This window comes from Elaeis guineensis, chromosome 1, assembly GCF_000442705.2.
Source record: "Elaeis guineensis isolate ETL-2024a chromosome 1, EG11, whole genome shotgun sequence".
NCBI lineage: Eukaryota > Viridiplantae > Streptophyta > Magnoliopsida > Arecales > Arecaceae > Elaeis > Elaeis guineensis.
The window spans coordinates 73,423,248-73,670,174 of NC_025993.2; the positions used below are offsets into that span (position 1 = coordinate 73,423,248).

At 37.7% G+C, this 246,927-nt stretch overlaps 1 pseudogene; it reads right to left on the reverse strand.

The window, feature by feature from the left end:
* Nucleotides 1–88,785: 88,785 nt before the first annotated feature.
* LOC140855887 (uncharacterized) lies at nucleotides 88,786–215,406 on the reverse strand (annotated as a pseudogene).
* Between the last annotated feature and the right edge of the window lie 31,521 nt (nucleotides 215,407–246,927).

A 246,927-nucleotide genomic window follows, 5' to 3' on the forward strand; every position in this document is an offset into this window, starting at 1 on the left:
TCTTGTGTCTATTATATCTCCATGCCCCTACCACTCTTTCTCCCTGATTTTCATACAACCCAGAGGACTCTCAGTGCTATATAATCTTCAAAAATTTTAAGAATAAATTTATCTTAAATTAAGAGAAATAAAAAATCCTTATCTAGATCAAATACCGAGTTAAAGAAAATCCAAACAGGGCAAAACAAGGTGTGCCCAACTCTTGGGTGCCCCTTCCTTCTTTTTCTACCATGGACCATCAGAAAAGGGTGCACAATATGTGCCATGAAAGCCACAAAAATTTTAAAAAAATCTGGATAAAATCAGTGCCATAAGGAAAGAGTTTTGGTTTCCTAAAATTCTATCTCATAGAATTTGAAATCCAAACAAATTCCAACTTTGACTTGGTCCACAACCACATTCCATGTAAGAGAGAAAGAGTGAAAAGTTTTAGGCATACATGAAGGCCTGGAGAGAAGGTTTTGTCACATAAAATAAGAGAGAGTGGGCATGGGGGGCTAAGGTGGCGCAAGGTGGAATCCTAGTCTTACTAGGATTCAATCTATGACTTGTTCAAATTTGGTTTCTCAAACCAAATCAAATCAAAACTAAATCAAACCAAGTAAAATAGGTCTTAACCCAATTAAAAATTTAATTTAATCAAATTAAATTAGATTTAATTTTTTAATAGAATTAGAAATTAGGTTGACCCAAGTCCTAATTGAACTAGGACTAGTTTTTCCTTGTACTTGGCTTATCCAATAAACCAATTGGACTTGATCCAATCAAGCCCAAACTAAATCTAATTAAATTATATTCAATTAGACTTAATTTTAGCTCATTAGCTTAATCAAATTAAACCAATTAGCAATCAAATTGCTAATCGATCCTCTTGCAACACTTGCACTAGGTTAAATATCAATCGTATTAATCGTTTAACCCTAGAATGATTCTCAATCATTGATCAACCATCCGATCGGATCGTGAACTCTAATGTGTGTGACCTCATAGGTTCGAACCTAAGCCGATAGTATAGAAATAAATTTCTGTACCAATAAAGTGACCATCTAGCAATGGTACCCAATGGTCGGATAGGTCGAATGTGTAGAACAACATCCTTAGAATCTATGTGGATATAGTTTCCATATAATTTATCTCCTTGACCAAAATGCTCATAGGACACCTCAGAGTTCCACTGTCAACTCTGATCAGGTTGTCCACATTGTATTTCAAAATATCAAATCCATCTGATGGATTACCCTGGCCAAGGTTTTGCTAAATTGAAATACAGTGATTTGTTCTTCTCCAACTCTTGGAGTGGTCAATCCCATCTTGATCACACTCCGACTTCGCAAGTACTTGACTATGCCCAGAAGCCTTCCATCACTGAATTAAAAATTCAGTTAGTCCAGTACCAAAGCACAGTGAGTTGCTTGCAAGTCATTGAGGCGATCTCAGGTCTAAGAGACACTTATACCTATATCCCATCAAAGATATTTTTGATAGCAGAATGCTCTGGAGTTGGTCATGTTCCATGATGATGTACCCTTACATCTCACCTGTATGCCATACCAGTGTCTCCACACTCTTTGGTTAAGAGGACAACCAACCCATATGGCCTACAGCGATCTATTCTCGATAGAAGCTGTTGTCCTTATTAACAGCCTATCATTTGGTCGTGAACGGTTTTAAGGACTAATCGATAAATCCTCTCTTTATCGAACCTAAATAGTCCTAAAGAATTCATCACAACAACGAAGTTCATTAGAAGATGAAAACTAATTATGAAAATGCTAAAAATATATTTTATTTATTAACAAATCAATTACAATACAAGGTTGCTCAACCGTCAACAGGTTGATGATTGACTTTTGGAACATATTTCTCAACAACTCCCACTTGTCCTAAAGCCACTCGGCATAGTATCTAATACCCATCTTCGACTTGTGATTGTCGAACTCTTTTATCATCGGGACTTTAGTGAAGGGGTTGGCCAAGTTCTCCTTTCCGTCGATCTTCTGAAGATCGACGTCACCTCGATCTACGATCTTCTGGATCAGGTGGAAGTGGTGCAAAATGTGCTTCGTCCGCTGGTGTGCTTTGAGTTCCTTTGCCTGAGCTATGGCACCAGTGCTGTCGTAGTAGAGCAGGATCGGACCATCGAGGGAGGGTGCTACTCCGAGCTCAGTGATGAATTTTCTTAGTCATACAACTTTCTTTGCGGCATCCGATGCTGCGATGTACTCCACCTCACAAACAGAGTCTGCCACAATATACTGCTTGGAACTCTTCTAGCAGATGGCTCTATCATTCAGAGTAAAGATATAACCCGACACGCTTCTGCTATCATCATGGTCAGATTGAAAGCTGGAGTCTGTGAACCTCACAAGTTTCAGATCTGACTTACCATAAACCAACCATTGGTCCTTAGTATTTCTCAAATACTTAAGGATGGCTTTAACCACTTTTCAGTGATTTTCTTCAAAATCAGATTGGTATCTACTCACTACTCTTAGTGAGCATGCCACATCTGGCCTTGTACATATCATGGCGTACATGATAGATCCCACAATCGAAGTATATGGGACTCTACTTATACGCTCTCTCTCTTCGAGAGTTGTCGGACAATCCTTCTTAGAGAGAGAAATTCCATGGCCTATCGATAGATAGCCCTTCTTGGAATACTCCATATTGAACCTCTTCAGCACAGTGTCTATGTACGTGGACTGGGATAACCCAAGCATCCTTTTAGATCATTCCTATAGATCTTCATCCCTAGGATGTAGGATGCTTCACCCAAGTCCTTCATGGAGAACTGCGATAACAACCAAACTTTTATTCCCTGTAGTACGGGGATGTCATTCCCGATTAAGAGAATGTCATCCACGTACAAGACAAGGAATACCACAACTGGACCATTTGTCTATTTATAGATGCAGGGTTCTTCTCCATTCTTAACGAAGCCATACATTTTGATCACCTTATCAAAATGTATGTTCTAACTCCGAGAAGCTTGCTTCAATCCATAAATGGATCTCAGAAGCTTGCACACCTTGAACTCATCTGTGAATGTAAACCCCTCAGGTTGCATCATATACACCTTTTCGGTCAGCTTTCCATTCAGGAAAGCTGTCTTTACATCCATCTGCCAGATCTCATAATCCAGATGGACAGCTATTGCAAGCATTATCTGAATGGATTTGAGCATTGCCATAGGGGAGAATGTCTTGTTATAGTCAATACCATAATATTGACGATACCTTTTGGCAACCAGATGGGTTTTATTGGTCTCCACCTTTCTGTCTGCGCCCCTCTTCTTTTTGAAGACCCATTTACACCCAATGGGTTTAACCCCTTCAGGTGGGTCAACCAATATCGATACATCGTTGACCTTCATGGACTCCATTTTGAATTTCATAGCTTCAAGTCATTTCTCAAAATCAGATCTCTGCATTGCATCCATATAGGTGATCGGATCCTCATCATTCTCATCGAGTTTGATGGAACACCGTCCCGGACCAAGAAACCATAGTATCTGTCTGGCTGACGCGATACTCTATCGGATCGTCTTAATGGTGCAGGTACATTAGACTTCGGATCTGATTTAATCAAATTCGGCTAAGGTTCAGCTATTGGTGTCGGTCCTTCTACCTGTTGAACTTCATCAAGTTAAACCTTAGAGGCAATGATTCTTTCACCAAAGAACTCCTTTTCTAAAAAGAGTGCCTTAAGGCTGACGAACACCTTTTGTTCATCAGCATGATAGAAAAAATACCCTTTGGTCTCTTTGGGGTACCCTATGAATGTGCATTTGTCAGACCTAGATCCAAGTTTATCTGTAACTAACCGTTTGACATAGGCCGGGCACCCCCAGACCCTAAGGAGTGAAAGTGCTGGCTTACGTCCTATCCATATCTCATATGGAGTCTTAATTACAGACTTATTTGGAACCCTATTTAACAGATAATAGATCGATTCAAGTGCATATCCCCAGAAGGATATCGATAAGCTGGAAAAACCCATCATGGATCAGACCATGTCTAACAGAGTCTGATTTCTCCTTTTAGACACACTATTATGCTGTGGTGTTCCTGGAGGAGTCCATTGGGAGAGAATCCCATTCTCTTTTTGATATGTGAAAAACTCACCAGAAAGGTATTTTCCTCTTTGGTCAGACTGAAGAGTTTTAATACTCTTCCTAGTTTATTTTTTTACTTCACTTCGCAATCGTTTGAACATTTCAAATAAATTCGACTTATGTTTCATCAGATAGACATATCCATATCTGGATAGATCATCCATGAAAGTGATGAAGTAGAAATATCCACCTTTAGCACTTGTGCTCATGGGCCTGCATACATCAGTATGTACTAGACCCAAGAGCTCAGTAGCTCTCTCACCTTTTTCAGTAAAAGATGACTTGGTCATTTTACCAAGAAGACAGGACTCACAGATTGGAAGTGATTCACAATCACTGACTTTGAGGATTCCCTCTTGAGTCAACCTGTTTATCCTGTTCTTGTTTATATGACCTAGCCTATAGTGCCATAAGTAGATATCTTATACACTATCTAATCTAGGGTGCTTGCCAGTAGAATAGACTTTGTTAATAGGTTGTGATAACATAGACACACCATTGTTCAAATATACACAAAAAATAGTAACACCATTCATAATGATATTACAAATTTATTTCTTTATTGAAATTTCATATTCATTTTTGGCTAGAAGGCCTACAGAAATAATATTTAAAAAAAAACTGGAATAAAAATGACAATCATTAAGAATAAAGGTATGGGATTAAAATATAAGTTTCAATATTTCTAATGCTAGAACTGAAACTGGTCTTCCATCTCCAACGTTCAGGAACCTCTCGCCTTGCTCGAATCTCCTACTGACCTGCAACCCTTGCAATGAATTGCAAATATGGTAAGGGCTATCGGTATCCAATATCCAGTTAGTTATATTACAAATAGAAAAATTGCAAGGAGTTATCATATAAATATCTTGCCCAGCAGCAGCTTGCTTCTTTCTCTGCCTGTTCGAGTCCAGGGAGGCAATGTACTGAGGACAGTTCCTCTTCCAGTGCCCCCGCTTCTTGCAAAAGAAGCATTTAGTTTGACTCTTATCAGGCTTGATCTTTCTAGTCTGGCCCTGCACTGATGTCCCAGCCTGAACTAGCACCTTCTTCACTTTCTTCTTTTTATTCTTCTTCCCTTTCTCAAAGGGTCGAGAACCAGAAGACGAACCTCCCACTAAATTCACCGACTCCTTGTGGAGTTGGTGATCCTTCTCAAAGTTCTGAAGCAACCCCAGTAACCCATGGTAGTTTACTTTAGGCTTTATCATTCTATAATGAGTGAGGAATGGGAGATAAGACTTGGGCAGCGAGTTCAGTATTGCATCTTTCCCAAGCTGCTCATGCAAGGGAAAGCCGAGCTTGCTCAAACGCTCCATCAGCTCGATCATGTATAATACATGATCAGTGACAGAGGCACTATCCCTCATTTTGACTTTGAAGATGGCAAAACTAGTCTTGTGACTTTCCACGTCATCGGGTGTGCCAAAGGCATCCTCCAACACTTGAAGTATGTCCTTTGGCTGAGCCGTCTCAAATCTGCGACTGAACTCGTTGCTCATGGCAGCCAGCATAATGCTGCGCACCATGGTCCGATCATTGAGCCACTTCTGATAAGTGTCTCTGACTATTCCATGTGCATTAGTAGCTGGCTCCTTAGGTGCAGGATCCATTATCACATATAGAATCCGTTCATGCTCTAGGACTATCTTCAACTTTCGGTACTAGCTACCGAAGTTGGGTCCCACGAACTTATCATTGTCCAACAATGATCGGAGCGATAGAGAAGTGACCATATCTGCACAAACGAAAACCATGACCTAATTAGTAATTGATTCATTAAACCTAAAGATTTAGACTTTAATCAAAAGGTTTCTCTCACTATTTTATTCGAATTGGTAGCCTCTACCTCCAATTTGAAGAATTATCCTAATTCCTTAGTGGGTACTAGAATCTACTTAGATTGTACACAAGCCCAACTTTGATTGGGCTAACCCATATACATCTAAGGGTAGGTTCATAACTAATTATTTTTTTAAATAATTTTTAGTAATTTTAATTTTGCCCCAGTCCCTAATCAGTAGGCTTTGGCCTCCACTGAAAAGGTCTGGTTAGGTCCAACCATTAACATGACCATACTTAGCCCATCTAGCCAATAAATGATTAGGTTCAACTTTGGTTGGCTAATCTGACCACCATTTAGAAAGATGCAGTCAAGAAATCATATTATGAATGATAATTCTATCAGTCGATAAGCGCCAAGCCTTTGGGCCTCCAATGATTATCCAACTGATGGACCCATTATCATCCACTTAATGGGAGGCAATGATCTAGTTATCACCATAACTATTTTATTTTAAGGACCTAATAATTTTAGAGGATTTAATTGATTTAGAGGAGGAGGTCAGATGAACCAGCTTATCATGATCCTCCCACTGGCTTCACCAAGTCAGCTTAAGGGAGACCATTAAAAGGGCTAGTCTAGGAGTACCTAAATCAGTCACACTGATTTACCTAGCTGTCATGGGTTAGCTCGAATAGTCAAGTGATCCGATCAAAACATAATTTCACCAAGAGGACAGGTAAGTTGGATCGGTGGGAGGGTCTGCCAAAGCTTGCCTTGGACACCATCAGAAATGGCCAGGTAAGCGGACTGCCAATTAAAATCCATCGATCTAATTTTTTTTAGACACCAACTGGTTTAATTAGTTTCGATTAGATCAACCTAACTGTTCGTGCTAGATCGCTTAGCCAAGAATTAAGTCCATTTTGTTCTCGTTAAATACATGGACTTGACCAACTACAACTATTATAATTGATCTAGAGAATCCTTGACCTAATCTAAGACAATAATTGATTAGATTTAGTCAATTCTCTAATTAAGTCCATCTTTAATCTAACCTTAGGTCTAACCCAATTAATGGACCTAATTCCCACTAACCCATTAACCCAATGTGTTATGGTTTATGTCTTAGGTTCTTTAATTCACAATCCTAGAACCTAATCAAACAACTTCATAATTCTCAATTAAGTTTTGGGCTGAGGGTTGGGGTTCGATTTTTTCAAAAATAATTTTTATGTTTGTAAAATATGTTTATAGCATGGTTCTACCAACCAAGTTGTATGTTTGATTCATAATCAAAATGAAAGTGAAATAAGCATGAAACTACTTTAGATCTAATCTAAACATCTTCATGTAATTGAAACAATTTCAACTTAAAACTGTGTAAATTTTTCAGACAAATATATGATGGTTCTTTGTGCGAAAATTATTAATAAAGATATTTTATTTTAGATTTAAACACCTTTTAAATCTAATAAATCATAAATTTAATCTAGATCACATCTAACAAATTTATGATTAAAGATAGATTTACACGAACTAGGACAACCTTTGCACTGTAAGAGGTAAATCTTACAGCAGGACAATCTACAATTTATGATTGATCTAAAAATTTTAATTTTAAATTTAACAATTAGATTATAAATTAGATCTAATCTAAGAAATAATCTAAGCATGTATAAATAATCATGTAATAAACAACCTAGGCTCTGATACCAATTGAAGGAACCAGATCTAGGGTTTCAGGGTTAGATCTTGAAACTTTTTTAAGATTAGGCAGTGGAAGACTAAAATAAATCAAAATTTATCTTATAAAATTAGAAAATCTATAGATCTAAGATACTATTATATGATTTTTACATGGTATTAAATCAAAAATTAAAATATGAAGAGCAAGAACTACATGTTGATCATATCAACATGTTTCTATATTACATCTAATGTATGTAAAATATAATAGATCAGATCTATTTACCTTAAAAGTTAGACATTCTAACTTTGCTGATCTATGCTTGAGGATGATGTTGCGAGCCGCACATGTATTCGGCCTCTAAGAGTCATCCACACAAGCCCACGAATCACGATCAGAAGTCCTGATCCACGAAATCAGCACAGTATGCTAGTACTGTGCTGATGCTTCTTTGATGGTCGATCAGATGCCTCCTTCTTCTTGATTTGGACTCTTTCAAAGATGAAAAGTAGGAAAAAGAGTTTTAGATATGAGACACTCTTAGAAAACTCACAGATGGAGGAAGGAAAGAGGTGAACATAGCAACCCTAGAAGAAGACCCTCTTCTTCTTCTCTTTGCTCTAACCCAAATACATAGTTTTGTGTCTATTATATCTCCATGCCCCTATACTCTTTCTCTTTGATTTTTACACACCCCAAATGTTTCTTAATTATATGTAATTCACAAAAATTTTAAAAAAAAATTCATCTTAAATCAAGAGATATAAAGAATCCTTGTCTTGGTCAAATACCTAGTCCAGAAAAATCCAAACAGGGCAAGACAAGGTGTGCCCAACTCTTGGGCGCCCCTTCCTTCTTTTTCTGCCATAGACCACCAGTAAAGGATGCACAATATGTACCATAAAAGTCACAAAAATTTTAAAAAAATTTTGGATAAAATCTGTGCCATAAGGAAAGAGTTTTGGTTACCTAAAATTCTATCTTATAGAATTTGAAATCCAAACAAATTCTTACTTTGACTTAGTCTACAACCACATTCCATATAAGAGAGAAAGAGTTAAAAGTTTTGGGCATACATGAAGGCCTGGGAGAGAAGATTTTGTTGCACAAAATAAGAGAGAGTGGGCATGGGGGGCTAAGGTGGCGCAAGGTGGAATCCTAGTCTTACTAGGATTCAATCTATGACTTGTTCAAATTTGGTTTCTCAAACCAAATCAAACCAAAATCAAATCAACCTAATTAAAATAAGTTTTAATCCAATTAAGAATCTAATTTAATCAGATTAAATTAGATTTAAATCTGATTTAATTTTTTAATCGAATTAGAAATTAGGTAGACCCAAGTCCTAATTGAATAGAACTAATTTTTCCTTGCACTTGGCTTATCCAATAAACCAATTGGACTTGATCCAATCAAGCCCAAACTAAATTTAATTAAATCATATTCAATTAGACTTAATCTCAACCCATTGGATTAATCAAATTAAATCAATTAGCAATCAAATTGCTAATCGATCCTCCTGCAATACTTGCACTCGGTTAAATGTCAATCGTATTGATCGTTTAACCCTAGAATGATTCTCAATCATTGATCAACCATCTGATCAGATCGTGAACTCTAATGTGTGTGACCTCATAGGTCCGAACCTAGGTCGGTAGCATAGGAATAAATTTTTATACCAATCGAAGTGACATCTAGCAATGGTACCCGACGGTCGGATAGGTCGAATGTGTAGAACAACATCCTTAGAACCCATGCGGATATAGTTTTCATATAATTCATCCCCTTGACCAAAATGCTCATAGAATATCTCAGAGTTCAACTGTCAAGTCTGATCAGGTTGTCCATATTGTATTTCAAAATATTAAATTCATCTGATGGATTACTCTGGCCAAGGTTTTGCTAAATTGAAATACAGCGACTCATTCTTCTCCAACTCTTAGGATATCTCAGAGTTCAACTGTCAACTCTGATTAGGTTGTCCATATTGTATTTCAAAATATTAAATTCATCTGATGGATTACTCTGGCCAAAGTTTTGCTAAATTGAAATACACCGACTCATTCTTCTCCAACTCTTGGAGTGGTCAATCCCATCTTGATCACACTCCAACTTTATAAGTACTTGACTATGCCCAGAAGCCTTCCATCACTGAATTAAAAATTTAGTTAGTCTAGTACCAAAGCACAGTGAGTTGCTTGCAAGTTACTGAGGCGATCTCAGGTCTAAGGGATACTTATACCTATATCCCATCAGAGACATTCTTGACAGTACAATGCTCTAGAGTTGGTCACATTCAATGACGATGTATCCTTATATCTCACCTGTATGCCATACCAGTATCTCCATACTCTTTGGTTAAGAGGACAACCAACCCATATGGCCTACAGCGACCTATGCTCGATAGAAGCTGTCGTTCTTATTAACAGCCTATCATTTGGTCGTGAACAGTTTTAAGGACTAATCGATAAATCCTCTCTTTATTGAAACTAAATAGTCCTAAGGACTTCATCACAACAATGGAGTTTATTAGAAGATGAAAACTTGTGATGAAAATATCAAAAATATATTTTATTTATTAACAAATCAATTACAATACAAGGTTGCTCAACCGTCAACAAGTTGACGATTAGCTTTTGGGACATATTTTTCAACAACTCCTACTTATCCTAAAACCACTCGGCACAGTATCTAATACCCATCTTCGATTTGTGGTTGTCGATCTCCTTTATCGTCAGGGCTTTAGTGAAGGGGTCGGCTAGGTTCTCCTTTTCGTCGATCTTCTGAAGATCGATGTCACCTCGATCTACGATCTCCCAGACTAGATGGAATCGACACAAAATGTGCTTCATCTACTGGTGTGCTTTGGGTTCCTTTGCTTGAGCTATGGCATCAGTGCTGTCACAATAGAGCAGGACCGGACCATTGAGGGAGGGTGCTACTCCGAGCTCAGTGATGAATTTCTTCAGCCACACAGCTTCTATCGCAGCATCCGATGCTACGATGTACTCTGCCTCATAAATAGAATCTGCCACAGTATGCTTCTTGGAACTCTTCCAGCAAATGACTCCACCATTCAGAGTAAAGATATAACTCGACATGCTTCTGCTATCATCATGGTTAGATTGAAAGCTGGAGTTTGTGAACCGCATAAGTTTCAGATCTGACTCGCCATAAACCAACCATTGGTCCTTAGTATTTCTCAAATACTTAAGGATGGCTTTAACCACTTTCCAGTGATTTTCTTCAGGATCAGATTGGTATCTACTCACTACTCCTAGTGAGTATGGCACATCTGGCTTTGTACATGTCATGGCATACATGATAGATCTCATGGTCGAAGCATATGAGACTCTACTCATACATTCTCTCTCTTCAGGAGTTGTTGGACAATCTTTTCTAGAGAAAAAAATTTCATGGCCTATCGGTAGATAGCCCTGAAGGAACCAGATCTAGGGTTTCAGGGTTGATCTTGAAACTTTTTCAAGATCATGCAGTAGAAGACTAAAATAAATCAAAATTTATTTTCTAAAATCAGAGAATCCCTAGATCTAAGATCCTATTACATATTTATTACATAGCATTAAATTAAAAATTAAAATATATAGAGCATGAACTACATGTTGATTATATCAACATGTTTTTATATTACATCTAATGTATGTATTAAACAATAGATCAGATCTATTACCTTGCAAGTTAGATGTTCTAACCTCACTGATCTGGGCTTAAGGATGATGTTGCAAGTCGCACATGCATCCGGCCTTTAGGAGTCATCCACACGAGCCCACGAATCTCGACCAGAAGTTCTGCTTTCGAAAATCAGTACAGTATGCTAGTACTGCGCTGATCCTTCTTTGATGGTTGATCAGGTGTCTCCTTCTTCTTGATTTGGGCTCTTCCAAAGATGAGAAGTAGGAGGAGGAGTTTCAAATCTGAGACACTCTTAGAAAACTCAAGATGGAGGAAGAGAAGAGATGAAAACAAATAATCCTAGAAGAAGACCCTCTTCTTCTTCTCGTTTCTCTCTAAACACCCTATCTTGTATCTATTATATCTCCATGACCCAAAGGTTTTTCTCTCTAATTTTTGGATAGCCCAAAGGTATCTCAAATCTCTATCTTTTCCAAAGATTTCATAAAGAAACTCATTTTATAGAGAGAGATATGACAGAATCCTTATCTAGGTCAAATACCTAGTCAAGGCTTATCCAAACATGGCAAGATAAGGGGCGCCCAACTCTTGAGCACCTCCTCTTTATTTTCATGCATGGACTACTAAAAAAGGGTGCACAATATGTACTATAAAATCCATAAAAATTTCAAAAAAAATTTGGATAAATTCAGTACAAAATTGAAAGAGTTTTGGATTTCTAAAACACTATCTCATAGAATTCGAAATCCAAACTTATTCCTCTTTGATTTGATCCAAACTACCTTCCATGTAAGAAAGAAGAGAGAAAACCTTTTGTGGATGTGGGAGAGACCTGGGAGAGGGCTTTTGTCGCACAAAATAAGAGGGGATTGGCATGGAATAAGAGAGAGGATGTGGGGGGGGCTTATGTGGCGCAAGGTGGAATCCTAGTCTTACTAGGATTCTAACTCATGACTTGTTCAAATTTGGTTTCTCAAACCAAATCAAACCAAAATCAAATAAACCCAATTAAAATAGGTCTTAATTCAATTAAAAATCTAATTTAATCAGATTAAATTAGATTTAAATCTGATTTAATTTTCTAATCGAATTAGAAATTAGGTTGACCCAAGTCCTAATTGAACTAGGACTAGTTTTTTCCTTGCAATTGGCTTATCCAATAAACCAATTGGACTTGATCCAATCAAGCCCAAACTAAATCTAATTAAATCATATTAAATTAGACTTAATTTCAACCCATTGGCTTAATCAAATTAAGTCAATTAGCAATCAAATTGCTAATCGATCCTCCTGCAACACTTGCACTGGGTTAAATATCAATCGTATTGATCATTTAACCCTAGAATGATTTTTAATCATTGATCAACAATCCGATCAGATCATGAACTCTAATGTGTGTGACCTCATAGATCCAAACCTAAGTCAGTAGCATAGAAATAAATTTTTATACCAATCGAAGTGACCATCTAGCAATGGTACCCGACGATCGGATAGGTCGAATGTGTAGAACAACATCCTTAGAACCCATGCGGATATAGTTTCCATATAATTCATCCCTTTGACCAAAATGATCATAGGATATCTCAGATTTCAACTGTCAACTCTGATCAGGTTGTCTACATTGTATTTCAAAATATCAAATCCATCTGATGGATTACCCTGGCCAAGGTTTTGCTAAATTGAAATACAGCGACTCATTCTTCTCCAACTCTTGGAGTGGTCAATCCCATCTCGATCACACTCTGACTTTGCAAGTACTTGACTGTGCCCAGAAACCTTCCATCCCTGAATTAAAAATTTAGTTAGTCCAGTACCAAAGCACAGTGAGTTGCTTGCAAGTCATTGAGGCGATCTCAGGTCTAAGGGACACTTATACCTATATCCCATCAGAGACATTCTCGACAGCAGAATGCTCTGGAGTTGGTCACGTTCAATGATGATGTACCTTTACATCTCACCTGTGTGCCATACCAGTGTCTCCACACTTCTTGGTTAAGAGGACAACCAACCCATATGGCCTACAGTGACCTATGCTCGATGGAAGCTGTCGTCCTTATTAACAGTTTATCATTTGGTCGTGAATAGTTTTAAGGACTAATCAATAAATTTTCTCTTTATCGAACTTAAATAGCCCTAAGGACTTCATCATAACAATGGAGTTCATTAGAAGATGAAGACTTACGATGAAAATACCAAAAATATATTTTATTTATTAATAAATCAATTACAATACTTGGTTGCTCAACCGTCAACAGCTTGACGATTGGCTTTTGGGATATATTTCCCAACAACTTCCACTTGTCCTAAAGCCACTCGGCATAGTATCTAATATCCATCTTCAACTTGTGGTTGTCGAACTCCTTTATCGCCAGGGCTTTAGTGAAGGGGTCGGTCAGGTTCTTTTTTCCGTCGATCTTCTGAAGGTCGACGTCACCTCGATCCACGATCTCCTGGACCAGGTGGAAGCGGTGCAAGATATGCTTCTTTCGCTGGTGTGCTTTGGGTTCCTTCATCTGAGCTATGGCACTAGTGCTGTCGCAGTAGAGCAGGACTGGACCATCGAGGGAGGGTGCTACTCCAAGCTCGTTGATGAATTTTTTCAGCCACACAGCTTTCTTTGCGGCATCCGATACTGCGATGTACTCTGCTTCACAAACAGAGTCTGCCACAGTATGCTGCTTGAAACTCTTCCAACAGATAGCTCCACCATTCAGAGTAAAGATATAACCCGACATGCTTCTGCTGTGATCATGGTCAGATTGAAAGCTGGAGTCTGTAAACCCCACAAGTTTCAGATCTGACTCGCCATAAACCAACCATTGGTCCTTAGTATTTCTCAAATACTTAAGGATGGCTTTAACTACTTTCCAGTGATTTTCTCCAGGATCAGATTAGTATTTACTCATTACTCCTAGTGAGTATGCTACATCTGGTCTTGTACATATCATGACGTACATGATAGATCCCACAGTCGAAGCATATGGGACTCTACTCATACGCTCTCTCTCTTCAGGACTTGTCAGACAATCCTTCTTAAAGAGAGAAATTTCGTGGCCTATCGGTAGATAGCTCTTCTTGGAATTCTCCATGCTGAACCTTTTCAGCACAGTATCTATGTATGTGGACTGGGATAATCCAAGCATCTTTTTAGATCTATCCCTATAGATCTTCATCCTTAGGATGTAGGATGCTTCACCCAAGTCCTTCATGGAGAACTGCGATAACAACTAAACTTTTATACCCTGTAGTGCAGGGATATCATTCCCGATTAAGAGAATGTCATCCACGTACAAGACAAGGAATACCACAACTGGATCATTTGCCCATTTATAGATGCAGGGCTCTTCTCCATTCTTAATGAAGCCATACGTTTTGATTACCTTATCAAAATGCATGTTCTAATTTCAAGAAGCTTACTTCAATAAATAAATGGATCTCTGAAGCTTGCACACCTTGAACTCATCTGTGGATGTAAACCCCTCAGGTTGTATCATATACACCTCTTCGATCAGCTCTCCATTCAGGAAAGCTGTCTTTACATCCATCCGTCAGATCTTATAATCCAGATGGGCAGCTATTACAAGCATTATTTGAATGGATTTGAGCATTGCCACAGGGGAAAATGTCTCGTCATAGTCAATACCATAACGTTGACGATATCCCTTGGCAATCAGATAGACTTTATAGGTCTCCACCTTTCTGTCTGCGCCCCTCTTCCTTTTGAAGATCCATTTACACCCAATGAGTTTAACCCCTTCAGGTGGGTCAACCAATGTCCATACATCGTTGATCTTCATGGACTCCATTTCAGATTTCATGGCTTCAAGCAATTTCTCGAAATCAGATCTCTGCATTGCATCCATATAGGTGATCGGATCCTCATCGTTCTCATCGAGTTCGATGGGATCACTGTCCCGGATCAAGAAATCATAGTATCTGTCCGACTGATGCAGTACTCTACTGGATCATCTTAATGGTGCAGGTACATTGGGCTCCGGATCTGATCCAATTAAATCCGACTCAGGTTCAGCTAATGGTGTCGGTCCTTCTACCTGTTGAACTTCATCAAGTTCAACTTTAGAGGCAATGGTTCCTTCACCAAGGAACTCCTTTTCTAAAAAGATTGCCTTAAGGCTGACGAACACCTTTTGTTCATCAGCATGGTAGAAAAAATATCCTTTCATCTCTTTGGGGTACTCAATGAATGTGCATTTGTCAGATCTAGGTCCAAGTTTGTCTGTGACTAATCGTTTGACATAGGTCGGGCACCCCCAGACCCTAAGGTGTGAAAGTGCTGGCTTACGCCCTATCCATATCTCATATGGAGTCTTAATTATAGACTTACTTGGAACCCTATTTAATAGATAACAGGCCAATTCGAGTGCATATCCCCAGAAGGATATCAGCAAGCTAGCAAAATCCATCATGGATCGGACCATATCTAACAGAGTTCGATTTCTCCTTTCAGACACACCATTATGCTGTGGTGTTCCTGGAGGAGTTCATTGGAAGAGAATCTCATTCTCTCCTAGATATGTGAGAAACTCACTAGAAAGGTATTCTCCTCCTCGGTCAGATCGAAGAGTTTTAATACTCTTCCCAGTTTATTTTTCTACTTCACTTCGGAATCGTTTGAACATTTCAAATGAATCCGACTTATGTTTTATCAGATAGACATATCCATATCTGGATAGGTCATCCATAAAAATTATGAAGTAGAAATATCCACCTTTAGCACTTGTGCTCATGGGCCCGCATACATCAGTATGTACTAGGATCAAGAGCTCAGTAGCTCTCTCACCTTTTTCAGTAAAAGGTGACTTGGTCATTTTACCAAGAAGACAAGACTCACAGGTTGGAAGTGATTCACAATCACTGACTTCGAGAATTTCCTCTTGAGTCAACCTGTTTATTCTGTTCTTGTTTATATGACCTAGCCTACAGTGCCATAAGTAGATATCTGACACACTATCTAATCTAGGATGCTTGCCAGTTGAATAGACTACATTAACAGGTTGTGATAACATATATACACCATTGTTCAACTGTCCACAAAAAGTAGTAACACCATTCTCAATGACATTACAAATTTGTTTCTTTATTGAAATTTCATAATCATTTTTGGCCAGAAGGCCTATAGAAATGACATTTAAAAGGAAACTGGGACAGAAATGACAATCATTAAGAATAACGATATGGGATTCAAATACAAGTTTCAAGATTCCTAATGCTAGAACTGAAACTGGTCTTTCATCTCCAATGTTCAGGAACCTCTTGCCTTGTTCGAATCTCCTACTGACCTGCAACCCCTGTAACGAATTGCAAATATGGTAAGGGCTATCGGTATCCAATACCCAGTCAGTTATATCACAAATAGAGAAATTGCATGGAGTTATCATATAAATACCTTGCCCAGCAATAACTTGCTGCTTTCTCTACTTGTTCGGGTCCAAGGAGGCAATGTACTGGGGACAGTTCCTCTTTTAGTGCCCCTACTTCTTGCAAAAGAAGCATTCAGCTTGACTCTTATCGGGTTTGATCATTTTGGTCTGACCTTGCACAGATGTCCCAGCCTGAACTTGCACCTTCTTCACTTTCTTCTTCTTGTTCTTCTTTCTTTTCTTAAAGGGTTGAGAACCAGAAGACGAACCTCCCACTAAGTTCACCGACTCCTTGTACAGTTGGTGATCGTTCTCAAAGTTCTGAAGCAACCCCAGTAACCCATGGTAGTTTACTTCAGGCTTTGTCATTCTATAATGAGTGAGAAAAGGGAGATAAGACTTGGGCAGCGAGTTCAGTATTGCATCTTTCCCAAGCTGCTCATGCAAGAGAAAATCAAGCTTGCTCAATCGTTCCATCAGCTCGATCATGTACAATACATGATCAGTGATAGAGGCACCATCCCGTATTTTGGTGTTGAAGATGGCACAACTAGTCTTGTACCTCTCTTCGTCATCGGGTGTGCTAAAGGCATCCTCCAACACTTGAAGCATATCCTTTGGCTGAGCCATCTCGAATCTGTGACTAAACTCATTGCTCATGGTAGCCAGCATGATATAGTGCACCGTGCTCCAGTTACTGAGCCACTTCTGGTAAGTGTCTCTGACTGTTCCACGTGTATTGGCAGCTGGCTCCTGAGGTGCAGGATCCATTATCACATATAGGATCCGTTCTTGCTCCAGGACGATCTTCAACTTTTGGTACCAGCTACCGAAGTTGGATCCCACCAACTTATCATTGTCCAATAATGATCGGAGCGATAGGGAAGTGGCCATATCTGCACAAAAAAAAATCATAACCTAATTAGTAATTGATTCATTAAATCTAAAGATTTGGACTTTAATCAAAAGGTTTCTCCCACTATTTTATTCGAATTGGTAGCCTCTACCTCCAATTCGAGGAATTACCCTAATTCCTTAGTGGGTACTAGAATCCACTTAGACTGCACACAAGCCCAACTTTGGTTGGCCAACCCATGTACATCTAAGGATAGGTTCATAACCAATTATTTCTCTAAACAATTTCTAGTAATTTTAATTTTGCCCCAGAAACCTAATCAGTAGGCTTTGGCCTCCACTGTAAGGATCAGGTTAGGTCCAATCATTAACATGACCATATTTGGTGCATCTAACCAATGAATGATTAAGCCCAACTTTGGTTGGCTCACCTAACCACCATTAGAGAGATCCTTCTAAGTCATCATATGATGAGTGATAATTTTATTAGTCAACAATCATCAGGCCTTTGGGTCTGCAATGATTATTAAGTTAATGGACTCATTATCAAACACCTTAATGGGAGGCTATGACTCAGTTATCTCCATAACTTTATCATTTTAAGGACCTAATAATTTTAGAAGATTTAAATGATTTAGAGGATGAGGTCAGATGAACCAGCGTATCATGATCTTCCCACTAGCTTCACCAAGTCAGCTTAAGGGAGACCATTAAAAGGGCTGGTCTAGGAGCACCTAAATCAATCACACTGATTTACTTAGCTGACATGGGTCAGCTCGAATAGTCAAGTGATCTGATCAAAATATAATTTTACCAAGAGGTCAGGTAAGTTCGATCAGTGGGAGGGTCGGTCAAAGCTTGCCTTAGACACCATCAGAAATGGTCAGGTAAGCAGACTCCCAATTAAAAACCACCGGTCTGGTTTACCTTAGACACCAACTAGTTTAATTAGTTTCGATTAGATCAACCTAACAGTTAGTGCTAGACTGCTTAGCTAAGAATCAAATCCATTTGGTTCTCGTTAAAGACATGGACTTGACCAACTACAACTATTGTAATTGATCTAGAAAATCCTTGATCTAATCTAAGACAACAATTGATTAGATTTAGTCAATTCTCTAATTAAGTCCATCTTTAATCTAACCATAGGTCTAACCCAATTAATGGACCTAATTTTCACTAACCCATTAACCCAATGTATTATGATTTGTGTCTTAGGTTCTTCAATTCACAATCCTAGAATCTAATCAAAATAACTTCTTAATTCTTAATTAAGTTTTGGGCTGAGGGTTAGGTTCGGCTTTTCAAAAAATAATTTTTATATTTGTAAAATAATTTTACAATATGATTCTACCAACCATATTGCATGTTTGATTCATAATCAAGATGCAAGTGAAATAAATATGAAACTACTTTAGATCTAATCTAAACAGGTTCATGTAATTGAAACAATTTCAACTTTAAATAATTTCTTTGCATAAAAATTATTAATAAAAAGATTTTATTTCAGATTTAAATATTTTTTAAATCTAATAAATTATAAATTTAATCTAGATCATATCTAATAAATTTATGATTAAAGACAGATCTACACGAACTAGGACAACCTTTGCACTGTAAGGGGTAAACCTTACAACAGGACAACCTTGCAGTTCGTGATTGATCTAAAATTTTAATTTTAGATTTAATAATTAGATTATAAATTAAATCTAATCTAAAAAATAATCTAAGAATGTATAAATAATCATGTAATAAAGAACTTAGGCTCTGATACCAATTGAAAGAACCAGATCTAGGGTTTCAGGGTTAGATCTTGAAACTTTTTTAAGATCATGCAGCGGAAGACTAAAATAAATCAAAATTTATTTTCTAAAATTAGAAAATTTTTAGATCTAAGATTCTATTACACTATTATTATATAGCATTAAATCAAAAATTAAAATATATAGAGCATGAACTACATGTTGATCATATCAACATGTTTCTATACTACATCTAATGTATGTATTAAACAATAGATCAGATCTATTACCTTGCAAGTTAGATATTCTAACCTTACTGATCCGAGCTTAAGGATGATGTTGCAAGCCGCACATGCATCCGATCTCTAAGAGTCATCCACACGAGCCCACGAATCTCGACCAAAAGTCCTGCTTTAGAAAATCAGCACAGTATGCTAGTACTGCGCTGATCCTTCTTTGATGGTTGATCAGGTGCCTCCTTCTTCTTGATTTGGACTCTTCCAAAGATGAGAAGTAGGAGGAGGAGTTTCAGATCTGAGATACTCTTAGAAAACTCATGATGGAGGAAGGGAAGAGATGAAAACAAACAACCCTAGAAGAAGACTCTCTTCTTCTTCTCGTTTCTCTCTCTAAATACCCTATCTTGTGTCTATTATATCTCCATGACCCAAAGGTTTTTCTCTCTAATTTTTGGATATCCCAAAGGTATTTTAATTCTCTATCTTCTTCAAAAATTTTATGAAGAAAATTATTTTATAAAGAGAGATATGATAGAGTCCTTATCAAGGTCAAATACCTAGTCAAGGCTTATCCAAACATGGCAAGATAAGGGGCGCCCAACTCTTGGGCACCTCCTCCTTATTTTTATTCATGGACTACCAGAAAAGGGTACACAATATGTATCCTAAATGCCACAAAAATTTCAAAAAAAATTTGGATAAATTTGATGCAAAATTGAAAGAGTTTTGGATTTATAAAACTCTATCTTATAGAATTTGAAATCCAAACTTATTCCTCTTTGATTTGATCCAAACCACCTTCCATGTAAGAAAGAAGAGAGAAAACCTTTTGTGGATGTGGGAGAGACCTGGGAGAGGGCTTTTGTCACACAAAATAAGAGGGAATTGGCATGGAATAAGAGAGAGGACGTGGGGGGGGCTTATGTGGCGCAAGGTGGAATCCTAGTCTTACTAGGATTCTAACTCATGACTTATTTTAATTTGGTTTCTCAAACCAAATCAAACTAAAATTAGATCAACCTAATTAAAATAGATCTTAACCCAATTAAGAACCTAATTTAATCAGATTAAATTAGATTTAAATCTGATTTAATTTTCTAATCAAATTAGAAATTAGGTTGACCCAAGTCCTAATTGAACTAGGACTAGTTTTTTCCTTGCAATTGGCTTATCCAATAAACCAATTGGACTTGATCCAATCAAGTTAAAACTAAATCTAATTAAATTATATTTAATTAGAATTAATCTCAACCCATTGACTTAATCAAATTAAGCCAATTAGCAATCAAATTGCTAATCGATCCTCCTGCAACACTTGCACTGGGTTAAATGTCAATCGTATTGATCATTTAACCCTAGAACGATTCTTAATCATTGATCAACCATCCGATCGGATCATGAACTCTAATGTGTGTGACCTCATAGGTCCAAACCTAAGCTGGTAGCATAGGAATAAATTTTTGTACCAATCAAAGTGACCATCTAGCAATGGTACCCGACGATCGGATAGGTCGAATGTGTAGAACAACATCCTTAGAACCCATGCGGATATAGTTTCCATATAATTCATCCCCTTGACCAAAATGATCATAGAATATCTCAGAGTTCAACTGTCAACTCTGATCAGGTTGTCCACATTGTATTTCAAAATATCAAATCCATCTGATGGATTATCCTGGCCAAGGTTTTGCCAAATTGAAATACAGCGACTCATTCTTCTCCAACTCTTGGAGTGGTCAATCCCATCTCGATCACACTCTGACTTCGCAAGTACTTGACTATGCCCAGAAGCCTTCCGTCTCTGAATTAAAAATTTAGTTAGTCCAGTACCAAAGCACAGTGAGTTGCTTGCAAGTCACTGAGGCGATCTCAGGTCTAAGGGACACTTATACCTATATCCCAACAGAGACATTCTCGATAGCAGAATGCTCTGGAGTTGGTCACATTCAATGATGATGTACCTTTACATCTCACCTGTATGCCATATCAGTATCTCCACATTCTTTGGTTAAGAGGACAACCAACCCATATGGCCTACAGTGACCTATGCTCGATAGAAGCTGTCGTTCTTATTAACAGCCTATCATTTGGTCGTGAACAGTTTTAAGGACTAATCGATAAATCCTCTCTTTATCGAACCTAAATAGTCCTAAGGACTTCATCACAACAATGAAGTTTATTAGAAGATAAAAACTTATGATGAAAATATCAAAAATATATTTTATTTATTAACAAATTAATTATAATACTTGGTTGCTCAACCGTCAACAACTTGACGATTGACTTTTGGGACACATTTCCCAACAAGCCCTTCTTGGAATTCTCCATGCTGAACCTCTTCAGCATAGTATCTATGTATATGGACTGGGATAATCCAAGCATATTTTTAGATCTATCCCTGTAGATCTTCATCCCTAGGATGTAGGATGCTTCATCTAAGTCCTTCATGGAGAACTATAATGACAACCAAATTTTTATTCCCTGTAGTGTGGGGATGTCATTTTCAATTAAGAGAATATCATCTACGTACAAGATAAGGAATATCATAATTGAATCATTTGCCCATTTATAGATGCAGGGCTCTTCTCCATTCTTAATGAAGCCATACATTTTGATCACCTTATCAAAATATATGTTCCAACTCCGAGAAGCTTGCTTCAATCCATAAATGGATCCTAGAAGCTTGCACACCTTGGACTCATCTGTGGATGTAAATCTCTTAAGTTGTATCATATACACCTCTTCGGTCAGCTCTCCATTTAGGAAAGCTGTCTTTACATCCATCTGTCAGATCTCATAATCCAGATGGACAGCTATTGCAAGCATTATCTAAATAGATTTGAGTATTGCCACAGGAAAGAACGTCTCGTTATAGTCAATACCATAATGTTGACGATACCCCTTAGCAACCAGACGGGCTTTATAGGTCTCCACCTTTCTATCTGTGCCCCTCTTCCTTTTGAAGACTCATTTACACCCAATAGGTTTAACCCCTTCAGGTGGGTCAACCAATGTCCATACATCGTTGACCTTCATGGACTCCATTTCAGATTTCATTGCTTCAAGCCATTTCTCAGAATCAGATCTGTGCATTGCATCCATATAGGTGATCAGATCCTCATCGTTCTCATCGAGTTCGATGGAATCACCGTCTCAGACCAAGAAACCGTAGTATCTGTCCGACTGACGTGGTACTCTATCGGATCGCCTTAATGGTGTAGGTACATTGAGCTCTGGATCTGATCTAATCAAATCCAGCTCAAGTTCAGCTATTGATGTCGGTCCTTCTATCTGTTGAACTTTATCAAGTTCAACCTTAGAGGCAACGGTTTTTTCACCAAGGAACTCCTTTTCTAAAAAGGTTGCCTTAAGGCTGACGAACACCTTTTGTTCTTTAGCATGGTAGAAAAAATATCCTTTGATCTCTTTGGGGTACCCTATGAATGTGCATTTATCAGACCTAGGTCCAAGTTTATCTGTAACTAACCATTTGACATAGGCCGGGCACCCCCAGACCCTAAGGTGTGAAAGTGCTGGCTTACGTCCTGTCCATATTTTATATGGAGTCTTAATTACAGACTTACTTAGAATCCTATTTAACAGATAATAGGCCGATTCGAGTGCATATCCCCAGAAGGATATCGGCAAGCTGGAAAAACCCATCATGGATCGGACCATGTCTAACAGAGTCCGATTTCTCCTTTCAGACACACTATTATGCTGTGGTATTCCTGGAGGAGTCCATTGGGAGAGAATTTCATTCTCTCCTAGATATGTGAGAAACTCACCAGAAAGGTATTCCCCTCCTTGGTCAGATCGAAGAGTTTTAATACTCTTTCCAGTTTGTTTTTCTACTTCACTTCGGAATCGTTTGAACATTTCAAATGAATCCGACTTATGTTTCATCAGATAGACATATCTATATCTGGATAGATCATCCATGAAAGTGATGAAGTAGAAATATCTATCTCTAGCACTTGTGCTCATGGGCCCGCATACATCAGTATGTACTAGGCCCAAGAGCTCGGTAGCTCTCTCACCTTTTTCAGTAAAAAGTACTTGGTCATTTTACCAAGAAGATAGAACTCACAGGTTGGAAGTGAGTCATAATCACTGACTTCGATGATTCTCTCTTGAGTCAACCTGTTTATCCTGTTCTTATTTATATGACCTAGCCTATAGTGCCATAAGTAGATATCTTATACACTATCTAATCTAGGGTGCTTGCTAGTAGAATAGACTATGTTAACAGGTTGTGATAACATATACACACCATTGTTCAAATGTCCATAAAAAATAGTAACATCATTCATAATGATATTACCAACTTATTTTTTTATTGAAATTTCATAATCATTTTTGGTCAGAAGGCCTATAGAAATAGCATTTAAAAAGAAACTGAGGCAGAAATGACAATCATTAAGAACAACGGTATGGGATTCAAATACAAGTTTCAAGATTCCTAATGCTGGAACTGAAGCTGGTCTTCTATCTCCAACATTCAGGAACCTCTCACCTTGCTCGAACCTCCCTACTGACCTGCAACCCCTGTAATGAATTGAAAATATGGTAAGGGCTACCGGTATCCAATACCCAATCGTTATATCACAAATAGAGAAATTGTAAGGAGTTATCATATAAATACCTTGCCCAGCAATAGCTTGCATCTTTTTCTGCCTGTTCAGGTCCAGAGAGGTAATGTACTAAGGACAGTTTCTCTTCCAGTGCCTCTGCTTCTTGCAAAAGAAGCATTCAGTTTGACTATTATCGGGCTTGATCTTTCTGGTCTGGCCCTGCACTGATGTCCCAGCTTAAACTTGCACCTTCTTCACTTTCTTCTTCTTGTTCTTCTTCCTTTTCTCAAAGGGTCGAGAACCAGAAGATGAACCTCCCACTAAGTTCACCGACTCCTTATGGAGTTAGTGATCCTTCTCAAAGTTCTGAAGCAACCCCAGTAATTCGTAGTAGTTTACTTCAGGCTTTATCATTCTATAATGTGTATGGAATGAGAGATAAGACTTGGGCAATGAGTTCAGTATTGCATCTTTCCCAAACTGCTCATGCAAGGGAAAGCCGAGCTTGCTCAAACGCTCCATCAGCTCGATCATGTACAATACATGATCAGTGACAGAGGCATCATCCCATATTTTGGCATTGAAGATGGCATAACTAGTCTTGTGCCTCTCCACGTTATCGGGTGTGCCAAAGGCATCCTCCAACACTTGAAGCATGTCCTTTGACTGAGCCGTCTCAAATCTGTGACTAAACTCGTTGCTCATGACAGCCAGTATGATGCAGCGCACCGTGATCCGATCATTGAGCCACTTCTGATAAGTGTCTCTGACTATTCTACGTGCATTGACAGCTGGCGCCTCAGGTGCAGGATCCGTTATCACATATAGGATCCGTTCATGCTCCAGGACTATCTTCAACTTTTGGTACTAGCTACCGAAGTTGGGTCCCACCAACTTATCATTATCCAACAATGATCGGAGTGATAGGGAAGTGGCCATATCTGCACAAACGAAAATCATAACCTAATTAGTAATTGATTCATTAAACCTAAATATTTGAACTTTAATCAAAAAGTTTCTCCCACTATTTTATTCGAATTGGTAGTCTCTATCTCCAATTTGAGAAATTACCCTAATTCCTTAGTGGGTACTAGAATCCACTTAAACTGCACACAAGCCCAACTTTGATTGGGCTAACCCATATACATCTAAGGGTAGGTTCATAATCAATTGTTTCTCTAAATAATTTTTAGTAATTTTAATTTTGCCCCAGTCCCTAATCAGTAGGCTTTGGCCTCCACTAGAAAGGTCTGGTTAGGTCCAACCATTAACATGACCATACTTGGCCCATCTAGCCAATGAATGATTAGGCCCAACTTTGGTTGGCTAACCTAACCACCATTTAGAAAGATGCTGGTCAAGAAATCATATTATGAATGACAATTCCATCAGCCTATAAGCACCAGGCCTTTGGGCCTCCAATGATTATCCAAATGATGGACCCATTATCATCCACTTAATGGGAGGCTATGATCTAGTTATCACCATAACTATTTCATTTTAAGGACCTAATAATTTTATAAGATTTAATTGATTTAGAGGAGGAGGTCAGATGAACTAGCTTATCATGATCCTCCAACAGACTTCACCAAGTCAGCTTAAGGGAGACCATTAAAAGGGCTGGTCTAGAAGCACCTAAATCAGTCACACTGATTTACCTAGCTGACATGGGTCAGCTCGAATAGTTAAGTGATTCGATCAAAACATAATTTCACCAAGAGGTCAGGTAATTTGGATCAGTGGGAGGGTCTGCCAAAGCTTGCTTTAGACACCATCAGAAATGGCCAGATAAGCGGGCTGCCAATTAAAAACCATCGATCTAGTTTACCTTAGACACCAACTGGTTTAATTAGTTTTGATTAGATCAACCTAACAGTTCGTGCTAGACCACTTAGTCAAGAATCAAGTCCATTTGGTTCTAGTTACAGATATGGACTTGACCAACTACAACTATTATAATTGATCTAGAGAATCCTTGACCTAATCTAAGACAATAATTGATTAGATTTAGTCAATTCTCTAATTAAGTCCATCTTTAATCTAACCTTAGGTCTAACCCAATTAATGGACCTAATTCCCACTAACCCATTAACCCAATGTGTTATGGTTTATGTCTTAGGTTCTTTAATTCACAATCCTAGAACCTAATCAAACAACTTCATAATTCTCAATTAAGTTTTGGGCTGAGGGTTGGGGTTCGACTTTTTCAAAAATAATTTTCATATTTGTAAAATATTTTTACAACATGATTTTACCAACTAAGTTGCATGTTTGATTCATAATCAAAATACAAGTAAAATAAGCATGAAACTACTTTAGATCTAATATAAACAAGTTCATGTAATTGAAACAATTTCAACTTTAAACTGCGCAAATTTTTCAGACAAATATATGATGATTCTTTGTGCAAAAATTATTAACAAAGAGATTTTATTTTAGATTTAAATATTTTTTAAATCTAATAAATCATAAATTTAGTTTAGATCATATCTAACAAATTTATGATTAAAGATAGATCTACACGAACTAGGATAACCTTTGCACTGTAAGGGATAAACCTTACAGTAGGACAACCAATAGTTCGTGATTGATCTAAAAATTTTAATTTTAGATTTAACAATCAGATTATAAATTATATTTAATCTAAAAAATAATCTAAATATGTATAAATAATTATGTAATAAATAACCTAAGCTTTGATACCAATTGAAGGAACCAGATCTAGGGTTTCAGGATTAGATCTTGAAATTTTTTCAAGATCAGGCAGCGAAAGACTAAAATAAATCAAAATTTATCTTATAAAATTAAAGAATATCTAAATCTAAGATCTTATTATATTATTATTATATGATATTAAATTAAAAATTAAAATATGAAGAGCAAGAACTACATGTTGATCATATCAACATGTTTCTATACTACATCTAATGTATGTAAAATATAATAGATCAGATCTATTACTTTGCAAGTTAGACATTCTAACTTTGTTGATCCAGGCTTGAGGATGATGTTGCAAGCCACACATATGTCCGACCTCTAAGAGTCATCCACACAACCCACGAATCACGATCAAAAATTCTGGTAGAGGAAATCAGCACAGTATGCTAGTACTGTGCTGATCCTTCTTCGATGGTCGATCAGATGCCTCCTTCTTCTTGATTTGAACTCTTCCAAAGATGAGAAGTAAGAGAAGGAGTTTTAGATGTGAGATACTCTTAAAATACTCATAGATGGCAGAAGAGAAGAGGTGAACACAGCAACCCTAGAAGAACATCCTCTTCTTCTTCTCTTTGCTCTAACCCAGACACATAATTTTATGTCTATTATATCTCCATGCTCCTATACTCTTTCTCTCTGATTTTTACATGCCCTAAAGGTCTCTCAATACTCTATAATTTATAAAAAGTTTAAGAAGAAATTCATCTTAAATCAAGAGATATAAAGAATCCTTGTCTAGGTCAAATACCTAATCAAGAAAAATCCAAATAGGGCAAGACAAGGTGTGCCCAACTCTTGGGCGCCCTTCCTTCTTTTTCTTCCATGGGCCACCAGCAAAGGGCACACAATATGTGCCATAAAAGTCATGAAATCTGGGTAAAATCAGTGCCATAAGGAAAGAGTTTTGGTTTCTTAAAATTCTATCTCATAGAATTTGAAATCCAAATAAATTCCTACTTTGACTTGGTCCACAACCACATTCCATGTAAGAGAGAAAGAGTGAAAAGTTTTGGGCATGTGTGAAGGCCTAGGAGATAAGGTTTTGTTGCACAAAATAATAGAGAGTGGGCATGGGGGGCTAACGTGGTGCAAGGTAGAATCCTAGTCTTACTAAGATTTAATCTATGACCTGTTCAAATTTGATTTCTCAAATCAAATCAAATCAAATCAAAATCAAATCAACCTAATTAAAATAGATCTTAACCTAATTAAGAATCTAAATTAATCAAATTAAATTATATTTAAATCTGATTTAATTTTCTAATCGAATTAGAAATTAGGTTGACCCAAGTTCTAATTGAACTAGGACTAGTTTTTTCTTGCACTTGGCTTATCCAATAAACCAATTGAACTTGATCCAATCAAGCCCAAACCAAATCTAATTAAATTATATTCAATTATACTTAATCTTAGCCCATTGGCTTAATCAAATTAAACTAATTAGTAATTAAATTGCTAATCGATCCTCCTGCAACACTTGTACTAGGTTAAATGTCAATCGTATTGATTGTTTAACCCTAGAACGATTCTCAATCGTTGATCAACTATCTGATCAGATCATGAACTCTAATGTATGTGACCTCATAGGTCCAAACTTAAGTTGATAGTATAAAAATAAATTTTTGTACCAATCGAAGTGACCATCTAGTAACGGTACCCGACGGTCGGATAGGTCAAATGTGTAGAACAACATCCTTAGAACCCATACGGATATAGTTTTCATATAATTCATCTCCTTGATCAAAATGCTCAGAGTTTAACTGTCAACTCTAATCAGGTTGTCCATATTGTATTTCAAAATATCAAATTCATCTGATGGATTATCCTGGTCAAAATTTTGCTAAATTAAAATACAGTGACTCATTCTTCTCTAACTCTTGGAGTGGTCAATCCTATCTTAATCACACTCCGACTTTACAAGTACTTGACTGTGTCCAAAAATCTTCCATCACTGAATTAAAAATTTAGTTAGTCCAGTGCCAAAGCATAGTGAGTTACTTGCAAGTCACTAAGGCGATCTCAGGTCTAAGGGACACTTATACCTATATCCCATCAAAGACATTCTCGATAGTAGAATGCTCTGGAGTTGGTCACGTTCAATGATAATGTACCCTTACATCTCACCTGTATGCCATACCAGTATCTCCACACTCCTTGGTTAAGAGGACAACCAACCCATATGGCCTACAGCGACCTATGCTCGATAGAAGCTGTCGTTCTTATTAACAGCCTATCATTTGGTCGTGAACAGTTTTAAGGACTAATCAATAAATCCTCTCTTTATCGAACCTAAATAGTCCTAAGGACTTCATCACAACAAGAGAGTTCATTAGAAGATGAAAACTCGTGATAAAAATATCAAAAATATATTTTATTTATTAACAAATAATTACAATACAAGGTTGCTCAACCGCCAACAGATTGACGATTGACTTTTGGAATATATTTTTTAATAATTAGATTAAATTTTTAATATAAAAATTTAGAGAAAAAATATCAAAAAAATCTAGTTGGGTGTTTGGGGCTTCCTAGAGTTCTAGATCAAGAAAAAAAATAGAGAAGAAGAGAGAAGAACGGTTCTTCTCTTGGGTCTCTCTTTTGAATTTTTTTAGAACACAAAAATTTATATTATTTTCAACATAAAAGAATTAGATTAGATCTGATTTTTATCATAAAAATTAAAGAAAAAAAGTTCTTCTTAAAGGCATGAAAGGAAGAGAGAAAGGTTCTCTCTTATGCATGGGAGAATTAAGAAAAGAGAGTTCTTCTCTTGATTTCTATCGTAGAGATCTGATGTGTAGATCTCAGAAGAAAAAGAGAGGATCTCCTTATTCTTCATCTTTTTTGTATTCCTCTTAGATTAACCAAAGCATGGTATCTTCGTGAGCTAGCACTCTTGGAGAGATCGATCAGTACAAGAGCTTCGTATGGATACTCGTAGAGCTTGAACATGTGTGCGGCTGTCAAACATCATAAAGAACCAACTGCCATAGATTTCAGATGCAGTGACCTACTACTCACACTCAGGTATGAAGTTTTGAACTCAATTCATATTTAGATGTGATCTAAATATAAATTAGATATGATATAATTACATATAGATATGATCTATACTTGTTGAATTTTAGATTTCAGATTTACATACATGCATCTTAGTTCATATTATAGATCCTGTATAGTAGTTTTAGATTTGATCTATACATGTATTTAGATTAAATTATTTAATCTATGTATATTTCACTATAAAATTTTAAAAATACATGCACAAAATCACCACGCTTCTCTTCAAATGGTATCAGAGTGAAGGTTCGTTGTGACATGAACATATATGCTTGTAGAGTTAAAATCTAAATTTAGTAATACATGAGATATGTTATGATCTGATTTTAAATATGATCTAATATAAAATCAGATCTAATATGATTTAGATTAGATCTAAATTTTTGCATATATGATATGTGAATTAGATTAGATGTTCTGAGTAGCAAAGTACTCGGATTGGGTAATCACTAGGCCATCCGGTTATAGGAGCAAGTAGGATTACATGATCCTCTTTTTTTATTCAAGGGGGTGCTCTTATGACGTGTAGGGATGCCACTGTGAGGTCCCATGAAGAAGAAAGTGAAAAGAGAAAACTTACTTTCTTGCAAAATTTTAGATCTTAAAATCTTAGGTGTTATTGTATATGATGCAAGTTGCAAAGAAACTAGTTACATCTAATCTTGATTCATCAAAATTATTTTGATTTAAAATCATAAAAATTTAGATTTGATCTAAAATATTTTATGATTTAATGTAAAAAATTTACATAAAAAATTATTTCGAAACCTTAACCATATTGATGCAAAAATTTAATTGAGAATTAAGTGTTGAACTGAATAGATCTAAAATTGTGATTGAAGATCTAATGACGTTGCATAAAATATAGGGTATGGGTTAGCTCAAATCAAGTCATTCTCTTTAATTGGGTTAAACCTAAGGTTAGAATCAAAGAATCGATTGACCATGTAGAGAAATTGATTAAGTATAACCAAATATTGAATTAGATTAATCAGAATTTTTTTAATATAATAATTGTAGATAGTCAAGTCTATGTCTTTGATTAGACCAAATAGACTTTGATTGAGACTCAAAGGTTGAGCTCGAGTCATTGAGCTGATTATATCACTAGGTGACTCGAGTTGACCCATGTTGTTAAGGTTAATCAATATGACTGATTTAGGTGTTCTGGACCGACTTGTCTCTTGTCCTTCTTATGACTTGGTGAAGTCAGTGGGAGGATTTATGACTTGTCGGTTGGATCCGCTAGTCACTAGTCCTTTTCATGATTTGGTGAAGTCAGTGGGAGGATTTATGACTTGTAGGTCGACTGATATCTTTTAAAAGATTTAATCAAGTCCTCTAAATTATTAGGTCCATAAAATGAGCTGGTTATGAAAATAACTAGATCATAGCCTCCCATTAAAGTGAATGGTAATGAGTCTATTATTTCTAATTGACATTGTAGGCGCCATCCGTCTGGTGTTTTCTATGAATGATAGAATTATCATTCATTATATGATGATTCTGTTGAACTATCTGATGAATGGTTGGATTGATCAAGCCATCCTCGGGCCTGATCATTCTTTGACTAGAATCATTGAGTGGGTTCATGTTAATGGTTGGACTTAATTGGGACTTTCAGTAGAGGCCATCGCCTACTAAAATAAAATCTCAGACTAAATTAAATACTAAAAGTTGTTTGGAGAAATAATTGGTTGAGAACCTACCGATAGGTGTATATAGATTGATCAAGCTATCCTCAGGCTTATATGCAGTCTGTGTAGATACTAGTGCCTGCTAAAAAATTAAGATAATTTTTCGGATTGGAGGTAGAGGCTATCAATTCATATAAAATAGTGAGAGCACCTTTAGACTAAAGTTCAAATCTTTAGGCTTAAAATAGTTCATATACTAATAGGTCAATTGTTCTCTTTTCAAAAATGACTAGAATATTATTGCTCTGTTCACTGTTAGATAGTGATAATATTATCAAACCTAACTTCGATAGCCAGTATCAGAAGTTGAGTATAGTTTTTGAGCGAATTGATCAAGAAGTCTCTGGCTAACTCAAACAGGCTTAAAAGAGAAATCAGCAAATGGTTGCTGGTCAAGATAGTTATATGATAACTCCTTGAAGTTTCTCTATTGATAATACTACTATCTGGGTATAGGATACCGACAGTATAAGTCATATTTGCAAATAGTTGTAAAAGACTTCAGGATAGTAGAAGATCTGTAAATGGCAAGAGACTTCTGAATGTAAGAGATGGAAGTCTGTTCCAATTTTAACATTAGAAATTGTTGAGCTTATTTTCAATTCTGAAGATGTCATTTTAAGTGATTGTCACTATTGTCCAATCTTATTGATTGTGTCAATAAGTATGATTGTTGTGATATCATTATGAATGATACTGCAATAATGAGTGGATAATTGAAAATGACATAAACTCAGTACTATAGTCTATTAGTGTAAAGTACATATCTAACTAGCATCTTAGATTAGATAATGTCACAGAAGCCTGCCTTTGGCATAATTAACTTAGTCACCTTTTATTGGAAAGGATGAATGAGCCAGTGATATTCTGAGTTTGATACATATTGATATATTTGCACTCATGAATATAAGTACAAGAAGAGGGTTTTACTACTTCATTAAAATCTCTGACAACCTATCTTGGCATGGGTGTGTCTTGCTTATGAAGCACAAATCTGAATCGATTAAAATGTTCAAACGATTTCATAATGAGATAAAAAAATAAACAGCAAAAAGTATTAAAACTCATCGATCAGATCAATGAAGTAAATACCTTTACAGTAAGTTTTTGACACGTCTTGAAGAAAATTTGATTCTCTCTTAATAGAACTCTCCTGGGACATCACTATTTAAAAAAGATGTCTGAAAAGAGGAATTGAATTTTGTTAGATATAGTTTGATCTACTGTGGGTTTGCTGGTCTACATGAGGTTATATTTTAGAGACTACTGGATATGTGCTTAAGAATGCTTTGAGCAAATCGATCACCAAAACTCCATATGAGATATGGACTTCGATAATTTGATACTCTTTTACTTTAGCATTTGGGGTGTGGAACTTATATGAAATATTCACAAACTGACTAGCTTGGATCTTGGTCTGATAAATATTACTTTAGAAATATTTTTTCTACTTTCCTGATGGATATGAGATGTTCATGAATCTTAAGGCATTCTTTTTGAAAAAGAAGTTCCTTGGTGAAGGATAGTTTTCCCTTACCAAAGCGACCAACTAGTGGTTGCAACTTTGGGACATCGACTTTTGAGCTTGATGGATGCCTTTGCAAGCTACAATCAGATTCAGATGGCACCCGAAGATGAAGAACACACTACCTTCATAACCGACAAAGGCATTTACTGTTACAAAGTAATGCTATTCAATTTAAAGAATGTCAGAGCCACTTATCAATGGTTGGTCAACAAACTATTCAAGGCACAAATTGAACGAAATATGGAAGTCTATGTTGATGATATACTGATGAAAAACCTTCAAACTTCTGATCATGTTCGAGACTTAGAAGAAGTCTTCGACACACTTTGACGACATCAGATAAAATTGAATCCGACTAAGTGTGCATTTGGAGTAACTTTTGAAAAATTTCTTGAATTTTTTATATCACAATGAGGAATTGAGGCTAATCTCGAAAAAATAAAGGCTATCATCAATATGAAGCATCCAAGCTCTAAGAAAGAGATACAATAATTTAATAGAAGGATCGCTGCACTCAGTCGATCATCTCAAGGTTGGTAGAGAGATGTTTATCCTTCTTCAAGATCTTGAGACAAGAAAAAGATTTTTTATAGTCAGACGAGTGCCAATAATCCTTCAAAAATCTAAAAAGATATCTAGCATCTCTACTATTACTTACAAAATTGAAGGTGGAAGAAACTTTATATCTCTATTTGATGACTTCAACAGAAGTAGTTAGTTTGGTACTTATCTAGGAGGATAAAAATTGAATTCAATGATCAATTTATTATACCAGCAAGATACTTCATAATGCTAAAATAAGATATTCAAGAGTGGAGAATATGATCTATGCTCTAATCATATCATCACAGTGACTTCGTCCATACTTCCAAGCACATCCTATAGTCATATTGACAGATCAACCATTAAAGATAATTTTATACCGACCTGATACTTCAGGTTGAGTGGCACAGTGGGCAATAAAACTCAGTGAGTTTGATATTCAATATCATCCATGACTATCAATGAAGGTACAAGTTTTAGTCGATTTCATCATCGAGTGTACTATATCTGACAATAACTCTGAGGATGAACCCAACGATAAATTTAAGTAAGTTGAAACTCCTGCGGTCGACTTAATATCGGTATGGGTGCTACATATTGATGGAGCATCCAATGCATAAGGTAGTGGAGCCGATCTCATCCTTATCAATTTTGAAGGGATTGTAACCGAATATGTCTTTTGGTTTAATTTTAAAGCTTCAAATAATCAAGTCGAGTATGAAGCTCTCCTAGCAGGCTTGAAGATTACCAAAGAGCTTGACATTGATAACTTGAAGATCTTCACCGACTCACAGTTGATTACTGGACATATTAAAGATGAGTTTGAAGTCCGAAACTCCATTATGATGAAGTACCTTCAGAAAGTGAATGATCTTATATCGACTCTAAAATATTTTAAGATCTCTCACATTTCAGGAGCAGAGAATGCTCGAGCTGATGCACTTTTTTGACTCACAACCACTTCATTCAACTTGCTGGGTTGGATATTCATCGAATGTCTTGAACAATCGAGTATTGATAAAGTCGAAGAAGTGCTACAAATCAATGATAAGCCAAGCTGAATGGACCCGATCATCCAATACTTAATTGATGGAATTCTACCTGCAAATCCCTCACAAGCCAAATGACTACGATGGATGGCCTTGCAGTATATTTTGATGAATGGACAACTTTATAAAAGATCATTCTCTCTTTTCTTACTGAAGTGCCTGAGACCGACGGATGCTGACTACGCACTCTGAGAAGTTCATGAAGAGATTTATGGAAATCGCTTGGGGGATAAATCATTAGCTTATAAAGTTTTATGACAAAGATATTATTGACCCACTATGAAGAAAGATACAGCTGAATTTGTTCGAAGATGTGAACCATGTCAGAAGTATGCTAACATACAACATCAACTGGCCAGCCAGCTGACATCAATTGTTGCACCATGGCCCTTTGCATAATAGAGAATTGACATACTTGATCCTTTCCCTCTGATATCCGATCAGAGAAAATATATAGTAGTTGCTATCGATTACTTCACCAAATGGGTAGAAGCTGAATCTTTGGCACAAATCACTAAAAGTAAGATAGAAGACTTTATTCAGAAGTCAATCATATATAGATTCAGTCTACCATACACCATCATCACCGACAATGATCGATAATTCGACAATCAAAACTTCAAAGAGTTTTATACGAAATTTCATATTACACACAAACTCACATCAGTCAGCCATCCACAATCCAATGATGAAGTGGAGGTAACAAACTGAATAATCCTACATGGTCTCAAGATCAAACTGAATGAAGCTAAAGATCTTTGGATGGAAGAATTATATCCGATCTTATAGGTATATCGGACAACTCCTCGTATACCGACAGGAGAATCATCATTCAACCTAGCGTATGGGATGGAGGTGATGATTCCACTTAAGATTGGATTACCATCAATAAGAGTGGAGAAGTATAATGAGCTGAGTAATTCTGAATATTGAAGAGCCAATCTAAACTTACTTTCAAAAATCCAACAGCAAGCTCAAATTCGGATGGTAGCATATCGCCAAAGAATAGCCCAGTATTACAATGTAAAAGTCAAGCTGAAGGTCTTTCATCCAAAAGATATGGTCCTAAGAAAAGTTGAAGTTTCAAAGGCTTTAGATCAGAGAAATTATCTTTGAACTGAGAAGGATCCTACAGAATAATCAAAACACTTCGACCGGGAGCATATCGACTAGAAGCCCTTGATGGGACGGCTATTCCTCGAATTTGAAATGTCGATAATTTGAAGATGTACTATCAATAAAGTTGTTCACATATATAATATTTGAAATGAAATATTGAGATTCAGAATCATGAAATCTTTAATCAGCTACAAATTATCAACAAAATGACATCAGACCGACAAGTAATCAGTTAATTTGTACCAACTATATCTCGATTTTTACTATAAAAATCAACTTAAGTTGACCGACGACATCAAGTCGACAAATAATCGATCAACTTATACCAACTATATCTCAATTTTTCACTGTAAAAATCGATTCAAGTCGAATGACTACTCATACTGACTTAGCTTTAGCTAAGCAAAATATTATGCCGACTCGATCCTGGTCGAGTGAGAAATACACCGACTTGACTACAGTCAGTCGAAGAATATTTGGCTTACCATTATCTATCAAATATCTAGAAAATATATATACTAAATTGGCTGACACCCGACTAATGAACAAACTTTACTACAACTATTGATCGATATTTAATTCACTGATGGATAATCAAAAATTTGACTGTTATTCTACGAAATTGAAAGTACAAGTGTAAAAGAAAATTCCATACTTTGATAATTTTTTTCATTCAATAAAAAAATATTATAAAATTAGATCCAAGGTCTGATTATAAAATTGGACTTAGTCTGATTATAAAAAGAAGAAGAAAAAATATTACATCGATCACCAGTTGGCTTTTTCATCGCCTTGCTCTAGTACTTCGGTGGTTGGAGCTGGTTCGGTGGTGGGAGCAAGTTCATGTGCAGTCGATTCATTTCCTTCGGTCAGCGTAGTGGTTTCCTCAGCAACCTCTTCTCCCAAACTTGGGGGGATGATGCTACTCAGGTTCATGTCTGGATACAATCTCTTGACTACATCTCTGTCGTCCTCATATTCGACACAGTAGGAGGCGAATCCACCCTTGAAAATTTCATCTTTGAATTCTTGTGAATCTTTGAAATTCTCGATGGTCAGACTCAAAGAACCTCTCACTGACTCAACTTCTTCCTTCGCGGAGGCTGACTCTACATCGGCTAGTGCCAACCTCTTCATGGTGGCCCGATGCCTCTCGCGCTCCGCTTCAAACTCCTCTATACATCCATCTCTCTCTCTTCGAAGCCAACTAATGGAATGCTTCTTGCTCTTGATTCGAAATTTGAGAGACGTGATGCTCTGATGAGCCGACTCAAGTTTGACTTTGGAGGACTGTAGTTCGACCGTCATACGGGACATCTCTTCTTGGAGCATCTTCTCCCATTCAGTTACGGCCTGAAGTTGTTCAATGACAGTAGTTTTTTCGATGTTGGTGGTTGCCACTTTATCCATCCATGCCCGACGAAGATCGATAATTTTTCAATATCCACTCTCTAGAGCATACATATCATGTGCCCACTGAAAGAAAAGGATGAGTCAAGTCAGATTAAAAGAAAAAAAGAAAGGAAAAATTTCATTGACTCACCCCAAGCCTCATCGAATAAAATGAAGAAAATATTTTGGACACTGTCCGATTTTTTCTGCTCTCCCCGTCAGATGGGAGAAGAGCTGCTTCAATGAGCCGTTTGGCTAAGGTTGGATTGGCCAAAGCCAACTCACCAACTAGGATTCGGATGTCAAAGAGAGTCGGATGACCCACCGATTATCCATTGTCGGTAGAAATAGTTGGTGCTTTTCCTCGATCCCCAGTTGATAGTTGTACGCTTTAGACCATCACAAAATCGATGCTTAACTATGCCCAAGACCGCTCCACTGGAGGAACAGCTTGCGTAGCAGCTGATAGTTCTGGTTCGGTTGCGACTATAGAATCGGCTCAAATCCCAACTGATGGAGCCACCGACGGTTATGGTGCGGCATCTTCATCTCTTACCATGTCGATTCCAGCTGATGGCACGTCAATCGAAGGAAGTGTTGTCGGAGCCAACAACGCAATAATCGGCTCGGGAGCTGTTACCGACGGAACGTTAGGCCCCCTTGTCGGTACTGATGAGTATTGACCCGACTTCTTCTCGACGGTCGGGATGGTCCAGCATCGACCACTGCTCTCTTCTTAGCAGCATGTTCGCAGATGTCGGCGACTGAAACTCATGCTCTCATCCACATGGCTACACTCAAAAGATAAAGTTCAGTACAAAATTCAGAAACAAACAAAAAAAAAGTGACGTGATCGACTGTGCTATACCTAAAGAAGTTACTGAACTAAGTTCGGTATCATAGAGAGCCTGCTCTATCATCAGCTCTCATTGCGATGGAACTTCCATATCTTTAAGTCGGAGAAAGTCTTTCTGATCGATGATGTCAACCCGACATGCTCGTTGGGGCCAGTTCTTGGATCACCCCAGCGTGAAGGAAAGTCCCAAGGAGATGTAGAAGAAATGAAGAAAATTTGATTCTTCTATCCATAAATGGACGATGAAAGATCGAAAATGAAAGAAAGACCCTTTCTCGAGTTGAAAAATCTCCAACCTTTGGCCTTGGGATGAGGACGAAGAACAAAGAAAGCCCAAAAAAGAAAAGGATGAGGGTTGGTCGGGATAAGATGACACAACAAGGTGAAATTGATAATCAGCCAGATGGAGTTTGGAGCCAACTGAGCAGGACAAAGACCGTAATAATCAAGAAGATTCCGAATGAACTCTGAAATCAAAAATTGAAGATGGCCCGAAGGTCCTCGATATAGAATGCAACCTGGTCCAGGGGAGGAGAGTTTACCCGACCATCCAGACCAGGAGTAAAAAGTTGAAATTGCTCTGGGATACGGTACTGTTTCTGGAGCTGATCAACTTTTGGTCCGAACAAAGAGGAAACCTCCATCTCCAAACCCAAAAAAGAGTCATCGGTCAGATTCTTCGATCAACTATCCTGAGAAGATGAAGCCTCCATTTTTCTATTTGTCATTGGAAATAAAAGAACCCAGAAGAAAAAGAAGAAAAACCTAAGAGGAAGGAATGGAAACTCAACTTGGAGCTAAGAATGATGCAAAGAAAAGAAACTTCGAAAGCTCTTAACACTAGGGTAGAACCTTCTGTTGCAGAGAAGAATGATGAATGCAAAAGTAGAAAGTCTAAATGAAAGTGACTTATATATATAAGACCCCTCAACGGTCTGGATGAAATCATCAAATCAGGATTTCCTCAAATGTCGATACGTGGCTACATCAAAATCGAACATTGATCGGATGGTTCGATGCACCTACTCTCAAATCACGCCACCTTACCACTATTCGTGTGAACGGCATAGAGCCAATGACATCTAGACATGTGGCCAAAATTTACTAGTCAGAATCAAATCGTCTGGATTCTTCAGATGCCGAATTATCTTCCCGAAGCGATATCTCAATGATGATCTCACAGTTATCGAAACAACAAAATGGTAGGAGACCTTTCGTATTTCGAAAAATTATTTATGCCTGCAGCCGAATCGAGGCTCGAGATAATACGTGGCAACTCCCTTCATCCAATGTGACAGACCACTTGACAACATGCATGTCATACTTTAGACTTGAGAGTGGAGGGCAACTGTTGGGGCAATTCAGCCGACTCTCCGATTCCGACTTTCGATCAACCTGAAAGCATGTCCTACCGACTATTAATCGGTTAGCCAATTGACAGTCGGCTATCTTCAGCCATCAACAAACTCAGCCATAATAACTCGACTAATCTCAGATCGATGATCATCGGTATATCAGAATTACCCATCGATGCTCATTCGGACTTCCATAACTACCGACATACGATCGACATATTTTGATTACCGACATATAGTCGGCTCACCAGAAGCTACCAGCACAGAAAATGCATAATGGCCAGAGTATGATTAGTGATGGGTATAACCATTTATCCCACAATCACATAATACCGAAACAAGTGGGACCCACGTGTCTAACTGTTACAGATGGTTACCAACTATTCATCAATAAAAAGAGGTAAATGAACGGTATTTGGTAAGATTTCTTAAGAGCTAAAACTCTACCTCTTTGAATATTTATCCGCTATTCACCACTCCCTACTGACTTAGGCATTGGAGGGTTCCCACCGGACATAATTTCGGTCAGTGTGGTCTTCATTTTGCACGTACTCTTTACCGGCAAGAGGTGCTATAGGGGATTAGCCGCAACAATAACCATGACCATTATGACAATGAGCTGCTACCTATGGTGATAGAGCTCAAGTTAGTCTATGATGGATGCCAAGTTGAATAATGGTTTGTCCAAGCTACTGACTTTGTGTGGTACGATGTGTGATGTCGGAGGCCTGTCATTTTTACTCTGCTCATCTTGACTTTTAGACAGATCGATGCAAGCCTAGTTTAGGTATATAAAATGCTACAACAGCTTTGGGTTGGATGAATCCAATCGTGCCATATTATTAGGCTCAATTTGCCAAATCACCATCCCTTTGAGAATAAAAGATGTATTACTGTTATCAAGAAGTTGTGCGTCACTTACCTCATAGATGAGGAAATCTAAACTAGGATTATTATAGTGGAGGACTAGTAAATCTCCCTCCATTTTTCACAAAGAAACTTTTATTTTTTTATTTACTATAATAATGGTTCTAACAATTTTTATTTATCTAATATGCCTGTACGAATGTTACTAAGAACAAACGTCAGTAGATAATATTAATCACTATTTAGCAATTTTTTTCTAGTGTGACATAAAAATTTTTGAATTTCAAGTAAACAATGTAAATGTTAAATAACACTTTAGTTTTATGATATAATGACCCCTTGAAAACCATGATAATAGGCATAACAAGAGTAGAAGATTTTTATCTTACTGACATGGCTACTTTAATGTTGGGCATTACTTTCGTACAACGAAATCATCCACAGTGGACCAAGGTTAGGTTTTCCATGATCAGCTTTAATAGCATGTGAAATGTCACATGGTACATTAATCCAGCCATGTAGCCAGCCTATGCCAAACTACACATATCGGGAAAAACCATACGTACTCAAGACCATCGACGACCCATGCATGTTCATGAACCACTCAAACCTGTGCCTCATTGTCCAATCTAATCCCCACAATTGGTCACCTAAGCAGAACTGAGCAACATAATCAGTCTCTCCACACCAAATCCATCACACATGGAATACACCAGTAGAAGCCAAACTCCGGATGGGCACATCGTCAGGGAAGCTCCCATCATGGGGTCATCCATCTCAAAATTGCTACATGTAATATACCCCATCTTAATATCTTTAGTTGAATACATAATTTTGAAGAGACAAATAATTGTAATGCACGTCAAAAGATTTGGAGTTTGTTTATTAAATTACAAGAATAATTACTAAAAAATCTCTATGGGGGCTCATGCTCGTCCATAGAAATTTAATGTGCATCACAAGTACTATAGCCTAGATCTACTAGTAGGATCATGGTTGTATCTTTCATGTGGAAAAAGGATTTATCTTCCTTCGCACGAGTCTATTATCAGATCATCCACCATTCGTATATCAATGGACTCCAATCTGCGTCATTCATGTACCTTTATAGAACTCAAAGCGATCTATGGATGATCCAATGGAGGATTTACACCAAGGAAGGTGAATTCTTCTTTCGCTCAAAAGATACAGCCTTGATCTTACTAGTTGTAGGTGAAGCTGTAGTAGTGTGCCTTTATCTCTTGCCACCAAAAAGAATCCTTTATTAAATAAACCAGCATACCGTTGATGCCATGCGTGAGACTTTAGCAACTAATTATCACTAATGATATATGAAAATATTCTATTAACCATGAATTCTAATTACATGTTCCATGAAAAATGTGGGAAGTTGCAATTAAATTAGTTGGAAGCAAATGTTAAAGATTAGAATATAGCTATAAATTACAAATTTCTAAAATAAATAGGTCAAAACAAAAAGCTAAAAATGAAAGAAGGAAAAATATACCATGGTACAAGCAATGATAGATCCAAGAAATTCATGTAAAGCTGTTTGATAAGCCACCATAATGGTTATATGGACTATATAAAAAGGGTTCGGGTTGCCTCTTTCATGTGAAAGAATGATGGATCTTCTTGCACAATATCGACCATTGGATTGTGCCCCACACATATTTTAAAATACTCCAAACTCTTTCATCCATTTGCCTCTGTTGACCCCAGGGATTGATTTTGATGGATAATAAAATATTTGAATATATAATGGAACTAATAGTTTGATAAAGCCAATGTTTTAGAAAAATTTCAAGATATCAAAAGAATGTATCTAAAGGGCTCTAAAGGACTAAATAAATCTCAAACAAGATATTTTTGGAAGCTTGGTGTGAAATGTCATAAAAATCAAGGTAGAAGAAGATATCAAAAATTGAAGTCAAAAAGTCATTAATGCAGAAAAGCATTCAGAAAAATTCAGGTGGCACATATTCGAGTCAACTCAAGTTTTATTTGAGTAGACTTGAGTGAAAAAATAGAAGGAAAAAAGATTCTAGCATACTAGAGTTTTAGCCGGCATGCTCTCGAGTTGACTCAACTATCATTCGAGTTGACTTCAGAGAAAAAGGATAGAAAGAAATTTTTCAAGCCTAAAAATTTGGTGGACTAAGAAACAGCTCGAGTCGACTTGAATTATCCAAATCAAAATTCTCAGAGAAAGATAGAAGATTGTGTTTTCAAAAAAATTGGTTGGAGTGGACTCATCATTGGCCGAGTGGAATCAAATATTCTTCGAGTGGACTCGAATCCTATCTGAATCAAAGTCCAATGGTTAGTTTTACTAATTTTCAAAAATTTATGGATTTATTTCTAACAGCTCTATTTTGAATTCTAATATCATAAATAATTTTTTGACCTTTCAAATAGTGTTAAACACCTACCAAAACTCATTGAAGAAGGAAGAGGATACGAGAGAATCAAAGTGAAAGAAAGAAACCAAGAGAAAATCCAAAAAGCATTGAAGTGTATGTAATCATTTCTCAACCACTTGAAACATTAAATCACAAGTACCTTTCAAGTGATAAGACAAGTTCTTCATCTGAACAAGCTTTATCAAAGAGATTTCGCAAGCTTTATTGCCTTTTTTCAGCTCATTCAAGGAGCTTAATTTTTGTTGTTTATAGCTCTCTTTCTTATTCTTTCTACTGTAACTTGCTTCAATTAGGGATTGAAGCTAGAGAATAGGCTCATCCAAGCCTTGAAATTAGATTGTAAGTCAGGAATTGGCTTGGGGTTAGGTTTTGATTGGTGATCTCATATAAAACCAACTAAATTTTAGATAGTGAGCCTAGAAAAACTATCTAACAATAATCTTAGATAGATTATAGTAAAAATTATTAAAGAATGCTTGGAGAGTAGACATACATGCTACGGTGCACCTAACCAGCATAAAAGTTGGTTGTATTTGTGTGTTGCTTGCTTCCTTTATTGCCTTGCATTTGCTTCTCATCTTAACCTACTTTATTGCATAATTTTCTGCTCACTCACTTTATTATTTTTAAAGATAGTACATAATTATTTAAATTTTTAAAAATTCAATTCAACCCCTCTCTTGAGTTATCTAGTTAGAAAATTAGTATCAAAGCCTTGGTACTCAGCTGCATTTGATTCAACAATCAAGAGTTAAAATTAAATGGCAACCCAAATAAGTACTTCTCTTGCCGAAGGGTAATCGATCAACCATCCATCTTTGTTAAATGCAACAAACTATACTTATTGAAAAGTACACATATGTATTTATATTTAAGTACTAGATTATCAACTTTAGAGAGTTATAATCAATAACCCACATACTCCCACAATTAGAATAGATAACACTAATGTCTCCAAACCTAAAGAGGATTGGGACGAGCATAATATCAAAATGGTTGAGTTAAATACTAAAGCTATGAATATTTTGTATTGTGCATTAGATGTAAATGAATTTAATAGGATCTCTACTTGTATTTCAGCTAAGAAGATTTAGGATAGACTAAAGATTACTCATGAAGGAACAAATCAAGTGAAGAAATCTAAAATTAATATGTTTGTTCATAGATATGAATTATTTAAAATGGAGCCAAATGAGTCTATTACCAATATATTTACTAGGTTTACTAATATTATTAATGGCTTAAAAAGTTTGGAAAAATCTTTTACTAACAGTGAACTTATTCGTAAAATTCTTAGGTCTTTTCCAAAAGCTTGGAAAGCTAAAGTTACCGCAAACTAAGAGGCCAAGGATCTCAATACTCTTCCTCTAGAAGAACTTCTTCATTCTCTCATGACTCATAAGTTAATCATGAAATAAAATAATGATGAGAAAGGAAAGAAGAAGAAGACCATCATACTCAAGTCAACCACAATTAAAGATGAAGAAGGTGATGAATCAGATGAAGGAGCTGAAGAGGATGACTTAGCCTTGATTGCAAGAAGATTCAAGAGGTTCTTTAAGAAAAAAAAAAAAAGATTTTAAGAGGAAGCCTTTCAAAGGTGAATCAAGCAAAGATTGGGAGAAAGAAAAAGATAACAAGCTGCCCATATGCTTTGAATGTAAGAAGCCCGATTAGTTTAAGATGGATTATCTCCTTCTTAAGAAATTAGCTAAGAAAATGAAGAAAAAGGTAATGATGGTCATATGGAGTGATAGTAAAGACTCAAGCTCCGATGAGAAAACACAATAAGTGGCCAACCTATGTTTAATAGCTCATCAAAAAGAGGTAAGTTCTGAAAAAACTCCAAATTTTATATTTGATGAATTATAAGATATATTTTCAAAACTTATAATTGAATTTAAAAAATTTATATTGAAAAATAAAGAATTGAAAAAGCAAAATCTTGGATTGTCTCATGAAAATGAAAGAATTTCAAAAGAAGTACGGTCTCTAACTCTTGAAAATCAGAATATGAAAGATAAATTGAAAAAGATTAAATCCTTTATAAATAAATTTAGTTTTAGTTTAGAAAAACTATAAATGATCTTGAATGAACAAGGAGCTATTTTTAACAAAATCGATCTAAGATTTAAACCTCAAGAAGCAAAAATTTTTGATAATTTTTTTTGTAAAACCTTCTTCAAACCCTACTTCAAATATTACATGCTTTAGTTGTGACAATATTGAATATAAATCCTACTCAAATAAAATCAAAAAAAAAAATGGTTAAAAAGGTTTGGGTTGCAAAGAGAACTATAGGAACTAATCTGAAAAGACCCAAAATGACTTGGATACCTAAAATCTCTACTTAATTCTCTCTTTTAGATATGTCTTGCAGTCAAGGAAAGCAAAAGACTTTGGTATCTTGATAGTGGCTATTCAAGGCCCATGATGGGTGATAAATAATAATTTGTCACTTTTGAAGCAAAGGATGGGGGAGTTGTTACCTTTGGAGATAATGAAAAAGGATGTATTATCGTAATTGGTAACATTTGAATCACCCTTTCTATTTTTATTTAAAATGTTCTATTAGTTGATAGATTAAAAGCATAACTTGCTGAGTATTAGATAATTTTGTGATAAAAAAATTAAAATTATTTTCAAATCATCATTATGCATTATTTCTAGTTTCAATGATAATGGTATCATGTTCATTGGACATAGACATGACAATATCTACATGGTTGATCTAGATAATCTTCTCATGAAGAATGGTCAATGTTTTGTTGCAATAAAGGCCAAAGTTAGTGAGGCTAGTTAGTTATAGCATCATAGACTAAGTCATACAAGCATGGATTTACTTTCAAAACTTACTCAAAGAGATCTTGTTAAATGTTTAACAAAGATAAATTTTGAAAAAAATTGGATTTCCGATGCTTGTCAGTTTGGAAAGCAATCTAGAAGTTCTTTCATACCAAAAGATGTTGTTTCAACATCAAGACCTTTGGGATTAATTCATATGGATTTATTTAGATTAATTAGGACCACAAACCTAGGAGGTAAAAGACATCATCTTATAATGATTGGTGATTTTTCATATTTTACATGGGTTATATTTTTAGCATAAAAGGATGAAGTAATTTCTACATTCACTAAGTTTTATCATAATATTTCAAATAAAAAAAATTTGTCTATTGTATGCATTCATAATGATCATAGACCCAGTTTGAAAATCATTATTTTAAAAATTTTTATAATAAAAAAAAATTAAACATAATTTTTTTACATCTGGAACATCTCAACAAAATAGGATAGTAGAAATAAAAAATCATACTTTAGAAGAAATAACATGCACCATGTTATGTGAAAGCGATCTTCCAAAATATTTTTGGACAGAAGCAATTAACATAGTGTTAGAAACTAGGAATTGATAGATATGCACTACGGAAGGATAAAATAAAATTTTTAATAAATCATGTAGTAAAAAAAATTAATTTTAGATTAATTATGATGCAAGATCTCATTTCAAATCAACTCCGGATCTCTTATAGTTATTAAGATTAAGATTAAGAAAAAGAAGATCAAATCTTCATCTTTGCGTGGGTAATTCTTTATCACAATCTAATAAACATGAATATCTTCATAATTTTTTTGAAGCCGCACAAGTATCCAGTATCTACATATATCCACACGAGGTCATCGTCTGATCAGAGTATTTGATCTCACCAGAATGCTAGTTTCCTTACAGAGATCTTCTTTGATGATGGATTTATTTTCCCTCTTTATGCTGAAAATCTTTCTCAAAAATTTTAGCTTTGTCTCTTCACAGATCATGCTTCACACATGAATGGATTAAAAATCTTTTCTGATGCTTTTTGATTTTCTTCTCAAGAATTGAGCTCATCAACCTTTCTTGATTTTCTTCTCAAAAAAATCAGCACACAACCTTTCTTGATTTTCTTCTCAAAAAAATTCAACAGCCTCTCCCACTTTTCTTTCTCCTTTTATCAAGAATCTTTCTTGACTTCTCTCCTTCCTTTGCTAAGAACCATAGCATGTTTTTCTCTTGGATGTCCAACTTTTGGATCTGTAATAGATAGAAGGGGGTGTGAAGAAGAGAGACATGAGAAAGAGGAACATGGAACCCTTTCACGTGGAGAAGAGGGGTGTGCGGTCAGGACGTCCAACCACTTGAAACATCCAATAGAAAGAGCGATGTATGTAGGATTGGGGTGTGGATCAAAAAGGTGTAAGACAAGTAGCACTCATCCACGTGAGGTGTTCTCCCTTCTTATAGGCTTTTCTGTTGGGAATAGTGTCCCAAAGCCAATCGTCAGCCTGTTGACGATTGTGCTCCTTTTGTATATGTACATGAATTATGAATTAATAAAAATTATTTTGATATTTTTTCATCACAAAATGTTTCATCTTCTAATGAACTCCTATGTTGTGGTGAAGTCCTTAGGACTATTTAGACTCGACAAAGGAGGATTTGTTGTTTAGTCCTTAAATCTGTTCGTGACCAAATGATACGTTGCTACCAAGGATGACAACGTTTATCAAGCATAGGTCGTTGTGTGCCATATAGGATGGTTGTCCTCTTAACCAAAGAGTGTGTAGACACTGGTATGGCATACAGGTGAGATGTAAGGGTATATCTGCACTGAACGTGACCGACTCTGGAGCTATTTCTACTGTCAAGATTTGCTCTGATGGAATATGGGTATAAATGTCCCTCCGACCTGAGACCACCACGGTGACTTGCAAGCAACTCACTGCACTTAGGCACTGGACTACTTGAATTTCTAATTCAATGATGGAAGGCTGCTGGGTGTAGTCAAGTACTTGACTTGTCGGTGCATGTGTCAAGATGGGATTGACCACTCCAGTTTAGGAGCTATGTATAGTTATGTTTCAATTTAGCAAAATCTTGACCAAGGTAGTCCTAGTGAGGAGTCACAAGACTGTTTGAGTTGAGCACGATTCGAATGATCTGATCAGGGTTGATAGTTTAACCCTGAGTCGTCCTAAACACAGAGGTCAAAAGGATGAATTATATAGTAACCATATTCACGTAGGTTCTGAGTGTTGCGATTGTGACTATTTGACCTATTCGATCATCGGGTACCATTGTTAGATGGTCACTTCGATTAGTACAGGAATTAGTTCCTGTGCTACCAGCTTAGGTTCGAACCTGCAGGGTCACACACATTAGAGGTTCCTATCTGATCTGATGGTTGATGAAGAGTCCTAATGCTCATGGACTATAAGTCCTAAGTGTCTGGGACTCTGTGATCAAGAATCAGGATTCTCTGATCATGAGTCCCACACATTTTGGGTATCGGGGTCAAGAGTCCCACTGGTTTGGGACTCTTCGATCAGGGTTACATATCGATGAATTCTGATGCCCGATTACCCATTGGATTTGGACTCAATATTTATGAGAGATTTAATTAGTGATTTGATCACTAATTAACTCAATTTGATTGAGTAATTATTTTGGATCAAGTCTAATTGAATTGGATTCAGTTGGGTTTGACCCGATTAGGTTAAGAGTTGACCTAATCGTCGAGATAGTTTGGTCCCTGATTTGATCAGGGGTTGGGCTTAATCAATTCCTGATTTGATTAGGATTTTATTGAGTCTAATTAAGCCTAATTTAGTTTAGTTTAAATTAGTCTAATTGGGCCTAACTTATTTGGTTCAATTAGGTTGGTTTAAATAATGAAACCACCTTGACTCATTCTCCCTGCGCCACCTCACTTCCACTGCGCCCATTTGAATTCACGAGAAGGAAGTTCTCATGAAGTTTTTCTCACGCAAAGCCCTCCTCACGCCCTACTTTAATGCACCAAATGAGTGGATAAGGATGATTGGTTGGCCATTCAAATTCAAAACAAAGTTTGAATTTGAATGAGCAACCAATCTTAGCACCTTGACCTTATCCTCTTTTAATACCCCATTTATTATACGAGAAAATGTTTCTCATGAAATCACTCATGCACAAATTAAGCCACACCCTCCTCTTCTCACACCCTTAATGGATAGGAATAAATTGATTTCCATTTGAATTCAAAATTTGATTTGAATTCAAATATGCAATTACTCATCTTTATCCTCTCACATGGATAAGACGTTTGACATTATTTTAAAAGGAGGAGAAGAGTGGGGCATGTGCAAAAAAAATTTTGGAGAAAAAATTTGGGCATGAGGAATCCTTGTGTGCAAGGTGAAGGTCTATATCCTTTCGAGAAAAAAAGAAAGAAAAGAAAGAAAAAGTGTGCGCAGGGTTTTAGTGAGTTTTTCAGGGTTTCAGCCTGGAGTTCGGGAAGTGAGAAGGCGAGCTACGAGTGTCGTGAGCCCACCAAATTTTAGAGAGATCTTCAACATCCTCTCAAGCATGTCTGCTGATAATCTGGAGTATTCAAAGAATCGATAGACATCGATCGAAGGAGTTCGATCAGTATCGGCCGTCGAAAGGGCTCTACAACGAGCAAGCACTCGTGAGGAGTCGATCAGACTGGGAGCTTCATGTGGATGATCCATAGAGGCCAGACATATTGTGTGGCTACATTACGATGATCAGAATCTTCCGACGTTGATCAGATTGCGGCGATCTATTACTCGCACAAAGGTATTATGTTCTGAACACATTACAGTAAAGTGTTTACTGTTCAAATTTGAATTTTAAATTTAAATACATACATGCCATATATCATATTTAGATCCTAATGTAGGATAAATTTTTATTAATTAATTAGATTAATTAATAATTTTTACTATAAAATAATAATTTTAAAAAAGTTTTAAAATTACCATTTTACCCCTGCACTGAATTTCCCCAAAATTGGTATCAGAGCGATTATATTTGCATGCATAGATTAAGTTGTAATCTAAAAGTTTAAATTTGAAATTTAAAATTTAAAATTTGAAATTTGAATTTTGAAAGTTGTTCGAAATTTAAAATTTAAAAATTTGAAATTCAAAATTTGAAATTTAAAATTCAAAATTCAAAAATTTGAAATTCAAAATTTGAAATTTCAAATTTGGTTGAAATTTCAAATTTGAAATTCAAAATTTGAAATTCAAAATTTGAAATTTAAAATTTGAAATTCAAAAATTTAAAATTTAAAATTTGAAATTTGTTAGAAATTTGAAATTCAAAATCAAAAATTTGAAATTTGAAATTTAAATTTTGAAATTGATATATTTAGATATACTTGATTCAAGTAGCAAGTAATCGAATTGGGTTGGTTGCCATGGCCCTCCGATCATAGGAGAAAAGTAGGGTTTAAAAGCCCTCTCTTCTCATTCGATGGGGTCTCCTATGGCGATAGGAGTGCCGATGCGATTATATCCCATGTAGATGAAGTAGCGAAAAGAATATTTATGATTTATTTTGATTGAGTTATTTTCTATTATATAATTAGCAATAGGATTGCTATTTGTGAAATGAGTCAACATATTTGGTGAACAGAAAATAAAACCTTTCATATTTGAAAATTATTTTCGAAATGTCAAATCCTGACCCATCAACCCAAATACTTAATTAAAAATTAAGTGTTGTCTAGTAGGTCTAGAATTACGAATTAAGACTTAAGATAATTACATAAACTTGTAGGTCCATGGGTTAGATGGATTAGGTCCATAATTGGGTTAAACCTAAGGTTAGCTTAAAGAAATGGACTAAATTAGAATAATTGATCAAATCTAATCAAAAGTTGAATTAGATTAGGTCAAGGATACTCTAGACTCAACTCCAATAGTTGCAGTTGAATGGGTCCATGTCTTTAACTAGACCAAGATGGACTTAATTCATGGCTACGCGGTGGAACCCATTTACTAAGTTGATCAAATTAAAACTAATGAACCGGTTGGTGTCTAAGGTAAGTTTGGCAGTTTGACCAGTGATTTTTAAGCGGGAGCTACTCGCAGTGATTCGATCTCTGACGAGTTAATGGCATATCCCCACCACTGATCTCACTTACCTGGCCAACCTGGTGAATTAGGTTTTGATTAGATTACTTGGAGATTAGGGCTCACCCATATCATTAGGTAAATCAGTTTGATTGATTTAGGTGCTCCTAATGCTGGCTTAATTAAATCCTTTTTAATCTGACTTGGTGAAGTCAGTGGGAGGATTGAAATTGGCTGGTAATTTATCTTCTCATCTATTCTTTAATAAAATCTTCAAAAATTATTAGGTCCTAAAAATGATTAAGTTATATTGATAACTAAGTCATAGCCTCCCATTAAGTAAGTGATAATGAGTCCATTAGTTTAATAATCATTGGAGGCCCAAAGGCCTGGTGCTTATTGACTAATGAAATTATCATTCATAATATGATAATTTGGTTTGAGTCTTTCTGATGGTGGTCAGGTTGGCCGGCCAAAGTCGGGCCTGATCATTTATTGGTCTGATTCATCAAATCAAATCATGTTAATGGTTGGACCTAACCAGATCTTTTCAATGGAGGCCAAAGCCTACTGATTAGGTTCTGGGGCAAAATCAATTATTAGAAGTTGTTTAGAGAAATAACTGGTTATGAACCTACCCATAGATACACATGGGTTGACCAACCAAAGTTGGGCTCGTGTGTAGTCTGTGTGGATTCTAGTACCCACTAAGGAATTAAAGTAATTCCTCGAATTGGAGGTTGAGGCTACCAATTCATAAAAATACTGGGAGAAACTTTAGACTAAAGTCCAAGTTTTTAATATTAATAATTTATGTACTAATATAGGTATGATTTTTCTATATACAGCTATGGCCACTACCCTATCGCTCTGATCATTATTAGATAATGACAAGCTAATGGGATCTAATTTCGATAGCTGGTATCAAAAATTAAAAATCATTCTTGAGCATGAGCGGATCCTTTATGTAGTAACGGATCCAGCACCTGAGGAGCCAGCCCTGAACGCTAGAGGGACGGTTCGAGATACTTACCAGAAGTGGCTCAACGATCGCACCACCGTCCGGTGCATAATGCTGGCGGCAATGAATGATGAGTTCAGCCGCAGGTTCAAGAACGCCCAGCCATAAGAGATGCTTCAAATGTTGAACGACTCTTTTGGCACGCTTGACGATGTTGAAAGGCACAAAACTAGTTGTGCCATTTTCAATGCTCGGATGAGGGATGGAGCCTCAGTCACTGATCATGTACTGTACATGATCGAAATGATTGAGTGCCTAAGTAAACTGGGTTTTCCCCTGCACGAGCAGCTCGATAAGGATGCGACCCTTAATTCTCTGCCCAAGTCCTTCCTTCCCTTCCTTACTTATTTTCGAATGACAAAGCCTATAGTGAACTACCACGGCTTGTTGGAGTTGCTGCAGAACTTTGAGAAGGATCACCAGCTCCATAAGGAGTCGGTGAATGTTGTGGGAGGGTCTTCTTCTAGTCGTCGACCCTTTAAGAAAGGAAAGAAGAACAAGAAGAAGAAGAATAAGAAGGTGCAGCTACATGCCGGGATGTCTGCACTGGGTCAGACCAAGAAGAGCAAGCCCGACCAGAGCCAAGCAGAGTGCTTCTTTTGCAAGAAGCAAGGGCACTGGAAGAGGAACTGTCCTCTATACATTGCCTCACTGGACCCGAACAGGCCAAAGAAGAAGCAAGGTACTTATATGATAACATCTTGCAACTTTTTCATTTGTGATACTACTGCTTGGGTATTGGATACCGGAAGCCCTTATCATATTTGCAATTCGATCCAGGGTCTGCAGGTCAGTAGGAGATTTGATGAAGGCGAGAGGTTCCTGAATGTTGGAGATGGAAGCAAAGTTCCAGTTCTAGCATTAGGAATCATGAACCTTATAATCAATTCTCGAAATGTAATTCTGAGTGAATGTCACTATTGTCCAAGCTTTTTATTAAATATTATTTCTGTAGGCCTTTTGGCCATGAACGGTTATCAATTTTTAATAAAAGAAAATATTTGCAATATCATTTTGAATGGTGTTACAATGTTTGTTGGACAACTTAATAATAAAATTTACTTTCTATCACAACCTGTTAATGTGGTTCAAACCTCCAGTAAATATCCTAGAATATATAATGTGTCAGAAGTCTACCTTTGGCACTGTAGGCTAGGTCATATCAATAGGAACAGGATAACAAGTTGGCTCAAGAAGGAATTCTTGAAGTAGGTGATTATGAATCACTTCAAACCTGTGAGTCCTATCTTCTTGGTAAAATGACTAAGTCACCTTTTACTGAAAAAGGTGAGCGAGCCAGTGAACTCTTGGCTCTGATACATTCTGATGTATGTGGACCCATGAGCTCAAGTGCAAGAGGTGGATATTTCTACTTCATAACCTTCACAGACGACCTATCAAGGTATGGGTATGTCTATTTAATGAAGCATAAGTCGAAGTTGTTTGAAATATTCAAACTATTTCGAAATGAGGTAGAAAAACAAACTGAAAAATATATTAAAACTCTTCGATCTGATCGAGGAGGTGAATACCTTTCCAATGATTTTCTGACATATCTTGGGAAGAATGGGATTCTCTCTTAATGGACTCCTCCTGGAACACCACAGCATAATGGTGTATCTGAAAGGAGGAATCGAACCTTGTTGGACATGGTTCGATCCATGATGGGGTTTGCTGGTCTGCCGATCTCCCTTTGGGGATATGCGCTTGAATCGGCTTGTTACCTTCTAAATAGAGTTTTGAGTAAGTCTGTAACCAAAATGCCATATGAGATATGGATAGGACGTAAGCCAATACTCTCGCACCTTAGGATTTGGAGGTATCTGGCTTATGTTAAACGTTTAATTAAGGACAAGCTAGGACCTAGGTCTGACAAGTGTAATTTTATAGGATACCCAAAAGAGACCAAAGGGTATTATTTCTACCTGGCTGATAAGCAAAAGGTGTTTGTCAGCCTTAAGGCAATCTTTTTGGAAAAAGAGTTCCTTGGTGAAGGGATTGTTGCCTCTAAGGTCGAACTTGATGAAGTTCGTGTTGGAAATAGTATCCCAAAGTCAATCGTCAGTCTATTGACGGTTGTGCTCTTTGTTGTATTAGTACATGAATTAAAAATTAATAAAAGTTATTTTGGTATTTTTTCATCATAAATTATTTCATCTTCTAATGAACTCCTGTGTTGTGGTGAAGTCCTTAGGACTATTTAGACTCGACAAAGGAGGATTTGTCGTTTAGTCCTTAAATCAGTTCGCAACCAAATGATACGTTGTAACCAAGGACAATAATATTTATCGAGTATAGGTTGTTGTGTGCCATATAGGTTGGTTGTCCTCTTAACCAAAGAGTGTGGAGACACTGGTATGGCATATAGGTGAGATGTAAGGGTACATCTGCACTGAACGTGACCGACTCCGGAGCTATTTCTGCTGTCAAGATTTGCTCCGATGGAATATGAGTATAAATGTCCCTCCGACCTGAGATCGCCATGGTGACTTGCAAGCAACTCACTACACTTAGACACTGGACTACCTGAATTTCTAATTCAGTGATGGAAGGTTACTGGGTGTAGTCAAGTACTTGACTTGTCGGTGTGTGTGTCAAGATGGGATTGACCACTCCAATTTTAGAGCTGTGTACAATCATGTTTCAATTTAGCAAAACTTTAGCCAGGGTAGTCCTAGTGAGGAGTCACAGGACTGTTTGAGTTGAGCACGATTCGGATGATCGATTAGGGTTGATAGTTTAACCCTGAGTCATCCTAAATATAGGGGTCAAAAGGATGAATTATACAGTAACCATATTCACGTAGGTTCTGAGTGTTACGATTGTGACTCTTCGACCTATCTGGATGTCGGGTACCATTGCTAGATGGTCACTTCGATTAGTACAGAAATTAGTTCCTGTGCTACCGGCTTAGGTTTGAACCTGCGAGGTCACACATATTAGAGGTTCCTATCTGATCTGATGGCTGGTGTAGAATCCTACATGTTTGGGACTCAGTGATTGAGAATCAGGATTCTCTGATCATGAGTTCCACACATTATGGGTACCGAGGTCAAGAGTCCCACTGGTTGGGACTTTTTGATTAGGGTTACATATCGATGAATTCTGATGCCCGATTGCCCATTGGATTTGGACTCAGTATTTATGAGAGGTTTAATTAGTGATTTGATCGCTAATTAACTCAATTTGATTGAGTAATTATTTTTGGATCAAGTCCAATTGAATTGGATTCAGTTGGGTTTGACCCGATTATGTTAAGAGTTGACCTAATCGTCAAGATGGTTTGGTCCCTGATTTGATCAGAGGTTGGGCTTAGTTAATTCTTGATTTGATTAAGATTTTATTGAGCCTAATTAAGCCTTGTTGGTGCAAAAATCCGCTTGCGCCGGAGAAGCTGGAGTCGGGGAAGCCGCGGTCGCCGTCGGGACCTGCAAGGGAAGTCTAAATCGGAGGTGGGGTTGCTCCGGCAAGACCCTCCGACGCTCAAGTCAGTTCTCTGCCTCAACAAGAATGGAGTGCTTGAACGGAGAATTTAGCAGAGTTTTGAGATAAGAAAAATGAGCTTAAAGAATAACGTATCTGGGTCCCCCTTTTATAGGCGGAGGAGGCAACGGATTGATGGAGACGTTTGTAACCGTCTGGTAGTGGGCCGCCCATGGTCAGGAGAATTGATTGCGAAAGATAGTGGGGTAGACCCGTGGCTATCGTCATAGCCCGCCACGTAGGGCCTGTTGCAGGTAGTGGAGCGGCGTCCGTTGCCGCTAGTTGTCAGCGAGTAGTGGGATCGTGCAGCACCTGCCGCAGGGAGCGGAGCAGAATCATGGCCGTTGACACAGCCTGTCGAGAGTAATGGGTCCGCCGCAGGGGGTGATGGAGTTGCGCGGAATCCACTATAGGAAGTGGAACAAGATCATGGTGGTTATTGTGATCTGCCAGGGGGCGCGGATCTGCTGATCGAGGTTCGGCAGAGGTCGGAGTTCGGGAGGGGTCCTCCTGTAATTTAAAATTAAAGGCGAGGTCCGGCTCTCATAGGAGTCCGGATGGAGCTTGCCAGCAGTTGATACTGAGAGCGGAGCCCAGCTCCCGTAGGAGTCCGGGCGGAGCTGTGCTGCTGTCGGCGGAGGAGCCCGGCTCCCGTAGGAGTCCGGGCGGAGCTGCGCTGCTGTCGATGGAGGAGCCCGGCTCCCGTAGGAGTCCGGGCGGAGCTGCGCTGCTGTCGATGGAGGAGCCCGGCTCCCGTAGGAGTCCGGGCGGAGCTGCGCTGCTGTCGATGGAGGAGCCCGACTCCCGTAGGAGTCCGGGCGGAGCTGCGCTGCTGTCGGTGGAGGAGCCCGGCTCCCATAGGAGTCCGGGCGGAGCCGTTCTGCTGTCGGCGGTGGAGCCTGACTCCCGTAGGAGTCCGGGCGGAGCCGTTCTGCTGTCGATGGAGGAGCCCGACTCCCGTAGGAGTCCGGGTGGAGCTGCGCTGCTGTCGGTGGAGGAGCCCGGCTCCCGTAGGAGTCCGGGCGGAGCCGTTCTGCTGTCGGCGGTGGAGCCCGGCTCCCGTAGGAGTCCGGGCGGAGCCGTTCTGCTGTCGACGGTGGAGCCCGGCTCCCGTAGGAGTCCGGGCGGAGCCACGCTGCTGTCGATGGAGGAGCCCGGCTCCCGTAGGAGTCCGGGCGGAGCTGCGCTGTAGTCGGTGGAGGAGCCCGGCTCCCGTAGGAGTCTGGGCGGAGCCGTGCTGCTGTCGGTGGAGGAGCCTGGCTCCCGTAGGAGTCCGGGCGGAGCTGCACTGCTGTCGACGGTGGAGCCCGGCTCCCGTAGGAGTCTGGGCGGAGCCGTTCTGCTGTCGATGGAGGAGCCTGGCTTCCGTAGGAGTCCAAGCGGAGCTGCGCTGCTGTCGGCGGTGGAGCCCGGCTCCCGTTGGAGTCCGGGCGGAGCCGTTCTGCTGTCGATGGAGGAGCCCGGCTACTCGAAGTCGATTCCGTCGAGGATTTTGGCTGTGGATATTTTATACCCAACACCAGTCTCCCTACTTCCGAGTTTGAATCTCAAGCGAAGGAAGTACACACAGAGAGAGATGAGCACAGCCGGAATCGCCCCTTCGAATCCTGCGCACTGCCGCCCCCAGATATTTTGACATTTAATGCGTGCACGCCAGAGTCCGCTTTTCGGTGAAGGTGACCTGAAAAAGTCTTTTCGGAACCCCCATTGAAACGCGATCCCAAGCATCGTGTCGCGGGAATTTGTGAGCGGTCAACCCTCGATGGCGATGAAGGGGATAAGCGTGACACGTGGCACACACCAGCTGGCCCAGGAATACCCACCGTCATAACTGCGCCAGGATCCGTCGGCTATTTAAACCCCTCAGTCCCTTCGTGGCTTCATCCTGGCGCTTTTCTTTCGTCTGAGAGTCTTGCTTCTCTTGCCCTAGTCCTTGTCTCCTTCCCTCGCACCATGTCCTCTACTCGGGAGGCTGTTCTTGAGGGAATTTTTAGGGCTTGGAGGAAGGTGAGGAGGAGAATGGCGGTCGGTGAGAATCTCCGTCGTTTTAAAGGGGGCCCAAGGAAGAATTCCTTCAACAACAGAGGTTTAATAACGGGGGCTGTCGGTGAAGTTATTCTGCCCACGAATTTCGGAGTAGCAAGGCGGGGTGATACCGGTCAAGAGGGCAGAGCAGTCGTCATAAGCCATGATGGGATCCTTGATGCCGTCGGGGCCGAAAGACCAGAGGCGGTCGGTGTCGATGGTGGGGCAGTAGAACTTGTTGCGGGGACGGTGGAAGTAACGCATGCCGACCTTGCCGGAGCGACTTGGGTGGAGGCCGTCGTGGTGCATTCGGAGATGAGGCACATCTCCGGTGTCGCCACCGCTCCTGAAGTGGCTATGGTTCTTCAACTTTTTGCCGCTTGAGGGATGCAGCTGATGTGTTGATTGCCCCCTGTCGGGATTCCCCCGAGATGACGTTGACGGAATCCGGCGGAAACTGGTCGCCCGGCCACCCTTTATCGGCGACCACAGCTGGAGGTAGTTGTGCAGAAACCTCGCGAGAGGGCATCGGACGGGGAAAAGAGGATTGGGTGTCGGAAAAGATGGCCGGAAGCGGGTCCGTTGAGCGCTCCTTTAAGAACAAGGGTGCTGCGAAGACACACACCCTTCCTCTAGCGCCAATCCTGTTGGTGCAAAAATCCGCTTGCGCCGGAGAAGCTGGAGTCGGGGAAGCCGCGGTCGCCGTCGGGACCTGCAAGGGAAGTCTAAACCGGAGGTGGGGTTGCTCCGGCAAGACCCTCCGACGCTCAAGTCAGTTCTCTGCCTCAACAAGAATGGAGTGCTCGAACGGAGAATTTATCAGAGTTTTGAGATAAAGAAAATGAGCTTAAAGAATAACGTATCTGGGTCCCCCTTTTATAGGCGGAGGAGGCAACGGATTGATGGAGACGTTTGTAACCGTCTGGTAGTGGGCCGCGCATGGTCAGGGGAATTGATTGCAAAAGATAGTGGGGTAGACCCATGGCTATCGTCATAGCCCGCCACGTAGGGCCTGTTGCAGGTAGTGGAGCGGCGTCCGTTGCCGGTAGTTGTCAGCGAGTAGTGGGATCGTGCAGCACCTGCCGCAGGGAGCGAAGCAGAATCGTGGCTGTTGACACAGCCTGTCAGAGAGTAATGGGTCTGCCGCAGGGGGTGATGGAGCTGCACGGAATCCGCTACAGGAAGTGGAACAGGATCATGGTGGTTATTGTGATCTGCCAGGGGGCACGGATCTGCTGATCGAGGTTCGGCAGTGGTCGGAGTTCGGGAGGGGTCCTCCTGCAATTTAAAATTAAAGGCGAGGTCCGGCTCTCGTAGGAGTCTGGATGGAGCTTGCCAGCAGTTGATACTGAGAGCGGAGCCCGGCTCCCGTAGGAGTCCGGGCGGAGCTGTGCTGCTGTCGGCGGAGGAGCCCGGCTCCCGTAGGAGTCCGGGCGGAGCTGCGCTGCTGTCGATGGAGGAGCCCGGCTCCCGTAGGAGTCCGGGCGGAGCTGTGCTGCTGTCGGCGGAGGAGCCCGGCTCCCGTAGGAGTCCGGGCGGAGCTGCGCTGCTGTCGATGGAGGAGCCTGGCTCCCATAGGAGTCCGGGCGGAGCTGTGCTGCTGTCGGTGGAGGAGCCCGGCTCCTGTAGGAGTCCGAGCGGAGCTGCACTGCTGTCGATGGAGGATCCCGGCTCCCGTAGGAGTCCGGACGGAGCTGCGCTGCTGTCGGTGGAGGAGCCCGACTCCCATAGGAGTCCGGGCGGAGCCGTTCTGCTGTCGGCGGTGGAGCCCGGCTCCCGTAGGAGTCCGGGTGGAGCCGTTCTGCTGTCGATGGAGGAGCCCGGCTCCCGTAGGAGTCCGGGCGGAGCTGCGCTGCTGTCGGTGGAGGAGCCCGGCTCCCGTAGGAGTCCGGGCGGAGCCGTTCTGCTGTCGGCGGTGGAGCCCGGCTCCCGTAGGAGTCCGGGCGGAGCCGTTCTGCTGTCGACGGTGGAGCTCGGCTCCCGTAGGAGTTCGGGCGGAGCCGCGCTGCTGTCGATGGAGGAGCCCGGCTCCCGTAGGAGTCCGGGCGGAGCTGCGCTGCTGTCGGTGGAGGAGCCCGGCTCCCGTAGGAGTCCGGGCGGAGCCGCGCTGCTGTCAGTGGAGGAGCCCGGCTCCCGTAGGAGTCCGGGCGGAGCTGCGCTGCTATCGGCGGTGGAGCCCGACTCCCGTAGGAGTCCAGGCGGAGCCGTTCTGCTGTCGATGGAGGAGCCCGGCTCCCGTAGGAGTTCGGGCGGAGCTGCGCTGCTGTCGGCGGTGGAGCCCGGCTCCCGTAGGAGTCCGGGCGGAGCCGTTCTGCTGTCGATGGAAGAGCCCGGCTACTCAAAGTCGATTTCGTCGAGGATTTCGGCTGTGGGTATTTTATACCCAACAAGCCTAATTAAGTTAGATTTAAAATTAGTCTAATTGGACCTAACTTATTTGGTTCAATTATGTTGGTTTAAATAATGAATCCATCTTGGACCAATCTCCTTGCACCACCTCACTTCCATTGCATCCACTTGAATTCATGAGAACTTCTCATGAATTTTTCCTCACGCCAAGCCTTTCTCCACGCCCCACTTTAATGTGCCAAGTGAATGGATAAGGTTGGCCATTCAAATTCAAAATAATGTTTGAATTTGAATGGGTAATTAATCTTTGTGCCTTATCCCTTGTTTTACGCCCCAATTAATTACATGAGAAAATGTTTCTCATGAAATCACTCCATGCATAATTTCAGCCATGCCTCCTCTTCTCACGCCTTTTGTGGATAAGGGATGAGTTGGTGTCCATTTGAATTCAAAATTTGATTTTGAATTCAAATATGCAATTACTCATCTTTATCTTTTCATTTGGATAAGATTTTTAAAGTCATTATAAAAGGAAGAGAAGAGTGGGGCGTGTAATGAGAAGAAGTCTTTTCTTAGAGAGAAGTTTTGGGGTGTGAGAAAGTCTTGTGCGTGAGAAGGAAGTCCATATCCTTCCAAGAGAAAAAAAAAAAGTGGGTGCAAAGTTTCCGTTGAGTTCTCTAGAGTTTTAGCCCGGGGTTTGGGAAGTGAGAAGGTGAGCTACGAGTGTCGTGAGCCCACCAAATCTTAGGAAGATCTTTAACATCCTCTCAAGCACGTCCGCTGATGATCTGAAGTATCTAAAAAATTGGCAAACATCGATCGAAGGAGTTCGATCAGCATCGACCGTCGAAAGGGCTCTACAACGAGCTAGACTCGTGAGGAGTCGATCAGATCGAGAGCTTCGTGTGGATAATCCGTAGAGGTCAGACACACTGTGTGGCTGAATCACAATGATCAGACTCTCCCGACGGTGATCAAATTGCGGCGATCTACTACCCGCACAAAGGTTTTGTGTTCTAAACACATTACAGTAAAGAGTTTACTATTCGAATTTCAAATTCAAATTTAAATGAATGCATGCTATATATCATATTTAGATCCTAGTGTAGGATAAATTTATGTTAATTAATTAAATTAATTAATATTTTTCACTATAAAATCATGATTTTAAAAAAGTTTTAAAATTACCATTTTACCCCTGCACTGAATTTTCCCCACAAATGGTATCAGAGCGGGTTCTAAGATATGATATATAAATTTGCATGCATAGATTAAGTTGTAACCTAAATATTTAAATTTTGAAATTCAAAAAATTTGAAATTTGAATTTTGAAAGTTGTTCAAAATTCAAAATTCAAAAATTTAAAATTTAAGATTTGAAATTCAAAATTCAAAATTCAAAATTTTGAAATTCAAAATTTGAAATTTGAAATTTGATGGAAATTTTAAATTTAAAATTCAAAATTTAAAATTCAAAATTCAAAAATTTAAAATTTAAAATTTGAAATTTGTTTGAAATTTGAAATTCAAAATTTAAAATTTGAAATTTTAAAATTTGAAATTTAAAATTTGAAATTGGTATATTTAGATATACTTAATCCAAGTAGCAAGTAATCGAATTGGGTTGGTTGCCATGGCCATTCGGTCATAGGAGAAAAGTAGAATTTTAAAGGCCCTCTCCTCCCATTCGATGGGGTCTCCTATGGCGATAGGGGTGCCGCTGCAATTATATCTCATGCAGATGAAGCAGCGAAAAGAATTAATTATAAAGGTTCAATTGTAAAATTTCTCATGAATGTGTTAGATTAGATTTTAAGGAATATTCATGATTTATTTTGATTGAGTTATTTTCTATTAAGTAATTAGCAATAGGATTGCTATTTATGAAATGTGCTGATCTTTTTGTGAAATGAGTCAACATATTTGGTGAATAGAAAATAAAACCTTTCAAATTTAAAAATTATTTTTTAAATACCAAATCCTGACCCATCAGCCCAAATACTTAATTAAAAGAATTAAGTGTTGTCTAGTAGGTCTAGAATTGTGAATTAAGACCTAAGACAATTGCATAAACTTGTGGGTCAATGGGTTAGATGGATTAGGTCCATAATTGGATTAGACCTAAGGTTAGCTTAAAAAAATGGACTGAATTAGAGTAATTAGTCAAATCTAATCAAAAGTTGAATTAGGTTAGGTTAAGGATACTCTAGACTCAACTCTAATAGTTGTAGTTGAATGGGTCTATGTCTTTAACTAGACCAAGATGGACTTAATTCATGGCTACGCGGTGGAACCCTATTTACTAAGTTGATCAAATTAAAACTAATGAACCAGTTGGTGTCTAAGGTAAGTTTGGCAGTTTGACCAGTGGTTTTTAAGCGGGAGCTACTCGCAGTGATTCGATCTCTGAAGAGTTAATGGCTTATCCCCACCACTGATCTCACTTACCTGGCCAACCTGGTGAATTAGGTTTTGATTAGATCACTTGGTGATTAGGGCTCACCCATGTCATTAGGTAAATCAGTTTGACTGATTTAGGTGCTCCTAATGCCGACTTAATTAAATCCTTTTTAATCTGACTTGGTGAAGTCAGTGGGAGGATTGAAATTGGCTGGTAATTTATCTTCTCATCTATTCTTTAATAAAATCTTCAAAAATTATTAGGTCCTAAAAATGATTAAGTTATATTGATAACTAAGTCATAGCCTCCCATTAAGTGAGTGATAATGAGTCCATTAGTTTAATAATCATTGGAGGCCCAAAGGCCTGGTGCTTATTGACTAATGGAATTATCATTCATAGTATGATAATTTAGTTTGAGTCTTTCTGATGGTGGTCAGGTTGGCCGGCCAAAGTCGGACCTGATCATTTATTGGTCTGATTCACCAAATCAAATCATGTTAATGGTTGGATCTAACCAGATCTTTTCAGTGGAGGCCAAAGCCTACTGATTAGGTTCTGGGGAAAAATTAATTACTAGAAGTTGTTTAGAGAAACAACTGGTTATGAACCTACCCATAGATGCACATGGGTTGGGCTCGTGTGTAGTCTATGTGGATTCTAGTACCCACTAAGAAATTAAAGTAATTCTTCGAATTGGAGGTTGAGTCTACCAATTCGTAAAAATACTGGGATAAACTTTAGACTAAAGTCTAAGTCTTTAGTATTAATAATTTATGTACTAATTAAGGTCTGATTTTCCTTTATGTAGCTATGGCCACTACCCAGTCGCTCCGGTCATTATTAGATAATGACAAGCTCATGAGACCTAATTTCGATAGCTGATATCAAAAATTAAAAATCATCCTTGAGCATGAGCGGATCCTTTATGTAGTAACGGATCCAGCACCTAAGGAGCCAGCCTCGAATGTTAGAGGGACGGTCCGAGATACTTATCTGAAGTAGCTCAACGACCACACCACCGTTCGGTGCATAATGCTGGCGGCAATGAATGATGAGTTCAACTGCAGGTTCGAGAATGCCCAGCCCCAAGAGATGCTTCAAATGTTGAACGACTCCTTTGGCATGTCTGACGATGTTGAAAGGCACAAAACTAGTTGTGCCATTCATTTTCAATGCTCGGATGAGGGATGGGGCCTCAGTCACTGATCATATATTATACATGATCGAAATGATTGAGCGCCTAAGTAAACTGGGCTTTCCCCTGCATGAGTAGCTCGGTAAGGATGAGATCCTTAATTCATTGCCCAAGTCCTTCCTCCTCTTCCTTACTCATTTTCGGATGACAAAGCCTGCAGTGAACTACCACGGCTTGTTGGGGTTGCGACAGAACTTTGAGAAGGATCACCAGCTCTATAAGGAGTCGATGAATGTTGTGGGAGGATCTTCTTTTGGTCGTCGACCCTTTAAGAAAGGGAAGAAGAACAACAAGGTGCAGCCGTATGCTAGGACGTTTGCATAGGGTCAGACCAAGAAGCGCAAGCCCGACCAGAGCCAGGCGGAATACTTTTTTTGCAAGAAGTAGGGGCACTGGAAGAGGAACTATCCTCTATACGTTGCCTCCTTGGACCCAAACAGGCCGAAGAAGAAGCAAGGTACTTATATGATAACACCTTGCAATTTTTTTATTTGTGATACTACTGCCTGGGTATTGGATACCGGAAGCCCTTATCATATTTGTAATTCGATGCAGGGCCTGCAGGTCAGTAGGAGATTTGATGAAGGTGAGAGGTTCCTGAACGTTGGAGATGGAAGCAAAGTTTCAGTTCTAGCATTAGGAATCATGAACCTTATAATCAATTCTCGAAATATAATTCTGAGTGAATGTCACTATTGTCCAAGCTTTTTATTAAATATTATTTCTGTAGGCCTTTTGGCCATGAACGTTTATCAATTTTTAATAAAAAGAAATATTTACAATATCATTTTGAATGATGTTACAATATTTGTTGGATAACTTAATAATGAAATTTACTTTCTATCACAACCTATTAATGTGGTTCAAACCTTCGATAAATGCCCTAGAATAGATAATGTGTCAGAAGTCTACCTTTGGCACTGTAGGCTAGGTCATATCAATAAGAACAGAATAAACAGGTTGGCTCAAGAAGGAATTCTTGAAGTAGGTGATTGTCAATCACTTCCAACCTGTGAGTCTTGTCTTCTTGGAAAAATGACCAAATCACCTTTTACTGAAAAAGGTGAGCGAGCCAGTGAACTCTTGGGTCTGGTACATTCTGATGTATGTGGACCCATGAGCTCAAGTGCAAGAGGTGGATATTTCTACTTCATAACCTTCACAGATGACCTATCGAGGTATGGGTATGTCTATTTAATGAAGCATAAATCGGAGTTGTTTGAAATGTTCAAACTACTCCGAAATGAGGTAGAAAAATAAATTGAAAAGTGTATTAAAACTCTTCGATCTGATCGAGGAGGTGAATACCTTTCTAATGATTTTCTGACATATCTTGGAGAGAATGGGATTCTATCTCAGGGGACACTTCCTGGAACACCACAGCATAATGGTGTGTCTGAAAGGAGGAATCAGATCTTGTTGGACATGATTCGATCCATGATGAGGTTTGCTGGTCTGTCGATCTCTCTTTGGGGATATGTACTCGAATCGGCTTATTACCTTCTAAATAGGGTTCCAAGTAAATCTGTAGCCAAAACGCCATATGAGATATGGATAGGACGTAAGCCAGTACTCTCGCACCTTAGGGTTTGGGGGTGTCCGGCTTATGTTAAACGTTTAATTACGGATAAGCTTGGACCTAGGTCTGACAAGTGTAATTTTATAGGATACCTAAAAGAGACCAAAGGGTATTACTTCTACCTAGCTGATGAGCAAAAAGTATTTATCAGCCTTAAGGCAATCTTTTTGGAAAAAGAGTTCCTTGGTGAAGGGACTGTTACCTCTAAGGTCAAACTTAATGAAGTTCGACAGGTGAAAAAATCGACACATGTTGCTGAACCTGAACCGGATTTGATTAGATCAGATCCGGAGCCCATTGTTCAAGCACCCTTAAGGCGATCTGGTAGAGTACCACGTCAACCGGACAGATACTATGATTTCTTGGTCCAGGACGATGATCCTATCGAACTTGATGAAAATGATGAGGATCTGATCACCTACATGGATGCAATGCAAAGACCCGACTCTGAGAAATGGCTAGAGGCCATAAAATTCGAAATGGAGTCCATGAAGGTCAACGATGTGTGGACATTGGTTGACCCACCCGAAGGAGTAAAACCCATAGGATGTAAGTGGGTCTTCAAGAGGAAGAGGGGCACAGATGGAAAGGTGGAAACCTATAAAGCTCATCTGGTTGCCAAGGGATATCGTCAACGTTATGGTATAGACTATGACGAGATGTTTTCTCTAGTGGCAATGCTCAAATCCATTCGGATTATGTTTGCGATAGCTGCCCATCTGGACTATGAAATCTGGCAGATGGATGTGAAGACAGCTTTCCTAAATGGAGAGCTGGATGAAGAGGTGTATATGATACAACCTGAAGGATTCACATCCACAGATGAGTCTAAGGTGTGCAGACTACAGAGGTCCATTTATGGACTTAAGCAGGCATCCCGGAGTTGGAACATACGTTTTGATAAGACGATCAAGACGTATGGCTTCGTTAAGAACGAAAAAGTGCCATGCATTTATAAGTGGGCTAATGGTCTAGTAGTGGTATTTCTTGTATTGTATGTGGATGACATTCTCTTAATTGAGAATGATATCCCTGCATTATAAGGAATAAAGATTTGACTGTCGTCACAGTTCTCCATGAAGGATCTGGGAGAAGCTTCCTACATCCTAGGGATGAGGATCTATAAGGATAGATTTAAAAGGTTGCTTGGTTTACCCCAGTCCACGTACATTGATACTATGCTGAAGAGGTTCAGCATGGAGAATTTCAAGAAAGGCTATCTTCTGATAGGCCATGAAATTTTTCTCTCGAAGAGGGATTGTCTGACAATACCTCAAGAGAGAGAGCGTATGGGTAGGATTCCATATGCTTTGGCAGTGGGATCTATCATGTACGCCATGACATGTAGACTACCAGATGTGGCATACTCACTAGGGATAGTGAGTAGATACCAATCTGATCCAGGGGAGAATCACTGGAAGGTTGTTAAAACCATCCTAAAGTATTTAAGAAATACTAAGGACCAGTGGCTTGTTTATGGTGAATCGGACTTGAGACTTATAGGGTTTACAGACTCTAGTTTTCAGTCTGATCACGATGACAGCAAAAGTATGTCAGGATTTATTTTTACCTTTAATGGTGGGGCTATATGCTGGAAGAGTTCCAAGAAGCACACAGTGGCTGATTCAATTTGCGAGGTAGAGTATGTCGCTGCATCAGATGCTGCCAAAGAAGCAGTGTGCCTGAGAAAATTCATCACCGAGCTCGGAGTAGCACCCTCCCTAGTTGGTCCAGTTATGCTCTACTGTGACAGCTCTGGAGCCATTGCTCAGGCGAAGGAACTGAAGGCACACCAGCAGACGAAGCATATTCTACGTCGCTATCATCTCATCCGAAAAATTATGGATCGAGGTGACGTCGATCTTCAGAAGATCGACGGGAAGGAGAACCTGGCCGACCCATTCACTAAAGCCATTGCAGTGAAGGAGTTCGACAACTACAAGTCGAAGATGGGTATTAGATACTGTACCGATTGGTTTTAGGTCAAGTGGAAGATTGTTGGGAATAGTGTCCCAAAGTCAATCGTCAGTCTGTTGATGGTTGTGCTCTTTGTTGTATTAGTACATGAATTAAAAATTAATAAAAAATATTTTGATATTTTTTCATCACAAATTATTTCATCTTCTAATGAACTCCTGTGTTGTGGTGAAGTCCTTAGGACTATTTAGACTCGACAAAGGAGGATTTGTCGTTTAGTCCTTAAACCAGTTCGTGATCAAATGATCGTTGTAACCAAGGACAACAACGTTTATCGAGTATAGGTCATTGTGTGCCATATAGGTTGGTTTTCCTCTTAACCAAAGAGTGTGGAGACACTAGTATGGCATACAAGTGAGATGTAAGGGTACATCTGCACTGAACGTGACCGACTCTGGAGCTATTTCTACTGTCAAGATTTGCTCCGATTGAATATGAGTATAAATGTCCCTCCGACCTGAGACCGCCATGGTGACTTGCAACCAACTCACTGCACTTAGGCACTGGACTACCTGAATTTCTAATTCAGTGACGGAAGGTTGCTAGGTGTAGTCAAGTACTTGACTTGCCGATGTGTGTGTCAAGATGGGATTGACCACTCCAATTTAGGAGCTGTGTACAATCATGTTTCAATTTAGCAAAATCTTGGTCAGGGTAGTCCTAGTGAGGAGTCACAGGACTGTTTGAGTTGAGCACGATTCGGATGATCGATCAGGGTTGACAGTTTAACCCTAAGTCATCCTAAACACAGGGGTCAAAAGGATGAATTATACAGTAACCATATTCACATAGGTTCTGAGTGTTGTGATTGCGACTCTTCGACCTATCCGGACGTCGGGTACCATTACTAGATGGTCACTTCGATTAATACAGAAATTGGTTTCTGTGCTACCGGCTTAGGTTCGAACCTGCGGGGTCACACACATTAGAGGTTCCTATTTGATCTGATGGCTGGTGTAGAATCTTACACGTTTGGGACTCAGTGATCGAGAATCAGGATTCTCTGATCATAAGTTCCACACATTATGGGTACCGGGGTCAAGAGTCCCACTGGTTGGGACTTTTTGATCAGGGTTACATATCGATGAATTCTGATGCCCGATTGCCTATTGGATTTGGACTCAGTATTTATGAGAGGGTTAATTAGTGATTTGATCACTAATTAACTCAATTTGATTGAGTAATTATTTTTGGATCAAGTCCAATTGAATTGGATTCAATTGGGTTTGACCCGATTAGGTTAAGAGTTGACCTAATCGTCAAGATGGTTTGGTCCCTGATTTGATCAGAGATTGGGCTTAGTCAATTTCTGATTTGATTAGAATTTTATTGAGCCTAATTAAGCCTAATTAAATTGGGTTTAAAATTAGTCTAATTGGACCTAACTTATTTGGTTCAATTAGGTTGGTTTAAATAATGAAACCACCTTGGACCAATCTTCATGCGCCACCTAACTTCCATTGCATCCACTTGAATTCATGAGAACTTCTCATGAATTTTTCCTCACGCCAAGCCTTTCTTCATGCCCCACTTTAATGTGCCAAGTGAATGGATAAGGTTGGCCATTCAAATTCAAAATAATGTTTGAATTTGAATGGGTAATTAATCTTTGTGCCTTATCCCTTGTTTTACTCCCCAATTAATTATATGAGAAAATGTTTCTCATGAAATCACTCCATGCACAATTTCAGCCATGCCTCCTCTTCTCACACCTTTTGTGGATAAGGGATGAGTTGGTGTCCATTTGAATTCAAAATTTGATTTTGAATTCAAATGAGCAATTACTCATCTTTATCTTTTCATTTGGATAAGATTTTTGAAGTGATTATAAAAGGAAGAGAAGAGTGGGGCGTGTAATGAGAAGAAGTCTTTTCTTGGAGAGAAGTTTTGGGGTGTGAGAAAGTCTTGTGCGTGAGACGGAAGTCCATATCCTTCCAAGAGAAAAAGAAAAAAAGTGGGTGCAAGGTTTCTGTTGAGTTTCCTAGAGTTTTAGCCTGGGGTTCGGGAAGTGAGAAGGTGAGCTACGAGTGTCGTGAGCCCACCAAATCTCAGAAAGATCTTCAACATCCTCTCAAGTATATCTGTTGATGATCCAGAGCATCTGAAAAATCGACAGACATTGATCGAAGGAGTTCGATCAGCATCGGCCGTCGAAAGGGCTCTACAACGAGCTAGCACTCATGAGGAGTCGATTAGATCGAGAGCTTCGTGTGAACTATCTGCAGAGGCTAGACACACTGTGTGGCTAAATCACAACGATCAGACTCTCTCGACAGTGATCAGATTGCGGCGATCTACTACTCGCACAAAGGTATTGTGTTTTGAACACGTTACAGTAAAGAGTTTACTGTTCGAATTTCAAATTCAAATTTAAATGAATGCATGCTATATATCATATTTAGATCCTAGTGTAGGAAAAATTTATGTTAATTAATTAGATTAATTAATATTTTTCACTGTAAAATCATGATTTTGAAAAGTTTTAAAATTACCATTTTATCCCTGCACTGAATTTTTCTCACAATTCGACAGGTGGAAAAACCGACACAAGTTGCTGAACCTGAACTGGATTTAATTAGATCAGATCCAGAGCCCATTGTTCAAGCACCCTTAAGGCGATCTGGTAGAGTACCACGTCAACCGGATAGATACTATGGTTTCTGGGTCCGGGACGACGATCCTATCGAACTTGATGAAAACGATGAGGATCCGATCACCTACATGGATGCAATGCAGAGACCTGACTCTGAGAAAAGGCTAGAGGCCATGAAATCCAAAATGGAGTCCATGAAGGTCAACGATGTGTGGACATTGGTTGACCCACCCGAAGGAGTAAAACGCATAGGGTGTAAGTGGGTCTTCAAGAGGAAGAGGGGCGCAGACGGAAAGGTGAAAACCTATAAAGTCCGTCTGGTTGTCAAGGGATATCGTCAACGTTATGGTATAGACTATGACGAGATGTTTTCTCCTATGGCAATGCTCAAATCCATTCGGATTATGCTTGCGATAGCTGCCCATCTGGACTATGAAATCTGACAGATGGATGTGAAGACAGCTTTCCTAAATGGAGAGCTGGATGAAGAGGTGTATATGATACAACCTGAAGGATTCACATCCACTGATGAGTCTAAGGTGTGCAGACTACAGAGATCCATTTATGGACTTAATCAGGCATCCCGGAGTTGGAACATACGTTTTGATAGAACGATCAAGATGTATGGCTTTGTTAAGAACGGAGAAGAGCCCTGCATTTATAAGTGGGCTAATGGTCCAGTAGTGGTATTTCTTGTATTGTATGTGGATGATATTCTCTTAATCGGGAATGATGTCCCTGCATTACAGGGAATAAAGATTTGGCTATTGTCACAGTTCTCCATGAAGGATTTGGAAGAAGCTTCCTACATCCTAGGGATGAGGATCTATAGGGATAGATCTAAAAGGTTGTTTGGTTTATCCCAGTCTATGTACATAGATACAATGCTGAAGAGGTTCAGCATAGAGAATTCCAAGAAAGGCTATCTACCGATAGGCCATGGAATTTCTCTCTCGAAGAGGGATTGTCCGACAACACCTCAAGAGAGAGAGCGTATAGGTAGGATTCCATATGCTTTGACAGTGGGATCTATCATGTATGTCATGATATATATATGACCAGATGTGGCATACTCATTAGGGGTAGTGAGTAGATACCAATCTGATCTAGGAGAGAATCACTGGAAGGTTGTTAAAACCATCCTGAAGTATTTAAGAAATACTAAGGACCAGTGGCTTATTTATGGTGAATCGGACTTGAGACTTATAAGGTTTACAGACTCTAGTTTTCAGTCTGATCACGATGACAGCAAAAGTGTGTCGGAATTTATTTTTATCCTTAATGGTGGGGCTATTTGCTGGAAGAGTTCCAAGCAACACACAGTGGCTGATTCAGTTTGTGAGGTAGAGTATGTCGCTGCATCAGATGCTGCCAAAGAAGCGGTGTGGCTGAGGAAATTCATCACCGAGCTCAGAGTATCACCCTCCCTTGTTGGTCCAGTTCTGCTCTACTGTGACAGCTCTGGAGCCATTGCTCAGGCGAAGGAATCCAATGCACACCAGCGGATGAAGCATATTCTGCACCGCTACTATCTTATCCAGAAAGTTATGGATCGAGGTGACGTCGACCTTCAGAAGATCGATGAAAAGGAGAACCTGGCCGACCCATCACTAAAGCCATTGCGGTGAAGGAGTTCGACAACTACAAGTCGAAGATGGGTATTAGATACTACATCGATTGGCTTTAGGCCAAGTGGGAGATTGTTGGGAATAGTGTCCCAAAGCCAATCGTCAACCTATTGACGGTTGTGCTCCTTTTGTATATGTACATGAATTATGAATTAATAAAAATTATTTTGATATTTTTTCATCACAAAATATTTTATCTTCTAATGAACTCCTATGTTGTGGTGAAGTCCTTAGGACTATTTAGACTCGACAAAAGAGGATTTGTCGTTTAGTCCTTAAATCTGTTCACGACCAAATGATACGTTGCTACCAAGGACAATAATGTTTATCAAGCATAGGTCATTGTGTGCCATATAGGATGGTTGTCCTCTTAACCAAAGAGTGTGTAGATACTGGTATGGCATACAGGTGAGATGTAAGGATACATCTACACTGAACGTGACCGACTTCGAAGCTATTTCTACTGTCAAGATTTGCTCCAATGGAATATGGATATAAATGTCCCTCCGATCTGAGACCGTCACGGTGACTTGCAAGCAACTCACTGCACTTAGGCACTGGACTACCTGAATTTCTAATTCAGTGACGGAAGGCTGCTGGGTGTAGTCAAGTACTTGACTTGTCAGTGCATGTGTCAAGATGGGATTGACCACTTCAGTTTAGGAGCTGTGTACAGTCGTGTTTCAATTTAGAAAAACTTTGACCAAGGTAGTCCTAGTGAGGAGTCACAGGACTGTTTGAGTTGAGCACGATTCGGATGATCTGATCAGGGTTGACAGTTTAATCCTAAGTCATCCTAAACACAGAGGTCAAAAGGATGAATTATACAGTAACCATATTCATGTAGGTTTTGAGTGTTGCGATTGTGACTATTCGACCTATCCGGTCGTTGGGTACCATTGCTAGATGGTCACTTCGATTAGTACAGGAATTGGTTCCTGTGCTACCGGCTTAGGTTCGAACCTGCAGGGTCACACACATTAGAGGTTCCTATCTGATCTGATGACTGATGAAGAGTTCTAATACTCATGGACTATGAGTCCTAAGTGTCTGGGACTCTGTGATCGAGAATCAGGATTCTCTGATCATGAGTCCCACACATTTTGGGTACCGGGGTCAAGAGTCCCACTGGTTTGGGACTCTTCGATCAGGGTTACATATCGATGAATTCTGATGCCCGATTACCCATTAGATTTAGACTCAATATTTATAAGATGTTTAATTAGTGATTTGATCACTAATTAACTCAATTTGATTGAGTAATTATTTTTGGATCAAGTCCAATTGAATTGGATTCAGTTGGGTTTGACCCGATTAGGTTAAGAGTTGACCTAATCATCGAGATGGTTTGGTCCCTGATTTGATCAGGGGTTGGGCTTAATCAATTTCTAATTTGATTAAAATTTTATTGAGCCTAATTAAGCCTAATTTAGTTGGGTTTAAATTAGTCTAATTGGGCCTAACTTATTTGGTTCAATTAGGTTGGTTTAAATAATGAAACCACCTTGACTCATTCTCCCTGCGCCACCTCACTTCCACCGCACCCATTTGAATTCACGAGAAGGAAGTTCTCATAAATTTTTTCTCACGTAAAGCCCTCCTCACGCCCTACTTTAATGCACCAAATAATTGGATAAGGATGATTGGTTGGCCATTCAAATTCAAAACAAAGTTTGAATTTGAATGAGCAACCAATCTTAGCGCCTTGACCTTATCCTCTTTTAACGCCCCATTTATTACACGAGAAAATATTTCTCATGAAATCACTCACTTACAAATTAAGCCACGCCCTCCTCTTCTCACCCCCTTAGTGGATAGGAATAAATTGGTTTCTATTTGAATTCAAATATGCAATTACTCATCTTTATCCTCTCACGTGGATAAGACGTTTGACATTGTTTTAAAAGGAGGAGAAGAGTGGGATGTGTGCAAGAAAAATTTTGGAGAGAAAATCTGGGTGTGAGGAATCCTTGTGTGCAAGGTGAAGGTCTATATCCTTCAGAGAGAAAAAGAAAGAAAAGAAAGAAAATGTGTGCGCAAGGTTTCAGTGAGTTCTTCAAGGTTTCAGCCTGGAGTTCGGGAAGTGAGAAGGTGAGCTACGAGTGTCGTGAGCCCACCAAATTTTAGGAAGATCTTCAACATCCTCTCAAGCATGTCTGCTGATAATATGGAGTATTCAAAAAATCGACAGACATCGATCGAAGGAGTTCGATCAGTATCGGCCGTCGAAAGGGCTCTACAACGAGCTAGCACTCGTGAGGAGTCGATCAGATCGGAAGCTTCGTGTGGATGATCTGTAGAGACCAGACACATTGTGTAGCTATATCGCGATGATCAGACTCTTCCGACGGTAATCAGATTGCGACGATCTACTACCCGCACAAAGGTATTGTGTTCTGAACACATTATAGTAAAGTATTTACTGTTCAAATTCGAATTTCAAATTTAAATGCATGCATGCTATATATCATATTTAGATCTTAATGTAGGGTAAATTATTATTAATTAATTAGATTAATTAATAATTTCTACTGTAAAATAGTGATTTTGAAAAAGTTTTAAAATTACCATTTTACCCCTGCACTGAATTTCCCCACATTTTCCACATTAAAGCCTTTTTTAACGTGAGAGAGGAGAGGGTGTGAAGAACTTTAGGGTGTGAAGACTCTTCTTCACGTGAAGATACTTAAGCAATCTCATGTGGGCATGTGCACCTTTTAGAAGTCCTAAGGCTTTAGGACTTTAGAGCATGGATGGCTTAGGTGCACAACCACTTGGGGTGTCCAACCTTTGAATGTGAGAGGATTCCTTTTAAAGAGAGAGTGCCTTGAGGGAGGACTCCCCCTTGACGTGATCAACCCTTGAACAAATCAATTCCTTATTTCAGAAGGACTCTTGGATAGTGGATTTGGGACATCCAACTCTTGGACACATGCCCTATGTTGTCATGAAGAAAAATCACATAAAGAGAAGAGGGGTGGCACCATCTCATGAGAGAAGGAGTCATTCTGCTTGTTAATCACCTTTATAGATAGAGTCCCAGGGTGCTAGAACTTTGATCAAATCAAAATTCTTATATCATAAAGAGTTCAATTGCCTTTGAGTTTGATCATATCAACTCTTTGACATTATCAAATTTTTGATTTGTCAACCTTTGACATATCAAATTAAATCCAACCATCTGATCGACACAACCTCTTTATGTGTGACTCCATAGATTCTGTCCTGTCTGGTAGTGAGACATATTGTGATCTCCACATCAATATCATTGAAACTTCTTTCAATGGATTGAAACAATTGTAACTCACTTAATGAGAATTATTAACTATCAAAATAATTCTCACGAGTCTCATAATCCATCAGTGACACCTAGCAGCATATAGTGATATTCTAGTAGAATGGAATAAACAAACCTCTAGGTGCAGTTATTGTGTGATACAATCCTTCTATCGTGAATCTCGACAAGATGGAGGTTATGAAATTTTTTGTCAAACTCCATCATCTGTTACATGTCAAATTTATTCGACTTGAGTTCTTGATGTGAAAACTATAAATTTTTTTTTTGATCATTTACACTGTCCTAGCTAAGGTCTTCTAAACTCGATCTCATATATCACATAGGACTTTCTTATCTACCAAGGGCGATAGATTCTATATAGGTGCACATCTTACTCCTGTTAGGAATTGTGTCCTAAAGTCAATTGGCTTATTGTAAATAATTGAGCTCTTGTATATAAATTATTGATCAATGAATAAAAGTTATTTTGATAAGTTCATCATATGTACATCTTCCCTATAGAACTCTTAATTTTATGATGATGTCCTTAGAACTATAATATGATCGATAAAAAAGATTTATTGAATAATTCTTAAGTATGTTTGCAATCAAATGATGCATTATTAATAAGACGATGACGCTTATCGAGTATAGGTCATTGTGTGCTACATAGGTTGATTATCCTCATAACCAAGGAGTATGGAAGTACTGGTATGATATACAGAGAGATATAGGAGTACATCATCACAGAATAAGTGACTCACCTACTGAGTACTCTGTTGTCAAGAGCAGCTCACGAAGCGTATAGGCATAAGTGTCTCTCAGACCTGAGATCAACATGGTAACTTACAAGCAAGTTACTGTGCTTTGGTGTCAAACTATCTGCATTTCTAATGCAGTGATGGAAGGCTACTAGGTACAGTCAAGTACTTGCAAAATCTGTGTATGGATCAAGATGAGATTAATCCTTCCAGATTATAGGAGATAATAAATCATGATATTTCAATTTAGTAAAGTTTTAGCTAGGATAATCCATATAATGAATTTGAAAGATTGAAATATAATATGGATGACTTATTCAGGATTGACAACAAATCCTAGGTCATCCTGAGCATTCAAGATCAAAGAGATAAATTATGCAATAACCATACATCTAGATTCTTAAATATTACTTTACAAATATTTGACTTATCCGAACATCGAGAACTATTGTTAGATGATAACTTTGATTCATATAGAAAACTATTTCTATGCCATCGGCTTAGTGTTCGAATTTATAGAGTCACGCACAAAGTCAAGCAATGTAGGAAAGAATTGATGAATGTCTATGTGTTCAATTTAGAAGTACATGACTTAATTGAATAAATAGATTAATTTAATTAAAAATTAAGTTAGAAATCATATGGGATTAAATATTTGACTATGTCCAGCTAGCACTAGACATGAGGTGTAGATTTAATTTTGGAGATGAATATGATCTGATCTATGATTCAGGAGATTTATGAGAGATTGAATTAGAGTCTTAATTATTTTAGATTGGATCTAATTTAATTAGGCTTGATTGGGTTAAAAATTTAAGTTAGACTTAGATTAGAATCACTACAAAAATTAAAACAATTAGCTACATAAAAAAATATAGCTAAATATCAAAAAAGCATAGCTAAATATGTCTATCGATGTAAAATACATTGATAAATATGCAAAGGCAAAAAGAGGGTCGTTTATTCCTTTTGCCGATGGAAAGATTTTTTCATCGACAAATCTTAACTTTTATCGATGCTTTTTTTAGCGTTGTTGATTATTTACCTATGGTTAAAACAAACGTCGGTAAAAAGATTTTTTAGCGATACAAAATTAGTATAAAAAATAGTCAATTTACCTATGCTTGAAAAGTGTCGGTAACTCTATTTAGCAATGCAAATGGTTTACCTACGCTAAAATAAGCTTCATAAAAATTAATTTTTTATGACACTAAATTTTTGTCGAAAAAATAATTAGCGATGCTAAATTTTCATCACCAAAAATTTGGATTTTGCTTATACTTATTTTGCATCACTAATTAGGTTATTTGGTGACAAATAATAAACATAGGTAAAAACCTTTAGCAACGCTACGTAGCATCGCTGAATAGAGCATAGCGTCGCTAATGGTGGCACGTTTGGCACTTCAGCATGTCCTTTGACAACACTACATATTATTTATCGATGCTAATTAGCATCGCTAAAGATTTTTACCTATGCTTATTTTGCGTTGTTAATTATCTTTTTAACAAAAAAAATAATTACTTTCATGGTAATTTTTTATAATTTTTTCTGTAAATCTATAGGCAAACAAACATATATAATATATACACAATATGTACACTACTTTCTTCATTCACACATATACCCGAATCAAATTCATTTTACTTTAATAACAACACAATATATATATATATATATATATATATATATATATATATATATATACATATATCAAAATACTATATTCATTTTTATAACTATATGTGTAGCAAAATAAATATATATACAACCGTATAAAATGTCATATAAAAATATATACATCCATACAAAATAAAATTGCACATTTCAAGCTATATCACAAACCTACAATAGATTAAAAAATTAAGTTAGTGAACTAATTATTTACTAAATAATAAAAATATATAGATTAAAAATAATATAAAATAATACCAATCATAGGAGGACACCCATCATTTTCATCGGTGGAGTCGTCATCATAGGCATCAGCAGGGATGTTGGGAGCTAGTGGGGGAGGCATGTTGGAAGGTATGCGGTGAACTAACTCATTGAGCTTTGCCTCAAATGTTGCAAGCTAGGATCTAAGCTCAATATTGTCATGATGTAGGGTAGCTATGTCCTCCTAGGATCTATGGTGGTCTTCCTCCGCTCGATGCATCTCTTTCTTATATCTTCTCTTTGCCTTATGGAGACGAGCATCACCAAAAATATATGATGCTCTAGAGGAGCTGGGGGCTGCAACCGCATATTCCAACCTCGTAACATAACTGGATCTTCTACCAAGCACCTCATCATAGATATCATCATCTATGGGTGGGGTGGAGCCCTCAACGGTAGGCTGGGATCGTATCTCCATCATTCGTTCTTAATTAAAAAAATAAAAATAATCAAAAGTCTAAACTTCATAATAAAATTTTAACATAGAACTTAATCAATTAATACTTATATGCCTCTCCCTAGTCTCAAGAAACCACTCCCCCATTGCTTGACGATGGGTCATCTGGTAGACGTCAATCCGCCCGGACAGCTATTCTGTCTCGATGTTCCTCTAAAATTTATGAATGTAAGAACATAGACACATATATATTCTAAAAAATTATTAAAGATATATGTATGTGTACTTACCAGCTCATACTGATGCTGTGCAAATAACTTCGATCCATCATAATACTGTTGGGATGCATAGGCGATTTCATGCATGTATTTTGAAATTTTTTTAAAAAAATTACAGCAGAAGATAATTAGATTAATCAAATTAATCTAACATGCATATGATCTAATCATCAAATCAACCTACTCTAAGATCTATGACATATTATGTTGCATATAAAATCTGAAATAATCTGAAGATAAAATCAGCATGCATGCATATGAGTAGTAGATCACATTTACTTCTAATCTGAATTCAGAACTTCATATCTGATCATGGGTCGACAATCTCTGCTACATAGAGATATGGTGGAGAGGATCCTTGCTAGTTGCTCATAGCCACATATGTATCCGGCCTCCACAGAAAATCCACTCGAAGCCCCGATTTGATCGATTTTCTCAGGAGTGCTAGCTTGCACGAAGACCTTCTTCTTGACTGATCTGGATCTTTTTTCTCAAATCTTTAAAATCTTTCTAGTGGTTGAAGATGAACTTATAAAGAATATAAAGAGGTGAAAGAAATATAGAGAAGAAAATAATTTTTTTCTAATTTATTTTCTCCTCCCAAACCCTTAGAATCAAAAATCTAAAATTCAGATTTTTGCGCACACCCTAAGAGAGAGGACCCTCCTCTCTATTTTTCATGCCATGAATCATGCCCAAACTTTTACCACATGAAGAGCTCTCTTCTGATATTTGACACACAAAAAAGAAACCATAAAAGCCCCTTTTATAAGCATGTAAGGAGGTGGGGTGAAGAGTCCTAATGATCTTGGACTCTTACAGGATTCTGCCTCCCTTCACAATTCTATATCCAAAAATATATTAAAAAAATATGAGATATCCTTTCCTATATTTTTTCATAGTAAATAATTTTCTAACTGATCTCTTATAAAAAATCTCCTTAAAATATTGTATATATAATGAGAAAAAAATTTATTAGCATGGAGAGATTGATCTGGATGAGAACAGATTCTCCTGATAAGAAATATTTTGAAATCTAATTTTAGAACCTTTCTTTTATCAAAACTAAATCATATTTATATGTAACATATACAAGGGAAAGAACTCTTTGGTGTAAAAAAATCTCATACAACATGATTTTGTGTGTGGAGATATATGGCATGCAATCTGGGTTGGCACAGGGAGAAGAGTCCTATTCCAATAAGGACTCTAAGTTTTCTTATTTGGATCCAAACCAAATCACATCTGGTTTAGTCCAAATAAAATATATGAAATCTAATCTAATTAGATTTATAAAATTTTAATCAAATTAAAAATTGATTGAACTAAAGTTTTGATCAAATCAGGGATAATTCTTTATTAGCAATTAAATCATCTCATAATCTAATCAGGTCAAATCTAATTGAATCCAATTCAATTAGAATTTATTTAATCCTCTTTGCTCAATCAAATTGAGCTAATCAACAATCTAATTGCTAATTAATTCTCTATTAATTCACTAATACTTGATGAATTAATTTATTATAATTTTTGCATAAGATTAATCATCAATCGAATTGACGATTAAGCCCTTGAATGATTATCAATCGTTGATCAGCCACATGATCAGTCAGAAATTTTTTTTGAGTGTGATCCCATATGTTCGAACCTAAGCTGGTAGCATAGAAATAACTTTCTAAATCAATCGATGTAACCATCTAGCAATGATGACCCGATGTTCGAATAGATCGAATGATGGTGAAGCAACATTCAAGAACCTATTGGCGTATGGTTACCGTATAATTCATCCCTTTGACCCTAACGCTCGAGGATGATCTAGGATTTAACTATCAATCCTACATAAGTCATCCACATTATATTTTAATCTTTTTTAAATTCATCACATGGATTATTCGGGCTCAGGTTTTGCTAAATTGAAATATACTGATGCATATCTCCTACTAATTCGGAGGGATCAATCCCATCTTGACTCACATACCGACTTGACAAGTACTTGACTATACCCAAAAATCTTTCATCACTGAATTAGAAACTCAGTTAGTTTGGTACTAAAGTATAGTGAGTTATTTGTAAGCTACCGTGGTAATCTCAGGTTGGAGGGACACTTATACCAATACCCTTCGCGAGCTACCCTTGATAGTAGAGTGCTCCATAGTTGGTCATGTTCAGTGATGATGTACTCCTATATCTCACCTGCATGCCATACCAGTATCTTCATACCATTTGGTTACAAGGACAATCAATGTATATAGCACACACTGACCTACACTTGATATCGCTATCGTCCTTGTAATAGCATATCGTTTGGTCGCGCACCAGTTTAAGGACTACGTGATAAATTTTTTTTTATCGATCAAAGTGGTCCTAAGGACTTCATCATAATATAGGAGTTCGTTAGAAGATGTAATCTTGTGATGAAAAATATCAAATAACTTTTATTATTTTTCAATTCATATACATTTATAATTAGCATAATCATCACATGATTAGTTTTTGGGCACATTTCCCAACAACTTTCACTTGGATTAAAGTCAATCAGTATAGTATCATATACCTATCTTTAATTTATTATCTCAGAACTCTTAGATATCAAGACTTTAGTAAATAGGTTGGTCAAGTTTTCCTTTCCGTCGATCTTCTAAAAATTGACGTTACCTTAACAGATTTTTCGAATAAAGTGATAACGATGCAAAATGCCTAGTAAGCTAATGGGACTTCAGCTCCTTGACATGAGCTATGGCTCTGGTACTATACAATACAGCAGGACCATCATTAAAGGGTGCCACTCCTAACTTGTCGGTAAACCTGTACAATCGCATAGCTTTCTTGCAAGCATCAAATGCTGCAATGCATTCTGCCTCATAATTTGAATTTGGTTATATTTTTCTGCTTGGAACCTTTCCAACAGATTGCTCCATTACTTAGGACAAAGATGTATTCCGACACGTTCTTGCTATTATTATGTACAACTAAAAATTAGAGTCATATTTCATAAGTTTAAAGTTAGATTCTTCATAACTGAGTCACCGATCCTTAAGTACTTAAGGATGACCTTCCAGTGATTCTCATCTGGATTTTGCAAGTATCCACTCACTACCCTAGTGAGTATATCATATCCGATCTCATTCATGGTGTACATGATAGAATAAATTTTACTCATAAATACCCTATGTATGTTGGACTAGGAAAACTCAAGTAGCCTCTTAGATCTATCTCTATAGATCTCTAGAATGAGAGATACTTTTTCCAAATCCTTTATGGAGAACTATGATAATAGCAAAACCTTTATTTCTTGTAATGTAAGGAATGTCATTCCCGATTAAGAGAATTTCATTCATATATACAAGACAAAAAATACATTCATAAAACTATTAACCCATTTGTATTTGCAGAGTTCTTCTTCGTTCTCAACGAAACCATGCATTTTGATCACTTATCAAAATATACATTTCAACTCCAAAATATTTAGCATTGTCACCAGAGAAAATATCTTGTTATGGTCTATACCATAATGTAGACAATATCTTTAGGCAACCAGACAAGCTTTTTAGATCTCCACCTTCTCATCTGCGCTACTCTAATCCTTTTAAAGATCCACTTACACTCTATGGGCTTTATCCTTTGAGTGAATCAATGAGTATCCATACATCATTGATCTTCCTGGACTCTATTTTAGATCTATGGCTCTAAGTCATTATTCAGAATCGAACCTCTGTATGGCATCCATGTAGGTGATCAGATCCTTATTGTTCTCATCGAGTTCAACAAGTTCACATCTCGGACCTAGATACCGAAGTATCTATCTGACGGACGCGATACTCTACCGGATCTCCTTAATGGTGCCTTTACAATGGATTCCAGATTTGATCTAATCAAATTCAGTTCTATAGTTTCACTAGATTGTGTCAGTTTTTCTACCTGTCGAACTTCATAAGTTCCACATTAAAGGCATCAATACTTTCATCAAGGTACCCCTTTCTAAAAGGAATGCCGAACAACTTTTATTTTTTAGCAATGTAGAAGTTAAATCTCTTAGATTCTTTGCAGTTATCCTATAAAATAATATATATAAGATCAAGATCCAAGCTAATCAGTTTGCAAATGCTCGATATAAATCAAATACTTTCAAACCTTAAGATGAGAGAATATCGGCTTACGCCTAGTCTATATCTCATATAGAATTATTGCGACTGATTGATTCAGAATCTAGTTCAGAACATAACAAGTAGTCTTAAGAGCATAACCTTAAATGAAGATGGGTTGACTTGTAAATCCCATCATGGATTGACCTTTGTCTAATAAAGTCGATTCCAACAGGAGAGAATCCTATTCTCTTCTAGATATGTCAAAACTTACTTGAAATACATTCTCCTCTTTGGTCTGATCGAAGAATTTTAATACTCTTTCAAGTTTGTTTCTCTACCTTATTATGGACTAATTTAAATATTTTAAATAATCCAAATTTATGGCAAACATGTTCGTTAATTCAATACATCAGTATGTATTAGATTTAGAACATCATTAGCTCGTTCACCTTTTTCAGTAAAAGATGACTTGATCATCTTACTAAGGAGATAAGATTGACAGGTTGACAATGATTCACAATCATTAACTTCAAGAATTATCTCCTGTTGATCATATTCTTATTTAATAATCAAGTCTAAACTATCAAAGGTAGGCTTTCATGACATTATCTACTTTAAAGAGTTTGTTTGATTATGTACAATACATTAACAGGCTGTGACTATTCACAAATATTATTTCTTAGTTGTCCACATGATTTTGACATCATTCATAATGAAATCAAAAAATTTATTGGACAATAGTGACAATCACTAAAATAACATTGTTAGAATTGAAAATAGGTTCGAGAATTCTTAAAATCAAGGATTGGAACATAACTTTCAACTCCAATGTTCAAAAATCTCTTACAGTTTTCAAACTTTTTACTAACCAGAAGTTATTGCAACAATTTGCATGGACTTTCGATATCCAATATCCAGGTAGTAGTATCACAGATAGAGAAATCATAAGGTGTTATCATATAAATACCTTGTTCGGCAACCCTTTATTAATTTCTCTTTCTTAACTTGTTCGGATCAAGAGACTCTAACAGACCAGGTTAACCTTAGACTCTTTTGTCAGTTCGGACTCAATAGCCCAAGCACAACTCTTTTGCACCTTTTTTTTTCTTTTCTTTCTCAAAGAATTATTATCCCACTAAAGATATATCTTCAGAGGTGCGAAAGAACTCCTTCAATATTTGAAGAATTTTTTTTCACTGAGCATTATCGAATTTACAACTAAATTTGTATTCATTGCTGCTCTCAAAAATACCACATGGTGATTTGATCATGTGGCCACTTCTGATAAGTACCTTTGATCGCATCATATGTGTTGGATGTGAAAATTTCAGGTGCTGGATCTATAATCATATTTAAGATCCATTCGTGCTCTAGAACTATTTGCAACTTTCGATACCAATTATTGAAATTGGGTCCTATAAATTAGTCACTATCAAACAGAGAATAGAGCAACGTACATCTAGCCATAACTGAAAGAAAAATATAAGACCTCTATGTTTATGAATTGATTAAGCCTAAGGACTTGGGCTTTAGTCTAAAGGTTATCCCACTATTTTAGTTGAATTGGTAGCTTCTATCTCTAATATGAGGAATTACTTTAATTCTTTAGTGGGTACTAGAATCCACATAGATTGTATACAAGTCCGAAGATGGCTTGGTCAACCCATATGCATCTATGGATAGGTTCTTCATCAATTATTTCTTCAAATAATTTTTAGTAATTAATTTTTCTCTAGATTTTATTTCAGTAGGTGATGGGCCTCCATTGAAAGTTTTGGTTAGGTCAAACCATTAACATGAACCTACTCAATATTTCTAACTAATGAATGATCAGATTCTAAGATGGCTCGATCAACCCAACCATCATCAGATAGTACAACAGAGTCATCATATGATGAATGATAATTCCATCATTCAAAGAGAACACCAGACGTATGGCGCCTGCAATGTCAATCAGAAATAAATGGACCTATTATCATTCACCTTAATGGGAGGCTATGATCTAGTTATCCCTATAATGAGCTCATTTTAAGGACCTAATAATTTAGAAGATTTGATAATTAGTTTCAAGAAGAGATGAGAAGAGATCAATCAGTAAATCACAATCCTCCCACTGACTTCACCAAGTCATTGAATTGGATTAGGAACATGCTGGTTGAACTAGCACCTAGATCTGTCACACTGATCAACCTTAATGACATAGATCAACTCGAATCACTTAACGATCTATTCAAGATATAATTCACTAAATTGGTCAGGTAAGTGAGATCGATGGGAGGGTCTGCTAAGCTTGCCTTAGACACCATCGAAATGGCCAGATGAGCTGCTCCCAATTAAAAACCATCGATTGAAATGCCAAACTTACCTTAGACACCAATTGATTAATTAATTTTGATTTAACCAACCTAATGATTCAGATTCAACTACTGAGCTACAATCAAGGTCCATTTGGTTTAATCAAAGATATGGATTTGACCATCTACAACTATTGTATTGGATCTAGAGAAATCTTGATTTTAATCAAATTCAATATTTGGTTAGATTTAATCAAGTTTTCTAGTCAGTCTATTAACTCTTTGATTCTAATTTTAGGTCTAACCCAATTAAGAAGATCTGATCTAAGCTAACCCATGCTTCCATATTTTATGCGAATGTCATTAGATCTTATATCACAATTTTGGATCTAATCGATTCTATACTTAATTCTCAATTAAGTTTCGTATCAACATGGTTAAGATTTTGAAAATAATTTTCACATGTAAATTATAAAACTAATAATTTTTTATGATTTTAAATTAAAATAATTTTAATTAAATAAGATTAGATGTAACTAATTTCTTCACAACTTGCATCACATATAATAACACCTAAGGTTTCAACATCTAGGATTTTGCAAGAAAGTAAGTTTTCTCCTTTTACTTTCTTCTTCATGGGATCAAATCATATGGCATCCCTACATGCCATAAGAGCACCTCATCAAATAGAAAGAGAGGGACTTTAAACCCTTCTTGCTCCTATGATCGGATGGCCTGGTGATCAATCCAATTCAAGTACTTGTAAATCAGATCATCTAATCTAATCATATATCATATATGCATGAATTTAGATCTAATCTAAATTACATCAGATTTGATTATAATCTTAGATCACATCTAAATTAGATCATAAACATCACATGCATGACATAAAATCAAATTTTATCAAAAATCAGCACAAACTAGAGCAATCTTTTCACTGTAAGGGGTAAACCCTACAGCAGGACAACCTTATGTCAGTTTGTGCGATCAACCATTAATTAAATTTAGATCAAAATATCATATATCAGATTTAAATAAAATTAAAATTTAGATTTAATATGCACATACATCATGTCATAATGAACTTAGGCTTTGATACCACTGTTGGGATGCGTAGGTGATTTCATGCATGTATTTTGAAATTTTTTTAAAAAAATTACAGCGAAAGATAATTAGATTAATCAAATTAATCTAATATACATATAATCTAATCATCAAATTAACCTACTTTAAGATCTATGACATGTTATGTTGCATATAAAATCTAAAATAATTTGAAGATAAAATCAGCATGCATGCATATGAGCAGTAGATCACATCTACTTCTAATCCGAGTTCAGAACTTCATACCTGATCATGGGTCGATGATCTCTACTATTGAAAAATATGGTGAAGAGGATTTTTGTTGGTTGGTCACAGCCGCACATGCATCCAGCCTCTACAAAAAATCCACTTGAAGCTCCGATCTAATCGGTCTTCTCGGGAGTGCAGCTCGCATAAAGACCTTCTTCTTGACTGATCTAGATCTTTTTTTTAAATCTCTAAAATTTTTTTAGAGATTGAAGATGAACTTTTAGAGGATATGAAGAGGTAAAAAAAATATGAAGAAGAAAATAATTTTTTTCTAATTTATTTTTACCTCCCAAACCCTTAGAACTAAAAACCTAAAATTCAGATTTTTGTGCACACCCCAAGAGAGAGGACCCTCCTCTCTATTTTTCACGTCATGAATTATGCCCAAACTTCTACCACATAAAAAGCTCTCTTCTGGTATCTTACATATAAAAAAGAAACTACAAAATCCCCTTTTATAGACATGTAAGGAGGTGGGGTGAAGAGTCCTAATGATCCTAGACTCTTATAGGATTCTACCTCCCTTCACAATTCCACATCCAAAAATATATCAAAAAAATATGGGATGCCCTTTTCTATATTTTTTTATGATAAATTAGTTCTCCACCAATCTCTCACAAAAAATCTTATCAAAATGTTATACATATAGATATAAAAAAATTTATTAGCATAGAGAGATTGATTTTAGATGAGAACAGATTCTCCTGATAAAGAATATTTTAAAATCTAATTTTAGAATTTTTCTTTCATCAAAACTAAATCATATTTGGACATGAGATATAAAATGGAAAGGACTCTTTGGTATGAAAAAATATCATACAAAACAATTTTGTATGTGGAGATATATGACATGCAATCTAGATTGGCGCAGGGAGAAGAGGCCTATTCCAATAAAGACTCTAAGTTTCCTTATTTGGATCCAAATCAAATCTCATCTGGTTTAGCCCAAATAAAATATATAAAATCTAAGCTAATTAGGTTCATAAATTTTTAATCAAATTCTAATCAAACTAGAAATTGATTGAATCAAAATGTTGATCAAATCAGGGATAATTCTCCCTTAGCGATTAGATCATCTTATAATCTAATCGGGTCAAACCTAATTGATTTCAATTCAATTAAATTTTATTTAATCCTCTTTGCTCAATCAAATTATGTTAATCAATAATATAATTATTAATTAATCCTCTATTAATTTATTAACACTTGATGAATTAATTTATTGTAACTTTTGTATAAGGTTAATGATCAATCGAATTGATGATTAAGCCCTTGAATGATTCTCAATCATTGATCAGCCACATAATCAGTCAAAAACTTCTTTTGAGTATGACCCTATAGGTTCGAACCTGAATCGATAGTACAAAAATAACTTTCTAAACCAATCGATGTAACCATCTAGCAATGATGACTCGATGTCCGGATAGGTCGAATGATGGCGAAGCAACATTCAAGAACCTATTAGCGTATGGTTATCCTATAATTCATCCCTTTGATCCTAATGCTTGAGAATGATCTAGGATTTAACTGTCAATCTTAGATAAGTTATCCATATTGTATTTTAATCTTTTTTAAATCCATCAGATGGATTATCCAGGCTCAGGTTTTACTAAATTAAAATATACTGATGATGTCTCCTACTAATTCAGAGGGGTCAATCCCATCTTGACTCATGCACCGACTTGACAAGTACTTGACTGTACCCAAATATCTTTCATTATTAAATTAAAAACTTAATTAGTTTGACACTAAAGTATAGTGAGTTGCTTATAAGCCACCGTGGTGATCTCAGATCGGAGGGACACTTATACCCATACCCTTCGCAATCTATCCTTGACAGCAGAATGCTCTATAGTTGGTCACGTTCAGTGATGATGTACTCCTACATCTCACCTGCATGCCATACCAGTATCTTCATATCATTTGGTTACAAAGACAACCAACGCATATGGCACACAACGATCTACACTTGATATCGCTATAATCCATGTAATAGTGTATCGTTTGATCGCGAACTAGTTTAAAAACTATGCGATAAATCCTCCTTTATCGATTGAAGTAGTCCTAAGGACTTCATCACAATATAAGAGTTCGTTAGAAGATGTAACTTTATAATAAAAAATATCAAATAACTTTTATTATTTATCAATTCATATACATTTATAATTAGCACAATCGTCACACGATTGGCTTAGGACACATTTCCCAACAAATGCATCACTGTGAGCCTCAATCGGTTCTGTGCATTCCTATCGCAAAAGGCCTGATAAGCAAATGCATTCAAGATATTAGTGAACATATTATACCACATCAATTCGATAATTCATATTTTTATTATATATAATAGTTATGCCCGATATGTAGGGTCCTCGTACTTGTTGCAGAGGAGATTCCAATCGAGGTGTGAACATTCCTATGGGGTGCCTCATGTGCCCCCCTGGCTCACTACACTGAAGATCTCCTTCTAATGGCTATGGAGCTCATATCCGAATTCCTTAAGCAATCTCCCCATATGCCTAAAGATAGCCTCCTGCATGCGTGGGGTATCAATCTCCTTGTTATCAAAGTCATGCTGTAGAAATAATATACAACATATAAGATTTAAAAAAATAAAAATTAAGTACATATCAAATTAAATATAAAATAAATAAAAAAAATTATATTTAAAAAATATAATGTAATTTATATTTAGTTATCAATAAATGGTCGATGAGGATCTGCTTCTGCGACCTCGAAACCCCATGTCAATCGAACATCGTCAATGAAGCATATGCTTGGACAATAATGCCAACTTCACATACATATGGGTCCCTGATGTGGCACTGAATTAGCATGATATATCCTGATGGGATGACAATCCTCATCCTCTCCCTGGGATGTGCCCTCCTCCACTCCTCAAGCTTCTCATTTCTGACGGCTTCACGAGTTTGCCTAATGATAGTATCAGCTACAACAAAATAAAAGCCTAAAATCAATTATTTATACATGATAAAAATTTAAAGCAAATTAAATACAAAAAAACTATAATATGTAAATCCAATCTATCACGGTAGGAGATGATGTGCCTGCCTCGGTAGACAGCTATGGAGATGAGGTACCAACATCTCCATATGGGTCCCTCCTCTTAGATAGTTCTCCTGGTCGCATAGCATAAAATCAGTTATTTATACATGACTAAAAACTAAAGTAAATTAAATATAAAAAATTATAATATGTAAAATCAACCTGTCATGGCAAGAGATGATGCGCCTGCATCTGGATGAGTCGACTACTGCTAAGATGGAGATGCTCGACATCTCCATGTGGCTCTCTCCTGTGAGATGGTTCTCTTAGTGGTATAGCTTAAAATCAGTTATTTATATATGATAAAAAACTAAAGTAAATTAAATATAAAAAATAATAATATGTAAAATCAATCTGTCATCACAGGAGATGATATGGCTACCTCATCTCTATATGGGCCCACCCCGCACAGTCATCCTCCTGGTGCCATGTCTGTATCAAACAACATATTAGAGATAATATAATATAGATAAAAATTATATTGATACTTAATGATATATGAAATATAAGATATATGAGTTTTTTTTGAAAAATTATATATTATTATTCAATGTCTATATCTTCATCAGGAGGATTATCAACATCTTCATCACTATAATCCATCAATATATAATCTTCCTCACTATCAATTATGAAGTTGTCATCATTGTCATCATCATCCTCCGATAGGTTCAGATTTATTGCACTGACATCAACATTATCAAGTTGCATGTCATCCCTGATCAGAGGAGATGTACTTCTAATATTGGCACTGTACTGTCCCAAGTCAGCTATATTTTGTTCCTCTTGAAAGAAATCCTCATCTGCTTCTATCTTAGAATGAACATTTATGTCATAAACACCTCTTGGTGCAATCCTTTGTACAACATGCCATTCACCTTTATATCTCATATCCTTTAGGTATATTACCTGCTTTGTCTAACTAGCAAGTATGAAAGGATCGGATTGGTATCATGTTCTCGCAAAGTTAACACTTGTGAAGTATGCATCTTTGTGAATACCAGTCCTATTATCACTGATATCCCACCATTGGCATTTAAATAGGCAAACAAATCATTTTAACCCATATCTTAACTGTATAATATCCATTATGATACCATAATATCCAATCCATTATCTCCATTGGTTTCCAATGTCAAAATTCTACTATTTTGAGTCCGCTTCTATATATCAAGATCTCTTGTATGAAATCTCATACCACCAACAATACATGAGCTATAATATTAAATCTTAGGATCGAGGTGGCATGCCAAATTATATAGTTTTTCGATTGCACCACTTTTCTCATTAGGATACATTAACATCATCTGCAATAACATGCGTATAAGTTATGATAAATTATCTGTATACATTACATGTAATAAAAAGTTAAATAAAACTGCTATAGTGCTTACACGTTGTCTAAACCTAATTGTGAACTCCCTTCGATGTCGTCCCTCGATATCTCATGAAAAATATATAATATTAATAATTTATTTCTATGCTCTCTACAATAAATACATGCTTATTATTTACTTTATCTCATGAAAAATATATAATATTGATTATGTAAAAGTACTTACTCTACAAAATGATAGATTTCTTCACAATTATTTAGTACATAAAAATACGTTAGGTTATGCTCTTCTATATCCATATATTTGTACTTTCTTCTACCAATGGGATGAACATTAACCCTGAAAACAAATAATATAGATTCAATGTCAGCCCACTCCTTATCTGCATTGCGGTCTTCATGATTGAATCATGTTTCTACATTATCAAGGTACATCGAACAGAATGTAAAACACTTTATGAAAATGTATGCTTCTGTAATTGATCCTTCTGGACATGCCTTATTTTGCACATATTGTTTCAACTTATACAAGAATCTGCACATACAAAATGATAAATTTAAATATAAAACACACGTAATTAGAATTATAATGGTTGTAAATTAAGTAAAAAAATTATTTTTTTTATAATATTATTACCGCTCAATAGGGTACATCCATCGGTACTGGACTGGCCTGGCAAGCAAAGCCTCCTTTGGAAGGTGAACCATCAAGTGTATCATAATATCGAAAAATGATGGCAGAAAAATTTTTTTGAGCTTACACAGAATTAGGACAATGTCTGATTGAAGCTTCTTAAGTATATTAACTTGAAGTTTCTGATAACATAATTTTTGAAAGAAAATATTTATTTTAATAAGTGCATTCTGTACCTCTGGGATGGAGAAGCTACGCATCACAATGGGTATAAGATGCTACATCATAGCATGAGGGTCATGACTCTTCATACCCGAGATACTGTCGTCTTTCAAGTTCACACGGCTTGAAATGTTGGAGGCAAAACCATAAGAAAACTTTATAGTTTTAAAATTACTCACAAAAATTTTTTTTCTCATCTTCATACAATGTATAACTTGCAGTTGGAATTAAGTATTTCACATCACCTGGGGGCACCAAGTGCAACTCATGCCATAATCCCATTCTTTCCAGATCTAGCTGAGAAATCAGATTATCCTTTATTTTTCTCTTGATGTTAAGAAGTGTCCCAATAACATTATCATAAATATTCTTCTCAATATGTATGACATCCAAGTTATGACGATATAGGAGATATTGCCAATAAGGTAATTCAAAAAATATGCTCTGCTTCATCCAGTTCAACTCTGATTCATCACGTTTTCACTTGCGACTCCCAAAAATTTTACCAAATTTGACACTGCCAATGGCCTCTAGTTATGCCAATATGTCATCTCCGCTCATCACATAAGATGGCCCATGCATCTCTGAGTTTTCATTGAAGCATCGATTCTAACGGATTCTCCAAGAATGATTAGATGGTAAAAATTGACGATGACATATATAGGCAATTTTCCTTCTATGCTTCAGTCTAATGGAGCAGCTATCACCATTGCAAATTGGACATGCCAAATATCCTTTTATACTCCATCCAGATAGGTTGCCATATGTCAGAAAATCATTAATTGTCCACATTATTATCGCATGCAATCAAATTTTTTTTTTATTTGCTGAATCATATGTTACAACACCAATCTCCCAAAGTTCTCTCAATTCATCAATTAAGGATCGTAGATAAACATCTATCTCATTACCAAGAGTTGTAGGTCTAGGAATAAGCAATGATAAAAATATAAATGGCTCTTTCATGTATTTTTATGGTGTAACATTGTACGACATTAGCATAACCAGCCACATACTGTAAGCATTGCTCATGGTCCCGACACTAGCAAAATAAGAATATTGTTTATCAAATTCCCTCTAAACTATAGAGTCAGCTGGATGACTAATAATGTTATCCTCAGAATTTCTCATCTCATGATGCCATCTCATCACCTCGGTGGTCCTCGATGATTGATAAGGTCTCTGAAGTATTAGTGTTAATGGAAAGTATCTCAAAATCTTATGAGGCCACTTTTTACCTCTTTCAGAATCTTTAGCATACCTTGGCTCACCATATTCTGGGCAACAATCCAAGTATTGATGCTCTTTATAAAATAATACATAATCATTCTTGCATGCATGTATCGATGTATAACCCTGTCCAAGTTCATGCATATTCTTTTTTGCCTCTGAATATGATTTTGGAAGTTTTTCACCATCCGGTAATGCCTCTTTGATTAAGTTCAATATAAAATCAAAGGACTTTTGACTCCAACCAAATATGATTTTATCGTAGAGAAGCTTCATCAAGTACTCAAGCTTTGAGAATTTTTTGCAATTTGGATACAATGGTTCCTGGCATCTTTCATGAGTTTTTCAAAATATACATCATTTGTATTATCCATATTGTGAGGAGAGTTGTCAGGAGAATTTTCAAAATGTGCCCCTTCATATAAATCATCTAACATCTCATTGATGCCAATTGATTCAAGATGTTGACCTGTATGTTGGTCTCTTATATTAGTAGGTCTACATTCCCTATGCAAATCCCAAATAGTATACTTTGGATCCATACCTAAATTCAACAAGTGCCCTAATGCTATATCTATAGGCTGGAAGTAATTATTGTGACATCTCCAATAATGATATTTGATTCTTTTGGGATCATCAACTCTTTCTCATGCAAATCTTATAAAATCCCTGATACCTTGTTAGTATTCAGGTAAAATGATAGAGCGAGCATTCATCCAACTCTTGTCGATATTTTTCATCTATCTACAAGAAATGTACATCATTAAAGTATATGTTATAAAGAAGATTTTAAAAATGCATGATCCTATCTATTTTTAATAATAATAATAAGATTAATGAATACTAACTCCACCAACTCTTTTCTAATTGGTGTGGTCCTATCCCTTTAAAAAATGCATCACTTTTATTGTTGCCATAGCTTTGTTCTTTGTTCCTTATCCAGAGAAAATCCAACAGCATCTTCCTACAGTTTTTCAAGTACACGATATAGATGGATCATATTTTAACCGTATCTAATATGTACTTGAAGAACAAATGAGATAACTGCGATGAAATTTTTTATAATAGAACAAAGAACACCATGACAATAATAAAAAATTGATGCATTTCTGAACTACCCAAATTGGAGCATTCAAAAGCCATTCACAAAGTCCATTTGGGGACTCTGGGACCGACTCTTGAATGAAAATCTAAGGTTACATTAATGCATGCATTATATCATGACCGAATCATGACTCGGATTTGGATCGGATCTCGTACCGGATCCCGACCCGGATTCTAGACCTATGGTTCTATGCAATGCAAATTTTATAAAAATAAACACCTAATTAATCAGTTAAATGAATAAGTAATTATAAAATATAAATTTATCAATAACAATAGTTCATATGCATTAAAAATTTATTGGAGGATTCGGCTAATCCTAGTTAAAACATTAAATCATAATCACAATAAAATATAGGGACTAAACAAGCAAAAACATTAAATTATAACAAGCAAAAGCAATGTGCATAAAACAATAGGGACTAAACACAACCTAATGAAGCAGATCGGATTCAGATTTTGGGTTGAAACCTAAAACCCAAAGAAACAGACATTGTGGAAAGAAAGCTGTGGCATGAATACGAGGGTTCACGACAACCACAAATATATCAGTCTGTTTGCTTCTTCTATATAACTCACCCTCTCCTCTCCCTCTCACTGATCTCTCTCATGATGAAATTGTACAACACTACGTACATATTACTATTGAGAACTCTAGTTAATTTTTTAATGCCAACTCACATAAATTTAAGTAACAGCCAGCAAAGATATCCCACCAAATTGAAAGATGTGACTTAGCTGAAGCCTATCCAAGCAACATGGAGAGGTGCTGGTTCTGGTTGGGGTAGCAGTGGCAGGGGAAGAGGTTTTGTTGCCAAGGTGTCTGTTATTAATCCAGGCCATGAAACCAATAACTTGAATCAAGCTAGAAACTTTGGGAGGGGTCATAGGACTTTACAAGCGGGGCCTTCTACTACCAAAGCGAGCCAATTGGTGAATACCAATAATGCAAGCATTCAGTGAGGTTGTGATATGAAGTGTTTTCAGGGCAGTTCTACTATTGTTTATCGGGGGTATCAGTCGAAAAATGGCACATCCAATTGATTGTGGGCTAATACTAGTGTCAACTGATCCTCCACCCTCAGCCCTGGTGGCCATCCCCTCCCCCCTGGGCCCGGTGGTCTGCCCCCGACCTCTGCATGACTAGCCCCCTGAGCCCCGACGCTCCACCCCTTGTCAGTGCTCCTCTCACATTTTTTAAAATTATTTCTTTTAAAATAATATTTTATCATTATTTTAAAAACTTAATTATTTTTATTACAAAAAATAATTTATTTTTAAATAATTTATTTTAATAGTTTTATCATTATTATTTTTTAATGCTTATTATTATTATTTACTTTTATAATTTTTATTAATAAATTATTAATTTTTAAAAATAATTTTAAAAAAATAATTCTTTTATTTTTTTTCCTCCTCCTTCCCCTGCACGACACAACCCCCCCAAACCCAATCGCTCCAGCCCCAGCTGTCTGCCCTCGGCCCCGATGGCCGTCCCCTCCCCTCAAGCCCCAATGGACTACCCCAGCCTTTGTGTGACTAGGCCCCCCTCCCCTCCCCCTCGGGCTTTGGCAGCCCTCCATGGGAACACAAAACCCCACCCTCCCATCCTCCACCCTCGACCTCGATAGCCGTTCGCTCCCCCCTCGGGCCCCGACGATTCGCCCCTGGCCTCCACATGACTAGCCCCCTCCTTCCCTTCCCTTCCCTCTGGGCCCCGACGGCCATCTGTGGGAACACAAAACCCCCCTTAGGCTTTGGCAGTCCACCCCCACCCCCAAACCCTCAGCCCCCCCCCCACTTCTCCCTTCCCCGCAGAGCCACATAAAAAAAAAGTGTTTACCTTTGAAAGTCAGTGGCAGTGGCAGTGGCAGTAGCGGCAGCGACGGCGACAACGATGACAGCGTACCCAACATTGGTGATGATGACCAATGGTGGTGACGACCGACAGCCAGAGTGGCGATGGCCAAGGGAAAGGGAGGGAGAGAGGAAAATGGGGGCGTGGGAGTGGGTTCGGCAGGGAGACGGGGTTCGAGGGAAATAAGAGGGCGAGGGTGGGACACAAAAATGCATGGAGGGAAATGGGTTCATCGAATTTCTTTTATATTTGCAACTATTTGCCGTCGCAAATTTTGCATCAGAAATAATAATATATTACCTACGTAAAATATACCAAATATAATATTTACCTATGCTAAATTAGCATCAACAAATATTTTACTAAAATAAAAAAATTAATAAAAAAATAAAAACTTTTGCCGATGCTAATTTAGTGTAGGAAATTATCCTAATTACCTACTCAAGTTTTAAGCATAGGCAATTAGGCTTATTTCCTATGCAAACTATGCATTGATAATTTTTATTTATTTAATTTTTTTATTTTTCATAAATAATTTATCATTATCTAAATAGCCAGTATAATTTTAAAATTTAAAATCTATCTTTACTATTCATTATTTAAATAATTATCATTAGAATATCATCATAAAAGATCTCGATCTGATAGCTTTAGCTACGTCGATCAATAAAATTTGATTTTGACGATCACAAATGATTGCATGATAATCTGATAGATAGAGACCATCGATAGATTCAAAAACTTACAATGATGATCTTGATGATATTTATAGCATACTATCAAAATTTTACTTTAATTAGACATTATTATTATGGTTAATTTAGCACGGAATGATTTTAATCGTTAAATGAAACATGAGTTATCAAAAGGCCAAATGATGTTTGATTAAGATGATTTTTTAGATAAATAATTTTTGCTACTACTTTCATCTTTTGCATGATGGTGATTGTAAAATTCAAACTATGTGTGTACGAACCATATACGTTAAGCAGATCTTACAAAAGTATAAGTATAATTACTTAAGGACTTTAAAAATGAGTATCAAAAGATATATAATTTTGAATCATTCATATATGTGCCATTTAAATTTTATGATCACCATCAGATAAATGAGAAAAATAGTAGTAAAAATTATTTATCAAAAAAATCACCTTAATCGGATATAGTTTAGCCTTTTGATCACTCATTTTTCATTTAATGGCTGAAATCATCCCATACTAAATTAATCATGATAATGATGTTCGATTGAAGTAAAATTTTGATAGTATGCTATAAATATTATTGAGATTATTATTATAAATTTTTAAAACTATCAATAATATTTATCTATCAGATCATCATGCGATCATTTGTGACCATCGAAATCAAATTTTATTGATCGACGTAGCTAGGGCTACTAGTCGAGGTAGACTTTTATGATGATACTCTAACAATAATTATTTAGATAATGAACGATGAAGATGGACTATAAATTTTAAAATTATCTCAATAAATTATTTTAAAAAAATTAATTAAAAAAATTAATTAGCTATGTAAGAGATAAGCATAGGCAATTAAGGTTATTGCCTATGCTAACTTTATGTCAATAAATATTTTTTTAATTAATTTTTTATTTTAAAAAATATTTATCAATGTTAATTTTGTGTAGGCAATAAGTCTAATTGCCTACACTTTACTTTTCGTAGGCAATAAGGTTAATTGCTAACACTAATATAGCGTCGATAAATATTGTCCCAAAATAAAAAAAAATTAATTAAAAAAATGCTAATTTTGCATCAGGACTTAACTTTATTGCCTATGTAAAAATAAAGCATAGGCAATTAGACTTTATTACCTATGCAAAATTAACGTCGGTAAATATTTTCTCAAAATATAAAAATTAATTTTAAAAAAAATATTTATTGATGCAAAGTTAGTTATCGGTAGTTATCCTAATTAGCTATGAAACAAATAAGGATAGAAAATTATACCTTATTTCCTATGCTAATTTTGCATAGGCAATAAGACTAATTGCCTACGCTTCATGATTGCATAGGCCACTAGATAATTACCGATGCTAATTTTGCATCAAAAAATATTATCCCAAAATAAAAAAATTAATTAAAAAAAATATTTTTTGATGCAAAAGTAGTGTTGGAAATTAACGTAATTACCTATGTAATCTGGAAGAGTAGGCAATTAGGCTAATTGTCGATGCTAATTGTGCATCGACAACTATTTTTTTTAATTAATTTCTCTATTTTGAAAAAAATATTTGCCGATGCTAATTTTATTTAGGCAATAATATCTAAATGCCTATGTTTCCATCTAGCATAGGTAATTAGGTTAATTATCAATGCTAAATATGCATTGATAAATATTTTTTTAATTAATTTTTATTTTTGGATAACATTTGTCGATGCAAATTTTGTATAGGCAATAGTTCCTAACTGCCTATGCTTCGATCAAGCATAGGTAATTAGGTTAATTACCTATGCTAATTTTACGTCAAAAAATAATTTTATTTTTTATTATTTTTTTTAATTTTATAAAATATTTACCGATGCATTATTATCTACGAAGGGAAGCGTGGCAGTTTTGTGCATATATTTTTAAAATTTTATAGTAAAACATACATAGATTAAATAATTTAATCTACAATGCATGCATAGATCAAATCTAAAACTACCATACAGGATCTATGACATGAACTAATATACATGTATATAAATTTGAAATCTAAAATTCAACAAATATAGATCTTATCTATATTATATTTAGATCATATCTAAATATAAATTGAGTTCAAAATTTAATACCTAAGCATAGGTAGTAGATCACCACATCCAAAATCTATGATAGTTGGTTCTTCATGATGCTCAGTAGCCGCACACGCATCCAATCTCTATAGATATCCACATGAAGTCCTTAATGCTGATCAATCTCTTCGAGAGTACTAGCTCGTGAAGATACCTTTTGTTGGCTAATTTAAGAGAAACATGAAGAAGATGAAGAATAAGGAGATCCTCTTCTTTTTTTTTGGATCCACGCATCAAATCTCTACAATAGAGATTAAGAAAAGAACCCTTTGTTTTGAATTCTCCTATGCACAAGAGAGAATCTTTTTTTCTTCCTTTCATGCCTTTAAGAAAAAATTTTCTTCTCTAATTTTTTATGATAAAAATTAGATCTAATCTAATTTCTCATATAAAAAATAGCATAGATTCTCATGCCCTAGAAAAATCAAAAAGAAAGACCCAAGAAGAGAATCGTTCTTCTCTTTTTTTCTTCCTTTTTTCTTCTTGATCTAGAGTCCTAGGAAGCCCCAAACACCCAACTAGATTTCTTCTCTAAATTCTCATATTAAAAATCAGATCCAATTTGATTTTCATACTAGACAAAAATAAAGAAAAAAATCAGAGAGAAGAATTCCTTCTTCTCTAAGGCTACGTACTAGAAAGAAGATTTTTCTTCTTCCTTCTCTTCCTCTTATTGGGAAGAACCTTTCTTCTCTAATATTTCTACTATAAACCAGTAGAGGACCCTCTCTTTTATGCTTAAGAACTAGGAAGCAAAAGCCCCTTCAAACCCCCTTCTAAAGGGAATGAAATAAGGGCTTAGTGTGTGGAGTTTTGGGGCGTCCAACTCTTGGACACCCCTTATTTCAGGCGACTTGGAGAAAGGGAGTTGGACGCCCCTTATTTTCAGGCGACTTGGAGAAAGGGAGGCACCATCTCTTTTCATGAAAGAGAGGAGAGGAGCGCACTTCTTCATTGGGGCATGGGTTTTCACTCAAAATGAGAGGAGGTGTGGAGAATAAATAGGCACATGGGGTTTTAGAGTTGATTAAGTTCTAGTCCAAATAGGACTCAAGATTCTTGACCAAATTCATAACTAACTCTAGGACCATTCCTAACCAATTTAGGGATTACTTATAATAAACTAACTAATTAGGTCCTAGTCCAATTAGAAAACCAATTAGGCCCTAATCCAATTAGAAAATTAGTTAGATTAACCCCCATCAATCTTAGGATTTATTCTTCTCATCCAGATATCAGGGAAGCTTTTGATCAATAGGGCTTGATCCAATCAAGCTTATTATCTAATAGGATTTGATCCAATCAAACCTAAATCAAATTAAATTGAACTCTATTCAACTCAAAATTTGATTTGCATCCTTAAGATTAATTGGAACAAGCTCTGTTATCCATTAGGGCTAGATCCAATCAATTGAAACTAAACCTAATTGAATCCAATTCAATTAGATTTGATCCAATCCCCATTGCTCAATCAAATTAAGCCAATTAACTATCAAATTATTAATTAATTATTTTTTTAATTTATCACCATTAATAAATAATTTATTGTGACTTTTATACAAAATTGATCATCAATCACATTGATAATTAAATCCTTCAATGATTCATAATCGTCGATCAGCCATTTGATTAGATAGATACTTCTATGTGTGTAACTCCATAGGTTTGAACTTAAATCGATAGTATAAAAATAATTTTTATACTAATCGATGTACCCATCTAGTAATAGGACACGACGTCTGGATAGGCCGAATGTATGCTCAGCAATACTCAAGAACCTATGTAGATATAGTTACCGTATAATTCATCCCTTTGACTCTCGATGCTCAAGGATGACTTAGGGTTAAACTATCAATCCTAGATGAGTGGTCCACATTGTGTCTCAACCTTAAAAGTATTGTGACTCCTCATTAGGACTACTCTGGCTAGAGTTTTACTGAATTAAAACACATTGATGCATCATCTTCAATTTTACTTGAAGCGGTCAATCCCATCTTGACTTGCACTCAGACTTCATAAGTACTTATCTGTACTCAGAAACCTTCCGTTATCGAATTAAAAATTTGGGTAGTGGCACCAAAGCACAGTGAGTTGCTTGCAAGTCTCGAGATAGCCTCAGATCAGAGGGACACTTATACCCATATCTCATCAGAGCAACCCTTGACAGCAGAGTGCTCTGGAGTTGATCACACTCAATGAAACATACTCTTATGTTTCACCCATATGCCATACCCATGTCACTACACGCTTTGATTAAGAGGACAACCAACTAATATGGCACACAACGACCTACACTCAATATAATTATCATCCTTGTAACAATTGTATCATTTGATCGTGAGCAAGATTTAGGAACCATATGATAAATCTTCCTTTATCATTTTGGAAGTAGCTCTAAGGATTTTATCATAACATATGAGTTCTTTTTAAGAAGATGTATTCTTTATGATGAATCTGCTAGATAACATTTATCATTTTATAATTCATATACATGTATAGAGCACAATCATCTATAACCTAGATAATTGGCTTTAGAACATATTTTTCAATAACTCCCACTTAGACTAAAGTCAATCAAATCAGTATCAAATATCCATCTTCCATTTGTAATCATCGAACTTCTTAGATCCAATTACTCTAGTTTATGGGTCGGTCAAATTCTCCTTTCAGTCGATCTTCCTAAGATCGACTTTATCTCAATCTTTTCAGATAGGATGATTGCAATGCATAAAGTATTTGGTTCTCATACGGAACATCAGTTCTTCAGCTTGAGCTATTACTCCAGTTCTGTTGTCAATACAGAAGGACTGGACCATCAACGAAAGGTGCCACTCCAAGCTCGCTAATGAACTTTCATAACCAAATAACTTTTTTACCAATATCTAATACCGTAAAGAACTCTATATCGCAAATAAAACTGGCTACTAAATACTGTATAGAATTTTTTTGATATGTCGCTCCTCTTTTTAGGGTGAAAACATAATCTGACATAACTTTTTGTCATTTTGATCTGACTAGAAACTGGAATGAATATTCCATAGGTTTTAAGTCAGATTCTCTATAAATGAGCCATTGGTCCATAGTATTTTATGAATACTTAAGGATGGTCCTCATAACTTTTCAAACCTTTATAGAGAACAGATACGACAACCAAGCTTTTATTTCTTGTAATGTAGGGATGTCATTTTCGATTAAGAGAATTTTATCCACAAATAATATAAAAAATACTATTACAAAACTATCAGTCTATTTATACATACAAGATTCTGCTTCATTTTCAATAAAGTCATATATTCAAAATATATGTTCCAACTCCGAGAAGCTTGATTCAATTCGAATGGACTTGAGGATTATCAAAAGAAAAAATATCTCATCATAGTCAACACTATAACTTTGATAAAATTCTTTGACAACCAGACAGAATTAATAGGTCTCTACTTTTTCATCTACGCTTCTTATCCATCTAAAATCCACTTATACCTTATGAGTCTTACCCCTTCAGGTGAATCAATGAATATCCATACATCGTCGATCTTCATAGACTTCATTTAAGATTTAATGGCTCCAAGCTACTTCTCAAACTTAGATCCCTGTATGGCATCCATATGGGAGATTAAATTCTCATTCTGAATCTAGAAATCAAAGTATTTATTCGATCGACATGGTACTCTACTGTATCTACTCAAGGATGCCTTTACATCGGACTCCAGATTTGATCTAATCAACTTTGATTTTATTGGTTTATATATTAGAGTCGATTTCTCTACCTTTCAAGCTTCACCACGCTTGTTCTTAACAGCATCAGTTCTTTCATCAAGAAACTTCTTTTGCAAAAAGAATACCTTAAGATTTACGAACATCTTACATCCATTAGAAAAGTAGAAGGAATATTCTTAATTTCTTTGGGATATCTTAAAATAATATTTATCAGACCAAAATTCAAGCTAGTCGATTTGTGAATATTTTACATAAGCTCGACACCCCAAATCCTAAGATAAGAGAGCATCAAATTACCTAAGTACATATCTCATATGAAGATTTGGTGACCAATTTGCTCAAAATATTCTTGAGCACATATCAAGTAGTCTCTAAAACATAATCTCAGACAGACTAGCAAACCCCACAGTAGATCGAACCATGTCTAATAAAGTTTGATTCCTCCTTTCAAACATCCTTTTAAACAGTGATATCCTAGAAGAGGTCCATTAAGAGAGAATCTAATTATCTTCAAGATATGTTAAAAATTTACTGTAAAGGTATTTACTTCATCAGTCTAACCGATGAGTTTTAATACTCTTTGCAATTTATTTTTCTATCTTATTACAGAATCGTTTGAATATTTCAATCGATTTGGACTTGTGCTTTATAAGCAAGACACACCCATGTCAAGATAGATTGTCAAAGATTTTAATGAAGTAGTAAGCCCTCTTTTGACACTTATGTTTATGAGTGCAAATACATCAATATGTATCAAACTCAAAATATTACTGACTCATTCACTCTTTCCAATAAAAGGTGACTAAGTCAACTATGCCAAAGGCAGGCTTCAATGACATTATCTAATTTAGGATGCTAGTTAGATATGTACTTTACACTAACAGGCTATGGTACTGAGTTTATATCATTTTTAATTGTCCACTCATTATTACAGTATCATTCATAATGATATCACAATAATCATTCTTATTGACACCATCAATAAGATTGGGTAGTAGTGACAATCACTTAAAATGATATTTTCAGGATTGAAAACAAACTCGATGATTCCTAATGTTAAAATTGAAACAGACTTCCATCTCTTATATTTAGAAGTCTCTTGCCATTTTCAAACCTTCTACTATCCAGAAATCTTTTGCAACTATTTGCAAATATAACTTGTATTGTCGATGTCCTATACCCAAGTAGTAGTATTACGAATAAAAAATTTTAAGGAGTTATCATATAACTATCTTGACCAGCAACCATTTGCTAATTTCTCTTTTAGGCCTATTTGGGTTAGCCTTAGACTTTTTGATCAATTCAACTCAAAAACTATATTCAATTTCTGATACTGGCTATCGAAGTTAGGTTTGATAATGTTGTCATTGTCTAACAATGAACAAAATGATAATTTTCTGACCATTCTTGAAAAAAGAATAATTGACCTATTAGTATATGAACTATTTTAAGCCTAAAGATTTGTACTTTAATCAAAAGGTTCTCCCACTATTTTATATGAATTGGTAGCCTCTACCTCTAATTTGAGAAATCACTTTAATTTTTTAGCAGGTATTAGAATCCACACAGACTGCATTCGAGCCCAAGTGTGGCTCGACCAACTCTAGTGCCACCATGGGTAGGTTCCTAACCAATTGTTTCTCCAAATAATTTCTAGCAATCAGATTTTATCCCAAATATCTCTTCAGCAGATATGTGGTGTCTCCACTGAAAAACTCGATTAGATCCAACTATTAACATGACTACAACAAGTGCATCCAGCAAACGAATGTCCAGGCCCGAGTATGGCTCAGCCAACCTGATCATTAATCTGAAAGATACAATAAGATGGTCATATGATGAATGATAATTTCAATATCTAATAAATACCAGATGTGTGGTGCCTCCAATGCCTATTTAGAATATTGGATGCATTATTATGCACTTTAATGGGAGGCTATGATCTAGTTATCCCCATAACTAGCTTATTTTATAGATCTAATAATTTAAAAAAATTAATTAATATATTTTATAAGATATCAGTCAATCTGTGAATCATAAATCCTCCCACTAGCTTTACCAAATCATGTAAAGGACTAGAGACTAGCTAGTCCAACCAACAAGTCATAAATTCTTCCACTGACTTCATCAAGTCATGAGAAGGACTAGAGATAAGTCAATCCAGGATACCTAAATCAATCATATTGATTAATCTTAATGATATAGATCAACTCGAGTCACTTAGCAATCTAATCAGTCTAATAACTCAAGCTCGACCATTGAGCCTCAATCAAGATCCATTTGGTTTAATCAAAGATATGGACTCAACCTTCTACAACTATTGTGTTTGATCTAGAGTATCCTTAACCTAATCTAAATCAACCATTGGTTAGATTTGATCAACTACTTCTTGTGGGGAAATTCAGTGCAGGGGTAAAATAGTAATTTTAAAACTTTTTCAAAATTACTATTTTATAGTGAAAATTATTAATTAATCTAATTAATTAATAAAAATTTATCCTATACTAGGATCTAAATATGATATATAGTATGCATGCATTTAAATTTGAAATTCGAATTTGAACAGTAAACACTTTACTGTAATGTGTTCAGAACACAATACCTTTGTGCTGGTAGTAGATCGTCGCAATCTGATCACCGTCGGGAGAGTCTGATCATCATGATATAGCCATACAGTGTGTCTGGCCTCTATGAATCATCCACACGAAGCTTCCGATCTGATCGACTCCTCACGAGTGCTAGCTCGTTGTAGAGCCCTTTCGACGGTCGATACTGATCAAACTCCTTCGATCGATGTCTGTTGATATTTTGGATGCTCTGGATCATCAACAGACATCCTTGAGAGGATGTTGAAGATCTTTCTAAAATTTGATGGGCTCACGATACTCGTAGCTCACCTTCTCACTTCCCGAACTCCAGGCTGAAACCCTGAAGAACTCACTGAAACCCTACGCACACTTTTTCTTTCTTTTCTTTCTTTTTCTCTCGAAAGGATATAAACCTTCACCTTGTACACAAGGATTCCTCACGCCTAGATTTTCTCTCCAAAATTTTTCTTGCACACGCCCCACTCTTCTCCTCTTTTTAAAATAATGTCAAACATCTTATCCATGTGAGAGGATAAAGATGAGTAATTGCATATTTGAATTCAAATCAAATTTTGAATTCAAATGAAAACCAATTTATTCCTATCCACTAAGGGCATGAGAAGAGGAGGGCGTGGCTTAATTTGTGCATGAGTGATTTCATGAGAAACATTTTCTCGTATAATAAATGGGGCGTTAAAAGAGGATAAGGTCAAGGCGTTAAGATTGGTTGCTCATTCAAATTCAAACTTTGTTTTGAATTTGAATGGCCAACTAATTATCCTTATCCACTCATTTGGTGCATTAAAGTAGGGCGTGAGGAGGGCTTTATGTGAGAAAAAATTCATGAGAACTTCCTTCTCGTGAATTCAAATGGGCGCAGTGGAAGTGAGGTGGCGTAGGGAGAATGGGTCAAGGTGGTTTCATTATTTAAACCAACCTAATTGAACCAAATAAGTTAGGCCCAATTAGATTAATTTAAATCCAACTTAATTAGGCTTAATTAGGTTTAATAAAATTTTAATCAAATCAGGAATTGATTAAGCCCAACCCCTGATCATATCAAGGACCAAACCATCTCGACGATTAGGTTAACTCTTAACCTAATCGGGTCAAACCCAACTGAATCCAATTTAATTGGACTTGATCCAAAAATAATTACTCAATCAAATTGAGTCAATTAGCGATCAAATCATTAATTAAACCTCTCATAAATATTAAGTCCAAATCTGATGGGTAATCGGGTATCAGAATTCATCGATATGTAACCCTGATCGAAGAGTCCTAAACCAGTGGGACTCTTGACCCCAGTACCCAAAATGTGTGGAATTCATGATCAGAGAATCCTGATTCTTGATCACAGAATCCCAGACATGAAAGACTCTTCACCAGCTATTAGATCAGATAGTAACCTCTAATGTATGTGACCCCGCAGGTTCGAACCTAAGCCAGTAGCACAGGAACCAATTTCTGTACTAATCAAAGTGACCATCAAGCAATGGTACCCGATGTCTGGATAGGTCGAATAGTCGCAATCGCAACACTCAGAACCTACATGAATATGGTTACTATATAATTCATCCTTTTGACCCCTGTGTTTAGGATGACTCAGGGTTAAACTGTCAACTCTGATCAGATCATCCGAATCATGCTCAACTCAAACAGTCCTGTGACTCCTCACTAGGACTACCCTGGCCAAGATTTTACTAAATTGAAACACGACTGTACACAGCTCCTAAATTGGAGTGATCAATCCATCTTGACACACGCACCAACAAGTCAAGTACTTGACTACACCCACCAGCCTTCCATCACTGAATTAGAAATTCAGGTAATCCAGTGCCTAAGTGCAGTGAGTTGCTTGTAGGTCACTGTGGTGGTCTCAAGTCGGAGGGACATTTATACCCATATTCCATCAGAGCAAATCTTGACAGCAGAAATAGCTCCAGAGTCGATCACGTTCAGTGCAGATGTACCCTTACATCTCACCTGTATGCCATACCAGTGTCTCCACACTCATTGGTTAAGAGGACAACCAACCTATATGGCACACAATGACCTATGCTTGATAAACGTTGTCATCCTTGGTAATAACGTATCATTTGGTCGCGAACAGATTTAAGGACTAAATGACAAATCCTCCTTTGTCAAGTCTAAATAGTCCTAAGCACTTCACCACAACATAGGAATTCATTAGAAGATGAAACATTTTGTGATGAAAAAATATCAAAATAATTTTTATTAATTCATAATTCATGTACATATACAGAAGATCGACGTCACCTCGATCCATAATTTCCCGGATGAGATGGTAGCGGCACAGAATATGCTTCATTCGCTGGTGTGCCTTGGGTACCTTCGCCTGAGCAATGGCTCCAGAGCTGTCACAGTAGAGCAGAACTGGACCAACAAGGGAGGGTGCTACTTCGAGCTCGATGATGAATTTCCTTAGCCACACCGTTTCTTTGGCAGCATCTAATACAGCGACATACTCTGCCTCACAAACTGAATCAGCCACTATGTGTTGCTTGAAACTCTTCCAGTAGATAGCCACACCATTAAGGGTAAAAATAAATCCTGACACACTTTTGCTGTCATCGTGATCAGACTGGAAACTAGAGTCTATAAACCCGATAAGTCTCAAGTCTGATTCACCATAAACAAGCCACTGGTCCTTAGTATTTCTTAAATACTTCAGGATGGTTTTAACAACCTTCCAGTGATTCTCCCCTGGATCAGATTGGTATCTACTCACTACCCCTAGTGAGTATGCCACATCTGGTCGTGTACATGTCATGACGTACATGATAGATCCCACTGTCGAAGCATATGAAATCCTACCCATACGCTCTCTCTCTTGAGGTGTTGTCGGACAATCCCTCTTCGAGAGAGAAATTCTATGACCTATCGGAAGATTGCCTTTCTTGGAATTCTCCATGCTGAACCTCTTCAGCATAGTATCTATGTACATAGACTGAGAAAAACCAAGCAACCTTTTAGATCTATCCCTATAGATCCTCATCCCTAAGATGTAGGAAGCTTCTCCCAAATCCTTCATAGAGAACTGTGATGACAGCCAAATCTTTATTCCCTGTAATGTAGGGACATCATTCTCGATTAAGAGAATATCATCCACATACAATACAAGAAATACTATTACTGGACCATTAGCCCACTTATAAATGCAGGGCTTTTCCCTATTCTTAACGAAGCCATACGTCTTGATCATCCTATCAAAACATATGTTCCAACTCCGGGATGCCTGCTTAAGTCCATAAATGGACCTCTATAGTCTGCACACCTTAGACTCATCAGTGGATGTGAATCCTTCAGGTTGTATCATATACACCTCTTCATCCAGCTCTCCGTTTAGGAAAGCTGTCTTCACATCTATCTGTCAGATTTCATAGTCCAGATGGGTAGCTATCGCAAGCATAATCCGAATGGATTTGAGCATTGCCACAGGAGAAAACATCTCGTCATAGTCTATACCATAACGTTGATGATATTCCTTAGCAACCAGATGAGCTTTATAGGTTTCAACCTTTCCGTCTGCGCCCCTCTTCCTCTTGAAGACCCACTTACACCCTATGGATTTTACTCCTTCGGGTGGGTCAACCAATGTCCACACATCGTTGACCTTCATGGACTCCATTTTGGATTTCATGGCCTCTATCCATTTTTCAGAGTCGGATCTCTGTATTGCATCCATGTAGGTGATCGGATCCTCATTGTTTTCATCAAGTTCGATAGGATCATCGTCTCAGACCAAGAAACCATAGTATCTGTCCGGTTGACGTGGTACTCTACCAGATCGCCTTAAGGGTGCTTGAATAATGAGCTCCGGATCTGATCTAATCAAATCCGGTTCAGGTTCAGCAACTTGTGTCAGTTTTTCCACCTGTCGAACTTCGTCAAGTTCGACCTTAGAGGCAACAGTCCCTTCACCAAGGAACTCTTTTTCCAAAAAGATTGCCTTAAGGCTGACAAACACCTTTTGCTCATCAGTTAGGTAGAAATAATATCCTTTGGTCTCTTTTGGATATCCTATAAAATTATACTTGTCAGACCTAGGTCCTAGCTTGTCCGTAATTAAATGTTTAACATAAGCCAGACACCCCCAAACCCTAAGGTGCGAGAGTACTGGCTTACGTCCTATCCATATCTCATATGGTGTTTTGGTTACAAACTTACTCGAAACTCTATTTAGAAGGTAACAAACCGATTTGAGCACATATCCCCAGAGGGAGATCAACAGACCAGCAAACCCCATCATAGATCGAATCATGTCCAACAAGGTCCGATTCCTCCTTTCAGATACACCATTATGCTATGGTGTTCTAGGAGGAGTCCATTGAGAGAGAATCCCATTCTCCCCAAGATATATCAGAAACTCATTGAAAAGGTATTCACCTCCTCGATCAGATCGAAGAGTTTTAATACACTTTCCAGTTTATTTTTCTACCTCATTTCGGAATAATTTGAACATTTCAAACGACTCCGACTTATGCTTCATTAAATAGACATACCCATACCTCGATAGGTCATCTGTGAAGGTTATGAAGTAAAAATATCCATCTCTTGCACTTGAGCTCATGGGTCCACATACATCAGAATGTATCAGACCCAAGAGTTTACTGGCTCACTCACCTTTTCCAGTAAAAGGTGACTTGATCATTTTACCAAGAAGACAAGACTCACAGGTTGGAAGTGATTCACAATCACCTACTTCAAGAATTCTTTCTTGAGCCAACCTGTTTATCCTGTTCTTATTGATATGACCTAGCCTACAGTGCCAAAGGTAGACTTCTAACATATTATCTATTCTAGGGCATTTACCGAAGGTTTGAACCACATTAACAGGTTGTAATAGAAAGTAAATTCCATTATTAAGTTGTCCAACAAACATTGTAACACTATTCAAAATGATATTGCAAACATTTCTTTTTATTAAAAATTGATAACCGTACATGGCCAAAAGGCCTACAAAAATAATATTTAATAAAAAGCTTGGACAATAGTGACATTCACTCAGAATTACATTTCAAGAATTGATTACAAGGTTCATGATTCCTAATGCTAGAACTAAAACTTTGCTTCCATCTCCAACATTCAGGAACCTCTCGCCTTCATCAAATCTCCTACTGACCTGTAGACCCTGTATCGAATTGAAAATATGATAAGGGCTTTCGGTATCCAATACCCAGAAAGTAGTATCACAAATAAAAAAGTTGCAAGGTGTTATCATATAAGTACCTTGCTTCTTCTTTGGCCTGTTCGGGTCCAGTAAGGCAATGTATAGAGGACAGTTCCTCTTCCAGTGCCCCTGCTTCTTGCAAAAGAAGCACTTCGTCTAGCTCTGGTCGGGCTTGCACTTCTTGGTCTGACCCTGTGCAGACGTTCCTGCATGCAGCTGCACCTTCTTATTCTTCTTCTTCTTGTTCTTCTTCCCTTTCTTAAAGGGTCGACGACCAGAAGAAGACCCTCCCACAACATTCACCGTCTCCTTATGGAGCTGGTGATCCTTCTCAAAGTTCTGCAGCAACCCCAACAAGCTGTGGTAGTTCACTGCAGGCTTTGTCATTCGAAAATGAGTAAGGAAGGGAAAGAAGGACTTGGGCAGAGAATTAAGGATCGCATCCTTACCGAGCTGCTCGTGTAGGGGAAAGCCCAGTTTACTTAGGCGCTCAATCATTTCGATCATGTACAGTACATGATCAGTGACAGAGGCTCCATCCCTCATCCGAGCATTGAAAATGGCACAACTAGTTTTGTGCCTTTCAACATCGTCAGGCGTGCCAAAGGAGTCGTTCAACATTTGAAGCATCTCCTATGGTTGGGCATTCTCGAACCTGCGGCTGAACTCATCATTCATTGCCGCCAGCATAATGTACTGAATGGTGGTGCGGTCGTTGAGCCACTTCTGGTAAGTGTCTCGGACCACCCCTCTAGCGTTCGGGGCTGGCTCCTCAAGTGCCGGATCCGTTACTACATAAAGGATCCGCTCATGCTCAAGGATGATTTTTAATTTTCGATACCAACTATCAAAATTAGGTCCCATGAGCTTGTCATTATCTAATAATGATCGGAGCGAAAGGGTAGTGGCCATAGCTGCATAAAGAAAAACCAGACCTATATTAGTACATAAATTATTAATACTAAAGACTTGGACTTTAGTCTAAAGTTTCTCTCAATATTTTTACGAATTGGTAGCCTCAACCTCTAATTCGAGGAATTACTTTAATTCCTTAGTGGATACTAGAATCTACACAGACTACACACGAGCCCAACTTTGGTTGGTCAACCCATGTGTATCTATGGGTAGGTTCATAACCAGTTATTTCTCTAAACAACTTCTAATAATTGATTTTGCCCCAAAACCTAATCAGTAGGCTTTGGCCTCCACTGAAAAGATCTGGTTAGGTCCAACCATTAACATGATTTGATTTGGTGAATCGGATCAATAAATGATCAAGCCCGACTTTGGCCGGCCAACCTGACCACCATCAGAAAGACTCAAACCAAATTATCATATTATGAATGATAATTCCATTAGTCAATAAGCACCAGGCCTTTGGACCTCCAATGATTATTAAACTAATGGACTCATTATCACTCACTTAATGGGAGGCTATGACTTAGTTATCAATATAACATTAATCATTTTTAGGACCTAATAATTTTTGAGAATTTTATTAAAGAATAGATGAGAAGATAAATTACCAGCCAATTTCAATCCTCCCACTGACTTCACCAAGTCAGATTAAAAAGAATTTAATTAAGCCAGCATTAGGAGCACTTAAATCAGTCAAACTGATTTACCTAATGACATAGGTGAGCCCTAATCACCAAGTGATCTAATCAAAACCTAATTCACCAGGTTGGCCAGGTAAGTGAGATCAGTGGTGGGGATATGCCATTAACTCGTCAGAGATCGAATCACTGCGAGTAGCTCCTGCTTAAAAACCACTGGTCAAACTGCCAAACTTACCTTAGACGCCAACCGGTTCATTAGTTTTAATTTGATCAACTTAGTAAATTAGGTTCCACCACGTAGCCATGAATTAAGTCCATCTTGGTCTAGTTAAAGACATGGACCCATTCAACTGCACCTATTGGAGTTGAGTCTAGAGTATCTTTGACCTAATCTAATTCAATTTTTGATTAGATTTGACCAATTACTCTAATTTAGTCCATTTCTTTAAGCTAACCTTAGGTCTAACCCAATTATGGACCTAATCCATCTAACCCATTGACCCACAAGTTTATGCAATTATCTTAGGTCTTAATTCATAATTCTAGACCTACTAGACAACACTTAATTCTTTTAATTAAGTATTTGGGCTGATGGGTCAGGGTTTGGCATTTCAAAAAAAAATTTTAAATTTAAAAGATTTTATTTTCTGTTCACCAAATATGTTGACTCATTTCATAAATAGCAATCCTATTGCTAATTATATAACAGAAAATAATGCAATCAAAATAAATCATGAATATTCCTTTCACTACTTCATCTGCATGGGATATAATCGCATCGGCACCCCTACCGCCATAGGAGACCCCATCGAATGGGAAGAGAGGACCTTTAAACCCTACTTATCTCCTATGATCGGATGGCCATGGCAACCAACCCAATTCGATTACTTGCTACTTGGATCAAGTATATCTAAATATACCAATTTCAAAATTTAAATTTTAAATTTCAAATTTTTGATTTTGAATTTCAAATTTCAAACAAATTTCAAATTTTAATTTTTTGAATTTCAAATTTTGAATTTTAAATTTTGAATTTCAAATTTGAAATTTCTACCAAATTTCAAATTTTGAATTTCAAATTTTTGAATTTTTGAATTTTGAATTTCAAATTTCAAAATTCAAAGTTCAAATTTTGAATTTCAAATTTTTGAATTTTAAATTTCGAACAACTTTCAAAATTTAAATTTCAAATTTTAAATTTTAAATTTCAAATTTAAACTTTTAGATTACAACTTAATCTATGCATGCAAATATATATATCATATCTAAAAAACTAGCTCTGATACCATTTGTGGGGAAATTCAGTGCAGGGGTAAAATGGTAATTTTAAAACTTTTTCAAAATCACTATTTTATAGTAAAAATTATTAATTAATCTAATTAATTAATAAAAATTTATCCTACACTAGGATCTAAATATGATATATAGCATGCATGCATTTAAATTTGAAATTCGAATTTGAACAGTAAACACTTTACTGTAATGTGTTCAGAATACAATACCTTTGTGCGGGTAGTAGATCGCCGCAATCTGATCACCGTCGGGAGAGTCTGATCATTGTGATACAGCCATACAGTGTGTCTGGCCTCTATGGATCATCCACATGAAGCTCCTGATCTGATCGACTCCTCATGAGTGCTAGCTCATTGTAGAGCCCTTTCGATGGTCGATACTGATCGAACTCCTTCGATCGATGTCTGCTGATTCTTTGGATGCTCTGAATCATCAGCAAACATGCTTGAGAGGATGTTGAAGATCTTCCTGAAATTTGGTGGGCTCACAACACTCGTAGCTCACCTTCTCACTTCCCGAACTCCAGGCTGAAACCCTGAAGAACTCACTGAAACCCTGCGCACACTTTTTTTTTCTTTTCTTTCCTTTTCTCTCGGAAGGATACAGACCTTCACCTTGCACATAAAGATTCCTCACGCCCAGATTTTTTCTCCAAATTTTTTTTTGCACACGCCCCACTCTTCTCCTCCTTTTAAAACAATGTCAAACGTCTTATCCACGTGAGAGGATAAAGATGAGTAATTGCATATTTGAATTCAAATCAAATTTTGAATTCAAATGGAAACCAATTTATTCCTATCTACTAAGGGTGTGAGAAGAGGAGGGCATGTCTTAGTTTGTGCATGAGTGATTTCATAAGAAATATTTTCTCATGTAATAAATGGGGCGTTAAAAGAGGATAAGGTCAAGGTGCTAAGATTGGTTGCTCATTCAAATTCAAACTTTGTTTTGAATTTGAATGGCCAACTAATCATCCTTATCCACTCATTTGGTGCATTAAAGTTGGGCATGAGGAGGGCTTTATGTGAGGAAAAATTTATGAGAACTTCCTTCTCATGAATTCAAATGGGCACAGTGGAAGTGAGGTGGCGTAGGGAGAATGGGTCAAGATGGTTTCATTATTTAAACCAACCTAATTGAACCAAATAAGTTAGGCCCAATTAGACTAATTTAAATCCAACTTAATTAGGCTTAATTAGGCTCAATAAAATCCTAATCAAATCAAGAATTGATTAAGCCCAACCCCTGATCATATCAGGGACCAAACCATCTCAACGATTAGGTCAACTCTTAACCTAATCGGGTCAAACCCAACTGAATCTAATTCAATTGGACTTGATCCAAAAATAATTACTCAATCAAATTGAGTTAATTAGTGATCAAATCACTAATTAAACCTCTCATAAATATTAAGTCCAAATCTGATGGGTAATCGGGCATCAGAATTCATCGATATGTAACCCTGATCGAAGAGTCCTAAACCAGTGAGACTCTTGACTCCGGTACCCAAAATGTGTGGAATTCGTGATTAGAGAATCCTGATTTCCGATCACAGAATCTCAGACATGAAGGACTCTTCACCAGCTATCAGATCAGATAGGAACCTCTAATGTGTGTGACCTCATAGGTTCGAACCTAAGCCGGTAGCACAGGAATCAATTCCTGTACTAATCGAAGTGACTATCTAGTAATGGTACCCGATGTCCGGATAGGTCGAATTGTCGCAATCGCAACACTCAGAACCTACGTGAATATGGTTACTGTATAATTCATCCTTTTGACCCTTGTGTTTAGGATGACTCAGGGTTAAACTATCAATCCTGATCAGATCATCTGAATCGTGCTCAACTCAAACAGTCCTATGACTCCTCACTAGGACTACCCTGGCCAAGGTTTTGCTAAATTGAAACATGACTATACACAGCTCCTAAACTGGAGTGGTCAATCCCATCTTGACACACGCACCGACAAGTCAAGTACTTGACTACACCCAATAGCCTTCCGTCACTGAATTAGAAATTTAGGTAGTCCAATGCCTAAGTGCAGTGAGTTGCTTGCAAGTCACCGTGACGGTCTCAGATCGGAGGGACATTTATACCCATATTCCATCAGAGCAAATCTTGATAGCAGAAATAGCTTCAGAGTCGGTCACGTTCAGTGCAGATGTACCCTTACATCTCATCTGTATGCCATACCAGTGTCTCCATACTCATTGGTTAAGAGAACAACCAACCTATATGGCACACAACGACCTATGCTTGATAAACGTTGTCATCCTTGGTAACAACGTATCATTTGGTTGCGAACAGATTTAAGAACTAAACGATAAATCTTCTTTTGTCGAGTCTAAATAGTCCTAAAGACTTCATCACAACATAGGAGTTCATTAGAAGATGAAATATTTTATGATGAAAAAATATCAAAATATTTTTTATTAATTCATAATTCATGTACATATACAAAAATGAGCACAACCGTCAACAGACTGACGATTGGCTTTGGGATACTATTCCCAACACTTCTTTTAGTCTATTAAGTCTTTGATTCTAACCTTAGGTCTAACTCAATTAAAAGAAACTAATTTGAGCTAACCCATGCCCCGTGTTTTATGCAATGTCATTAAATCTTTAATCATAATTTTAGATCTAAAATATATTTCTTAATTTTTAATTAAGTATAGAATTAACATGGGTTAAGATCATTAATTGAAATCATTTCAATTTTATAAAATAATTTTACATTATTTTTATGCAAAATCTACTTGATTTGAAAACTATGTCAGCTCACCCTTGAATTGAGTCGGCTCACTTTAGTGGGTTGACTAAGTTTGATACTTGGTTGACTAACTGATCATAAATAGTAACCATACCATCCGGCTTGAGACAACTGGGTCGGATCAGTCAGCACTGATCCGATTAAATTAGAAGACTGGATCGACTCAATTCAAAACTAAGTTGGCGTGCCAATAGATATCATATAGTTTCAGATCTAAAAATTTCTGCATAAACTGAAATAAAATTAATCATAAATAAATTTTAGATCATATCAAAATATTTTATGATTTTAAATTTTATTTTTTATGATTAAAATAATTTTAATCACATAGATTAGATGTTTTACTTTTCATACAACTCAAGCTTTGTACCACATACAATAAATCCTAGGGTTTCTATATCTAGGGTTTTACAGAAAAGTAAGTTCTTCCTTTTGCATTCTTCTTCATGGGATTAAATTATATGGCATCGCTACATACCATAAGAGCACCTTATCGAATAGGAAGAGAGGACCTTTAAACTCTTTTTGCTCATTTGACCGGACGGCCTGGTGATCAACTCAATCCAAGTACTTGCTGATTGGATCATCTAATCTACTCACATATCATGCATACAAAAATTTAGATCTAATTTAAATTATATGAAATCTGATTTTTATATTAGATCATATCTAAAATCAAATCATAATATATTTCATGCATTACTAGATCTAGATTTCAACTCTACATGCATATATGTTCATGTCATAATGAACTTGGCTCTGATACCAGTTGAAAGAAAGTGTGATGGTTTTGTGCATGTATTTTTAAAATTTTATAGTAAAATATACATAGATTAAATAATCTACAATACATGCATAGATCAAATTTGAAACTACCATACAGGATCTATGACATAAACTAATATGCATGTATGTAAATCTAAAATCTAAAATTTAGCAAACATAGATCTTATCTATATTATATTTAGATCATATCTAAATATGAATTGAGTTCAACACTCGATACCTGAGTACGGATAGTAGATCACCATATCCAAAATTTATAGTAGTTGGTTCTTTATGATGCTCAACAGCCGCACACGTATTCGGCTTCCACGGATATCCACACGAAGCCTTTGTGCTGTCGATCTTCTCGGGAGTGCTAGCTCGTGAAAATACCTTTTATTAGCTGATCTAAGAAGAATATGAAGAAGATGAAGAATAAGGAGACCCTTTTCTTTCTTCCTAGATCCATACATCAAATCTCTATAATAGAAATTAAGAGAAGAACCCTTTCTTCTCAATTCTCCCACGCACAAGAGAATCTTTCTCTCTTCCTTTCACGCCTTTAAGAAGAACTTTTTTTTTATTTTTTATAATAAAAATCAGATCTAATCTAATTTTTTATGTAAAAAATAATATAAATTTTTATATCATAAAAAAATCAAAAAGAAAGACCCAAGAGAAGAACCATTCTTCTCTTTTCTTCTTCTTTTTTCTCCTTGATCTAGAGCCCTAGAAAGCCCCAAACACCCAACCATATTTTTTTGATATTTTTTCTCCAAATTTTTATGTTAAAAGGTAGATCTAATTTGATTTTTATACTAAAAGAAATAAAAAAAAATTAGAGAGAAGAACTCTTTCTCAAAGACTGCGCACTAGAAAGAAGATTTTTCTTCTTCCTTCTCTTCTTCTAGTTGGGAAAAACTTTTCTTTTTCAATTTTTTTACTTTATAACTAGTAGAGGACCCTCTCTTTTATACCTAAGAACCAGCAAGCAAAAGCCCCTTGAAACCCCCTTCCAAAGGGTGTGAAATAAGGGCTTAGCGTGTGGAGGTTTGGGATGCCCAACTCTTCGACGCCCCTTCCTTCTTTTCAGGCAACTTCATGAAAGGGGGGCACCATCTTTTTTCACAGAAGAGATGAGAGGAGCATACTTCTTCATTAGGGCTTGGGTTCTCACTCAAAAGGAGAGGAGGCATGGGGAATAAATAGGCACATGGGATTTTAGAGTTGGTTAAGTCCTAGTCCAAATAGGACTCAAGATTCTTGGTCAAATCCATAACTAACTCTAGGGCCATTCCTAACCAATTTAGAAATTAATTATAACAAACTAACTAATTAGGTCCTAGCCCAATTAGAAAATCAATTAGACCCTAATCCAATTAGAAAATTAGTTACATTAAACCCCATCAATCCAAAAATTTATTCTTCTCATCTTATTAGATATTAGGAAAGCTTTTGATCAATAGGACTTGATCCAATCAAGCCTATTATCTAATAGGACTTGATCCAATCAAATCTAAATCAAATTAAATTGAATTCTACTCAACTCAAAATTTGATTTGCATCCCTAAGATTAATTGAAACAAGCCCTGTTATTCATTAGGACAGGATCCAATCAATTGAAACTAAACCTAATTGAATTTAATTCAATTAGATTTGATCCAATCCCATTGCTTAATCAAATTAAGCTAATTAATAATTAAATTATTAATTAATTATTCTTCTAATTTACTAATTATTAGTAAATAATTTATTACAACCTTTGCATAGGATTAATAATTAATCATATTGATAATTTAACCCTTCAACGATTCATAATCATCGATCAGCCATTTGATCAAACAAATATTTTTATGTGTGTGACCCTATAGGTTCAGACCTAAACTGATAGCATAAGAATAATTTCTATACTAATCGATGTAACCATCTAGCAATGGGATTTGACATCCGGATAGACCGAATGTATGCTCAGCAATAATCAAGAACCTACGTGGATATAGTTATCATATAATTCATCTTTTTAACTCTCGATGCTCAAAGATGACTTAGGATTAAACTGTCAACTCTAAATGAGTAGTCCACATTGTGTCTCAACCTCAAAAATTCTGTGACTTCTCACTAGGATTACTCTGATCAAAGTTTTGCTGAATTGAAACACAGTGATGTACATCTCTAATTTTATTTAGAGCGGTCAATCCATCTTGACTTGCACTCAGATTTCATAAGTATTTGACTGCATCCAAAAACCTTCCATCATCGAATTAGAAATTCAGATAGTCCGGTACCAAAGCATAGTGCATTGCTTACAAGTCATCGAGGCAACCTGAGGTCAGAGAGACACTTATATCCATATCCCATTAGAGCAACCTTTGACAGTAGAGTGCTCCAGAGTTGATCACACTCAGTGAAATGTACTCCTATATTTTACCCATATGCCATATCCGTGTCACCATACATCTTGATTAAGAGGACAACCAACTAATATGGCACACAATGATCTACACTTGATACAATTATCATCTTTGTAATAATTATATCATTTGGTTGCGAGCAAGATTTAAGAACCATAAAATAAAAAAATTTTTAGATGCACCCTGGCGATCCAATCTTGATCAAATTTTTTTCTTTCAACTGGTATAAGAGCCAGATTGATAATATGGATACATAGATAATTTATTCTATTTAGATTACATTTAGTATATAATCAAAATTTTATGTTATACATTGAACCTAATTTAAACCTATTATCTAAAATTTCTGATCTAGTTTTGATTAGATTTCAAGATCCTAAACAATGGTTGGTTGTGGTTTGTTATAAATCTATTATAATAAATTTTTTGTTGTAGATTTTTATTGAAATAACAATCTATTTATGATCTATTTTAAACCAATTTTTATCAAAATTTTATGGAGTTATTTCAAGTTGAAAGTTAGACTTAATCTAGATCTAAATCGAATCTATTTTGATAAATTTTTAGATCTAATTTTAAACAAAATTCTGCACAACATAAAAATAGGTTTAACCAAAATTTTATTTTCTATGCATTCGTATGTATTTTTGAATAATTTTCTATGTAATTTTAGATCTGAAATTAATTATTTTATATACTATATAAATATAAATTTAGATCTAAAATATTATATGATGATGTGATCTAATTAGACTAGATGCATAATATATATGATGTGATCATGTTCATATAAGTACACACCTAAATTTTTGGTTATTGCATATGTAGATACAATTAATTTTGAAATTAAATTTTTGATCTTAGTAGTCTAATACTCAAACTGAGATGATCATCAGACCGTCCGATTATAAGAGGAAGGAGAGATTAAGTTCTTCTCTTGTCCATTCGATGGGTTCTCTTATGATGAGTTGGGGTGCCACTATGATCAAGTCTCATGAAGAAGAAAAGCAAAAAAAATTAAAATTATTTTAATCATGAATATATTTAGATTAGATCTAAAGTAATTTATGATTAATTATAATTTTAGTAAAATAAATTTAGATATGAAAATTGGTTTTAAGATCTGAATTGTATATTGTATATGATGTCATATATAGAGATCTAAATTTTTTTATGATACATATGATGAATATATAAAATTTAGATCAAATTGATACATGTTTAATGGTTAAACTTAGATCTGAAAATTAGTTTTTAAGATCTAAAACATATGATCTATGCTTCACTTGAAATTCTAGTAAAATAGTTTTACAAACTAAAACATACATTTCAAGCACTTAATTTGAAATTAAATTTAAAAGATCTAGATTTGAGAATTGTAGATGTTAAGACACCTCATAAATCGATGGGTAATAGGTTAGCTCGAATTAGATCATCTAATTGGGTTAGACCTAGGGTTAGAAATATATATGGACCAATTAAAAAAATTGATTAAATCAAAACAAAAATTAAATTAGATTAGGTTAAAATTTCTTTAGATCAACCTCAATAGTTGTAGCTTGATCAAGTCTATATTTTGACCATATCAAATGGATCTGATTGTGGCTCAATAATTTAGCCTGAGTTCTTTAGCTGATCGAATTAAAACCAATTGATCAATTAGTGTCTAAGGTAAGTATGATAATTCGATCGATAGTTTTTAATTGGCAGTCGACTTATCTGACCATTTCGATGGTGTCTAAGGCAAGCTGAGATAGACCCTCCCACCGATCTTACTTATCTGGCCAATTTAGTAGATTATATTTTGATTAGGTCACTGATTGATTCAAGTTGATCCATGCCATTAAAGTAAATCAGTTTGACCGATTTAATGCCTCTGGATCAGCTTGTCTCTAGTCCTCTTTATGACTTGGTGAAGTCAATGAGAGAATTTATGACTTACAGGTCAAGTTCTTCTCTTATTCTTAACTCATTAAACAAATCTTTTAAATTATTAGGTCCTTAAAATGATACAGTTATGGAGATCACTAGTTCATAGCCTCTCATTAAGATACATGATAATGGGTCCAATGATCTAAATAAGCATTGGAGGTGCCATATGCCTGGTGTTTATTGGGTATTTAAATTATCATTCATTATATGACGACCTAGTTGTGTCTTTCAGATCAATAGTCAGGTTGATCGAGCCATACTCAAATCTGAACATTCGTTTGTTAGATGCAATAGGAGTGATCATGTTCATGGTTGGACCTAATCAAGATTTTCAGTGAAGGTGCCACACACCTGCTGAAGAGAGATCTGGAGTAAAACCTAATTGCTAGAAATTATTTGGAGAAATAATTAGTTAAGAACCTATCCATAGATGCACTAGAATTGATCGAGCCATAGTCAGATCCAAATGCAATCTCTGTGGATTCTAGTACCTGCTAAAGGATTAATGTAATTTCTCGAATTGGAGGTAGAGGCTACCAATTCATATAAAATAATGGGACAACCTTTAGACTAAAATTCATATCTTTAGGATTAAAATAATGCATGTACTAATAGGTCTTTAGTTTGCTTTTTCAGCAATGGCTAATATACTATCACTCCATTCGCTGTTAGACAGTGATAAGCTTATCAGATCCAACTTCAATAGCTGGTATCGAAAGTTAAAGATTATCCTCGAGCACGAGAGGATCCTGTACATGTTTATGGATCCAGCATCTGAAGAACCTACTACCAACGCACCTCATACAACAAGAGATACTTATTTGAAGTGGCTCAATGACCACACGACTGTGCGTTGTATTACGAGGGCAACCATAAACGATGAACTTAGTCATAAGTTTGAGGATACATAATCAGAGCAAATGATTCAATTATTACATGAGTCCTTTGGCACCCCTGAGGATGCTGAGAGATATAAAATCTCCTATGTTGTGTTCAATGCCCGTATGTGAGAAGCAATATCAGTCACTAATCATGTATTGTACATGATCGACTAGATTGAATGCTTGAGCAAACTTAACTTTCCCTTACATGAACAATTAGGTAAGGATGCTATCTTGAACTTACTACTGAAATCCTACCTATCCTTCTTAAGTCATTATAGAATAACTAAACTTGCAATGAACTGCCATATTTGCTAGGATTGCTGCAGACATTCAAGAAGGATCATCAACTCCAGAAGGAGCCAGTGCATGTAGTGGGAGGTTCATCAGCAAGTTGTCGTTCCTCTAAGAGAGAAAAGAAGAAAAATGTGCAAAAGAGTCATGCTGTCAATCCAAAGTCGAAGCAGAGTAAGAAGTCGAAAGTTGATAAAAGCCATGCAAAATGCTCCTTTTGTAAGAAGCTGGGTCATTGGAAGAGGAACTGTCCTGCATATTTAGCTTCGCTTGACCCAAACAGGCCAAAGAAGAGAAACAAGCAATCTGTTGCTACACAAAATACTTATATGATAACTTCTTATAATTTCTCTATTTGTGATACTACTTTTTAGATTTTGGATATCGAAAGTTCAATTAATATTTGTAATTCATTGCAAGGACTACAGATCAGCAAGAAGTTTAGAAAAGGTGAGTGGTTCCTGAATATTGGAGATAGAAACTTTATTCCAGTTCTGGCTTTAGGAACTATGTAACTTATTTTCGAGGCCTTTTGATGAGTGTTATTATTATCCTTCTTTTATGATGTATATCATCTCTGTAGGTCTTTTAGCCAAACTTGGCTTTAAATTTTTAATAAAAGATGATTTTTGTGATATCATTATGAATGATACTAAAATCATACAAGGATAATTGAAATATGGCATATATTTATTATCATAGCCTGTTAGTGAAATGTACACATCGAATAAATATCTAAAAATAGATAATGTCAGCGAAATGTACCTTTGACATTGTAGGCTAGGTCATGTAAATAAGAATAGGATAGACAGGTTAATCAAAGAGGATACCTTCGAAATTAATGATTGTGAATCATTATCGACCTGTAAATCCTGTCTTCTTGGTAAGATAACTAAGTCACCATTTAAGAGAAAAAGTGAGTGAGCAAGTGATATTCTAGGTTTAGTACATAGTGATGTATGTGGACTTATGAACATAAGCACCAGAGGAGGATACTATTACTTCATTATATTTACTGACAATCTATCGAGGTATGGATATATCTATCTTATGAAACATAAGTCTGAATCATTTAAAATATTCAAACGATTTCATAGTGAAGTAAAAAAATAGATTGAAAAGAGTATTAAGACTCTTTGATCAGATCGAAGAGGTGAATACCTCACTAGTGATTATCTGACATATCTAAAGGAGAATGAGATTCTCTCGTAATGGATCCCTCCTGGGACACTATAACACAATGGGGTGTTTGAAAGGAGGAATCGAATACTGTTAGACATGGTTCGATCTATAATAGGCTTTGTATCTCTACCAATCTTCTTTTGGGGATACGCTCCTGATATTACCTGCTATATATTGAATAAGGTCCCGAACAAGTCTGTCAATAAAATACCATATGAGATATGGATAGGGCGTAAGCCGGTGCTCTCATACCTTAGGGTTTGGGGATGTCCGGCTTATGTTAAATGTTTAAAGACAGACAAATTTGGATCTAGATCTGATAAATATCTTTTTGTAGGATACTCTAAGAAAATGAAAGGATATTATTTCTACCTCATTGAAGAACAAAAGGTGTTCATCAGCAACAAAGCAGTCTTTCTAGAAAGAGAATTCCTTAGTGAAAGAACTGATGCTACTAAAATAGAACTTGGTAAAGTTCGTGAGGTAGAAAATCGATACTTATAGAATCAAATTTAATTGAAGAATCAAATCTGGAGCCTATAGAGATACTATTGAGGAGATCTGATAGAGTACCGCATCAATCGGACAGACACTATGATTTTTGGATCCAGAATGGTGATCATGTCGAACTAGATGAGAACGATGAGGATCTGATCACCTAAATGGATGCTATGCAAAGGTCCGACTCCAAAAAATGACTTGATGCCATAAAATTTGAAATGACATCTATGGAAATCAATAGTGTATGGACACTTGTTGATCTATCTGAAGAGATTAAACCTATAGGGTGTAAGTGGATTTTCAAAAGGAAAAGAGAAGCAGACGAAAGATGGAGACCTATAAAGGCTGTCTAGTTGCCAAGGGGTATCAACAGCATTATGGTATTGACTATAATGAGACATTCTCTCTGTGGTAATACTCAAGTCTATCTGGATTATGCTTGCAATAGCAGCACACTTAGATTACAAAATTTGACAAATGGATGTCAAAATTATTTTTCTTAACAGGAAGCTGGAAGAAGAAGTGTATATGATACAACCTGAAGGGTTCACATCCACAGATAAATCTAAAGTATGCAAGCTAAACAGATCTATTTATGGACTGAAGTAAGTATCCAAGAGTCAGAACATACATTTTGATAAGATGATCAAAATGTATAGCTTTGTTAGAAACAGAGAAGAGCCTTACATTGACAAATGAGCTAATGATTTTGTAGTCATCTATCTTATATTGTATGTAAATGACATACTCTTAATAGAAAATGATATCCCAGTTTTGTAAAGTGTAAAACTGTAGCTATCATCGCAATTCTTCATGAAAAATTTAGGAGAAGCATCCTACATCCTAGGGATGAAGATCTATAGAGATAGATCTAGAAGATTGCTTGGGTTATCCTAATTCATATACATCGATACCATATTGAAATAGTTCAACATTGAGAATTCTAAAAGGGGCTATCTTTTGATAGACTATGAAATCACTCTCTCAAAGAAGGATTATCTGACAACCCTTCAAGAGAGAGAGCGCATGAGTAGAATCCCATATGCTTCAGCAGTGGGATCTATCATGTATTGCATAACATGTGTGAGGTCGGATGTAGCTTATTGAGTAGATATCAATCTGATTCAGATGAGAACTATAGGAAGATTGTGAAGACCATCCTTAAGCAACTCACTGTGCTTTGTACCAGACTATTTGCATTTCTAATATAGTGACAGAAGGCTACTGGGTACAGATAAATAATTATGAAGTCTGTGTGTGGATCAAGATGGGATTGACCCCTTCAAATTACAGAAAATAATGCATCATGGTATTTCAATTTAGTAAAATCTTGATCAGAATAATCTATATGATGGATTTGAAAGGTTGAAATATAATGTGGATGACTTAATCAGGGTTGACAGCTAATCTTAGGTTGTCCTAAGCATTTAGGGTCAAAAAGATGAATTATATGAGAACCATATGTCTAGATTTTTGAATATTGCTTTGTGAATATTCGATCTATTCGAATGTCAGAAACTATTGCTAGATGGCAACTTTGATTAGTATAGAAAACTGTTCTTATGCTACCAGCTTAGTATTCGAACCTATGAAGACACGTACAAAGTCAAGCAATGTAGAAAAAAATTGACCAAAATCTATGTTCTCAATTTAGAAGTATGTGACTTGATTAAATAAATAGACTAGTATAATTAAGAATTAAGTTAGAGATCATACGGGATTAAATAGTTGACTATGTCTAGCTAGTACTACACATGAGGTGCAGATTTAATTTCGAGGATGAATATGATTGATTTATGATCCAAGAAATTTATGAGAGATTGAATTCGAGTCTTAATTATTTTAGATTGGATCTGATTTAATTAGGCTTGATTGGGTTAAAAATCTAAGTTAGATTTAGATCAAAATCCTAATTAAATTAGGATTAACAGTCTCTTTGAGTTTGGATCAAATCAGATTCGAATTGGATTTGAATCGAGTCAAATTTAAATCAATTTGGATTAAATTCAAAGAGTCACAAAATCTTGGGACTCTCTCTCATAAAGTGGCCAACCAAAGGAGGAAGAGGCACTAATTATTTCCGCCCATATTGTGCATGTGCATGAAGAAGTTCTCACATGAACATGAGGCTCTCCTTTCTCACATTGATTTCCTATTTGGATATGGTTAGGAGTCCTAACTAATTAGGTCTTTTGATCAGATATTGATGTCCAATCTATTTAAGGAGGGGACCTAACTATTGTAAGGTTTAATGGTGGACATGCACAGCGGAAGCATAATGAATTTTAAAATTTTAAATTAAAAAATTTTAAATATTAAATCCTTAAACCAGCATCTTCTTGATGATTAATAATTATATATAATCTAAATTTAAAATTAAATTCAAGCTATAGAAGAATACCAGTAGCACTTAATCCAAATTCCAACAGAATCTCCACCAGACATCCAAGTGTTCGCCCTCCAACGATGATCCACACAGGGCTATGATCAGGACACCAACTCTTTGAGATGATTTTTTCTCTAAAATTCTTGCTCTGAGAATTTTTTTGGATACCAGGATCTCAAGATCCTCTTCCTCTTCTTCTAGCCTTCCTATCCCTACCTTTCTTCTCTCTTTGTCTTCCTTAATTCTCTTCCTAGACCCTTGTCCTAAAATTAAATTTGTCCTTACTATTTTTGGATTTATCCTAACAAGAGAAGAAAGAGACTAATTAGACAATAGAGAAAGAATATTAGAAAGAAAGGAGGTATTGAAAATCTGAATGAATCAAAACACCCTAATGCACCCCCTTTAAATACTTAGCGATAGGTTGCCTTCGAAAATTATTCGCGCCCCCTCCACGTGCCATCTCGCATCTATCAGAAAATCTCACACCTCCTAATGAATTCTAATGCCCATATGAAAGATTTTGACACATGACAATCATCAGAAAAAAAATCAAGAGACGCTTCGTGCAGAACAATTCTTCGAAATATTTTTCTCAATGATTCTCTGATGCATCGCGTAGCTTCCCATTGCGTAATTTTTCTCCACCACCCATCAGTGCAACTTTGTCCATCCAATGGCCAAAACTGAAGGCACTAATATCAGAATGGCATAGAAAATATCTCAAATTAAGAAGTGGCATGACAATTGGGTTAGAGTCCTTCACAAGTGGGACTCTTGGTCAGGCGCATGGATCAGATTGGCAGGATTTCTAACTTCAACTAATTTCAATGATTAAATCAGAATGTGTTTTAACTTTAGAAAAATTTTTTATGCTTAAAATTAAGTTAGGAATCACCAAACAATTTATTTCATGATGAAACATTGGATAAACTTGAGAAAGGGGCATCCTATCTCATGGGATGCGAAACCTGTTTCTGTGCATAAAGATTGCACCGACGCACAAGAAAAATTCTTGATGTGTGCGGACTTAGTTTTCTAGCTCTAAATTTTTAGTACATGCAGCCAAGGGCTGACCCAACTCAAACTCAAAATTAGTTTGAATTAATTTGACTTTAATTAGCCCAATTTGGAATCAATTTCGAATCCGATTCGAAATAGGGAGCTAGTTTTTGCAACATGTACTAGCATGTCTATTTTGCAAACATGATCTAATCTAATTAGACCTCTGATCAATTCTCTTTGTGTGTGATCCATTGAGTTCCACATCTAGTCAGCAGTGAATCCATGTGCAAGTTGATTTGATTTGATTAGAATTTAATCGAACCAATCTAGATCCAATCGAGCTAATCTAATTTCAGTTATTAGAACTCTTTCTAATTGACGATCGAATTAAACTCTTTAATTTGATTAAACCTACAAGATAAAATTGCTAGCAACTTATCATGTCTGTTTGAAAGATATAAAATTTTGATAGAAATATCAAAAATATCTTTTAGTAAAAAATTATCGTGCAATTCGATCCTGCGATCTCCCTGCACCCCGAATATGACTCTGGATATGAAATGATGTCAAATCCAATATCATACTCATATTTTTCTCAATCTTAAATGATGATTCGATTAATAAAATATTAGAAACTCTTTCTAATTTTTATTCTGTTTTAATCAAAGGCTTTCTAAATCATCAATCGATCAAAGCAAATAGGATGTGATCTCCTCTTACCAAGAGTGATCGATTTTATGTTGATCTACTCACAATCTTCATACATATTTCACCATATCCAGAACATCCCATACATGACTAAGTCATGAATGAGTATGAACCAAAAATATAGATTCATGTATACAAGGTTCTATGATAGTCTCAGGTCGAAGGATTATATGCACAACTCCCACCATAAGAAAATATCTTTTGATAGGTAAATAGATTTCATAAGATATTTCTTAAGTCAGATCAATTCAGTGAACTCATTCTTTAATGAGTAAAGAAAAAATGGATAGTTCAAAGCATATATTTTTAAAATTTTATAGTAAAATAATAAAAAATTAAATATTTTAATATTCTAAATATACCTTAGATCAGATCTAAACTACTATTAAGGATCTATGATATAAAAAATTTACATATAAAATTTGATATAAAATAAAAAACTACATCGATCACATCGATGTCCTAAATCTGATCTAACTTTTAGATTATGTCGGTAGAGTTCAGAACTCATCACCTTTTTGTGAGTCGTTGATCTCCACTGCTAATAAGTGTGGTACAAAGCTCTCACTGATGTCGAGCAGCCATACAGATTGTCCGACCTCTATAGATCGTCCACTCGAAGCTCTGATCGGATCTTCCTTCGCGGGAGTGCTAGCTCGCATCGAAGGCTCTGAATGGCTGATCCAAGCTCCTTTCTTCAGATCTCCTAGACTCCTCTGGATCAAAAGATGAAGATTTATGAGGAGGTGGTGGTGTGGAAGATTGGATAAGACTCACTCTTATATTTTTTTTCTCACAAAACCTAGAGATGAAACCCTAGAACCCATAGCTCACATCCGAGAGGAAGAACACTTCCTCTGTTTCTCATGCATGGAAGCCCAACCCACTCTCAACTTTTTATATCCCATCTCTCAAGCTTTTCATGCCAAAAATCATTTCTAATCTTGTACAAAACTAATCCCCTTTTAAGGTTGGCATCCCATGGAAGATAAGGATAAGAATAAGATAGTTTCGGTTCAAATTTAAGTATTGGTTGATCCTTATCACCAATTCAAATCAAATTTGAATTAAATTTTAAACTAAACTTTATTATTATCTTATAAACTCAGAGATGGGTCGACCAATATTAGAATGGTGTAAAAAATCTTACACAAAAATACTTTATGCATGGAGAAATATGGTGGCGTGAAGAGGAGAGTCCAACTCAATTTGGACTCTAGATTTTCATTCAAATTCAAATCAATTTGAACTCAAATTTAAACCAACCAATTTTTAATTCAAAAGAACTCAGATAAAGACATGAAAAAGGCTTTTAGACATTAGAAAAACTTATGTAAAATATTTCTCACGTGAAGAATAAAAGGGCACCGATAAAGGAGGTGCAAGGGATTCGAATTCGAATTATTTTTCTCATCCAATTAGATTCTTAACCCAACCAAATTAGGTTAAACCCAATTCGACCATTAAACTTAATTTAATTAGGTAGCAAATAGTTTTAATCAAATCTTAATCAAATCAAAAATTAATCGAGCTCAAGTTCTGATCATATCAAGAATTGAACACCCTTAGCGATTAGGTCATCTCATAACCTAATCGGATCAAACCAAATTGAATCTAATTCAATTAGATTCGATCCAAACCTGAATATTCAATCAAATTAAATTAATTAGCAATCTAATTACTAATCAATCCTCTTATAATTCATCAATAATTAGCAAATTAATTTATTACAACTTTTGCATAGGGTTAATCATCAATTGAATTGACTATTTTACCCTAGAATGATTCTTAATCATTGATCAGCCATGTGATCAGTTAGAAATTTTTTTTGAGTGTGACCCTATAGGTTCGAACCTAAGCTGGTAGTATGAAAATAATCTTTCTATACCAATCAAAGTGACCATCTAGCAATGATACCCAACGTTCGGATAGGTCAAAAGATTGTCAAGCATCATTCGAGAACCTATTGACATATGGTTACCGTATAATTTATCCCTTTGATCCAAATACTCAAGGTGACCTAAGGTTTAACTATCAACCCTGATATGGTCATCTACATTGTATTTTAATTTTTAAAATCCATCACATGGATTATCCTGATCAAGATTTTACTGAATTGAAACACACTGATACATTAACTCTTACTTTTCGGAAGGGTCAATTCGATCTTGACTCACACACCGACATCATAAGTACTTGACTATACTCAAAAATCTTTCATCACTGAATTAAAAATTTAGGTAGTCCAGCACCAAAGCATTGTAAGTTGCTTGCAAGTCACCGTGGTGATCTCAGATTGGAGGGACACTTATAGCCATATCCTTTGCAAACTACTCTTGACAGCAGGTGCTCCGCAATTGGTCACGTTCAGTGAGATGTACTCCTACATCTTACTTGTATGCCATACCAGTATTTCCACACTCCTTAGTTAAGAGGACAACCAACGTACATGGCACACAACGACCTATACTTGATATAGCTATTATCCTAATAATAGTATATCATTTGGTCATGAACTTAAGGTTTAAGGACTAAACGATATATCCTCTTATATTGAATCAAATAGTCCTAAGGACTTCATCACATAACAAAAGTTTAAAATGAGATGTACACAGTGATGAAAAAATCAAATAACATTTATTAATTCAATAATTCATATACCATTACAATGATAAGTAAACCATCAACAGGCTGACGATTGGCTTTGGAACATAATTTTCAATAATAAGCACTCACTTCCTTGTATTAGTATCTCACATAAGTGGCATATGAGATCAGCTACTATTTTTATTGAGTATACATAGGAAGTGCTAGTCTATCCGAAATATTGATCCCCTACTCAATACTCCTATGACTAAGAATATTCTAAATCAGAGTTTTCAGAATTTTAAGTCTCATAGGTATGATCTCATCATAACCCTAAATCTATTGCCCTGATTTATGGAGTTCATTATAATCATTACAAAAGTAAGATACAGCATATGATGAAAAATATCTTTTATTTATAAAGAGTTAATATATAAGTCAGAAAGATTACAAGAAAAATCTATCAAAATATAAAATTTCGATTGACTTGTAGGGCATATTCCTTTCAATCTTCCACTTGCACTAAAGCCAATCGCTCTTATATTTTATCCTCATACAATCGAGGTGACGATTGAATTGCTACTGTGGTAGGGCCTTAGTGAATGGTTCTACTATGTTGTTTTTTGTTTCTACTCGTTCCATGACAACATCTTATCTTTCGATTATTTCACGAATGAGATGGAAGCATCTTAGAATATGCTTGGATTTATGACGAGACCTTGGTTCCTTTGCTTGAACAACTGCTCCAGTATTATCATAGTGAAGTGGTACTGAATTCTCAATCTCAGGAACGACACTTAATTCAGTGATAAACTTCTTCATCTAGATAGCTTCCTTAGTGGCTTCACTTGTAGCTATATATATTCTACCTTAGTGGTTGAGTCAGCTACAGTCTGCTGCTTGGATCTTTTTCAACTAACAGCTCTACCATTAAGAGTAAAGACATACCATGAAGTGGACTTACTATCATCAGGGTCTGATTGAAAACTAGAGTCAGAATAACCTTCTAGTTTTAGATCAGATCTTATATATATCAGAAAAATATCTTTAGTCCTTCTCAAGTACTTAAAAATATTTTTCACTGCTTTTTAATGATCCTCATCTGTATCAGCCTGAAATCTACTAACTATGCCTAAGGCATAGGCAACATCAGGCCTGGTACATAGCATAGCATACATGATTGACCCTACAGCCGAAGCATAGGGAATAAAACTCATTCTATTTCTTTCTTCCAATATTTTAGGTGACATCCTTTCAGAGAGATGTATGCCTTGACTCATGGGTAAGTAACCTCTTTTACTCCCATCCATGCTAAACCTCTTTAGCACTAAGTCTATGTATCTGGATTGGGACAAGCCTAACATCCTCTTAGATCTATCCCTATAGATCTTTATACCTAGTATATAGGATGCTTCACCCAAATCCTTTATGGAAAACTTACTTGATAGCTATATCTTGACCGATTATAACATTAAGATACATTTCCAATAAAAAATATGTCATCCACATATAAAATTAAGAAAATAATGGCACTCCCACTAGTCTTCTTGTATACACAAGGTTCATCCATATTTTTGATAAAGCCAAACTCTTTGACTGTAACATCAAATCGGATGTTCCAACTCCTCGAGGCCTGCTTTAATCCATAAATAGATTTTTTAAGCCTGCATACCTGATTTGCTCTCCCTTTTGAGACAAATCTTTCTAGCTAAGACATGTAAATCTCTTCCCCAAGATAACCATTAAGGAAGACGATCTTCACATCCATTTGCCAAATCTCATAATCATGGTATGCTACTATTGCAAGCATAATCCATATAGATTTGAGCATGACAATAGGTAAAAATATTTCATCATAATCAATATCCTATTTTTGCCTGAAATCTTTAGCTACCAATCTAGATTTATAGGTTTCAACTTGACCATCATCTCCAATCTTTTTCTTATAGACCCATATTGCATCCAATAGGGGTCACACCCTCTGATGCATCAACCAAAGTCCACACTTAGTTGGAGTACATAAAGTTCATTTCGGATTTCATAGCCTCTAGCCATTTGTCTGAGTCCCTACTCATGATGGCTTCCATATAGGTCAAAAGTTCATCATTCTCAATGATGTGGGCTTTATTATTCTCAATAACGAACTCATACCTTATAGGTGCATTCTGCACTCTATCCACCCTTCAGAGAGGAGGTGTATTTTATGGTTGTACTTCATTAATGGATATTTTTGGTTGAGAATCATCTTATGCTTGCATTTGTAGGTCTTGAACTTCTCCAAGTTCAATTTTCTTCCCACTATCTCTTTCTAGGATAAACTCTTTTTCCATAAAAGTGGTATATTTACTGACAAACATCTTTTGTTCAGTAAGATGGTAAAAATGGTATCCTATACTTTCTTTAGGATAACCTCCAAATAAGCATTTATCTGTCCTAGCATTCAGCTTATGTCCAAAATTTTTTTTAACATAAGCTGGACAGCCCCATATCTTAAGATACTTAAGATTAGGCTTCTTTCCTCTCCATATCTCATATGGAGTACTTGGCATAGATTTTGAAGGTACTCTATTTAGGATATTGACAGTAGTTTCTAAGGCATTCTTCAGAAGAAAATAGATAAGTCTGTAGGGCACATCATGGATCGCACCGTATCTAATAAAGTGCGATTCCTCCTTTTTGCTACGCCATGTAGCTGTGGTGTATAGGAAAGGGTCCATTCTGAGAGAATACTACTTTTTTTAAGATTATCTAAAAACTTATTGAATAAATATTCTCCTCCTCGATCAGATCGAAGGATTTTAATATTTTTTTTAGTTTATTTCTCAACCATACTTTGATACTCTTTAAATTTATCAAATGCTTTGGATTTGTATTTCATAAGATATATATATCCAAATCTAGATAAATCATCAATAAATATTATAAAATAAGAGTATCCTCCTCTGGCTTCTATTGTCATAGGATCACATACATCAGTATGTACAAGTTCTAATAATTCACTTGTCCTTTCTCCATGTCCACTAAATGGAGTCTTAGTCATTTTTTCTATAAGATAAGATTCACAAGTACTTAATGATTCATAATCATAAGGATCAAAGAACTCTTCTTTGTATAACTTGTTAATCTTTATCTCACTTATATGACCAAGTCGACAATATCAAAGTAAAGTATTATTTAACTCTTTTCTCTTTCGCTTTTTACTTTTATCAATATAAAAAATATTATCATTAGATAGAATTAGAAGATCATTATTAATAATGCCATGATAAAAAATTTTATTAGAAAAAAAAAAAAGCAATTATTGCTCTTTCCATTTATTTCATAATCTCGTTGCAATAGCAACGGTACAGAAATAATATTTTTAATAATCTTAGACATATAATAATAATTTTCTAGCTCTAAGATCTTCTCAGAAGGTAACTTTAACATATATGTCCCTACAGCCTCTGCTTGGATAGACTCTCCTCTAGCACTGTAGAGCTCGAAGTCACCTTTCTTTAGCACTCTAATGTTCTGCAGCCCCTGCAACGACTTGCAGATATGAGAACTGCAGGCGGTATCCAATACCTAAGAGTCTGAATTGAAAGAACTTAATGACAAAATTATTTATATCTCATACATACCTTTTGGTGCGTTGCTTGCACCAGCCTTTATAGTTGCAAGATATAACTTGCAATTCCTTTTCCAGTATCCTGCCTTGCCGCAGTGAAAGCAGGTACCCTGTTCGGAGACTTTTTTTCTCCTTCTTCTTTATCTTACCACCCTTAGGGTTCAGTGCTTTTTTTGAACCCTTAAAACTTGACTTCTTAAAAGTTTTACCCACAAGAAGAAGTGGAGCCTTATCTTTCTTAATGTGGCTCTCAGCTATCTTAAGCATATTCAATAGCTCAGGCAAGGAGATATTCAGTTTGTTTATGTGATAGTTCATGACAAACTGAGTGAATGACTCAGGGAGAGATTGCAGGATCAAATCCTGACTTAATTCTCCATCCATCACAAAATCTAGTTGATCCAATCTAGTGATCAGGTCAATGACCTTCAGGATATAGTCTTGTACGGATGACCCCTCAGTCATTTTAGCATGGAATAACTGCTTAGATATCTCATATCTAGCAGTCCTACTCTGTTCTCCATACAACTCTTTAAGAATGAGGAGTATGGATTGAGTATCCATGCTCTCATGCTGCCTCTTCAACTTATTGCTTATAGAGGCCAGTATGATGTACTTGACAGTCAAACTATCATTCTTTCACATCCTGTATGTGGATACCTCCTCCTCTGTGGTATCATCTCCAATCTCCTAAGGTTCGAAGACATCAAGAATATAAGAGAGCTTCTCCTGAGTGAGTATGATTTTCAAATTCCTCAATCAGTCCATATAATTGAGATCGATCAACTTGTTGAAATCTAAAATTCCTTGCAATGATAATGAAGATGCCATTTGTAGAATTTAATCTACAATAATTAAGAACATTACATAAGCAAACAACTCATATTGACTCATACAATTAAATAAAGTTTTTAGATTTAATTGTGCCTCCTACTATTTTATCAAACATCATAACCCTCTACTATGATGAATGAGACATATTACATATTTATTTTAGTGGGATTGAAAACCTAATTTCTCATAATAATCTTTTGTTAACACAACAAACCCTTATAAGTTCATAGGTAGGAAACTCTTTCCAATTGCATCTCATGCAATTCCCAATATCATATTTTGACCTCTAAAATATTATTAGCCTTATGTTAACACAACAAGCTATAATATTTTAGTTAAGTTAGACCCTTCATTTCAATACAGTCAAATTCTAATATAACCACCCTTGTGTTAACACAACAAAGTAGTACATTCAAAATTACCATAAGCATCTTCTATGCACCAGGATTATGTTATATCTGAAGTGAAATTCAGTGTATGAGTAAAATGATAATTTTAAAACTTTTTCAAAATTATGATTTTACAGTAAAAAATATTAATTAATCTAATTAATTAACATATATTTATCCTACACTAGGATCTAAATATGATATATAGCATGCATGTATTTAAATTTGAAATTCGAATTTGAACAGTAAATACTTTACTGTAATGTGTTCAGAACACAATACCTTTGTGCGGGTAGTAGATCGCCGCAATTTGATCACCACCGGGAGAGTCTGATCATCGTGATGCAGCCACACAGCACGTCTGACCTCTACGGATCATTCACACGAGGCTCCCGATCTGATCGGCTCCTCACGAGTGCTAGCTCATTGTAGAGTCCTTCCAACGGCCAATGCTGATCGAACTCCTTCGATCGATGTCTGCCGATTCTTTGGATGCTCCAGATCATCAGTAGACATGCTTGAGAGGATGTTGAAGATCTTCCTAAAATTTGGTGGGCTTACGACACCAAAACAAGCCACTGGTCCTTAGTATTTCTTAAATACTTCAGGATGGTTTTAACAACCTTCCAGTGATTCTTCCCTGGATCAGATTGGTATCTACTCACTACCCCTAGTGAGTATGCCACATCTGGTCATATACATGTCATGGCATACATGATAGATCCCATTGCCGAAGCATATGAAATCCTATCCATACGCTCTCTCTTGATGTGTTGTCGGACAATCCCTCTTCGAGAGAGAAATTTCATGACCTATCGGTAGATAGCCTTTCTTGAAATTCTTCATGCTGAACCTCTTTAGCATAGTATCTATGTACGTAGACTGGGATAAACCAAGCAACCTTTTAGATCTATCCCTATAGATCCTCATCCCTAGGATGTAGGAAGCTTCTCCCAAATCCTTCATGGAGAACTGTGACGACAGCCAAATCTTTATTCCCTGTAATGCAGGGACATCATTTTTGATTAAAAGAATATCATCCACATACAATATAAGAAATATCACTACTGGATCATTAGCCCACTTATAAATGTAGGGCTCTTCTCCATTCTTAACGAAGCCATACGTCTTGATCGTCCTATCAAAACATATGTTCCAACTCTGGGATGCCTGCTTAAGTCCATAAATGGACCTCTGTAGTCTGCACACCTTAGACTCATCAATGGATGTGAATCCTTCAGGTTGTATCATATACACCTCTTCATCCAGCTCTCCGTTTAGGAAAGCTGTCTTCACATCCATCTGCCAGATTTGATAGTCCAGATGGGCAGCTATCGCAAGCATAATCCGAATGGATTTAAGCATTGCCACAGAAGAAAATATCTCGTCACAGTCTATACCATAACGTTGACGATATTCCTTGGCAACCAGACGGGCTTTATAGGTTTCAACCTTTCCGTCTGCGCCCCTCTTCCTCTTGAAGACCCACTTACACCCTATGGGTTTTACTCCTTCGGATGGGTCAACCAATGTCCATACATCGTTGACCTTCATGGACTCCATTTCGGATTTCATGGCCTCTAGCCATTTCTCAGAGTCGGACTCTGCATTGCATCCATGTAGGTGATCGGATCCTCATTGTTTTCATCAAGTTCGATAGGATCGTCGTCCTGGACCAAGAAACCATAGTATCTGTCCGGTTGACGTGGTACTCTACCAGATCGCCTTAAGGGTGCTTGAACAATGGGCTCCGGATCTGATCTAATCAAATCTGGTTCAGGTTCAGCAACTTGTGTTGGTTTTTTCACCTATCGAACTTCATCAAGTTCGACCTTAGAGGCAACAGTCCCTTCACCAAGGAACTCTTTTTTCAAAAAGATTACCTTAAGGCTGACAAACACCTTTTGCTCATCAGTTAGGTAGAAATAATACCCTTTGGTCTCTTTTGGGTATCCTATAAAATTACACTTGTCAGACCTAGGTCCTAGCTTGTCCGTAATTAAACGTTTAACATAAGCCAGACACTCCCAAACCCTAAGGTACGAGAGTACTGGCTTACGTTCTATCCATATCTCATATGGCGTTTTGGTTATAGACTTACTCGAAATTCTATTTAGAAGGTAACAAGCCGATTCGAGCGCATATCCCCAGAGAAAGATCGGCAGACCAGCAAACCCCATCATGGATCGAACCATGTCCAACAAGGTCCGATTTCTCTTTTCAGATACACCATTATGCTGTGGTGTTCCAAAAGGAGTCCATTAAGAGAGAATCCCATTCTTCCTAAGATATGTCAGAAATTCATTGAAAAGGTATTCACCTCCTCGATCAGATCGAAGAGTTTTAATACACTTTTCAGTTTATTTTTCTACCTCATTTTGAAATAATTTGAATATTTCAAACGACTCCGACTTATGCTTCATTAAATAGACATACCCATACCTCGATAGGTCATCTGTGAAGGTTATGAAGTAGAAATATCCACTTCTTGCACTTGAGCTCATGGGTCCACATACATCAGAATGTACCAGACCCAAGAGTTCACTGGCTTGCTCACCTTTTCCAATAAAAGGTGACTTGATCATTTTACCAAGAAGATAGGACTCACAAGTTGGAAGTGATTCACAATCACCTACTTCAAGAATTCCTTCTTGAGCCAGCCTATTTATCCTGTTCTTATTGATATGACCTAGCCAACAGTGCCAAAGGTAGACTTCTGACATATTATCTATTCTAGGGCGTTTACCGGAGGTTTGAACCACATTAACAGGTTGTGATAGAAAGTAAATTTCATTATTAAGTTGTCCAACAAATATTGTAACACCATTCAAAATGATATTACAAATATTTTCTTTTATTAAAAATTGATAACCGTACATGGCCTAAAGGCCTACAGAAATAATATTTAATAAAAAGCTTAGATAATAGTGACATTCACTCAGAATTACATTTCGAGAATTGATTACAAGGTTCATGATTCCTAATGCTAGAATTGAAACTTTGCTTCCATCTCCAACATTTAGGAACCTCTCGCCTTTATCAAATCTCCTACTGACCTACAGACCCTGCATCGAATTGCAAATATGATAAGGGCTTCCGGTATTCAATACCCAGGCAGTAGTATCACAAATGAAAAAGTTGCAAGGTGTTACATATAAGTACCTTGCTTCTTCTTTGGCCTGTTCGGGTCCAGTGAGGCAATGTATAGAGGACAGTTCCTCTTCCAGTGCCCCTACTTCTTGTAAAAGAAGCACTCCGTCTGGCTCTGGTTGGACTTGCGCTTCTTCGTCTGACCCTGTGCAGACGTCCCAGCATGCAGCTGCACCTTCTTATTCTTCTTCTTTTTGTCCTTCTTCCTTTTCTTAAAGGGTCGACGACTAGAAGAAGACCCTCCCACAACATTCACCGACTCCTTATGGAGCTGGTGATCCTTCTCAAAGTTCTGCAGCAACCCCAACAAGCCGTGGTAGTTCACTGCAGGCTTTGTCATTCGAAAATGAGTAAGGAAGGGAAAGAAGGACTTGGGCAGAGAATTAAAGATCGCATCCTTACCGAGCTGCTCGTGCAGGTGAAAGCCCAGTTTACTTGAGCACTCAATCATTTCGATCATGTACAGTACATGATCAGTGACTGAGGCTCCATCCCTCATCCGAGCATTGAAAATGGCACAACTAGTTTTGTGCCTTTCAACGTCGTCAGGCGTGCCAAAGGAGTCGTTCAACATTTGAAGCATCTCCTGTGGTTGGGTATTCTCGAACCTGTGGCTGACCTCATCATTCATTGCCGCCAGCATAATGTACCGAACGGTGGTGCAGTCGTTGAGCCACTTCTGGTAAGTGTCTCGGACCACCCCTCTAGCATTCGAGGCTGGCTCCTCAAATGCCGGATCCGTTACTACATAAAGGATCCGCTCATGCTCAAGGATGATTTTTAATTTTCGATACCAGCTATCGAAATTAGGTCCCATGAGCTTGTCATTATCTAATAATGACCGGAGCGAAAGGGTAGTGGCCATAGCTGCATAAAGAAAAACCAGACCTATATTAGTACATAAATTATTAATACTAAAGACTTGGACTTTAGTCTAAAGTTTCTCTTAGTATTTTTGTGAATTGGTAGCCTCAACCTCCAATTCAAGGAATTACTTTAATTCCTTAGTGGGTACTAGAATCTACACAGACTACACACGAGCCCAACTTTGGTTGGTCAACCCATGTGTATCTATGGGTAGGTTCATAACCAGTTGTTTCTCTAAACAACTTCTAATAATTGATTTTGCCCCAGAACCTAATCAGTAGGCTTTGGCCTCCACTGAAAAGATCTGGTTAGGTCCAACCATTAACATGATTTGATTTGGTGAATCGGACCAATAAATGATCAGGCCCGACTTTGGCCGGCCAACCTGACCACCATCAGAAAGACTCAAACCAAATTATCATATTATGAATGATAATTCCATTAGTCAATAAGCGCCAAGCCTTTGGGCCTCCAATGATTATTAAACTAATGGACTCATTATCACTCACTTAATGGGAGGCTATGACTTAGTTATCAATATAACTTAATCATTTTTAGGACCTAATAATTTTTGAGGATTTTATTAAAGAATAGATGAGAAGATAAATTATCAGCCAATTTCAATCCTCCCACTGACTTCACCCAGTCAGATTAAAAAGGATTTAATTAAGCCAGCATTAGGAGCACCTAAATCAGTCAAACTGATTTACCTAATGACATGGGTGAGCCCTAATCACCAAGTGATCTAATCAAAACCTAATTCACCAGGTTGGCCAGGTAAGTGAGATCAGTGGTGGGGATATACCATTAACTCGTTAGAGATCGAATCACTGCAAGTAGCTCCCGCTTAATAACCACCGGTCAAACTGCCAAACTTACCTTAGACACCAACCGGTTCATTAGTTTTAATTTGATCAACTTAGTAAATTGGGTTCCATCGCATAGCCATGAATTAAGTCCATCTTGATCTAGTTAAAGACATGGACCCATTCAACTGCAACTATTGGAGTTGAGTCTAGAGTATCTTTGACCTAATCTAATTCAACTTTTAATTAGATTTGACCAATTACTCTAATTTAGTCCATTTCTTTAAGCTAACCTTAGGTCTAACCCAATTATGGACCTGATCCATCTAACCCATTGACCCACAAGTTTATGCAATTGTCTTAGGTCTTAATTCACAATTCTAGATCTACTATGTAACACTTAATTCTTTTAATTAAGTATTTGGACTGATGGGTCAGGGTTTGGCATTTCGAAAATAATTTTTAAATTTGAAAGGTTTTATTTTCTGTTCACCAAATATGTTGACTCATTTCATAAATAGCAATCCTATTGCTAATTACATAACAGAAAATAACTCAATCAAAATAAATCATGAATATTCCTTTCACTACTTCATCTGCATGGGATATAATCGCATCGGCACCCCTACCGCCATAGGAGACCCCATCGAATGGGAAGAGAGGGCCTTTAAACCCTACTTATCTCCTATGATCGGACGGCCATGGCAACTAACCCAATTCGATTACTTGCTACTTGGATTAAGTATATCTAAAAATACCAATTTCAAAATTTAAATTTTAAATTTCAAATTTTTGATTTTGAATTTCAAATTTCAAACAAATTTCAAATTTTAAATTTCAAATTTTGGAATTTCAAATTTTGAATTTCAAATTTTGAATTTTAAATTTTGAATTTCAAATTTGAAATTTCTATCAAATTTCAAATTTCAAATTTCAAATTTTGAATTTCAAATTTTTGAATTTTTGAATTTCAAATTTCAAAATTCAAATTTCAAATTTTGAATTTCAAATTTTTGAATTTTAAATTTTGAACAACTTTCAAAATTTAAATTTTAAATTTTAAATTTCAAATTTCAAATTTAAACTTTTAGATTACAACTTAATCTATGCATGCAAATATATATATATCATATCTAAAAAACTAGCTCTGATACCATTTGTGGGGAAATTCAGTGCAGGGGTAAAATGATAATTTTAAAACCTTTTCAAAATCACTATTTTATAGTAAAAATTAATAATTAATCTAATTAATTAATAAAAATTTATCCTACACTAGGATCTAAATATGATATATAGCATACATGTATTTAAATTTAAAATTCAAATTTGAACAGTAAATACTTTACTGTAATGTGTTCAGAACACAATACCTTTGTGCGGGTAGTAGATTGCCGTAATCTGATCACCGTCGGGAGAGTTTGATTATCATGATATAGCCACACAGCATGTCTAACCTCTGCGGATCATCCACACGAAACTCTCGGTCTGATCGACTCCTCACGAGTGCTAGCTCGTTATAGAGCCCTTTCAACGATCGATACTGATCGAACTCCTTCGATCGATGTTTGTCGATTCTTTGGATATTCTGGATCGTCAGTAGACGTGCTTGAGAGGATGTTGAAGATCTTTCAAAAATTTAGTGGGCTCACGACACTCGTAGCTCACCTTCTCACTTTTCGAACTCCAAGCTGAAACCCTGAAGAACTCACTGAAACCCTGCGCACACTTTTTCTTTCTTTTCTTTCTTTTTCTCTCGGAAGGATATAGACCTTCACCTTGCACACAAGGATTCCTCACGCCCAGATTTTTTTCAAAAAATTTTCTTGCACACGCCCCACTCTTCTCCTCCTTTTAAAATAATGTCAAACGTCTTATCCACGTGAGAGGATAAAGATGAGTAATTGCATATTTGAATTCAAATCAAATTTTGAATTCAAATGGAAACCAATTTATTCCTACCCACTAAGGGCATGAGAAGAGGAGGGCATGGCTTAATTTGTGCATGAGTGATTTCATGAGAAACATTTTCTCGTGTAATAAATGGGGCGTTAAAAGAGGATAAGGTCAAGGCGCTAAGATTGGTTGCTCATTCAAATTCAAACTTTGTTTTGAATTTGAATGGCCAACTAATCATCCTTATCCACTCATTTGGTGCATTAAAGTAGGGCATGAGGAGGGCTTTGCGTGAGAAAAAATTCATGAGAACTTCCTTCTCGTGAATTCAAATGGGCGTAGTGGAAGTGAGGTGGCGCAGGGAGAATGGATCAAGGTGGTTTCATTATTTAAACCAACCTAATTGAACCAAATAAGTTAGGCCCAATTAGACTAATTTAAACTCAACTTAATTAGACTTAATTAGGCTCAATAAAATATTAATCAAATCAGGAATTGATTAAGCCCAATCCCTAATCATATCAGGGACCAAACCATCTTGACGATTAGGTCAACTCTTAACCTAATCAGGTCAAACCCAACTGAATCCAATTCAATTGGACTTGATCCAAAAATAATTACTTAATCAAATTGAGTTAATTAGTGATCAAATTATTAATTAAATCTCTCATAAATATTGAGTCCAAATTTGATGGGTAATCGGGCATCAGAATTCATCGATATGTAACCCTGATCGAAGAGTCCAAACCAGTGGGACTCTTGACCCCGGTACCCAAAATATGTGGAATTCATGATTAGAGAATCCTGATTCTCGATCATAGAATTTCAGACATGAAGGACTCTTCACCAGCTATCAAATCAGATAGGAACCTCTAATGTGTGTGACCCCACAGGTTCGAACCTAAGCCGGTAGCATAGGAACCAATTCTTGTACTAATCGAAGTGACCATCTAGCAATGGTACCCGATGTTCGGATAGGTCGAATAGTCACAATTGCAACACTCAGAATCTACGTGAATATGGTTACTATATAATTCATCCTTTTGACCCCTGTGTTTAGGATGACTCAGGGTTAAACTGTCAACCCTGATCAGATCATCCGAATCGTGTTCAACTCAAACAGTCCTGTGACTCCTCACTAGAACTACCCTGGCCAAGGTTTTGCTAAATTAAAATACGACTGTACACAGCTCTTAAACTGGAGTGGTTAATCCCATCTTGACACATGCACCGACAAGTCAAGTACTTGACTACACCCAGCAGCCTTCCATCACTGAATTAGAAATTCAGGTAGTCAATGCCTAAGTGCAGTGAGTTGCTTGCAAGTCACCGTGGCGGTCTCAGGTCGGAGGGATATTTATACCCATATTCCATCGGAGCAAATTTTGACAGTAGAAATAGCTCTGGAGTCGGTCACATTCAGTGCAGATGTACCCTTACATCTCACCTGTATGCCATACCAGGTCTCCACACTCATTGGTTAAGAGGATAACCAACCTATATGGCACACAATGACCTATGCTTGATAAACGTTGTCGTCCTTGGTAACAACATATCATTTGATTGCGAATAGATTTAAGGACTAAATGATAAATCCTCCTTTGTCGAGTCTAAATAGTCCTAAGGACTTCACCACAACATAGGAGTTCATTAGAAGATGAAATATTTTGTGATGAAAAAATATCAAAATAATTTTTATTAATTCATAATTCATGTACATATACAAAAATGGGCACAACCGTCAACAGGCTGACGATTGACTTTGGGACACTATTCCCAATACTTCTTTTAGTCCATTAAGTCTTTGATTCTAACCTTAGGTTTAACTCAATTAAAAGGAACTAATTTGAGCTAACCTATGCCTCGTGTTTTATGCAATGTCATTAAATCTTTAATCATAATTTTAGATCTAAAATATATTTCTTAATTTTTAATTAAGTATAGAATTAACATGGGATAAGATCATTAATTGAAATCATTTCAATTTTGTAAAATAATTTTACATTATTTTTATGCAAAATCTACTTGATTTGAAAACTATGTCAGCTCACCCTTGAATTGAGTCGGCTCACTTTAGTGGGTTGACTAAGTTTGATACTTGATTGACTAACTGATCATAAATAGTAACCATACCATCTAGCTTGAGACAACTGGGTCGGATCAGTCAGCACTGATCCAATTAAATTAGAAGACTGGATCGACTCAATTCAAAACTAAGTTGGCATGCCAACAGATATCATATAGTTTCAGATCTAAAAATTTCTGCATAAACTAAAATAAAATTAATCATAAATAAATTTTAGATCATATCAAAATATTTTATGATTTTAAATTTTATTTTTTATGATTAAAATAATTTTAATCACATAGATTAGATGTTTTACTTTTCATACAACTCAAGCTTTGTACCACATACAACAAATCCTAGGGTTTCAATATCTAGGATTTTACAGAAAAGTAAGTTCTTCCTTTTGCATTCTTCTTCATGGGATTAAATTATATGGCACCCCTACATACCATAAGAGCACCCTATCGAATAGGAAGAGAGGACCTTTAAACTCTTTTTGCTCATTTGACCGGACGGCCTGGTGATCAACTTAATCCAAGTACTTGCTGATCGGATCATCTAATCTACTCACATATCATATATACAAAAATTTAGATCTAATTTAAATTATATCAAATCTGATTTTTATATTAGATCATATCTAAAATCAAATCATAATATATTTCATGCATTACTAGATCTAGATTTCAACTCTACATGCATATATGTTCATGTCATAATGAACTTGGCTCTGATACCAGTTGAAAGGAAGCGTGATGGTTTTGTGTATGTATTTTTAAAATTTTACAGTAGAACATACATAGATTAAATAATCTATAATACATGCATAGATCAAATTTGAAACTACCATACAGGATCTATGACATGAACTAATATGCATGTATGTAAATTTAAAATCTAAAATTCAGCAAACATAGATCTTATCTATATTATATTTAGATCATATCTAAATATGAATTGAGTTCAACACTCGATACCTGAGTACGGATAGTAGATCACCGTATCCAAAATTTATGATAGTTGGTTCTTCATGATGCTCATCAGCCGCACACGCATTCGGCTTCTACGGATATCCACACGAAGCCTTTGTGCTGTTGATCTCCTCAGGAGTGCTAGCTTGTGAAAATACCTTTTATTAGCTGATCTAAGAAGAATATGAAGAAGATGAAGAATAAGGAGACCCTTTTCTTTCTTCCTAGATCCATACATCAAATCTCTATAATAGAAATTAAGAGAAGAACCCTTTCTTCTCAATTCTCCCACGCACAAGAGAGAATCTTTCTCTCTTTCTTTCACGCCTTTAAGAAGAACTTTTTTTTTTAATTTTTCATAATAAAAATTAGATCTAATCTAATTTTTTATGTAAAAAATAATATATATTTTTATATCATAAAAAAATCAAAAAGAAAGACCCAAGAGAAGAACCATTCTTCTCTTTTCTTCTTCTTTTTTCTCCTTGATCTAGAGCCCTAGAAAGCCCCAAACACCCAACCAGATTTTTTTGATATTTTTTTTCCAAATTTTTATGTTAAAAAGTAGATCTAATTTGATTTTTATACTAAAAGAAATAAAAAAAAATCAGAGAGAAGAACTCTTTCTCAAAGACTGCGCACTCGAAAGAAGATCTTTCTTCTTCCTTCTCTTCCTCTAGTTGGGAAAAATTTTTCTTCTCCAATTTTTCTACTTTATAACTAGTAGAGGACCCTCTCTTTTATACCTAAGAATCAGCAAGCAAAAGCCCCTTGAAACCCCCTTCCAAAGGGTGTGAAATAAGGGCTTAGCGTGTGGAGGTTTGGGATGCCCAACTCTTCGACGCCCCTTCCTTCTTTTCAGGCAACTTCGTCAAAGGGGGGCACCATCTTTTTTCATAGAAGAGACGAGAGGAGCATACTTCTTCATTAGGGCTTGGGTTCTCACTCAAAAGGAGAGGAGGCATGGGGAATAAATAGGCACATGGGATTTTAGAGTTGGTTAAGTCCTAGTCCAAATAGGACTCAAGATTCTTGGTCAAATCCATAACTAACTCTAGGGCCATTCCTAACCAATTTCGAAATTAATTATAACAAACTAACTAATTAGGTCCTAGCCCAATTAGAAAATCAATTAGACCCTAATCCAATTAGAAAATTAGTTACATTAAACCCCATCAATCGAAAAATTTATTCTTCTCATCTTATTAGATATTAGGAAAGCTTTTGATCAATAGGACTTGATCCAATCAAGCCTATTATCTAATAGGACTTGATCCAATCAAATCTAAATCAAATTAAATTGAATTCTATTCAACTCAAAATTTGATTTGCATCCCTAAGATCAATTGGAACAAGCCTTGTTATTCATTAGGACTGGATCCAATCAATTGAAACTAAACCTAATTGAATCTAATTTAATTAGATTTGATCCAATCCCATTGCTTAATCAAATTAAGCTAATTAACAATCAAATTGTTAATTAATTATTCTTCTAATTTACTAACCATTAGTAAATAATTTATTGCAACCTTTGCATAGGATTAATCATTAATCATATTGATAATTAAACCCTTCAACGTTTCATAATCATCGATCAGCCATTTGATCAAACAAATACTTTTATGTGTGTGACCCTATAGGTTCAAACCTAAGTCGATAGCATAAGAATAATTTTTATACTAATCGATGTAACTATCTAGCAATGGGATCTGACGTCCGGATAGACTGAATGTATGCTCAGCAATACTCAAGAACCTACATGGATATAGTTATCATATAATTCATCTTTTTAACTCTCGATGCTCAAAGATGACTTAAGATTAAACTGTCAACTCTAAATGAGTAGTCCACATTGTCTCAACCTCAAAAATTCTGTGACTTCTCATTAGGATTACTCTGATCAAAGTTTTGCTGAATTGAAACATAGTGATGCACATCTCTAATTTTATTTAGAGCGGTCAATCCATCTTGACTTGCACTCAGATTTCATAAGAATTTGACTACATCCAGAAACCTTCCATCATCGAATTAGAAATTCAGATAGTCCGGTACCAAAGCATAGTGCATTGCTTGTAAGTCATCGAAGCAACCTCAGGTCAGAGAGACACTTATATCCATATCCCATCAGAGCAACCTTTGACAGTAGAGTGCTCCAGAGTTGATCACACTCAGTAAAATGTACTCCTATATTTTATCCATATGCCATATCCGTGTCACCACACATCTTGATTAAGAGGACAATCAACTAATATGGCACACAATGATCTACACTTGATACAATTATCATCTTTGTAATAATTATATCATTTGATTGCGAGCAAGATTTAAGAACCATATGATAAATTTTTTTTTATCATTTTGAAAATAGCTCTAAGGACTTCATCATAATATATGAGTTCTTTTTAGGAAGATGTACTCCTTATGATGAATCTACCAAATAATATTTATCATTTTATAATTCATATATATGTATGAAGCATAATTATCTACAACCTAGATGATTAGCTTTAAGACATATTTTCTAATAGTCTATGCAAAGTTTGCATCGAAAAATATTTTTTTATTTATTTTTTTTATTTTAGATAAATATTTATCGAAATAAATGTTGCATAGGCAATAATTTTATTTTTCTACGCTTCATATTTATGCAAGTAATTAGGTTAATTTTCAATGCTAATTGTGCATCAATAATTAGCTTTTACGACGTATTTTAGTAGCGTAGCTAATTATTCTAGTTTTACCAATGTTTATTTTTTTGTGTAGCTAATTGTTCTCTTTACTTATGCAAAATTTTGCATAGATAAATCTTGCATCGGCAAAAGCCCTATTTCTTATAGTGAATCCTAATTAGCCTGAGATTAACAGTCTCTTCAAGTTTGATTCGAATCAGATTCGAATTGGATTTGAATCAAATCAAGTTTGAACCAGTTTGGATTAGATTTAAAGAATCCCAAAACCCTGAGACTCTCTCTCATAAAGTGGCTGACCAAAGGAGGAAGAGGTGCTAATTATTTCTACCCATATTGTGCACGCGCATGAAGAAGTTCTCGCATGAACATGATGCTCTCCTTTCTCACATCGATTTCCTAGTTGGATAAGGTTAGGAGTCCTAACTAATTCAGTCTTTTGATCAGATATGGGCATCCAATCTATTTAAGGAGGGGACCTAACTACCGGTTAGTTATGCAAGGTTTTGTGCAACAAAACAAAAAAGACCACCATGAAGAAAAATAAGTAGGAGCGGATGCTGATTTGTTTTTGGGGTGGAGACCCCTTAGGCATCCTTCTTGTTGGCATGAAGGTTCCTACCCAAGATTCCTTTCAGCTATGAGATATGATCTCACCCTCTCCTTGCTTCCCTTCTGAGGGATCAATACCTCAAGGATCATCTTTCTTTCCTGTGGGGCTTGGCGTGCGAGCGAAATAGAGGATCTATATCTTCAGACCTTGTGAGGCATCAGATTTAAGTAACCCCTTGAGGATTTTGATCCTTATTCCACTACATACAAGATAATTTATGAAGGTTATAAAGTTTTAGAATAAAAAATTTTTTAGATGCACCCTGGCGATCCAATCCTGATCGAATTTTTTTCTTTCAACTGGTATAAGAGCCAGATTGATAATATGGATACATAGATAATTTATTCTATTTAGATTACATTTAGTATATAATCAAATTTTTATGTTATACATTGAACCTAATTTAAACCTATTATCTAAAATTTCTGATCTAGTTTTGATTAGATTTCAAGATCCTAAACAATGGTTGGTTGTGGTTTGTTATAAATCTATTATAATAAATTTTTTGTTGTAGATTTTTATTGAAATAACAATCTATTTATGATCTATTTTCAACCAATTTTTATCAAAATTTTATGGATTTATTTCAAGTTGAAAGTTAGACTTAATCTAGATCTGAATCGAATCTATTTTGATAAATTTTTAGATTTAATTTTAAACAAAATTCTGCACAACATAAAAATAGGTTTAACCAAAATTTTATTTTCTATGCATTCGTATGTATTTTTGAATAATTTTCTATGTGATTTCAGATCTGAAATTAATTATTTTATATACTATATAAATATAAATTTAGATCTAAAATATTATATGATGATGTGATCTAATTAGACTAGATACATAATATATATGATGTGATCATGTTCATATGAGTACACACCTAAATTTTTGGTTATTGCATATGTAGATACAATTAATTTTGAAATTAAATTTTTGATCTTAGTAGTCCAATACTCAAATTGAGATAATCATCAGACCATCCGATTATAAGAGGAAGCAGAGATTAAGTTCTTCTCTTATCCATTCGATGGGTTCTCTTATGATGAGTTGGGGTGCCACTATGATCAAGTCTCATAAAGAAGAAAAGACAAAAAAAATTAAAATTATTTTAATCATGAATATATTTAGATTAGATCTAAAGTAATTTATGATTAATTATAATTTTTGTAAAATAAATTTAGATATGAAAATTGGTTTTAAGATCTGAATTGTATATTGTATATGATGTCATATGTAGAGATCTAAATTTTTTTATGATACATATGATGAATATATAAAATTTAGATCAAATTGATACATGTTTAATGGTTAAACTTAGATCTGAAAATTAGTTTTTAAGATCTAAAACATATGATCTATGCTTCACTTGAAATTCTAGTAAAATAGTTTTACAAACTAAAACATACATTTCAAGCACTTAATTTGAAATTAAATTTAAAAGATCTAGATTTGAGAATTGAAGATGTTAAGACACCTCATAAATTGATGGGTAATGGGTTAGCTCGAATTAGATCATCTAATTGGGTTAGACCTAGGGTTAGAAATATATATGGACTAATTAGAGAAATTGATTAAATCTAAACAAAAATTAAATTAGATTAGGTTAAAATTTCTTTAGATCAACCACAATAGTTGTAGCTTGATCAAGTCTATGTTTTGACCATATCAAATGGATCTGATTGTGGCTCAATGATTTAGCCTGAGTTCTTTAGCTGATCGAATTAAAACCAATCGATCAATTAGTGTCTAAGGTAAGTATGATAATTCGATCGATAGTTTTTAATTGGCAGTCGACTTATCTGACCATTTTGATGGTGTCTAAGACAAGCTGAGATAGACGCTCCCACCGATCTTACTTATCTGGCCAATTTAGTAGATTATATTTTGATTAGGTCGCTGATTGATTCAAGTTGATCCATGCCATTAAAGTAAATTAGTTTGACTGGTTTAGATGCCTTTGGATCAGCTTGTCTCTAGTCTTCTTTATGACTTGGTGAAGTCAATGAGAGAATTTATGACTCACAGGTCAAGTTCTTCTCTTATTCTTAACTCATTAAATCAAATCTTTTAAATTATTAGGTCCTTGAAATGATACAGTTATGGAGATCACTAGTTCATAGCCTCCCATTAAGGTACATGATAATGGGTCCAATGATCTAAATAAGCATTAGAGATGCCATATGCCTGGTGTTTATTGGGTATTGAAATTATCATTCATTATATGATGACCTAGTTGTGTCTTTCATATCAATGGTCAGGTTGATCGAGCCATACTCAAGTCTGAATATTCGTTTGTTAGATGCAATAGGAGTGATCATGTTAATGGTTGGACCTAATCAAGATTTTCAGTGAAGGTGCCACACACCTGCTGAACAGAGATCTGGAGTAAAACCTAATTGCTAGAAATTATTTAGAGAAATAATTAGTTAAGAACCTATCCATAGATGCACTAGAATTGATTGAGCCATAGTCAAATCCAAATGCAATCTCTGTGGATTCTAGTACATGCTAAAGGATTAATGTAATTTCTCGAATTGGAGGTAGAGGCTACCAATTCATATAAAATAATGGGACAACCTTTAGACTAAAATTCATGTCTTTAGGATTAAAATAATGCATGTACTAATAGGTCTTTAGTTTGCTTTTTCAGCAATGGCTAATATACTATCACTCCATTCACTGTTAGACAGTGATAAGCTTATCAGATCCAACTTCAATAGCTGGTATCGAATGTTAAAGATTGTCCTCAAGCACGAGAGGATCCTGTACATGTTTATGGATCCAGCATCTGAAGAACCTACTACCAACGCACCCCATACAACAAGAGATACTTATTTGAAGTGGCTCAATGACCACACGACTGTGCGTTGTATTACGAGGGCAACCATAAACGATGAACTTAGTCATAAGTTTGAGGATACATAATCAGAGCAAATGATTCAAATATTGCATGAGTCCTTTGGCACCTCTGAGGATGCTGAGAGATATAAAATCTCCTATGCTGTGTTCAATACCCGTATGTGAGAATCAACATCAGTCACTAATCATGTATTGTACATGATCGACTAGATTGAATGCTTGAGCAAACTTAACTTTTCCTTACATGAACAATTAGGTAAGGATGCTATCTTGAACTTACTACTGAAATCCTACCTGTTGGTGCAAAAATTCGCTTGCGCCGGAGAAGCTGGAGTCGCGGTCGCCACCGGGACCTGCAAAAGAAGTCTAAATTGGAGGTGGGGTTGCTGCGGCAAGACCCTCCGACGCTCAAGTCAGTTCTCTGCCTCAACAAGAATGGAGTGCTCGAACGAAAATTTTAGCAGAATTTCTAGGTAAAAATGAGAGCTTATAGAATAACGTAACTGGGGTCCCCCTTTCTATAGGCAGAGGAGGCAACAAACTGATAGCGATGCCTGTAACCGTCTGGTAGTGGGCCGCCCAGAGTCAGGGGAAGTTTGTTGCAGAGAGTAGTGGAGTGGACCCGTGGCTATCACCGGGGCATGCCACATGGAGTCTGCCACGGGGATCGGAGCGATGTCCGTTGTCGCGACTTAGAAGAATCACGCGGTATCCATCGCAAGAAGTGGAGCAGGATCATGACCATTATTACGACCTGCCAGGGAGTGATGGAGCCACGTGGAATCCATCGCAGGAGGTGGAGCAAAGTCGTGGCTGTTGCTACGGCCTGCCAGGGGGTGATGGAGCCGTGCGGAATCCATCGCAGGAGGTGGAGCAGGATCGTGGCCATTATTACGGCCTACCAGGGGGTCCAGACCTATCGGTCGGAGTTCAGCTGGGGTGTCTGACGGAGAGAGGTGGCTAGCTACCCGTCTGAGAGGAGCTTGGAGTCCGGCTCTCGCAGGAGCCCGGACGGAGTCTTCTTTCAGTTGAAGTCGAGGATGAAGTCTGGCTCCCACAGGAGCTTGGACGAAGTTTGCTGGGGAAGTCGTGGGCGAGGTCCGGCTCCCGTAGGAGTCCGAACGAAGTTTACCTGCAATTAGAGTTAGGGGTGAAGTCCGACTCCCGTAGGAGTCTGGACGAAGTTTACCTGCAGCTGGAGTCGTGGGTGGAGTCCGGCTCCCATAGGAGTCCGGGCGAAGCCTGCAGGTGAAGTCGTGGGCGAGGTCTGGCTCCCGTAGGAGTCCGGATGAAGTTTACCTGTAATTAGAGTTAGGGGTGAAGTCCGGCTCCCACAGGAGCTCGGACGAAGTTTACCTGCAGCTGAAGTCGGGGATGAAGTCCGACTCCCATAGGAGTCCGGACGAAGTTTGCTGGTGAAGTCGTGGGCGAGGTCCGACTCCCATAGGAATCCGGATGAAGTTTACCTGCAATTAGAGTTAGGGGCGAAGTCTGGCTCCCGTAGGAGTCCGGATGAAGTTTACCTGTAGCTGAAGTCGGGGATGAAGTCTGGCTCCCGTAGGAGTCCGGACGAAGTTTGCAGGTGAAGTCGTGGACAAAATCTGGCTCCTGTAGGAGTCCGGATGAAGTCTTCCTGCAGTCGGAGTAGAAGGCGGAGTCTGGCTCCCGTAGGAGTCCGGACGAAGTCTGCCTGCAGTCGGAGTCGGGGACGAAGTCTGGCTCCCATAGGAGTTCGGATGAAGTTTACCTGCAGCTGGAGTCGGGAATGAAGTCTGGCTCCCGTAGCAGTCCAGACGAAGTTTGCTGGTGAAGTCGTGGGCGAGGTCCGGCTCCCGTAGGAGTCCGGACGAAGTTTACCTGCAATTAGAGTTAGGGACGAAGTCCGACTCTCGTAGGAGTCCGGACGAAGTTTACCTGTAGCTGGAGTCGTGGGTGGAGTCCGACTCCCGTAGGAGTCCGAGCGGAGCCTGCAGGTGAAGTCGTGGGTGGGATCTGGCTCCTGTGGGAGTCCGGACGAAGTTTACCTGCAATTAGAGTTAGGGGCGAAGTCCGACTCCCGTAGGAGTCCGGACGAAGTTTACCTGCAGCTGAAGTCGGAGACGAAGTCCGGCTCCCGTAGGAGTCCGGACGAAGTTTGCAGGTGAAGTCGTGGATGAAATCTGGCTCCCGTAGGAGTCTGGACGAAGTCTTCCTGCAGTCGGAGTAGAAGGTGGAGTTCGGCTCCCGTAGGAGTTCGGACGAAGTCTGCCTGTAGCTGGCGAGATCAGGCTCCTGTAAGAGCCCGGACATCGCGAAGAATCTGGTCGATGCTGGCGGGGTCCTGCCCATCGGCACAACTTGGGAGTGTGGCGGAGGCTCGACCGCCCGGGAGGTTTGAAGAGATGTTGCCGGAGGTCGAGAGTCAGTTGGATCCCCGGAGGGTCACTCCCATCACGAACTTCGACTAGGGGATATTTTATACCCAACACCAGTCCCCCTACTTTCGAGTTCAAATTTCGAATGAAGGAAGTACAGAGAAATTTTCGCAGCCGAAGTTATCCCCTTGAATCCTGCGCCCGATCGCCCCCAGATATTTTGTCATTAAATGCACGCGTGCTGGAGTCTTTTCGAATCGGGGCGATTCGAAGGGACCCTTCGAAATTCCCACTGGTACGCTGGCTCAGGTACAGTACAGTAATGGCTCCGTCAGCTGTCAGCCACTTTTAGCCACCCGCCGTGGCGAGTGGGACACGTGTCGAGCGCGGATTGGCCCGGGAGATTTGCGATCATTATGGCGTCGGATCCCAGGGTCTATTTAAACCCGCCTTTCCGCCTGAAGGTTCTATCGGCATCCACCTTTTCTCCGAGAGCCCTGACCCTCCTTGGCATCTTCTTTGGCCCTAGGTGTCTTTTGAGTCATCCCTGTCCTCGCCCCTCTGCATCCTTCAGAGAGGTCTAGGTTAGTCCCAGAACCTTTATTTTTCTTCTTGCCATTTAGGGGCCTTTTCTCCTCCATTTTCTTCTGTTGCATTCTTCTAATTTGGTCTCCTGCAACCTCTCATCCTTTGTCCCGCCTGATTTCTCCGGGATCTTTAGGGTCTTCGTTTGAAGTCATTCGAAATGTCTTCCGGTACCTCCACCTGTAGCGGTTCCGGAAGTTCTTCCGCCTCAGCCCCCCAGGAGCCCCATCCTGTAGACGAACCCACTCCTGGGATCGGGCTTCGTCCGATCTTTGCGTCGGGTGCCATTCTCTGTTCCCTGACTCCGGATGAACTCCTACTGATAAGGGTTCAATATGGAGTTCCTCCAGAGTACGACCTGGAGCTTCCTGGCCCCTCCGACCGGGCTAGCACTCCCCCACCCGATCATTTTTGCCTGTATCAGGAGGCATTTCGTGCCGGACTCCAGCTTCCGCTCCCATCCTTTGTCGTCGCCCTTTTCTGCTTCCTATATATCTCTTTAGCTTCAGTTGCTTCGAATTCTTTTAGGTTTTTGATAGGGTTCCTCTCTCTTTGCCATGTAGTTGAGGTTCAGCCATCCCTCTCTCTGTTTAGGCACTTCTATACCTTCAAGCGTCACCCTTCGGCGAAGGACTGGTGGTATTTCTCCCCTCAGTTCGGCAAGAAGAGGTTGCTGAAAGGGGCTCCCTCTTCAATCCACAACTAGAAGGGGAAATACCTCTTCGTCCACTGCCCAACTTTGAGGCTGGGCCTGCCCCCTTGGGGCTCTCTGAGGGACTCTGTCCGCCGGGCTCCCAGTCTGAGGGAGGACGACCTTTAGGCCGCCCGGAAGCTTCTTGACTATTCCGCTCCTTCCCTTCCCAACCTTCTGAGGGAGCAATCTTTGTTCAACATCGGCTTGAGACCCTAGGATCCTGCGAGTACTCCATCTTTTCTTCTCTCTTCTTTTCTTCCGTCCTTCTTCTTATTCTTTCTTCCTCTTCTCTCTTCTTTTCTTCTCTTTTTTTTTTTTTTTTTTTTTTTTTTGCGTGTCACTTCTTCCTTTCTCACCCCATTACTGATTTTTGATTTTTTTTTTTTATAGGAATGGACGCCGAAGTAGCACGGATGCTCGCCAGGGGCCTCAAGGCCCACAAAAGAAAAGATGCCGCGGCCTCCGGATCAGCAAAGAGGGCCAGAGTGGAGGAGACGAGCTCAACCGCGCCTGTCCAGGCAGCTCTTGCAATCGACGTTCCTTCAGACGCCGAACCAGCACGGCCCCCCGGGCCTCTTCAAGGAGTCCGCCGACTGGGGCTCCCGTTTCGGGGGTTCGTTCCACGGAGGTGCACGGAGTCGAGAGGGGGATGAGGAGGAAGTCGGTGGCCCGCAGGGGGAGTAGCCGCTGAGCCATCATTGAAGAGTCCCTTGGTTCCGAAGAAGAGCCAGAGAATCCCTTCAATGACAGGGACTTGATCAAGCGGTTGATCGACGGCTGCATTCTGCCTGAAGTCGTCGAGAGGATTGACCGCGCCGATCCTGAGCAGTGGGTTTGGGACTCCCTAGGGTCCTTTCTCGAGGTAAATGAGTCTTCATTTAATTGGCTTTCCGACCTTTGCTCCGATCCCCCAGCCACTCTTGCAGATTGGGCACCAGCTCCTTGCCAACATCGAGGCGACGAACCAGGCGAGGAGGGATGCCATTCAGGTGGAGGAGCGTCGTCAGGCCGAAGTTGCTCGCCTCAAAGAAAAGGCCGCTGAAGTAGTTGCCCTCCAAGAGGCCCTGGAGAAAGAAAAGCAGGCTCGGGAGGAAGAGAAGCAGGTCTCAGAGGAGACGGTGAGAAAGGCAGAGGCCGAGGTCGCCAATTTGGTGGAGCAGATTCCGATCTTGATCTCGGAGGCCAGAGATCTTGCAGTGGAGGAGTTCAAGGCCTCCGCGGAGATGAGGGACCTAAACGTCCGATTTGGCCAAGAAGCATTCATCACGGGGTTCGAGCTCTGCCAGAAGAAGGTGGCCAAAAAATTTCTCGAGCTCAACCTCAGCTTCTTGGGCGAGGAGTCCGAAGATGAGGCCGGTCCCTCTCCCGTAGCTACTGCTGCCGCAGCCCCCTTCCAGGGACACCGAGCTCCCCAACTCCTACCGCAGAGGTCTGAGACCTCCGGCCTTGTATATATTTCTTTTCTGTAATTTTTCCTTTTCTTTTTATCTTTAAGAAATATTCACTCAATAAAGTCGAATTTCTCGTCGTGGATGGCTTCTCCTTTCTTTCTTTCTTTCCCCTTTAATGTTTTTCTTTCTGCAATGAGACGTGCCTTGACGCTTTTGCCTCTCGATGGTAGTGTCCTGCCGAAGCACTTCCCCTACCCCAGGGGATTCCGCTGAAGTCCATGATCCAGCGGCTAAAGAAGGAAGTTCTTCATTTGACAAAAGGGTCGAAGAAGATGGAAGGTGAGCTTCACAGGTTAAGGGAGGGTTACTCTGAAGCCACCTCGGAGGCCAACCGCTTTCGGAATCTCCACGTGAAGGGGATCATGGAGTACAGTCGGAGGAAGGCAGAATTCGTGAAGGAGCTTGAGGAACACAAGAAGAGCGCCAGCGATCGAATTTGAGCTCAAGCTGCCAAGATCAGTTCTCTCAGGGTGGAACTATCAGCTACGCGAGAGAGGATTAGCCAGCTGGAGGGAAGTTCGTCTCGAGCCGACGGCGATCGGGAGTGGTCGAAGAAGGTCTCTGACCTTCAGCAGCAGCTTCAGGATGCCGAGGTGAGCTATGACGTGCATCGGGCCGGCTGGCGCAGGCAGGTGGATGAATATAAAGGGAGACTCAGGGTGGCGACCGATGAAGTCATCCGTCTTCAAGGGCAGCTGGCTGACAGGGTTCAGCTCACTTCTTCTCAGGATTCCAATAAACTCCAGTCCCTAAGAAGAACTGTCGAAGGGCTTTCTATCGCCCTTGGGGAGAGGATGGCTGAGCTGCAGCAATTGAAGATCCAGGTGGCATGCGAGCAGCAGGCCGTCAAAGATGCAGAGGCGGAATCTGAGGTCCTGAGAAAGAGGCATCGAGAGGCAGAGAACGAAAGCCAGCGACTCCGTCGGGCGCTCCAGGATGCACTGCTGAAAAAGAGAGAGCTAGAAGAAGAAGTTGAAAATTTGAGGCAGTCTTGGATAAGGGGTGAAGCAGATAATCCGAGGTCGGAAAAAGCAGAGCTTCCCTAGGGCTCTTTTTGGCCTTCCGTCTTTCCATGCATACATTTTCTCTTTTGTTGTTTTGTCTTGCTTTTGTCGTTTTGCTCTTCTTTCTTTAGCCTGTCGGGCTTTGTAGTGTATACCTTGTGAATGAAATGAAAAGGAGATTTTGTGTTACCTCATCCGCGTGTTGTGTTAAGTTGTCATCCACCGAATTCCTTTTGTCTTTAAGACTAACCGACGTCGATGTCGTCTGGAGGTGCCAATCGTCGCCACGCCGATTTGCTTTTCTTGTCATCCGTGGCCATAGGCTCGAGCTTGGTGGTCCGGACTCCGCATTACCTCGAAGGTATCGTTGTTTTCTTGGCCCGTGTTAAGAGCCCTCTTAGAGACCGGGGATGTTTGGTAGGAACTTCCCATCTTTATCAGGATGAGGTTCCTTGGGTCCTTGGTGTGGTTTGTTTCTCGTCTGCTGCCGACGTAATTTGTCGCTTTCCTTTTCAATTTTTCTCCTCTTTTCAAGTGAGGATCCTCCTCTTACTTTTTAAGGGGTCGCGTAGAAGTGTAGAGGTGTCATTGAGGAGACTTTTCCCCTTATCCAATTTTGATGGCAGCCGGGTCCTTATCATCACTAGGATGAGGTTCCCCCTCTGTCCTTGACGTAGTCGATCTCGATTCGGGTTAGGATGAAGTTCCCCTCCTATTTCCAGTGGGGCTGTGGGGGCACATAAGGGTCGTTGCAAGGGCCTCTCCCCCCATCTGGTCAAAAGGAACCGGACCTTCGACTTTGCTCATGTTAGGGCGAGGTCCTCCTCCTGTCCCTAACAAGGCTGTGGGGGCGCATGTGGGCGCTGTTTGGCCTCTCCCCCCATCCAGTCTAAAAGAAACCGAGTCTTCGACTTTACTCACGTTAGGGCGAGGTCCTCCTCCTATCCCTGACGTGGCCGTGGGGGCGCATAAGGGCGTTGTAGGGCCTCTCCCCCCATCCGGTCTAAAAGAACTGGGTCTTTGACTTTGCTCATGTTAGGGCGAGGTTCTCCTCCTGTCCCTAACATGGCTGTGGGGGCGCGTAAGGGAATTGTAGGGCCTCTCCCCCCATCCGGTCTAAAAGAACCGGGCCTTTGACTTTGCTCATGTTAGGGCGAGGTTCTCCTCCTGTCCCTAACATGGCTGTGGGGGCACTCAAGGGCCATTATATGGGCCTCTCCCCCGGTCCGATCTTAAAATAATCGAACTTTCATTTTGCTCATGTTAGGACGAGGTTCTCCTCTTGTTCCTAACATGACCTTGTTTTAATTGTTTGAAGGGGTCACCCCCAATCGTAACAAGTCCATGCCGAAAGGGAAAGACATGCAAAGTCGAAAGGAATTTTGATTCAAAGTAAAGTCGTGAGTAGTACATTTATAGGTTTCCCGAGTTCCATGGTCATGGAAGGTCTGCTTCTCCTTGAGGTCCTCCGGTGATGGAGTCGATGGTCCCGATTGGAGGCCGATCTCCGAGCTGCTCCTCCCTCTTTGGCGGTTCAGGTTGCGGCAGGGCCCTTGGCCGATCTTCTCTACCCTCAGGCCGATGTCGAATGAACCTATCGAGTCGACCTCGCCGGATGAGCTCCTCGATCTCATCTCGGAGCTGGATGCATTCTTCCATGTCGTGGCCGTGGTCGCGATGGTAGAGACAGAACTTGTTGGGGTTGCGCTTCCCGGGGTGTGTGCGCATCCTCTCTGGCCTAGAGAGCTGCTCCCTGACCTCCATCAGTACCTGGATCTTTGAGGCATTGAGGGGGGCATAGTTGCAGAATCTTCTCGATGGAGAACCCCGTCGGACTCCACGGTTCGGACTTCTCTGCCTGCGTACCCGAGGAGGAGTATGGACACGCTTGTGCCCAGGAGGGGATCGAGAATGCGACGAGCTTCTCTCGGCCTTTTTTCGACTGCGGGCTTACTCGAGTCTCCCGTCTGCCGCTCTCTCGCAATCTCCTCATCCTTCATTTTGAAGGCTTCCTCCGCTCGGACGTACCCTTCAGCCCGAGCTAACAAATCAGCAAAATCCCTGGGGTACTTCTTCTCCAGGGAGAACAAAAGGTCATTCTTCTGAAGGCCGCCCTTCAGAGTGGCCATTGCTACCGATTGGTCCAAATTCCGGACTTCCAACACTGCGACATTGAAACGGTTGATGTAGGCCCGAATGGACTCCCTCTCCCTCTGCTTGATATTAATGAGGGACTCCGAACCCTTCCGGAGGCGTCGGCTGCTGACGAAATGGGCCACGAATTGGTGGCTCATCTGATCGAAGGAAAAGATGGTGCCCGACTTCAGCGTCGAGTACCAGTTTCTCGCTACTCCCTTCAAGGTGGATGGGAAGGCTCGGCACAGAATGGCTTCGGGTGCGCCATGAAATAGCATCATCGTCCGGAAGGCCTTCAAATGATCAACTAGGTCTGAAGTCCCATCATAGCTTTCGAACTGGGGGAGTTTGAAGTTTGGCGGGATCGGTTCCTGCATGATCATTTGAGAGAAGGGAGGGTCAGTGCAAATATCCTCACCATAGGCGGGGGGAGCGTGGCGGAGTTCTTCGATCCGTCGGTTCGTCTCCTGGAGTCTCCGGTCCAGAAAATCCTCCCGACTTTGGGTCTCGAGGGTCCTCTGGCAGAATGGGGGCAGGGATCTTCTAGGGGTGGAGTCGTGATTTTAATTGAGGGCCCTAGGCATCTTTCGAGTCATCTCTGTCCTCGCCCCTTTGCATCCTTCAGAGTGGTCTAGGTTAGTCCCAGAACCTTCGTTTTTCTTCTTGCCACTTAGGGGCCTTTTCTCCTCCATTTTCTTCTGTTGCATTCCTCTAATTTGGTCTCCCACGACCTCTCGTCCTTTGTCCCACCTGATTTCTCCGGGATCTTTAGGGTCTTCATTTGAAGTCATTCGAAATGTCTTCTGACACCTCCACCTCTAGCGGTTCCGGGAGTTCTTTCGCCTCAGCCCCCCAGGAGCCCCATCCTATAGACGAACCCACCCCTGGGACCAAACTTCACCCGATCTTTGCGTCGGGTGCCATTCCCTATTCCCTGACTCCGGATGAACTCCTACTGATAAGGGTTCAGTATGGAGTTCCTCCGGAGTACGACCTGGAGCTTCCTGACCCCTCCGACCGGGCTAGCACTCCCCCACCCGATCGTTTTTGCCTGTATCAGGAGGCATTTCGTGCCGGACTCCGGCTTTCGCTCCCGTCCTTTGTCGTCGCCCTTTTTCGCTTCCTAGATATCTCTTTAGCTTCAGTTGCTCCGAATTCTTTTAGGTTTTTGATAGGGTTCCTCTCCCTTTGTCACGTAGTTGAGGTTCAGCCATCCCTCTCTCTATTTAGGCACTTCTATACCTTCAAGCATCACCCTTCGTTGAAGGACTGGTGGTATTTCTCTCCTCAGTTCGGCAAGAAGGGGTTGCTGAAAGGGGCTCCCTCTTCAATCCACAACTGGAAGGAGAAATACCTCTTCAACCACTGCCCAACTTTGAGGCTAGGCCTGCACCCTTGGGGCTCTCTGAGGGACTCTGTCCACTGGGCTCCCAGTCTGGGGGAGGATGACCTTCAGGCCGCCCGAAAGCTTCTTGACTATTCCGCTCCTTTCCTTTCCAACCTTCTGAGGGAGTAATTTTTGTTCAACATCGGCTTGAGCCCCCAGGATCCTGTGAGTACTCCATCTTTTCTTTTCTCTTCTTTTCTTCCATCCTTCTTCTTTTTCTTTCTTCCTCTTCTCTCTTCTTTTCTTCTCTTTTTTTTTTTTTTTTTTTTTTTGCGTGTCACTTCTTTCTTTCTCACCCTATTACTGATTTTCAATTTTTTTTTTATAGGAATGGACGCCGAAGCAGCACGGATGCTCGTTAGGGGCCTCAAGGCCCATAAAAGAAAAGGTACCACGACCTCCAGATCAGCAAAGAGGGCCAGGGTGGAGGAGACGAGCTCAGCCGCGCCTGTCCAGGTGGCTCTCGCGATCGACGTTCCTTCAGATGCCGAACCAATGGCCCCTCGGGCCTCTTCAAGGAGTCCACCGACTGGGGCTCCCGTTTCGGGGGTCCGTTCCATGGAGGTGCCCGGAGTCAAGATGGGGATGAGGAGGAAGTCAGTGGCCCGCAGGGGGAGTAGCCACCGAGCCATCGTTGAAGAGTCCCTTAGTTCCGAAGAAGAGCCGGAGAATCCCTTCAATGACAGGGACTTGATCAAGCGGTTGATCGACGGCTGCATTCTGCCTGAAGTCGTCGAAAGGATTGACCGCACCGATCTTGAGTAGCAGGTTTGGGACTCCCTAGGGTCCTTTCTTGAGGTAAACGATGTTGCCCAGCTATGCAACCCAAGAGGGGGGGGGGTGAATTGGGTTTCTAAAAATTTAGACTTAATTTATAACTTATGATGAACAAGACAAAGATTTTAATTCAATATTAATTACCTGAAGCTGAATTGCAAGGATATAATAAAGAAATAAGGTAAAGCGATAAAGCACACCACAAACACAAAGATTTATAGTGGTTCGGTGCCAACCTTGCACCTACATCCACTCCCCAAGCTCCTACTTGGGAATTTCAATCCACTATCCTTTGTATTCAACCCGAATACAAAATATCGAAAACTCCGACACTAGCTATCCCAAGCTAGATCACTTGTTTCCTGGGTACAAGTAAACCCAAAATACTCCGATTTTAGGTTCGGATCAACCTTTCCTTGTTTTGGAAATCCTCCAAAAATAAGAACAAAAACTCACAAAGAGTTAGAAAATTTTAAGCACAGATTAATACAATAACAGCTCCTTTAAATGAGCGAATATAACAATAAAAACTTTACTCAAATGAAGAAACCCTTTTTGGATTTTCTCAAGGTGGATGAACGCTTGAATGAACACTTGAGAAGAGGATGATCGTTGATTGAAGATCTCTTGAAAGCTTTGGAAGGTCTCTAGATCAAGTTTGAACAATAGGCTTGAAAGATCCTCTTGAATGCTCTTGCTTTTCTCTTTCACAATCTCTCTTGTATATTGTGGATCCTCTCACTTTTTCTTTTTGGATATTTCGTTGATCTCAGGCTTTTCCGTGCAGATTTCGGATCCTCTCTTTCATTTTTCTCATTTTTGATTTCACGTTTGATCTGCTATTTAATCTGCAATTTCTTTCACCATTTAAAGCATTTTATGACATTAGAAGTAAGAGAAAACAATTTAGGCAGATAAAGAGCCGTTAGAGCAATTTTAGGAAGCATAAAAGGCAATTAAAACGGATAAAAAAATAGCCATTGCTGATATTTTCCGTCGCAGGGGTCGACTCATGAGTCGACTTATGCTTCAGGGGTCGACTCATGAGTCGACCTCTGTTGCAAAAACCAGAGAATGCGTTTCTGGAAATTCTTGGCTCAAATCAGCAGGGGTCGACTCATGAGTCGACTCATGCCTTGTGGGTCGACTCATGAGTCGACTCACAGGTCGTGCCAAGCCAGAAAACTAGCGTGCCAAGGAGAATTTTTGCGTGCCAATCAGCTCACAGTGCCATGAGTTGACTCATGAGTCGACTCATGCACTTCAAACCTTCATAACTTCAAAAATATAAGTCCAAACACAATGAAATTTTCACCAATAGATTTCAAATCATTTGTTCTACCAAATGGTACTATCAAATCAGGATTTTAGTGAAATTATGATTTTGCCCTTGAAGAGCATAAGGACTTTTTCATTTTAAAATTATTTGTATCCCTTCAATCTGCTTTGTAATCATCAAAATCAATCTAGGAGCAACAATCTCCCCCTTTTTGATGATGACAAAATATTTGAACAAAAAAATATTTATGTGAATCACTAATTTCAAAAGAATGCATTATAGGTGTATATGGTTGAAAAGAGTATGATTCTTTTGGCATGTGATATAAATGGTCATATGCAAAAATAGTTTGTCCATTTTCATAAAGATTTGAAAAGAGTATTAGATCATTTTGAGTTTAAGATATATCAGAGCAAGAGAGAAAAATAAATTTTGCAATATATCAGAGCAAGAAAAATAATTTTTACAATATTATCAGAGAAGATTTTACAATGTATCAGAGTAAATGTTATAATTTAACAGAGAAAATTTCACACTGTATCAGAGCAAATATCAGAGAAACTTTTACACTGTATCAGATTAAATTTTATCATGTATCAGAGCAAGTTAAAAGAAATTTTAGGGTGTATCAGAGTAAATCAAATTTCTTAAGATGTATCAAGGTAAATTTCATAAGATATATCAGAGCATATAAAAAATTACTTATTTGCATTGTACTTATGATTTTGCTTTTTGTTTAATTTCTGTCTGATATCAATTTTCTCAAAATTTTTGTTTAATTTCTCAAAATACCATTTTTGTTTAATTTCACAAATTTTGTTTAATTTCTCAATTTTTGTTTAATTTCTCCAAATATTTAATTTCTTCAATTTTTGTTTAATATCTCCAATATTGTTTAATTTCTCAATAATTGAATTGCTTTTTGTTTAATTTCTGTTTGATGCCAAATTACTGTTTGATGCCAAATTTCTCATAATTTGTAATTTTGCTTTTGGGGTTTTGCCTTTGATGAGTTGCTTTTTGTTTAATTTCTGTTTGATGCCAAATTACTGTTTGATGCCAAATTTCTCATAATTTGTAATTTTGCTTTTGGGGTTTTGCCTTTGATGAGTTGCTTTTTGTTTAATTTCTCCCCCTTTTTCTTTCATAATTTAGGGTTTTGCTTTTAATGAGTTGCTTGCTTTTTGTTTAATTGTTTACTTTCTCCCCCTTTTTGACATCATCAGACATGGTTAACTTTTCCTTTTTCAGAAATATTCTTTAATTTCTCCCCTTTTAGAGTATATCACAGATGTTTGCTCCCCTTTAATATAGCAATTATCAACAGCAAACAACAACAAAGAGAAGACAATATTTCAACAAGGAGAATATATATAACCATAATATGATCAACATCATTAAAAAAGGTAGAAATATAAGCAAAAGATGATTCCATTAAAAACATAATTGTTTCAATACATAGTTCTTTAAAATAAAATTCAATCAGCTAATTGTCAATACATGGCCCCAAGGTATAGATCCTAGAACAAGATACTAACACCTAGGATCTAGTAATGATCAAGATAAGTCAATGATCGGAGTCATCAGAGATAGGGTGAGGAGATGATGGATCAGAAGTGCGTCCTCTACCCCATCTGCCTCTGCCACGAGCAGGAGAGCGAGATGAACTGGGTGGCTGAGAACGCTGAGATGCTAAGGACTGAACAGAAAGAGTGAGTCTGATAGAATCAAGTACGTTCAGTGCTCTTGAAACAGATTGAAGTAGAGCAGTGAACTGAGTGGTAGCATGCTCACTCGATCCTCGGATTTCTTTCCTCAGCAATTCATATCCACCTTCTAGTGCTCCTCTGAGCCTACCAGCCTCTGCAGTGAGGTCTGTGACCTCAATAGTAGACTCCTGTGGCTGGGGATGGGCCAAAGCAAGGACTTGCCCCTGCAAGTCAAGAACTCTGCCAGTCAGTCTCCAGACTGTGTCTTCAAGTTGCTGTATCCTGATGGACTGATCTGAAATCATCTGAAATACAGTGGAGATGTGGGGAGTAATGGTCTGATCAGAAGAAGTGGCTCCAGGTGCAAAAGAAGTACTACTCCACTGGCTAGACAGTAAAGAAGCCACACGCTGAGATATATGCTCGATCTGATCGTCAGCCAGTCTGAACTCTGAATGAGGTGCTCTGCTCTCTGGCTGATACACTGGTGTGGGCAACCTAGTAAACTCTGAAGGGCCAGCCTCAGTATCAGGAATGAACTGGGTATCTGGTGAAGCTGCCCTGAAGTCATGTACAGGAGAAGATGGACCTTCTTCTTCTATTCTGTCTTCAGCTCTATCCTCAGCTCTTATTTCAGCTCTATCCTCAGCTCTTTCTTCAGAGCCCTTGATCCAACCACCAACAGTCTTTGTAATTCCCATTCGGTGCAGGCTGTGTTGGTTGAAAGTGTCCACATGAGATAGCTTGCTAGGTGCCTCCCCCTCACAGCTAACTCCAAACCTCCTAAATACTCTAGTAAGGGCCATACCATAAGGCAAGTGTGCCTTGGATCTGTTCAAAGTTTCTCTCATGGCCTCTATCATAAGTGCAGGGAGGTTCAGGAGGGTCTGAGTGATGACATGAAACATGACACATACATCTCTACTGGAAAGTAAGTCTTGTCTACCACTCCTAGGAAAGAAGAGCTTTGTTACTATCTGATGCAAGACCCTCATCTCAATGGACAAAATCTTTGCTTCCAATTTGTTTAAATTTCCTGAAAAAGTTTCTCCTAAAATAATTCTGATCCCCTCTTCTTTAATTGAGAGTTCTATATATGAATATCCTTCACTAGGCAACTGAAGTATTTCTCCCAATATCCTAGAATCCAGGCAGATATCAATTCCCTTTACAGTTGAAGTCACTGACCCGTTTCCATAATGTAGATTCTGGTAGAATTCTCTAACAAGGTCAACATAGGTGACTTCCTTAAGGGAGCAGTAGAGTTTCCATCCTTGATTTTTAATTTTACTTGCAAAAGTAAAATCTTCTTTCTCAAAGAATCGAAAATCTATATTTTTCCCAGTTTCTACTTTTCTATCAGAAAGAGGATTTACACTGGGGCTTATGGAGGATTGAGAGGGACCTTGAGTAGGTACTGAAACTGGAGTGGGAGCAGTTGAAGATTGAGCATGCCTTTTCTTTCGGACAATTTCTTCAGGCTCACGGATTGATTTCCTTCTTTGGGGAAGCTTCATCTTTGGAGCCATATCCACTATAGTAGCAGACAAGGAGACTTGAATTGAGTGGAGGAGGGATCACAAGAGAGTGAAGAAGGATTTTGGTGGAGAAAAGAAGTGGATTTTGGAAGTTCGGTAAAGTGCTAGGGCACGTTCCAACCGCGCCAAGCAAAGCGAGAAAGCACAGAAAATCCTTTTGAAGGAGGCAATTTTTGGTGGAGAGGAGGAGGGAGAATTGCCACGAAATAAATCCTTGGATTTGGAGCAAGAAGAGTTGGAGAAGACGGCTTTTAGAAGGAGAAGATGAGTCGTCTCACAAACAGTAACCCTTATAAAAACAATGAACCCATTGAAAGTTGGTAGGATTTACAAGTTTGCCATTGAGTCGACTCATGGGGGTCGACTCATGAAGTTCAGAAATTCAGAAAAAATATGAATAAATTCCAGAAAAATTTGAAATTTTGAGTGAAGGAATTTTGCTCAATGATAAGTTCTTAGAATGATAAATTTGAGCTTTTGGGACCAGGATAGATGTTAAAAATTGAGCTCTAATCAATTCTTTGAAAATTGAGAAATTTTAGGCAAATGGATCTAGAATTCCTAGATTTCACCTAATTTCACAGAATCTATCCTCACTAAGGGTCTTTGTAAAGATATCAGCTAATTGATTCTCAGTGCAAACATATTCAAAAATTATATTTTTGTTTTGAACATGTTCTCTTATGAAATGATGTCTTATTTCAATATGTTTAGATCTTGAGTGTTGAATTTGATTTTTAGATAGATTTATGACACTTGTGTTGTCACATCTTATTGGTGTTTTATTAAGTTTGATTCCAAAGTCTTCGAGTTGTTGCTTAATCCACAAGATTTGAGCACAACAACTATCGGCTGCAATGTATTCGGCCTCAGCCGTAGACAGTGCCACCGAACTTTGTTTCTTGCTAAACCATGAGATTAGGTTAACTCCAAGAAATTGGCAAGTTCCACTTGTGCTTTTTCTATCTAATTTACAACCAGCAAAATCAGCATCTGAATATCCTAATAAATTAATTTGTGAGTCCTTAGAGTACCATAACCCTAGAGTTTGAGTACCATTTAAGTATCTAAGGATTCTTTTAACAGCATTCAAATGAGATTCTTTAGGATTAGTTTGATATCTAGCACATAAGCAAACACTAAACATTATATCAGGCCTACTTGCAGTTAAATATAATAATGAGCCAATCATACCTCTATAGTATTTTAAGTCTACGCTTTTACCTTCATCATCCTTGTCAAGCTTACATGAGGGACTCATTGGTGTGCCAATTGGTTTGCAGTTCTCCATTCCAAATCTTTTGAGTAGTTCCTTGGTGTACTTGCTTTGGGTGATGGAGATTCCCTCTTTTGATTGTTTGATTTGGAGTCCGAGGAAGAAAGTGAGTTCTCCCATCATGCTCATCTCGAACTCCCCCTGCATAAGCTTAGCAAAGTCTTGACAAAGGGATTCATCAGTAGACCCAAAAATTATGTCATCAACATAAATTTGTATAACTAGCATATCATTTTGATTTCTTTTAATAAAGAGGGTTGTATCTACATTACCTCTTGAAAAACCATTATTTAGTAAAAATTTGCTTAGCCTATCATACCATGCTCTAGGTGCTTGTTTTAATCCATATAAAGCTTTATTTAATCTAAAGACATGATTAGGAAAAGCATGATTTTCAAATCCAGGGGGTTGTTCTACATATACTTCTTCAGCAATATATCCATTTAAAAATACACTTTTAACATCCATTTGAAATAATTTGAATTTCATAAAGCAAGCATATGCAAGTAGAAGTCTAATAGCTTTTAATCTAGCAACAGGTGCAAAGGTTTCATCAAAATCAATTCCTTCTTCTTGATTATATCCCTTAGCAACCAGTCTTGCTTTATTTCTAATTACATTACCATGCTCATCTAATTTGTTTCTAAAGACCCATTTTGTGCCAATTATTGAATAATTTTTAGGTCTTGATACTAAGGTCCAAACATTATTTCTTTCAAATTGATTAAGTTCCTCTTGCATTGCATTAATCCAATTATGATCATTTTCAGCTTCTTCAAAAGTTTTAAGTTCAAGATGAGATACAAAAGCACAATGATTAACTACATCTCTAAGTGAAGAACGGGTTTTTACCCCATGCATAGGATCACCAATAATTAACTCCTTAGGGTGGTTGTGAACATACCTCCATTCCTTGGGTAGGTCATTTGTACCTTGAGGTTGTTCTTGAATTTCTTCACCTCTCTCATCTTGTTTGTCTTCTTGATCCTTGTCTTCTGGAGTTGCTGAATTTTTCAGAGTGATCTCCTTCATACCTTCTATTAGTGGATCTGCATCATCAACACCCTCATTCTTCCTTGAAGGAAGATCGTTAGATTCATCAAAAACAACATGTATGGACTCCTCAACTACTAAAGTTCTTTTGTTGAAAACTCTAAATACTTTACTAGTGGAGGAGTAACCTAGAAAGATTGCTTCATCTGATTTTGCATCAAATTTACCAAGTCTTTCTTTGCCATTATTTAATACAAAACATCGGCAACCAAAAATATGAAAATATGCAATATTTGGTTTTCTTCCTTTCCAAAGTTCATAGGGGGTTTTCTTTAAAAATTATCTAATCAAAGCATGATTTAAAATGTAACATGCTGTGTTAATTGCTTTCGCCCAAAAATATCTTGGAAGGTTGCTTTCACAAAGCATGGTACGGACCATTTCTTCTAAGGTTCTGTTTTTCCTTTCAACTACCCCATTCTGTTGGGGTGTCCTAGGAGCAGAGAAGTTATGGCCAATTTCATTTTCATCACAAAAATTTTTAAAGTCTTGATTTTCAAATTCAGTTTCATGATCACTTCTAATATTTTGAATTGAAAATTCTTTTTCATTAGTGACTTTTCGGTGAAATTTAGTGAAAATATGAAAAGTTTCATCTTTGTGTGCCAAAAAGAAAACCCAAGTAAAATGAGAGTAATCATCTATAATTATAAAATCATATCATTTTCCTCCTAGACTAGTGGTTCTAGTTGGTCCAAATAAGTCCATATGCAAGAGCTCTAAAGGTCTAGAAGTTGAAACAATATTTTTGGATTTAAATGAAACTCTAGTTTGTTTACCTAATTGGCATGCATCACAAATTCTATCCTTTTCAAAATTCAGTTTTGGCAAACCAAGAACTAATTCTTTCTTAATTAATTTTGAAAGAGAATGCATGCTAATATGTGCAAGTCTACGATGCCACAGCCAACTAGTCTCATTAACTTTAGCATTCAAGGATACTAGGCATTGCATGTCTAATTTGGCTAAATCATTCAAATCTACCATATAAACATTGCCATGCCTATGTCCTATAAATTTAATGCCATCGTTAATAGGACTAGTCACAATGCAAACAGATGATTCAAAAATAACTTTATACCCTTTATCACAAAATTGACTAATGCTAAGTAAGTTATGCTTTAAACCTTTAACTAACAAAACATTTTTAATGTATTTGGAGAGAGTGATACCAATGTTACCTATCCCGATGATCTTTCCTTTGCCATTATCTCCAAAGGTGATCATCCCTCCATCCTTAGCATCAAGCGTGATGAATTATGATTCATCACCAGTCATGTGTCTCGAGCATCCACTGTCAAGATACCATTTCCTGTTTCCTCCTTGGGATGCTAGACACACCTCATTTTCGTGTGCCATAAGGCACAGGTTGGCTTGTTCTGTTGAGGTTTCCTCATCGGAGCTTGAGTCATCACTCGCACTCCAAGTCGCCATCATTGCTTTCTTTTTGAACTTTTTGGGACCTTTCTTCAGTTGTGGACATTCGGATTTGAAATGTCCCGGCTTCTTGCACTCGTAGCATATAAGGGGTTGATCTTTCTCTTTCTCTTTGCTTTGTTTTCCTTTTGTGAATGACTTCTTTCTCATCCCCTGTTTCTTTTTTCTTAGAAACTTCTTAAATCTCCAGGTGATGAGTGCCATCTCTTCATCCTGTTCTTCATCTTCAGTGTCATCCGTTTCATCATCAGGCGAAGCTGTGGATTTGAGGGCAATGGTTCTTTTCTTTTTGACTTCATCCTCTTGATGTTGCTTCATGCTAAGTTCATGAGTCATCAAGGATCCAAGAAGCTCTTCTAGAGGTAGAGTGTTCAAGTCCTTTGCTTCTTGGATGGCAGTCACCTTGGCTTCCCAAGTTCTTGGCAATGACCTGAGAATCTTCCTTACAAGCTCACTGTTAGTATAAGATTTGCCAAGACTCTTCAAACCATTAATTATATCAGTAAAATGAGTAAACATAGCAGTTATGGACTCATCATGCTCCATTTTAAACAATTCATATTTATGCACAAGCATGTTTATTTTAGACTCTTTTACTTGATTTGTTCCCTCATGGGTTACTTCTAACCTATCCCATATTTCTTTAGCAGATGCACAAGTAGAAATGCGATTAAATTCATTTGCATCAAGTGCACAATAAAGAACATTCATAGCTTTAGCATTTAATTGTGCCAATTTCTTATCAACCTCATCCCATTCTTTCTCGAGTTTGGTTGACTCCTCACCATCTATAATCTTGGTGGGTGTGTGAGGACCGTTCACTATGATACTCCACATATCATAGTCGAGTGCTTGTATGAATATCTTCATCCGAGCTTTTCAATAGGTGTAATTAGACCCATCGAAAAGTGGAGGTCGGTTGGTAGATTGCCCCTCGGCTAGAGAAGTACCGACATGGGTTGCCATAGATCTTTGGCTCTTTGATTGTTAGATCAAAGAAGGGCTAGAGCACCGGGCTCTGATACCACTTGTTGCCCAGCTATGCAACCCAAGAGGGGGGGTGAATTGGGTTTCTAAAAAATTTAAGCTTAACTAATTACTTATGAAAAGTATTTGTTAAAAGCTTGATGAATGAGGAGAAAGACTTTAGTTCAAGATTAATTACCTAAAGCAAGAATGCAAGGATATAATAAAGAAATAAAGAGAAACAATAAAGCACACCACAAACACAAGGATTTATAGTGGTTCGGTGCCAACCTTGCACCTACATCCACTCCCCAAGCTCCTACTTGAGAATTCCAATCCACTATACTTGTATTCAACCCGAATACAAATGTTGGAAACTCCGACACTAGCTATCCCAAGCTAGTCCACTTGTTTTTCGGATACAAACCAACCCAATACACTCCGATTTCAGGTTCGGATCAACCTTCCCTTGTTTGGAAACCCTCCAGAAACAAGAACAATTACTCACAAAGAGTAAGACAGTTTAGAGCACAAATAAGTACAAGAATAACTCCTTAAATGAGCGAATATAACATTAAATACACTTTACTCAAATGAAGAAGCCCCTTTTGGATTTTCTCAAGGTGGATGAAGAGTTGAATGAACGCTTGAGGAATAGGTGAGCTTTGATTGAAGGCTTCTTGAAGGCTTTGAAAGAGCTCTTGATCAAGGTTGAAAAGTTGGCTTGAGAAACCCTCTCTTTGAATACTCTTGAATGCCCTCTTGAAAAATCTCTCGTATGTCTCTTGTGTGTATTGTTGATCCCCTTGTATCTCTCGTGTATATTGTAGATCCCCTTTTTGTTTTCCACCTTTTGAAACCTTTTATAGCTTTAAGAAACAAGGAAAAATATTTTAGGCAGAAAAAGAGCCGTTAGAGCATTTAAAGTGAGCATTAAAGGCAACTAAAACGGGCAAAAAACTAGCCGTTGCGGATAATTCCCGTCTCAGGGGTCGACTCATGAGTCGACTCATGCTTCAGGGGTCGACTCATGAGTCGACCTCTGTTGCAAAGACCAGAGATTTGGGTTTCTGGATATTTTGGTTCAAAACAGTAGAAGTCGACTCATGCCTTATTGGTCGACTCATGAGCCGACTCACAGGTCGTGCCAAGCCAAAAAACTAGCGTGCCAAGGGAAATTTTAGCGTGCCAAGCAGCTCATTTTGCCATGAGTTGACTCATGAGTCGACTCATGCACTTCAAACATTCATAACTTCAAAAATATAAGTCCAAAAATAATGAAATTTTCACCAATAGATTACAAATCATTTGTTCTACCAAATGATACTATCAAATCAGGATTTTAGTAAAATTATGATTTTGCCCCTGAAGAGCATAAAGACTTTTTCAAATAAAAATATTTGTATCCCTTCAATCTGCTTTGTAATCATCAAAATCAATCTAGGAGCAACACAAGCCTTGTAGGTTTCAACTTGACCATCAGCTCCAATCTTTTTCTTATAGACCCATTTTGCATCCAATAAGGGTCACACCCTCTGATGCATCAACCAAAGTCCACACTTAGTTGGAGTACATAAAGTCTATTTCAAATTTCATAGCCTCTAGCTATTTGTCTGAGTCCCTACTCATGATGGCTTCCATATAGATCAAAAGTTCATCATTCTCAATGATGTGGGCTTTATTATGCTCAATAACGAACCCATACCTTATAGGTGCATTCTGCACTCTATCCACCCTTCAGAGAGGAGGTGTATTTCATGGTTGTACTTCATTAATGGATATTTTTGATTGAGAATCATCTTGTGCTTGCATTTGTAGGTCTTGAACTTCTCCAAGTTTAATTTTCTTTCCACTATCTCTTTCTAGGATAAACTCTTTTTCCATAAAAGTGGTATATTTACTGACAAACATCTTTTGTTCAGTAAGATGATAAAAAAGGCATCCTATACTCTCTTTAGGATAACCTACAAATAAGTATTTATCTGTCCTAGCATTCAGCTTATGTCCAAAATTTCTTTTAACATAAGCTGGACAGCCCCATATCTTAAGGTACTTAAGATTAGGCTTCTTTTCTCTCCATATCTCATATGGAGTGCTTGGCATAGATTTTGAAGGGACTCTGTTTAGGATATTGACAGCAGTTTCTAAGGTATATCTCCAGAAGAAAATAGACAAGTCTGTAGGGCACATCATGGACCGCACTGTATCTAATAAAGTGTGATTCCTCCTTTCTGCTACACCATGTAGCTGTGGTGTATAGGGAAGGGTCCATTCTGAGAGAATACTACTTTTTTTAAGATTATCTAGAAACTTATTGAATAAGTATTCTCCTCCTCGATCAGATCGAAGGATTTTAATATTTTGTTTAGTTTATTTCACAACCATATTTTGATACTCTTTAAATTTATCAAATGCTTTGGATTTGTATTTCATAAGATACATATATCCAAATCTAGATAAATCATCAATAAATATTATAAAATAAGAGTATCCTCCTCTGGCTTTTATTGTCATAGGATCACATACATCAGTATGTACAAGTTCTAATAATTTACTTGTCCTTTCTCCATGTCCACTAAATGGAGTCTTAGTCATTTTCTTCATAAGATAAGATTCACAAGTACTTAATGATTCATAATCATAAGGATCAAAGAACTCTTCTTTGTATAACTTGTTAATCTTTATCTCACTTATATGACCATTCGATAATGTCAAAGTAAAGTATTATTTAACTCTTTTCTCTTTCGCTTTTTACTTTTATCAATATAAAAAATATTATCATTAGATAGAATCAGAAGATCATTATTAATAATGCCATGATAAAAAATTTTATTAGAAAAAAAAATTAAGCAATTATTGCTCTTTCCATTTATTTCATAATCTCGTTGCAATAGCAACGGTACAGAAATAATATATCTAATAATCTTAGATATATAATAATAATTTTCTAGCTCTAAGATCTTCTCAGAAGGTAACTTTAACATATATGTCCCTACAGCCTCTGCTTGGATAGACTCTCCTCCAGCACTTTAGAGCTCGAAGTCACCTTTCTTTAGCACTCTAATGTTCTGCAGCCCCTGCAATGACTTGCAGATATGAGAACCGCAGGCGGTATCCAATACCCAAGAGTCTGAATTGAAAGAACTTAATGATAAAATTATTTGTATCTCATACATACCTTTTGGTGCGTTGCTTGCACCAGCCTTTATAGTTGCAAGATATAACTTGCAATTCTTTTTCCAGTATCCTGTCTTGCCGCAGTGAAAGCAGGTATCCTGTCCAGAAACTTTTTTCTCTTTCTTCTTTATCTTGCCACCCTTAGGGTTCAGTGCTTTTTTTGAACCCTTAAAACCTGACTTCTTAAAAGTTTTACCCACAAGAAGAAGTGGAGCCTTATCTTTCTTAATGTGTCTCTCAGCTATCTTAAGCATATTCAACAGCTCAGGTAAGGAGATATTCAGTTTGTTTATGTGATAGTTCATGACAAACTGAGTGAATGACTCAGGGAGAGATTGCAGGATCAAATCCTGACTTAATTCTCCATCCATCACAAAATCTAGTTGATCCAATCTAATGATCAGATCAATGACCTTCAGGATATAGTCTTATACGGATGACCCCTCAGTCATGTTAGTATGGAATAACTGCTTAGATATCTCATATCTAGCAGTCCTACTCTGCTCTCCATACAACTCTTTAAGATTGAGGAGTATGGATTGAGTATCCATGCTCTCATACTGCCTCTTCAACTTATTGCTTATAGAGGCCAGTATGATGTACTTGACAGTCAAACTGTCATTCTTCCACATCTTGTATGTGGATACCTCTTCCTCTGTGGCATCATCTCCAATCTCTTGAGGTTCGAAAACATCACGAATATAAGAGAGCTTCTCCTGAGTGAGTATGATTTTCAAATTCCTCAATCAGTCCATATAATTGAGATCGATCAACTTGTTGAAATCTAAAATTCTTCGCAATGATAATGAAGATGCCATTTATAGAATTTAATCTACAATAATTAAGAACATTACCTAAGCAAATAACTCATATTGACTCATATAATTAAATAAAGATTTTAGATTTAATTGTGCCTCCTACTATTTTATCAAACATCATAACCTTCTACTATGATGAATGAGACATATTACATATTTATTTTAGTGGGATTGAAACCCTAATTTCTCATAATAATCTTGTGTTAACACAACAAATCCTTATAAATTCATAGGTAGGAAACTCTTTCCAATTACATCTCATGTAATTCCCAATATCATATTTTGACCTCTAAAATATTATTAGCCTTATGTTAACACAACAAGCTATAATATTTTAGTTAAGTTAGATCCTTCATTTTAATACAGTTAAATTCTAATATAACTGCCCTTGTGTTAACACAACAAAGTAGTACATTCAAAATTGCCATAAGCATCTTCTACGCACCAGGGTTATGTTATATCTGAAGTGAAATTCAGTGCAGGGGTAAAATGATAATTTTAAAACTTTTTCAAAATTATGATTTTACAATGAAAAATATTAATTAATCTAATTAATTAATATATGTTTACCCTACACTAGGATCTAAATATGATATACAGCATGCATGCATTTAAATTTGAAATTCGAATTTGAACAGTAAACACTTTACTGTAATGTATTCAGAACACAATACCTTTGTGCGGGTAGTAGATCGCCGTAATTTGATCACTGTCGAAAGAGTCTAATCATCATGATGCAGCCACACAGCACGTCTGGCCTCTGTGGATCATCCACACGAGGCTATCGATCTGATCGGCTCCTCACGAGTGCTAGCTCGTTGTAGAGTCCTTTCAACGACCAATGCTGATCGAACTCCTTCGATCGATGTCTGCCAATTCTTTGGATACTCTAGATCATCAGCAGACATGCTTGAGAGGATGTTGAAGATCTCTTTAAAATTTGATGGGCTCACGACACTCGTAGCTCACCTTCTCACTTTCCGAATCCCAGGCTGAAACCCTAGGGAACTCACTGGAAACCCTGCGCCCACTTGTTTTTTCTTTTTTTTCTTTTTCTCTCGGAAGGATATGGACATCCTACTTGCACACAAGGCTTCCTCATGCCTTACTCTTTTTTTCCAAAAAATTCTGCACACACCCCACCTTTCTCCTCCTTTTAAAATAACGTCGAACGTGTCTTATCTGCGTGAGAGGATAAAGATAAGTGGTTGCACATTTGAATTCAAATCAAATTTGAATTCAAATGCAAAACCAACTCATCCCTATCCACTTGGGTGTGAGAAGAGAAGGGATGTGAGTTGATTTTTACGTGGAGAGTTTATACGAGAAACATTTTCTCATGTAAAATATGGGGCACACAAGATAAGAGCATGGCGCATGGATTAGTTGGTTGCTCATTCAAATTCAAACTTTCTTTTGAATTTGAATGGCCAACCAACTTATTTTTATCCAGATAATTGGCACACAAGGGTGGGCGTGGGATGCCTTCTGCATGGAGAAAATTCACAAGAAGTTGCTTCTTGTGAATTCAAATATGCATAGAAGAAGTGAGGTGGCGCAGGGAGAAAGGTCAAGGTGGTTTGAACCTAACTGAGCCAACCTAATCTAAATAGGTTAAGCACAATTAGACTAAATTAAATTCAACTTAATTAGGCCTAATTAAACTCAATAAAATCCTAATCAAATCAAGAATTGATTAAATCCAACCCCTAATCAAATCAGGGATCAAACCATCTCGACGATTAGGTCAACTCTTAACCTAATCGGGTCAAATCCAACTGAATCCAATTCAATTGGACTTGATCCAAAAATAATTACTCAATCAAATTGAGTTAATTAGTGATCAAATCACTAATTAAATCTCTCATAAATATTGAGTCCAAATCCAATAGGCAATCGGATATCAAAGTCCATCAATATGAAACCTTGATCGTAGAGTCCCAAACCAGTGGGACTCTTGACCCCGGTACCCAAAATGTGTGGGACTTATGATCAGAGAATCCTGATTCTCGATCATAGAGTCCCAGATATGTAGGAATCATAGTCTACAAATATTAGGACTCTTCAACAGCCATCAGATCAGATAGGAACCTCTAATGTGTGTGACCCCACAGGTTCGAACCTAAGCCGGTAGCACAAGAATCGATTCCTGTACTAATCAAAGTGACCATCTAGCAATGGTACCCGATATTCGGATAGGTCGAATAGTCGCAATTACAATACTCAGAACCTATGTGAATATGGTTACTGTATAATTCATCCCTTTTGACCCCTGTGTTTAGGACGACTCAGGGTTAAACTGTCAACCCTGATTAGATCATCCGAGTCGTGCTCAACTCAATCAGTCCTGTGACTCCTCACTAGGACTACCCTGGCCAAAGTTTTGCTAAATTGAAACATGACTGTACACAGCTCCTGAACTGGAGTGGTCAATCCCATCTTGACACACGCACTGACAAGTCAAGTACTTGACTACACCCAGCAGCCTTCCGTCACTGAATTAGAAATTTAGGTAGTCCAGTGCCTAAGTGTAGTGAGTTGCTTGCAAGTCACCGTGGCAGTCTCAGATCGGAGGAACATTTATACCCATATCCCATCGGAGCAAATCTTGACAGCAGAGATAGCTCCGGAGTTGGTCACGTTCAGTATAGATGTACCCTTACATCTCACCTGTATGCTATACCAGTGTCTCCACACTCCTTGGTTAAGAGGACAACCAACCTATATGGCACATAACGACCTATGCTCGATAAACATTGTTGTCCTTGGTAACAACGTATCTTTTGGTCACGAACAGGTTTAAGGACTAAACGATAAATCCTCCTTTGTCGAGTCTAAATAGTCCTAAGGACTTCACCACAACACAAGAGTTCATTAAAAGAAGATAATTTGTGATGAAAAATATCAAAATAATTTTTATTTATTTATAATTTATGTACTAATACAACAAAGAGCACAACCGTCAATAGGCTGATGATTGGCTTTGGGATACTATTCCCAACAATCTTCCACTTGGCCTAAAGCCAATCGGTGCAGTATCTAATACCCATCTTCGACTTGAAGTCGTCGAACTCCTTCACCACAATGGCTTTAGTGAATGGGTCGGCCAGGTTCTCCTTTTCGTCGATCTTCTGAAGGTCGACGTCACCTCGATCCATGATTTTTCGAGTGAGATGGTAGCGATGCAGAATATACTTCGTCTGCTGGTGTGCCTTCAGTTTCTTCGCCTGAGCAATGGCTCCAGAGCTGTCACAGTAGAGCAGAACTGGACCAACAAGGGAGGGTGCTACTCCGAGCTCGATGATGAATTTTCTCTGCCACACTACTTCTTTGGCAGCATCTGATGCAGCGACATACTCCACCTCGCAAACTGAATCAGCCACTATGTGCTGCTTGAAACTTTTCCAGCAGACAACCCTACCATTAAGGGTAAAAATAAATTCCGACACACTCTTGCTGTCATCGTGATCAGACTGAAAACTAGAGTCTGTAAACCCTATAAGTCTCAAGTCCAATTCACTATAAACAAGCCACTGGTCCTTAGTATTTTTCAAATACTTCAGGATGGTTTTAATAACCTTCCAGTGATTCTCTCCTGGATCAGATTGGTATCTACTCACTACCCCTAGTGAGTATGCCACATCTGGTCATGTACATATCATGGCGTACATGATAGATCCCACTGTCGAAGCATATGGAATTCTATCCATATGCTCTCTCTCTTGAGGTGTTGTCAGACAATCCCTCTTCGAGAGAGAAATTTCATGGCCTATCGGTAGATAGCCTTTCTTGAAATTCTTCATGCTGAACCTTTTCAGTATAGTATCAATGTACGTGGATTGGGATAAGCCAAGTAGCCTTTTAGATCTATCCCTATAAATCCTCATCCCTAGGATGTAAGAAGCTTCTCCCAGATCCTTCATGGAGAATTGTGATGACAGCCAAATCTTTATTCCCTGTAATGCAGGGACATCATTCTCGATTAAGAGAATGTCATCCACATACAATACAAGAAATACCACTACTGGATCATTAGCCCACTTATTAATGCAGGGCTCTTCTCCGTTCTTAACGAAGCCATACATCTTGATCGTCCTATCAAAACGTATGTTCCAACTCCGGGATGCCTGTTTAAGTCCATAAATGGACCTCTGTAGCCTGCACACCTTAGACTCATATGTGGATGTGAATCCTTCAGGTTGTATCATATACACCTTTTCGTCCAGCTCTCCGTTTAGGAAAGCTGTCTTCACATCCATCTGTCAGATTTCATAGTCCAGATGGGCAGCTATCGCAAGCATAATTGAATGGATTTGAGCATTGCCACAGAAGAAAATATCTCATCATAGTCTATACCATAACGTTGACGATATCCCTTGGCAACCAGATGGGCTTTATAGGTTTCCACCTTTCCATCTGCGCCCCTCTTCCTCTTGAAGACCCACTTACACCCTATGGGTTTTACTCCTTCGGGTGGGTCAACCAATGTCCACACATCGTTGACCTTCATGGACTCTATTTCGGATTTCATGGCCTCTAGCCATTTCTCAGAGTCAGGTCTCTGCATTGCATCCATGTAGGTGATCGGATCCTCATCATTTTCATCAAGTTCGACAGGATCTCCATCTCGGACCAAGAAACCATAGTATCTGTCCGGTTGACGTGGTACTCTACCAGATCGCCTCAAGGGTGCAGGAACAATGGGCTTCGAATCTGATCTAATCAAATCCGATTCAGGTTCAGCTACTTGTGTCAGTTTTTTCACCTGTCGAACTTCCTCAAGTTCGACCTTAGAGGCAACAGTCCCTTCACCAAGGAACTTCTTTTCTAAAAAGATTGCCTTAAGGCTGACAAACACCTTTTGCTCATCAGCTAGGTAGAAATAATACCCTTTGGTCTCTTTTGGATACCCAATGAAATTACACTTGTCAGACCTAGGTCCAAGCTTGTCCGTAATTAAACATTTAACATAAGTCGGACACCTCCAAACCCTTAGGTGCGAGAGTACTGGCTTACGTCCTATCCATAACTCATATGGCATTTTGGTTACAGACTTACTCGGAACCCTATCTAGAAGGTAACAAGCCGATTTGAGCGCATATCCCCAAAGAGAGATCGGCAGACCAGCAAACCCCATCATGGATCGGACCATGTCCAACAAGGTCCGATTCCTCCTTTTAGACACACCATTATGCTGTGGTATTCCAGGAGGAGTCCACTGAGAGAGAATCCCATTCTCCCCAAGATATATCAGAAACTCATTGAAAAGGTATTCACCTCCTCGATCAGATCGAAGAGTTTTAATATACTTTCCAATTTATTTTTCTATCTCATTTCGAAATAGTTTGAACATTTCAAACGACTCTGACTTATACTTCATTAAATAGACATACCCATACCTCGATAGGTCGTCTGTGAAGGTTATGAAGTAGAAATATCCATCTCTTGCACTTGAGCTCATGGGTCCACATACATCAGAATGTACCAGACCCAAGAGTTCACTAGCTCTCTCACTTTTTTCAGTAAAAGGTGACTTGGTCATCTTCCCAAGAAGATAGGACTCACAGGTTGGAAGTGATTCACAATCACCTACTTCAAGAATTTCTTCTTGAGCTAACCTGTTTATCCTGTTCTTATTGATATGACCTAGCCTACAGTGCCAAAGGTGGACTTCTGACACATTATCTATTCTAGGATGTTTATCGGAGGTTTGAACCACATTAACAGGTTATGATAGAAAGTAAATTTTATTATTTAGTTGTCTAACAAATATTGTAACACCATTCAAAATGATATTGTAAATATTTTTTTTATTAAAAAATCATAACCGTACATGGCCAAAAGGCCTACAAAAATAATATTTAATAAAAAGCTTGGACAATAGTGACATTCACTCAAAATTATATTACAAGAATTGATTACAAGGTTCATGATTCCTAAAGCTAGAACTGAAACTTTGCTTCCATCTCCAACGTTCAGGAACCTCTCGCCATCATCAAATCTCCTACTAACCTGCAGACCCTACATCAAATTGCAAATATGATAAGGGCTTCTGGTATCCAATACCCAGGCAGTAGTATCACAAAGAAAAAAGTTGCAAGGTGTTATCATATAATTACCTTGCTTCTTCTTCGGCCTGTTTGGATCCTGGGAGGCAATGTATAGAGGACAGTTCCTCTTCTAATGCCCCTGCTTCTTGCAAAAGAAGTACTCTGCCTAGCTCTGATCGCGCTTACGCTTCTTGGTCTGACCCTGTGCAGACGTCCCAGCATGCGGCTGCACCTTCTTATTCTTCTTCTTATTCTTCTTCCCTTTCTTAAAGGGTCGACGACTAGAAGAAGACCCTCCCACAATATTCACCGACTCCTTATAGAGCTGGTGGTCCTTCTCAAAGTTCTGCAGCAACCCCAACAAGCCGTGGTGGTTCACTGCAGGCTTTGTCATTCAAAAATGAGTAAGGAAGGAGAGGAAGGACTTGGGCAAAGAATTAAGAATCGCATCCTTACCGAGCTGCTCGTGCAGGGGAAAGCCCAGTTTACTTAGGCGCTCAATCATTTCAATCATGTACAATACATGATCAGTGACTAAGGCCCCATCCCTCATCTGAGCATTGAAAATGGCATAACTAGTTTTGTGCCTTTCAACGTCGTCAGGCGTGCTAAAGGAGTCGTTCAACATTTGAAGCATCTCCTAAGGCTGGGCATTCTTGAACCTGCAGCTGAACTCATCATTCATTGCCGCCAACATAATGCACCGAATGGTGGTGCGGTCATTGAGCCACTTCTAGTAAGTGTCTTGGACCGTCCCTCTAGCATTCGGGGCTGGCTCCTCAGGTGCTGGATCCGTTACTATATAAAGGATCCACTCATGCTCAAGGACGATTTTTAATTTTTGATACTAGCTATCGAAATTAGGTCCCATGAGCTTGTCATTATCTAATAATGACCGGAGCGACAGGGTAGTGGCCATAGCTACATAAAGAAAAACCAGACCTTAATTAGTACACAAATTATTAATACTAAAGACTTGGACTTTAGTCTAAAGTTTCTCCCAGTATTTTTACGAACTGGTAGCCTCAACCTCCAATTCGAGAAATTACTTTAATTCCTTAGTGGGTACTAGAATCCACATAGACTACACATGAGCCCAATTTTGGTTGGTCAACCCATGTGCATCTATGGGTATGTTCATAACCAGTTGTTTCTCTAAACAACTTCTAGTAATTGATTTTGCCTCAAAACCTAATCAGTAGACTTTGGCCTCCACTGAAAAGATCTAGTTAGGTCCAACCATTAACATGACTTGATTTGGTGAATCGAACCAATAAATGATCAGGTCTGACTTTGGCCGGCCAACCTGACCACCATCAGAAAGACTCAAACCAAATTATCATATTATGAATGATAATTCCATTAGTCAATAAGCACCAGGCCTTTGGGCCTCCAATGATTATTAAACTAATGGACTCATTATCACTCACTTAATGGGAGGCTATGACTTAGTTATCATTATAACTTAATCATTTTTAGGACCTAATAATTTTTGAAGATTTTATTAAAGGATAGATGAGAAGAAAATATCCAGCCAATTTCAATCCTTCCACTAACTTCACTAAGTCAGATTAAAAAAGATTTAATTAAAGCTGGCATTGGGAGCACCTAAATCAGTCAAACTGATTTATCTAATGACATGGGTGAGCCCTAATCACCAAGTGATCTAATCAAAATCTAACTCACCAGGTTGGCCAGGTAAGTGAGATCAATGGTGGGGATATGCCATTAACTCGTCAGAGATCGAATCAATGCGAGTAGCTCCCACTTAAGAACCACTGGTCAAACTGCCGAACTTACCTTAGACACCAACTGGTTCATTAGTTTTAATTTGATCAACTTAGTAAATTAGGTTCCATCGCATAGCCATGAATTAAGTCCATCTTGGTCTAGTTAAAGACATGGACCCATTCAACTACAACTATTGGAGTTGAGTCTAGAGTGTCCTTGACCTAATCTAATTCAACTTTTTATTAGATTTGACCAATTACTCTAATTTAGTCTATTTTTTTAAGCTAACCTTAGGTCTAACACAATTATGGACCTAATCCATCTAACCCATTGACCCATAAGTTTATGCAATTGTCTTAGGTCTTAATTCATAATTCTAGACCAACTCAATAACACTTAATTCTTTTAATTAAGTATTTGGACTGATGGGTCAGGGTTTGGCTTTTCGAAAATAATTTTTAAATTTGAAAGATTTTATTTTCTATTTACCAAACATGTTGACTCATTTCACAAATAGATCAGCATATTTCATAAATAGCAATCCTATTGCAATTACATAACAGAAAATAACTCAATCAAAATAAATCATGAATATTCCTTTAGATCTAATCTAACATATTCACGATAAATTTTACAATTGAACCTTTACAATTAAATCCTTTCGCTGCTTCATCTGCATGGGATATAATTACAACAGCACCCCTACCGCCATAGGAGACTCCATCGAATGGGAGGAGAGGACCTTTAAACCCTACTTTTCTCCTATGATCGAACGGCCATGGCAACCAACCCAATTCGATTACTTGCTACTTGGATCAAGTATATCTAAATATATCAATTTTAAAATTTAAATTTCAAATTTCAAATTTCAAACAAATTTCAAATTTTTAAATTTCAAATTTTAAATTTTAAATTTTGAATTTCAAATTTGAAATTTCAACCAAATTTCAAATTTTAAATTTTGAATTTCAAATTTTAGAATTTTGAATTTTGAATTTTAAATTTCAAAATTCAAATTTTGAATTTCAAACTTTTGAATTTTGAATTTCGAACAACTTTCAAAATTTAAATTTTGAATTTCAAATTTCAAATTTAAACTTTTAAATTACAACTTAATCTATGCATGCAAATTCATATATCATATCTTAGAACCTGCTCTGATACCATTTGAAGTGAAATTCAGTGCAGGGATAAAATGGTAATTTTAAAACTTTTTTAAAATTATGATTTTACAGTGAAAAATATTAATTAATTTAATTAATTAATATATATTTATCCTACACTAGGATCTAAATATGATATACAGCATGCATGCATTTAAATTTGAAATTCAAATTTGAACAGTAAACACTTTATTGTAATGTGTTCAGAACATAATACCTTTGTGCGGATGGTAGATCGCCATAATTTGATCACCACCGAGAGAGTCTGATCATCGTGATGCAGCCACACAGTACGTCTGGCCTCTACGGATCATCCACACAAGGCTCTCGATCTGATCGGCTCCTCACGAGTGCTAGCTCATTGTAGAGCCCTTTCAACAGCTGATGCTGATCGAACTCCTTCGATCGATGTCTGCCAATTCTTTGGATATTTTGGATCATTAGCAGACATGCTTGAGAGGATGTTGAAGATCTTCCTAAAATTTGGTGGGCTCATGACACTCGTAGCTCACCTTCTTACTTCCCGAACCCCATGCTAAAACCCTAGGGAACTCACTGGAAACCCTGTGCCCACTTGTTTTTTCTTTTCTTTCTTTTTCTCTCGGAAGGATATGGACTTCTTACTTATGCACAAGGCTTCCTAATGCCCCACTCTTTTTCTCCAAAAAATTTTGCACATGCCCCACCTTTCTCCTCCTTTTAAAACAACATCGAACGTGTCTTATCCGCGTGAGAGGATAAAGATAAGTGGTTGCACATTTGAATTCAAATCAAATTTGAATTCAAATGCAAAACCAACTCATCCCTATCCACTTGGACATGAGAAGAGAAGGGGTGTGAGTTGATTTGTGCATAGAGAGTTTACACGAGAAATACTTTCTCATGTAAAATATGGGGCGCACAAGATAAGAGCATGGCGCATGGATTAGTTGGTTGCTCATTCAAATTCAAACTTTCTTTTAAATTTGAATGGCCAACCAACTTATTTTTATCCAGATAATTGGCACACAAGGGTGGGCGTGGGATGCCTTCTACGTGGAGAAAATTCATGAGAAGTTGCTTCTCGTGAATTCAAATATGCATAGAAGAAGTGAGGTGGCGCAGGGAGAAAGGTCAAGGTGGTTTGAACCTAATTGAGCCAACCTAATCTAAATAGGTTAAGCACAATTAGACTAAATTAAATTCAACTTAATTAGACTTAATTAGGCTCAATAAAATTCTAATCAAATTAGAAATTGATTAAGCCCAACCCCTGATCAAATCAAGGATCAAACCATCTCGACGATTAGGTCAACTCTTAACCTAATCGGGTCAAACCCAACTGAATCCAATTCAATTGGACTTGATCCAAAAATAATTACTCAATCAAATTGAGTTAATTAGTGATCAAATCACTAATTAAATCTCTCATAAATATTGAGTCCAAATCCAATAGGCAATCGGATATCAAAGTCCATCAATATGAAACCTTGATCGTAGAGTCCCAAACCAGTGGGACTCTTGATCCCGGTACCCAAAATGTGTGGGACTTATGATCAGAGAATCCTGATTCTCGATCACATAGTCTCAGATACGTAAGAATCATAGTCTACAAATATTAAGACTCTTCATCAGCCATCAGATTAGATAGGAACCTCTAATGTGTGTGACCCCGCAGGTTCGAACCTAAGCCGGTAGCACAAGAACCGATTCCTGTACTAATCGAAGTGACCATCTAGCAATGGTACCCGACATCCGGATAGGTCGAATAGTTGCAATTGCAATACTCAGAACCTACGTGAATATGGTTACTGTATAATTCATCCCTTTTGACCCCTGTGTTTAGGACGACTCAGGGTTAAACTGTCAACCCTGATTAGATCATCCGAGTCATGCTCAACTCAATCAATCCTGTGACTCCTCACTAGGACTACCCTGACCAAGATTTTGCAAAATTGAAATATGACTGTACACAGCTCCTAAACTGGAGTGGTCAATCCCATCTTGACACACGCACTGACAAGTCAAGTACTTGACTACACCCAGCAGCCTTCCATCACTGAATTAGAAATTCAGGTAGTCCAGTGCCTAAGTGCAGTGAGTTGCTTGCAATCACCGTGACGGTCTCAGGTCGGAGGGATATTTATATCCATATCCCATCAGAGCAAATCTTGACGCAGAGATAGCTCTGGAGTCGATCACGTTCAGTGCAGATGTACCCTTACATCTCACCTGTATGCCATACCAGTGTCTCCACACTCCTTGGTTAAGAGGACAACCAACCTATATGGCACACAATGACCTATGCTCGATAAACATTGTTGTCCTTGGTAACAACATATCATTTGGTCACGAACAGGTTTAAGGACTAAACGACAAATCCTCCTTTGTCGAGTCTAAATAGTCCTAAAGACTTCACCACAACACAGGAGTTCATTAGAAGATGATAATTTGTGATGAAAAATACCAAAATAATTTTAATTTATTTATAATTTATGTACTAATACAACAAAGAGCACAACCGTCAACAGGCTGACGATTGACTTTGGGACACTATTCCCAACAATATCAATCCTTATGACAAGTCTTGTATTAACATAACAAACTAACCATAGTTCATGATGTAATATTAACCTAGCATGAAGAAAGATCCTTAGTAGTATTTTCAACATTAAGATTTTTCAATATCAAGATCACTTAATCAAATTGGCCAGTCAAGTAAGGTAGGGGTCTCCCCATTGCTTTCTTTAGACATCAATAAATTGACTAGGTCAGATAATAGAACCATTTAAAGAACCACCTATAGCACTTTTCTAGACACCAATTGATCAATTGATCAAGAATTGGTTAACCCATAGTTGCATATCACTACCACTTAATATAATTTTTAATGAAGGCTTTTATTTGGTCTCATGCATATTCTAACTATATAATCTAATTTATATATTAATATTAAAATATTCTATATGTGTAACTATAACATATAGACATTCATCATCGTAGGACAACCTTGCAGCATAATCCCGTTATGCTAGGACAACCTTATGTCAGGATGATGAAGTGGTGAATCATATATGCATTATTTCATATCATCATATGAAAGCATAATAGATGACATAAATTATTTTATAGCATGAATCATACTATGCATCACATAAACATTATGTATACATGATTGAACCAAACAAAGACCGGCTCTGATACCACTGTAGGGTTTAATGGTGGACATGCACAGCGGAAGCATAATAAATTTTAAAATTTTAAATTAAAAAATTTTAAATATTAAACCTTTAAATTAGTATCTCCTTGATGATTAACAATCATATATAACATAAATTTAAAATTAAATTCAAGCTATAGAAGAATATCGGTAGCGCTTAATCCAAATTCTGGCAGAACCTCCATCAGGCACCCAAATGTTCGCCCTCCAACGGTGATCTACATAGGGCTATGATCAGGACACCAACTCTTTGAGACGATTCTTCCTTCAAAATTCTTACTCTAAAAATTTTTTTGGACACCAGGATCTCAAGACCCTCTTCCTCTTCTCTAGCCTTCCTATCCCTATCTTTCTTCTCTCCTTGACTTCCTTAATTCTCTTTCTAGATTCTTGTCCTAAAATCAGACTTGTCCTTACTATTTTTGGACTTATCCTAATAAGAGAAAGAAGAGACTAATAGGATAATAGGGAGAGAATGTTAGAAAGAAGGGAGGAATTAAAAATCTGAATGAATCAAACCCCCCTGGTGCACCTCTTTTAAATACTTAGCAATGGGTTGCCTTCGAGAATTATTCGCGCCCCCTCCACATGCCATATCATATCCATCAGAAAATCTCACACCTCCTGATGAATTCTCACACCCATCTAAAAAATTTTAACATATGGCAATCATCAAAAAAAAAATCCAAGAGACACTTCGCGCAGAAGGACTCTTCAAAATATTTTTCTCGATGATTCTCCGATGCGTTGCATATCTTCCCATTGTGTAATTTTTCTCCACCACCCATCAGTATAACTTTATCCATCCAATGGCCAAAAATGAAGGAACTAATATCAAAATGGTGTGGAAAAAATCTCAGATTAAGAAGTGGCATGACAATTGGGTTAGAGTCCTTCACAAGTGGGACTCTTGGTCAAGTGCATGGATCAGATTGGTAGGATTTCCAAATTTGACCAATTTCCATGATTAAACCAAAAGGTGTTTTAACTTTAGAAAAATTTTTTGTACTCAAAATTAAGTCAGAAATCATCAAAAAATTTATTTCATCATGAAACATTGGATAAACTCAAGAAAGAGGCATCCTATCTCATGGGATGCGAAACCTATTTTTGCGCACAAAGACTGCACCCACGCACAAGAAAAATTCTTGATGCATGGGGACTTGGTTTTCTGACTCCAAATTTTGTAGCCAAGGGCTGATCCAACTCAAATCCAAAATTGATTTGAATTAATTTAGCTTTAATTAGCCCAATCTAGAATCAATTTCAAACCCGATTCGAAACAGGGAGCTAGTTTTTGGAATATGTGCTAGCTTGTCTATTTTGCAAACATGATCTAATCTAATTAGACCCCTGATCAATTTTCTTTGTGTGTGACACATTGATTTTCATATCTAGCCAATGGTGGGTCTGAGTGCAAGTTGATTTGATTTGATTAAAATTTAATCTAACCAATCTAGATCCAATCGAGCTAACCCGATTTCAGTAATTAGAACTCTTTCTAATTGGAGATCGAATTAAACTCTTTAATTTGATCAAATTCACAAGACAAGATTGACGTCTAATAACATATTATGTCTATCTGAAAGATATAAAATTTTGATAAAAATATCAAAAATATCTTTCAGTAGAAAGTTATCGTATAATTCGATCCTGCGATCTTCCTGCACCCCAAATATGACTCTGGATATGGAATGATGTCAAATTCAATATCATACTCATATTTTTCTTAATCTTAAATGGTAATTTAATTAATAAAATATTAAAAATTCTTTCTAATTTTTATTCTACTTTGATCAAAGGCTTCCTGAATTATCAATCGATCAGAGCAAGTAGGATGAGATCTCCTCTTACCAGGAGTGATCGATTTCATGTTGACCTACTCACAACCTCTATACATATTCCATTATATTCAGAACACCCTGTACATGACTAAGTCATGAATGAGTATGAACCAAAAATATGGATTCATATATATAAGATTCTATGGTAGTCTCAGGTCAAAGGATTATATGCATAACTTCCACTATAAGAAAACATCTTTTGACAGGTAAGTAGCTTCCATAAGATGTTTTTTAAGTTGGATCAATTCAGTGAACTCATTCTCTAATGAGCATCCACTTTTTTGTATTAGTGTTTCACACAAGTGGCATATGAGATCAGTCACCTTCTCTATCGAGCATACATAGGAAGTGCTAGTCTATCCAGAACATTGATCCCCTACTCAATACTCCTATGACTAAGAACATTCTAATTTAGAGTTTTTAGGATTTTAGGTCTCACAGGTATGATCTCATCATAATTCTAAGTCCATTATCCTGATTTATGGAGTTCATCATAATCATTATAAAAATAAGATGCAGCATATGATGAAAAATATCTTTTATTTATAAAGAGTTAATACATGAGTCTAAAAGATTACAAGAAAAATTTATCAAAATATAAAATTTTGATTGGCTTGTAAGGCATATTCCTTTCAACTACTGGTTGGTTATGCAAGGTTTTGTGCGACAAAACAAAGAAGACCACCATGAGGAAAAATAAGGAGGAGCAGACGCTGATTTGTTTTTGGCATGGAGACCCCTTAGACATCCTTCTTCTTGGCGTGAAGGTTCCTGTCCAAGATTCCTTCCAACCATGAAGAAGATCTCATCCTCTCCTTGCTTTCCTTCTAAGAGATCAACACCTCGAGGATCATCCTTCTTTCCTGCGGGGCTTAGTCTGCATGCGAAATAGAGGGTCTATATCTTCAGACCTCGTGAGGCATCAGATTCAAGTAACCTCTTGAGAATTTTGATTTTTATTCCACTACATATAAGATAATTTGTAAAGATTATAAAGTTTTAGAATAAAAAATTTTTCAGACGCATCCTGACGATCCGATCCTGATCAAATTTTTTTTTCTTCAATTCCTACAATGAACCTACTGTAGCCAATATGAACCGTAAGACCCATATGACTAAGGACCAAATGTATGTACCATTAAACTACAGCAATCTTATTGTAAATAGCTGAGGCACCACAAGTCTAAAAACTAGTCATACTACTGCAACATCGAGCAAGTCACTGATGAGTAAGTAGTCATCCAACTGACTTCTCATATTGATCATGTCCGTATCCTTAATCTCTAATAACCACTTGTACTCTTGCTCTAGTATCCCTATACTGTAGACTTGAGACTCATCTATCCTAAAAGAAAAGTGATCTATGCACCAATCTATCCAAATCAATTACCATCTCCATGATGATCCACTGATTGGGAGTATTTAGGAATTAATTACTAATAACATATGCCTCAAATTTTTAATTCTTGAGATATGTGTCATGATCTTATTAATTTTTTGGATGATTCATAGACACATACATAATATAATAAAATTAATAACTTAATTTTATTAATAATAAAAATATCAAATATAAAATTATATCTTAGAATAAATATATATGTCAGTCTGATTGACTTCTAGGATATACATCTAACAATCTCTCATTTGCACTAAAGCTAAACAGTTACATACCTAAGCCCCATCTTCTCAAGAGGTGCTTCAGTCTTCTGTTGGCTAAGTGGCTTAGTCTATGGGCCTACCACGTTATCTATGGAGTCTACTCTCTACATCTCGATATAGTTCTTCTTAAGGTAGTTTCGTATAATATGAAATCGTTACTCTATATGCTAGGACTTCTAGTGAGATCTAGGCTCTTTAACTAGAGCTTGCATTTTCTAGCAGAGATTTCAAGCAACAGAGAATTGATACTATATTGAGAAAAGATAAAAAAAAAAAAAGTGGTGAGCTATTGGATCTTGGTTTCACTTCAATCATATCTCAGCAAGCAGACAATCTATATTATCACTCTACCATTTCATCTATACAAATTGCCGATCTAGGTGTGGATCCTTCAGGATCAAGAGATATTCATGGTGAGCTTCTTGATCTGAATAAAAAGGATCCAAAAAAATGGATTGTCTCATATTAGAGTAAGTGGTCTGTGTACGGATTAACTATGATATGTGTGGTTGGACTGGTCCTACTAGATGAAGCATCATCAACTTCTGGATATATTGTGATGGAAGAATATTTTTTCACAAGTTTTAATGCTGGAGCTAAGGTGCACGATGCCAGCTACATCCTCAGATTGATGGAAGAGATGATTGATCAGATAGGAGAGTGAAATGTCATGCAGGTTATCACAGATAATGGACCACAGTATAAGACTGCAGGAGAGATATTGATGGAGCAGTGACCGTATATTTTTTGGACCCCGTGTGCTGTACATTGTATCAATCTGATGATAATGAATATTAAGAAGATTCATAAAGTGCAGAAGATAGTGGAGTCACCACAGAGCATCATCAGATTCATCTACAACCATACATGGATCCTATCATTAATGCGGTAGTTTGCGGGAGGTGATATATTAAGATCAGATATCACATGGTTTGTTACTAATTATATAGTACTTAATAGATTGATTGATAAGAAAGTACATCTATGTCAGATATTTGTCAATCTTGAGTGACAACAAAATAGATATGCCAGGACAGGCATTAAAGGGAGCAATGTGGAGAGTTTAATGACAAGACAATCATTCTGGCAATGGGCTGAGAAGATAATGACGGCTATCAAGTCTCTATATGAAGTACTTCAAACTGTGGATGATGAGCAATATTCCTAGATGGGCTTCTTATATTATATGATAGAGAGGGCAAAAGAACAAATCAAAATGGTAGATCCATAGCATGTTGATGAGTACATCAGGATCATCGACCATCGATGGGGCTATCAAATGGATAGAAAGTTGCATTTAGCAAGTAAACAGCACTTTCAAAATTTGTATAAATAACTTTAATCAATTATAAAAATCTGTATGCAACTTATTATCTGAACCCAAAGTTCTAATACTTCATACCTGAGATTGATATGGATGAAGAGCTTTTGTCCATCCTACGAAATGTAATAGACAAGATGGAGCCCAATCCAGACATCACGGCTGTATCTTGAACAAGTAAGTTAAGTTTAGTAATGTTTATTAACTTAGTTGTATCTTCAACTAGTAAGACATTATAACAAATAATTTTTTTACCGATGAAAATATTTAGGGAGGGCACAAAATCATTTGAAAGTAACGTAGCGATCAGAAGCAAATCAAAGATGAATCTAGGTATATATTAATAAATCTATTATCAAATTGATATATTCAATCTTTTTTTAGATTTTGCTAAATTTCAATAATTTTGTAGCTGAATGGTGGGTGCATTTTAGTGGATCCACATGAAATCTGAAGGATCTTGTCATTAAGATCCTCTCCCAAATATTTTCATTGAGTGGATGCGAGCGCAACTGGTCAACCTTTGTCCTTAACCATAGCAAGCAAAAGAACTATCTAAAATAAAAATACCTCAATGATCTTGTGTATGTGCACTATAATTTGAGACTAAGGCTTAAATATATTAAGAAAAAAGTTCAGCTGAAGTACTCAGATCCGACTACGAGTGATTTTATTGATAAAGATGAAGATCCAATGATCGGATGGGTTATGAGTCAATAACACGAGCCAGAGCTTAATGAGCCAGGATCGCCTCCATGATCTATCAATTTTGTTGCGAGTGAGGCTGGAGTGGTTGCCTCTTAGTGGGCAAGTAGCAACATTTCACATAGGCCTCTAATCGATACGCCACAACGTCTACCCTCACACCTAGATAGCCTAAGCAGGGCATGATGAAAGGGCAGTCAGCTACTATGCATAGAGATTAAAAAAAAATAATAATTACAGCCTTAGTAGAGAGAGCATTTAGTTCACTTAGATTCAGACATAAGACAGAGCAGTGATGATAGTTCTTCAACTACTCATGGATCTGATGATCATGGAGGAATCGGAGGATAGAAGGTGTAGCCAGTTGGTGATCTTCAATTTATTGGTGAGTCTCAATTTACTCACATCATGCTGGATAGAGACCACATTGTACGACCTAGTAGAGGCCATGATGATACGATTTCATGCAAATGACAGACTCTGTGAGGTCCTTTAGGATATGATGCAGCTACAGATGACCTCATACGTAAAGTAGGATCTATAGATATATCAAGTTCATCTTCGTATTCTGGATCCTCTTATCAACAGCCACAAATAGCCTATGATCCTTATGGATATGGATATGGTGCATTGGAGACATTATCTTCTAATAGCTACTATCTTGTGCAGTCTGGAGCATCTTATGGATCAAAATTTACTGTCGGTATATTTAGATGGACTCCTTCACAATCAGGCTATCAATCTGATGATACCTCTCAAAGTTAGGACCTCAGTGATAGATCAAGGATGAGTTATGATCCAGCGTGCTTATCTTATGGAATGAGCACAAAAGATTATAATACTATATGGCTAGAGGGATGGACTAATATTCCTCTTGACTGTGTAAATGATCCAAATATTTATGGACATCGATGTTCGATCAGATTCTGATGATTAGTATGTATTGAGTATTTTTAAATTTTTTAATTGATTTAAGCATTGTAGAATCCAATGATATCTAGTCCATGTATTGATTATTTAGGATGCTAAATAACATAATATCATACTTAGATTTGTGTCACACGTGATTAAAGATATATTAGAGTGATGCGAATATTAATAAATATCACTAAATATCAATTTAGATTTTAAAATATTAAATAATTCATAAAAACTTGATTAGACACCTTTCTTCCAAAAAAAAGTAAAAAAAAAAATTGGCATGTCGGTTCAGCCGGCATGCCCGCATACCGTGTGTCGGTATGGTACCGAACTGATACCGTACCAAATCAATTGGTGATCGAAATGGTCATCGATATCGATTTTCAAAATCTTGATTGTATTTTTTCTGAAAGATAACATGATAGATTAATGAATGTAATTGTAATGTAATTGAATGCATGAATGCATAAAATCAAACATACACACAGATATACACGTGTGTTTATAAATACATATCATATATTAAATGGATTTGAAGTACAAAATATGTACTGACATCTAATTCCTTGTGGAATGTCTATGCCGCTCATAGATGTTGGGATCCTGATCATAGTTTCGGCTAACAAAATTAGACTTGTAATCTAGTTGAGGTTGTGGAGGATAGTAACCACTCGAATGCAACACCTCAAATGAAAGAAGTCTATACGGGTCATACCTTGGTTGTCCAGAACATGATCTCACTTATGATTTGGATCTAGATATGTTCAGAGACCTTACTTTGCATTGTAGGTCATTGCAGTAACAGCCATATGTCTCAAACCACCTTAAGGGGTCTGTCTTCTATATGCAATCATATCTTTGCTGGCTCTAGATCATGTATCATAATTCATATCTTGCATGGCATAAGGGAGCTGCAACTCACCAATAAACTGACTAGGATTATAAAACTAAGTTGTATGAACCCGTGCCACATCCATTGCTACCTCCTTGAGCATCAGATGCATCATTTCTTGAAGCCTTGAACTATCATTATTGTCATTGCTTGCATCATGAGATGATCAGTCATCTAAGGGTTCAATGTCTTAGAATTAGAGTGAACAAACTCCTCATCCATTCTTTTCAATATATTTGTGGTTCTCTTTCCCTTTCTTGTTTGAGAAGCTACTTTCTCTCCTTGGATGCCTTGTTTGCCTGGCTTTACTTGGTGGCCTGACTAAGCTCTCCACCTTGATTGGCCCTACTTTTCTATGCTGAGAATTATGTCCTAAAGTCAATCGTTTGACGATTGTACTAATTATAAATATATATGAATTGATAAATAATAAAAGTTATTAAATATTTTTTATCATAAGGATACATCTTCTAACAAACTCGTATGTTGTGATGAAGTCCTTAGGACTATTTTGATCGATAAAAGAGGATTTATCACGTAGTCCTTAAATTGATTCGCAACCAAACGATACGCTATTACTAGGATGATAGCGATATCAAGTGTAGGTCGTTGTGTGCCATATATGTTGGTTGTCCTTGTAACCAAATGGTATGGAGATACTGATATGGTATACAGATGATATGTAGGAGTACATCATCACTAAACATGATCAACTATAGAGCATTCTGCTGTTAAGAATAGCTCGCGAAGGGTATGGGTATAAGTGTCCCTCCGATCTGAGATCACCACGGTGACTTGCAAGTAACTCACTGTACTTTGGTATCAAACTAACTGAGTTTTTAATTTAGTGATGGAAAATTTTTGGGTATAGTCAAGTACTTGTCAAATCAGTACATGAGTCAAGATCGGATTGACCCCTCTGAATTAGTAGGAGATATGCATCAGTGTATTTTAATTTAGCAAAACCTGGGCCCGGATAATCCATGTGATAGATTTGAAAAAGATTGAAATACAATGTAGATGACTTATCTAGGATTGACAGTTAAATCTTAGGTTATCCTCGAGCATTAGGATCAAAGGAATGAATTATACGATAATCATATGCTAATAGATTCTTGAATGTTGTTTCACCATCATTCGATCTATTCGGATGTTGGATCATCATTGCTAGATTACATTGATTGTTTCAAAAAGTTATTTCTATGCTACCAACTTAGGTTCGAACCTATGGGGTCACACTCAAAAGAAATTTTTGACTGATCATGTGGCTGATCAACGATTGAGAATCATTTAAGGGCTTAATCATCAATTCGATTGATGGTTAACCTTATGTAAAAGTTGTAATAAATTAATTCATCAAGTGTTAGTAAATTAATAAATAATTAATTAGTAATTAGATTATTAATTAACTTAATTTGATTGAGCAAAAAGAATTAAATAAAATCTAATTGAATTAGATTCAATTAGGTTTGACCCGATTAGATTATAAGATGATCTAATCGCTAAGGGAGAATTATTCCTGATTTGATCGGAACTTTGGTTCAATCAATTTTTAATTTGATTAGAATTTGATTAGAATTTGATTAAAAATTTATGAGCCTAATTAGATTGAGTTTTATATATTTTATTTGGACTAAACCAGATGTGATTTGGTTTAGATTCAAATAAGAAAACTTAGAGTCCTTATTGGAATGAGACTCTTCTCCCTGTGCCAATCCAGATTGCATGCCATATATCTTCACACACAAAATTATTTTGTATGATATTTTTTCACACCAAAGAGTCCTTTCCCTTATCTATCTCACATTCAAATCTGATTTGGCTTTGATAAAAGAAAGATTCTAAAATTAGATTTTAAAATATTTCTTATTAGGAGAATCTGTTCTCATCCAGATCAACCTCTCCATGCTAATAAATTTTTTTCTCCTTATATGTGCAATATTTTGAGGAACTTTTTTGTGAAAGATCAGTTTGAGAATTGATTTACTGTAAAAAAATATGAGAAGAGGCATCCCATATTTTTTTGATATACTTTGGGATATGAAATTATGTAGGGAGGTGGAATACTATAAGAGTCCAGGATCACTAGGACTCTTCACCCCACCTCCTTATACGCCTATAAAAGAAAGTATCCCAACACCCTGACCATTGTGGCCCCTTCTTAGCATCTTATATTTTTGGGAGGATCTCTCGAACATAGTACATTGTGATGATGATTGTCTCCTCCCAACCTTTATGGTTGTTTGGTTAGTTGCGAGGGTGACATGTATCATTCTGCCTACTATTTTGCATCTGCCCCACCCTCTCTTACTACAAACTATTTGGTTGAGGAGGTGATCTTGGCTCATCATACTCTGACTAATGCAAGCTCTCAAGCCAACCAGTCATCGAATCCTCATCATATACAAAATCATTGAGAAGTCGATCATTATTGTTCAGCTCCACTTTTTTTTTATATGCACTTCAATTAGAGTCTTAGATTGTAATGCACATATACCAAATCATTTAGATTCTTTCTTGGAAGGTAGTTTCTTTGTTTGTTATGAATTAGGGCTAAGATTGACTAGTTGCACTTACAACCACTTGAGGAGACCATCTACAAGAGGATCCAGATCATTAACCTTTGGAGGTGTTTTGGTGATAAGCCAAAGTAAAACCGACATTAAACTACAAAGGGAATCAAGTAAATTACATTTCAGACACTAGTTTTCGTAAAATATTAGATCGGTTTGTAGATGTCAGAAAGTACCTAGATCCATATTATCATTGCTTGCCACAGTAGCCCTTTCACTGAAGCTATGGGATCCCTCTCTAACAACTTCAATTTGTGAAGCGTACATGATATACGCTGTCAATGATCTACTTGATTTGACAATTGATGATCCTATATCTCATTAAAATTAAGTTACCTTCTCCAAACATTGGATGCCAACAACCAGATCAAGCTTTGCCTTATAAATCACATTATACTAGGAGGCCAAAAGTTCCTTGTTCAAGCCCATTCCTAGGACACGGTGCTAGAACTTTTGGTTTAGATTTTAGGCTGCCAAGACATTTTGTAATTGATTTAATTAACAAACAAAGGATTAAACTTAGATTTTATTTATGAAAATAAACAAGATATATATTTGTTCATTGAAAATAAACAAATGATTACCTGCTAGATATAAGTTCTTGCCATTTCGTAATCCCATCTTTGCTCAATGACATTAATGTACTCATTATCATGCTTCGGATCTACCTACCTAATCTTGGCTTTAGTAGCTCTCATCAGATAGTACAAGAAGCATATATGAGGGTATCTTTCTCTACCCATGGTCTGGAGCACTCGATATAATGGTTTAATAGCTTTAAATATTTTCTTGGCCCACTTCCAAAACTTCTAGCTTGTTACTCAGCCCTTTACATGATCGGCTTCCATGCTCCTATGGCCATATCTACTCTCCTATCGCTCGACACTCATAAACATTTGATGTAGAGCTGCCTTCTTTTCGATAAGGCTACTAAGTGCAGTTAGGGCTTAAAATGGGTTGGCTTAGATAGGGCCATGATTGACTTTGACCCAATCCAGTTTATTGTTCAGGTCCTGATGTCAAACCTAGGCACAGACCAATAGAAAGTTGGGCTTCATTGCCAAAACTTTTAAATTGGAGTTGTTCAAGGTTGGGTTAGGTTCATATATGACCTAATCCTAGTTCGAAAAATTTATGTTCAGGTCAGATCTGGCTTGGGTGATGTGCACCCCCTGTTCTTGACTCGATTGTGGCCTCCTGAGGGTTCTCAAACCCTTCAAGGAAAGCCTCACCATTGTTGCCTCCTCTAGTGATGGCTCCATGTAAGGAAGAAGAAGAAAATGAAGGGGAATAGAGAAATAGAAGTGGGGAGAAGAGCCTCTTCCTTTACTTTGGTCACATCATTGCTAGGCTACGGCCCCACCGGTGTCTCAAGGAGGTGGGCTGTTGGCTAGCATGCTCGATGTGGTGCTGTAATAGGGATGACCATTCATTGTGATGAAATATGAGGCACCCCTATTCACAAAGCCCTCCTCTCAGTCCTTTGTTATTTGATCGAATTGGTCTGACTAAACTTTCATCTTTTAGACTGGGTTCTCATGGTTACTATTGGGATGGCTTCTTTTACATCTTCTCAAGTTTTCATCTCATGTTCCACATCTACCTTAGCTCTTTTGCTAGTTGAAGCCAATAGCATCATTGTACTACTGGGGTATCGACTTGCCCGAGGACCCCATTGCCTTTGATGACTCATGGCTCATTGTGCAATGGGTGGTCTCGTATATGTATGGTGGGTCTAGGGTTGAGGCTTGGCTTGCTGACCATGCTGACTTTGATTGGGTCTCCAGTGACAGTGAAAGTGCAGGGGCCAACATAACCCACCACATGCTATTCTTTAAGGATCTAATGGATTTGATTGCTATATTAAAATTAATGGGGTAGTGTTGGTTGATCCTTTTTGGAAATAAATAGAATCAAATCAAAGATGATTAATCCAAGGATGAATGTGAGGTTTGAGAGGCTATGGAGGATGGTGTGCCCATTGATAAATGGGAGAGTGAGCAATGACCATCAGATGTTTCATTCCCCTATTCTCATTGAATTTATGCCATCCCTTTATGTATTAAGGTTTAATGGGTTGGTTTAGGTCAGGTGAAGTCTGGTCGGGTAACAAATAAGGATACCCAATATAGATCCAAAAAACAAATGGATTGGATGGGGTTGGATCTATTTACACCCATTCATAACAGCTTAATTGGTGACCATAAGTGCTACATTGACAACGTTAGGAGCTAGAACAAGCAAAATTCATGTGACACTTGGCAAACTTAACAAGGTTTGGGCTTGGATTGTCACGCTCCAAATTCGAGACATAACACGGCCATGCTATCGAGGGATGGGCCCACGATAACACAAAGCCAAAAATTTATTTTCTTAAATATAATAACAGGTGCATCATAAATAAATATAATAATAAAGTTCAATTCAAATATTTAATTAAACAAAAACTGGTTCAAAGCATCTAAATCCAAAGATGAAATAATCCAAGCCTCAAAATTCATAATAGCTACAATCCATAAACTGAATTCCTAGTACAAAATTTTCAAGCTTGCTTTATTGATTCCCAAGCCTGGATTCTCTTTTCACCAGTCCTAGCCTTATTTCTCTGTACATGGAAAAGAAAATAAAAAGAATATGAGCTACACTAGCTCAGTAAGTAGACTTCCACTTCCTTACCGAATCAAGCATAAATTTTTTATGATAATGCATCATTTAGCAAATAATAATTATTGTAAAAATAAATATTTCATAGAGCGTATAATAAAACAAGTTATAAGCTCATCATGCATGCATAAATCATGTATATTTCACAATCATGAATCATAAATCATTTTTGTCATGTATTGGTGTTATGTTTCATAAATATTACTCACAGATGTTCGTGCTAAGGTCACTATTATACCCGTGATAGGGTCATGTTTCTTAATCGACAGAGTTCTTAATTCATGTGCCAACTTTATACCCGCTGGCAGGGCCATGTTTTATATGGATGCTAGCTCCGAATGTCGACCTTCCCGAAGAAATTCATTCATAGCTATCTGAGAGCTTTTGAAATCTTTATATCTTTTTCTTAAACCATACATATACATAGAATAAAATCTCATACTTCATAATCATGCAACTTTTATAAAATACATTCATGTAATCAATGCTCATAATAAAATATACTTTTTCATATCACATATGCTGATCCTGATTTTACGAAAAATATGACTTCATCAATAAGAGATCATATGCATAAAAATCATGGAGATTTAAAAATAAATAAGGAGTGTAAGATCTACATACCTCGATCGTCCTGGACCTTTTAATCTTTCTTAAAGGAATCGGACAGTCCTATTTAAAATATTAAATCATCAATAAATTTTATTTCATATATTTAATAAAATTATATAATATAAGAAGATAATCGATTTGATGATCAGTCCAATAAATCCTCCCTTTGGCTCTAAACAGATTTAAGGTCATAGGTCTCTAGGAGTGGAGAAGATGGCCTAATAGGAGATCCATAGGGCTTCTTAAAGAAAAAAAATTTTTAGAGAGAGAAAGTCCAATTCTAGAGAGAGAAAAATTTAAGAGAGAGATGAGAGAAACTTTCTCTTATGTGTATTCTTTTATTATTATTATTATTATTATTATTATTATTATTATTATTATTATTATATATTTTTTCTTTTCTTTTTCTTTTTCTTTTTCTTTTTCTTTTCCTTTTATAATAATAATAATAATAATAATAATTATTATTATTATTATTATTATTTTTCTTTCTTTTCTTTTCTTTTTTTTTTTTTCTTTTTCTTTTTCTTTTTTTTTCTTTTTCTTTTCTTTTCTTTTTTTTTTCTTTTTCTCATGGCCTTCTTTGGCCGAAACAGGGGACCTAGAGGTCCCCTTGTCTTTGACCAACCATTCACGATCGTACCATGCCCGGTGGTGGCCGGCGGTAAGGGATGACCCTCTCGAGTTCAGAGAGGCCAAAATCAGCGATCGACGATGACCATCGGCGCCTAAAAAACCAGAAAAAGGGGGAGGCCGAACAGAGCTTCCTTTTCTAACAAAATTCGATGACTCCTGTCACCGATAGTCATGCTCACCAGCACGAAAAAGAAGGGAGAGAAGAGAGGAAGAGGAGGAAGGACTTACCACAGCCTCTGATGACTCCCACCGGCGTGCAATCGCGGCGAGCACGAGTCCAGGGGCCGCGGCTTCAATCAAGAAAATCGAAGAGGAACTCCAGTGATCGTCGGTGATTGTTATGTCCTCTCTTAGAGGAGAGGAGGGGGGTTCTTATAGGGCTCGTCCTAGGGTCCTTTAATGGCCCTAGGACTCTGATTCCTGGTCGGAATCGGGAAAGGAGAAGTCTCCGATCGGGAGTCTTCTTCCCCCTCTTTTTTTTTTTTATCTGGGTGGGCTTAGTGGGCTTTAGGCCCAACAGATCGAGTTATCACATTCTACTCTCCTAAAAAAAATTTCATCCTCAAAATTTAACATACCTTCATTTTCAAATAAATATGGATATCTTGTCTTCATATCATCTTCAAACTCCCATGTAGCCTCTCTCTCTTCATGATTACTCCAATGAATCTTCACATACAGAATGATGCACCATCTTAGAACTTGCTCTTTTTGATCAATAATTCAGAGAAAAAATTCTTCATAGGCTAAGTCTTCATGAACTTGCAATGGCTCATACTTTATCACATTATTTGGATCAGGTACAAACTTTCTCAGTAGTGAAACATGGAAGACATTGTGCACTTTGGATAAATCTGGTGGCAAAGCTAGTTCGTAAGCAACATCTCCTACTCGATTTAAAATTTCAAAAGGTCCAATATATCGCGGACTCAGCTTGCCATATTTTTCAAACCTCATGACATCCTTAGTAGGTGATACTTTTAGAAAAACATGATCACCGACCTGAAATTCTAATTCTCTTCTTTTTCTATCTGTCCAACTCTTCTGTCTATCCTGTGCTACCTTGAGTCTTCTCTTAATTAGGTAAATTTTATTTCTAGCATTTTGAACTAACTTGGGACCTATTAATTTCTTTTCACCCACTTCATCCCAATATAGAGGAGATCTACACTTTCTTCCATATAGGGCTTCATAGGGTGCCATCCGGATACTAGAATGAAAACTATTGTTATATGCAAATTCAATCAATGTCACATGATTATCCCAATATCCTCCGAAATCAAAAGCACAAGCTCTTAACATATCTTCAAGAGTTTGAATTGTCCTTTCAGATTGGCCATCGGTCTGGGGATGGAAAGCAGTACTAAGCCTCAATTCTGTCCCCAAAGCATCTTGAAAATTTTTTCAAAATCTAGATACGAATCATGGATCTCGATCAGACACAATACTTATTGGAATACTATGCAGGCATACAATTCTATCAATATACATCCGGGCTAACTTATCAAGTGGAGTGCTAACTCGAAAAGGTAGAAAGTGAGCTGATTTAGTAAGCCGATCAACAATCACCCACACTGCATCATTTTTTCTTGCTGTCCTTGGAAGTCCAGTAATGAAATCCATCGTGATATGCTCCCATTTTCATTCTGATATCTCTAATGGTTTTAGCAAACCAGCAGGTCTTTGATGTTTGGCTTTCACTTGTTGGCATACCAAGCATTGAGATACAAACCGAGCTATCTCTTGCTTCATTCTAGTCCACCAGAAATATTGTTTTAAATCTCTATACATCTTTGTACTATCCGGATGAAAGAAAAAATGGGATTTATGGGCTTCTTTCAAAATTTTCTTCTTTAGTTCAGGATCTCTTAGAATACATAATCTGTTCTCAAAATAAAGAGTTCCATCTGTATGTAGCCTAAACTCAGTTCGTAGCCCTTTTTCCATGTCCTTCTTAAACTGACACAAACGAATATCATTTTGTTGGGCCGCTTTTATCTGTTCGATCAATGCTGATTGTACCATTAAATTTACTAATACATTCTTAACATCAGTACAAGTCACTTCAATTTGCAAATCTTCAAGATCCTTCAGAATTTGTTGCTGAAAGGATAGCAGAGTCATCACATTTGCTGAAGACTTCCTACTAAGTTCATCTGCCACCACATTGGCTTTTTCAGGATGATATTTAATATTTAGATCATAATCTTTTAATAGTTCAAGCCACCTTCTTTGCCTCATGTTCAGCTCTTTTTGAGTAAATAAGTATTTCAAGCTTTTATGATCAGTAAAGATTTCACATAATTCTCCATATAAATAGTGTCGCCAAATCTTTAAAGAAAAAATAATAGCTGCTAACTCCAAATCATATGTCGGATAATTCTGCTCATAGGCTTTTAGTTGTCGAGAAGCATAAGCTATGACCTTATCGTTCTGCATCAACACATAATCTAATCCCTTCTTGGAAGTATCACTATAAATGACAAATCCTTCATGACTAGATGGTAAAGCAAGAACTGAGACAGATATCAATCGTTGCTTCAGATCTTGAAAACTCTACTCACATTCACTAGTCCATTCAAATTTTATTCATTTCTAAGTTAAGTGGGTTAGAGGAATTGCAATTTGAGAAAATTCCTCGATGAATCTTCTATAATAACCAGCCAAGCCTAAGAAGCTTCTAACTTCCGTCACATTAGTCGGACAAGGCCAATTCACCATGGCTTCTATCTTTTTTGGATCGACTGAGATTCCTTCCTTAGATATTACATGGCCGAGGAAGACAACACTATCCAACTAGAATTCACACTTGCTAAGCTTGACGAAGAGCTTCTCTTCTCTCAAGATTTGAAACACAATCCTCAAATGTCTCTCATATTCCTCTATATTTTTAGAATAAATTAAGATATCATCAATAAAAACAACAACGAATTGATCCAGATACGGCTTGAAAATCCTGTTCATCATATCCATAAAAGCAACCGATGCATTGGTTAGTCAAAAAGGTATTATTAAAAATTCATAATGGCCATACCTGGTTCTAAATACAGTCTTAGGTACATCTTCATCTCTAATTCTTAGTTGATGATAGCTTGATCGTAAGTTAATTTTGGAGAAAACTTGTACACCCTGAAGTTGATCAAATAAGTCATCTATTCGAGGAAGAGGATATTTATTCTTTATGGTTACCTTGTTCAATTCCCGATAGTCAATGCATAAATGCATGCTCCCATCTTTTTTTTTCATAAATAACACAGGAGCTCCCTATGGTGATGTACTTGGTCGGACAAACATTTTATTCAAAAGTTCTTGTAGTTGATCCTTTAATTCTCGTAATTCTATGGGAGCCATCCGATAAGGAGGTTTTGATATAGGTCCGATTTCTGATGTGATATCAATTTTAAATTCAACCTCACGATCTGGGGGCAATCCGGGTAGTTCATCTGGAAAAATATCAAAAAATTTCTTGACAATTGGGATATCGTCCAACTTTATCTTTTCCTTCTCAGCATCTACTACATGAGCCAAAAATGCTTTGCATCCTTTCCTCAAAGCTTTTCTTGCATTCATGATTGAGATAATACCCAAAGATTGTTTGGATTTCATATTATGAACTTCGCCTTGAAAGAAGAATTGCGGTTCATCCAAAATTTAAAATATCACTCTTTTTCTAAAACAATCAATATGTGTATGGTACGAAGATAACCAGTTCATCCCAAGAATAATGTCAAAATCATGTATATTTAACTGAATCAAATCTGCTGCTAATTCTTTTTCTTCTATTTGGATTATGCAATTCTTAAAAATAATATTAGCAACAACAATATTTTTAAAAGGTGTGCTAACATATAATGGTTTATTTAGTTTTTCAGGCACACAATTCAAAGAAGTAGTGTTGCTCCTAGATTGATTTTGATGATTACAAAGCAGATTGAAGGGGTACCAATATTTTTTATTTGAAAAAGTCTTTGTGCTCTTCAGGGGCAAAATCATAATTTTACCAAAACCCTGATTTAATAGTATCATTTGGTAGAACAAAAGATTTATGATCTATTGGCAAAAATTTCATTGTTTTTGGACTTGTATTTTTGAAGTTATGTATGTTTGAAATCCATGAGTCGACTCATGAGTCAGCTCATGGCACAATGAGCAGTTTGGCACGCTGTATTTTTGGCTTGGCACGGCCTGTGAGTCGACTCATGAGTCGACTCTCAAGGCATGAGTCGACTCATGAGTCGACTCCTGCGGTTTTAGGCCAAAAGTCACAGAAACCTGTTTTCTGATTGTTGCAACAGAGGTCGACTCATGAGTCGACCCCTGAGGCATGAGTCGACTCATGAGTCGACCCCTGCGACGGGATTTTTCTGCAACGGCTAGTTTTTAACCCATTTTAAGTGCTTTTAATGCTCATTTAATGTGCTCTAACGGCTCTTTTTCTGCCTAGAATATTTTTCTCTATTTCTTAAAGCTATAAAAGGATTCAAAAGGTGGAAAACAAAGAAGAGATTAAGAAGAGAAAGAAAGAGATTGAAAAGAAAAAGGAGAGCATTCAAGAGAGCATTCAAGAGCATTCAAAAGAGAAAGGGTTTCTCAAGCCAACTTTTCAGCCCTAATCAAGAGCTCATTTAAAGCCTTCAAGAAGCCATCAATCCAAGCTCACCAACTCCTCAAGTGCTCAATCAATTCTTCATCCACTTTGAGAAAATCCAAAAAGGGGCTTCTTCTCTTGAGTAAAGTGTATTTAAAGTTATATTCGTTCATTAAAGGGGCTTTTCTTGTACTTATTTGTGCTATAATTGTTTTACTCATTTTGAGTAATTGTTTTTGTTTTGGAAGGGTTCCAAAACAAGGGAAGGTTGATCCGAACCTGAAATCGGAGTGTATTGGGTTGGCTTGTACCCGAAAAATAAGTGGACTAGCTTGGGATAGCTAGTGTCGGAGTTTTCGATGTTTATATTCGGGTTGAATACAAGTATTGTGGATTGAAATTCTCAAGTAGGAGCTTGGGGAGTGGATGTAGGTGTAAGGTTGGCACCGAACCACTATAAATCCTTGTGTTTGTGGTGTGCATAATTGCTTCTCTTTAACTCTTCATTATTTTCTTGCATTCTGGCTTTAGGCAATTAATCTTGAACTAAGGTCATTCTCCTCATTCATTTAGCTATTGACAAACATCTTTCATAAGTCATTAGTTAAGCCTAAAATTTTTTAGAAACCCAATTCACCCCCCCTCTTGGGTTGCATAGCTGGGCAACAAGTGGTATCAGAGCCCGGTGCTCTAGCCCTTCTTTGATCTAAACAATCAAAGAGCCAAAGATCTATGGCAACCCACGTCGGTACTTCTCTAGCCGAGGGGCAATCCACCAACCGACCTCCACTTTTCAATGGATCTAATTACACCTATTGGAAAGCTCGGATGAAAATATTCATGCAAGCACTTGACTATGATATGTGGAGTATCATAGTGAACGGCTCTCACACACCCACTAAAATTATAGATGGTGAGGAATCAACCAAACTCGAGAAAGAATGGGATGAGGTTGATAAAAAAATGGCCCAATTAAATGCTAAAGCAATGAATGTACTTTATTGTGCTCTTGATGCAAACGAATTTAATCGCATTTCTACTTGTTCATCTGCTAAAGAAATATGGGATAGGTTAGAAGTAACCCATGAGGGAACCAATCAAGTAAAAGAGTCTAAAATAAACATACTTGTGCATAAATATGAATTGTTTAAAATGGAGCATGATGAGTCCATAACTGTAATGTTTACTCGTTTTACTGATATCATTAATGGTTTGAAAAGTCTTGGTAAGTCCTATACTAACAGTGAGCTTGTAAGAAAGATTCTCAGGTCCTTGCCAAGAACTTGGGAAGCCAAAGTGACTGCCATCCAAGAAGCCAAGGACTTGAACACTCTACCTCTTGAAGAGCTTCTTGGATCTTTGATGACTCATGAGCTAAGCATGAAGCAACATCAAGAGGAAGAAGTCAAAAAGAAAAGAATCATTGCACTCAAATCCACAGCTCCTCCTGATGAAGAAACTGATGACACTGAGGATGAAGAACAGGATGAAGAGATGGCTCTCATCACCCGAAGATTCAAGAAATTTTTGAGGAAAAAGAAACAGGGGATGAGAAAGAGGCCTTTCACAAAAGGAGAACAAAGCAAAGAAAAAGAGAAAGACCAACCCCTTATCTGCTACGAGTGCAAGAAGCCGGGACACTTCAAATCCGAATGTCCACAACTGAAGAAAGGTCTCAAGAAGTTCAAGAAGAAGGCCATGATGGCCACATGAAGTGTGAGTGATGACTCAAGCTCCGATGAGGAAACCTCAACCGAACAAGCCAACCTGTGCCTTATGGCACACGAAAATGAGGTAATTTTTGAAACCCCTAGTGACTTTACATTTGAAGAATTGCATGAAGCATTCTATGATTTAGTTGATGAATTAAAGAAACTAGGGATGAAGAACAAGGAGCTAAAATTGAAAAATCAATCTTTACTAAAACAAGCTGAAAACTTTTCAATTGAAAAATCCACCTTGCTTCAAGAAAATCAAAGCTTAAAGAATGAAATTGCCAAGCTGAAACCAATAGTAGATAAGTTCACCTTAAGTTCAAACAAACTCAATATGATTCTTGATAATCAAAAAGCCGTATATGATAAAGCTGGACTTGGCTATAATCCCTTGAAGAAACAAAAATATCTGAAAAATATTTATGTAAACTCTTTAAGTAACAAGTCTACCAATATTACTTATTTCAAATGTGGTAGAATAGGACATAAGTCATACACTTGCTTCTTTGACAAATTTGCAAACTCAATTATAAAGAAAATTTGGGTTCCAAAAGGAACCATTTTGACTAACCAAAAAGGACCCAAGAAAGCTTGGGTACCTAAAACAAAAACTTGACTTTTGCTTGCAGGTGTGTCTAGCATCCCAAGGAGGAAACAGGAAATGATATCTTGACAGTGGATGCTCGAGACACATGACTGGTGATGAATCACAATTCATCACGTTTGATGCTAAGGATGGAGGGATGGTCACCTTTGGAGATAATGGCAAAGGAAAGATCATCGATATAGGTAACATTGGTATCACTCCCTCTAAATACATTGAAAATGTTTTGCTAGTTAATGGTTTAAAGCATAATTTACTAAGCATTAGTCAATTTTATGATAAAGGGTATAAAGTTGTGTTTGAATCATCTGTTTGCATTGTGACTAGTCCTATTAACGATGGCATTAAATTTATTGGACATAGACATGGCAATGTTTATATGGTAGATTTAAATGATTTAGCCAAAATAAACATGCAATGCCTAGTATCCTTGAATGCTAAAGTTAATGAGACTAGTTGGCTTTGGCATCGTAGACTTGCACACATTAGCATGCATTCTCTTTCAAAATTAATTAAGAAAGAATTAGTTCTTGGCTTGCCTAAACTAAATTTTGAAAAAGATAGAATTTGTGATGCATGCCAACTAGGTAAACAAACACGAGTTTCATTTAAATCCAAAAATATTGTTTCAACTTCTAGACCTTTAGAGCTTTTGCATATGGACTTATTTGGACCAACTAGAACCACTAGTCTAGGAGGTAAACGATATGATTTTGTAATTATAGATGATTACTCTCGTTTTACTTGGGTTTTCTTTTTAGCACACAAAGGTGAAACTTTTCATATTTTTACTAAATTTTACCGAAAAGTCACTAATGAAAAAGGATTTTCAATTCAAAATATTAGAAGTGATCATGAAACTGAATTTGAAAATCAAGACTTTGAAAAATTTTGTGATGAAAATGGAATTGGCCATAACTTCTCTGCTCCTAGGACACCCCAACAAAATGGGGTAGTTGAAAGGAAAAACAGAACCTTAGAAGAAATGGCCCGTACCATACTTTATGAAAGCAATCTTTCAAGATATTTTTGGGTGGAAGCAATTAACACAGCATGTTACATTTTAAATCGTGCTTTGATTAGACAAATTTTAAAGAAAACCCCCTATGAACTTTGGAAAGAAAGAAAACCGAATATTGCATATTTTCATGTTTTTGGCTGCCGATGTTTTGTACTAAATAATGGTAAAGAAAGACTTGGTAAATTTGATGCAAAATTAGATGAAGCAATCTTTCTGGGTTACTCCTCCACTAGTAAAGCTTTTAGAGTTTTTAACAAAAGAACTTTAGTAGTAGAGGAGTCCATACATGTTATTTTTGATGAATCTAACGATCTTCCTTCAAGAAAGAATGAGGGTGTTGATGATGCAGATCCTCTAATAGAAGGTATGAAGGAGATCACTCTGAAAGATTCAACAACTCAAGAGGACGAGGAACAAGAAGACAAACAAGATGAGAGAGGTGAAGAAATTCAAAAACAACCTCAAGGTACAAATGACCTACCCAAGGAATGGAGGTATGTTCACAACCACCCTAAGGAGTTAATTATTGATGATCCTATGCATGGGGTAAAAACTCGTTCTTCACTTAGAGATGTATTTAATCATTGTGCTTTTGTATCTCATCTTGAACCTAAAACTATTGAAGAAGCTGAAAATGATCATAATTGGATTAATGCAATACAAGAGGAACTTAATCAATTTGAAAGAAATAATGTTTGGACTTTAGTATCAAGACCTAAAAATTATTCAATAATTGGCACAAAATAGATCTTTAAGAACAAATTAGATGAGCATGGTAATGTAATTAGAAATAAAGTAAGATTGGTTGCTAAAGGATATAATCAAGAAGAAGGAATTGATTTTGATGAGACCTTTGCACCTGTTGCTAGATTAGAAGCCATTAGACTTCTACTTGCATATGCTTGCTTTATGAAATTCAAATTATTTCAAATGGATGTCAAAAGTGCATTTTTAAATGGATATATTGCTGAAGAAGTTTATGTAGAACAACCCCCGGGATTTGAAAATCATGCTTTTCCTAATCATATTTTTAAACTAAATAAAGCTTTATATGGATTAAAACAAGCACCTAGGGCTTGGTATGATAGGCTAAGCAAATTTTTACTAAATAATAGTTTTTCAAGAGGTAATGTAGATACAACCCTCTTTATTAAAAGAAATCAAAATGATATGTTAGTAATACAAATTTATGTTGATGACATAATTTTTGGGTCTACTAATGAATCTCTCTGTCAAGACTTTGCTAAGCTCATGCAGGGGGAGTTCGAGATGAGCATGATGGGAGAACTTACTTTCTTCCTCAGACTCCAAATCAAACAAACAAAAGAGAGAATCTCCATCACCCAAAGCAAGTACACCAAGGAACTACTCAAAAGATTTGGAATGGAGAACTCCAAACCTATTGGCACACCCATGAGCCCCTCATGTAAGCTTGACAAGGATGATGAAGGTAAATGTGTAGACTTAAAATACTATAGAGGTATGATTGGCTCTTTATTATATTTAACTGCAAGTAGGCCTGATATCATGTTTAGTGTTTATTTGTATGCTAGATATCAATCTAATCCTAAAGAATCTCATTTGAATGCTGTTAAAAGAATCCTTAGATACTTGAATGGTACTCAAACTCTAGGGTTATGGTACTCTAAGGACTCACAAATTGATTTATTAGGATATTCAGATGCTGATTTTGCTGGATGTAGATTAGATAGAAAAAGCACAAGTGAAACTTGCCAATTTCTTGGAGTTAACCTAATCTCCTAGTTTAGCAAGAAATAAAATTCGGTAGCACTGTCTACGGCTGAGGCCGAATACATTGCAGCCGGAAGTTGTTGTGCTCAAATCTTGTGGATTAAGCAACAACTCGAAGATTTTGAAATCAAACTTAATGAAACACCAATAAGATGTGACAACACAAGTGCCATAAATCTATCTAAGAATCCAATTCAACACTCAAGATCCAAACATATTGAAATAAGACATCATTTTATAAGAGAACATATTCAAAACAAAAATATAATTCTTGAATATGTTTGCACTGAAAATCAATTAGCTGATATCTTTACAAAGGCCCTTAGTGAGGACAGATTCTGTGAAATTAGAAGAAATCTAGGAATTCTTGATCCATATGCCTAAATATTTCTCAAATTCCAAAGATTTGATTCTTTGAGCTTAATTTCCATCATCTCTCTTTATCCCAAAAGCTCAAGATTATCACTCTCACAACTTGTCATTGAGCAAAATTCCATCTCTCAAAATTTTAAATTTTTCTGGAATTTATTCATAACTTTTTTTAAATTTCTGAGTTTCATGAGTCGACCCCCTTGAGTCGACCCTATGGCAAACTTGTAATTACTGCCAACTTCCCACGGGCTCTTTCTTTTTAATTGGAAGCCTGTTCATGAGCCGACTCATCTCTTCGTCTTCCTCCCTCCAAGAACCATCATCCCCATTCCCTTTCTCTCCAAAACCAAGGATCTAGCTCAAGATTGTTCTCCCTTCTCCTCTCCACCATAAATCACCGCCTGAGAAAGAAGATTTTCGCATCTTTTCCTTTTGATTGCAACGGTTGGAGCGTGCCCTAGCCTCCACCGTTCTTCTCAAAACTGCTTCTTCTCTCCGCCAAAATCTCTCTCCATTCTTTTGTAGCCCTTCTTCCACTCATCCTCTTGATCCTCCAAGTCTCTCTGCCTGCTGCTGTGTTGAGAATGGCTCCAAAGATGAAGCTCCCTCAGAGAAGAAAGTCGGTCCGTGAGCTAGAAAAAAATATCCACAGAAAAAGGCAAGCTGCTCAGTCCTCCACTACTCCCACTCCGGCTTCTGTGTCAGCTCAAGGTCTCTCTCAGTCTTCCCTTAGCCCCAGTAAGATCCCTCTATCTGATAGGAAAGTTGAAACCGAAAAAAATGTGGATTTTCGGTTCTTTGAAAAAGAGGGTTTCACCTTTGGATCAAAAATAAAAAACCTGGGTTGGGGTTTCTACTGCTCTCTTAAGGAAGTCACTTTTGTAGACCTAGTTAGAGAATTTTATCAGAATCTACATTATGGGAATGGAACAGTGACTTCTACAGTAAAGGGAGTTGATATTTGTCTGGATCCTGTCATTTTGGGAGAAATACTTCACTTGCCCTGTGAGGGTTATTCTTACATGGAACTCCCAGTAAAGGAAGAGGGAATCAGTGTCATTCTAGGGGGAACCTACTCAGGGAGTTTGAATAAATTGGAAGCCAAAATTCTGTCTATTGAGATGATGATCTTACATCAGTTAGTGACAAAGCTCTTCTTCCCTAGGAGTGGTAGGCATGATCTACTTTCTAGCAGAGATATTTGTATTATGTTTCATGTTATCACTCAAACCCCCCTGAACCTCCCGGCATTAATGATTGAGGCCATGAGAGAGACACTGAACAGATCCAAGGCACATTTGCCTTTTGGTATGGCCCTTACTCGAGTTTTTAGGAGGTTTGGAGTTAGCTTTGAGGGGGAGGCATCTACTAAGCTTTCTCATGTAGACACCTTCAACCAACACACTCTGCACCGCATGGGATTTACAAAAACTGATGGTGGTTGGATCAAGGGTTCTGAGGAGAGAGCTGAGAACAGAGTAGAAGATAGAGCTGAAGAAGAAGGTCCCTCATCTCCTATCCATGACTTCAGGGCAGCATCACCTGATATCCAGTTTATTCCAGATCCAGAGGCTGGCCCTTCAGAGTTCACCAGGAGGCCCACACCAGTACATCAGCCAGAGAGCAGTGCACCTTCTTCAGAGTTCAGACTGGCTGATGATCAGATCGAGTAGATATCACAGCGTGTGGCTTCCTTGCTATCTAGACAGTGGAGCACTACTACATTTACACCAGGGGCCACTTCATCTGATCAGACCATGACTCCCCATATCTTCACTGTGTTTCAGTTGATCTCAGATCAGTCTATCTGGATTCAGCAGCTTGAGGACACTGTTTGGAGACTGACTGGGAGAGTTCTTGACTTGCAGGGGCAAGTCCTAGCTTTGGCCCATCCTCAGCCACAGGAGTCCACTATTGAGGTCACAGACCTTACTGCAGAGGCTGGCAGGCTTAGAGGTGCACTGGAGGGTGGTTATGAGTTACTGAGGAGAGAGATCAGAGGCTCGAGTGAGCATGCATCTACTCAGTTCACTGCTCTACTTCAGTCTGTTTCCAGAGCACTGAACGTTCTTGATTCCATCAGACTCACTCTATCAGTCCAGTCCTTGGCCTCGCAACGTTCTCAGCCTCCTAGTTCATCTCACTCACCTGCTCGTGCCAGAGGCAGACGGGGTAGAGGACGTTCTTCTGGTCGAGATCCATCATCTCCTCACCTTATATCTGATGACTCCGATCCTTCTAGTCATGATCTTTACTAGATCCTAGGTGTTAGTCTCTTGTTCTTTCTAGGATCTGTATTTTGGGGCCATGTATTGACATTAGCTAGTTGACTTTTATGTTATGAAATTTGTATTGAAATAATTATGGTTTTAATCATCTTTTACTTATATATCTACTCTTTGTAATGATGTCAATCATCTTTTGGTTATATATCTTCTCTTTGTTGAAACAACTTCTCTTTGTTGATGATTGCTGTTAATGATTGCTGTATTAAGGGGGAGCAAACATCAATGATTAGCACTAAAAGTATTAAAGAGAAAACGTATTCAGAAAAAGAGGGGGAGTTAACAATGTTTGATGATGTCAAAAAGGGGGAGAAAATTAAAGAAAAAGAAACCTATCAAAAGCAAAACCATAAATTATGAGACATTAAAGAAAAAGAAACCCATCAAAAGCAAAATTATAAAGAAAAAGAACCATATCAAAAGCAAAATTATAAATTATTAAAAGACTTGAAAATAAAATGAATGAATTGGGGAGAACTTAAAGAACAATATCAAAAGTAAAATTGTTAACTAACTTAAATATACAATGAGTAAATTGCTAAGTACAATGCAAATGAGCAACCTTTAAAATTACTTCTTTAAACATGCTTTGATATGCCTTAAAATTCTTACTTGCTCTGATACATCTTAAATTTAACATGCTCTAATATACTTTACAAATTAACTCTAAGACATGCATTGGCACACTTAATTATTTTTGCTCTGATACTAAAACTAAATAATCAAATGAGAATGAGCCAATTTTCAAGATACAGCTTGCTCTGATAACAAAAATAAAGTTTCTGCTCTAACACCAAAATCACATAATCCAATGAGCATATTTTTAAATCTTTAAGCAAATGGGCAAACTATTTATGCATTTGACCATTTGTATCACATGCCAAAAAAATCAATATTCTTTTCAAGCAAATGCATCCTTTTAAAATTCATGATTCACATAAATGCTTTTGTTCAAGTGTTTTGTCATCATCAAAAAGGGGGAGATTGTTGCTCCTAGATTGATTTTGATGATTACAAAGCAGATTGAAGGGGTACCAATATTTTTTATTTGAAAAAGTCTTTGTGCTCTTCAGGGGCAAAATCGTAATTTTACCAAAATCCTGATTTAATAGTATCATTTGGTAGAACAAAAGATTTATGATCTATTGGCGAAAATTTTATTATTTTTAGACTTATATTTTTGAAGTTATGCATGTTTGAAATCCATGAGTCGACTCATGAGTCAGCTCATGGCACAATGAGCAGTTTGGCACGCTGTATTTTTGGCTTGGCACGGCCTGTGAGTCGACTCATGAGTCGACTCTCAAGGCATGAGTCAACTCATGAGTCGACTCCTGCGGTTTTAGGCCAAAAGTCACAGAAACCTATTTTCTGGTTGTTGCAACAGAGGTCGACTCATGAGTCGACCCCTGCGACGGGATTTTTCCGCAACGGTTAGTTTTTAACCCATTTTAAGTACTTTTAATGCTCATTTAATGTGCTCTAACGGCTCTTTTTCTGCCTAGAATATTTTTCTCTATTTCTTAAAGCTATAAAAGGATTCAAAAGGTGGAAAACAAAGAAGAGATTAAGAAGAAAAAGAAAGAAATTGAAAAGAAAAAGGAGAGCATTCAAGAGAGCATTCAAGAGCATTCAAAAGAGAAAGGGTTTCTCAAGCCAACTTTTCAGCCCTAATCAAGAGCTCATTTAAAACCTTCAAGAAGCCATCAATCCAAGCTCACCAACTCCTCAAGCGCTCAATCAATTCTCCATCCACTTTGAGGAAATCCAAAAAGGGGCTTCTTCTCTTGAGTAAAGTGTATTTAAAGTTATATTCGCTCATTAAAGGGGTTTTTCTTGTACTTATTTGTACTATAATTGTTTTACTCATTTTGAGTAATTATTTTTGTTTTGGAAGGGTTCCAAAATAAGGGAAGGTTGATCCGAACCTGAAATCGGAGTGTATTGGATTGGCTTGTATCCGGGAAACAAGTGGACTAGCTTGGGATAACTAGTGTCGGAGTTTCCGACGTTTGTATTCGGGTTGAATACAAGTATTGTGGATTGAAATTCTCAAGTAGGAGCTTGGGGAGTGGATGTAGGTGCAAGGTTGGCACCGAACCACTATAAATCCTTGTGTTTGTGGTGTGCATAATTGCTTCGCTTTAACTCTTCATTATTTTCTTGCATTCTTGCTTTAGGCAATTAATCTTGAACTAAGGTCATTCTCCTCATTCATTAGCTATTGACAAACATCTTTCATAAGTCATTAGTTAAGCCTAAAATTTTTTAGAAACCCAATTCACCCCCCCCTCTTGGGTTGCATAGCTGGGCAACAAGTAGCAAACTTGAGAGATATAAAAGAGTGAGAAGAGCCGGAATCGAATAGCACACGAGCATGAATAGAATTGACTGGGATAGTACCTATCACCATTTGATCACTTGCATTGGCCTCCTGCTGGTTTAAAGCAAACACTCGTGCATTTTCTTTCTGTTTTTGATCAACTGGTTTGTTAGATCTAGAGTCATCTTTTTTCTTATTTGGGCAATCACGAGCCATATGTCCTTTCTCGCCACATAAGAAGCATGCTCCTATCCTCTTGAGACAAGGTCCATTATGATTTTTTCCACAGTATGAGCAGGATATAGATTCTTTCTTCTTATGAGAGTTATTATGTTTAAAATTTTTCTGCTGATCCTTTAGATTTCCTACTGATCTCGATCTCTTTCTATCTTTTCTTTCTAGGTCTGCTCTTTTCAATTCAGACTCCACTTTCAAAGCTCGCTCCAGTACGTCCTTGTAGTTATTGAAAATATGAGAAGACAGACAGGACCGAATTCCATATCTTAAACCTTGTTCGAATCTGTTGGCTTTACTCTTTTCAAACTCCATAAGCTAGGGGCAGAAGTGGCCAAGCTCATTAAATTTATTAGCATATTCTAATACAGTCATATCATCTTTTTGCTTTAAGGCTAGAAACTCATTTTCTTTTACCAATCTCATTGTCTCAGAAAAGTACTGATCATAAAATATCTCTTTGAACTCTTTTCAAGTGAGCTGATCATCATTATTCCCATAAGCAGCTTTTATTGTAGTCCACCAAAACTCAGCATTCCCTTTTAACATAGGAACAGCTAATCTGACCTTCACATTCTCAGGGTATTGCAGGGCATCAAACATCTTCTCCATCTCTCAAATCCATGTCTTTGCAGCCATAGGATCAGATCCACCCTCAAATAGAGGTGGGTTGAGCCTTCTGAATCTCTCGTAGTATGACTCCATAGATAATGTAGGTCGAGGAGCAGTTTGTGCCTGCTGCTGGATAAGCTGAGCCATCACTTGACATACACCAGCAATGTCCGCTTGAGTGGCCGGTGCATCAGGAGCCCGCTCAACTGGTTGATTGGCAGCTCCCCGCAACGTCAATCTTGCTCCTCTTATCCTAGCAGCCATATTTGCCAAGGTCTCGCCCTCCCTATCGCTCATCGCTTCCTAGTCAAATGCCAACATTATTACATTATTTTATAATAGAGCTATAGTACAGTTAATAATTTAAGTCTGAGTCTAACTATGTGTAGCCTAACTACCCACTGTTAGGTTTTAAGTTTTACCCTTGATTAAACCTATGGCTCTAATACCATAAAATATCACACCCTGAATCCGAGATATAACACGGCCATGCCACCGAGGGATGGGCCCACGATAACATGAAGCCAAAAATTTATTTTCCTAAATATAATAACAGGTGCATCATAAATAAATATAATAATAAAATTTAATTCAAATATTTAATTAAACCAAAACTGATTCAGAGCATCTAAATCCAAAGATGAAATAATCCAAGCCTCAAAATTCATAATAGCTACAATCCATAAACTGAATTCTTAGTATAAAATTTTCAAGCTTGCTTTGCTGATTCCTAAGTCTGGATTCTCTTTTCACCAGTCCTAGCCTTATTTTTCTGTACATGAAAAAAAAATAAAAAGAATATGAGCTACACTAGCTCAGTAAGTAGACTTCCGCTTCTTTACCAGATCAAGCATAAGTTTTCTATGATAATACATCATTTAGTAAATAACAATTATTGTAAAAATAAATATTTCATAGAACATATAATAAAATAAGTTATAAGCTCATCATGCATGCATAAATCATGTATATTTCACAATCATGAATCATAAATCATTTATGTCATGTATTGGTGTTATGTTTCAAAAATATTGCTCATAAATGTTCGTGCTAAGGTCACTATTATACCCGTGACAGGACCATATTTCTTAATCGATAGAGTTCTTAATTCATGTACCAACTTTATACCCACTGGCAGGGTCATGTTTCATGTGGATGCTAGCTCTAGATATCGACCTTCCCGAAGAAATTCATTCATAGCTATCTGAGAGCATTTGAAATCTTTATATCTTTTTCTTAAACCATACATATACATAGAATAAAATCTCATGCTTCATAATCATGCAACTTTTATAAAATACATTCATGCAATCAATGCTCATAATAAAATATACTTTTTCATATCACATATGCTGATCCTAATTTTACAAAAAATATGACTTCATCAATAAGAGATCATATGCATAAAAGTCATGAAGATTTAAAAATAAATAAGAAACGTAAGATCTACATACCTCGATTGTCTTGGACCTTTTAATCATCCTTAAAGGAATCAGACAGTCCTATTTAAAATATTAAATCATTAATAAATTTTATTTCATATATTTAATAAAATTACATAATATAAAGAGATAACCGATTTGATGATCAGTCCAATAAATCTCCCCTTCGCCTCTAAACCAATTTAAGGTTATAGGTCTCTAGGAGTGGAGAAGATGGCCTAATAGGAGATCCATAGGGCTTCTTAGAGAGAAAAAATTTTTAGAGAGAGAAAGTAGAGAGAAAAAGTCTAATTTTAGAGAGAGAAAGACTTAAGAAAGAGTTGAGAGAAACTTTTTAGAGAGAGAAGTAGAGAGAAAAAGTTCAATTCTAGAGAGAAAAAGACTTAAGAGAGAGATGAGAGAAACTTTCTCTCATGTGTATTATTTTATTATTATTATTATTATTATATTTTTTTTTCTTTTCTTTTCTTTTTCTTTTTCTTTTTCTTTTTCTTTTTCTTTTCCTTTTATTATTATTATTATAATTATTATAATTATTATTATTATTATATATATTTTTTCTTTCTTTTCCTTTTTTTTTTTCTTTTTCTTTTTCTTTTATTTTTCTTTTCTTTTCTTTCTTTTTTTTCCTTTTCTTTTTCCCATGGCCTTCTTTGGCCGAAACAGGGGACCTAGAGGTCTCCTTGTCTTTGACCGGCTGTTCACGATCGTACCTTATCCGACGGTGGCCGGCGGTAAGGGGCGATCCTCTCGAGTTTGGAGAGGCCAGAGCCGGCGGTCGGTGGTGACCGTCGGCGCCTTAAAAACCAGGAAAAGGGGGAGGCCGAACAGGGCTTCCTTTTCTAATGAAATTCGACGACTCCTGTCGCTGACAGTCATGCTCACCGACATGGGAAAGAAGGGAGAGAAGAGAGGAAGAGGAGGAAGGACTTACCACAGCCTCCGATGACTCCCATCGGCATGAAATCACAGCGAGCACGAGTCGAGGGGCCGCAGCTTCAATCGAGAAAATCGGAGAGAAACTTCGACGATCGTCGGTGATTGTTATGTCCTCTCTTAGAGGAGAGAAGGGGGGTTCTTATAGGGCTCGTCCTAGGGTCCTTTAATGGCCCTAGGACTCTGATTCTTGATTGAAATCGGGGAAGGAGAAGACTCCGATCGGGAGTCTTCTCCCCCCTCTTTTTTTTTTTTTATTTGGGTGGGCTTAGTGGGCTTTAGGCCCAACGGGCCGGGTTATCACATGGATATGATAAATGCAACTATGTTGGAGGCATAGGCCAAAGAAAGGACTTGGACATGATATTAACCATGATTAGTAGGTTGAAGGAACAAGACTGCTATGATTGACAATGATGCACCGATATGAGTTGTAGGCTGAAGGATATCAATTTAGTTAGATCGTGATCTAGTTTGTGATTATGACATGCATGAAATCGTAGAAGCAAACCTCCAGAGCCGATAAAGATCGTGGCAACATGAATGGTTATAGGGGTTAGCAGCTACTTCTATAATTATTGTTTTGTACATAAATAAGTTAATTATACTATAAAAAGAAATTCTTCGATCGATCAATGAATCTAATTTATCTTTGTTATATTTGTTTTACCTTAAATTTACCTTGCTCATAGATTACTAGTTTTACCTTAACTTTACCTTGCTTATAGATTACTAGTAGGACTCTATCTTAAGAGTAGTAGTAAATGGCAGGACAAGAAAACTAAGATACACCCACATAAAAGATACATGGGTAAAGGCCTAAAAGATGTGGGGATACACCTACACCCATGTTGGTATGCAAGTTTGGTTAAATATGGATATATCTGGCATGGGTGTAACTTATACCCACATTCTTTCTTTCCGTGTGTATGTCCCTTGCTTTACCTACGTAATATATAACGTAGGTGAGAGTGTATACGTGGTATAGACCTAGTGTATACCCTTCTTTATTAAACATGGGTAACTAAATACACACGAATCAAAATTCGTGAGAGTTACCAAAGTATGGGTATAAATGGATCTCTACTATCAATAATAAAATGTGGATATATAATCAACTTTTAGATGTTACTGTCCTATTCAATTTCAAAATGTGGATCATTTATAATAATAAATAAAAATAAAAATGATGCATTGGTAACTTATTTAAGTATCCTATACTACTGAATAATATATGAAAACTAATAGCTTCAAAGAAATGAAACAACTACAAATAAGATAATCTTTATCATTATATTAAAGAGAACTGAATATACATAGTGATAGTCTCAAAAAAATTATTCCAATAATCTTTTTAGTTTCATCAAAATCCAAAGAACAAGACCATACACCATCAGATTTTTGAATATAAAAGAAATTAAACATTAAAACTTAAAACATAGAATAAACAAATTTCAGTTGATCTCCTACACTTAGATAAGTTCTAAGCTCACTTTTGCTGTGTCAAAAAGAGAATAAAGTAAACTTGAATTGACAATACCAAAAAGTTAACTTTGTAAAATCTGAGAGTTCATCAATTTATAAAGCCATCAGCAAGACAATTTTTATCTTTCTTTTGCACCATCCATCGTATCGTCGGCTTGAATTTGTAAATATATATATATATATATCTCAGCTCCTCTGCCACTGCATCGATGAACTCCTCAGTGTTCAGCCACTGGTCTCGAGTCACCTTGCAAGAGATGAAAAAGCTCGCATAACATCATCTATTGTTTGATGGTTTAAAATAGAAGAAAGCTGCCATTTAGAAACAATAATAGTGACATGAGAGTCAGATGGTACTTTGGCCCATGAATGAGGAGGACAAGATCTTTGATCATCTTTCTAGACTCCACAATTCCAACATAAGTAGCTTCCAGCTTCTTAGTAAAATCAAGTAGTCTAGGATTGTCATCTAGCTTTGTTCTGTTGAAAACCAAACATATTGTGGGATTTAAAATTTTCATCTAAATGATGAAGGGTTGAAACCTAGGTAACCATGGTGCTTGTTGGTGCAAAAATCTGCCTGCGCCGGAGAAGCTGGAGTTGGGGAAGCCGCGGTCGCCGCCGGGACCTGCAAAGGAAGTCTAAACCGGAGGTGGGGTTGCTCCGGCAAGACCCTCCGACGCTCAAGTCAGTTCTCTGCCTCAACAAGAATAGAGTGCTCGAACGGAGAATTTAGCAGAGTTTTGAGATAAGAAATGAGCTTAGAGAATAACGTATCTGGGTCCCCTTTTATAGGCGGAGGAGGCAACGGATTGATGGCGACATTTGTAACCGTCTGGTAGTGGGCCGCCCATGGTCAGGAGAATTTATTGCGAAGGGTAGTGGAGTAGACCCGTGGCTATTGTCATGGCCTGCCACGTAGAGCCTGTTGCAGGTAGTGGAGCAGCGTCCGTTGCCGCTAGTTGTCAGGGAGTAGTGGAGTCGCGTAGCACCTGCCGCAGGGAGCGGAGCAGAATCGTGGCCGTTGACACAGCCTGTCAGAGAGTAATGGGTCCGCCGCAGGGGGTGATGGTGCCGCACGGAATCCGCTACAGAAAGTGGAACAGGATCATGGTTGTTATTGTGACCTGCCAGGGGGTGCGGATCTATTGATTGAAGCTTGGCAGAGGTCGGGATCCGACCTCTGGAGAGGTCCGGGAGGGGTCCCCCTTGTGGTTGGGGTCGTGGGTGGAGTCCGGCTCCCGTAGGAGTCCGGAAGGAGCTTACCAGCAGTGGATACTGAGAGCGGAGCCCGGCTCCCGTAGGAGTCCGGGCGGAGTCCTCTGCAATCAAAGTTAAAGGTGAAGTCCGGCTCCCGTAGGAGTCCGGACGGAGCTTACTAGCCGTTGATACTGAGAGCGGAGCTCGGCTCCCGTAGGAGTCCGGGCGGAGTCCTCTACAATCAAAGTTAAAGGTGAAGTCCGGCTCCTGTAGGAGTCCGAACGGAGCTTACCAGCAGTTGATACCGAGAGCGGAGCTCGGCTCCCGTAGGAGTCCGGACGGAGTCCTCCTGAGGTCGAAGTTGCGAGCCCGGCTCCCGTAGGAGTCCGGGCGGAGTCCTCTGCAATCAAAGTTAAAGGTGAAGTCCGGCTCCCGTAGGAGTCCGGACGGAGCTTACCAGCCGTTGATACTGAGAGCGGAGCTCGGCTCCCGTAGGAGTCCGGGCGGAGTCCTCCTGAGGTCGAAGTTGTTAGCGGAGTCCGGCTCCCGTAGGAGTCCGGACGAAGTCTGTCTGCAGTCGTTGGAGTCGTCGGCGGGGCCCGACTCCCGTAGGAGTCCGGGCGGAGCTATCTTGTAGCTGAAGTTGTTGGTCGTCGAGGATGAAGTCCGGCTCCCGTAGGAGCCCGGGCGGAGATCTCTTTTGAGGTTGGCCTTGTTCGCGGAGCCGTTGATTCTGTGAAGGACTTCGGCTGGGGGTATTTTATACCCAACACCAGTCCCCTTACTTTCGAGTTTGAATTTCGAACGAAGGAAGTACAGAGAGATGGACACAGCCGAAGTCGCCCCTTCGAATCCTGCGTACCGCCGCCCCCAGATATTTTGGCATTTAATGTGTGTACGTCAGAGCCCGCTTTTCGGTGAAGGTGAACTGAAGAGTCTTTTCGGAACCCCCATCGAAACGCGATCCCAAGCGCCGTGCCATGGGAATTTGCGAACGGTCAACCCTCGATAGCGATGAAGGGGATAAGCGCGACACGTGGCACGCACCAGTTGGTCCAGGAATACCCGGAGGTAGTTGTGCAGAGACCTCGTGAGAGGGCATCAGATGAGGGAAGGAGGATTGGGCACCGGAAAAGATGGCCGGAAGCGGATCCGTTGAGTGCTCCTTTAAGAACAAGGGTACTGCGAAGGTTCACGCCCTCCTTCTAGCGCCAATCCTGTTGGTGCAAAAATCTGCCTGCGCTGGAGAAGCTGGAGTTGGGGAAGCCGCGGTCGCCGCCGGGACCTGCAAAGGAAGTCTAAACCGGAGGTGGGGTTGCTCCGGCAAGACCCTCCGACGCTCAAGTCAGTTCTCTGCCTCAACAAGAATGGAGTGCTCGAACGGAGAATTTAGCAGAGTTTTGAGATAAGAAATGAGCTTAGAGAATAACGTATCTGGGTCCCCTTTTATAGGCGGAGGAGGCAACGGATTGATGGCGACATTTGTAACCGTCTGGTAGTGGGCCGCCCATGGTCAGGAGAATTTATTGCGAAGGGTAGTGGAGTAGACCCGTGGCTATTGTCATGGCCTGCCACGTAGAGCCTGTTGCAGGTAGTGGAGCAGCGTCCGTTGCCGCTAGTTGTCAGGGAGTAGTGGAGTCGCGCTGCACCTGCCGCAGGGAGCGGAGCAGAATCGTGGCCGTTGACACAGCTTGTCAGAGAGTAATGGGTCCGCCGCAGGGGGTGATGGAGCCGCGCGGAATCCGCTACAGGAAGTGGAACAGGATCATGGTTGTTATTGTGACCTGCCAGGGGGCGCGGATCTGTTGATTGAAGCTCGGCAGAGGTCGGGATCCGGCCTCTGGAGAGGTCCGGGAGGGGTCCCCCTTGTGGTTGGGGTCGTGGGTGGAGTCCGGCTCCTGTAGGAGTCCAGAAGGAGCTTACCAGTAGTGGATACTGAGAGCGGAGCCCGGCTCCCGTAGGAATCTGGGTGGAGTCCTCTGCAATCAAAGTTAAAGGTGAAGTCCGGCTCCCGTAGGAGTCCGGACGGAGCTTACTAGCCGTTGATACTGAGATCGGAGCTCGGCTCCCGTAGGAGTCCGGGCGGAGTCCTCTGCAATCAAAGTTAAAGGTGAAGTCCGGCTCCCGTAGGAGTCCGGACGGAGCTTACCAGCAGTTGATACCGAGAGCGGAGCTCGGCTCCCGTAGGAGTCCGGACGGAGTCCTCCTGAGGTCGAAGTTGCGAGCCCGGCTCCCGTAGGAGTCCGGGTGGAGTCCTCTGCAATCAAAGTTAAAGGTGAAGTCCGGCTCCCATAGGAGTTCGGACGGAGCTTACCAGCCGTTGATACTGAGAGCGGAGCTCGGCTCCCGTAGGAGTCCGGGCGGAGTCCTCCTGAGGTCGAAGTTGTCGGCGGAGTCCGGCTCCCGTAGGAGTCCGGACGAAGTCTGTCTGCAGTCGTTGGAGTCGTCGGCGGGGCCCGACTCCCGTAGGAGTCCGGGCGGAGCTATCTTGTAGCTGAAGTTGTTGGTCGTCGAGGATGAAGTCCGGCTCCCGTAGGAGCCCGGGCGGAGATCTCTTTTGAGGTTGGCCTTGTTGGCGGAGCCGTTGATTCTGTGAAGGACTTCGGCTGGGGGTATTTTATACCCAACAGTGCTCATGAAGTAGAATACTATTATTTAATTGGGCAACTTTTAAAATTATTGATATATAGATAGTTTCTTTAGCACGGACAAACAAAACATGAAGACCTTACAAAGTCTTGAAATATATATAATGAAAAACAAATAAATAAATTTTTGAAATACTAATTAGATAAAAGAAATAAAAAGAAATCTCTCTAGTTTGCGCTTGCAGCTACAACCACCATAACAATTAAAAAGAAAGCCAAAGATACCTGTATGCTACCCATCGTGACCAGGCAAAGATTAAAGCAATGCTATTTTTGCTGGTTCACCTCCTTTCTGGTGAACCCTGTAGTGAACGGTAAGAACCAATAACTGCTGCAGATTTGGAAGGTGATAAACAATAAGGCTAACAATTGGATGATCCTTTGATAAACACATAAAGAGATGCTCACTATGATCTATACCTTCCATCATATTTTTTCAAAATGGTATTTTTGGTGCTAAGATAAAGTGGCCACTTTTTCTGCTAAGCAGTAGCCATTGAAGATTCGGCAAAGGCACGAATTGATTTCATGGAACAAATGACAGAGAACAAATATCAGCAGCAATAAGATAGTATATTCAGTTAATATCATCAGTGAATAAAATGTCACATGTTCACCTCATCAGTAGTATGCATGGATAGGGCAACTCCTCCAGCACCGGTGAAGTTGAAAACCTCTAGTTCAACCTTCTCTTCTTTTTCCTCTAGAAGAGTACAAATAGGATAAAGAAGTTACTAAAAATAATAGAGGGCAGTAAAAGAAGAATAGTCAAAGTGTCACAAAATTAAAAAAAAAAATCTATTTGTGATCCATTTTAAAAAATAAAAAAATAATAATCTGCTTCTCACCTCCTTGCGGCTTGCCACGCTCTCAGCCCAACCGTGGCCCTCCCCTCTGCCCTCGCTGGCGTCACGCGCACTCGCCTCTCCGCCCCTCTGCCTGACCCCCCCTGCCTTCGCCTACATCGCCGCGGTCTCAACCCAACCGCCCCTCCACCCGATGCTCTCAGCCCGACTGCCCCTCCGCCCGAGACCACAATCCGATGACCATACCACCGCTCGAACTCCGCCCTGTCAATTGATAGGAGAAGCCTGTCCTTTCGGACCTTCCCACTTTCTCGTTCCAAACCCCCATTGACTGCACCACCACATGCGGCTGCACAATCAACTGGCCTCCTATTAGCAGGTTCGGCCTGGTGGACGATGATCTGAAGCGAGTTGCTACACTTCTCATAGACGGAGTGCCGGCCGAAGATCCGCTGGCCATATGGCATCAGGTTCACTATCGTGTCATCACCAGTGGTCTTGCTGTCTCGCAGTGGCTTGCCTCCACCACCAGAGGAGAGAGGGTTGGGGTCCGGTCAAGGGACAAAGAGGACATTCTCGGAGTCGATGCAGACACAGCAGAGGGAGCAGGTGGAGTGGGTGTCGAGCTAGGTGTCGATGTACTCGACATGAAAAGGTGGCGGTACTTGGGGAGGAGTCGGAGTACCTTCGCCAACTCGAACCGATTCAAGCACACCGTGGATGGGAAAGATGGGGGGGAAAGCACCACAAAAAGATGGAAGGCAGGGGAGGGATTTCGGGAAGGAGGAGCACAGGGAGGAGTAGATGGGATCTTGGTGAGAGAGGAGGAAATGGGTTTGGGATTGGAGGGGTTTGGAGAGGCAGAGGTGGTGGTTTGCAGGGTGGGAAGATGAGAACTTAGGGTTTTTGGAGAAATAGAAGAGGAAAAGGAGGGCGACAGAAAAAGAAGGGTCTCGTGGAGCTTACCAAACTAAATAATAAAAAATACAAAACATGGATAACCGTAAAAATGGATCAAAATTTATGAGGATGGGCTGTTTAAATTTTGCCAAGAGCCCACAGGGCCACAGGCCTAAATAATTTTAAATAAAAATTATAAACGAGTTAAACAAGTTGGATTGGTTGAGAAATTTAAATCCAAATCTGATCCATTTAATAAACGGGTTAAATGGATCAATCCGTTTATAACCTGAATCCATTTATGACCTGAATCCGTTTAGATCAAACCCAAATCTTTTTATAATGGGTCGAATATGGATCGGGTTGACGGGTCAGATCACTTTTTATCACCTCTAATATTTATCCATTAGTAGATTTGATTTACTTATATTTAATCCAACCCATTGGGTCATAGGTCAATCCAACCCATTTGCGGTCTTAAATGCAGTACAATATGGTAAAGTGGGTGACTACTGGCCTCAACATCTCACTCTTGATGTGTTTTCTTATTAAGGATAGAATGCATTTGTGGTTATATATGAATTTTGTAATTGACTGTATTATCTCCACAACTTGCCTTACCTCACGGATCTTGCCAATATCTATTAGATCCTAATCTATACAGTAGCTAGTACATGAAATTTAGAAAATATGTGATCTTCTAATCCGTACCGACCTGTGCAGTATACTGCTCACTATCTGAACAGTTAATTCCTTCATCAAGCTGGGGATATAATGGGCATTGTGCACCTTCTTTGAAGCATGAACTGACTTATGGAAAAAAAAAAAAAAAGGAGGGGGGGGACAGGACAACATACCTTAAATTGTATCCTATAGACCAATATGGCTGCAACTTTTGCAGCCCACCCTTGTTTGATTATTTTATTATGATATTTTGCATATATTTTATAAATAGATTAAGTAGGCTGTAACACATCTTCTAATGTTGCAAATGATTGTTTGTCAGTTTGGTGGACAAATATCTTATCACGCCCCCGATCTGAGATCGCGAGCGGGAGATCGCAGCAACTGTCGCATACTTACGAAGAACTCTCTCTATAAGCATGCAAGGTATCTCATTACGATATCAATGATCACAGCGAAATAAATTTAAATAATTATTATTCAACTTTAATTCAAGTAATTAAATCAAATATCTTACATCCAATAAAGTTTCACTAAAAATAAAATAATAGATCTAAGTTCAATGAAGTTGACAATGCTAAATCTCGCCTCTAAAAGCTCTGTCCCAATATTAATTCCCATGCTCGCAATTAATTATCTGAATCTAAAAAAAAATAAAAAGAAAAGAAATGAGCTAGACAGCCCAGTAAGTAACAAATATCTCAACTAGATATTTCAGATATTTATATAATTTTCAAGAACAATGCTATGAATAAACATAAAAATGTATTTCATGCTAATTCAATGCAAATCCAATCTTTTCAAATATTATAATATAATCATAAATCCGATTCGAAGTAAAACACTCGTAACTCAACAACCTCGACTATGACCAACGTTTAACCCCCATTGGTGAGGTCCACTGAATACCAGCGCACAACCCCCACTGGCAGGGTCCACAAACACCAGTGCATAACCTCCACTGGCAGGGTCCACTAAATATCAGCGCACAATCTCCACTGGCAGGGTCCACTGAAACATAGTTAGGCTGAGAGCATAAATCCGATCTGTATCAAAATACTTTTGTATCATAACATATCATAATTTTTACTGAACATGTGCATAATCGACGAACCATAATATTTTAAAAGTATTTTTCTTTCAAAACATAATTTCATAAATCATGCATAATTTCAAAGAATAATTATTTATTTTCAGAATAAATATGAAATATCTGGAGAAGATGATTTATTACTTACCTTTCACAGAGCACTGAATGAACAGATCGACTAACTTCTAGGAGATTCTTCAGTGCCTATTATCCAAAATTATATTTTAATATTAATTTTAATTCAAAATTAAATCTAAACAAATCCCAAATCAAAACCTCACTTGAAATCGGACTCTTTCCTAAACTCGATCAAAATCATCAGAATGAAACCTTTCACTACGCTAATCTTAGAAGGATAACTTTGGAGAGAGAAATCTATCAAGAGAGAGAAATAATCTAGAGAGAAAAATTTTTAGAGAGAGAAAATTCAATTCTAGAGAGAGAAAGTAGAGAGCAAGTCCAATTCTAGAGAGAGAAAGTAATGGTTCAGGCTGAAGAGAGAGAGAGAGAGAGAAAAATTTACTCTCATATTTATTTATTTATCAATTTATTTATTATTATTTTTTTCTTTTTTCTTTTCTTTTTCTTTCCTTTTCCTTTTTCTTTTCTTTTTTTTTTTCCTTTTCTTTTTCTTTTTCTTCCTTCTTCTACTTCTTCCCGTGGCCTCCATGGGTGAAGAAATATGAAACAAGGGACCAAATGGTTCCCTTATAAGGTTGGCCGACCGGCAGTCGACCGACACAAGAATGGCCGGCAGCCGGAGGAGAGCGCACCGCCATCCGGAGGAACCCAAACCGGTGGCCGACGATGACCACCGGCGTCCGAAAACCAAAAGAAACGAAACCTCTCCCACGACAAAATCTGTGGCTCCTTGAATTGATTTTGATGATTACAAAGCATTTGAGAGGATTACTAATGATCTTGGCTTGGAAAAAGACTTATTACATTTCAAAGGCAAAATCGTAATTTTGTCAAGATCTGATTCAGAAGCCTCAAGAGCAAGAACTGAAGACGTACAATCTATTGGAGGAAATTTCAACATTTTTAGAAGTGTATTTTGTAAGAAAATCAGATTTTTATTTTTTAAGTCGACCCCATGAGTCGACTCATGGCTTAAAGGACTGAATGACACGCTAAAATTTTGGCCAGCACTCTCTGTGAGTCGACCCCATGGGTCGACCCTTTGGCATGAGTCGACCCTATGAGTCAACCTCTACTGCTTCGCAGGCCAAAATTACAGAACAGTCATTTTCTGTTCTGTTCTACAGAGGTCGACCCTATGAGTCGACCCATGAGCATGAGTCGACCTTATGAGTCGACCCCTGTGACGGAAAAGTTTCATAACGGCTAGTTTTTAACCCATTTTAATTGCATTTAATGCTCATTTAATGTGCTCTAACGGCTCTATTTCAGCCCAGATTACTCTCCACCATTATTTGAAGTTATATAAAGGGACTTAACGGAGGGAATCAAAAAAAAAAAGAGGTTTTGAAAAGGATTTCAAGCATACATTTCAGCCCTAAGCAAAGAGCCCTCTTAAAGTTAAAGAAGCTTTCATTTCAAATTCACCAACTCCTCAATAGCTCATTCAAGTCTCCAACCACCTTGAGAAAATCAGAAAGAGCTGCCTTCTAATTGTGTAAAGTGTATTTAAAGCATTATTTGCTCACTAAAGGAGCTACATCTATACTTTTATGTGATTAACTCCTATACTCTTTTTGAGTTATTATTTTTATTTTGGAAGGGTTCCAAAATGAGAAAAGATTGATCCGAACCTTGAATCGGATTGTATTGGGTTGGCTTGTATCCGAGAAACAAGTGTTCTAGCTTGGGATAGCTAGAGTCAGAGGTTCCGACGAGTGTATTCAGGTTGAATACAATTTAGTGGATTGGAATTCTCAAGTAGAAGCTTGGGGAGTGGATGTAGGTGCAAGGTGGGCATCGAACCACTATAAATCCTCTTATTTGTGTTGTGCTTAATTGCCCTCCTTCTAAACTTCTTTATTCTCTTGCATTCTTGCATCCAACCATTACCCGTGCATCAATTACACTCTCCTTACTTATCTCGCTGTTGTTAAATATTCTTCATAAGTTGTAAGTTAAGTTTAAATTTTTAGAAACTCAATTCACCTCCCCCTCTTGGGTTACATAGCTGGGCAACAAGTGGTATCAGAGCTCGGTGCTCTAGCCCTACTTTAATCTAACCAATCAAAGAGCTAAAGATCTATGGCAAATCAAGTTGGCACTTCTCTAGCCGAGGGGCAGTCCACTAACCGATCTCCACTTTTCATTGGGTCAAACTATACCTATTGAAAAGCTCGGATAAAAATTTTTATTCAAACACTCGACTATGATATGTGGAGTATCATAGTAAATGGCCCTCATACACCCACTAAAATTATTGATGGTGTGAAATCAGCTAAATCCGAAAAAGATTGGGATGAGGTTGATAAGAAAATGACCCAACTAAATGCTAAAGCCATGAATATTTTATATTGTGTACTAGAATAAATTAGAAAATTACTAAAGTCAATAATTTATTGTGTACTACAATAAATTGGAAAGCTCGGATGAAAATCTTCATTCAAGCACTTGATTATGATATGTGGAGTATCATAGTAAACGGATCACACACACCCACTAAAATTATTGACGGTATGGAATCAACCAAACTCGAAATAGAATGGGATGAGGTTGATAAGAAAATGGCTCAACTAAATGCTAAAGCCATGAATATCTTATATTGTGCCCTAGATGCAAATAAATTCAATCGTATTTCAACTTGTATGTCTGCTAAAAAAATATGGGATAGATTAGAAGTAACTCATGAAAGAACTAATCAAGTGAAAGAATCCAAAATTAAAATGCTCGTGCATAAATATGAACTTTTTAAAATGGAGCATAATGAATCTATAACTGAAATATTTACTCGCTTTACTGATATTATAAATGGTTTAAAAAGTCTTGATAAGTCTTATTCTAATAGTGACCTCGTGAAAAAGATTCTTAGGTCCTTACCAAGAACTTGGGAAGCCAAAGTGACCGCTATCCAAGAAGCCAAAGATCTGAACATCCTATCCTTGGAAGAGCTTCTAGGATCACTAATGACACATGAGCTGAGCATGAAACAACATCAAAAAGAAGAAGTCAAAAAGAAGAGGACAATCCCCCTCAAATCCATGGCTCAACTTGATGAAAAAACTGATAATACAGAAAATGAAGAGCAGGATGAAGAAATGGCTCTCATTACTAGAAGGTTTAAGAAATTTTTGAAGAAAAAAAAATAAGGAATGAGGAAGAGGCCACCTACAAAAGGAGAATATAGCAAAGAAAAGGATAAAGACCAACCCCTTATTTGCTACGAATGCAAGAAATCGAGACATTTTAAGTCTGAATGCCCACAACTGAAGAAGGGTCCCAAAAAGTACAAGAAGAAGGCCATGATGGCTACCTGGAGTGGAAGTGATGAGTCAAGCTCCGAAGAAGAAGACTCAAATGAACAAGCCAACTTGTGCCTTATGGCACATGAAAATGAGATAAATTCTGATACTCCTATTGACTTTACCTTTGAAGAACTTCATGAAGCTTTTTATGATTTAATTGACGAACTAAAGAAGCTAAGGATAAAGAACAAAGAGTTAAAATCAAATAATCAATCTTTACTAAAACAAAATGAGAACATTTCAAATGAAAAATCTACTCTGCTTCAAGAAAATCTAAAAACTTAAAGAATGAAATTGTCAAGCTAAAACTAATAGTTAAAAAATTTACCTTAAGTTCTAATAAACTGAATATGATTTTTGAAAATCAAAAGGCTATTTATGATAAGGCTGGTCTTGGTTACAACCCCTTAAAGAAATAAAAGTTTCTAAAAAATATCTATGTAAACTCTTCAAACAACAAATTCTCAAACATTACTTGCTTCAAATATGGTAAAATAGGTCACAAGTCATACACTTATCTCTCTAACAAATTCTTAAATTCTAATACAAAGAAAATATGGGTTCCAAAAGGAACCATTGTGACTAACCAAAAAGGACCCAAGAAAGCTTGGGTACCTAAAGTAAAAACTTGACTTTTGCTTGCAGGTGTGTCTAGCATCCCAAGGAGCAAATCGAAAATGGTATCTTGATAGTAGATGCTCAAGACATATGACTGGTGATGAATCTCAATTCATCACACTTGATGCTAAAAATGGAGGGATGGTCACCTTTGGAGACAATGGCAAAGGAAAGATCATCGGTATAGGTAAATTGATATTACTCCCTCCAAGTACATTGAAAATATTTTATTAGTAGATGGTTTAAAATATAATTTATTAAGCATCAGTCAATTTTGTGATAAAGGATACAAAGTTATTTTTGAATTTTCTGTTTGCATTGTAACTAGTCCTGTTAATGAAGGCATTAAATTTATTGGGCATAGACATGGCAATATTTATATGGTAGATTTGAATGATCTATCCAAAATAAACATGCAATGCCTAGTATCCTTGAATGCCAAGATTAATGAGACTAGTTGGCTTTGGCATCGTAAGCTTGCACATATTAGCATGCATTCACTTTCAAAACTCATTAAGAAAGAATTAGTTATTGGTTTACCCAAATTGAACTTTGAAAAGGATAGAATTTGTGATGCATGCCAACTAGGTAAACAAATAAGAGTTTCATTCAAATCTAAAAATATTATTTTAACTACTAGGCCATTAGAATTATTACATATGGATTTATTTGGACCTACTAGAACTACTAATCTAGGAGGAAAACGATATGATTTTGTAATTATTGATGACTTCTCTCATTTTATATGGATTTTCTTTTTGGCACATAAGGATGAAACTTTTCAAGTTTTCTCTAAATTTTATCGAAAAGTCACAAATGAGAAAGGTTTTTCAATTCAAAATATTTGAAGTGATCATGGAACCGAATTTGAAAATCAAGATTTTGAAAAGTTTTATGATGAAAAAGGAATAGGACACAACTTTTCGGCACCCAGGATACCCCAACAAAATAGAGTAGTAGAAAGAAAAAATAGAACCCTTGAAGAAATGGCCCGTATCATGCTATGTGAAAGCAACCTTCCAAGATACTTTTGGGCAGAAGCTATTAACACAGCATGTTATATATTGAATCGTACTTTAATTAGACAAATTTTAAAGAAAACTCCCTATGAGCTTTGAAAAGGTAGAAAACCAAATATTGCATATTTTCATATTTTTGGTTGCCGATGTTTTGTGTTAAACAATGGCAAAGAAAGACTGAAAAAATTTGATGCAAAATTCGATGAAGCGATTTTTCTTGGTTACTCCTCTTCTAGCAAAGCCTTTAGAGTTTTCAACAAAAGAACCTTAGTAGTAGAGGAATCAATACATGTTATCTTTGATGAAACTAACGATCTTTCCTCAAGGAAGAATGAAGGTTTTGATGATGCAGATCCTCTTATAGAAGGAATAAAGAAGATCAATCTAAAAGATTCAACATTTCAAGATGATGAAGAACTTGAAGACAAACAAAATGAGGAAGGTGAAGAACGACAAGAACAACCTCAAGGTATAAATAATCTATCCAAGAAATGGAGGTATGATCATAATCATCCCAAGGAACTAATCATTGGTGATCCTACACATGGTGTAAGAACTCGTTCCTCACTTAAAGATGCACTCAATCATTTTGCTTTTGTCTCTCATCTTGAACCTAAAACTATAGATGAAGCTAAAAAAGATTATAATTAGATTAATGCAATGCAAGAAGAACTTAATCAATTTGAAAGAAATAATGTATGGACCTTAGTATCAAGACCTAAAAACTACTCAATAATTGACACAAAATGGGTATATAGGAATAAATTGGATGAACATGAAAATATGATAAGAAATAAAGCAAGATTAATTGCAAAAGATTATAATCAAGAAGAAGAAATTAATTTTGATGAGACTTTTACACCTGTTGCTAGATTAGAGGCAATTAGACTTCTACTTGCTTATGCTTGCTTTATAAAATTTAAATTATTTCAAATAGATGTCAAAAGTACCTTTTTGAATGGATATATCGCTGAAGAAGTTTATATAGAATAACCCCCAGGTTTTGAAAATCATACTTTTTTTAATCATATTTTTAAATTAAATAAAGCTCTATATGGTTTAAAACAAGCAACCAGGGCTTGGTATGAAAGGTTAAGCAAATTTCTACTTAATAATAATTTTTCAAGAGAAAATGTAGACACAACTCTTTTCATTAAAAGAAATCAAGATGATATATTAGTTATACAAATATATGTTGATGACATTATTTTTGGGTCTACAAATGAAACTCTTTGTCAAGATTTTGCAAAGCTCATATTGGGGGAGTTCGAGATGAGCATGATGGGAGAACTCACATTCTTCCTCGGACTCCAAATCAAACAAACGAAGGAAGGAATCTCCATCATCCAAACCAAGTACATAAGAGAATTACTCAAAAAATTTGGAATGAAGAACTCCAAAGCAATTGGCACTCCCATGAGCCTATCATGTAAGCTTGACAAGGATGAAGAAGGTAAAAGTGTAGACTTAAAATTTTATAGAGGCATGATTGGTTCTCTATTATATTTAACTGTTAGTAGACCTGATATTATGTTTAGTGTTTGTCTATGTGCTCGTTTTCAATCAAATCCAAAAGAATCATACTTGAATGCAGTTAAAAGAATCTTTAGATATTTAAATGGTACACAAACTCTAAGATTATGGTATTCTAAGAACTCATTAATTGACTTAATAGGATATTCAGATGTCGATTTTGCTGGATGTAAATTAGATAGAAAAAGTACTAGTGGAACTTGCCAATTTTTTAGAGTTAATCTAATCTCTTGGTTTAACAAGAAATAAAATTCGGTAGCTCTGTCTACAGTCGAGGCTGAATACATTGCAGTCGGAAGTTGTTGTGCTCAAATCTTGTAGATTAAGCAACAAGTCGAAGACTTTGGTATCAAACTTAATGAAACTCCCATAAGATGTGATAACACTAGTGCTATAAATCTCACTAAAAATCTAATTCAACATTCTAGATCAAAACATATTGAAATCAGGCATCATTTCATAAGAGAACATGTCCAAAATAAAAATATAATTCTTGACTATGTTTGCACTGAAAAATAATTAGCTGACATCTTTACCAAGGCCTTAAGTGAAGATAGATTTTGTGAAATTAGGAGAGAACTAGGAATCCTTGATCCATCTGCTTAGGTGTCTCTCTGATTCCAAGATATCAATGCCAAAAATTCTCTTAGCTTAATTCTCATCTTTTCTTTTGAGCTCAAAAGCCCAAAATAAACATTCTCATGATCAATTTTTGGGTAAACATTCTTCTCCTAATATTTCAAATTTTTTCAAAACTATTTCATCATTTTTCTGAATTTCTCTGTGCCATGAGTCGACCCCCAGGGTCGACCCTAGGGTAAACTTGTAATATTGACTAAATCCTTCGGACGCTTTCTTTTTGTTGGAAAACCTCCCTTGAGCCAACCCAACTCTTCATCTTCTTCCTTCCACCAAGCCAAAAGACTCCCTCTCTTCTTCCTCAAACCCAAGTTTTTTTCCCAAAACTCTTCTCCCACCATCTCTCACCTTCTAAATCACCCTCTTGGAACCAAGCTCCTCCTTTTTCTCCTTCACCATTTGGAGTGAGTCGAGCTTACCCTAGACTCTACCCATCTTCTCCAAATTGGCACTCCTCTTCTCCAAAATCTTTATCCTTCACCTAAAAATCCTTTATCTCTTCCCACATTTGCTCTCCTAAGTTCCTTGCTAGCTCTGCTTGTGCAAATGGCTCTGAAGATGAAGCTTCCACAGAAGAGGAAATCAGTTCGCAGGTTGGAAAAAAGTGTGCGGCGGAAGAGACAAGCAACCGAGACCACTTCTGCTTCAATCCCTGCTTCTGCATCAGCTCCAACTACAATCAGGTCTCCAATCAGTCCTAGTAAGGTACCCCTCTCCGATAGGAAGGTAGAGCCCGGCAAAAATATTGATTTCAGATTTTTTGAAAAAGAAGGGTTCTCTATCGGATCAAAAATTAAGGACCAAGGTTGGAAATTCTACTGCTTCCTAAAAGAAAATACCTATGTGGATCTTGTTAGAGAATTTTATCTGAATTTGGGATACGGCAATGAAACAGTAAAATCCACAGTAAAGGGTATAGAAATTAGCTTAGATCCTATGCTCTTGGGGAAAATTCTTCATTTACCCTGTGAGGGATACACAAACATGGAACTCCCAGTTAAGGAGGAGGGAATAAATGCTATTCTAGGAAGAACCTTCACTGGAAGCCTAAACAAATTAGAGGCTAAGATTCTTTCTATTGAGATGAGGCTGCTACACCAAATGGTAACTAAGTTATTTTTTTCTAGAAGTGGTAGACATGATCTCCTCTCTGATTGGGACATCTGCATTATGTATCATATTATTACTCAAACCCCCCTGAACCTCCCAGCATTGATGATTGAGGCTATGAGAGAGACCTTGAATAGGTCCAAGGCACATTTGCCATTCGGTATGGCTCTCACTTTAGTATTTAGGAGGTTTGGAGTTAGCTTTGAGGGGGAGGCAGTAGCTAGGCTATCTCACTCCGACACTATCAACCGCCATACTCTGCACCGCATGGGATTTTTCAAGACTGATGGTGGTTGGACAAAGGGTGTGGAAGAGAGAGCTGAGGACAGAGCAGAGGAGGAAGGACCATCATCACCTCTCCATGATCACAGGGCTATATCTCCAGATATTCAGTTTGTTTCTGACCATGAGGCTAGGCCATCAGAGTCTGCGAGGAGACACACTTCAGTTTAGCAGCCGGACAGCAGAGCACATCTTTCAGAGATCAAATTGGCTGATGATCAGATAGAGATGATATCTCAGCGTGTAGCTCCATACTCTCACGTTAGTTGGGTATTTTAGATTTTGCTCAGGAATTGACATCTCACGATGTATCTGATCAGACACTGATCCTCCACATCTCCACTGTGTTCCAGATAATTTTTGATCAGTCAGTACGCATCGAGCAGCTTGAGGGTTGTATAGTGAGACAGACTGGCAGAGTATTTGACTTGCAGAGGCAAGTGCTAGCTCTAGCCCATCCACAGCCACATGAGGATATCACTGAGGTCTCAGACCTATCTACAGAGGCAGCCAGACTGCGAGGAGTCTTAGAGAGTGGTTTTGACTTTCTGAGGAGAGAGATCAGGATCTCTAGTGAGCATGCTTCCACTCAGTTCACTGCACTGCTACAATCTATTTCGAGAGCTTTGAACCTTCTGGACACCATCAGACTCTCTCTTGTAGCTCAATCTTTTGCTTCTCAGCCTTCAGGATCTTCTCACTCGTCCACTCGTGCTGGCACCTCTACCCGTGACAGAGGCAGACGTGATCGAGGTCGAGCTCGTGGACATGATCCTTCATCTCCTCACCCCATCTCTGATTCATCAGACTCCGATCCATCCAGTCATGATATCTATTAGATCCAGTGTAGTCTGTCTTTTCTTTAGTTTTTGTCTAGGATCTATCTTGTAGGCCATGTAATGCAATGTTAACTGATTGACTCTTGGATAGTTTCTATCCATGTCTTTTGTACTCTAAGTCAACACTTATGTATTGAAATATCTTTGTACTCACTCATCCTTTGGATATATATATATACTTTAACTTTCAATGAATATCTCTGATCAAATGGAGTTACTTTTAAATTCTGAAATACTTGAATAGCAATATCTTTTCAATGAGCAAATTGATATATTTTTTTACGATTGCTATATTGAGGGGGAGTAAAACAATAAGCAATAAAGAAGGAAGCTAAAAATATAAAATTGATTCCATCAAAAGGAAGAAATAAAGAAAATATATTCAAAAAAAGGGGACAGTAAAGAATCTCAATTGATGCTGTCAAAAAGGGGGAGTAGAGCATCGAGATTGAGGTTGAGCAATAAGAGCAATAAAGATTGAACATTAAGTAAATTGTTATGTCACATGTTTTTTTTCTTCTTTCTTTTTCCAAGCAAATGAACTTATAAACAAATTTCAAATTTTTAACAAATTTCAAATTTGTCTTCAAACAGCTTATGATGCATTTCGTTACAATACTTGGTTATAATATCTAAGTGATGCATCTTCATAAATTTAAAATTCATGTTCAATGCTTTCTATATGCTTTTGCTCAAATATTTTGTCATCATCAAAAAGGGGGAGATTGTTGCTCCTTGAATTGATTTTAATGATTACAAAGCATTTGAGGAGATTACTAATGATCTTGGCTTGGAAAAAGACTTATTGCATTTTAGGGGTAAAATCATAATTTTGTCAAGACCTGATTCAGAAGCCTCAGGAGCAAGAACTGAAGACATACAATCTATTGAAGGAAATTTCAATATTTTTGAAAGTATATTTTGTAAGAAAATCAGGTTTTTATTTTTGAGTCGACCCCATGAGTCGACTCATGGCTTAAAGGGCTGAACGGCACGCTAAAATTTTAACCGGCACTCTTTGTGAGTCGACCTCATAGGTCGATCCCTTGGCATGAGTCGACCCTATGAGTCAACCTCTGTTGCTTCGCAGGCCAAAATTACAGAACAGTCATTTTCTGTTCTGTTCCACAGAGGTCGACCCTATGAGTCGACCCATGAGCATGAGTCGACCCTATGAGTAGACCCCTGTGACGGAAAAGTTTCACAACGGCTAGTTTTTAACCTGTTTCAATTGCATTTAATGCTCATTTAATATGCTCTAATGGCTCTATTTCAATCCAGATTACTCTCCATCATTATTTGAAGTTATATAAAGGGACTTAAAGGAGGAAATCAAAAAAAAAAGGGATTTTGAAAAGGATTTCAAGCATACATTTCAGCCCTAAGCAAAGAGCCCTCTTGAAGTTAAAGAAGCTTTCATTTCAAGTTCACCAACTCCTCAAGAGCTTATTCAAGTCTCCAACCACCTTGAGAAAATCAGAAAGAGCTTCCTTCTAATTGTATAAAGTGTATTTAAAGCATTATTTGCTCACTAAAGGAGCTACATCTATACTTTTATGTGATTAACTTCTATACTCTTTTTGAGTTATTATTTTTATTTTGGAAAGGTTCCAAAACGAGGAAAGGTTGATCCGAACCTTGAATCGGATTGTATTGGGTTGGCTTGTATCCGAGAAATAAGTGTTCTAGCTTGGGATAGCTAGAGTCAGAGGTTCCGACGAGTGTATTCAGGTTGAATACAATTTAGTGTATTGGAATTCTCAAGTAGGAGCTTGGGGAGTGGATGTAGGTGCAAGGTGGGCACCGAACCACTATAAATCCTCTTGTTTGTGTTGTGCTTAATTGCCCTCCTTCTAAACTTCTTTATTCTCTTGCATTCTTGCATCCAACCATTATCCGTGCATCAATTACACTCTTCTTACTTATCTCGCTGTTGTTAAATATTCTTCATAAGTTGTAAGTTAAGTATAAATTTTTAGAAACCCAATTCACCCCTCCCTCTTGGGTTACATAGCTGGGCAACAAAATCCGACGACTCTGGTCGCCGACGAACGTGCACACCAGCACGAGAAGGAAGGGAGAGAAGAGAGGAAGAGAACCATATGCTTACCTCGAGCTCCGATGACCTTTCCGACGAGGAATCACGGCAAGCATGGTGAGGATTTTCACGGGCAATTTCTGGCGATCTTCGCCGTTTCGCTCCAAGTTTTTCACAATGGAAGGAAGGGAGAAGGGTCTCCCCCTTAGATAGAGCCAAAGGAGAAGAGTTTGACTCCTCTCCGATGAGGTTTCTGACTCCGATTAGGAGCCGATCGAGAGAAGAAGACTCCCGCAGGGAGTCTTCTTCATTTTTTTCCTTTTTTTTTTGGGCTTTTGGGTTTAGGGCACAATGGGCCGGATGTTACATTCTTTCCTCCTAAAAATAAATTTCATCTTCGAAATTTTTCTTACCTGTCACCATTGCATTGGAAGCCTATGTGTTCTGTTGAGTAAGAGCATAAACTCTTCCCTGGGTTTTAGAAATCTGTCCACCATCCTTGTTTTATCCTTCATAGGTTCTTTGGCCAACTTGATTTTCAGTATTTAGTGGGCAGCTAGCAATTTTATGATCCATCTGACCACATTTGAAATAAGCACCTGTATTCCAATGGCAATCCTTGTCTGCATGATTTTTGCCACATCTGGAGCATCACTCACCATCAATCTGTTGAGTCTTATTATCTATTTCTCCCTTGGTTGAACTTCTGATGTTTTTATTATTCTGCCCTTGTGTATCATTTGATTTTACTCTCTTTCTTTGCTTTCTTTCCCTTACCATGCGTTCTTCATTGACTTCTCTTTCCATTATCAGTGCTTTGTTTATCATATTTGCGTAAGTTGTCAATTCATACGGAACCACTTATTTTCGAATTTCAGTTCTCAGTCCCATCTCAAACTTTTGAACACGTTCTTGCTCACCATCCACTAATCTCGGAGCAAATTTTGCTAACTCTGTAAATTTTGCTTCATATTCAGTCACACTGACATCCTTTTGCTTCAAATAAATAAACTCTTGCTCTTTCTGGATCCTTATACTCTGAAGAAAATATTGATCATAGAATGCAATCCGAAATCTTTCCCAGATAAGTATTTCGCCATCTCGTTCATACTTGCGCTGTAGTCGCAGACACCAGTTGTATGCTTCTCCTTGTAGTAAATAAGCTGCATATCGAATCTTTTCTTCATCACAACACTCTTGGACAGCGAAGGCCTTCTCCATCTCCATTATCCAGTTATCAGCCTCCAAAGGTTTAGTAGTCCCCTTGAAAGCTGGAGGAGCAAGCTTTTTAAATTCTGAAATGTTGTTCTGTTGTACTGGTTGCTCTCCATGTTGTGGTGGTGGCTGCTGATGTTGTTGTGTATCTCATTGTATCTGCTGTTGTTCAAGTATTTGCTGTTGTATTTATTGTTGCGTTTATACCATCCCGATTAGGATCTGCATTAACTGAGCCATATCCGATTCCTGACGTGCTCTCGAAGTACTCCCATTAGGATCTACAACTCCCTCCTCTTGAGGGGTGCCACTGGTCAGATGGGGAGTGCTACCATCCCGTGGTTGTGATATCTCCTTGCAATCCCTTGAGTAGTTCTTGTTATTCTACGAGGAGGTATAATAACCTTGTAGTAGTAAAACCTTATTAGATTCATTTATCTATTTGTTAGGATGGGTTTATTATGATGCTCATACTTTAACGTTCCAATATTTCTAATGTCTACCCACCTACACTCATACTATGTCTAATTTTATGTGTCATAATCTATCCACTTATGCTCTGATACCATATTAATTGTCACGCCCCCGGCCCGAGATCGCGAGCAGGAGGTCGCAGCAACAACCGCATACTTATGAAGAACTCTTTCCATAAGCATGTAAGGCATCTCATCACGATATCAATGATCACAGCGGAATAAATTCAAATAATTATTATTCAACTTTAATTCAAGTAATTAAATCAAATATCTTACATTTAATAAAATTTTACTAAAAATAAAATAATAGATCTAAGCTCAATGAAGTTGACAATGCTAAATCTCGCCTCTAAAAGCTCTGTCCCAATATTAATTTCCAAGCTCGCAATTAATTATCTGAATCTGAAAAAAAAAAAAGAGAGTTAGACAGCCTAGTAAATAATAAATATCTTAACTAGATATTTCTGATATTTATATAATTTTCAAGAACAATGCTATGATAAACATAAAAATATATTTCATGCTGATTCAATGCAAATCCAATCTTTTCAAATATTATAATATAATCATAAATCCGATTCGAAGTAAAACACTCGTAACTCAACAGCCTCGACTAAGACCAACGTTTAACCCCCATTGGCGGGATCCACTGAATACCAGTGCACAACCTCCACTGGCAGGGTCCACAAACATCAGCGCACAACCTCCATTGGCAGGATCTATTAAATACCAGCGCACAACCCCCACTGACAGGGTCCACTGAAATATAGTTAGGCTGAGAGCATAAATCCGATCTGTATCAAAATACTTTTGTATCATAACATATCATAATTTTCACTGAACATGTGCATAATCAACGAACTATAATATTTCAAAAGTATTTTTCTTTCAAAACATAATTTCATAAATCATGCATAATTTCAAAGAATAATTATTTATTTTCAGAATAAATATGAAATATCTCGAGAAGATAATTCATTACTTACCTTTCACAGAGCACTGAATGAACAGATCGACTAACTTCTAGGAGATTCTTCAGTGCCTATTATCCAAAATTATATTCTTACATTAATTTTAATTCAAAATTAAATCTAAACAAATCCCAAATCAAAACCTCACTTGGAATCGGATTCTTCCCTAAACTCGATCAAAATCATCAGAATGAAACCTTTCACTACACTAATCTTAGAAGGATAACTTTGGAGAGAAAAATCTATCAAGAGAGAGAAACAATCTAGAGAGAGAAAATTTTAGAGAGAGAAAGTCCAATTTTAGAGAGAGAAAGTCTAATTCTAGAGAGAGAAAGTAATGATTCAGGCTGAAGGGAGAGAGAGAAAATTTTTTTCTCATATTTATTTATTTATCTATTTATTTATTTTCTTTCTTTTTCCTTTTTTTTTTCTTTTTTCTTCCTTTTCCTTTTTCTTTTTTTTTTCTTTTTTCTTTTCTTTTTCTTTTTCTTCCTTCTTCTATTTCTTCCCGTGGCCTCCATGGGTGAAGAAATATAAAACAGGGGACCAAATGGTCTCCTCATAAGGTTGGCCGACTGGCGGTCGGCCGGCACGAGAATGGCCAGCAGCCGAAGGAGAGCGCACCACCATCCGAAGGAACCCAAACCGGTGGCCGGTGACGACCACCAGCGTCCGAAAACTAAAAGAAACGAAACCTCTCCCACGATAAAATTCGATGACTCTAGTCACCGGCGAACGTGCACACCGGCACGGGAAGGAAGTGAGAGAAGAGAGGAAGAGAACCATATGCTTACCTCGAGCTCCGGCGACCTTTCCGGTGAGGAATCGTGGCAAGTACGGTGAGGATTTTCATGGGCGATTTCTGACGATCTTTGCCGTTTCGGTCCAAGTTTTTCACGATGGAAGGAAGGGAGAAGGGTCTCCCCTTTAAATAGAGCCAGAGGAGAGGAGTTTGACTCCTCTTCAATAAGGTTTCCGACTCCGATTAGGAGCCGGTCGGGAGAAGAAGACTCCCTGCAGGAATCTTCTTCATTTTTTTCCTTTTTTTTTTGGGGGGGGGGGTTTTGGGTTTAGGGCCCAATGGGCCGGATGTTACATATCTAATATAGGAATTTGCTTGCTGATCTGTCAATCATAGAAAAGACTAGCTAACCTTTGTCCCCGAGTGTCAGAACACTGGTGTGTCAAACTCTTTGTAAACTAATTCTGCGTGTTAACAGGATATAAATGATGGATTTAAGAAAAGTTTAATGAGGAAGTCGTTTTCTTCTCTTTAAAATTCAAAACTTCATGTTCTCGCAAAATATTTTCAAAGTTTTATTGGTATAATATTTCTTCTAGGAACCTCCTTCCTGATTTCTTGCTATCATCAAGTCGTAGTCCCATCACATGTCAAAGGCTGACTATTTTGTATGTCTCCCTAAAACATTAGTCAGGATCACCTGTAATCATATAAGTTGCTGGGAAATGCATTTAGCACTCCGGAAGGGGTTTCCTGGGCGACAAAGTTGGGAACATGTGCCAAGCATATTTTAACAATGCTCCTCAATCCTGCTTGGATGAGGAAAAAAACATGCTCTTCCTCCTCTCTTTCGCACGTGTATGTGTGGCAATCCATGACCTTGTTCCACCAACCTGACTGGCAGTCACTCTACTTTAGTAGGTTGTGGCTTGTCATAAATGGATCCGGATCATAAATAGAAACATTCAATCTAACTCATTTTTTAAATTGATCAGATTTAAATTTATAGCCCTGATCCATTTAATCTATTTTCGACCTATTTAGTAGTTAGATTGGATCATGCCATATTTAACCGGTTTAAGGCTTGCTTAACCTAATTAACCAGATTCAACCCATTCATTAAATGGGTTGTATAGATTGTATTGGGTTACCTGTTTAGTAAAAAAGAGTCTGGGATTGGATTTTTGACTTGTTTAATAAATGAGTTGGATTGGAGTTGATAATTTTTTGACCTAATATGCTTCCAATCCAACCCAATCACTTACACGTGCCTCAATACCACCACCCGTAGTAGGAGAAGAGAAATTTCCTTTAAATTATCTAGACATGAGTTATCTTTCCAAGGGTCTTGCTCCAATTTCCTTCTTTCCTTAGGAGTCTTCTAAATTTCAAACTATTTTAGTTAAAAGTAATCTAAATATTTGTGAGGCGATGACAAAGACCCCATGTCTTAAAAAAGGGTTGCATATTAGGCCCTAAGGAAAAAGAAGAAAAAAATATTCATCCCCTTCCTGCAAGTTTTTTTTTTATAAAAATGAAATAGAAATGAAACAAGTAGATAAAGATATTTTTTTGTCTTTTTCAGTTGAAGGATGGTACCTAGTAGATATGGATTTTAACATTTTGTTAAAGTTGGGAAGACATCTTTCTTTTTTTTTCCAAATATATGAACAATTTCTATGTTTTGTATAAACAATTTCCATTTCCTTATTATATAAATCCTTATCAATTGTTTCCTGCTCCCATTTCTCATATGGTTTCTCACACTAACGGGCAACTATTGTTTTAACATCTCTATATGGATAATGTTATATAATTTTCATTCTTTGGAGACATTCCACCAATATTTTTCTGTCATTCTAGATGGTTATTGTTATGGTAATTACCGTGAGCACCTTGGATCAGCGCTATATCACAAAATATTTTAAGTTCTCCGATCATCAATACGACCGCTGACTGCCGTATGAGCTGAGGAGTCCATCTCCATGCTGAGCTGAGGCGTCATCGAGGTCTGATCTGTATATGAGCTGCTTAGCCGACTTATCTCTTCAACGTATGCGATGGCTGTCTATCTCGAATAGATAAGATTTAGCATAACCATCTCCTCTGATCTCACGAGAGCAATTAAGGGATGAATTATCTCGTCTAGTTTGGCATGTCCAGCGGTCCAACAATCTCGGGATCGTGCAATCTCACAGCTAACAATCCAGCTGTCCGACATTTTTCTATATAAACAACCAAAGCCCTGAAGACCAAAGTAAGTCCAATCAAATCCCTTTCAGAGAACCTGTTGTTGCTCCTTTGTTCTCTGTTTTTTTGACTAGAGCATCGGAGGGTCCTCGTCAGAGCTACAACCTTCAGTTTAGGACTTATTTTGCAGGTGACCCCAGCACCAGCATTGTCGCGTGAGATTTTCAGGTATCCATCTTCCAACTCCGACTGATTTAAGCAGCAACAAGGTACTTTTTGGAGTACTCCTTTCACCTGATCCTTAGACTCAGGAGTAGGGGGTAGTGTTATGGTGATTACCGTAAGCACCTCAGATCAATGCTATATCACAAGATATTTCAAGTTTTCGGATCATAAATACGACCGCTGACTATTGTATGAGCTAAAAAGTCTATCTGCATGCTAAGCTGAGGTATCTCTGAGGTCTGACCTATGTATGAGCTGCTCAACCGACTTATTTCTTCAATGTGCGTGACAGCTATCTATCCCGAATAGATAAAATTTGGCATAACCATCTTCTCTGATCTCACAAGAGCGATTATTATCTCATCCAGTTTGGCATGTCCAACGGTCCAACAATCTTGGGATCGTGTAATCTCACAACTAACAACCCAGCTATCCAATATTCTTCTATATAAACAACCAAAGCCTCGAGGACCCAAATAAGTCCGATCAAATTTCTCTCAGAAAATCCGTTGTTGCTCTTTTGTTCTCTATTTTTCTGACTGGAGCGTCAGAGGGTCTTTGCTGGAGCCACAACCTCTCAATTTGGGACTTATTTTGTAGGTGACTCCAGCATCAGCATTGCCGCGTGAGGCTTTCAGGTGTACGTCTTTCGACTCCGACCGATTTAAGCAGCAACAGATAGAGGAAGGGCCTACATTCACATTTATGACTCCAAGACGGACATCTTCCCAACTTTTCAATGCCGTCGCTTTCTGACAGACAGCCAGACAGGCTGACAATCAAGTTCAACCACTGATGTCGAAAATCTCTTCGTCGATTCAACCGATCATCTCTCTACCAGTTCAACCGGCCCAGTCGATGCCAGTCACGGTCAATCTATTCAGTCAACTCTTCCAACAAATTCAACATCTGACAACCACAGTCTAAGCGGTCCAAACCTTTCTCGTGCCTTTTCAAATGGCACCACAGCCTCCCCAAGCTGTACCTACATCCCCTGTTGTGGTGCATCATACAGTTCTCTCGGTAGTGCCACCTGTGTCTTTCATAGCGGTGCCTCTGCAAAATCCTACTTTGACTATGGCTCCACAACTACCACCTCAACTAGAGCCACAGGCACCTCCTCGAAGTTTGGAAGGAGGTTGACTCATCAAAGTCATCTTAGAGCCTAGCAGCCAGCCAGGCAGCGATCTCCAAACCTACAATAAGGCCATGACTCAACCCTCAGATGTCAATCTCCTTTGCGCTCTGAGGCTGATACTATCTGTGAAGTTGATTTTGAAAGACAGTTTCAAGAGCTCGACTAGCAGTTGGATTAGAAAATAGAAAAGATCATCAATAATAATAGCTCCCCGATGCTGCTCTATGAAGGATATAACAGTCAGCCTCCCTTCATCTCGAGGATTGTGCAGCAACCACTTCTATTGTACTTCAAACTGCCTCAGCTAGAAATCTATTATTGGGCATAAAATACCCCCCCAGCCGAAGTTCGTATCAGGAGTGACCCTCAGGGGGTTCTACCAACGTCCGACCTTTGGCGACATCTTTCTGAACCTCTCCGATGGCCGAGCCTCTGCAACGTTCCCAAGTTCTGCCGACGGATAAACCCCCACCAGTGTCGATCGGATTCTTCATGACGGACGGACTCCACCCAAGTTTCTACCTGCTAGACTTCATCCGGACTCCTACGGGAGCCGGACTTCGTCCCCAACTTCAACTGCAGGTAGATTTCATCTGGACTCCTACGGGAGCCGGACTTCGTCCCTTACTCCAACTGCAGGTAGACTTCATCCGGACTCATACGAGAGTTGGACTTTATCACCGACTTCGGCTGCAGAAAGACTTCATCCGGACTCCTACGGGAGCCAAACTTCATCCCCGACCCCGACTGCAGGAAGACTTCATCCAGACTCCTATGAGAGCCGAACTTCATCCCCGACTTCAACTGCAGGTAGACTTCATCCGGACTCCTACGGGAGTCGGACTTCGTCCCCGACTTCAACTGCAGGAAGACTTCATCCGGACTCCTACGGGAGCCGAACTTCGCCCCCGACTCCAACTGCAGGTAGACTTCGTCCGGGCTCCCACGGGAGCCAGACTTCCACCCTGAACTCCTGTTGCAGGTAGACCTCACCCCGAACTCCTACAAGGGCCGGACTCTGAGCTTCTACTGCAAGCGACCCACTCCGAGTTTTCACTACAAACGATCTACTTCAAATTTCTACCACGAGCGGTCTGTACCAGATTCCCACCGTAAGCCTTCACCCGAGCTTCCATTATGGACGAATTCCTTTCGAATTTCTGTTGCAGACAGGCCTTGGCCGGAATTCCTCGACAAATGATCCCCATCCGGGCTTCTACAGAGATCGGATTCCAACTGAACTTCTATAAGCGGGCAAATACCGGGCTCACGAAATCCAGCAGCTGGACCCCTCCGACAGATGAACCTCTCCAGCGCCATCCGACATCCACCGTCGGTCGACCCTCTGCCGAAGTCTGCGCAAAATCGGACTGCGTCTGCGGAAAGCCTCTGACTGAGCTCCTACGGCAAGTGGTCCTCGCTTGCAGCCTTAATGCCCAAGGCACCCAACAAGATTTGCAACATCCGAGCTCCTCTTAGATGGATAGCTACCTCTCTCTGCCAGGCACCTCAACCGAACTTCAGTAGATAGGCCTGGACCCCCTGGCAGGCCACAATAATGGCCATGACTTTGCTCCACTTTCTGTGACGGATTCCGTGCGGCTTCATCACTCCCTGGCAGGCTACAGTAACGGTCACGACTCTGCTCCACTTCCTGCGATGGATTCCATGCGGCTCCATCACTCCCTGGCAGGCCACAGTAATGGCCATAACTCTGCTCCAACTTCTGCAACGGATACCGCGTGGCTCCTCCACCCTTTGGCAAGTCGCGACAATGGATGCCGCTTCAGACTCCACATGGCAGGTCATGGTGATGGCCACGATTTCACTACACTACTCTTCATAACAAACTCCTCCTGGCTTCGAACGACCCACTGCCAGACGGTTACAAACGTCGCTATCAGTCTATTGCCCCCTCCACCTATAAAAAGGGAGATCCCAGATACGTTATTCTTTAAGCTCTAATTTCTATCCCAAAAACTCTGCTAAAATTTTCGTTCGAGCACTCCATTCTTGTTGAGGCAAAGAACTGACTTGAGCATCGGAGGATCTTGCCGGAGCAACCCCAACTCCGGTTTAGACTTCCTTTGCAGGTCCCGACGGTGACCGTGACTCCCTCGACTCCAGCTTCTCTGATGCAGGCGGATTTTTGCACCAACAGGATTGGTGTTAGAGGAAAGGCGGCTGTGT